Source organism: Typopeltis vanoorti, chromosome 19 (genome assembly GCF_054136105.1).
Source record: "Typopeltis vanoorti isolate ZY-2024b chromosome 19, IOZ_Tvanoo_1.0, whole genome shotgun sequence".
Taxonomy (NCBI): domain Eukaryota; kingdom Metazoa; phylum Arthropoda; class Arachnida; order Uropygi; family Thelyphonidae; genus Typopeltis; species Typopeltis vanoorti.
Genome location: NC_143567.1, coordinates 104,536,696 through 104,825,053, shown reverse-complemented (window position 1 = coordinate 104,825,053; position 288,358 = coordinate 104,536,696). Strand labels below are relative to the sequence as shown.

At 34.1% G+C, this 288,358-nt stretch overlaps 4 protein-coding genes across 8 annotated transcripts; 2 read left to right on the top strand and 2 right to left on the bottom strand.

Moving 5' to 3' along the window:
* Nucleotides 1–129,045: 129,045 nt before the first annotated feature.
* On the bottom strand, nucleotides 129,046–192,250 carry LOC150096421 (uncharacterized). 2 transcript variants are annotated; one of them, XM_090408847.1, is made up of 4 exons: nucleotides 192,132–192,250; nucleotides 170,417–170,563; nucleotides 137,191–137,330; nucleotides 129,046–133,058 (listed from the first exon to the last, which is right to left on the bottom strand). In XM_090408847.1, exon 4 carries the CDS (start codon nucleotides 132,326–132,328, stop codon nucleotides 130,784–130,786), a length of 1,545 nt encoding a protein of 514 aa, XP_090264973.1. In that variant the 5' UTR covers nucleotides 132,329–133,058; nucleotides 137,191–137,330; nucleotides 170,417–170,563; nucleotides 192,132–192,250; the 3' UTR covers nucleotides 129,046–130,783. The 2 variants fall into 2 exon arrangements, with proteins under 2 accessions (XP_090264973.1, XP_090264972.1); XM_090408846.1 differs by lacking the exon at nucleotides 192,132–192,250 and adding an exon at nucleotides 185,219–185,387.
* On the top strand, nucleotides 185,674–260,041 carry LOC150096419 (uncharacterized). Of its 4 annotated transcripts, XR_016549912.1 has the most exons (4): nucleotides 216,111–216,237; nucleotides 239,411–239,513; nucleotides 255,067–255,168; nucleotides 259,857–260,041. XR_016549912.1 is itself a non-coding variant. In XM_090408850.1 (3 exons), exon 3 carries the CDS (start codon nucleotides 255,666–255,668, stop codon nucleotides 256,857–256,859), a length of 1,194 nt encoding a protein of 397 aa, XP_090264976.1. In that variant the 5' UTR covers nucleotides 185,674–185,798; nucleotides 239,411–239,513; nucleotides 255,067–255,665; the 3' UTR covers nucleotides 256,860–259,146. The 4 variants fall into 4 exon arrangements, 3 of the variants coding, with proteins under 3 accessions (XP_090264976.1, XP_090264975.1, XP_090264974.1); XM_090408850.1 differs by lacking the exons at nucleotides 216,111–216,237; nucleotides 259,857–260,041 and adding an exon at nucleotides 185,674–185,798 and having other exon boundaries at nucleotides 255,067–259,146; XM_090408849.1 differs by lacking the exons at nucleotides 216,111–216,237; nucleotides 259,857–260,041 and adding an exon at nucleotides 215,734–215,830 and having other exon boundaries at nucleotides 255,067–259,146.
* Nucleotides 200,389–202,213, top strand: LOC150096420 (uncharacterized). Its single transcript, XM_090409392.1, has one exon. The coding sequence runs from the start codon at nucleotides 200,706–200,708 to the stop codon at nucleotides 202,017–202,019; it is 1,314 nt and encodes a 437-aa protein (XP_090265518.1). The 5' UTR covers nucleotides 200,389–200,705; the 3' UTR covers nucleotides 202,020–202,213.
* Nucleotides 260,042–265,367: 5,326 nt separating the features above from the next.
* LOC150096418 (zinc finger MYM-type protein 1-like) lies at nucleotides 265,368–266,368 on the bottom strand. Its single transcript, XM_090409059.1, has 2 exons — nucleotides 266,002–266,368; nucleotides 265,368–265,762 (listed from the first exon to the last, which is right to left on the bottom strand). Exons 1-2 carry the CDS (start codon nucleotides 266,366–266,368, stop codon nucleotides 265,368–265,370), a joined length of 762 nt encoding a protein of 253 aa, XP_090265185.1.
* Nucleotides 266,369–288,358: the final 21,990 nt, after the last annotated feature.

Below are 288,358 nucleotides of genomic sequence, written 5' to 3'. Positions count from 1 at the left end.
TGTGATATATCTATCATGGATAAGACAGAAGATACCCTGAAGAGTTCACTTCTTCACTTGGCAACAAATTTTGTGCAAATTTCCAGTCCCACACAAAACTGCCCTCCTCTGACCACACCCAGTTTTTGTTCTTTCGTATTATATAGGTACCAACTGCGATGACTTCCGGAACTACAGCTCTCATTTTCCATGGTCTCACTATTGATTACGCTCTGCTGACCAAGAACCCTGTACTATGCGAATCACAGAAATTATTCTTACTGGCATGAAGAACTTACAAATGAAAATGGCCCTCAGCCATTGAGACCATGGGCGTCCGCAAAGGGAGGAGGACGCCCTCTGCTGACCCCATCAGTTGCAATGGGATTCCCATTGCAACTGATGGGGTAATATTAAACAATCAGTTGCATATATATCAAAAGAATTTAAGAGCCCTTATTGTGCGCTACAAATAGACGAGACTGCCGATGTTACAAATGATGTGTAGTTAATATGCTACGTAAGATATGCACATGATAACAACATTAATGATGATATTGTATTTTGTAGAATTTTTTCATACCGAACAACTGAGGAAGAAAGATTTCACACTGTAATTACATAATACACAAAGGGATGCATTGGGGAAAATGTAAGGGTTTCTGTTCGGATGGAGCTCACGCCCTTACAGCCAAGCATAGTGCAGTTGTCTCTAAGGTCAAGGAAATAGCTCCGGATATGAATTGGGTACATTATTTCACACATAGGGAAGCATTACCCTCCAAAGGAATGTCACCAAAATTTAAAACTGTGTTATACAACTGTAAAACGAGTTAATTTTGTTAAGGCTTCACCGTTAAATAACAGTTATTTTCAGAATTCTATAATGAAATGGGCAGGGAATTTATACAGCTTTATTTCATTCTGAATTACGCTGGCGCTTTCCAGAGGAAAGTAATAACAAGGTTATTTCAATTAAGGCACGAGGATTTATTGTTTGTAAAGGAATGTAATTCTGATTTTGCGCCGCTCCTTGTTGACGAAGCATGGTTATCAACACTATCCTATCTTTCAGACATTTTTTCGAAATTAAATGAACGAAATCTCTCACTTATTCAACTGTTCTTCAAGCCTACGACAAAATAAAGGCATTCGAGAAAAAAACTGGTGTTATGGATTAGTTATGTGAAAGACAGAAAATTTGCACCTATTTCTAAACACTGGAATCCATTTTAGTGGAAAATTATATTTTTGTTGATTTTGAATTTTTGGAAAGGGTTTGTGAGTACTTCAACACTCTGAAACATATTTTCCAAATAACGTTCATAAGAAATTTCTGTGGGTTCGCGATCCATTTCAGGCTCGCGAACCCACAGAAATTTCTTTGAAATTTCTGTGAACCCACAGAAATTTTTTAGAGTCACGAAAACGACGTTTCGTTATCGAAAAAAGAGCAGATAATTGATCTTTCTGGTGACAGTTGGATTAAAATGCAATTTCGTGATCTTGGTTTGGCTCGATTCGCGATCTCGCCTTCAGCGAAAAGTTAATTTCCTGAATTATCTGAAGAAGCAGCATTGAAAATCGTCATGCAATTTTCTACAACCTATCTTTTTGAGAAAGGATTTTCATCGCTCCTTTAAATTTAAACAAAATGCAGAAATCTTGTTAGTGTGAGTGTCGGTCTTCGGCTGAAGTTGACCAATATTGAGCCAGATATCCTGGAAACCTGCAAGGGCCGAGAAGCTCAACCATCTTATTAAAAGTAAGTAATAACATAATTATATCATATTATTGATTGTTTAATAAAATTAAAAAATTTGTTCAATAATGATACACTTTTAATCGGTTACTTCCAATTTAATTAATTATATTTCCATATGTATTCAAAACGTGCTTTTAGATTTATTATGTTATAAATGGCACAATTTTTCCTGAGTTATATAAAAAATTATATAACTTAGTGGTCTGTAGAATTCTTTCAGGCATTTTACTGGTCCTTGGAAACCTATTTCCAAGAAATGGTTTCCAAGGACCATTAGAAAGGTTGAGAAACGCTGATATACACCATTTCTGAAACTTCATTTGAGCTATTTTAACATCATTAGCTTGAGAACTCTAAGTATCATTGCTATTTTGAAGCACATAATACCTTATCACAGACACTTAAGCAGGTGTTACTGCATTACTTAGGTAAAAAAATTATCAACACAATAATTGTAATATAATATTTATTTCTTTTTTAATTTTTTACACTAACATAAACAATATATATTGTTACATTTAATTTTACAAAATACAATAATAATGTGTTTAGTTAAACAAACATATGTTGAATATTTGTGCAAATATCAATCAACTACAAATGATGACCTGCAATTGTTGACGATCTAAAATAGTAATGATGTAAAATGTTTAGCAATGACTGTTCTTTACTCTGACTTTATTGTATCGTTACTGGTACAAAGGAAAGGAACAGTGAGGGAATTGATCAACAGTTGCAGGATTTCTAACAGTCAGAGTGTGCACAATACAGTAGATGAGAATTAGGAACTGTTAGTTAATGTAAATAAATGTTAAAAATTATTTCTTCATTTAGATTATTACGATGTACATTTTCACGCAATCTTGATTTTTGAATGGTTGCTTTAAAATAATTTATTAAGTTCTATTTTTTGAAATGGTGCTTAATTAAATACATATGATTTTAAATATAAGTGATGAGAGCAGTCATATTAGATGATATTACATGTGTTTATTATAAAGGAATCCCATTAAAATGGATTGAAAAATATTTTCAAATTTCGAAATCACAATGCATGGATCCTAAGAGATTACTTAAGTCTAAGAAAACTACGCCGAAGCTAAATTATCTTTCAAATTATTAATAGGCGTATTTTTCATATCCAGCAGAGATAATACGTTACAGTAAACGAGAAGAGCAAATTCTAGAGTTGGTATTAAAGAGTGTTTTCGTCCGTCTTAATTTCTTATCCTAAAGTTTAAAAAAAAATTTTTACTAATCATTTCATCAATATTAAAGTAACAAAAGTAAAAAAAAAACAGCAATATACATTAGAAGAATTTGTTATCAAAATGAAATTTGACAAGAAATTGCTTCTGATTAATGTGTATCATGAAATATCTTTTATGGTTGTTCTTTCCGCAGATGGTCTGCACCAGGGGTCGCAAACTGCGGCTCGCGAGGTACACGTGGCTCTGAAATAAAATTGAAAATGAAAATAAAAATATCGCTCTTACGTCTCACACGTTTGCCGAACCCCTGGTCGAGACGAAGGATTTCCTGATTAGTATAAATTCAAAAGTGATCTTCCCGATAGCTTGTAAAAGAAAATTTCTTAAGAGAGATGGTGCATTCGAACTTCTGTTTTCATTGATATGAATTCTAAAATCTCTTTTTAGATCTGAATTAAAAAATTTCTTATGTCAGACAGTATATTTGAAGGGTTACTCGTTGGTATGAATATTTAAGTGCTTTTTAAGGTGTCCTGATTGAGAAGATTTCTTTTCACAGATTGGACATACGAAGGGTTTCTCATTAGTGTGAATTCTTATGTGAATTTTAAGATTTGATGAAGAAGAAATTTTTTTTTCACAGATGAAACATTCGAAAGGTTTCTCTTTCGTGTGAATTCTTGTGTGTTTTTTAAGACTTCCTGATTGAGAAAACTTCTTATCGCAGATTGTACAATTATATGGTCTTTCATCAGAATGAATTCACAAGTGTTGGTTAAGACCTGATGCCCATTTAAATTTCTTATCGCATACTGTACACTTGAATGGTTTTTCATTAGTATGAGATCTTAGGTGACTTTTTAGATGTCCTGTTTGAGAAAATTTCTTTTCACAGATTGAACACATGAAGGGTTTCTCATTAGTGCGAATTCTTGTATAAATTTTTAGACTTCCTGAATTAGAAAATTTCTTATTACAGATAAGACATTCGAAAGGTTTCTCATTAGTGTGAGTCCTTAGGTGTGTTTTAAGATTTGATGAATAAGAAAATTTCTCATCACAGACAGTGCATTCGAAAGGTTTCTCTTTCGTGTGAATTGTTCCTTTTAACAGTTCCTGAATCAGAAAATTTCTTTTCACAGATTGAAAATTCGAAAGGTTTCTCATTAGTATGAATCCTTATGTGTTTTTTAAGACCTCCTGATTGAGTAAATTTCTTATCGCATACTATACACTCGAATGGTTTTTCATTAGTATGAATTCTTATATGTTTTTGAAGACTTCCTGAACGAGAAAATTTCTTGGCGCAGATTGTACAGTTATATGGTTTTTCATTAGTATGAATTCTCAAGTGCACCTTAAGAATTGATATCCTTTTAAATTTCTTACCGCATACTGTACACTTGAATGGTTTTTCATTAGTATGAGAAATTAGGTGACGTTTTAGATGTCCTGAAGTAGAGAATTTCTTATCACAGATAGTACATTCGAAAGGTTTCTCACTAGTGTGAATTCTTATGTGCATTTTAAGACTTCCTGAATTAGAAAATTTCTTATCACAGATAGGACATTCGAAAGGTTTCTCATTAGTGTGAGTCCTTATGTGTGTTTTAAGATTTGATGAATAAGAAAATTTCTTATCACAGATGGTACATTCGAAAGGTTTCTCATTAGTGTGAATTCTTGTGTGCAATTTAAGACTTCCTGAAAGAGAAAATTTCTTTTCGCAGATTGTACAACTATATGGTTTCTCATTAGAATGAATTGTCAAGTGTTTCTTGAGACTTGAATCGATTGAAATTTCGTACCACAGATACTGCACTCGAATGGTTTTTCATTAGTGTGAAGTCGTATGTGTTCTTTCATATTTCCTGAATGAGAAAATTTCTTATGACAGATAGGACATTCGAAAGGTTTCTCATTTGTGTGAATTCTTAGGTGACTTTTTAGATTTCCTGTGAGAAAATTTATTTTCACAGATTGGACACACGAACGGTTTCTCATTAGTGTGAATTCTTGAATGTATTTTAAGATCTCCTTTTCGCATAAATTTCTTTTCGCAAATTGTACACACGAAGGTTTCTCATTAGAGTGAATTCTTAAATGTTTTTAAGATTTCCTAAATGCAGAAATTTCATTTGACAGATGGTACAATTATGCGGTTTTTCATTAGAATGAATTCTCAAGTGTTTTTGAAGATATGATGCCCTCTTAAATTTCTTACCACAATTACTACACCCGAATGGTTTTTCATTAGTATGAATTGTCAAGTGCTCCTTAAGATGCAATGCTCTCTTAAACTTCTTATCACAGACACTACACTCGAATGGTTTTTCATCGGTATGACATCTTAAGTGTGTTGTAATCTCTCCTGATTTTGAAAATTTGTTGTGACTGGCAGTTCGCATAAAGTGGTGTTCATTAACTTCAATTCTTTTATCCATTTGTACCATTCTAAATGAGTAAATTTCTTTCATTAGTAGTAAAGAGGAAAATGTGTTTCATGATAATAAACAATTCTTTCTACACATGAACCCTTGACAGAATTCTGATTAGTAGGTATTCTTAAGAGTTGTGTTAGCTATCCAGATTAAAATGTTTTATGAGAAGTAGCCCACTCGATGGCTAATCCTGTTTATGGATTCATAAATGATCAATGAAATTTACGTATTACAAAAATTTCTTATCAATGATATATATAGAAGAAGAGAAGCCACTTATTTGATGAATTGCAAAGTGTGCTTTAAGATCTCTTTTTTGTAATAATTTCTTTCATAAGAAGAAAAATTCTCATAATATCTTTCAAAAGTTCCACGCATTCCTCATTTGTGAATACTTTGAAAATGAGTAAAGCAGTCTTCATTCAGGTTTCATTTCAAAACATTTCTCTTTAAATAGTGTATCAGTTAATTTATTATGCTGCTTCTGACTTTTCTCTTTTTTATAATTCCTCAGATCAATTGTTTGCTGCCAATTTATTTTTGAAATACTGCTAATTTCAACTCACTTCGTTACTAGAATTTCTAGAAGAAATAATGGTCGTTCGTTTTCCAGATAACCCAGACCATTACTTCCTTTAGTTCAAATAATTTTTTCTGCTCTTAAAATTTCATTTTAGATTTCTTGAATATTTTAATTAGTTTGGGAAACGTTTTCAGTACTTCATTATTCCTTTTATCATGGAGTTTGGTTCTCTGCAAAAGAAAAAAATATCATTTCATCAATGTACACGGAATTAAGAAGAAAATGTTTTTGAAACTAAAGCGAAATTATGAGAGAAATTCTGATCAAAGGCTCTGATTTTGTATATACTTAAATTCTTTTTTAAATAAATAAAGAAACTATGTTTACTACTTTTCTATTACGTTACAATATTATATTATATTATAAGTTTCGTGAAAAAACAAACAATAAAGAAAGGAATGATTATGATGTAAATGCCACCTACTGCAGATTAAACAATAGTTTTCGTAAAAAAGACTCGCTCCTTTAATACTAATGTTTCATTAATTTGCAGAAAATCTATTATAGAATAACAGATCCACTACTAACTAGTATGTACGAGCAATTGAACTGCTCTCATATGAAACAATTCAAATAATTATCGAGGAAAGGAGAAAGACCTCTCTTATATCTTTTTAAGAAATTAAGTGACATCATAACAGTAAAGTGAACCTTTTTCGACTTATTATATACTAGTTTTAATTTGAGTGATTTAGAGTATCAATGTGCATTATCATTTATTTACCTTTTACTGTAATTATAAATTGCTTCAGTTAAATGAAACTTTACCAAAGTTTTTCTTTTTTTTTTTCTTTGATGCCCAATTTACTTACCGAACTTCTTAATTTCTTAACAGCACACAGCAACATCCCAAATCCGAATCTCAAAATTAAATCATAAATTGTCCGACCATCAGTTTTTTTTTATTGGATTAGTTTCAAATCGTCTTGTTATTTAAGCCAATATTTCAATAATTAACTGATTCAGAAAATCTGCCATCCGGCACTTGTAAATAATAGAGAAGTGTTTATGAAAGATTCACATATTTTCTACAAAAATGGCAATTCACTGTACTCTAGATAGATATGTAGATAGATATATAAGTATATATAATATATATAAGTATATATAGATATATAAGATATATATGTATATAAATATATAAGTAAATGTTTTTCACCTTGGGATTATTATGCTTTAACGATATCACGAAATTCTATACTTGGTTTTTAATCCTTTTCCATAAGAAAACCAAACAATGTTTTCTATATGATCAAATTGTAATAATCTGTTTATTTATTTTATTTTTTATTTTTAGGATATATAAAATGTCCGATTGTGACGATTTCTGTTCTAGGTGTTTCTCAGACTTTCCAGCCGCCGGCCCTGGTAACTGGAGTTACTGCGGATTAGTTGAGTTTCATATCTCCTGAGGGTATTTGTTCAAATGCAGGGAATGTTTTAGTGTTGATTTTTGACATAACCATACCAAATCTTTTTATGTTATCTTTTGATGGAATGACAGCGGTTTATTTCTTTTGTCTGGATTATGTTGAGATTTGTTTTTGTAAGATTGATATAGTCTCCTTAAATCGGAAATTTAATGCAACTTCGATCTTCAATTGGAGGAATGTTGCGTTCTTCGAATTGCACTACGGAGGCGATTAATTCTGCTTATTCAGTGATTCAGCACTTCATTCAGTGATTTATTGCGCTGGTTTGGGTCTTAACTTACTTTGCTCATTTTGTTAGTTCTTTGCAGAAGCTATATAGCGCCACTGAGAAATAACATTTAAGGTTTTCGCATTCCATGTATTCTCAGATAGCAAAAAGTAATTACACGGCAAATTGCCATCGCAGCCAAGACATTGTGTGCTGTCACCATTAATAGGCAGGTTCTGATTACAGCGCTTGCATAGTACTTCTTCCATGTTGAGAGGAATATTTGTACTTAGACAGCGGTACTCGCTGTAGTATATAGTGAAAGATTCTCACCGAAAGAGCGGTAGTATAATGAAAATCAGTAGGTCATAACGGAAATAGTTTTCCCTTAATCCTTTATATGCCTGAGAGTCCCCTGTCCTAGAGGAAGGGAACGTCGGGTCGAAGGTCGGATATACGGTCGGATATACACTTCGAAGGTCTCTTAATCATTGTATGGACAATAACACAAAGGAGCTTTGCATCACAAAAATCGAAGGACATTCATAAAATCACAACTTTTTTTGCGAAATTCTAAACGATTTTATATAAAAAAATTTAACTTTGCTTACCTTAAGTTACTATCCGCAGTGAATGCTCTAATCAAAGTTACTAAAAGTGTTGATTATCCACAATATAACTGCAAATTAACAAAGAGCACAATGTTCACACATCTGTTAACAGTGGAGAGAAGCGACACCTGTGAACAAATATATATAATAATAAAAATAGTAATGGAAAAATATTAAATTAATAATAATGATAAATAAATAAATAAATAAATAAATAATAATAATAATAATAATAATAATAATAATAATAATAATAACCAAGTTATTTTATAAACTTGGTTATTTTAACTCCTAATCCCAAGTATACAAACAATTAAGTTTGCGTCTGAAACAAAGTTCAAGTCTAAAGATGATACAACACCAGGGCAACTCATTTTAAATAATAATGATACATAATAGTGATAACTTAGCAATCTAACCAAACTGCAGTTAGACCATGATATCTATGACCATATAGATGAAAAAACTTCATATTACTACACAAAGACCTGATAAATCGCTCGATATTATGTATAAACAGAATATAGTTTAACCACCCATTATCTGTAACCTATTCAGTGGCTGGATTATTTCGTAATTTTATACTCGTTCTTTATCAGTATCATTGCGTGCCCATTATGCAACCTTCGCTGCAAGATTCACCTCAGTTTGACGATAAGATTGCATTTTTTTTTATTAATATATCAAGGTTTTAAAAATGTATGATACATCAGCACTCAACTTAATAGGTCCAATGCAATTCACTGTTTGTAACATTGATACTTTATCAATTAATCGTAAACAAATCTGTGCAGAATCGGCACAATGTGTTTATTTTAAGATATTGTATATGGGAAAATAATAATGAAGTATTTATTTATTCGTATGGCATCAATAACAAAACATGCACTACAAATACACTGTCACTTTAAAAATATATAAAATTAAAAGTCATTTTAAAAACCAATAAAATTAAAAGGTTACATCTATATTGGTCAAATAGTTCATAGCTTCGGGTGTAACACTTCAAAAGTCCAATTTGTCTCCTGAATATGCTCTGAGATAACACAGAGACACAATATGGTCCATAGTTTGTCTTTGAGTTCCACAATCACAATGTGGGGATGGTCGTTTACCCATTTAAAAAGCATGTCCACACATACACCATGACGAGTTCGTATTCTATTAAGCTGAGTCCAGGATTGTTATGGGAGGTGTGAGCAAGCATCCAAACTTTCTTGTAATTTGTTGAGAGAAAATTTTGTAATCTCATCTGTTTGTCTCTCCCACTGTTCTTTCCACTTTTGCTTCAGGTCGAAGTAAGACTCTAATAGTAGTAGTTGGATTAATTGTAGTTGTGAATGTCTCGATCTCAATAATGAAGTAGAATACTATATATATGGTTGTTTATTTAAATTACTCAAAGGTGTAAAATTTGGTTGAAGACGGCGAGGCTTATGTCCTTCGGCTACAACAGTTTTCCCTTGTAAATATGGGTAAAAACTTATAAATTCATCGAAAATTATATACCAAAAGCGTGTCTATATTATACATAAAACTTGCCTACTATGTCAGATCACACTTTACGCACGCTAAACAGATGAAATGCAGAAAACAAAAACAGAAACTCATGACAAATAAGGTTCAATTGGATTTGTGGACACAATAACTAATCACAGCGTTTAATACTATTGACTCAGAACTAACCCAGCCTCGCCTACTAAGTAGTTTTAAACTACTTGTATGCAAAGTATCTGACCCGCCGCTCCATCTGCACATCTTTTCAAATGTTTCAAAGGTGTATGGACAGTATTTTGAACGTACACCCGCGCTATTAACGCAAATGTCATGTAATGTTTACGCATCGAAAAAGTGCCATTTTCACGAAGCAATAGTGTAATTGTTTATTATAATGGATGAATATTCCATATGTGCTAGACGTACAGTTTCCATCAACTCAATAGCAATGTCACCCATATTATATTCCTGGATTTATTCCCGTTAATGACCTCCCATAATCGTTTCTTGGCTTCGTGTGATTCCTGAAATAAAAAATCATGTGCACTAATGCTTCATGAAGAGGACAATTTTCGACGCTTGCACATTGCCTCGCCTTCGCGTTAATGCCTACGGTGTGCGGTCCCAAATACATTCACCTTTGATCGCTTTGAACAAAAGTATAGATGGCACACCAGGTCAAATTCTTAGCATTTAAGTGGTTTTAAACCGTCCATAAGGCAAGGCAGGGTGAGTACTGAGAAAATAGCACCTTGTGGCTGTGATTGGTTATTGTGTCTGCTACATGCATGGAGTCCAGTCTGCTTGAGCGGAGTGTTTTCCATTAATGTGTGTCGTTCGAGCTGTCTTTAATTTCACTGGTTGTTCCTAAATATAGCAGAGATGGTAAATAAACTGCTTGTATTTCTGGCGTGAGCAATATAAGATCTGCTGAGATTGGAAAGTTTTTAACAACTGTAAAGGGTCATTTTTATTTTTATTAGTCTTCCGAAAGAAAAGAAGCAGCAAAAATTTTATCTATTCCTGAATAAAATCGAATACTGTTAAGTATTATAACTGTTGAGCTACAAGAAAATTCTAGCATATCTGATATATCTGTCATTAATATGAAAGAATTGCAGCTGACAATTAAAAAAAAATCTAATGAATGTAAAATTCCCGAAAGTGTGGATAATTCCGATAATAATTAGATTTTTTTTGCAATTATTGCGTGAAATGTTTACTGAGTCTGGATAATCAATTTTTAGAAATCGGAGCGAAATATATATAAACGAAAGAAATACACATAACACGCAAAATAAAATTTACGCGATAATTTGCTGCCCAATCAAATCACATGTTTTCCTGCGACGCCTAAACGAATCACCTGATCAACATTATTATTTTTCACTCTCACTCTCTCTCTCTGTCTCTCTCTCTCTATAGTGGATGTGTATTATTGGATAGTTATTTATACTTTGCAAACACCTCGGGCCCGTCCTCCAAGATTAAATCCTGAGTGTGCTACTGGAATCACACCATTTATCTCCCCAGAAGTTGGGTATCATTTCCACTCTAGGTCATTGAGCTTGGTCTCTTCTGTTGGATAAAGAGGAACTTCATAACGAAATTCAATATCTTCATGTTACATTTGAACTTAATGGATACTCTAAGAAACTGTAGACAGATTACTCTTCAACCCTCATCCACGACAGTATGAAGATACCACTACTTGTAAGGGCAGCATTTCTTTGCCATATAACAGTTTTTTTATCTCCGAAATTGAATAAAATTCTGAAGAAATATAATACCAGGTCGTTCTTCACAAACCTACCTAAACTTCGTTTCATATTATATCGTCCTAAAACTAAATCTTAAATATCCGAGTGTCTATAAGATTCTTCGCGTTTGCGCTAAGCCATACTTCGGACAAACGGAGAAATCTATCGAGCTCCGTTTAGAGGAACATCAAAGACACATTACTTAGAACAGAACTGAAGCATGTCCAGTCATGTGTTATTTTTATCGAACACAAATGATGCATGTTTTCCACATCAGATACTTTGAGATGATACTGTTAACGTACATCAATGTTGTGACGAGTTGGGAAAAAAAAATTTAGTGTGTAAAGAGAGGTATAAATCCCGTCCATATTAATAACAACCTAACCTATAACTCCACCATTCAATATTAGCGCTCTCGGGATTAATACGCGCACGTGTGCATCATGAGACGCCTTTATTCTCTTTAGTGTTAGATAAGTTACTCTGTGTTTTAAATAAACCAATTCCTTTACATTGGTTACTGGTATTTATACGTTTATCTCACACTTGATGAAGTCTAGTTTTAGACGAAACTAGTAGTTTCGTCTAAGTAAAAAATTAAAAGTTTTTTACTTAAACCTCGGTTCTAGTTATTATATACATATATATATATATATATATATATATATGTATGTATGTTAAAGATACCAAGCAATTTTATAAGCTAGGTTTTTTAATCCTTTTTCCCAAGTAAGCAAACAGACAAGTAAGTCAAGTTTGCGGCTGCACGTGGTGCAACACTAGGCAACTCGTCATAAAGGTGGAGCAAGTTCTGATCACTTTCCTTAGAATTTTCCCCTAATGCAAAGCACATTTCCTTGCAGAAATGTATGATGCTATGCATTAAGGTAATGGTCATTACCCATAACGGTTTCGAATTTATTGAGGTCTCGTCAGTGGGAGCCAGACCTAAAAAATGCCAGGGGTGAAGTAATACAGAGCTTATAAATATTTTACCTAAACAAGTTGCCATAAGGTGCTTTGACCTCATGAGGTCAAAGGTAATGACCATTACCTTAATGCATTACATCATACATTTCCGCAGGGAAATATGCTTTGCATTAGGGGAAAATTCTAAGGAAAGTGATCAGAGCTTGCTTCACCTTTACCACGAGTTGCATAGTGTTGCACTACACGCAGCTGCAAAACTGACTTACTTGTCTGTTTGCTTACTTGGGAAAAAGGATTAAAAAACCTTCGCTTATAAAATTGCTTGGTATCTTTAACATAATACATATCCAAGGTAAAAATCTTTCTACATATATATATATATATATATATATATATATATATATATATATATATATATATGTAGAAAGATTTTTACCTTGGATGGGTGAAGTAATACAGAGCTTATAAATATTTTACCTAAACAAGTATTGCATTTCACGAAATAATTGCAAAAAAAATCTAATTATTATCGGAATTATCCACACTTTCGGGAATTTTACATTCATTAGATTTTTTTTTAATTGTCAGCTGCAATTCTTTCATATTAATGACAGATATATCAGATATGCTAGAATCTGCTAGAAAATGTAATGAATTATATATAGGGTAATCAATTCCAGTTATTTCTATTTACAATAAATGCAGTAATTTACTCTGTTTGGCGCTATTCGAGAAAATTTTTCAATTTCTTTAATGCTGCAATAATATATATATATATATATATATATATATATATATATATATATATATATATATATATAGGCTTTAGAGCTTCCCGTATCCATCCACCAACATCTCTTTGTATATTTACTAACATTCTGGCAATAAGCACTTCATTTCCTAGCCTTTTGTCTGTCATTCTATTAAGTTCTCATTCATTTTGAGAATAGCTCTGCAAATATATTCCGTAACTTTATATTTAAAAATAAAATTTTTGAAGGATCTTAATGGAGCAGAATATCTGAAATGCGATGTTATCTTATTTTAAATAATAAAAAAAGGGGAACAACAATTTAATACACACTGAAAGTTTTCATTGCATCAATTCGCTTGTTTCTGCACTTAGTAAAGTATAAATAAATTAAATAAATAATAAGCTAACTGCTTTTATTCATTATAGGGAGTACAATGAGTAAAAAGCATTAGACCAGAGACAGGTGGTCCATGACTCACTAATTTTTGGATACAACCGTCGAAGAAAGGCTTAGCAGAAGATTTTCCAGTCGGAGACTGACTTGAATTATAAGTCTATCTTCGGGAGGCCTACCACTTCCACAGGGATGCAAACACAGCCTACCACAGGGATGCAAACACCACTTCCACTTAACGTCACAGGCCTAGTGTAGTATATATGAAGGATTAAATTTCCCTTATCATTATTTGAAAGAGATTGTATTGAAATAGATTGATAGGATATTGTACTTAATTTAATGCAACATTAAAATTTTGGCATTCGCCTGTGCAATATGATGACTGTGGAGGAAGAAAAATGTAATGAATTATATATAGGGTAATCAATTCCAGTTATTTCTATTTACAATAAATGCAGTAATTTACTCTGTTTGGCGCTATTCGAGAAAATTTTTCAATTTCTTTAATGCTGCAATAAACTTTCAGTTGTTGCTGTGCATTAATCTTCATTTGGTAAATTTTTCTAGTGATATTCTATTGCAATTCGGAGTACGTTTCATGTACTCTGATGTTTTGACACAATGTACGTTAAAAAAAAAACAATTCAGTAATATGCGTGTTTTGACCCGGCTTTGAGAAAACAGGAAGTAGTGACACTTGTTTACTTTTTGTGTAAGAGCGAAAAGTTACAAAGAATAATTGGAATATTATTAAAAAGGAAGAATCTAAGGGTTAATTTCGGCGATATAAAATGACTTATGCAAAGTGGATATTAGATCCAATATTATTTCAAAGATGAATGTTTGTAGAAACTATGAAATTTTCGTAAGTTTACCTAACAGTATATGGACAAATACTGCTCGCCTCTCCTAGTTGCCGTAGCTCGTGCTACTTAAAAGACATGCACTGCATAAGCGTACATATATTCGTCTTTTATTAGTGCCTTTGTAAAGGTTTTCACTGCATGGTGTCTGAAGAGATCCTACATAATCAAAACAGCTGTTGGAGAAGTAAATCCTTTACCAAATGCACTGATAAAAGGCGAATATACGTACGCTTGGCAGGAGGCATGTATTTTCAGTAGTGCAAGTAAATGCAACTTGGGGATGCCAAAGAATATTTGAGTGTAAGCTTTCACGTTAACTTACAAAACTTTCATTCTCTCTACAAACATTCGGCTCTAAAACAATATTCGATCTAGAATCCACCTTACCTATGTAACAAAAATTGAAATAGTTCATTCGACTTCATATTTAATAAAGGAACGTAAGGAAATGAGATTTTTTGTTTGCTTTTTGTAGTCATGGATAAACATTCACCGATATAATTTTAAATGTACAGAAGTGAAAGATATAAGTGTGTAAAGAGAATCCCAATATTTTAAAATATTTTTTAAACTGATATGCCGCAATATATGAACAATTTTACTTAATTACTTGTAATCGAAGAAGTCGATAAATATGAGCCACTAATCCCGAATAATAAACAAGGCAATTGAGAGGAATCTGCTAAACATTTCAGAGGAGATTTAACTCTAGTGAATTATTCCATGATTGAGTTCACTGACTAGAAAAATAAAATAGGCACCTGGTTTCTCTCTCGTTCTCTTTTCGAACTTTCGAGTTGCTTCAGGAATTGCAGCAATGTTCTGGATGGAGAATCTCAGGTCCACGTCTGTGTCCATAAGAAGAGGCATGATTATAATGTTTTATGGTGTTTCTTTGTTAAATGGATTGTAGTCTTGTGGTATTATCACGAAGGTAGTTTAAAATATACAATGCAAAGAAAGAAAACAAAGGAAACCATATTGTGACGAAGAAAACAGATATGACGCACACCTTAGGAAGATGTAGGATCTCCGTTTTCACTGTATTGACTTTGCAAATTCTATGGGGATGCTTTCAACAAGCGTAGGAGAGCGATAAATCAGAAATTTATTCCATTCCTCATGCAGACATAAAATGAGGACTCGACTATTGCAGGGCGAAGGTTCCTTGAGCTCAAACATCGGTTCAGTTCATCCTAGAAATATTCAAATCGGCTGAGATCAGATTCTGTAAAAGCAAGCCAAGTGTGGTGAATTCATATCTACAAACCACGGAGTTTCGGCAGCAGCCTTATGACATGGTGCGTTATCTTGCTGAGAGAGATAATGGTCAGTTCCTTTGAAACGCCACAAAGTAGGAAGCATTGCTTTTTCCAAGATGTTCGGATATCCCTCAGTGTTCAATATTCGTGGTAGTACCATAATTTGAGATTCGAGGATGAACGGATCATATCATCGCACCACCACATGCAAATTTCATATTTGTGGTTACGCAGTCTATTAAGAGGCGTTCACCGGGAATCTACTATATCTACGTCCATCCCTCTGGTCGATAGAAGGTATAGCCTGATTTGTCGCTCCATAACACAGCTTTCCAAGCTTCCAGATCCAACTGTACGTGCTCTTTGCACCACTGAAGATGACGCTGAATGTTGGTTTGGGTAATGTGGGGACTGCACTTTGATGTCATATCCTGGTAATCAATGTTCTGAATCTTGCCTATGAATATTTTCCTGCAGATTCTTCTAGTCGATTCCTAGAACTCCTCATTCAAAGTGTCGCACAACAAATTCCAGATTTGACATATCATGGTTTTACGTATTATCGAGGAAGTCTGATTTCTAGAGATTTTCTGATTTTATTATAATTATTAAGAGAGACCTCCCGGGAGTCAGAAATCCAATATGGGAGGCCACACTCTACATGCACCAGCTATCATGAATGTAAAACTGTGCTATACAACACTGTAAAGCTAGTTAATTTTATTAAGGCTCGACCGTTAAATAACAGGTTATTTTCAGTACTCTACGATGAAATGGGTAATGAATACATACAACTTTTGCTTCATTCTGAAATTCGCTGGCTTTCCAGCTGCAAAGTACTAACAAGGTCATTTCAATTAAGGCATGAAGATTTATATTTGTAACAACAAAATCAACACTATCCTATCTATCAGACAATCTTTCCGAAATTAAATGAACAGTATCTCTTCCTTCAGGGAAATTCTTCAACTTTTTTTGATGCCTACGACAAAATAAAGGCATTCGAGAAAAAACTGAGCTATACAATACGATATGGTTTAGTTATGTAAAAGATAGACAATTTGCTCCTTTCCCAAAATTGGAATCCTTTGTAGTGGAAAATTATACTTTGTTGATTCTGAGTTCCTGAAAAGGGTTTGTGAGCACTTCAAAAATCTGAAACAGAATTCTGAAATATATTTTCCGAATAACGTTTATAAGAAATTTCTGTGGGTTACAATCCATTTCAGGCTTACAGTCACGAAAACGACCTTTCGTTATCAAAAAAGAACAACTGATGGAGCTTTCTTGTGACAGTGGGATTAAAATGCAATTTCGTGATCTTGATTTGGCTCGATTCTGGATTTCTCCTTCAGCGAAAAGTGAATTTCTCGAATTAGCTGAAGAAGCACTCAAAATCGTCTTGCAGTTTTCTACAACCTGTCTATGTGAGAAAGGATTTTCATCGCTGCTTCAGATTTAATCAAAATGCAGAAATCATCTTAGTGTGTGTGTGTGTGTGTGTGTGTGTGTGTGTGTGTGTGTGTGTGTGTGTGTGTGTGTGTGTGTGTGTGTGTGTGTGTGTGTGTGTGTGTGTGTGTGTGTGTGTGTGTGTGTGTGTGTGTCCATCTTCGACTGAAGTTGACTAATTTTCAGTCAGATATCCAGCAACTCTGCAAGGGACGGGCAGTAAACCATATCATTAAAAGTAAGTAGTAACATAATTATATCATATTATTGATTTGTTTAATAAAAATTAAAAATTTGTTCAATGATGATACACTTTTAATCGGTTACTTCCAATTTAATTAATTATAATCCATTTGTATTCAAAACATACGTCTAGATTTATTATGTTATATATTATGTTATAAATGGCTCAGTTTTACCCAAATGTTGGTAATCCCCAGATCGGTTTTTTGAAACAATTACATAACTTAGTGATCCGTAGAATTGCTTTAGCCATTTTACTGGTCTTTGGCTTAGAAAGGTTGAGAAACGCTGATATACACCATTTCTGCAACCTTATTTGAGCTATTTTAACATCATTAGCTTGAGAACTCCAAGTATCATTGCTATTTTGAAGCACAGGAAAAATACCTTATCACAGACACTTAAACAGATGTTACTGAATTACGAGGGGAAATATATGTGTTTATTATCAACACAATGAGTGTAATATAATATTTATTTCTTTTTTAATTTTTTACACTGAATTAAACAATATATATTTTTACATTTGATTTTACAAAATGCAATAATAATGTGTAGTCAAACACATATTTTGAAGATTGCTACAAATTTTCAATCAACTACAAGTGATGATTTGCAATTGGCGATCTAAAATAGTAATGATATAAATTGTTTAGCAATGACTGTCCCTTACTTTGACTTTTCTGTATCGTTACTGGTGCAAAGTAAAGGAACAGTGAGGGAATGGATCAAATGTTGCAGGATTTCTAATCTGTTGTATAGAGTGTGCTCAATACAACAGATTGGAATTAGGAACTCTTACTTAATATGAATAAATGTTAAAATTTATTTCTTTATTTGGATTATTTCGATGTACATTTTTACAATCTTAATTTCTTGATTGGTCTTTAAAATAATTTATTTATTAAGTTCTAATTTTTGAAAGGGTGCATAAATAAATAGACACATGATTTGAAACAGAAATGATAAGAAGAGTCATATTACATGATATTACATGTGTTTATCATAAAGGGATCCCATTTGAATGGATTGAAAATTATTTTCTTATGAATTCTAAAATCTCTTTTCAGTTTTGAATTAAAAAATTTCTTATGTCAGACAGCATATTCGAAGGGTTATTCATTGGTATGAATATTTAAGTGTTTTTGAAGGGGTCCTGATTGAGAAAATTTCTTTTCACAGATTAGCCACATGAAGGGTTTCTCATTAGTGTGAATTTTTATGTGAATTTTAAGATTTGATGAACAAGAAAATTTCTTTTCACAGATGGAGCATTCGACAAGCTTTTCATTAGTATGGATTCTTATGTGTTTTTCAAGACTTCCTGAGAGGGAAAATTTCTTTTCGCAGACGGTACAATTATATGGTCTTTCATTAGTATGAATTTTCAAGTGTTCCTTAAGAATTGATGCCCTTTTAAATTTCTTACCGCATACTGTACACTCGAATGGTTTTTCAATAGTATGAGATATTAAGTGACTTTTTAGATGTCCTGATTGAGAAAAATTCTTTTCACAGATTGAACACATGAAGGGTTTCTCATTTATGTGAATTCTTAGGTGCCTCTTAAGATTTCCTGAGTGAGAAAATTTCTTTTCACAGATTTGACACACGAAAGGTTTCTCATTAGTGTGAACTCTTGAATGTATTTTAAGAATTCCTAGGTGCAGAAATTTCATTTGACAGATTGTACAATTATGTGGTTTTTCATTAGAAGGAATTCTCAAGTGTTTTTTGAGATATTGTGCTATCTTAAATTTCTTACCGCAGATACTCCAGTCGAATGGTTTTTCATTAGTATGATACCTTAAGTGTGTTCTAATCTCTCCTGATTTTGAAAATTTTTTGTCACCGTTTGCATAAAGTGGTATTCATTAGCATCAATTCTTTTATCCATTTGATGTCTTTCTAAATGAGGAAATTTCTTTTTAGTAGTAAAGACGAAAATATGTTTCATGATATTAAAGAATTCTTTCTACAGATGACCTCTTGACAGAATTCTCATTACCGCATACTATTCTCTATTTCTTAAGTAGGTATTATTCAGAGTTGTGTTAGCTATCGAGATTAAGAATTCTTATGACAAGTAGCACACTCGATGGTTAATCTTGTTTATGAATTCAAAAATGATCAATGAAATTTAGGTATTACGAAAATTTCTTATCAGTGATATCATATAGAAGAAGCGGTGCCGCTTATTTCATGAATTATTAAGTTTTAAAAGAGGTATACCGTGAGTAGACATATCGATTCAAAATTAGTAACGGAAAACTCACGTACAAAGATTATTTAATAGTATAATTTTCCCCTGTGTGTCACAGGCATCTTCAGTACATATTAAGCTCAAATTAAACAATAACTGACAGTTCCAAAAAGCGCCACCTAAGCAGCTGGTGTAAGATAACTAAAAAGGTCAATAAATTTCCTAAATATATATATACAGGTGTATATTTAGGAAATATATATATATATATATATATATATATACAGGGTGTTCGGGATAAATTTGACATATTTATAATTAATTATATTTTTCCGTAAGTTACATGTATTAACACACACTTCTCTTCATTTAAAAGTTTGGACCCTTCTTCATTCATATACAAGATGTCAGAAAGGATGGATAGCTGGAACCCACCTGAATCATGGAAGAGAATAACTTGTATCATGATGATTCGTGCCCGCCATCAAAATAAGGATATTACGACTGCTGCCCAATGCTCCCTGAATACAGTAAAAACAATCAGGCATGAACTAGAGACTTGCAATGGTGACTACGAGGATGTAGCAAGAAGAAAGATCCCTAGCAGACGATCTGATTGCGTTCGTACAGCAGAATTCCTCGCAAATCTGCAGGAACAGGTGTTGAAGAACCCTGGCATTGGAATTCGGGCTTTGTTCGTGGAGTTGCTAACTGTAGTCAAGCCCTGGATAACAAGGGTAGCCAATGGTAGGCCGTATGTATGGCAGCAGGATTCGGCCCCTTGCCACACCTCTGGGAAAAGTCAAAAATGGTTGTCTGAAAATTTCTACGACTTCACCAGTCCAAATGTTTGGCCTCCAAACTCCCCAGACCTTAACCCCATGGATTATTTTGTATGGGGCGCAGTTGAAAAAGACACCAATCGCACTTCCAGTAATACAAAAGCCCAGTTAATGGATAAAATTAAAACAGTTTTTGCGGCCCTTCCCAGGGAGACTGTAGCATCAGCTTGTTCGAGGTTCCGAAGCAGAATTGAAGCTGTGATCGATGCTAATGGTGGTTATTTTGAGTAAATCTTGTTGATAGTATTGTAATTAACTCTGCCTGTAATGTTTTTTTGTCAATTCATTAAATTTAATAGATACAAAGAAGATTTTCTTTTTCCTTACGAAACTGTCAAATTTATCCCGAACACCCTGTATATAGGAAATATATATATATATTAAAGATACCAAGTAATTTTAAACCTGGTTTTACTCCATTTCCCAAGTAAGCAAACAGACTAAAAGTTAAGTTTGCGCCTGCAATGATGCAAGTCTAACTGATCCCACAGGTAGTGCAGGACCAGGGCAACTCGTGGCAAAGGTGGAACAAGCTCCAATCACTAATCTTAATATTTACCCTTAATGCCAAAACACATCTCCAAGAAGGGGATATATGATGTTTTGTATTAAAGGCAAGGGGCCACTACCCAGACCGGTTTCGACCTTTATTGAGGTCTCGTCAGTGGGAGCTAGGCTAGAATTAGAAATACCAAGATTTAGTAATACAGAGCTTGTAAGTATTGTAAGTATATATATATAAATATATATATATATATATATTTAGTTTTTATCATATATTATTATATATATACATATATTATTATATATATATGATTTGTAAAGTACTATCTCCCATAAAGAGGACAGACGTAAGCCGTCGGATCTGTTTAAGTTAGGAGAATGAAGCATAATTTCACATGTTTCTTTATAAAGGCGTTCCATGAGGACTTTTGTGAAGAACTCTTGTCTTTCTCCAATGAACTCTATGTCTAGTGAAGATGGCATGTTCTGCAAGTCCAGACTTTTCAGGTTTAAAGTATTCAATATAAGATTGGTGTTCTTCTAGCCGAATAAAGGCAGATCTTCCTGTTTGTCCGAAATAAGATAATCCACAAGAGCACGGAATCTGGTAGATTCCGTGGTAAATTCCTGTTGTAGTAATTCAATGCTTTCAGAAAGAGGCACATTTGTAAATAAAGAAACAACATCTAAACTGATCATGATATCAGAAATGTCCAAATGAAGATCTAAAATTTTATTTTTGAAATCGAAAGTATTTTTTATATAAGTATCAGTTCTTTTAGTTTCAGAGGAGAGTAAATTTGATAAAAATTTTGAGATTTTGTAAGTAGGGCAACCTATACAATCTACAATTCGTCTTAACGGAATGCCTGGTTTATGAACTTTCGGAAGACCATACAATCTAGGTGGACGATCGATTATATATTGTATATTGAACTTTTATCTTTTTTTTTTTTTAGGATAATATATATTAAGGATGCCAAGTAATTTTATAAACTTGGTATCCCCAAGGTAAAAAAAAAATTCACATCTTTATCTCATCCAGAGTTACTTATTCAAAGTAAAAGCACCTTGTAGCAACTTGTATAGGTAAAGTTGATAAAGCTCTGTATTACTAAAAACCTTGGTATTTCAGGGTCTAGTTACTCACTGAGGAGACCTCAAAAAAGGTTGAAACCGGTCTGGGTAGTGACCCCCCCACCCATAATGTATAACAGTACACATCTTCTAGTGAGATGTTTTATATTATGGAAAATACTAAGAATAGTGATCAGAGCTTTATTCACCTTTACAACGAGTTGCCCTGGTGTTGCACTACCTTCTAGACTTGAACTAAGTTCAGGCGCAAACTTAACTGTTTTTCTTACTTGGGAGAAGGAGTAAAAAAAAAATTTTTTTTAAAATTTATAATATTGTTTGGTATCGTTAATACACACACACACACACACACACACACACACACACACACACACACACACATATATATATATACAGGGTGTTCGGGATAAATTTGACAGTTTCGTAAGGAAAAAGAAAATCTTCTTTGTATCTATTAAATTTAATGAATTGACAAAAAAACATTACAGGCAGAGTTAATTACAATACTATCAACAAGATTTACTCAAAATAACCACCATTAGCATCGATCACAGCTTCAATTCTGCTTCGGAACCTCGAACAAGCTGATGCTACAGTCTCCCTGGGAAGGGCCGCAAAAACTGTTTTAATTTTATCCATTAACTGGGCTTTTGTATTACTGGAAGTGCGATTGGTGTCTTTTTCAACTGCGCCCCATACAAAATAATCCATGGGGTTAAGGTCTGGGGAGTTTGGAGGCCAAACATTTGGACTGGTGAAGTCGTAGAAATTTTCAGACAACCATTTTTGACTTTTCCCAGAGGTGTGGCAAGGGGCCGAATCCTGCTGCCATACATACGGCCTACCATTGGCTACCCTTGTTATCCAGGGCTTGACTACAGTTAGCAACTCCACGAACAAAGCCCGAATTCCAATGCCAGGGTTCTTCAACACCTGTTCCTGCAGATTTGCGAGGAATTCTGCTGTACGAACGCAATCAGATCGTCTGCTAGGGATCTTTCTTCTTGCTACATCCTCGTAGTCACCATTGCAAGTCTCTAGTTCATGCCTGATTGTTTTTACTGTATTCAGGGAGCATTGGGCAGCAGTCGTAATATCCTTATTTTGATGGCGGGCACGAATCATCATGATACAAGTTATTCTCTTCCATGATTCAGGTGGGTTCCAGCTATCCATCCTTTCTGACATCTTGTATATGAATGAAGAAGGGTCCAAACTTTTAAATGAAGAGAAGTGTGTGTTAATACATGTAACTTACGGAAAAATATAATTAATTATAAATATGTCAAATTTATCCCGAACACCCTGTATATATGTAATAATTTTTTTTTATAAAATTATTTGGTATCCTTAATACACACACACACACACACACACACACACACACACACACACACACACACACACACACACATATATATATATATATATATATATACATAATAATTTTTTTTAAATAAAATTTTTTGGTATCCTTAATATAAACACACGCACACACACATATATATATGTATATATATATATATGCACGGTATATTTACATATATGCATTACATGCATAACGGTTTCGTTTATATTATATGTAGTGGGTACCATAATCATTGTAGTGAATTTATCATTATGTGCACATCTTTCGAAGCCTCTGTTTGGCTTTAAGGAAGATGTTTTAGCTGTCTTTATAGAATAAAATTAAACTACAAATCGTTTTATACTAGATACATTTAGGTATATATATTTAATATTCTTGTTAATTATTGTTTTCAGGTGTACAGAGTTTTGATATATGAGCGATTAAGTTATCATAATGATTAACTCTTTCTTACTCTTCTTTCACAATGCTGGGGCAATAATTTTATTTTTTTCAATATATATACATGATTACATTAGTAGTAAGACAATAATAACAGTAATTGTATGAGTAAGTAATAATTACAGTAAGTCCCATATAGTATCCGTATATTTGTAATATTTAACCATCTTTCGAATGCGAAGTATGAGTTATGTGAAAGTGAAAAAATGTATAATTATGCTATTATTTTTTGAATGCGGGAATGTGGCTTCTCATATATTAGGATATGTTATTGCTGTGTGTTGAGTGTATGGACTATAAGACGCTCCTTATACCGATGTACATTGCTCTGTACCTACAGCTGACGGGTTGTTTTTCTATATGCGTTATTATAATTACTTGAAATGTATGTTATATGCCGAGGTCTGATTTCATATGAAATTTTCACTTTTGTTTGGTTTTGTTGTAATGAGTTTCGTTTTTTTCATTAAGTATTTCGGTGCAGCACATAACATGTCACACCATATCTCAATAAAGATTCTCCTCGTGGTATATGAATTATTTTTTTAGCATTAAAGGCAATTCGTCTTGTAAGTAATGCATTTTAAAGAGTTACTCTTTATCCACAGTTTTTGTGTAAAATTAATATATGTGTTCCATCGCATATTGTAATCTAACTGCAGCCAAAAATCTTTTAGGTTTGTAGCTTTCTTGGTTTTTGTGCAAAGACAAATTTTTTTTCTTACACATATATCAATGATATGTGTGAGCGATCTCTACCTACCTGAAGTTACCTGAATGTTATAAATTGCTCTTTATTACGATAGAATTATACAGTGATAATTGAGCCTACAATTGAGTCTTTTTGTATTGATATGAGCAGATTATCTTCTGCATATTTCTAGATGTGACTGTACAGTTGTAGGTTGGATGGATCGTTTAGAAAAATATTTAAAAGGCATAGCGATTGTAATAACGAACGGAGAATGCCACAAGTAATCTCACTACTGTTGCTGTATGCAGGAATCATTTTCGTAATGTTGGTTCTGTTTTTCAGAAAATCTTCGAACCAGTTGTGGAGTTTTTCCGCTTCGAGTTTTATTTTAAACATTTAAACAATAAAAAGTAGTTTTTATCCTGGGATGAATTTATAACATCACAAAAATCTTAGAATAATATAATGTTTCCATTATTTTTATGAAATCCGTATTGAATGATGGATATTATATCGAATTACTCTGGATATGTATTCATATTCTTTATATGATTTTCGTTTAGTGACAGTAAAGATATCGGGTCTGTAGTTGTTAATTTCGTCGGATTTTTTTTTTATTTTCTTATATATATATATATATATATATATATATAATGGAGTTATTATTGCTGTTTTTAGATCTGGTGATATTTTATATTTCTGTGATCAAATTGTAATAATATGCTCCATTTTTTTTTTTAAAAAGTTTTTTAGGATATATAAAATGTGCGGTTCTGACGATTTTTGTTGTAGGTGTTTCTCAGAACCTTTCAGCCACCGGCCCTCGTAACTGGAGATACTGCAGATCAGTTCAGTTTAATATAACGTGATGGTATTTGTTCAAATGTAGGGAATGTTTTAGTGCTTAAAGTTGATTTTTGACATCACGGTACCAAATCATTTTATATTATCTTTTGATGGCATGACAGATTCTTATTTCTTTTGTCTGGATGATGTTGATATTTGTTTTTGTAAGACTAGACACAGTCTACTTAAATTTGAGATTTAAGGCAACTTCGATCTTCAACTGGAGGAACGTTGCTTTCTTCGAAATACACTACGGAGGCGATTAAACCTGCTTATTCAGTGATTCAGTAGGCACTTCGTTCAGTGATTTATTGTGCTGGTTTGAGTCTTAATCTACGAGTACTTTGCTCGTATTGTCCGTTCTTTGCAAAAGCTATATAGCGCCACTGAGAATTAACATCTAAGGTTTTCGCATTCCATGTATTCTCAGATAGCAAAGAGTAATTAGACGGCAAATTGCCATCGCAGCCAAGATATTGCGTGCTGGCGCCATTAATAGGCAGGTTCTGATTACAGCGCTTGCATAGTACTTTCTCTCCATGTTGAGAGAAATATTTGTACTTTGACAGCAGTAGTAGCTCTAGTATTATAATGAAAGAATTCTAACAGAAAGAGCCACAGTAGAATGAAAATCAGTAAATCATAACGGAAATACTTTTCCCTTAATCCTTATATGCCTGAGAGGCCCTTGCCCTGGAGGAAGAGAACGTCGGGTCGAAGGTCCGGTATCCGGTCACTTGGAAGATCTCTTAATCATTGTATGGACAATAACACAAAGGAGCTTTGCATCACAAAAATTGAAGGACATGCATAAAATCACAAGTTTTTTTTGCTAAATTGTCGATGTTTTTTTATAAACAAAGTTGAAATTAGCTTACCTTAAGTTACTATCCGCAGTGAATACTCTAATGAAAGTTACAAAAAAGTGTTGATTATCCACAATATAACTGCAAATTAACAAGGAGCACAACGTTCTCATATCTATTCACAGTGGAGAGAAGCGACACCTGTGAACAAATATATATGATAATAAAAATAATAATGGGAAAATATTAAATTAATAGTGATGCTAAATAATAATATTAAATTAATAATGATGATAAATAATAATATTAAATTAATAATAATGATAAATAATAGTGATAACATTAGCGATGTAACGAACAGCAGTTAGACCATGATATCTATGCATATATGGATGAAAAATCTTCATATTCCTACACAAAGACCTCATCAATCGCTCGACATCATGTGTAAACAGAATTTAAAATAACCGCCCGTTATCTGTAAACTAATCATTTCTGGATTATTTCGTAATTTTATACTCGTGTTATATCAGTGTCATTGCGTGCTCGTTATGCAACCTTCCCTACAAGATTCACATCAGTTTGACCTGATTGCATTTTTTATTGCTGTATCAAGGTTTTAACAATTTACATCAGCACTCATATTAATAAGTCTAATGCAATTAACTGTTTGAAACTTTGAATACTTTACAATTAATTGTAAACAAATCTGCGCAAAATCGACACAATGTGTTTGATTTAAGATATTGTATATTGGAAAACAATAATGAAGCATTGATTTATTCGTATGACATGAATAACAAAACATCAGTACAATAAACTGTTATTTTAAAAACCAATAAAATTAAAAGGTTACATGTATATGGGTCAAGTAGTTCATAGTTTCCGGTGTAGCACATAAGAATTCCAATTTGTCGCCTGAATACGCTCTGAGATAACATTTAGTCACAATATGGTTCACAGTTTGCATTTGGGCTCCACAATCACAATGTAGGGGATGGTCGTTTACCCCTTTTAATTAGCATGTCCACACATACACCATGACCAGTTCGTATTCTATTAAGCATAGTCTAGGATTGTTGTGGGAGGTGTGAGCAAGCATCAAAACTTTCTTGTAATTTGTTGAGAGAAAATTTCGTAATATCATCTGTTCGGCTCTCCCACTGTTCTTACCACTTTTACTTCAGGTCGAAGTTAGACTCTAATAGTAGTAGTTGGATTAATTGTAGTGGTGGATGTCTGGATCTCAATAATGAAGTAGAAAGCTATATATGGTTGTTTATTTAAATTACTCAAAGGTGTAATTTGTTGGAGGACGACGAGGCTTATGTCCTTCGACTACAACACTATTTTCCATTGTAAATATGGGCAAAAAGTTATAAATTCATCGAAAATTATATACTAAAAACGTCTCTACATTATATATATACAACTTGCTTACCATGTCAGATTACACTTCACTCATGCAAAACGGATGAAATTCAGAAAACATAAACAGAAACTCATGACAAATAACACGGATCAATTGGATTTGAGGACACAATAACTAATCACAGAATTTAATACTCTTGACCCAGATCTAACCCAGCCTCGCCTACTAAGCAGTTTAAAGCTACTAGTATGCAAAGTATCTGACCTGCTGCGCCATATGCACATCTTTTCAAATGTCTCCAAGGTGTATGTTTTGAACTTACACCCGCGTTATTAACGCAAATGTCATGCAATGTTTACGAGTCGAAAAAGTGTCCTTTTCATGACGCATTAGTGTATTGTGTTTAATTTTAGATTTCACCCAAAATCTGGAAAAAATTAGAGGAATATTTAATGGGAATAAATACAAAACAATAATATCGTGACGCACACCCAGCCACACAGACATATATATATATATATGTAATAAATTTTTTAACTTCGAGACATTGTATATTAGGATAACCAAGTAATTTTATATAAACTTGGTAATTTTAACTCCTAATCCCAAGTATGCAAACAATTAAGTTTGCGCCTGAAACAAAGCTCAAGTCTAAAGATGTTTCAACACCAAGGCAGCTCATTGTAAAGGTGGCTAAAGCTCTTTCATGTGTATATATATATACATATACATATACATGAAAGAATGATCATTAACTCGGTTAATATACATATTTTTTAAAAATAATTGAATGGCTAAAACCGAGATTTAAGTAGAAAAGGTTTTAATATAAAAAACACGACAAGTTTCGGCTTGTAACAGCCTTCATCAGGTGACATTATAAAAGAAAGAAAAAAGAAGAAAAAAAACACTAAAAACTGTTCTTTCGTTTATTGTATTGTTTGGAAAGTGCGTGCTAGTAGCATCTCGTGAACGCCATACATCATTACAACTGAATGACTATCTGGGAGGTTGCAACTCAAGTTATTATTTAGATGAACAGGATTGAAGATGATTTCTCTAGATTCCAGATTTTCCTCTCTAGTTCATCATTGCAAAGGAAGATGTTAGTAGATTTTTCCTAGCAGACTTTGTGACTTTGGCTTTCATCATTAGGGTTAGCCGAGAAAAGGATATGACTTGATAATGCACTGGCTCGCTGTCTCTTGTAAGTAATGTCCCTCATGTGTTCTTCCATACGCAATTCGACAGATTTGTCTGTCTGCCCAAAATAAGGAATATCACAATCACACAATATTTTATATACACCAGGGTATTTGAGATCATGATGACAAGGTTTCGGGTGGCTTTGAATATATCCATTAGCCGAGAGAAGGATATGACTTGATAATGCACTGGCTCGCTGTCTCTTGTAAGTAATGTCCCTCATGTGTTCTTCCATACGCAATTCGACAGATTTGTCTGTCTGCCCAAAATAAGGAATATCACAATCACACAATATTTTATATACACCAGGGTATTTGAGATCATGATGACAAGGTTTTGGGTGGCTTATTAAGAAACGGATCTTTGGAAGTGGAGTGAACAAGGTTCTGATATTGTGTTTTCCTAGACTTTTTGCTAATTTATGTGAAACTCTACTTATATACGGAATGTATATATTGCCTTTGAATCTATTTGTTTCTTCTGAACGTTGTCTAGGAGGATTAAGAAGGAATCTTTCAATGATTCTCTTGGAATATATCCATTAACTTTGAAAGAAGTTTTGAGATAGTTTATTTCTGTAAGAAGTTCATTTGAGTCATCCAAAAGAGAACGGGTTCTATGTCCCAAGGTGGAAATTATTCCAAATTTAAGAGAAGTGATAGGACTGACTATTCAGATATCTGTTGGTATGTGTGGGCTTTCTTTATATCGATATTTTGTGTTTACCAGAAGAGCAGGTCAGTTTGACATCAAGAAAAGGCAAGGATTATCCATTTCAAGCTCGGCAGGAAACCTAATACTTTGATGTCGGCTATTGAGATGTTCGAGAAAAACCATAAGGGAATCATGTCCATGGCTCCAAATAATGAAGACATCGTCTACATAGCGTTTCCAAACTTTAGGTGTTAAAATAAAGGAAGAAAAATGCCTTGGTTTTAAAATCCTCTAAGTAAATATTTGCGAGTACAGGGGATAAAGGATTACCCATAGCCAGTCCATGATTTTGCTTGTATATAGTATCTTGAAATTTGAAGTAACCGGACCTGATGCAATGTGTAAGCAAGGCTAACATTTTTTTTGGATAACTTCTCCTCGAGTAATGTTAGGACTTCATCTGTTGGGACATTAGTGAACAGAGAAGTAATGTCCAAGCTAACCATGATTTCATCTTCATTAACTGTTATATCCTTGATGCATATAACAAATTCTGTAGTGTTCTTGATAAAGGATGGCGACTTGCCTGAAAAACGTTTGAGGTATTTGGCAAGATATTTTGAAAGGTTGTACGTCGGAGAATTGATGCCTTTTACAATGGGGCATAATGGGGGGGGGGGTTCTCTTTATCGATTTTAGGAACACCATATATGCGAGGAATTAACGGATGGAGAGAACGTAGAGATAAGCGAACGTTTCAGAATAATTCAGTTGTTGTGTTTAATAAGTTGTTTGTACGATTTTGAAGTTCACGAGTTCGATCTCTCTCGAGTATTGAGTAACTTTAATTATGTAATAATTCAAGCATTTATTCTATAATCTTCAGAGTTGAGGATGACTGTTGCATTGCCTTTATCCGCAGGAAGGATAATTATATCTCTGTTGTTTTTTAAAATTTTAATAGCTTTGCGTTCTGTTAAAGTAATGTTATCCGCAGGTAGTTATTATTATCAATAACGCAAAACCACTTGCAGATAACATTATTTGGCAGACAGACAAATCTGTCGAATTGCGTATGGAAGAACACATGAGGGAAAGACATTACTTACAAGAGACAGCGATCATTATCAAGTCATATCCTTTTCTCGGCTAATCCTAATGATGAAAACCACAGTCACAAAGTCTGCTGGGAAAAATCTACTAACATCTTCCTTTGCAATGATGAACTAGAGAGAAAAATCTGGAATCTAGAGAAATCATCTTCAATCCTGTTCATCTAAATAATAACTTGAGCTACAACCTCCCAGATAGTCATTCAGTTGTAATGATGTTCTGGCGTTCACGAGATGCTACTAGCACGCACTTTCCCAACAATACAACAAACGAAAGAACAGTTTGTTTTATTCCCGTTAATGACCTCCCGTAATTGTTTGACTTCGTGTAATTCCTGAAATAAAAAATCAACGATTTAATGTCAATTATGTATAGAGACTCTCTACGATGTTCATAGTTTAATTAAGCTTCAGTGTTTTAGTGTTTTTTCTTTCTTTTATAATGTCACCTGATGACGGCTGTTACAAGACGAAACTAGTCGTGTTTTTTTTTATATTAAAACATTTTTTATATTTTATATATATATGATAACCAAGGTTATCTCTTCCTTTATTTTAAAACCTAAAGTTCGGAAACGCTATGTAGATGATGTCTTCATTATTTGGAGCCATGGACATCAATCCCCTATGGTTTTCCTCGAACATCTCAATAGCCGACATCAAAGTATTAAGTTCACTGCCGAGCTTGAAATGCATAAATTCTTTGCCTTTTGTTGATGTCAAACTGACTCGCTCTTCTGGTAAACTCAAAATATCGATATATAGAAAGCCCACACATACCAACAAATATCTGCACAGTCAGTCCCATCATTTCCCTCCTCATAAGCTTGGAATAATTTCCACCTTGGGACATAGAGCCCGTTCTCTTCTGGATGACCCAAATGAACTTCTTACAGAAATAAACTATTTGAAAACTTCATCAGTGGTATACTGCGTTTAATTTTAGGAATGACACAAATCCAGAAAATAGAGCAGCCAAATAGACGTGCGGTATCCATCAACTCAATAGCAATGTCGCCGATATTATATTTCTGAATTTATTCCCGTTAATGACCTCCCGTAATTGTTTGACTTCGTGTAATTCCTGAAATAAAAAATCAAGTACACGAATGCTCCATGAAGGGAACTATTTTCGACGCTTACACATAGCCTCGTCTTCGCGTTAAATGAGGAGGAACTGGTACAATTAATAGATGACTTCGAACCAAATGGTGGGGAAAGTTCTGCCGAAGATTCTGATTGTGATGAATCCGTTAAAGAATTCAGTTTAAAGAAATTAGCAGAAGGATTATACTTGGCAAGAAAGTTTTTATTTGGATAATGATCTCTCAATGGAGCTCTCCAGAAAATTTACGAGACAATTGGATATTTGTTTCGTTCCGTATTATGAACTTAATAAAAAATTGTAGCATAGTGGTAAGCAAGGTCTTATTACTGACTTCTTGAATTGATAACTAAACCAGCCGAAGTATGCAATAAGAATGTATTTGTTTCATAGTTTGTTTTCTTAACTTACATGAATTACCTGAATGTCATTGTTTATATAATCTTAAAAAAAAGGAAGAAAAAACGATTTCGGAACCTAACCCTTCTTTTTTTTATGTGATTTGAGTCTCGCATAACGCGGCATTTTTGTGGAACCTAACATCCGCGCTATACGAGGGTTACGCGTACTTCAATTTGTATCTTACCTTCCAAGTCAGCAGACTTCATTCCTGTCCAATGTGGAAGTATTTAAACTATTTAAGAATATGCAAAAAAATTGACCTGTAATTTAAGCCGAAATTGTTCTAGTTTTTTATTTTTCATTTTTATGCAATTTACATAACTGTTTATTATTAATTTCCAAGTATATATACACATATCATTTGTAGAGAATTAGCCAAGAAATAAAATTAGACAAGATTTTAGCATGTGAAATCTTAAATATTTTTTATGTTATTTAAATATTTTAGTTATCATCCTTATGCTAAGACCAATATTGTAGATAAAAATTCCCATTACCAACAAATTTATCATTTTTGTCAACAAATTTATTTACCAAGTATTGAAACTAATTGATTTTCAGTAATAATAATAATCGTATGATGATACACGGCTGTGAGTCCCCTTTATGGGGAGGTACGGCACCATCTCATTCCCCCAAATTTTATCCGGACTCCGGAACCGGCATGGCTGACGAATCAGACCTATGGCTGGGTCAGTGTTCCTGACTGTAATCCGTGTATATTCACTGGACCGGTTTGCCTGCTTGCGGAATGAAAAACGCCAGATAAACTGGTGGGAAAAAACCCTGCTATCCACGTCCAAGACCGGCTAACTTGGCTAGGGCAAATCCTTAAGCTCCTCACGTCGTCGACCAGAATCGAACCTAGGAGATTCCTTCCCCAGGCATTTGGTTGCGAAGCCCATAGCCACTAGGCTAACCGCTCGGACTGATTTTCATTGATGTGATATTACACTGTAAATGGATCATGTAGTTTATATGTATGTTATCTGATTTTGCTGAACTTTTTTTTTCCCATTTTCATTCATATTATATTATATATATATATATATATATATATATATATATATATATATATATGGGAATAAATTTTTAACTTGGGTATATTGTATATTAGGATAACCAAGCAATTTTATATGCTTGGTTATTTTAGCACCTAATCCCAAGTATGCAAACAATTAAGTTTGCGCCTGAAACAAAGTTCAAGTCTAAAGATGGTACAACACCAGGGCAACTCATTGTAAAGGTGGGTAAAGCTTTGATCACTATTCTTAGTATTTTCCCATAATGTAAAGCACATCTCACTAGAAGATGTATACTGCAATGCATTATGGGTGGGGTCACTACCCAGACCGGTTTCAACCTTTTTTGAGGTCTCCTCAGTGAGTAGCTAGACCCTAAATACCAAGGTTTTAGTAATACAAAGCCTTATCAACTTTACCTATATAAGTTGCAACAAGGTGTATTAAGTTTTAATAAAAATCTCTGGAGGAGATATTGATGGGAATAAATTTTTAACTTGGGTATATTGTATATTAGGATAACCAAGCAATTTTATATGCTTGGTTATCCTAATCTTTAGACTTGAACTTTGTTTCAGGCGCAAACTTAATTGTTTGCATACTTGGGATTAGGTGCTAAAATAACCAAGCATATAAAATTGCTTGGTTATCCTAATATACAATATACCCAAGTTAAAAATTTATTCCCATCAATATCTCCTCCAGAGATTTTTATTAAAACTTAATACACCTTGTTGCAACTTATATAGGTAAAGTTGATAAGGCTTTGTATTACTAAAACCTTGGTATTTAGGGTCTAGCTACTCACTGAGGAGACCTCAAAAAAGGTTGAAACCGGTCTGGGTAGTGACCCCACCCATAATGCATTGCAGTATACATCTTCTAGTGAGATGTGCTTTACATTATGGGAAAATACTAAGAATAGTGATCAAAGCTTTACCCACCTTTACAATGAGTTGCCCTGGTGTTGTACCATCTTTAGACTTGAACTTTGTTTCAGGCGCAAACTTAATTGTTTGCATACTTGGGATTAGGTGCTAAAATAACCAAGCATATAAAATTGCTTGGTTATCCTAATATATATATATATATCCTAATATATATATATATATATATATATATATATATATATATATATATAATATATATATATATTATATATATTTATTATATATATATATATATATATATATATATATATATATATATATATATATATATATATATATATATATATATATATATATATATATATATATATATATATATATATATATATTATATGTATTATATTATTCATTATGTTACATTTCAATTTTTGTAGTAATGTGCATTTATTTTAGAATACTATTCAAAACATAACACTGCAAGTTTCTTAAGCATTATTACTCTACATTGTAAACTGAAGACAGTCGTTTTTGTTGTTTTCTACACTTCTTTTTATTACCATTTTTCTGAAATCTAGTCTTCTAGTTTTGTTTGTTAATCGATAATCTTTGTTAGTGCATCCTTATTTATTTACTCATTTTAAACACTGCATTTGTATACCAATTCTCTTTCCTGTTTTGGATTATTGCCTGTGGTCATAAGAGGATTATTGTCATTAGGGGAGATACTAAGGGAAAGTGATCAGAGTTTACTTCACGTTTAAAACGAGTTGCCTCATATCTGAAAATACCTCAGGCGCAAATTTCACTTATCTTGGGAAAAAGGATTAAAAACGAGTTTATAAAATTGCTTGGTATCTTTAACATAGTATATACCCAAGTTAAAAAACTTTCCACATATATATTATTATATATTATATTATATTATATATAATTGTATAATTATACTATATTATACTTATTATATTATAAGCTGTTGATTATCCTCCATGACAACTGGAAAGTGTAGTTGACAAGTTGAAAGTGTAGTTTTAAAATTTTACAAATTATTAAAAATAAATCAAGTATCAAAAATCAATGCCCGTCTGTATAAGATACAAACGGGTATGACATCCGTCGCATTAAATAAAACATTCAAGATTTCTGTTTGTGTTAATTATTTTGAGTTTTTGTCTGCAGCTTCGTGATGTGACTTTTTTTGGTTTCTTGTTTTGTTTGTGGTTGATCGCTCTCAAACTGCTATCTTAGGGTATATTCCTAAACAACTAAATGTTTTCGAGGATGCCATATGTGTAGTTTGTTCATTTGAATTTAATGGGTTTCACACTAATGTCTTTCCATATGCAAATATCTGTGGCATAAATATGCTTCGGCCGAATGGACTACGGCTTCGATGACTGTGTAATGGCTAAGTGAATATTGAATATGTTCTCCTGGCCTGTTTGCTTTTGATAGAATAAATAAATAAATATATGGGCCGCACTATGGAATCTGTGATGCTTGTAGCTTTCTAGTGAAAGCTCTAAGTGTATTCTACAAAAATTCTGACTTCTGAAGGAACTTCGACAATGGAAATAACTTCAACCCTGATACTCCATTATGAGATGAAAATGAAATTAAATGTTATATATATTAAATATTAAACATCTTTGCGATAACTTCAGCTTTCTCCTTACGATTTCTTTTAACTGCAGAGAATAGGATATGTAGTTGCATTATGTTGTTATTTTTCCTATAATAATTTACTTTCTTTATGAATTTACCTCTCTACAATGACTACAAGACTTACAAATTTTCTCTAATATCTGTATTACTTCTTACGTGTTCATTCTATAAGGAAAGCAAATTCTATATCTCTAGCCGATTCCTAATTTTACTCACGTGCTTACCCTGACTGATAAAGGTTATTCCTTGCTAAAAGAAACGAATCCTCTAATTTCTTTCTGGGGCCGTCTCCTCTTCAGATATTGACAAATTTGTTTTTTAAAGCTGCACCAGCCAATATCTTAGAATAGAGTGGACTCTTATTATTCAGGGAGACTTTTGGTGCACATAGGTGAATAAATTTAGTGCTTACTCATAAATTAAACGCTTTACTGTGGCTAAGTAAATTCTGGTTTGCAGTCGTAACCTCTATAACAACATGTTATACCTTTCTTTCAATCCCCCTCCCCGCTATGGTTCAGATTAATGAGTGTAGTTTTGATTCATATCACAGGCAAAACTCAGGTATAGAAGAAAAAACATATTTATTGGAATCTAAAGACATACACTTAGACCAATCTCACTTTAAATTAGTTCAATGACATGCTAAATCAAACTGTATCAAACTGATTAATACTCTAATGCATGAACAATAAATCCTTCTTTTAAGTTAGAGATTAAACACACATAATATACACATTATACACTTCTAATCAATATTCTACCTACTATGTTAGTCTTGCACATTAAACCAGTCACAATCATCTATAATCATTCCAGACAGTTTGTCTTATGGACATTAGCCACTGCTAAATAATCACTTAAAGTTCTTAAATACTGTCCATACTCGATTATTACACTTCAATGATCTTTCGCTTTTACTGACTGTGTAATTATGCAACAAAATCTGTACTTTACCATTTCCTGGGGCAGGATCTCCAGATCCGTCTGAACTGTCCTTTGTTTGAATTACCTCTCGATACTTCCATAAGCCTGTGTCCACGTGGTGGGTCACTATGGTCATCAGATTAAGCTATGCTCTGCACCTAGCGTTGTGCCTACGTCTATTCTTGATCTGTTTCGGGCCATCCTCGTTTCTACTGCCGGTTCATAGGATACATCGGCGATATTATTCCGTCGGAACTTTCAGCGAAGATAGCATATGCCGGCATCTCACGCTTTAGTACCGGCAGAAATTCAGGCATCGAAGGGAAAAGCGCACCCTCCGATATCGTACTGTTGCCAAGAGACACCATCAGGAACTTCCAGTTCATGGGAGAAGTTGAATTATCATCTATCAAAATAGGGGGAAAAAAGCCTTGAGAAAGGGGTGCAAACCCTTTTTATTCTCCCTTCACTCCCCCCCTTTTTTGCACCATGTTACTAGCTGCGATAGCGCCATCTTACTTTCTGCGATCTTTTATCACCCACTACTTTCTTCGTCCGTGGGGATTTCAGCACATCGCGAGGTCTCTAGCAGCGTCTTCTGGGAAACGAATGTGTTTCGCTTTCCAAGATTGCGAATGCCTCAGGCCCGTGACCTTTGGACTATTGTTTACATCTAATTTACCCATTCATTGTATACATGATGCATTCATATAATACTAATTTATACACAAAGTTCTTTACATCGTATTATAATTCTAATAAAATGAGGTAATTCTATTTCTATTTCCAGTTAGTACTTAATTTCTTCTGCTCTAGTACAAGTTTTTTCTCTCAGCTGATATTTCTCATTTGTTAAATCCTGAATGAATTGTTTCCTTTTAAAAGTTCTTCATTCAGGATATAATAGTTGTATCTCATTAAAATCTCAGTCTGAGCTAATTTCATAATTTTTGATTACATTTCTTTCTTAATTGTGGAAAGGCAGCATGCACTAGGTTTCCCATTGCTATAAACACTATGGAAACTGTGATGCTTGTAGCTATCTAGTAAAAGTTCTAAGTGCGTTCTACAAAAATTCTTTAAATTCTTTGTTTATGATGCAACTTTACACTCAATGATGAAACTGTTGATTTCAGCCATTGATTTCAAAAATGTGATAATATAAGAAATTTTAAAAGATAAAGCAGAAAGAAACACAAATAACAGTTTATGAATAATATGTTATCTATTATCTACTTTTCCGCAACATGAATAATTATTGACGTCCATACTCCTGTTTACACTATATAATTGTAGTGCTTAGCACTACACATACTGAAAACACTATGTGATTTCATGATTTCATATTCCACTAATTAATGTTTTTAAGATGCCAACATCTTAAAAACATTATTAGTGGTCTTTCTGCTTGTTCATAAATTGAGCTTCGCATACTCAATAACGAAAAAAAGATTGCCCTGACATGCAACAAATCTAAATTATGCTCTTATAAATTGAAGAACGGTTTCAATGCACAAACATTCCATAACTAGAGCAATTAAATAATGTGACAACTTCATTATGATATTAGAACTGTTTATTGACAAAGAGATTATAACATAAGTTCTTGGTTTTTGTACCCTTAAAATTAAAAATTAAAACGTTTTGACAAAGATTATTTTAACATTTATAATAATGATATAACAGTAGTGTAAGAGTATAATAATAATAATAATTTTTTTAAAAATTTTTTTATTCTCAGATAAATTACATACATTATATGAACAGACGTATGCATAACAAATACTTTCCCGTACATAAAGTTTTTTAAATAATAATAATAATAATAACAATAACTGTTTACAACGTATATTAATATAAGTATACATAATGATGATTATTACAGATATTTTCTTTGCAGTTTTACACTATATATGCAATATCAATGGATATAATCACTCTATATTGCATACTTTTGTAATATAGGGTGATTACATATGATACATTACTTCCATTTGTTTACATATGATACATACATTACATACATTTGTTTACATGTAATACATACATACATACATTACATACATTGGTTTACATGTGATACGTACATTACATGCATTTGGTTACATATGATACATCTTGGATGAGAACTGATTTCTCTGCTTTCATCCTCAAAGCTTATATGTAAGCTTATCTGAGGATGACACCAGTTGGTTATTATTTATTGTTTTTTTTTGCTGCTGTGTTGGGAAGCTACGAAATCTATGATTGGGAATTTTTTTTTGTTACAACATATATTATTATAATATTCATAATGATGATTATTACAGATACTCCTTTACAATTTTACACTCTATATATACAATATCAATGGATATAATCACTCTATATTGCATACTTTTGTTACAGTTATTACATACATTACATACATTTGATTACATATGATACATTACTTACATTTGTTTACACTTGACACTTACATTACATACATTTGTTTACCTATAATACATACATTACACACTTTGGTTACATATGATACATCTTGGATGAGAACTAATTTCTCTGCTCTCATCCTCGAAGCTTATATGTAAGCTTATCTGAGGATGACACAATAATAATAATAATGATAATAATAATAATAATAATAATAATAATAATAATAATAATAATAATAATAATAATAATAATAATAATAATAATAAAATAAATAAAAAAATAATAACACTTTTGGTAAAGCCCAAATTGCATGCTTAGTTAAAACATAAAATTATGTGCAATACCACGTAAATAATCATAAATATCGTTAGTTGGCGCAAAATTGCTAACTAGTTTTTTTATTTTCTCTGCACATACTCTATAGTGTTTCTGTCCAGCAGGAACTTCTTGGCCACTTATATATTGTTCAATGCAGAGTTCATTGAGATTTTGCTCTCTTCTTAGTGCCTCCACAAATTTCCATATAGCAGGATAACTGCCAGAAATTTGCTGTTCAAAGGCTCTATGCCATCCTTTAATGGAATTGCTTGTTTTCGGCAAACCTTGCTGAACTGCTTCACAGCAGTTCCACATATCATGAGGAAAACGTGATGGACGGCGATGATATCTAGTTGGACGCCCAATCCACGTATCTTCAAAATAATGAAGAACTGGTTGTGCTTCTATAGGAAAAATGTTATCTTCGCAAAGCTTTTCAAATACGTTCGCTATATTGCTAGTAGGAACAAACGCAACAGCAGACAATATCCTAAGACGTAAAGCAAAATCCGCATTAGTATCGTATCTTCGTTGGAGGCCACATGCTTGAATTTTGCGAAAAATGCATTGACAAAAGTGAAAAAAGCATCCACGATGTCGAGAATGTGGAAACTCTATTTTTATTGCAGAGATCATTTCAGTTTCAAAATCAGTTAGTACTGTTATCGGAGATACAGACGGTTCTAAATTCTTTATCTCTCTTAATGATTTACTGTAAGGTAAACTTCTGTTTTGTTGGGCAGCAGTGCATAAACCAAGGATATAGCATTTTTGTTTCAAAGACCATATATAGTGTAAAGTTGGCAAAAAAGGTGAGGTACAGATTTAAAGGTCCAGCATACCAGTGCTCGGATCGTGATAGAAGCTGCAGATTTCTTTCGGTGCTAAAAATAACAATACGATCGGCTGTGGGTCCAGAATCAAACAGTAAAAAATCTTCTCCTTTTGTTGTTTTCCTCAGTTGGCACAGTTACACCAAAATTCTGTTTACTTCGTGCATTTCGTATCATCCTTTTTAAAGTGTTAATTGCTGGAAGTTTCGCTACCGCAGGCTGGCTGAGTCCAACAGATGCAGTCGATATGATGTACTGTGGATTATGATATGTATTTCTTGCGCTCTCACGAATATCATTCATGAATTTGCTTACCTCAATATCTTCGGCATTACCACTATGGTTATGATCACCTGATGATTTAGTAGCAACATCATCGACAGTTATTATACGTGCGTTGAATCTTTTTCTTTGATATTGTTCACATCTCCAATACATTTTAGCTTTAACTTCTCTGTCTTTTATGTACGGTTGCCCTTCTCACTATTCATAAAGTGCAGAGGCATCTTGAAAAACAAAATTCCTACAATGCAATGATTGCAAATAAGCCTCGCTGTCAGTATTTATAAATTAGCTTCAAAGGTGGTTAACATGAAATACCGAACTATGATTGGTTATTTACGTCTCAATCGGCAATGCCATCGAAATATTAATCCAATTTCCAAAGTAAGCAAACAGACATAAAAGTCAAGTTTGCGCCTGCAAGTAGTGCAAGTCCAAGGCAACTCTTGGTAGTGCCAGTCGACGCAACTCTTGGTAAAATTGGATAAAGTTCTGATCACTTTTCTTAGTGTGTATAATACTAATATACTAATAACTAACTAATATATATATATATATATATATATATATATATATAACTAATAACTAATAAAAGCTAATATACTACTAAAGTATACTAAGAAAATTGATCAGAGCTTTATCCACCTTTACCACGAGTTGCCTCGACTGGCACTACCAAGAGTTGCCTTGTATTTGTACTACTTGCAGCCGCAAACTTGACTTTCTTGTCTGTTTGCTTACTTGGGAAACAGGATTAAAACCAAGTTAATATAAAATTACTTGGTATTTTGAATACATATATTTTTCATATATATTATATATATATATATCTTCTTTATTAGCATAAACTTTCATTTCCTGATAACATGATCAGGAAATTTAACTGTCTACCGGCAATTTATTCTTACAATTCATTTGTGAATATATATAGCCTGTGTATTTTTTAATGCCTGGAAAATAAACTTTTTATTTTCCTGGAATCATTCATTCATTATTTGGTGCCACAGGTAAACATACATGTGGAGAGCAATTAACTTTTCTTAACAATTAACTAGAATCTACACAACTCTTAGTGACTGATCTTCATGGCCGTTTCGTCGGTTTGCGCCGCCGGAGTGCAAAATTTTTGTGCCCCTTCCATTAAAAATTAAAAGATTCCGAAGTACAATAACACGTTACGAATCATTTTATTATACTGCACATTAAGAGGAAATCTCTCTCTCTCTCTCTCTGTAAAAATATAGTTTATGATCCTTTTTCATTAACGTATGAATTTTTATAGCTAATGCTGCTATTTAAAATTTATGATCAGAGATGTTGAAGCCTAGCTTAATATCATGGCTTTTAAGACGTCATTAAAAGAGTTTTTTTAAGGAGAAGGGGGGGAAAATATGCTACTGCACGTGGCGACAAAATTTCTATGGCTGGCACTGGGGCCAATCCTGGTGAATATGGTGTTTGAGGTATATATTGAAATCCCAAGTTGTATGTTGTCTGCTGAATTTCATAAGCAGGTGCATCGTCCTGCAAAAGCAACACGCCTCTGCTTAGTTTCTCGCACCGTTTTTCCTTCAGTACCTCCTTCAATTTCTTCAGAGATGCTGTAACAGTTTCACCTTTCTTGAGGTATTGGTAAGGATTACACCATCCATATCCTAAAAGACAATGGCAAGAACTTTCTCTGCTGACAGTTTGGTTGGAACCTTCTTTGGCCATGGAGAATCTTTGTGTCTCCACTCCATTGACTGTTGTTTGTTCTCTGGGTCATAGTGACCAGCCATGTTTCATCAACGGTTAGAATATGAGCTAAAAATTTCACGAGGATGAAATCCCTTTATGAAATGTTCTTTTAACATCTCAACTATATCCGCCTCAGTGGATATTATTCACTGCAACCAGTATGCCCCGCCAAAAAATCGCTTTCCGAACGAAGTAGGATAAATAGTAGTTTACCATATATAAGTGACCTGAAAGATATATACCTCTCAAAATAATCCAAAAAAAAAAAAAATTGCACACACATCTTCTCCCCCACACGCCTTATAGTTCATTTTTTGTCTTTATTAATCATGCCATACTCTTCATTCCGCCAGCTTTGGAACTCTCTGCTTGACTGTGATAATTTTCGTTTTTTATTTTCGCCAGCCATGTTCAATATAACTGACAAAATAATTCACAACTTAAATCAAATGCATATTTTATAGTTTCAAAAAAAATCAACATTTTATTATATGCCTAAATTAAATTATCTTTATAATTGCCATTTACAGTAGCAAAAACAAAACAGTGCACATACGTAACAAAATGCACTTGACGCTGCTTATTTGTGCCTACTGGCGGATGCACCGTGAGAAATGCATAATGAACGCACGTGTGATTAGAAAAGGAAAAAGTCCTTTTCAGGACAACTGATCGGCGATTACTAGCGTGAGCCAATGCAAGTAGTCCTAGCATCATTAATGATTAAATTTAGAGTATGAGCAGCACATCGCACGTAAAACGCTCGAGGATTTTTGTTCAACAGCAAATTTTGGAGCCCATATTTTTTCCCTTTCATATTTGCCCCATTTTCATACCCTTGATCTCTCATGTCTTCAAAGGGAATGTTCCATTTTTCCAGTTGTTCCATTATTGTTGCACATAAATCACGTCCGTTCGAATCTGATATATCTGCAAAACCTAAAACGTTTTCCCTGATCTTGACAATTCCATTGTCGCAGGAAACAAAGCGAATAATAATGATCATTTGTTCTGTTTTACTTGCATCAGGTGTGCAGTCTAAAATTATGGAATAATATTTAGATTTTCGAATTTATAATAAAATTGTATCCCTGATTGGGTTACTTAAAGTTTCCAATATTTCATTTTGACTGTCTTTACTCAAATAGTGTACCCTATTGTATTCGTTGTAGGGCCCTTTCAACATGATTTTCCATAACGGTATCAAACTCCGCAAACAGTTCGACTAATTTTAAAAAATTGCCGTTATTCCTTTCATATAATTTATCAGATGATCTGCGAAAAGCTAAATTTCGACTACCAAGGAATTTTATAATTTCAATCAAGCGTTCTAAAACACTGCTCCAATGTTTCTTTTCCATTTCATACACGCTTTGAGTCTGGAAATCAATAGTAGTTTTGTTTTTTTAAATTTTTATCAAGTTCCTTCCATTTAAAGAAATTTTTCATGTGAGTTAAACTAGTCTCATATCTATGTAAAGTTGTACTTACATTTCTTCAATCGTTATAACCTTCTACAAGACTCAGTAGGTGATTCAGTTGATTTAGAAGGTGCGACAAGTTTGCAACAAAAGCAAAAAACAGAATTTAAAGTTTCGGAATAAATACGCCATGTTCTTGGCACGAGCTCCCGTTTTCCATTTTTCTATTAAAATACGTGTCGCCAAATTTACGACCATATGTATCTCCGGGATATATTATATTTTACTTTTGAACAGGCCCCATTTCAATTAAAACAGCTCGTAATTTTTCATCAATATTTCCCCATTTACCTGTATCTTCTAAATTTACAGAGACTAGCAATGTGTTAGTTTCGTGGTCAACTACAACTAAATCTTGTAGTTGACTAAATCCTAACTATTTTTCACTTAAATCATGTTCAATTATCTTGTTCAATAGTTGCAATAGTACTTTAATACAAACAGGATGATGTGCACGGTTCTTCAACTCTGTTTTCTGATGTATCGAGTTGGTTACAATCTGCATCAGAATATTTTAATATTTTAACAAATTTATTAAGAGCCCCAGTTTATTTCTTAATATCTGCTTCTTTCGCAGCATGACGCTTATGATTTTGTGCACCGAATAACTTTTTTTTTTTTAATTTTTGATTCCATTTCTATTTTATACCCACAAGAAATTATTACACAACACGACACAGAGACGAAATAATAGTCGGCACTGCGCTACTGTCAGTAGCCTACTGAGATGCGTACCATATGACTGGATAACTAGCAACAAATGTTTTGTACGAAAATTTGTTTCTGCGTATAAAAACCGTTCATCGTTTCACTTTAGATAGATTGCAGTAGACACAACATTCTGCAGGCAAGCATTTAGCCTGCTCTAGCTGCAAATTGTAAACAGCCAGCTGATCAAAGAGGTGGCAATATACATTTTTTTTAAAATTTTTATTCGGTGTAACCGGCCTTATTTATTTTAATATTGATTATTCTAAGAATTTTTTGTTTTTATGATAAAAAATTTGTTTCTTAAAAATTAACTTATGAACCGCTCCCTGGCGGCGACGCCCGCATGCTCTGCATGCCCGCTTCCGTCGGCCCTGAGAATCCCCCCCACCTCGGAGCCTGTAGCGCCTCCAGCCTAGGAGAAAATAAGTACTCTCTTGCCTATCACACCCTGAATATACGCCCATGATATATACATATACGGCCAACAATGTAGTGTTATGTTGCGTTTAATATCACATTGTCAGTGTTAATAGCAGACGACGTGAAAATACACAGAACACCTTCTGTCTTGCATTTATTTTCGATTGCATTGTTGGCCGTGAGTTCACCTTGACTTAGATTATATATAAAATTTCAGAATGAATGAATTAAATTGAAATTTTGTATGACATGACAATGGTCGTTATTCTCTCTTCCTTTCGCGATTTCTGATTTGTAAGCGAGAATCCGAATCCGACCAGTCCGCAGTGCAGTGTTAATATCGATGTAATGACTGCGTCTTTTCGTGCATTACACTGGGGTGAGCCCAGGAAATGCAGACGGTCCTGAAGAAATCGTCAACGATACTTCAAAGGCGGACGCTGTCTTTTCCCGAGCGCGAGGGTAGTCTTTCAAAAGTAAAGCTTATTAAAATTTATTTACGTTCTACAATGACAGAAACTGGAATGGATGGTCTTGCCGTGATTTCAATCGAAAGTGAAATCGATCAGAAATTAGACTACACTGGCCTTATTTGTGATTTTACGAATATGAAGTTTCAAACAGTAGGTTGACATTTCAACAGTGAAAATGTAAATTAACTTTTGTTAAGACATGACGTGTTCTAAAATGTAAAAGAATTATATTTACCATAATTATTGCGATTTAGCAGTTCTTCATTCTACATGATGTGATGAGCATTATTTACATGTAAATTAATAATAAAACACCAGTTTCTTTCTTTTAACCCTTACACGTGTTTGATGAGTATACTCGTCATGTAAAAAATTAAATTACCCTTTGTGACAAAAATTAAAATTTATTAAAAATTTAAAAATATATTTCTCTTATTATTATAAAGGAATCTAATAATCGATGATGACTTGCGTTTTTTATGAAAAAAACGTTGTATGCGAAGCAAATAAAATACCATTGCACGTAATTCAAATCATTTCTTGCGAGAATTGTGCAAACGGTGCCTAATTTTCCCAGAAAATAATGAAAATTTGATGAAACCTTTTAAAAATATCGCGCAACGCACTCCTAATTTGTAGTGTTTTTTAACAAGTCGAATCCGATTGTTTATACACTATAATCGTATGTCAAATTGCTATAGTTCTTCCTATGTTCGTGGATTTTCATGTCTTTTTTTTAAATCAATATTTTTTAGGTTGATTTGATAGTATTTGTGATATTAATGAATTTTGGAGCAATAAAATTATTGATTTTTTAAATAAACTAACTTTTAATAATTGTTACTTTGTTATAACTTAAATCAAAATTTACCGGAGGTGCATTTACTCTGCGTTTGACGAGTATATTCTTCTTCGCTTGATTTTAATTACCCATGGAGATGCACATTTTCAAACCAAAATTCCGGCGTTAAAGGGTTAATTGTCTCTCACTTTCTGTAAAAAATATCGTTTATGATCATTTTCCCTTAACTTATGAATTTTCATTAGCAGATGCTAATATTTAGAATTTACGATCAGACATGTTGAAGACTAGCTTAACATCATGGCTTTTAAGATGTCATTAAAAGTTTTTTAAGGAGGAAGGGACGGTAAAATATTCCATTGCACGCGGAAACAAAATTCCTAGCTTAGTCCTGAGTGATATTTATGATACATTTAATGTTATTAAAAAAAATAATACAAATAACGGTTAACGTTTTATTCCCTTCTAAAATTTAAATTTTACTCCATATAACGGAGCAATTTAAAATATTTAAATATATTTAAATTAAAAACACTAAATAAACAATTGCTCTAATAAAAACAAATTTTTCTGGGGATGAATCACATAAAACTACTACAATTGTTTCAAATTACGTTATATCTTTAAAACTGTGATACAAACAGAAACACATGGATTCTATATCTAAAAAATTCAGATCATTGCCACTGAAAGTATCCCTTATATATAATATAAAATGGAATGTGTGTGCCATATTTACAATTAAATTCCGTGTCAAACAATTAATCAAACAACGTTATTTTTTTTTCTATTATATACACAGCATGCCCGTAATAGTGTGGAAATGTGCGCGATAAAAAATTATCAGGATACATATTAAACAGACCTGAATCATATTTAAAGACGATTTGAGAAAGAAAAAATAAAAAAAAAACACTTAAAACCTTTTATTGTCTACAATTGAATTACAATAGATACATGTACATAAGTTAATTGTTTAGAAAAATACAACATAGTTTGTACATATTTCTTCCTCGTTTTCTTTGTGCATGTTTTGTTTCTATCGCATCCAATAACACTTTAATGCTTCGCACAACATCGGGAGTACCGATGTATCACCGATGCTGAGTGAATATTTAACGTTGGGATAACATGAATGTTAGAGAATGGTTTTGTAACTTTGAAAACTGTTTCACCTTAATTTTAGAACACATTGTGGCACTAGTGCAATGAATAACTTTTAAAATGTAAAATGGATCGATATAGTTGCCTTTCCAATCAGATTACATTTTCCAGTAATATTACAAACCATATTATAGTAACACTCCCAGTTTGAAACCACGTTATGCAAGGTATTGCTGCGCTTTTCTCATGCTTATATTTTCTCTTATTCATGTATTTATTATTATTATTATTATTATTATTATTATTATTATTATTATTATTATTATTATTATTATTATTATTACCAAATGCCACACTTCCTACAACACGAACACTGCAGACAAACAAAACGAGGCGGTGGTATAATAATATTTACCAAACATAAACTAGAAGTAACACAAATAAACTATAAATTAGAATATGCAGAAAACATATGCATCGAAATTAAAAACATGAAACAAGAAAACTCCTTGATATTAAACGCAATATACAGACCACCCAACTTAAGCACCACAAAATTCCTAGAAGAACTGAACAGATGGCTTTCAGCCACGGATGTAGGCGCCTCAGAATACTTGATAATAATAGGAGACATTAATATAAACATTAGGAACATAAATAACAACACAGAACAATACCTAGACCTATTATCGGCATATAACATAACCCCATCCATACAGTTGTATACACGAGAAGAGACAGTCGGAAACACAACAACCTCATCCTGCATCGATCATATAAATATAAGGGCCCCTCCAAACAGCCACACAGCAGTCGCCATAGCATGCAAACTGGCAGACCATTATTTCACAGCATTACAGTTATACACTGAACCAGAACCCATAAAACTCACTGAGACTACAAAACAGTATTATAGCATTCTAAACGAAACAATAGTAAACGGTAAAATCAGAAAAACAGACTGGATGCAGATAGAATCTTTAGACTCTGCTGAAGCTGTATATAATAATCTTAAACTTGGATTTAACAAAATATATAACAAAGCATTAACAAAAATAAAAATACTTCCCCGAACGAAACAGAATCCATGGATAACAGACAACATATTAACAAACATACAAAGAAAAGATGCCCTATGGAAACAACTGAAGAAGTCGTCGAACAATATCGCTTTAAAAGATGAATACAAAAGAAAATGGAACTATTACAGCAACAAATTAACAACAGCTCAGAATGACATAAAGGAAACCTGGCACTTGATTAATGAAATGCTGGACAATAAACACAGAACCACTGCCTCAGAAACAATAAAACACAGCTTTGCCTGCGATCCCAAATCCCTCAAACAGTTGGCAAACAATTTTAATCAGCACTTGGTGAACTCTGTCCTCCTATACACAAGAAACAACCTTTCCTCACACAAACGAACATTCTCCACTAGTTCCACGAGCAACCCAGTCGATGTGGTTCCTCACAGTAACAAAAGAACTATCACTGGCAATTCAACAAATTAACCCTAACAAAGGACCGGGGATAGACGGAATCAGACCAAAAGACATCAAGAAACATTCAACCAACCTACTTCCAGTTATACAAAAACTGTTAAATAAAATCTTCGAAACGGGACACATACCTGAAACACTAAAGACTGCATTAATCACACACACAAACAGGGAAAAAGAAACATTATAAGTAATTACGGACCCATCTCCACGTTGTCTGCAATCAACCAAATCATCATGGAGCGCATCGTGCATCACAAACTCTCCACATATGTTGAAAAATTTAAAATCATACCCAAAACACAATATGGCTTTTAAAAAAATAAGGGAACAGCAACACCCCTGAAAGATTTCACAGATCTAATAAACGCTGCATTGGATAAAAACAGTGGTATTCATTGACCTAACAAAAGCATTTGACACACAAAACCTTGTTAACGAAACTAACGGATATCGGAATTGGAGGTCGTCTACTCCAGTGGTTTAAAGCATACATGAAAAACAGAAAGCACACCACACGCATAGGATCGGTGTACAGCAAAGAGGTACATGTAACCTGTGGTGTACCACAAGGAGCTATCCTATCTCCCATTCTATTTAATATATACACACACGACATAAGCCACCTTACCCTAAAAAGTAAAATCTTCCAGTATGCAGACGACACGTGCATAGTATCCATTCACAACAACGCAAATATCACTTACACAAATATGCAACACGACATCGATCAAATCACTAACTGGTTAACCGAAAACGGCATATATATAAACCCTGGAAAAACAAAGCTAATGATATTCAAAAACCCTCAAACCCTGCCCATAGAAACTAAATATCTCACTATCCAACATTCATCCTCCTATACACAAAGCACAGAACCTAAAATCACAACCATCACACAGGTGAAAACAACACGCTATCTCGGACTTCACTTAGATACTGATCAAAGTTGGAATAGCCATACAAACTACCTATATACCAAGCTTAGGATAATAGCAAGCAAACTATACAGATTAAAAGACATTGCCCCAACCCACATAAAAATACCAATCTATAAAGCATTATGTGAAAACATTTTAAGATATGCAATCACATTATATGCATTCTGTGCAGACTACAGCCTTAACAGCTTACAATGGTTGCAAGATGAAATGGTAAAACTGATATTCTGGGAACAACCCACACTTATTCAGGAAGCACGGACAAAACACAAAATATTTAAGGTGAAACAATTATGCCACTACACAGTCATGTTAAGGCATTACTACAGCCCAACCTATAGAGTAACCAGAACAACATATCAAATAATAACAAGACCACAGTCAACAAACTACATAACATATAAGTATAACAATCATAACAGCAAAGCCACCTGAAACTTCTACCTACCTGACATGACAAACAAACTGCTGTTCGACAACAGAAACCTAGGAACATACAAAAGGCTGAAACAGGCGCTATATAAATATTATAGTGAGAATGAAAATTAGAGCAATTCCTGTTCCCCCCCCCCACGCATGCACACACACACACACACACACACACACACACACACACACACACACACACACACACACACACACACACACACACACACACACACACACACACACACACACACACACACACACACACACACACACACACACACACACACACACACACACAAACCTGACAACCCCCCCTCCCCTCTCAAAAACCATCACAACAAGATCACAAAGAAACAAACACACCATGTCTAAATCCAACCCTATTTGCAAAAAAAAAAAAAGTGAAACTGTAATAGCAGTTCAAGTCTTCCAAGCACGTACCAACAAACAGTAAAATCAACACCTGGCTTGCAACCAGTATAGAAACATAACCATGAAACTACCATCATCTATTATCTTCCTCAGATAAGCTCTGCTAAGCTTCGAGGAAGAAAATTATTAACTTGCAAGTATCTGTTATTCACAATTGTAAAGTGTTATAAATATTATATATATATATATGATTATTACAGTATCTATGTATGCAATTTATCTGAGACATAAAAAAAAAAAATATATATATTATTATTGTTATAGGTGTCTTCATGCAGACAGCAGATTCATCGCCAGACACCCAAACTAAACAATATTCACAGAACCTTGCCTTAAAATTCACTCACTCCCAGGGCACTCATTATGGTCTTGCAAAATTGTCCCTGTTATTCACCCCTCTCCAAGCAAAAAATCTGAAACATAGTTTCCGAAAATTTTTATACTAAAAAATTTTATTTATGGTATTTTTTAGTATTTTTATTTATTTATTTCGTGACACCTTTAAGAAGTCCAATGACTCATCAAGGGAAGTCACCCTCTCTTCAAATTTCCATCACCGTCATCTACACCAACGCCATCTACTGCCCTTCACCATCACTAATATTTTTTTTTGTCTGTAGGATATTGAGGCATTAACTTGCCTAAAGATGTATTGTACATCTTATCAAATATTCTTGAAATACTAATGTTGTAACATTGTTTCTTATATTTTTTTATCATGTCTTTAAGGAGAACCAACCTCAGAAAAATATTGGAAATATATGTTAACCAACTTTAATAAAGGTATAATCAGTAGTAGTAGGGGATCACTTCTGACCAGATCAAGATCAAGATAAGATAAGGAATCGTGACGTGATTGGTTGATGTCAATGTGGGCGTGGCTTCATGGGTTTGGAATGTTAGGAATTTTGCTGTAGGCATATATGTCAATGGCTTCAGTTGTTGTGTTTTGGTTCGCGTATGGAATTATGGGTGAAGGTAGAGATAAGGATTAATGTTGTGATTGGTGGACACTTCTGACCAGATGAAGATCAAGATAAGATAAGGAATCGTGACGTAAATGTTTGTTATGAGATGTAGATAAGTGATGTCATTTGTTAGTTGTAAATAAGTGACATTATTGTTTTGAATAGGAAGGATGATTTTAGTGGTTAAGGAATCGTGTCGTGATTGGTGGACACTTTAAACAAGATCAAGATAAGATAAGGAATCGTGACGTGAATGTTTGTTGTTGTCAGATGAATATCAGTGACGTCATTGTTAGTTGTAAATAAGTGACGTTATTGTTTTGAATGGAAAGGAAGATATATTAGAGATAAGGAATCATGTCGTGATTGGTGGACATTTTAAACAAGATCAAGATCAAGATAAGATAAGGAATCGTGACGCGAATGTTTTTTGTTGTTATTGAGTTTGGAATTTCGCTGGTATTATCAGTTTTATCAATATTGTTTTTACTATCAGTATTATCAGTTCATTTTTACTTTATTCACAAAACTACAAATCCGTTATTTGGTATGTCTCTGTTTTTAATTCCCCCATTACTAGAATGTACGGGTGGTAAAGTTTTGAAATAAGTTTCGACTCGCAAGAAAAATAAAATGTTTACCTTTAAATAAATATTTATGATCACAGTAAGCAAGAAATTCATCAGCTTTTCAAAGTTTGGAAATTCATACCCATATTGTTTTCATCATTGGGTATCATTTAAATGAACAACGGGTATGACTATTAAGTTTGTTAATGTTTTTGATTTTTCTCTTCCAAAGGTGAGTATTATTTGATATATAGATGTTGATTCATTTGTTATCTGCATGCTACGATACCATTTTTATTTTCTACAATAAACTTTTTTTAAGTAATGTGATAGGCTAAAATATCAGTTGTCTCTCTGTAAATAACCAAATTCTAACAGTCGTATTGTTTGAATTTGGTACGACTGTTTTTTTCTAGTCTGGTGAAAGTATCTACAGATGTAGTAACAAATTGTCACGTTTCAGTTAATTTGTACTTTATTCACCAAACTACAACTATGTGTTGTCAAGTTTTGAAAAAAAAGAAAAAACTTTCGACTGGCAGTGATATATTTTTAAACTTTTATCGTGTACAAATATTTGACAAAAAAAGAAAAATGTACCTTCTTTTCTTTTTTAGATCAAGCTTTTTTAAGAGTTTGGTAACGTGATCAGTTAAAATATCTGCACTCTGTAAAATAACCAAATTTTTATCTTACTTTGTGTGGGGAAGGTAAAATTTGAATTTATGTTATCTGGAGAGTACAAACCTTTTTTTCTATACCAAATTTTAAGAGTTTAAGTCACGTATTTGGGTAAAATTATCTTCTTTCTCTCTGTAAAATCACCAAATTCTAACAGGTAGGATTTTCGAGTATGCAAAAGAAATGTTTACAGATAACTCAAAAAATGTCAATAGGTAGCATTAGACAAATTTCTAAATAATTAATTACAGGATTTCAGGTTTCCCATGTTCCTGGCATTAATTTCACAGTAGTGATTTTTATACAATAATTAAAGAGAATTGCATTAAGGTATAAAGTTACGGATTTAATTATCAAATTCTAAACTGAATAACTGAGTAAAAATTTCACCGTGGAAAACACAACAACAACACACATCTTTGTTCATTTAAGTTTCACAAATGCTTATTTTATTTTGCTGAAATATTACTTACAAAGAAAAAAAATCGAAACTTGTAATTACCTAAAAATATTTCACAATATTTAGTTTACGCTATTTTCCTGAAGAATGAAAATTTCAAAGACATTTGTGGTTCACTCATTATTTTACTTTACTGGACACAAACACCACAACATAACACAATACGATAGTTGCACTGGATGAACGAATTGCAGTAACTGAAAAGGCACTTGACTCGATTGTTTTTCCTTATAGTACTGTTTACCTGACCCTTTACCCTGACCGTTCCTTCCAAAATGAAACTTTCGCGCAGATGACTCACAGACATGTTTTCGCATGCTGGTGGATTGATGTGTTGATGTGCGAAAATCTCCACGAGGCTGAGCAGATATCTTCTGGAGGAGAGGGGGGGGTATTGCAGGGAAGACCTCTGTCACCGTCTTGACTACCCTTTCACTTCCACAACCTGATGCTATTTTTTTTTCCTCCAAGGTTATCGGAATTAAAAACAGAGACCATACCAAATAACGGATTTGTAGTTTTGTGAATAAAGTAAAAATGAACTGATAAGTGACAATTTGTTACTACATCTGTAGATACCTTCACCAGACTAGAAAAGCAGTCGTATCAAATTTTAACAATACGACTGTTAGAATTTGATTATTTTACAGAGACAAACAGCTGATATTTTAGCCAACCACGTTACTTAAACTCAAAAAACGTTTGTTGTAGAAAATAAAAAGGTATCGTAGCGTGCAGATAACAAGGAATCAGCATGAATGTATCAAAAAAAAAAAAAATTACAGCCATTGGAAGAGAAAAATCAATAACATTAACAAACTTTATAGCCAGAACCGTTCTTCATTTAAATGATACCAAATGATGAAAACAATATGGGTAGGAATTTCAAAACTTTGAAAAGGTGATAAATTTCTTGCTTGCTGTGATTCCAAAATATTATTTGAAGGTAAACATTTTTTTCTTTACAATTTTCTTTCTTTCTTTCTGAGCTAATATTCATTTGAAATAAGAATACATAATTATTTTTTTTGTGTTGGAAAGAATATCTAATATAATAATTGTGTTAAAATATATAAATATACCTACTGTAAAAAAAAAGAGTCGTGGTGAAAGGACAACAGTCAAAATACAAATTTAAGTAAGACCATAACATTTTTTTTTTCTCCTTGTAAAATTTAATGCCACAAACTAACCAGATTTTTGTTATTTTATTTTATTTTATTTTTTTTTTGACTCAGTGAATTAAAAGTCTTATTTGTTCATGCAAGCCCTCAAATATATCAAGAAACTGTCAACTCTTGGAAGCAAAAGAAATCGGGTATATTAAATTAATAACCAGAATTTTAGTGGAGAAGATTTCACCTGAAATGTTACAATACTGCTAGAATTTGGTTATTTTACAGAGCCATTAGATATTTAAAACCAACACATTACTACACACACACGATTTCTCACTTAGGTACAACAAATTGGCGACCGGATAAGAGAGATATCTTTAAGATAAGACTTACTGAGAAATCTACAGTGTTGGAAAATAAATTCACATTTTATTTATTCATTAATTTTGCTCGGTTATTCTGTTAGAATATGTAATTAAATTGAATTTTAAAAGTAAAATACAGAAAATAACCATTCAATTTGAAAAAAAAAAAAAAATTTAACTTGTCAGAATTCCATACCCTAACAGCACTCGGAATTCGAAACAGGAAATTATACTTAAACTAAACAAAACAGTGCATAAACTTTCCCACCAAGCTTGGGCAACAGTGGGAAATAATTAATACAGAGAACCAATCAGATACTAATCTAAATTAAGTAGTCTACGAGCTTTTCTGGTTATTTACAGAAATATCTGTCAATGCCTATGTTTTGTGTGTTTTGTGGTGTGAATATATGTTAGCCCAGTAACCTATAATGAAAAAGTGAAATGTCTTTTCAGAGTTGTGTTCTGTGGATATATGTTAATAATCAACAATTTAGAATATTCAGAATTAATTTGCTCAATTATTCTGTTAGAATATGACCTTTAAAAGTAAAATACAGAAAATAACCAATCAATTTGAAAAAAAAAAAATAATAATAATAATTTCACTTGTCAGAATTCCATACTCTAACAGCAATCAGAATTCGAAACCGGAAATAACACTTACCCTAAACAAAACGACCCACAGACTTTCCCACCAAGTTTGGGCAACAGTGGGAAAGAATTAATACAGAGAACCAATCGGATACTAAAGTAAATTAAGTAGTCCACTAGCTTTTCTGGTTATTTACAGAAATATCTTTCAACTCCTATGTTTTGTGTGTTTTGTGGTGTGAATATATGTTAACCACAGTAACCTATAATGAAAAAGTGAAATGTCTTTTCAGACTTGTGTTTGTGTTCTGTGAATATATGTTAATCTACAATTTGGAATATTCAGAAAACCTAGATGGTACCAAGATGTTCCCATTCTGGAAAGAAATGTAAGCTATTTTTTTTTTAACTTGAACATAACGATTTTATTGAACTTTAAGATCTTAATTTAGACAAATGAAAATATTCGGATGAATTATGAATAAAATATGAACTTGATTAGAATATGAATATAGAAGAAAATACAGATGAGCTATGGAAAAAAAAAGTGTGTGTGTGTTTGAGTGACACCAGTATATAATTAATTATTCAGAAAAGCTCGAAAGACTGTCGCCATCATGACTTACTCTAAGAATTCCCCCCTTTAACAGGAAAGAAATACCCCATAATGTATTTGGAAATTAGTACTACCATCTATAGAAGAAAAAAAAAAAAACAACTATGTTTGAGTGACATACTATATAATTAAATTATTCAGAAAATCTCGAAACTGTGAATTTCCAAACACATAACGTCACGATTCTTATCTCTAAATATCACCAAACACACCACGTGATGTCCCCGACAGACAAGGGCCCCAGCGAAATTCCAAACTCAATAACAACAAAAAACATTCGCGTCACGATTCCTTATCTTATCTTGATCTTGTTTAAAATGTCCACCAATCATGACACGATTCCTTATCTCTAATATATCTTCCTTTTCATTCAAAACAATAACGTCACTTATTTACAACTAACAATGACGTCACTGATATTCATCTGACAACAACAAACATTCACGTCACGATTCCTTATCTTATCTTGATCTTGTTTAAAGTGTCCACCAATCACGACACGATTCCTTAACCACTAAAATCATCCTTCCCATTTAAAACAATAACGTCACTTATTTACAACTAACAAATGACATCACTTATCTACATCTCATAACAAACATTTACGTCACGATTCCTTATCTTATCTTGATCTTCATCTGGTCAGAAGTGTCCACCAATCACAACACGAATCCTTATCTCTACCCTCACCCATAATACCATACGCGAACCAAAACACAACAACTGAAGCCAGTGACACATATGCCCACAGCGAAATTCCAAACCCATGAAACCACGCCCACATTGACGTCAACCAATCACGTCACGATTCCTTATCTTATCTTGATCTTGATCTGGTCAGAAGTGACCCCCCTGCTACTATCAGTCCTCAACTTACAGTGTATGTGATTTATGACGATCATTCCATTAACACATTAACCAAATACCACCTCACTCCTGAAAACCATGGACCAGTGTGTTACTGATTCATTCAAGGCATATTATGTAAATATTATTTAAAAAATACTTTTTCTCTAGTTATTGCTGATACTGAGAAAACCCTCAGATATTTTTGGAAAGAATATAATATCTTGCATTGTGCAATAAATGTAGGTACAGCATGGAACGAGATGTGCCAGTACCCCTATAACCGGCACTGCCAAGGATGACCATTAGTTCTCCCACCATCAGACTTGATCTAAAAAATTTCCTCTAAATAAGTCTTGTGAAAACCCTTCAGTAATTTATATCTCTCAATCATATCATCCATTTTTTTTTACTGTCAACCAGTTTCTGTTTCCCACTAATCTTCAACTTGTACTCGTAAGGTTCATTCCATACATTTGCTAACAGCTTAGACCCTCAACTCTGGATCCTCTCCACATTTTCCTCATCACCAACAAACCCAAATTGCCATGGAGATGGTAATTTCCAGAGACCCACGAAGAATGACTGCATCATGTCCAGAGTTCAATACATCACTATAGTTGCCAAGCGTTCCAAAGACGGGTGAGGAATGATCAGAAAATGTCTCCGAAAGTAAATACGTGCACAGTTTGAGAGAAGTGCGCATCCGCACTACGCAGATTCAAGCCAATATAAGGCAGATCGTCCAAGAAGAAATTTGTCTTATGGTTTTTCTAGGCATTCTCTTACCTAAGCCCTGCAATGGCGCTACCAGAGGGTGGGCCAAGGCTGGCCTCCACAAAGAAAAAGGAAAAAAAAAAAAACACGAGAAAAATTTCCAAATATCTTTTCCTAATTAAAATCCTTTTTTTTATTTATTTATGTTGTTTCGTGTCTTCTATTTCTATATACTACTTATGAATTAGCGATCATTGCAGATGCTCATTCAGTCGTATGCCATGCGTAGTTTGTATTCTCAAGTTCAAGTCAGCTACTCCCCCCCCCCCCCTCCAAGATTAAATCCTGAGTACGCTACTGAGTCCCTGTAACGAGAAGTTCGCAGTCGGAAGTTGAAAGACAAGTGTCGTGAGCTCCGAGTTGTCTACCTGGATCACCACCACGTGAGAAATGTGTCGAGTCGCCTTGGAAGGAATGAACTATACATTGCTGCTATGTTAATGATCCAATGAGGAAACGCCCAGTCGATTTCTCGAACAAGGAAGAAATTTGGCTGGAAAGACAGGATCATGTCGGTAAACAGAAAGAAAGAAAGAAAGAATGGAGACTTACGTGTGTACAAGAGTTTGATGTGAGAGACTGTCTGCTGAACAAATATTGTAAGTTGCTGAAATACTGAACAAGAGTACATGTCTATGTCTGTGAAATATTGTATGTTAAAGGTGCATTAGGCTTAACCAAGGTATTCCAAGCAATATTATGCTAGATTGCAAGTTAGAGTAGAACTAAGTTTGAAGTAGAAAGAATTGAGAGTAGCCACAATATTGTCATGACTTTGTGCTTATACTGTATCGCTCTGTAAATAATTCCTTTTGACTTAATTAAATGATTTGTAAACATCATACTGGACCGATTTCTGTCAATGCACTATCGCAAAAAAATTATTCGAACCTGCATGAGATAGAAGTTATTATGGTTTACATTTAAACCACGACTACTTTAAAATAAGAATAATATAAGCTGAGAATATAAACGATATCTGCTTTGTCTTTGGTTTAAGAGCTTATAGTCTCGCACACTCAACATAGTCTACATGGCGCAGTCGTTAAACAAATGAATTTTTGTTAGACTATAGAGCGCGAGAGAAATAGCGGCAGTTCATAGCTTTAAGCAGTCGATGATTAACAGTAGTTAAGTAAAAGAAGAGACCCCCATCTCCTTCTCTATCTCATCCACTTCAAGAAAGCTATATCGTTCACCATGTGGAGGAAAAGCAGGGTAGTGGAAGTAGAAGTATAACCAAAGGTGCAGCCTACAAGAATACTGTAAAAACTGAATACACAGTTTTTACAGGATATTGTCAAGGTCCCATAAAGAGGAATAATCACCTGATTGTCTCTGCTAATCAAAGTGTTCTTCAGTAATCAGGTAATCCGAAGAGCTCCATTAGCCAATTTCGCTATGTGATCCCTGAACTTCAACTCCATATCCACCATCACGCCCTATTTTCTGGCTTGACCCATCTCCTGGATTACAGTTCCATTAGAGTGGTATACAGCTGGCAATTTTTTCAACCGAAATGTATAACCTTAAACTTTGTGTCATTCAACGGATATCCCTTCTCCTTTGCACAGACTGCCATTTTATCAAAATTATTCCGCAAAATATTAACACCGTCTCCGGTATTGCCCTACCCAATTTGCATCATCCTAACAACTGAAAAGTTCCTCTCAGCCTTTCCAATAACATCAATTTACAAATTAAACACTAGAGGTTTAAGAACAGAGCCATATGGCATGCCACTAGTCACAGGAATTCTAATGGACTCTACTACTGAATAAACTATTCTCTGTTATCTTCCTATCAATTACCCTCTTAAACACCTCACGAACCCTATAACCTTCCCAAGGAGACGTTTGTCGATTGGAATTCCATCAAATTTTGCAAAAGCCTTTGATATCCTATCAAAGGCTTTTGCAAAATCAAGCAGCATCACTGTGAACACACATTACCTTTATTCAGCTCAGCAGTCACTTTATTATAAAATGTGAGAAATCTACTGAAGCATGATCTACCCGTCACAAGATCATGCCCTGTTCCGACTATCCATGTCTGTATTTTGGTCTTGACCAATTTCTCCATTACCTTCACGACTCCAAATATGCTGGTCGTTTTCGGTAATTTGCTACTTCAGTCTTCGAGTTTTGTTTACGAAATTAGAAGAGTTTCCCCTTTTTCTACCCCTTTGGACTAACCCAAAGTGAAGTATTTGATTAAACAATGTTATCAATATCAGCAACAATAATCTAGCTTCACGTGAAACTTTCCAGTTAAACTTCGAGTTGGTATACCATCATTAGCATAACTGTATTCACATCAAGTTTCTGTAATATGCCGTGCACCTCCATTTCATTTACCTCAATTCCACATAAGTCTAGGTATCTCTCGTTAGCTCCCTAACATCGCCATTCTATAAAATAATTCTGCCATGAACATTCTTCCTTGCAACATTCTAAAGAACTATTCGCGAATAACTTTGACCTGTACAGCAAACTTCCTTTCCTACTCCGTCCTTTACTTTTCTAACCACACTGTTTGCATTTCTAGCCTGTGCTTTGAACATCTGATGCGTCTGCTTGTACCCTTTCTCCTTGAATTCCATCCACTTTTTTTTTTCTTCATGTAATTCCAGCTTAATGATGATTTTAATGGTTTTACTCATATTTGATTTACTCTTTTCACCCTAAGTATGCAGTCTGCCATTACTCTCTCACTATGTGCTGGCACATGGTTGTATTTATTGTAGACAAATTCCCAGATGCAATTACTCTTACTATATCCAACACTCTGAAATTCCTAGAACTTTCTATTACATGCTGTTTAAGGTAATTATTCCTTTGTATCTGCATAAAATCCTTGTTTTTTTTTTCAACTTATGTTCCAAGAGTTAATTGCCCATAATTACCCACCCTCCACTCATTGAACTTATTTGCCGATTCATACTGTCCTCATAATCTTTTCCATTCACTGGTCTATTGAAGCATTCAACTGTATAATTAGTCCTGCTGCCTTCTGTCTCGCACCAAAGAGGCTCAATATGTATGTATTTTCACTGACCTGCAATTGAATTTCTATTCTCTTTGGTTACACATTCTTGACTATCATCAATTATATATATATATATATAAATGAATTTAAATGACTCTATACCGAGAAAGAAAACTTTAATGGTAAGATACGACTAGTTTCGTTGAAATTCAACTTCTTCAGGTATCACTGTATAATAAAAAATAACAGAGACATGATAAAATACATTAACAGATCTAGTATAAAACACACAAGTACATTTAAAAACAGGAATGCGTGCTTGAGTTCCAACTGAAGTTGACTACGTGCGTGAGCTGGCACCAATGCCAGCTCACGCACGTAGTCAACTAATTCGTCACATAATTACTCATATAATTCGTAGTCATATAATTCGTCTTTCAAATTCATCTTTGCATATAGATAAATTGGTTGTGCGGTCCCAATCAACTTGGTATGGCCGTTCTTCGAGGTTAGAGTTTGCGGAGAAGAGAACATGACTGGAAAGGGCGCTCGCTCGTGTTCTACTGTAGGAGATGTCACGTCTATGTTCCTCAAGACGAAGTGAAACAGATTTATCTGTCTGGCCAAAATAAGGTCGACCACAGTCGCACATAACTTTATAACACCAGGAAAATGCAGTTGATTGTGTTTTTTAGAATTATAGAATCAAAAGAAATAGTTCTGGACCCTTCACACTTGAACAACAATCTAAGCTACAATTTGCCTGATTCCCATAGCGCAGTAATCCAATACTGGCGCTCGAAAATTAGCTGTCACACACATTCAACTCATGCCAACAGTAGCACGCGGTCACCTATTCAAATATGACTGTTACTATTCTGCTTCTTTTTATTAAGCTGGAAAGTCCATGTTTTTTACCTTGTTATTTTTATAAGTCATATTTTATTTCTTAATCACCTGAAGAAGTCGCAATGCCAATGAAACTAGTCGTGATTTATTAAAGATTTTTGTTATACTTTCTCGGGTTCTAGTCAGTTAAATTTTAATTTTATAAATTAAACAAATATATAAATAAATAAATAAATAAATATATAAATAAATAAATAAATAAATATATATATATATATATATATATATATATATATATATATAATAATAATAATAATAATAATAAATATAAATATATATATATATATATAATTTTTTTTTCGAAGGAGAAATCTGAAAATTCCAAGTAATACAGTACACCTTAACTCGAGTGTCACAATGTCCACTCCATGATATATAATCCATTAATTGCAGACTGCATACCAAGTGTGACAAGAGTAAATCAAATATGAGTTAAATCCATTAATATCATCATTAAACTGGAGTTACGAAAAGAAAAAAAATGTGGATGGAATTCAAGAAGAAAGGTAACCAACAGACACATCAGAAGTTCAAAGCACAGGCTAGAAATGCAAACAGGGCGGTTAGAAAAGTAAAGGACAGAGTAGGAAAGGAAGTTAGCAGTACAAGCCAAAGATATTCGCGAACAGTTCTTTAAAATGTTGCAAAGAGGAATGTTTATGGCAGAATTATTTTATAGAATGTCGATGTTAGGGAGATAAGGAGAAATGCAAAGACTTATATGGATTTGAGGTAAATGAAATGGAGGTGCACAGCATATTACAGAAACTTGATGTGAATACTGCTGTCGATTAGATGGTATGCATATTCGAAATTTCAACTGGAAAGGTGAAACTTCGAATATGGAAAGTTTCACTTGAAGCTGGATTATTGTTGGTGATAATGATAACATTGTTTAATCAAATACTTCGCTCTCGGTTAGACCAATATTGCTACTATTTCATCAAATCGCTGTAATTTGAAGAAACACTGGGATTAAAGGATTTTGAGATATGTTCTTTATTGTGCTTGTATCAATTGGTTTAATATAATTTTTGTTATAGCTGTTTATCAGAATTTTCCACCCCCTCCCCCTCGTTTGAATTCATGAAATAGCGTTATAAAAGCTTATCATCTGAAAGTGTGTTTTGCGTCATCATAAGGTACTGAAAGCTCTTTTTCCATAAGAAAAGTTACCATTTTTCATCCCGTAAGAGAAACAAATGCCAGTGAATACATATTCCCATGAAGTGTTATACACTTGTTATAACACTGCTGCATCATTTGCAATCTTCTGAGGAAAAAAGTCTTCCCTTGTCGCACAAACCATTCCTCTGGTTCAGATGTGACTTCGTCATCTCTAGGAAATTTTGTTCCTTAAAATCTGGGAATAAGAACTAACCTTGCGAATAGGGTGGGTTATACAGACATTGAAAGCACGAGTTACATGTGTTGTCTGTTGGCTTTTATGAGCAGTATTAGCAGGTGCATTGTCTTTCAAAAGAAACATGCCTTTGCTCAGATTCCCGCGAGGTTTTTCCTTTAGTACCTCCTTCAATTCCTTCAGAGCTGTTGAATAAACCGTTGTTGACACAGTTTCACTTTTTTTTTGGGGGGGGGGATACTTGGTAAGAATTACATTACCCATGTTCTAAAAGACAAAGGAAAGAACCTTCCCATCTGATTTTTAGGTTCAGAATTTCTTTACCGTGGAGATCCTTTCTATCTCCATTCCATTGACTGTCGTTAGGGCTCTGGGTCCTGTTGATGAAGGCTGTGTTTCATCAAGTCTCAATATCAGTCAAAAAAGTTGTAGATACTTTCTTAAAATGATCCAAAATCTCTTGAGATGACAACATTCGTTCTTCCCTTTAGTCTTCATTGAAACCTTTGGGGACCCACTTCACTGAGAGCTTCTGCATATCCAGATGTTTGTGGTTAATGACCTCAACTTTCATCCTGGACATCTCCAGAGTCTTTGAATGATTTTGTTGGTATTCGTCTATCATCAAGGATCTTTCATTCGTGATATATCGATGTTTGCAGGTGTTATCTCTGTGATAGGTCTTCCTAACACAGAGGAATATTAGGTATGTTAGAAATTAAAAACGTCTTAATGCATGCTGTAATAATTGTGATGCTAACTAATTTTATAAAATACATTTTCTTGTTTGAATTAATTAAATCTCTTGGCCCTTCATTAGCCTAGAGACTGAGTAAGGAAGAGGCTTATGTTAGCAATTCTATTATGCATTGTTTACTCAAATATTTCTTGATTCATTTATCATTTTACTACAAGGAAGTCTTCAAGTTCACTCTTTCACCACAAGCTTTGTCTCGGGCTAGTTGTATATATATATATAGTTTTCTTTTTTTTTTTTTTTCATCATCATCGAATACCTAATATGTACCTTCAGAATTTCAGCGAAGACACCAACACACAACGCAGACCACACTGTTCTCTGAGACCCATAAAATGAAGTTATAAATAACTGATGACCGCTAGCATAAATCGTGCATATTCCTACCCATCCGAATGTCCCAATACTTTTTTTAAATTTGTTTTAACCAGTTCGCCTTCCGGATACACTACAGAGGTTCACTTCTCCTTTTCGCTACTCACATCACAACCTTCTGCAAGTTTCCAGTCCCACACAAAATCGCCCTCCGCGATATATATTGCTGTTATCGAGAGCTAATTATTAGCTATGCTCAGACACAAACCTTACCATTTAATTCTCTGGTATTATGCGCCCGTAAAAATATTAAACCTGTAGAACATGGAACCGTCGCTGTGAAAAGGTTTTTCCCCCTTTGAAATTATTATTTTGTATTTCTATTATATTTTTGTCCCGCGGTTAGCCTAATGGCTGTGCGCTTCGCAACCATATGCCTGGCGAAGGAATGTCGTAGGTTCGATTCCCGTCGACGACTTGAGGTGCTTAAGGATCTTCCTCAGCCATAGCTAAATTAGCCGGTCTTGAGCGTGGACAGCAGGGTATTCTCTGCTAGTTTATCTGGGGTTTTTCATCCCGCAAGCAGGCAAACCGGCCCAGTGAACATACAGGATAGAGCCACAGGACATAGAAAGGCAATGGAAACCCACCTTACTCATAGTCATTTCCCTAATACGTAGCATAGCTGCCTCTACCATCCATATGAATGAATGGAAATGATTCCATTCCATTATATTTTTATATCATCCGCGAACGCTGCTCTAAACCAATAATCGTAGCGTTTTCTCGCAGTGGTAGTGTCATAAATAAGGTTTCGGCCCATGGAATTGCTAGAACTAAATTCCCTGGAAATTTTGTAATCAATTTTGTTTCGAGTGCAGGAAAAATAACACAAGATTCGAGTGGTCTCATAAATTAAAATTTACAAATCTACTGCAGTAAATATCTGATTTATTATCATTTTTAATTTTTGTAAAATGAGAATTGTATCATATAGATTATGGACCATTTTAAAATTTTATTATGAATTGATGCAACTATTCAACGACTGCAATAAATATAAGATTGTTCCTTATTTTGAACGTATATATTTTTGTTTCCTTCATATATAATACAATAAACATGAATAACATGATTATAATCTATTGCTAGGAAATAGCCAAATAAGTCGGTCATGTAGACAGAAAGACCACCTGGTGTAGGCATTCAGTTGTGAATCATATCTCATGGCACTGATTAACTGTTAGTTTTTCAGATGATGAGACGTTTAATCTACTGCCATCTCCATTCGTTAAGAGAGCTTGAGGTGAAAACAACGAAGCGATGGTAAAACTCACCATAATTAGTCTCAGATTTAATAACAGTTGTTTCTCAATCGTTGTCAACTTCAGTACGGTAAGGGAAAAAAAGCAGCAGCATTGGTCTCAAGCCAATTGAAATATGTTGTATTCTTCTTTTATATTTTTTTGGAATGACTAGGGACTTTCTTTAAAGAGCATGATTTAAGACCAGGATTGCAAACTTTTTATTAGAGCAAGTATCATTATAAGCATCATTACAAGGAGCATAATAATATAATGCCCAATGTTAGATTTATATATGAGGAGAAATTTGAAAAGTTATAAATCAGATAATAGTTTTTATTCCAAATAGGAGTAAGTGGGGGCGTTTTATCTGATCAAACATTTGATGACTAAGAGGTTATATCTTGACTGGTAGCAAATTGGAGGCAGCTGGCCGAAGACTATGAATATTTTATTAAGTGGACTACAGTGAAAACATGGCATACATGTGCTGCCATCTCCAGGTCCTTCACCATAACACAATATGTTATTGTCTGAAGTAGTGTGGACTCAGTGATCGATTTCCTGGAGAATATACCGCTTGCCTACGCCAGAGATCGATTAACTCTCTGGAACTAGTTGAACAAAAGCTTTAAACGTTCCTCTAGTCATCGTGTGGAATTGACTTAAAAATCTTTCTTTGTAAGCAAATGTAACTTTCCATGGAGTTATGCGCGGCTGAGAAGGCTTTATAACAATGCCTGATGCTACATCATTATATAACATTAGACATTGTAACAATAATGCTAACGAATATAACGTTCTTAATGGATGAGGAGAGAACATAACATTATACAAAACTTGTGTGAAGAGATGGTGTATTGTACTGGAAAAGAAATTACATCCTTCTATATCCAATTGTAGCAAGGTATGCATGTGAATCTTCTTCATGAGAGCATGATCTGTGTGGCTACGAGAAGATAATATCAGCAGTGCTCATGGATGGAAATTTAGTTTCAAAGTGATGCATTTGAACATTTGATGTGTATAGAACATCGTGTGATTTAATTACTGGTACATGAGCAATGTGCTACAAGAAACTGCTTGCAACAAATACATCAGCTATGCTTTCAGCTTGGTGACAGGGATTGGAATGAGTGAAGTAACTGCAATTACTACTCTGTTTGAATTATCGAGATACATAAAACCAACATTCAAGGATATCAAATTCAGGCGGTCAGAAAGAGGACATGAACAATGCTTCATGGCAGAAGAAATTCTGAAATCAGAAGTTAAAAAAAAAAAGGGAAAAGATTTCATTGCAAGCAATATCAGATGCACGAAATCATCAGCCACTCCAAGGATAAATGTTATATAAGGTATGATTTGGTTAAGGTGGCCGTGGTTGATTCAGAACGTCTAAGAAAGCCTACTTTAATTTAATAGCTTGCATAGCCATTGTACTTCATAAAGTTCACCGGTGAAGGGCATTGGTTTTAAATGCACGGTCTAATTATAAGCATATTTTATAACTAGACTGGAAAATTTTTGGTGATTTGCGACAATTTGAAAAAACTCGCAGAATACCACGTAGACTGAAAATATTGCAAAAAAAAAATAAAATTTAGATATGCCACGAATCATAAAATATATGTAGATACTAGTCTGTTTTACCATTTAGTACCATAAAATATACACAAATCGATTAGAAAAATTTAAAATATATCAAAAGTAACACACCCAAACTCTTGCAGAACATATGAGTACATGATGCCATTCGCATTCAAGCGAAAAGTGAAGAAACCTAAAGTTGCAGAATTAAGTCATATCTACATAAAATTAACTGTTATTAATTAATTAGTTACATTTATTAATTAGGATATTGTATTGATAATTATTGTTTCCTAAGCATACGCAGTAACACTGTGCTAAGTGTCTGTGATAGGGACGCAATCCATTGTCTTCTTTATGAATTCCTTAATAACATTTTCTGTGTTCTAGCTTACATTATTATAAGAATACAGTGTTTAATACATATAACATAAAAAATATATGTTAATCGACTGTTTATGTTATCGATAAGGCTCCAGATCAAGAGCAAGCTATTAGTAGTTAAGTGTTTACGGAAGCAATACTTATACGCGGTTTTTCGATTCAGCGGGAGATCAGCCACCCTGACCACCGCATTGTTGAAAGGTCAACTGTATATACACATTTCCCGAATTCTCCTTTGAGCTATTTTGACACCATCAGCTTCAGAACTCTTACTGTCATTACTATTCTGAAGAACAGTGGGGATATACGTGGGGATAATTAGGAAACAATAATTATCAACACAATAATTGTAACGTAATACAGTCATACCCCGACTTACGCGGTTTCTAATATGTACGTATTCCTGTCACGCCTCACCACTAGTCGTATCTTTCCGGCGCCGGCCGCATTCGCCAGTGTCGCACATGCCGTGAACAAGCACTGACGTGTTTCGCGCGGTCTCCATTCATACACGATTTTTATAGTCTACAAGCCTTGCGATTGTTTAATATTATGTTCTTGATAAAAATTTATCACATAAAAAATAATAATAATGTCGCCCAAAAGAAGCAAGTCCGATTCTTCTACAGCTAGCAAGAAAAGAAAAACATTCAAAGCGTACTACACACGGCGTTCGTTTGCAAGTCTGAATGAAGCTATGAGGCAAAATGAGCAACTGTCTGTTAAAGAGTTTTGGAAACGGTTTAATTTTGGAAACGGTTCTCAGATATCGGAGACACCCTTCAGTAGCGAAGAGTCTCCGATATCGGAGAATCTTGGCTACTGAAGAGACCGAAACCACAGATCCAGTTTTACCAGAAAAGCACATGACAATTGCAAAATTAACAGAAGGTCTCAGCTTAATTAAGAAAGGTTTACAAATTTTGGAGGACATAGATTTAACGAGGAACGAATTGTAGCCACAAGGCAAGGAATATAAAATCACTGGTTTGCTATGAAGAAATTTTGCGTGACAAGAAAAAGACATTATGCGTCAGATGAATCTATTAGATTTTATGAAACCATCGACATCGAAATAACTTTCTTTTTTTTTTTATGTACGAAAAACTACAATTATGATTATATTTCTTAAGAAATATAGGTTTTTTTTTGTAAACCGTTGGTCCCAATTGTATGTTTGTACATATAAATTACATGCAAAATTATACCACGAGTTACGCGACCCTCGGCGTAACTTCGGGGTATCACTGTATTTATTTCTGTTTTAATTTTTTATGCTAACAGAGACCATATCATAATTTTATTTAATTGACAAAATCCAAAAATACTGTGTTTAGTCAAGCATACATATGTTGAATATTGATACAAATATCTTTCATCTACAAATTATCTGCAGTTGTTGAAGATATAAAACAGAAATCATATAATTAGCAATAACTCTTTTTTTTTTTTTTACTTCGCTGTATGGTTATTGGTGCAAAGTAAACGAACAGTGAGGGCATTTGATCAACAGTTGCAGTTTTTCTAACAGTTAGATTGTGCAGAGTACAGCAGATGAGAATTAGAAACTCTTAGTTAAATTGAAGAAAGGTAAAAACTATTTCTTTATCTGGATTCCTACCATGTATATTTTCTGGACCCTTTATTTCTTCTATGGTTGATTAAAATATTTTACTAAATACAATTTTTAGGAAGATTGCTTCACTAAAAGGAATATGATTTAACGCAGAAATGAAGAGAAGAGTCATATTATATGATATTACATATATTTATCATAAATGGGATCCCATTTGATTCATTCTTAAATGTTTTCAAAATTCCGTATTACAAAAATTTTTCCCATAACAAGGAACACAAGAATTTTCCGCAAAACAACCATATACAATTTCTAAGAGATTACGAAAGCCTAAGAAAACTTCGAGGACAGCTGGTATCCTAGAAGAATTTTTCATTAGGTGAATTCTTAAATCTGTTGTTGATCTCCCGAATTAGAAATTTTGTTATGTCAGATAGTACAGTACATTAGAATTGTTATATCTTGGTATGAATTTTTAAGTGTTTTAGATTTTCTTTTCACAGACTGGACACGCGAAGAATTCACTCATTAGTGTGAATTCTTGAATGCCTTTTGAGATATCCGAGGTCAAAATTTTCTTTTTTGACAAATTGTACAATCATATGGTCTTTCAGTAGAGTGAATTCTGAAGATTTCTTGAGATTTCATGTGATTTTAAATTTCTTTCTGCAGATAATAGGTCACTTCGAAAGGAATATCATTAGTATGAAATCTTAAGTATCTTTTAAGATATCCTGAATTGGAAAATTTCTTATAAAAGAGAATCCATTAGAAGGGTTTCTCGGTAGTGTGAATTTATTATGTGAATTTTAAGTCTGTCTGAACGAGAAAATTTCTTTTCACAGATTGTACAAGAGAATGGTTTCTCATTAGTGTGAATTCTTATATGTATTTTAAGAACTCCTGACTGAGAAAATTTTTTTTCACAGAATGGACATTGGAACGGTTTCTCATTAGTGTGAATTCTGGAATGTGTTTTGAAAGTTTGCAGGAGAGAAAATTTCTTTTGACAGATTGCGCAATTATATGGTCTTTCATTAGAATGAGTTCTCAAGTGTTTCTTGACATATGATGCTGTTTTGAATTTTTGACCGCATATACTACACTGAAATGGTTTTTCATTGCTATGAAATCTTAAGTGATTTCTTAGATTTCCAGAAGTAGAAAATTTCTTATCACAAATAGTACATTGGAAGGGTTTCTCATTAGTGTGAATTCTTAGGTGGCGTTTAAGACTTCCTGACCAAGAAAATTTCTTTTCACAGATTGGACACACGAAAGGTTTCTGATTAGTGTGAATTCTTGAATGTTGTTTAAGACTACCTGGATCAAAAAATTTCTTTCCACAGATCGCACAATTATATGGTTTTTCATTAGAATGAATTCCAAAATGTGTCTTGAGATTTGATGCTACCTTAAATTTCTTTCCACAGATCGTACAATTAAATGGTCTTTCATTAGAATGAATTCTAAAATGTACCTTGAGATTTGATGCTATCTTAAATTTCTTACCACAGATGTTACACTCGAATGGTTTTTCATTAGTGTGTGATCTTAAGTGTTTTCTGAGCTTTCTTGATTGTGAAAATTTTTTGTCACAGATGGCGTTCATAAAGTGAACGCCCATTCTCTTATCCATTTGAAGCCTTCCTGAATGAGCAAATTTCTTCTATCAGTAATACTGAAAACCTAAATGTGTTTTTTATAATATGAGACAATTCTTTCCACAGATCGACAAGTGAAGGTATTCTGATTAGTATGAATTCTTAAGTGATGTTTTATGTCTAGATTAAAATTTCTTATGAATATTACACTCGAAGGGTTCCATTGATTATGCATTCTTAAATGATCAAGAGACATTTTTGATTTGGAGAGCCACATATTTGGATGAATTCTTAAGTGTGCTCAAAGATCTGTTTTTAAAAATTTCTTTCAACAAACGATGTATTCTAATTTCTTAAAGTATTTCCCCATGTTATCAATTGTTAATAATTTGACATTCCGTGTAACAGTCTTTTATCAATTTCTTTTTAAAAGTATTTCTCTATAATTGAGTATCAGTTAATTTATTCTCTTTCTGCTGAGTGTTTTCTGTTTTATATTCACAAAATCAATTGTTTCCCGGCAAGTTCCTTTTTTAAAAAATGCAAATTTCAACTGACGTCTTTACTTGACTTACTCCGGAAATAACTGTCGATCCTTTACCAGTGCAGTTCTTTTTTTATTTGGTATAATCGCTTTTGTTTTTCAAACCTTCTTTTTTATTTCCCGAATATTCTAATTGGTTTAGAGGAAACATTCTTCATTTCAAGATTCCATTTTCGCATGGAGTGGTTCTCTACAAAAGAAAAAAAAAATACCATTTTATATTCAATGTACACAGAATAATAAGCTGAAATTGTTTGAAACAGAATTATATTTTAACAGAAGACTTGCTGTAAAGTTTTGATTTTTAATAAATTACTGTTCTTTTTTAAATAACTAAATAAGTGATGTTTGCTACTTTTCTATTATTTTTAGTTTCTTGGAAAAAAATGGAGATAACTTGAATGCCATCTACTGTAGAATAAATAATATTGTCCGAAAAAATGGTTTGCATAATTAGCAGTAAATATAGTAGACAAGAACTAGCTCAGCTACTGATAATAATGTACGTGCATTTAAACTGCTGCCATGTGATATAACTTCAATCATCTTCCGAGGAGAGGAAAAAGACCTCTTTTATCTGCTTAAAAATTTAATTAACATGACATCAGTGAATTGAACTTTTTTTTTCTTCTCAATTCTTATATATCTTTTTCTTAACTCATCAATTTAAATTTGATTGATTTCAGAGTATCAATGTACATCATCATTTACCTTACATTCGTATAGTGAAGGTATGTAAGTTCTTTTCACTTAAACTTTGATATTATCCAGTCTAGCTACTCACTGATGAGACCTCAAAAAAGATTGAAACAGGTCTGGATAGTGACCTCTCCTCATAATGTAAAGCAGTATTACATCTCCGAGGAGCTGTGTGCTTTTACATTATGAGAAAATATCAAGGATAGTGAGGGAGCTTCCTCCACCTTTATTTCGAGTTGTTTGGTGTGGTACTGCCAGGTGGTCACTTACGCTGGGAATCGCCCATAGTTCGTCGGCATGAAACTCTTAGATCGTAGTTTTCGATCTTAGAGTTTCGCATGGAGTTGCCCGTAATAATAGTAGTAATAATAATAATAATAATAATAATAATAATAATAATAATACTGCTTGTAAAATAATAAGGGATTTTTATCTCCTTAATTTTATTATTATTACTATTAATATTATTTGACACCTTCAGGGAATGCAAAGACTCAACTCATCGAGAGAGTGCATCTGCTCTACAACTCTGTCTCCACCACTCAATCCACCAATTGCAAACACACCAACGCCATCTACCGCCGACCACCACCACTATTTCCACAGACAATCACAAAGATTATGTTTTACTTTAACAATATCGCCAGAATCAATTATAGGCCTGAGACTAGTGCCTTCGTGCCATAATCCTTCGATTATGGCCCGAAGTAATATTTATTAGAACAAACTGTAAGTTATTATTATTACAGTAATAACAGTCTTATGACAGACTTATTTGCTTTATAACAATCCGCTCACAACACTTTTTAATTATAACAAGCGCCCATTTATAACGGGGGGAGAGAGGGTTTCTGATGAACATCCACAACAAAAACCACTTAATTTTATGTCTTCTTATATACAGTATACTAAAAAAAAAAAAAAAAGAAAAGAACATTATTACAATTTGATGAAACACGGGGGATTAAAAGGATTTATCACATGTTCTTTCTGATGATTATATGTTACTTTAATATCATTATTGTTCTAGGTGTTTATCAAAACATTCCAGCCTCCCCATCGTACAATGCAAGCGTCGCTCATATGACGGTTTTAGCAAAAAGCTGCTCCCGTGAAACAATCGCTGCGCTTTTCCGTGGCTGTTTATTTACAACGTTTGTTGCTCCTTACATATGTTTGTGTTTTGGTGTTTCAGTGACTGTGAATTATAAATTGTTTATACTGTACTTATAATTTTATTTTATAGTTGTTAATAATGTCATAGCCTTGATAAAATTCGAAGTATAGTTTCCACTACTTCCAGAGAAAAGTAGTCGTGTAACCTATTACATTACCTACTAAGAATAAAATGATTAAATTTGCTGCCGATGGTGTATCGCAGAGAGGCCGTAGGCTAAACTTACCTCGCACTACTGTTGTTACATTTGTTAAAAATAAAGTTAAAGTTCTTCGTCAAGTGAAAAGTGCAACACTAGTTAATACTACAGATACCGTAAACGTGATAAACTTATTGTTGAAATGGGAAAACTTTTAATGTGGTAGATTGGTGTCTAAACAGGTCGGTATTCTCCTTTAAGCCATGCGATTGAGAACAAATTTTAGCTTTCCGAAAATTATTCTAAATATTTCTTTTGCGTAACAGACGAAAATAAATGCTTTGTTTACGTCATTTATATGACGTAAACAAAGCTATTACAGCATTCTGCAAGTGATAATAAAAGGCAGTGATTCACTATACGATAAAATTCGCTTTACCGGGATGTTCTGGAACCTAACGTGTCGTACGACTAGGTATGCATGTATTATTATTATTATTATTATTATTATTATTATTATTATTATTATTATTATTATTAGACCTCCCTGGAGTCATCGACTTATATCGGGAGGCGGTCCATTCCACACAAACACCTCATCATACCGTGGTTTGAATGTATTCACTGTCTCACACCCACTATACTTTCAGGCAATACATTCCAACCACCCTCAACTTACCTGGAAAATACCCCAGTTCTTATCCATTTGCTCACGACCTTTTTATACAGCATGCAGGGATGACTTCTTGTTCTACCCTGTCTTCTCCACCCATTCTATGAAAAATCTGATACTCATTAATCCAATAATTAACCCTTAATAACTTTATAATATCTCTCGATGACGCCCGTCCCACCCTCATTCTTCTATCCACTAGACTCTACAATGGAATTACGGCGAAACCACCTTAGTCAATCGTCTCTGAATCCTTTACAACATACATATCTCAATCGTTTTGAAACAATAAGTAAGTAAGGAAATCATAGCACAACAATCCATATGCGGTCTGAATAAAGCCATATACAATAAAGTGATTACATAATATAAGAATTATTGTTAAACTGACCATAGATTTTTAATTCGTACGTATGTTCGTACAATATTGCCTGCCGGTTTCGCTAGTAACTGACTAGCTTTCTCAAGGCTTGTACAGTACAAAAAAATGCAAAAAAGGTTTAAGAATACAAAATAACGTTAGGTAGCTAAGGTAACACGTTCGCGTAACATTTCTACTCAGTATCATGAACACGCGTTACATGCAAACGCGTAATATATTCGCGTACTGTAATTCTGTTCAACTGAGGGAATTGATTAGATTTTTCCAAGTATCGTTCAGTATGGCCCCTTGATTTCTGTTTAGGTTGCTGCCTGTACATAGCACTACTGCTGCTTCTTTAAATAAACGATGTCTGTAATCTTCGTCTACGTCGGGTATAGAGCTGTGATTCCAGTCTATAGTATGGTTCAAAGTTGAAAACTGATGTGCTAACCCGGAAGTGATCATTCTGTTGTGATTAACATCGCCAACATGTTCTTTCTGTCTTATTTCCAGGCTTCTCGAAGTTTGTCCAATGTAGGAAAACCGTACGTGCATGGCATGGAATATTATACACACCTGGATATTTATAGAAGACAGAAAGAACATGTTGGCGATGTTAATCACAACAGAACGATCACCTCCGGGTTAGCACATCACTTTTCAACTTCGAACCACACTATAGACTGGAATAACAGCTCTATACCATACGTAGACGAAGATTACAGACATCGTTTATTTCAAGAAGCAGCAGTAGTGCTACGTACAGGCAGCAACCTAAACAGAAATCAAGGGACCATACTGAAAGGATACCTGGAAAAATCTAATTAATTCCCTCAGTTCAACAGAAATACAGTACGCGAATAATCATATTACGCGTTTGCATGTAACGCGTGTTCATGATACTGAGTAGAAATGTCACGCGAACGTGTTATCTTAGCTACCTAACAGGTACTAACGTTTTTTTTTTTTTTTTTGTATTCTTAAACTTTTTTTGCATTTTTTTGTACTGTGCAAGCCTTGAAAAAGCTAGTCAGTTACTAGCGAAACCGGTAGGCAGTACGAACATACGTACCAATTAAAAATCTATGGTCAGTTTAACAATAAGTCATATTTTGTAACATTTTACGACCAAAAACATGTATAATTTAAAGAAGTCATTACATCTTTACGCCTACATATCAGTGTTCTCGGCATCATTGCATAATGCGCTCTGCTATCCTCACAGTTTTAGCAAGATATCTCCCTACCATCAGTTGTGAGCTATGGAAATTTTAACAAAGGGCTCGCATCGTCGAGCAAAAAAAAAAAAAGAAAAAAGAAAAAAAAAACGCCTAACTCAGCCCTTATAATACTCATATTTCGACTTTGTACAGCTTCTGACAGATGTGATAATTCCTGTTGGATATCAATCATTAATGATAGATCTTTTAAAAATTCCAAATTGAGAAATCGGTTTAAAAAGCCCTTATATTTATCGTTCGATGCAAAATGCTTGCAAAAAGCTGGGTAATTTCTCCACAAAGCAAGAGCCGTTCGTAAACTGCAAGCTGCCCATCGTGGTCGAAACACACGGCCGATCTTTAAAATTTCGATACCAAGGTCTTTGGCAATCTTATTTAATTCTCGTTGATTTTTTGGTGATTGATGATAAAAACCATATAATTAATCCACAAATATTTCAAAATGATTTATTTCTTTAATGTTTTTTATCGAATCGTCTAATGCTAAGTGTAAACGATGAGCGCAAATGAGAAATTTTTGTAGAAGTTTGATTGCAACACCTGATTTGTTTCCTAACATTACACCAGCTCCATCAGAACAAAATGCAATGAAATGATTTTTTATATAGTTATCAGAAAATCCATATGAATTTAAAGTAGCAATTATAGTAGCATGTATACATTCCACTGTGATATTTTCTAGTTCTACAAGATTATTAAACAAGAAGAACAAGGGGCTCGCAAATTTGAGAAAAATTTAACAAAGGGCTCGCGCGAGCCCCTTATAGCTCACCACTGCCTACCATCCTATATTCTGCTATCATCCTTTATCTGTGCCTCCCAAACTTTTAACCCTTATGAGGGTGTGCTGAAAATACAATAATCATCGTGAATGAATTGAGGTAGAATCCCTAAGTTACATATTATTGTATATATTCCCCATGAAGTGTTATATACTTGTTACAACGTTGCTGCAACATCTGCATTTCTCTGAGTAAAAACGTTTTTCCCCTTGTTGCATAAACCAGTCCTCAGCTACAGATATCACTTCACCATCAGTGCTCAATTTTGTTCCTTTCAAGTGTTTTTTTAAATTTGGGAATAGGAAATAGTCAGGTGGGTCCAGGACTGGCGAATATGGTGAGTGGGGCAGATATTTAAAGCCCAAATTGAGCATTGACTGCTGGGTTTCTTGAGCAGTGTGAGCAGGTGCGTTGTTCTGCAAAAGCAACATGCTTCTGCTCAGTTTCCGGAGACGTTTTTTGTTCAGTACCTCCGTCAATTCATTCAGTGCTCCTGATTAGACTGATGCTGTAAGAGTTTCACCTTTTTCGAGGTACTTGGTATGGATTATACCATCCATATCTCAAAAGACAATGGCAATAACCTTCCCTGCTGACCTTTGGGTTCAAATTTTGGCCGTGGGGAAACCTTTGTCTCCATTCCACTGTCTATTGTATGTTCTTGGGTCAAAGTGACGAAGCCTAAACAGTCACAATACGAGTCAAAAATTTGTACCTGATTTCTGAAGATGAAGAAATATTTAATTATACTACTTTCTTGTTTTTTTTTTTTGTTTTTTATTTTGGCATGTGCCTACTTCGATATTAGGCAATGCTACTGACGCGTGTTGAGCATATTGCCCACAAGGTGCTTTTTTTGGCAGCATATATAACTACGTATACATAGAATTCAGGAGTTCTATTTCCATATGCCCTATTATAATTACCTGTAGATCACATGCTGATTTTCGATTTGAAATGGAATTGTTATTGTTGTAGTTTTTTTTTTTTTTTTTGGAAAATAGTGTCTTAGGATGACAGTGTAATGGGTAATTTTTTAAGTCAGAAGTCGATTGTTGGTTTATGATGAAATGTTTGAAAAAATGGGTAACTATTTTGGCATTCCACAGCAGTTTTTGCCATCATTTTTTCTCTGCTATGAGAAAAAATGGCTGCCGTTAAGCCAAATTTGAATAATATATCTAAATAATTTGTAGTTATGCCGATTCGGTGTTTAGGATGTTAATGTTCATCTCCTTAATAACTACAGGTGAATTAAGGTTGGTGTTTATTTTTAATAGCTAGATTTCTAGTTTAGAATTTCCATCTGATGGCTATAAATGAAGTTCAGTATTAAACGGTGTCAGTTAATGCAGTTGTCTAGCTTTAGGCAAATGTTTTCGCCTGTCTGAAATTTCATTTTCACCTAACAGGAAATGGTTATATAATGCATGCACTAATGGCACCTTTTATTTTTTCACGAAAATATTTTTTAACGATAAGTATATTAATATGTAGTATGGTAAAACCATTCTTTTGTGATGGACACTTTAGGTGATGTATCAGTTTTCTTCATGCATAGTTCTGATTTCAGCTATAACATTTGTAGTTCTTGTCTAGTTTTTCTTTCCTGGAAAGATACAGCAGATTTCTGACAGCGCTTTAAGAATATGCGATGTGACCTTTTCCTCTGCTCCATTTATGTTTCCGTAAGTGATTTCATATTTTCTTTCATTTCTTTCACAGAGTTTAGGACTTCTTGCACGCTAAGAATATTAAATTTTAAAAATTTAAGTCACTAATTGATCTTTTGTTACTTGTTTAAGCATGCTGAGGAATTCTTTTAGTTTCAGTTTCTTTTGCAGTTGATTGCCTCAGTTCTTCAAGAAGGGATCGCATTATATTTAATTCTTCAAGAGATTAAATCTATTAAATGAGGTATTTTAGATGGGTGGTTTTTATTCAGTGTATTATTGGCACTGATTTGTGTCCTAATCTGATTTGTTTGCTTTGTTCCTCCTATGCATGAGCTACACAGCACAGCACTTTTAGGGATTTCACTTTCCATGTAATCAGATACCCCGGAGCGATCAAAGTGCAAGTTGTCCTTACAGTCAAGACATTCAACGTAGTTGCCATTAATTTCTTTTGACAGGAATATTTGTACTTTGATAATGACGGTCTTGTAGTGAAAGAATTCTAACAGAATAAAACGTAATTGAACGAAAATCAGTAAGTCATACATAAATTAGTTGTCCCTTAGTCCATATATCCCTGCGAAACCTCTGCTAAGCAGGAAAGGAACAATGGGTCGAAGGTCGCGTGTGCATTTACTTCGAAGGTCTCCTCTTAAACGATGTATGCACAATAAGACAAAGGAAGTTTTCATCAGAAGGATCGAAGGACATTCATAAAATCACAAGCTTGCATTTAAATCCTCAATGTTTCTATATAAAAAAAAAAACTTGAACTAGGCATACCTTAAGTTACTATCCCAACTTAATACGATAATTCACATTTAATAAAAGTGTTGATGATTCGTAATATAACTGCAAATTAAGAAGGAGCACAAATTTCACACGTCTGTTCACAGTGGATGGAATCGACCCCTGATCGACACAGATATATGAAACAATAAAAATAGTAATGAAAAAATATTAAAATAATAATAATGAAAAATAATAAATATAATACCTAATATAAGTAAGAAAATAAATAAAAAATCACCTCTTAAACCTTGTATGGACAATAAGACAAAGGAACTTTCCATCACAAGGATCGAAGGCCATTCATAAAATCACAACTTTTCATTTAAATTCTGAATGTTTTATAATAATAATAATAATAATAATAATAATAATAATAATAATAATAAAACAATGTCGAACTTGGCTTACCTTAAGTTACTGTCCAAAGTTAATGCTGCAGTGAAATTTAACAAAGGTTTTGATCATTCACGATATACTCTAAATTATCAGAAACCACAAGATTCACAAGTCTGTTTACAGTGGAGTGAAGCGACACCTGAGAACAGACGTTTGAAATAATACTAACCATTAATAATAATATTGTTATTAAAATAAAATAATAACAAATATTAATAAGATTAATATTAATAATATTAATAAAAATGACCTTTTTTGGTTTTGTATGAGTTTGTTAAGTTGCTTAAATCGTCACAACCCCTAAAAGATTAGTTTGTATGTTGTATATATATTCCACTAACTTCAACAATCTTCAGCAAATCACATAATGCAATACTGTTCTTGTTAACTTATTTTCAAACAGTTTACTGTATCCATATTACAGTGTAACTTAATTCGTTTTCTCATAATTTTTCTAAGTGCTCTAATATATATATTGTCTTTAGTTATGACTATTGACTACGCTCTTCTAACTAAGACGCCTACACCGCGTAGGTCGCAAAAAACTTATCATCACTGGTATGAATGACGCATAAATGAAAATGGACCTCAGCCATAGTGCCCATTATTACGAAAATTAAAAAAATAATCAAATTATATTCGATTTCTAAATTCATTTCTATGCAGTGTTTTCAAAATAAAATGACGACTGTTGAATTTTTAGTGTCACATGTCACTAAAAAGATTAATAATAAAAGACTCACACATCATTAAAAAAAATCCAAGTGACTATGGATTAAAAAAGTATATACGGATACAGTATTACATTTATTAGAAATATGGCACAAAAAATTGAACTATTACAATAATAAAATAAACCGAAAAGTAAGCTCATTGGAACATAATAAATGAAATCCTTAAATAAATAACTACTGCAGCTGCAGTCATTCAGAATTTTGTCAAACATGATTTAGGCAACGAGCGAAGAAATTTAATTACACGTTCAATGCACTAATAAGAGATGAGGAGTTTTGAGGAAACTATATTGCGATCATCGACCTTGCTCAGGAACAAAACAAGACCCTTTAATTCCCCTGACACTACTGCACCCGCAAAAGTATTAAACCTGTAGTACACTGGAATTGAACTGTCGGTACGAACTAAGAATTTTTTTTTTCTGTTTTAATATATTTTTACATAATGGAAATCCTTTTCGAGAGACCAAACATGGAACTTTTTCAAGCCACCTCAGGTCTCCAAAGCGAGCTGTTGTCTCAGAGCGAGAGACATAAAATCCCAACTAAAGGCAATCTCAAACATTTTCAAGCAACGCATAGGATTTCTGTCTCTGGAACTGCTGGAATAAAATTCCCCTGAAATGTTTTAATTTTTTTGTTGTTTGCAGTTTGGGGAAAAATAACTCGAGGTTCAAGTCCTTTCATAAATTTAAACTTACATATCTCAGGCAGAAATGTCTAATTTTTATAAGTTTTATGGTTATAAAATCAGTATTGCACCATGATTACAATTTTATTAGGAATTAATGAAACTATTCAACGACTACAATAAATACAATGTTGTTCATTATTTTATACGTCTATTTATGTGTCCTTTATTAACACGCAGGAAAAAAATTTTCCTGTGTTCTGATCTAATGGGATTCTGATCGAAACGTACATAATTATAAACTTGATGAACGTAAAGAGTCACACATATAGGTAAGAGTAAAACTGCTGGAATATGATTGTGGAAGTCTGAGGTGTTTTTTTTAATACATCTGTAGCATTCTGTATTCTCCTTTACAGGTACAACCGTGGATCACAAAGGTAACGTTATCGAATGCCAAAAGGGTGTTTTTTTTTGTTGTTTTTTTGCCGAGGATATTGGACATTCCTTGTGAGATGTGGCAAAGTTTGTTGGGGTGTCTGAATCCATAATCATTAGTGTCCATTTACAGGGTCCAGCATTGTGCTGTTGAAGCAGTCGTGGTAGAAGCTCAACAACTGCTTCAACAGCACAATGCTGGACCCAGTAAACATGTTCAGTACGAACACTATGGAGAGAGCAACATGGGTTAGGCATTTTCAGTTGTGTTGCTCGGATACGTCCTAACTGTTCAGAAGAAAATTCGCCTTGCTTTGCAAAACAGCATCATCACTGGACCGTTGACCAGTGGAGACGAATAATATGATCTGACGAATACAGTTTCTACTAGTATTCCAATGATAGCTGCTCCAGAGTCATGCAGAAGGCTGGAGGAGCATTTAACCCCGAATATATCCAAAGAGCTATGCAAAAAGCAGAAGGCTATGTCATATTTTGGGATTGTATTTCAGGTGCTGGAGTAGGCCCATTCGCTGAGGTATCCAATCACATGAAATCCATGGATTAGCCGACACTTTTAAATAATGAATATTGCCATTTCTCCAGTTTTTGGAACAACGAAACATAGTGGATAATGAGTTTCAAGATGATACCTCTCATGTCCATCGAGCTACAGTTCTCCTGGATTGGTTTGCAGAATATGAGAAAGGCATTCCACATCTGAATTGGCCAGCAAATTCACCTGACCTGAATATCATTGAAAAAATCTGGGATATGTTAGAAAGGAACATAAACAAAAGACATCAATACCCAGAAAATTCGACAGAAATAAGCAGTCTGCTAAGCATGGGGAAATAGACTTGATACGCATGTGAGAATGAGTCATACTGACAGCATACCAGAAAAAAATCCAAGCTTTAATTAAAGCAGGTGGTGATATATCTCCATATTAAGGAATAAAGTTTGCATTCCATAATTAATTTTCCATGTGTTTATATAATACAATACTATTATTATATGACTACTATTCATTCATTTCGTATGGTGATTCAACGGCCATGACCCTCTTTTATGGGGAGATACGGAACCGCCTCAATCCCTCCCCCTCCTATTTTCAACCGAGCTCGGGAACGGCATAGCTGATAATTCAGACCTATGGCTGGAGGATTGTTTTAAGTATTCCTAACTGTATCCGTGTGTGTTCACGGGGAAGGTTTGCCTGCTTGAGGGATGAAAAACCCCAGATAAACTTTGGAAAAAACCCTGCTGTCACACGCCCAAGACCGGCTAACTTGGCTATGGCTGAGGAAAATCCTTAAGCTCCTCACGTCGTCGACGGGAATCGAACCTAGGACACTCCTTTCCAAGCCATATGATTCCGAAGCGCATTACCACAGGGCTAACTGCACGGACATGACTAATATGATTATAATCAAGTGCTCTGAAATATTTAATAGATATATAGCTTACACATAGTCTGTTTTCGAAATTGGGCTTGGCCCGATTTCGATTAGGATATACGGCAGTCATAAGACAAACTAGAATACCGTGTCGCTCTCATGCGCAGAAATCCTTATATTCGCCTTTTATTAGTGCTTTAATTAGGTTTCACTGGATTGGCAGCTTTTAAAATTTGAATCTAATCAGAGAAGGCAGAAACGTAAAGAGAGACAGAGCAAGAGAAAGTAAAAAAAACAAAAAACCTCTTAATCCTTCAGTATGTCAGAAAGTTAACTTCAGGCATTTTTGATTATATATTTTAATCATTTAGTAATGAAATTTATTCATGATGAATTTAACTTTCTAACATAGGATTGCGACGGTATTTGGAGGATTTTTGCCCTTTCTAGATTTCTGCTGGTGTATGTGATGAAGATATATAAACATCGAGATATAATGAACAGTAGTGAAATCTGGATAGGGAATAGCTTCCTCCAGTACATTCTCCAGCCAAAATATTAGCAGCTAATTTACAATGAATGGGAAGAAGATCATAAGATGTCCATTCGCCGAAAAACCTACGTACTCTGTAAGATTATACTAATTGCCTTTCAAATGTCAAGCCCATCAGCTTAGTTTTATTCAAACATTAGAAGAAGAAGGGACTTGTCCAGAGGTCAATCATTTAGTCAGGAAAATGTGATAGTCATCAGTTGTGAATCATTACTGATGGCACTGACTGTCAGTTTTCCAGATGATAAGACGCCGACTCCATTACTTCAGAGATTCCTGATGTAGAAACAATAGGAAATAATCTGATGGCAGACATTTATCTCTTTCTTTAAAATGTGTCGAATATGGGCTAACTTCTATACGTTGAGATAGTTTGCAGCTGAGTATAACAGGATGTGTGCTGAGGTGATAAAGGAAAGCTGTGAGTTTAGGAGCGTATCACTTGATTAACACCCTCAGGATCAGAAGCCGTTTTCGTCCAGATTAGTCAAGATTCTTCTGACATTTTGTGGTGAAAACAAACAAGATTTTTAGATAGTTGGAGGTGATTTATCTCGGTCATTTATGCAGGCATGGAAGAGAAGAATAATTCCATTGCTCTACTAGTACTACTACTAGGTGGTATTACAGTGCATTTAGCACCTGGGTCTGTCTCAGGATAGCCTTCCATTCTTCACGCTTCTGTGTCTTGCACCTCCGGTTCTTTACTCTCATTTTCTTTAAATCATCCTCCAAGCCATCAAGCTATCTGCTCCTTGGGTCGTCCACTAGATCTAGATCCACCCTTCCCAGACATGAAGATTTTTTTTGCGGCTCTGTCATCCCTCATTCGCTGTCAATGTTGTATTGTCCTCAGTCTTCTCACCTTTATTTCAGTAATAATATCCATTTCATTAAATTTCTCCATTATTTGTTTTTTTTTTCCTCACTCTCCAAAATCAATTTTCGGTAATTGGGCCAAAGATCTTTCTTAATACCTTTCATTCCTATATTCGTAATTGGTTTTGGTCCCTCTGAATCATTGTCCATGTTTCACAGACGTACAAAAGTATGGGTTTGAGTATTACTTTAATATAGCTGGATTTTACTTTTTATCGAAATCAGCTTAATTTTAATAATAGTTTTATACCATAATAAGAGAACTTATAGTATTCAACCAACTTGCTGCAGCTATTCTATAGTTAATTTCAACTGACAAATCATTACTTTCTGTTATTACTGAACCCAAATATGTGAACTGTTGTACTCGTTAAAAGGTTTCTTAATCTACAGTGAAACTTTGGTTGTGTCCAAATTTTTGTTTATTTCTGGAAACAATTAAGTATTTTGTTTTAGTTTCGTTTGTTTGTAGTCCCATTTTCTTTGCCTCCTTTCTCATTTTTCCATAACCTTCTCTGAGGCTTCTCTCAGTTCTTCCAATAGTCCACATCATATGCAAAAGCCAAACGCTATAGACTTCTATTCATAATAGTTCCACCTCTATTTACAGTATAATTACATTTCGTGTTAACCTTTCAAGGCATAGGTTGAAAAGCATTCTTGATAGTCGATCTCCCTGTCGTAATCTTTTTGTAATCCTGAACTCTGGCGTGAGTTCACATCTACCAGCCATAAATGACCAAACGGTCCATTTAGGACTATGGGAGAGAAGAAGAAGCGTTTTTCTATTATGTTTCGTACTGCAAAAATCTGGTCTATTGTTAATCTACCATTCCTAAAACTGCAGTGATATTCACTCAGCGTTTCTTCAATGAAAGGCTGCACTCTAGCTGCCAATATCCCTGCAAAATATTTTCTAAATCACTGCTGACAGCGATAGCCCTCTATAATTTTGACACAGAGACTTGTAGTTTTTTTTTATGGATAGGGAAGATAATAGCAGTATCACATTCAGTAGGCACAGATTCAGTTTCCAACATCTGTGACAAGCACTGACGGTTTTTGATTAATAGTGATTGCCCACCATATTTTAATAGTTCGACTGATATTCCGTATTCAGCAGGCGCTTTATTATTTTTCATTGTCTTTAGGGCAAAGATAATATAAATATAATACATTATAACAAATATAATAATATAAATTCCACCCCTTGGCAAATATAAGGAAAGCTGGGACAGGCGAAGCACCAGAGCCAGCTTTCCTTATATTTGCCAAGGGGTCATTAAGTTCATATTCTTCTGGAACGTTAGTTTCCAACTTTGTTTTCTCTTGATGGAGCTCTTCAAAATATTCTGCACGCCTTCTCAAAATGTCCCCCTTTCCACCAAGCAAGTTGCCCTCACGATCTCTGCAGAAGTTGTTCTGGGTTGAAACCCGTCTTTAATTCCTTTATCTTATTATATTTTTTCTTAATTTGTCCAGTATTCTTCAAACCTCAATTTCATTTAGCCTTGTATTTTCCCATTCAAGCTTCTTTTTTCTGCACAGCTTTCTAGCTTTTCTTTCCCCTCCATATTCATTCTCATTTGCTAGTTTTCCATTCAAGCATCTTCATATGAGCTGTATTCTGTCTTCAACACATTTTCTACATTCCAAATCATACCATTCATTTCGTTTATCATTATTTCTGAATCCGAGAACTTCTTCAGCCACTCAGGTAATTTTATTCTCGATTCTTTCCCATTTTTTTTAATCTATAGCCACATCATTGGCATATTCGTCCTCTTTCTCTTCATTTATTTCTTCTCTCAATCTTTCAACTTATTTTTGTCTGATTTTTCCATCTTTTAATTTTTGGACGTCATATCTTGTTCTCCTTCCTCTACCCACCTTATTAATTTTTATTCTTTATTTATATTTAATTCTTAAGCAAGTAATGATCCGTATCACAATACGCGCCTCTAAAACTTCTTACATTAACGATATCTGTCGCATGTTTTCTATCAATCATCACATGATCTAGCTGATTTTCTGCACTTTTTTATGTGAAAAACAGGTTGTACATATGATCATATTTTTGACACTTGCAAAATCAATTAATCTTATGCCATTTTCATTACATGAAATGGGCACTGGATACCCATTTTATTCGCCTTTTACTACATATATGTGCTACTTGGGACTATTCTTTTACCCCAGTCACCAGATGGGGTAAGTGCAATTGCTTAGCTTTGTCTTTAAATGTTGTTTCAATAAGGTCATCTAGATTAGACATGTGGGACGGACAGAATTGCTCTTAACTGACTTTGTATGTAACAGAAAGGTAAGATTTGTATTTGAGCAACGTAAGGTTTTTGCATGAAACTCATCTACAGTCAGACTCACATTTAATAATGGTTGTTTCGCAATGATTGTCGACTGCAGTATGCCTTGAGAAAATACTGGAGCTTTTGTTTCAATCCAATTAGAATGTGCTGTTTTCTTTCTTTTTTTTTCGAATGCCGAGGGCCCTCTCTTTAAAGGACAATGTCATATTATAGGATATGGAATTTTGAAAGGAGAGGAGATTAAATCTACTCATTCCAGTACGAATAATTTCTATAACACGATTTCAAGGAATATTCGAATCTGAGGAAGAAGAAGAGTAGATTTTATTGCTGGAGCAAGTGTTATAATATTACACTGAGCATAATAACATTATGTCCAATAGTGCCTCCGTAGCTCAGTCGGTATAGTGGAAGCCCTTTGGTCGGAAACACAGATTCGATTCCCGTCCATTACATGAGAAACCTTTATCTGGTATCTTTCCACTAAAGGTGAGTTTGCCGATCTCATACTGGAGTTTTTTTTTTTTTTTTTTTTGGCTTTCTTCTTTCACCCGGAAACTTGGGTTTGGCATCACTCAGAACTGGCAAACCGGCCCGTAAACATAGATTACAATCATAAATACTTTCCTTTAGGGAAGAGTTTCCAAAATTGTGTTCCACGGAAAGTGAATAAGTATTCCGTGATGTCAGTGACCAAGCCGTGTATTTTTAATCATGGAAATAATTTCGGGAAGGGAATACAGCTGTTTATGACCGATCATAAAAATTGCCTACATGTCGATTACAACAATGGGCAGTGTATCCTCTCTTCTCAAAACGAATGAAATAACATCAGTGTTGCAAATATTAGTGACCAATCAGCAAAGAAGTATAAAGAAAATTTTTCCACTGAAATTGAAGATCAAGGAAGTAAGTATCCGGTTTTTCAAATCTAGTAATACTGAATACTTCCTTCGCAAGTTCGTATTGTAGGGTGAAAATGTTTCTTTCGAAACCGTAGTACCATGATTATTTAAAAGTAATAAGCCTACAAATATAAATTTTAATATGAATAAGAGAGAGGGGAATTTGTTTAATTTTGGTGTTAAGAAATGTCTTATTGAAGGCGTTTGTGACGCAACACATAGTGATTCATCAAGCTCCAGCCTACAAAGCGATCTCCAGGAGGGTAAAACTACCAGCACACAGGAGAAAAAGTCTGCATTCACTCATAAGTACTTATAATAATATACATTGTTGGTGATCAGAATGGAATATGTCAATGAAAATCAGCACAAATTAATTTAATGATGTTGGCTTGAGGAAACTACAATATACCACAAGATTTGATTATTCCAATGATGATAACTGATTTAAATGTAATTTTATATTTGTTAACATGTCACACCGTATACATAAGTGTACCAATACTCTTTATGATTATGCCATAATTAATTATTAATACATTACAAAATAACCAAGGTGTTCCTTGAAAATATCAGGATTTGTGAAGTGTTCCATCAAAGGAAATATCTGGGAAACGCTGCTTTAGGGGATGCAGCACAGAAGTGAGAAACCGGCTGCATTTATTTTGTCATAAATACCTCATTAGGGGGTTCTCACCGTCTTAAGGTACGACTTTAATTATAAAATAAAATTCAGTTTATCTATGCCAGAGATCGACTAAATCGGGAAATAGTCTAAGAAAGGCTAATAAAGAATTTCTCTAGTCACTGGAATAGAAGTTAAGTCTTCTTTGGGAAGCCTAGCGATCGAGAGGCTAAAACACTACTTTCTATGCAAGACGTGAGTAGGCATTATAAAATGCCTCAGGTTATATCATTATATAAAAGTAGACAATGCTACATAGTATTAACAATAATGCCAAGGAATGCATTGTTGAGAATGGCTGAGGAAAGAACATAAAACTACAAAAGAATTTGGCATGAGGAAGGGATCTATTAAACTTGAAAGGAAATTATATTCTTCTATATACTCAAATGCAGACAAGGATCCATGCGAATCTTATTCACGAGACTATGGTTTGTGTTGCCACTAAAAGAATGTAACATCAACGGTGTACAGGTACTGTACACCGTTGTCAGTACCTGGAACGAAAATTGGTTACAAAGAGATCTAGAACATTGGATATGTGGAGTATGGCATGAGAGTTTATGGCTGGTAGATCAACAATATTCTTTAAGAACATTGCTTACAGAACTTCAGCTTTTCTTTCAGCTTGGTGACTGGAATTGGTGGAATGAGTTATTAACATAAAGTCACCAGTGGAAATGACTTTACCGTTTGGAATATTGAGTTACATAAGAACAACATTCAAGAATAACAAGTCTAAGTGGTCTGAAAGAGGAGAGACATTTTATAAAAAATGGCATAAATATAAGTTATTTGCAAATAATGAGTACATATAATCAGTGGTGTAGCCAGAGCTTTTGACTCCCCTCTCAATGCACACCAAAAATACTACAAAAAAGTCAAAACGACGCATAGGGAAATAAATGAAAACACTATGTTTATTTTTTCAGTAAAACTTTAATTTCAACATTCTAAAATGTAATTTTTCTTGCTTTTCTATTAGCAAAATCGTCGATAACATTGGCAAAGTCTATTTCATAGTAATGTAGGTAATTCTTAATCAATTTTATTTAGAAAAACTCTTCTCACAACTAGCAACACTTACAGCAATTGTGAGGAAAATTCGCAGTCGTATTACAATATTTGGAACTGAGTTCTCGAGACTGTATTTTAGAATTAACTGCAAAAGTTCAAAAAGGTTCAAAGTGCCGCCCCATCTGTCGCACTCTATATCCCTCTGCATATAATCGATGTATAATGCGGAAGGAAATCTGAAACCACAGGTTATAAAAGGGAACAAAGGTTTCGTTGTAAGCAACATCAGCCAAGAAGAAAACACATGAGTCATTCATAGGAGAGAAGGAGTTCTATGACGTATAATTTGGTTAAGATGACTGTGTTTGTTTCAGATTATCTAAGCAAGTGTACTAAGAATAAGAAAGTGAGAAATCGGACAATTTAATGGCCTGGTTACCCATTGTACTTTGTCAATCATATACGACATTTCTGAAACCACATTTGATCTATTTTGATCTGTAGAACTCTTAAGAGTGTTAATATAATTGCTAATTTGATTGAGACAGCCATACCTTATCACAGAAACTTAAACGTTTTTTGCTACGTAAGCTCAGGAAACAACAATTATCACACATAATCGTAATTTAGTTTTTCTTTCTTTTTTTTTTATTTTTTACATTAATAGAGTCAATATAATTTATTTTCAATTTAATAAACAAAATACAATAACACTGTATTTAGTCAAGCATACATTTTATAAAAATGGCATAAATATAATTTATTTGTAAATAATGATCTGTAATTGTTGACAATCTACGAATAGTAATCATCTGTAAAATTTAACAATGATTTCTAACAGTCAGAGTGAGTACAATGGAGCAAATGAGATTTTGGACCACTTATTCCAGATAAATATTGGTTAAAAAAAATTGTTTCTTTCTTTCGATTTCTACGATGAAAATTTTGATGCCATCTTGATTTCAGCTATGGTTTGCTTTAAAACAATTTATCAAAAAAAAAAATCAGCTAACGCCTTTTTATTCCCGTATATACGGGAGTAGGCGAGGCCATTTAGCCCTATCTAACTTTTGGAGACTGAGTGGGCAGTTCAATCTCCACTGGTACCCAATCAGAGACAGATGGCCCAAGGCTATCACTAATTAAGCGGTACGCAGTGAAGAGAGACGGCTCAAATGTGCCGCCATCTCGTGGTTTCTAACCCTAACACAATATATTTAATGTCTGAAATAATGTGGGTTCTACGGTCGATTTTCTTGAGTTTACAGGACGAAAAACCCGAGTTTCCGGGAGGAAAAACCTGCTTGCCCGTGCCAGAGATCGACTAACTCGGGAACCGGTCGAAAAAAGGCTTAGAAAAATTTCCTCTAGTCGCCGACTAGACTCGAAACCAAGACTTCCTTCGTGCGGCCTAGCGCGATGGTGTGCAAACGCCACATCCACTGAGCTACACAGGCTCTTTTTTTCAAAAATCAGCTAACGCCTTTTTATTCCCGTATATACGGGAGTAGGCGAAAAAAAAAAAAAAAAAAAAAAAAGGAATTTTTTGATAGCTCGCTTAATTAAAAGATATGATTTGAAAAAGAAGTGCAGTCATATATTATGATATTATATGTATTTATCGCCAAGGATATCTCATTAAATTAGATCTTGAATATTTCCTTATATATTTCCTTATATATCTTTTTTATTATTTATTAAATAATAAATAATAAACAAGATCTTAAATATTAATTTAAGTTAATACTAAAAAAACACAGATTTAGGTTAGAATGGTTTCTCGTAAGAATCGATTTTTTGGCATTTTCTTACAACAGATGATACATTTCAATGGATTTTCAGTAATGTGTGTTTTTAAGTGTCTTTTATGATCATTTGATGGTAAGATTTACTGTAGATTGTGCAGTGTTTTTTAAATATCCTGAACAAGAAAATTTCATCGTATAGATGGCACACTGCAAGTGATTTTCATTATTAGGAATTCTTAAATGTGTTTTTGATCTCCTGAATTAAAAAATTTCTTAAGTCAGATAGCACATTCTATGAGATATTTATTGGTGTGAATTCGTAAGTGTTTTTTAAGATTTCCTGCAAAAGAAAATTTCTTTTCGCAAATTGTACACATGAAGGGTTTCTCATTAGTGTGAATTCTTAAGTGCGATTTAAGATTTCCTGATATTGAAAATGTCTTTTCGCAAATTGTACACATGAAGGGTTTCTCATTCGTGTGAATTCTTAAGTGCGATTTAAGATTTACTGACTGAGAAAATTTCCTTTCAGATTGGACAATTATATGGTTTCTCATTAGAATGAATTCTCAAGTGTCTCTTGAGGTTTCCTGCCCCTTTAAATTTCTTACCGCACACACTACACTCGAATGGCTTTTCATTAGTATGAAATGATAAATGTGTTTTTACTTCTGATTGAGAAAATTTTTTATGACAGATGGTACATTCAAAGGGTTTCTCATTAGTGTGAATTCTACTGTGTAATTTAAGACAATATAACCGAGAAAATCTCTTTTCACATATTGTACAATTATATGGTTTCTTATTAGAATGAATTATCAAGTGTGCTTTAAGATTAGCCGAGTGTGAAAATTTCTTTCCACAGATTGTACACAGGAAGGGTTTCTCATTAGTGTGAGTTCCTAAGTGCGATTTAAGATTTCTTGACTGAGAAAATTTCCTTTCACAGATTGGACAAGTATATGGCTTCTCATTAGAATGAATTTTCAAGTGTCTCTTCAGGTTTCGAGCTTCTTTAAATTTCTTACCGCACACACTAGACTCGAATGGCTTTTCATTAGCATGAAATGATAAATGTGTTTTCAGATCTTCTGATTGAGAAACTTTTTTATGGCAGATCGTACATTTGAAGGGTTTCTCTTTAGTGTGAGTTCTTATGTGTAGTTTAAATCTATCTGACCGAGAAAATTCCTTTTCGCAGATTGGACACTTATATGGTTTCTTATTAGAATGAATTATCAAGTGTGCTTTAAGATTAGCAAAATGTGAAAATTTCTTTCCACAGACTGTACACAGGAAGGGTTTCTCCTTAGTGTGAATTATTAAATGCCTTTTAAGATTTCCTACTTGCACAAATTTCTTTTCACAGATTGAACAATTATATGGTTTTTCATTAGAATGAATTCTACAGTGTATCTTGAGAACTGATGCTCTTGTAAATTTCTTACTGCAGAAACTACACTCGAATGATTTTTCATTAATATGATTATTTTTGTGTACTTGAAGAGATTGTGAATGTGAAAATTTTTTGTCACAGACAGTAAACCTCAAGTGTTTGTCATTAGACTGAATTCTTGAATCCATTTAATTCAGTTTCTTTTTAGAAACATTTCTCTTTAATTAGCGTATCAGGTAATATATTTCTACTGATCTCTTTCTGCTGAGAGTTCTCTTTTTATTCCCTCAAATCAATTGTTTGCTGCCATTTTCCATTTTAGAAACTGCTAATTTCAACACCCTTCTTTTCTGGATTTCTAGAGGAAATAATATGGTCATTGATTTGTGAGAACAGTACAGTACTTACTACAGATCAAATGATTGCTTCTGCTCTTCAAACTTTACTTTGGATTTCTTGATTATTTTAAAGTAGTTTGAAGAAACTTTATCTCACTATTCCTTTTTTGCATGGAGTATGGTTCTCTACAAAAGAAATAAAAAAAGTATTTCATATTCAATGTACACACAATAAAGATTTAAAAGTGTTTGAAACTGATGAGATATTATGAAGTTGTGATCTTATGCTGTGATTTTCAATACAGTTATGTTCTTTTTTAAATAACTGAAAAATTGATGTTTATTCATTTTCTATTACGTGTGAATAAAAAGCAATTAAATGCATTTAATGTCAATGCCATATATTGCAGAATAAACAGTGTCCGTAAAAAAGGAATTATTACATTAATGCTTATCTTTTATCCTATTCCCTCAACCATATGGCTGGTGGGGGTCTATATGCTACCATACTAGCAAGATGATTATGAGCATGGTGGTTTCCCGTTGACTTCCTTGCCGTAGTATATTTTATGACTGTAGCCGTGGGTGTTCACGTGACTGGTCTGCCTGATTTGTAGGATGAAAAACCGGGAGAAAAACCTTCCACAACAGTATGAGACCAGTTAACTCACCCTTAGTCGAAAGAGATCACATAAGACCAGATACTTCCTCACGTCACTGAAGGAAACAAACCCAGGTCTTTCAGACCGAATCGCTTCATGATGGAGGTTCTATTAATGCTTATATTTAGATCATTTACAGAAAATCTGTTATAGAATAAACTGCGTAGCTGCTAACAGCCATATAGATACAGTTGAACCATGTGATACAAGTCCAATAAATTACCGAGAAGAGAAATACTTATTTTTATCTGTTTTAAAAGTAAGTGACCTGAGAACATTGAATTTAAAATTTTTTTGTCTTCTTATATGGTGTTCAGCGTTTTCTTAATTTAGCAATTCACATTTGACTGATTTCCGAGTATTGATGTGTATTATCATTTACCTTATACAGTAGTTATGGCTTGCTTTAATTAAAGGAGACTTCACCACTGTGTGTTTCGCTTTACATCATGATCTGTTTATTTGCCGAACTTGATAATTTCTTTCTTGGATGGAACAGAAGAGGATGCAATTTGTGGGATTATTTGAAAGAATTTCTATCAACACACAACAGTCATGAATCCAAATCTTCAAATGCAATCATAAATGGCCTGGCCTGTAGTATTTTTATTAATTGCACGTTGGCTTCTTATTTACACCAAGATTTCAAGAATTCACTCATTCAGAAAATATGCCCTCCACACCCACTAAATAACTGATAAGTGTTTATTAAAAATATACGTATATTGTTTCAAATAGAATTTATTACACTGTAATTGCCTAAATCGAATCTGTGTATCGATTCAGCTAATGTTTCATTATTGTTGAACCTCTCTTTTTTTTTTTCGGACAAGAACACATAGGAAAAGTCATAGAACCAGCACAGATTGTGACTCAAGGATTAGATAAACCATCATCCGAGACAAAACCCGATTCACTTTTCAAATTTTTCCTGCGTACAGTAAGCATTTCACTGATATTGCTTCAGAGTTAAAGATTTATTAACATCTAAATTTCCGCATATTATTATTGTTGTTGTTATTGCATATTAATGGATCTTCGGGACTCAACGGGAAAGAAATACAGCATACGTATTCACTTCCATACACTTGAAATCGCAATGTGTTCACTGATTACTCTAGATATCTATTCCATATATTTATCGCCATTATGCACATCATTTATAAATCACTTCTTTCACAGATCTGCAAAGATAGTTGATCTCGCTTAATAACAAAAGTTAATATAAGAGTTGTGTGATCTAGGATCTTCATAGACCCGAGTAGATGATAGTTTTATACTTGGACATTAACGCGTTTTCCACTTTCTAATAATCCTTTATTTTCTCATCGCCATGTTTGAAATCATTCCTAAAACTTCAGCTCTATATGAGTTATCATTGGCAGTCTTTATCCTAATTATTTTTCAGTAGTGTAGTCTGGCCAGAACGATAGAATACCGTACTCAGTGTAAATGTACTACTTTACACGAGGCCAAACCGAGTGGTACCTATACCATTTCGTCCATGACTATCGAGATTCTGCTGAGTTTGAGTTCATATCGGAGTCGTGTCTTATTAATTTCCAAATTTCGTATTGTTAACTAACCACGAAATAATCCCGATCAACGCTTTCCCATATCACTATTACAAAATTAAACAAGGCTGACCAAGCCCATAGTCCTATGGCACTCTATTAATTATGATAATTCTCTTATTCACAATTCACCATCTGATTTCTGTCACAATTCGCAAACGTACACTGTTATCTGTGCCATCTGCTTGTTTTCGATATCTATCAGATGCAGTTTACACAGTAGCATTCTCTTTGATTTTTTCTCCCAAATGTTGTCACATCAATCTCTTTTATTACGAGTGTTGTCACAACAGCATCCCCTTTCTTCCTATTACAGTGAGCAAAGCGAAAACACCCAGTGCTAGAGGAAGCCTCCGTGTTCAAACTCTGATCACTATAATTGTTTAACTAGTTATCTGTATCTCCTCCATTTGAGGACAGAATTGTAAAGCGGTTTCCTCAATTTAACAACCAGATAGTGCATGAACCCAAGCCAGCTGATACCATACCTGATGCTGCCTACTCTTCCATGTTCCACGGGCTCTAGGTATAGCGGTTTGCAGGGATCAATGTTCGAGGCAACATTTGGATATGAGTCTGGACACTCACTCCCTGTTTCGGACTGGGGATCACAAGCGCTTCACGCCTGCTGCATTTTCGTATTCCATAATTTTCCCATTATTTTACTCACTATCAGGACAGACAGTAAAAAAATTCTAGAGTCACTGCCCACCTCAAGACAATAACAGATAACGATACCATATTAGAATTCGAAGCAGCAAGATATTGATTTCGGAGCGGATACATTACTAAATTGGCCACCAGCTGGCGAATTATACACAGCATTGTAAACAGTCATAAAACATCAGCCGATATTCTCTCGGAAAATCCAATGGAATCCTATCGAGAGATCGCAGTGACAGGATAAGAAACTATCCAGCCACATATTTTCATTCATTCTGAACTCGGGTAATATGTAAATGATGTTTATTTCATAGTACCGTCCCTTCTGTGCAGTACGCAGAATCGGCACTTAGCCTCGTGCAGCTTTTCGTTCTAATACAATGTTTTATATTATCTCTAGAAAAATAGTTTGAGCCTTATGTATTTTTGTGACCTTTCTTCATTAGAATCGCCAACAGAAAAGTATTCAGAGGATGGCCAATGAATTTAGACCCATGATGCTTTTAGCCTACACTCCAGAATGTATCAATACTTGAGATTATTTATCAAATTACGTATGAAAATACACGTATCAAATGTGCACACATGTGTAAACATATATATATACCTTTTGCAGAGAAGTACATATATATCCATGTATTTTTACATTACATATATAAATACGTATACGTTAGCAGACACATAATCATAATATACTGATCAAAAGCTAACGTCGAACTAAATTTTTCCTGTGAATGAAAAAAATTTTCATGACTACAATCAAATGTGAGCATAAATTTATTGCTAGCATACTAATAAATTATATTCGTATAATTTATTAGGACGGTAGACAGTATCACTTTCACGCTAGTTCAAGTGTCATCTAGAATCTCATCATGCCAAAAGCTATGCACTTTGGCATGATGATATTTCGGCATATATCCAGCGGCATATTATATATCGGGGTTATACTAAAATAAACTGATGAGGCTAGGGATCTTGGCATAATCTTAGATAGGATAGGTGGATACGAAGTTCAAAGGTCACATAGAAAAAGTTGCAAATACAACTCAAAGGATAATTGCGATATTTAACACACAAAAAGTGTGTTATAAATCGCCATACGTTTTTGGCAAAAATTTACAACTTTCTTAAGGATGAAGTTAAGAAAGTAATATACATTGTTTCCAGAAAATTATTCGCAGAGACATTTTAGTACGGAAGATGTCCACTCCGAACTGCAATGCGCCTCTCACGTCGTACCATGCTTGCCACCAAGTGATTCAGTTTTTGAGGCAAACTGGACTCCTTCAGAGCAAGGATAAGGACTTCTTTTTTTTTTTTTTTCTGTAGGAGTAATTACAACACAATGCATCTACCTTTTCCGTCCTAAACGTCTTCTACGGAGTTAAGATATGTGGGTGCATGCAAGCCACTAGATTCGATTAATCCTCTGTCTCCAAAAGTATCTCAACTGCTAGTGTACGATGTGGTGGAGCACTGTCATCCATAAAATTGAATTCTTCGCCTACAGCAGCATGGAACACTCGAACATGACGTTCAAGAACTTCCTTGCAATATCGTTCACCAGCAAGGCCGGCTCTACCGACGGTGCAACCATGCATTTCCACGGGGCGACAATATTTTTTTGGAGGGGCGGCCAAAATGAAAGTGAATAAAATGAATATGTGGAATACATAATAATAATAATAATAATAATAATAATAATAATAATAATAATAATAATAATAATAATATTGTTCGCCCACCGATTAGAGATCCTGAGAAACTTCTGCGCATGTCAGAAAAAGGAGAATCCATTCCGATAATAGGGAAATCAGTCTGTATTGTGGGATGAGTTGTTTATTATTACAGGTCGGAAAAATAACTTCTCTTTTATGATTATTGTAGTTAACTATGTTGCTTATATAACAGCTGGAAAATTTTACCTACAAAGCACGTGATTTCGCCTGTTGGCAACAAATTCGTATGGCCTTCATTTCTTTCTCCCCTTCAGCATGAATCGACTATTCTTGGCTAGACGCCAAGCAGAGACCTACAAACGGTGGGCGAACTTATAATACTGCGTAAGACCGCAGTTTTTATAAAAAGTTGACTAGTGACTTATTATGTCCATGATGCTGTTTCTATTTCCGACAATCCGTTGATCAATGATACTCGCGTAATGCTCTTCGGTAATCGAAGCTATGTGAGTCATTCTTCGCTTACTCTCTTTCCCTCTCGCCTCTCCGCTATTCCTTGCATACACAACAATGGAGTCTGCAATAAAACTGCATTTAAAAGTTCATTACGCGATATTATATTTCCATCTTGTGCTTGTTAACTTATTATGAATTGAATTTAACACTGTAAGCTGGTGTTAAATTCTGAATGAGAAGAATTATAATATAATAGTATCTCATTCAGAGTTTCACATAATCTGCCATTCCCAAGTCCAATTTTGTTCATCAGAATAAATGTTAAAATATTACCTACTGTTCTGTGCCGCTATTTTGTATAATATATTGTAATATATTTGTAAAAACTTGTAGATTCTTAGTATTGTGTATGCATCCCATGTGAACTAAACAGGGGAACTTGGAACTTAATCCGATTATATGAATTGTTGCCTAAGACACTTGTACTATTCAATGAGTCATATACGAAGTAATTGAAATTTCCACTAGAGTCCTTCTCTTTGAGTAATGGCCGTCGATACTGTAATCTACAGAACGTTTCAGTTGTTTTTGAGCGTGTGTTGAGGAAAATTGATTTTGCTCAGTATTAGTGACTGTCACAGTGATGTTTTTTTTTTCAGAGTTTTATGTAAATCAGTAGTTAGTACAGTGTTTCAACCTCCATTAATTATTAAATAATACCATACTAATAATAATATTTCATTGTAGGGTTTAAAACAATTTTAATATTCAAATAGATTACAATGTCCGATAAAAGAAAAAACTATCAGGTACAGAATATCGCAAACGGAAACTGGAAAAAGAATGTGATATTCAAAAACATAGCGGGACTTTACTTAAATATCTAAAAACTGAATCAGCTGATGTAGGGCAGGAGGAAATAAGTAAATGTACCGAAACCAATGATTCTGAGCTCATGGCAAGTACTTCTAACTCGGATCCCAGTAACATAGACATTGCAAGGAATATCGAAAATGAGACTGATATGACAATTTCTGAATCTAGAGATTTAAGTGATGAACTTGATAAGTACACTGATCCAGCTAGATGGAATCCTTCTTTACGCGATGCCGAAAGAATGGAAATCGTAAAAAAGGGCCTGCCAGAGAACCCACACAGTGATTTCATTTCCCCCCGCATCTCTAATGGTACGAAATTTTCATACCAGGGAACTAAGCAATGGAGAACATATTAATCGATCATGGTTAGAGTATTTAAAAGAAAAAGATTCTGTATTTTGTTTCTGCTGTAAATTATTTTCCTGTAATATAATGTCATTCACTACTGATGGGTATAATGATTGGGGTCATTTGTATGTGTATCTTAATGAACATGAGAAATCTAAAAACCATTTGGAGTCCCATAAAAAGTGGATTGAATTATCGTCCAGGTTTAAATTAGAACAGACAATTGATTCAATGCAGCAAAAGTTATTAAATTCAGAAATTCGGCACTGGAGGAGCATAATAGAACGCCTAATTGCTGTTGTCCAGTTCTTGGGCCAATAATGCTTACCATTTCGTGGAACATCTGATAATTTATATGACCCTAACAATGGAAATTTTTTACAGCTTGTTGAACTGATTGCCAGATTTGACAGTACCATGTCTGAATATTTAATAAGAGTAGCTTGTGGTTCAGCACATTATCTTGGGGAAAATATTCAAAATGAATTGAATGCTCTCCTCTCTGGAACTATAAAAAAACAAATAATTTCTATGGTTGAGAAAGCTAAATATTACAGCACAGTTGCAGACTGTACTCCCGGTGTAAGCCACAGTGAACAATTCACATTAATTGTAAGATTTGTTAATACGGATCCAACTGATATCAACATTCATGAGCATTTTCTTGGTTTCATTCCTGTAGAAGCCACTACAGGCTTAGCATTAACCGAATGTATCGTAAGAAAATTATCAGACATGAATATTCCAATCGCAAACATGTGTGGCCAGGGTTATGACAATGGATCGAACATGAAAGGAAAGCATTCAGGAGTTCAACAAGCATTAGGGACTTGAACTCAAGAGCTTTTTATATCCCTTGCTGTTCTCATTCTCTCAACTTGGTGGTCAATGATGCCGCAATGTCATCTAGAGAAGGGATTTCGTTTTTTGAAACGGTTCAGAAATTGTATGTGATTTTCTCAGCATCAATGCTGCGTTGGGGAATCCTTAAGACACATATTACAACCCTAACGTCCAAGCCATTAAGTACAACTCGCTGGGAATCTAGAATCGACGCTATTCGTTCTTTAAGATACTATATTGAGGAGTTTTATTATGCACCGATAGAAATTGCTGATGATGAGTCAGTAGACAAAATGGCGAGACACGAAGATGAAACCCTTGCTCTAAAACTTAGAGACTTTAAATTTTTACGTTGTCTGGTTATATGGCACTATGTTTTAAATGAAATTAATGTTGCAAGTAAACTCTTGCAAAGCATAAAGATGGAATTGTCTAGCGCTGTAACAGCATTGGGTAATGTTCTCAAAAGTCTTAAGAATCTCAGAAATGATATATCATTTCAAAATTTTCTTGGCGATGCTACAACATTAGCTGAGAAATTCGAAGCTGATGCTGATTTGAAACCAACATTCGAAAGTACCAGATTGCGTCAGCAGAAAATGCAACATGATTATGAAGCAAGAGATGAACCTATTTTAGATCCTAAAACAAAATTCAAAGTTGAGTTTTTCTTCTTTATTATTGATGTTGCAACTAATTCTATTGAAGAAAGGTTCGAGCAATTGGAACATCACAGTTCACATTTTTCATTTTTATATAACATTTCTAAATTAAAATCTGAGACGACAAATGAACTCTTAGACAATTGTAAAAAACCTAGAAGCCGTTTTAACACATGAAGGAAATAGAGACATCGATGCAATTGAGCTATGTGATGAACTGAAAGTAATGTCCAAATTAATACCAGAAAATACGCCGTCAATTGAAGTTCTTCGTTTTATTGTTGAAAATAACTTTCCTTCGAATGTCGCTGTCGCCCTAAGAATATTACTGACATTGCCTGTGACGGATGCAAGTGGTGAGCGTAGTTTCTCAAAACTGAATTTTATTAAAACTTTCGCTCGACAATGGCCGAAACTAGATTGGAAGGATTTGCCATGATTTCAATTGAACATGAAATCAGTCAGAAATTAGACTATGCAGACCTAATTTCTGATTCTGCATATATGAAAGCAAGAAAAGTGTATTTTTAATCAGTAGATACTAAAAACAATATAAATTCTAATTAAAATAATGTGAAAATAGTGCTAAAACTATAACGTGTACATTCTATAGTTAAGTGCAACTCAACAGTTCACCGTTTTACAAGTGAAGATCATTCCATATATGTAAGTAACAAATTATAACTACATTTCATTTAATTGTCAATTGATGAAGTCGATGGTTTATTTTATGAATATGCAGTATTTTAATCACTTTATCAGTGAATTATTATAAATGGTACTATATTTAAAATTAATGGTCATGAAACTAATGTTGAACATAATGTTCTTCAAACCTCCAAAATTAATTTGAGGTTGGTGCTGGGGCGGCAAGTAATGGTTTGCACGGGGCTGCTAAAATTCGAGAGTCGGCCCTGTTCACCAGTCATTGTGCCTTTCCCAACACTTGTAGCACAGTACATCCATCAATTATAATGACTTGCCACACTTTCACCCCAGCACCGCCGTGTCTATTCCTTTCACGAACGGTAAACAGTATCACTTTCACGCCAGGTCAAGTGTCATCTAGGATCGGAGGAAATTGTACACCTATGCACTTTGGCGTGATAACATTTCCAGCGGCAATCGGGATTATGCAACAAGAAACTGATGAGGTTAGGGATCATGGCATAATCTTGGATAGGATAGGTGGATGGGAAGTTCAAAGTTCACATAGCAAAAGTTGCAAATCAACTCAGAGGATAACTGCGATGTTGAAGCGAAACTTGGCATGTAAGGATAAAGAAGTCATTTTGCCTCTTTATACAGGGTGGTTCAAAATTCCACATACAAACTTTGAGGGGGAGGTAGAGAACATCAAAAATGCCCATATTCAGATAGGAAAGCATGATCGGAAACGCCACCCAAAAGTGATAGGTGGCGCTGTTCGCCAGCGCTCCAGGTGAGCAATTGGAGCTTTCTCATTCAAGCTTTCGATGTCGTACGAAGAACATGCGTCGTTTTACGAAAGCTGAAATGGCAGACATGCACCAACTACTAATGAACTGTTCAGTTATGCCTAGTAGTTTTTTACACTACTTACTGCCTTTTTTTTTTTCTGTATCTTTGTATTCCTGTAAGCATCTTCCGGTGGCGTTTCCGGTCATGCTTTCCTAAGTGAGCATGGCCGATTTTGATGTTTTCTCCTCAAAGTTTGTACGTGGAATTTTGAACCACCCTGTATATTACGCATAATAATCCAGGCCGCACCTGGATTATGGTGCGCAGATTTGGTCTAGCTGGTTCCAAGGGGATAAAGAAGCTGTGGAAAGGGTGCAAAGAAGAGTCACAATGATTATAAGATTTCGATTATGAGGACAGATTGCGAATATTTGGATTACAGACTCTGGTGAACAGGAGAAAGTCGGATGATATGATAGAGGTTTACAAACATTTGAAGGGGTGTTATAGGATATCGTTTGATGACATTTTCAGTTATATTGAAGTTGGGTAGAGAACACAGGAGAATCCATGGAAATTAAGTTTGTTCGCAGTCAAGAAAGGGAAAAGAGTTAAGTTTTTCTCTCACAGAGTAGTGAGCGAAGGGTTTAGTTTGACTTTGGGGATAGTGAGTGAATCTAGTGTGAAAGAATTTAAAGGAAGGTTGGTATCCCAGAAGGCTTTCGGTTACTAATGGCCTCCCTCGATGAGTAATCCACTTACTAGAGGTTTCGGGTAATGATGATAATAATAGTAATAATAATAATATTTTTTGAGTTTAAAAGCAATAGGTATTTGTAGTTCTTGTATTGTTTTTTTCCCTTGAAAGATAGAGAAGATTCCTGTAGTATGATGTTAGATACTCGTTCAAAATATACAGGGTTTCTTTCCGGGAACAAATTATATTCCACCAGGTTCGTTTTCTTTAATTTAATTTTATTTATTTTTGCTATAATTAATTAATCTTTATTAGCCTACTCTGGCGAAAGATGAACTATGATGTGTGAAGAGCAACATTTTCTTCTGTTTGTAAGTCGTTGACTAAGTTTTCGATTTCTTCGCTGGTAACTCCTATTTTCATACACCGTTAATTTTCGTACTACAGCCCTTAAGTTCTCTGTGTATCTGGTCTACCTTAAATCTGTATAGGTTGGTTCTAAGTCAATTGCCGAGATTCTTCAACTTTTATCTTTAGTTTCGCTAGTTCGGATTTGTTCATTAATTTCTTTCTTAAGTGTGTTTAGATTTCCATAACTGATTTTATATTTTCTTTCGTTTCTTTCACCGACCTTAGCACTTCTTGTATAGTTTCTTTATTAAATTTCAAAATTCTTCGTAAGTCACTAATTGATCATTTATTTTTTATTTGTGCATGTTGAGGATTTCTTGTAATGTTTCGATTTCTTTTGTTCTTGACAGCTTGATTTCTCCAAGAAGGGATTATTATGTTTAATTCTTTATGAGATATTTCTGTTATATAATGGATTTCGGAAGAATAGCTTTCATATGGTCTCAATCTGCTTTGCTGGATGGTAGTTCTCTGCAGGGACTGTAGAGCATTTGAGATTTAACTTTTAGAGATTTCGCTAATGAATTCTCAACGTGTAAGTTGCCGTTGCAGCTAACCACACAACCGACCAAGACGTATATATACGTCCAGGTTACCATGGATGAGAATTGCATATTAAGATTGTAATACCATTGATATTACATTGAAATATATGATGGATACGAAGAACATGAGAATGGGTATTTGATCCATAACGGCCGGTAAGGTTCAAGACATTGAGCGTAGCCACCGTTAATTATTATTATTATTACAGGCTAATCCATTAAGACCCGAGACTCATCGAGGGAGGCCTTAAGCTTCATGCTGGCACTATCTAACATTTTCGCGATATATATCATACTTTGCTTTGAGCTCATTCACACTCATGATACTCTTTATTAATACAGTTTCCAAGGATGGTTTCTAGTTCTCACACCACCAGACCTCTTTTGAAAAATTTCCTCTGTATTAATCTTCTAAAACCTTTCAGTATTTTATTTCTCTCAAACATATCATTCCTTTTACGTCTCTCAACCATTTACATTAATTTACCCATTCTGGTTTGTTCCATAAATTGCCCAATTAGTACCAGTGGTACTAATGTAGGCATTTTATGGAACGTCGAGTCGACGGTCGCGTATGTGTCGTCACTTGAAAGGCCACCTCTTAAAATTGTAGAACAATAAGACAAACGAGCGTTGCGCCACCAGGATCGAAGACCATTCATCAAATCACAAGTTTTCATTTAAATTCTGAATTTTTTTTGTAAAAAAGTTGAACGTGGCATATCGTAAGTTAGTATCCGAAATTAATACTGTAATTTAATTTAACGAAAGTGTTAATTATCCACAATATAATTGCAAATTAACAAGGAGCAAAAAATTCACACTGGAATACAGGTGTCGCTTCGCTCCACTATGAAAACAGACGTGTGAATTAATAAATATTACTAATATACTCGTGTATAAATAATCTAACCAAACTGCAGTTATACACTAATATCTATGGACATATGGAAAACCTATTCATATTCCTGCTCAAAGAGCTGTCCTGAATTTTCATACTAATTATTCCATTCTAGTTTGTTACCACTGGCATTTAGGCATTTTATGCACATTCTTACACTCAAATGATTCATTGATATCTGCATATTCACTCAACAGCTTCCCTCCTAAAAGTTCTAGTTTTCCTGATTTCGTACATCCACTTTCACTTCCTTCCACAACACTTTTTCCAGACTCTGAACACCAAATTCAACCAAATCAATCCTTCCAAAAAAACAACAAACCATCCTTCTTGCATAAGTTCCTTTCACCCTTATAACTCACCCATACATCGAGAAACTCAACATTATTACTCCTGCATAATATACTCATTCGGTTATTCCCTTTTCTGGCTATCTTATATCTGTCTCTCTCTGACTCTTTTCTTTTGCTACTAATTCTTTCATATCCTCTTTTTTCCCATACTTTTCACCTTTCAAATCATTCGTTCCAGCTAAAACAATCAAATCTTTCACTTTACCCTTTGAGCTGTAAGAGCCTCTCTAACATCATTAATTTTTACACCCTAGAAGCACGATCTTGTCAATATCTCGCCAATCACGTCTGTTATGAAACATCGGCGTAGGACTCGCTCCTTGAGTTTTCGTTCTCTTTCAGTCAAGCATTCAGTTCCCCATTTCTTGCACTTCTTTCTGTTATTAGCTGACTCACGCGCCAGACATTTCTGCATTCGTTGTAGCTCCTGCTTCGTCCTGTGTATTACTCCGCGAACCAAGCTATCTCTCATTACAACTAACTGTTCATTCTCTACGTCCGTCATAGTACCACTCTCTCGATCAACACTTTCGCTCTCTCCAGCGTGTGACTTTTACCACCCGTATTTAAGCAAGTTTTTTTTTTTTTTTATCACAGCGGTTGCGTAGTCCTTCCATTTTGAAAGGAATATTTGTACTCTGGAAGTTTTAAACGACGTATTAATATAGTGAAAGAATTCTAACATAAAGAGCGGTAGTAGAATGAAAATCAGTAAGTCATACCTGAAGTAAGTTGTTGCTTAGTCCTTATATGCGTGAAAAATTTCTGCCTGGCTGGAAAGGAACGTACGACTGAAGTTCACGTACGCGATCACTTCGAAGGTCATCGCTTTAACGTTGTGGACAATGACGAAGGAGCATTGCACCAGAAGGAGATCGATAGACATTCATGAAATCACAAGTTTCCAGTTAAATTTTCGATATTTTTATAAAACATTTGAAGGTGGCTTATCGTAAGTTACTATCCGATGTGAATACTATACTCAAATTTAATAAAATTGTCGATTATCCACAATATAACTGCAAAATAACGAGCAGCACAAAATTCAAGCATCTGTTTATAGTGGAGGAAAGCGACACCTATGAACAGACATGTGAAATAATAATAATAAATATCAACAATAATAATGTCGCTCCACATCAGGTATATACAGAATTTAACTTAATCACTGATTGACTTATAATATCATATCTGTCTATAACTTAATCAGTGGCTAGCTTATTGGCATAACTGTATTATATTAAACATTTTATTACCTGAAATATTATTATATTTATAAGAATAGTTATTCTTCTAACCGTTCACTATTTTTCTATTCTGCACATGTAGACACCCATCCAGGTGTTATATATTATGTTATCTTAAATAATTCCGAAGGTGGTGTTTCAGTTAACACGGCAATCAATAAACTGGAAAGCACAATCCAAACTGGCCTTGCAACAGCCCCCACCGTTACCGCTCCAGCTCAAGCTAACCTGCTGCTAGAAGAGATTCTAAAGCTTATCTGCAAAAAAAACAGGATCAGACGTCGATACCATGCAACACTATCACCACAGGATAAACAAGAGCTAAGCAGGGCAACAAACATAGTCCGATATGCGATCAAAGACCATAAGAATCAACTACGGGAGAGGAAAGTAAGCTCCTTAAACGCTGCAGATAACTCATTATGGAAAATGACTAAAGCCCTTCGCAGCGATCACCCCAACATACAACCAATCCATGGAGAAAAAGGCATAGTCTACCGAGACGATGAAAAAGCAGACACCTTTGCAGATGCCCTGGAGCTGCAATTTCAACCAAACTACACTCATGTGGACTTGTGCTATATCGAAAAAATCTACAGGCAAGTACACTGTGCACTTCATCATCCCCCACCAACCGTGACAACACAAACTATACTATACCAAAGGAAATATACCAAATCAATAAGAACCTCGACAACAGAAAAGCACTCCCTCACAAAACGATAATGCATCTAGTGGCTATCATCAATGTGATGCTAAGACCCAACTACTTCCCCACTCGCTGGAAGCAGCCAGATATAATCCTCATCCACAAACCGGGGAAAGCACCACAATCCCCCTAGAATTACAGCCCTATCAGCCTCTTGTCAGGCCTTGGGAAAATCGCAGAAAAAGTAATACTAAAACGCCTACAAAACGAAACGGACAACCTGGACCTAATCCCAAAAGAACAATTAGGTTTTCGCACAGGAAATTGCACAACTCAACAGATCCACAGACTTATGGAATACATAACTATTGGATTCAATTGGAAACAACATACAGGTGCAATCTTCCTGGATATGGGGAAAGCCTTCGATAAAGTGTGGTACAAAGGCATCACCACAAACTAATAATTACAAACTACTCACTAAACCTCATCCAAATCATAGACTCTTACCTGAAAGACCGAAAAATTCAAGTGAAACTCCGTGTCCTCAGATCCACTACAAGAAGTATCACAGCAGGTGTTCCCACGAGGCTCCCTTCTATCACCATTACTTTTCAATATTTACATCTCAGACGTCCCAAACACTCCTTCAACCATAATGGCTTTTTATGCGGATGACATGACGATACTGGCCAGATCACCCAGGCCGCACAACGACTACAAAATGCAGCAACAAATCTTGAAAAATGGTTTCAAGAATGGAGAATAGACGTCAATGCAGACAAGAGCACAGCCATACTCTTTACAAGGAAGAAAGCAAACCACCACGGAACAGTCACAATGTTCAATACCGATATCCCATGGCAAAGAGAAGTAAAATACCGGGGCGTCAAACTAGATAACCGACTCAACTTCAACTCCCACATCTCTCATGCCTGCAACAAAGCTAACTCAGCAATAGCTCAACTCTACTCAACTCAACCGAAGAAGCAGTCAGTCCAGAAAACAAACTAAGAATATACAAAACAACCATCAGACCCACACTAACTTATGGTTCACCAGCGTGGAGCCACACCTCCACTAGCAACATCAAAAGATTACAAATAATTCAAACCAAATGCCTTCGAATGATCTTCGATGCCCCATGGTTTGTAAGGAACACTATCCTTCGCTTTTTCATCCTTCGCTATCCTTCGCTTTTTCATTGTCTTTTTCATCGTAATCTGATGACTCACTTCGTGAGTCATCAGATTACGATGAAAAAGACAGATGGAAACATAAACGCTCAAAGGCGGCCCTGATCACAGATTGAAACAATTCTACACAGCCCTAATTAGGTCGAGCCAGGTGATCAAAACTTTCTTTCATTAAATAATTAAAAAGTACCCTTTACGGGATATAAATCCAAGGGATTGATGTCCATCCAGCCATAGAAGTTAACAGTGTTTCAGTTAATATATGTGTATTTTGAAAATCATTGCACTTTTCCTGCTTAATAACGAAATCTTGTACGCTGTTCTCGTTCGTAGAGCAGTTTCAGATCATAGGTGACCTTTTGAGTAATTATATGAAAGAAAAAGATAAAATTACATAAGTCCTATTACTATGATGTAAATCATAATGATAGAACTAATGTAATTTTAATTACATAATTAAAATTATGTAATTTTAATTACAATTTAGCCATCTGTGGATGGCTAAATTCCCATCTGTGGATGTAATACTAATATTTTATGACACTAAGGGATTTTAAATTTTATTTCTTCTTTGCTGAAAAAAAAAAAAGTATACATGCATGCTCCCAAACTGAAATAAGTAATTAATTACTTCTCTTGTGAAACGTTCAAAAATAAACTGTAATCAAAAATATCATGAGTTCTTGGACTCCCTGGAGGTGTCAAATAATAATAATATCGCTAACAACCGACTGGACAGCGTACCTCTCCTAGCAGTGAGATGCGGATTCGAAACTCGCAATGGGCATGGATGTTTGTAATGTTTTTAGGTGAGAGATAAATTTCATTGTTCCGCGTTTAATGCCCTAATGCGTTCTTCAAAAGAGGCGCATTATTCAAAGCGCACTAATCGAATATAATATCCTATGGGAAAAAGAATAATTCGTTCCTCAAATTTTTTTATGACTCTTAATTTTTTATTTTATTTTATTTTATTTTTTTAAGAATTAGGGTATATCTCAAGACTTAGTTAAAGGAAAACCATGAAGCTGAAAGACAATAAAGCATATTCAAAATATAAATTTATTATTCTACTTCTTAACAAAGAATTGAGCTAACGTAGTTTGGCGGGCATTTTGTTTCTTTTTTTTTTCTTTTTTTTTTTTCATACAACTGACGATATGTCCCTATTGCTTTTTCTACTACTTCTGCAAATTTTACTGCTTATCTCTTCACCAGGGTCAGCCTCTAAGCATTGCTGCTTAAAAACTTCAATTGTACGAAAAATATTTTCAAATTGTTTCTGTAAAATCTCTTTGGGCTTGTCAGTGATTACATTTTCTTCACATTCTTCAGGATCTACCAACTGTACATCTAAATTTTGCAGGTTAGAATCACTCAATTTCTCAGAATGAGATTTAATTAACTTCGATTCATTTGAAAAGCCTCTAAAATCATTTGCACAATGTGAAAGAATGGGCTTCCAAACGGCTCGCATACTGCTAGCAGTAATTTCATTCGATTTTGCGACTATATAACCAGGCTGAGATTTCTCTGATTTCGTAAAAAGTCTTGAAAGGCATTCCCTTCCAAAAACGTCCGGTTTCACCGACATTAAATATTTGTTTACATTTGGCTTTGAAATAATGCTGGATTTAATATCCACTTGATTTACACTAATTTGCATCGCCGAAATGAAGCCTTTTGGCTCTTTATTTTAGTAAAAGAAAATACTTCTATTTATGTGCTAAAGCAATGAGAAATATACATAAACAAGAGCAGTGGCGCAATCAGGATTTAATCTTGGAGGGGGCCGAGCGCTCAGGATTTAACCTTTGGGGGGGGGGAGAGTTGAGTAGACGTTTTGCGAATACACACTACACATCGCATATGACCTATATACTGAGCATCTGCAGTGATTGCTAATTCATAAGTAGCACACAACATAAATTAAAAAAAAAAATGAATTTTAATTAGGAAAAGATTTTTGGAAATTTTTCTAGCGTTTTTTCCTTTTCTTTGTGGGGTGCCCGGGCCCCTTCCCCCCCACCTCTGGGTGCGCCACTGAACAAGAGAAATACACCTAACACGTACGTAAAATTTTACGAGATGATTTCATGCTCCATCAAAACCATATGAATTCGTGGCAGACCTAAATGAACCACGTGAGCCTCTCACTATAGTTTTTAACTGAATTACTAAATGTATATAGAGTGGTTGTTTGACCGCGCGGTTAGCCTAGTGGCTTTGCGCTTCGCAACCATATGTCTGGGGAAGGAGTGTCCCAGGTTCGATTCCCGTTGTAGACGTGAGGAATTTGAGGATCTTCCTTAGGCATAGCCAAGTTAGCCGGTCTTGGGCGCGGTCAGTAGGGTTTTTTCCGCCAGTTTATCTGGCGTTTTTCATCCCGCAAACAGGCAAACCGGCCCCATGAACATACTCCTCTACAGCCAATAAAATACCCCCCCCCCCCCCCAGCGCCAGACCAGGTGACAGGTCGGTTGGGAGTAGTACTACCAAGAAGTCACACCTAAAGTAACACGCGGACCCTGCATAGGAAGCGGGAATAACGCGTAGAAGAAGAAGATATAGAGTGGTTGTTTATTATTGGTTAGTTATTTATACTTCGCAAACAAATATCTTTCCCTCTCCTCGTAAATCTTTTTTTATTTTATTTTAATTATGTGATTATAAATTTACATATTCATGTCTAGACTTTATAGGGCACACATATCACAAATGTTAATTATTAATAATTCGTTTGCCATTAATGGAAGTACAGGTAAACCTCGTATAACGCGGATGTTACGTTCCATAGAAATGCCACGTTATATAAATCACGTTATGCGAGACTCAGATCACATAGAAAAAGTAGGGGTATGGTCCGAAATCGTTTTTTTTTTCTTTTAATTATGTAAACAACAATGACATATCCAACAAAAATATATTTTTATTTCATTCAGATAATTTATGTAAGTTAAGAAAACATATAAACTATGAAACAAATACATAGTATAAACTTATAAAAATTACAAATTGTACGGAAACTTCATTGCACATAATTCATAAATGTTTCAAGCAAAATAAAACAAAGTGCGTATTTTAATCGTCATCACTGTCTTCAAAACTAGCATTTCGTAGATGTTCTTTATTTACGAGTGGTCGGACGTCGTCATCACTTGAAATCTCTTGGACGTCTTTTGTACAATTCTCATTGGATACTTCGGCTGGTTTAGTTATTAAGAAGTCAGTAATAAGAACTTGCTCACCACTATGCTGCCATTTTATTATTATTATTTTTTTTTTTATTAAGTTCATAATATGGAGCGAAACAAATATCCAATTGTCTCGTGAATTTTTCGGAGCGTTCCATTGAGAGATCATTATCCGTAAAATATCTTAACTTTCTTGCCAAGTTCAATCCTTCTCTAATTTCTTTAAACTGAATTCTTTAACGGATTCATCACAATCAGAATCTTCGGCAGAACTTTCCCCGCAATATGTTTCGACGTCATCTATTAATTCTACTAATTCCTCCTCATTTAAATCTGTTTCCCATTAATTGATTCACTAATTTCGTTTTCAAACATATTGCAAAAGTCCTCTAAGTGGCAACTGTAAAAATAAATAATTTACATAAAAAAAATAATAAATAAAAAAAACAATTACATATTGTATGTAACGGACCAGAAAATAAAGTTGTCAGCTTGAGATTAACACACTTATAATTTTTAATGCGCTTTCCTGGCAGAAACGAAGACAATTTTCAACAATAATAATGTTACCAATTTTTTTACAATGAAAAGGAGGACGAAAAAATTTAAGAAAAAAGTACAACGTAAATAAATGAAACATTTTATTAATTTAAATAAAAATACACTAATTATGCTTACATCCCTTTTAATTATTTAATTAAACGAGTATTTTTCCATTGAATGAATATTTTTTGTCAATATATCATTTTCTAACAATATATTGGAAATTTCGGAGCAAGAAATATCCTTCATATTGAATTTTACGGTAAGTGCTGCAGCTAGAGTATCAACATCCAATCTTGATTTCTCATTTCTCCAAAAATCATTACCAATTGAAAAAACTCTTTCAACTGCTGCATATGGAATGTGTTCATTTTGAAATGGTTAAATATTTCCACCCATCTTTTATCAATTTCAACATGTTGATTTCCCCATTGTTCTAATTTATCAGAATTTAAATATACATTCAGTCTTCTAATTTCTTCAAACAGACAATTGTCATCGATTTTAATATCAGGCATTTCTTTCGATAAAATCTCAACACAATTTTCAATATCTGCCCAATTTACTTGCGATGAAGTCAAAAAACACCATTGAAAACTGTTATTTCCTGTGATATTTGTTTCAGACCATTCTTCGACATATTGGAAACATGTTTGGTAAAAATTCTGCACTTCTTTGGTAAACTTTTCCGTTATGCCCGGATTTGATTCCTCTAAGTTTGACAATTTTCTTTTTATTATTAAAGGAATAAATTTTTCTTCAAATCGTGATTTATATTGAAGGACAAAATCGTTCAAAATAAGACTAACTTCTGTAGCTGAAATATGTTCACCTTCAATCTTTTGAATCGTTTTGTGGAAAATAGATGCCTGATTATGTACAAAATACATTAATATCTCCGATAATTCATAATTGAAAAAAGATTCCAGAATTTTTGGACATTTGTCTAAACTTTAAAAATATGAACGGAGAGGCTCAAATAATTGTAAAACACGCTCTATAGCAGGTGTTAGAGCGAGCCATCTAACTTTTGAATATCCTAAAAGTTTTTTGTATTCAACATTTGCGTCTTCACAAAACTGTTTTAAAGTAGCCACACGAACAGTAAAATGACTAAAATACAAATAAATTGTCGTTATTATTATTTCTACATCAATTGGCATGGCATATGACGCTGTGTTGATTGCATTTGACAAAATATGTGCATTACAACCTATTCCTAGTATTTTCTTTTGGAGTAAATCTTGTAATTTTACATAGACATTACATGACGCGTAACAGTTCGGCGCGGCATCTCTGAATACAGAGATTAACAGATTAGTTTTAAAATATCGAAAAGGAGGACAGGTAGGAGGACACTTTTCGAGAAAGGACAGAACCTACAAAAGAAGGACTGTCCTCCCTAAAGGAGGACGATTGGTCACCTTAACAACAAACACTTTATACCAGGGGTCTTTATACCGTCGGCCCATAAAAGGTTGACCATACTTACATGGCATGTGGCCCGCATGTTGAATTATTTAAATAATACATTTTATAATTATGAATAATAAATTAAAATTAATTTTATACCTATACTTCGCGATATCGCTGGGCATCGTGGCGCGAGTCGGTCTTGTTTTCTGTATTTTAAGATTGATATAATAAAAATTGATAACTTAATTGTTTTTTTCATTTTCTCTTAATTGAACGCTTGCGATTATTAAAAATAAAAGTTGAATGTAGCCCGCGAGTATGAAAACGTTGCCGACCCCTGCTTTATACGATAAACAATTGACGTACAACATGCACGCTAAAGAGTATTTCCCCTAATATAAATTCGCTACTTATAACTACATGCGCGATACGGGCAGACGCAAATTTAAGAAAGATAAAATTTGATTTTTAAGTCGCGCGATGAAAAATATATGAAAAGATAAAGGGTTACTGCAGTTTGTAGACAATGTTATATCGAAATCGCGTTGTATAAGTTCCGCGTTACACAAGGGTTACCTGAACCATGAAGTGAACCACTGGCAGTACAATTTCACCTCAGCGAAGAGGGAGGGCTCAGCTAATAATAATAATAAAGTGGAGATCAGTGATATTGGGATTGTATTTCTAAATTGTTGATTAAAAATAAATACCAGTTGGTTGGTTAACGTGATTGGAACAAAAATACGAAATGTTTTACTGTTGCCTTTCGTCGTGCATTATATGTGTGGAAGCGGTAATAGAGAAAGTGCAGACGCATTTCAGGTAAGCAAAAAGGTCGTTTTGGAAATCTTGATTTATTTTTTTTATTTTTTTATTTTTTTGTGGCATATGAAAATGATTGCATATTTTTGATCACGGTAATCATTTATCATTTGTTTCTCTAGATGTTCTGTGAGTAGTGACGACAGAAATAAGATTCCCACGTTATCATACGTGCTTGACGATACGCAGTCAGTTGGTTTTGGAAGTTATCTCTTGTTGCTCGTGACCTATGCACGGTAATTTTTTTTTTAGGTTTCACTAATATGAATTGTTTATTACATAAAAAACCGAAGGTTGCTGTACAATGCACGACATCCAGAACCACACCAACATTGTCTGCGGCGAATAAATCTTGTCGGCCCATCGTCCCGACACCCTCATCGGCAGCAACCGTTACGTAATAGTACGAAACTTGACTTCAGGCTTTGTTGAGGTGACAGCATGTATGAGACGAGAACCAAATACGCTTCTTATTTCTACTTATGTCATGGTGGTTTAATTTTATATACATTCTTCTATGGGAATATATACTTGCAGTTCCTGTAGGAATACACGTGCGTACACTTCCTTCTTGAAATTCGCGCCATGATTCACGGAACCCTTACTCTCCTCCTTCAGGTCTACGTCACCAACAGGCCAAATAAAGGTTCTTCCGTTCCAACTGACGCAACGAGGCCGGGACTAAGGTCTTAATAGATATCCGTGTTCCAAAGCAACCCTTGAAAGGGAAATAGTCCTAATTTCGTGGTAACGCAGCTCAAAATGTACTGATGAGCCCGAAGTTTTCTTGATTTTTTTTTCATGAAAACTAAAAAGGTAAGGAATAGCATGACATAAAATTTTTAAAATTTCAAGCGTATTATACTAGAGCTTCATACATATAGCATCAACGACACATCACTATTTTTGAAAAATTATGCTACGTGCATTCACCTTTCTCATCGATCACTCTCAAAACTACACACAAAGAATTCAGTTAATACACTCACCGAATACCGATCACACCTATCAAAGAACAATATTTAATAACCAATTTGTGATATTGCTACACACAAATCTGTGGAAACAACTTTTCCACAGCTCTCCCATTTTGCCACCCAGTAGCCTTTGAATAAACAGTGATCTTAATCTACAAAAAATCGTTTTGTTGTGGAGATTAATTTGCGGCTCTTGTACAAAGATAATTTTTAGCTCTTCTATGAAATCTACAATAAAACACTTAACGGGAGCCCATGGGTCAAACGACAGTATGAAACGAGACTGAGCACTTCGAAGAGTGTATAAAATGTCCTATACTGTTAACCAATTGAAAGCCATTTGTCGGGCTGCGCAGTTTAACTACCTCCTTTTCAATTGGAAACGAAGTATTTTGTGATCCGTCGTTGGCTACAGCTAAAGCTGATGTGTTGACCATGTGATAGTGAGGTCGCACACTGATTTCTCAAATTGTTTCAACCCTTTTAATTTTGTTCCTTACAATGTTTGTAACCAGTCGTTTCTCATTCAACTTTTTCATTGGAATATCAAAACAATTCGTCACAAGAAAACTTTTACTTAAAGCGGAAAGGTAAGAAATTTTATTTTTGAGATGTTTTTTTGCTTGCTAAAGTTAAAAAAAAAATTCGCATTTAATATTTCAGTTTCTAGCAGTCCATGTGCGTCTGATATCCTGATGAATTATTTGTATGTCTATGACGACCGCCTGCACAATGCTTGTACAGTATCTATGGGCGGTTTTTGCTTCCTTTGGAATGACACAGCGCAACCAACTGGAAATTTTGGAATTTCGAGAGGAAGCAATAACCGCCACGCTTTGTCGGTTTTTTTCATGTTTTGGATGTTTTTTATATTTCTATTGGGGGTGATTTGTTCATTTCACTGGCTTTAAATGGTCAGGTAAGTTTCCGAGAACTTACTTGACTATTTTTGAACATCAATATTTTCCAAAGTCTGCGTGGAGGCTGTTGATCGCCAGCTAGCTCACGCGAGTATGCCCGTGTGGCAGGTGTCGGTGAGCAGGCTATCGTTGTGTACTCATACCCAGATGAACGTACCCTTCTCCTCCTTCCTCGAAATTATGAACGCACACGGAAGGTTAAAAGATCACTCAGAAACGTACGCCATAGTGCAGCTGATAGTTCCCAATTTTCAAGAGAATTTACCACTTACGAAATAACTGAGGCCTTAAAAGAGGTTAAAATAGGCAAAGCATCAGGCTTTGATGGTATTCATCCTGAATTCTTGGATAACACTTTCATCGCCAAGCTGAAAATTGAAATTTCGTGTGGTGGCCAATTTTTTTTTTATTTTTTTATTTAGTTAGCGACGTCCACGGGATAACGCGTGATCGGCCGTTTGGTGAGAACTCGCATCGCGCGATATCGCGTAATTGGCAATGAACGTGTTAACTGTGGAAAAAATGCTCGTCGATGGCTGCAATGATTCTTTTCTCACATTTTAAAGACAGGAAACCTTCCAACAGTCTTTAAGAGAACCAAAACAATAGCCATATTAAAACCAAACAATCCCCAATATCAAGCAGAGAACAATTGCACTCCTCAGTTGCTGTTATAAGCTCCTCGAAAAACTCTTTAACAGAACTGGGGCCAGAAATATATGAAGTTATCCCTGTTGAGCAAGCAGGCTTTAAGGCTCAACATAGCTGCATGGACCAAGTACTAAGCCATACTACCCATATCGATGCAGGCTTTCAGTGATATTTGAAAAACTTCTGTTATGTTTGTTGACCTTGCTGCCACATACGACACGGTATGGAGAGACTGGTTGCTATACAAGCTGATACAAGTTATACCATGCCAATCCATCATACGACTTACTGGTAACATGCTTTCTGAACAGATTCTTTCATGTGGTAGTACTGGGAAACAAATTGAGAAAGCTGAACAATGGGCTCCCAAAGTTATTAGGATTAGCACCAATCTTAGATCTACAGAAAACCAGGTAAAGAAAATTTACTTATGCTGATGATGTAGAATGGTTAGAAGAAAAAGTTAAGAGATGCCAAGAAGCATACCATCAAAACAACCTAAACGTCTTCCATGACACGATAAGAGAAATTACAAAGGAATTCTCAGCAAAAGCAGTAAAAATGATAAACAACAAGATGACTGAAACCGGGAATACTGAAGATATAAGAAAAATCTGGTCAAACCATTTTAAGACTATCTTGGACCAAGGAAACAAAACTATAATGCTAACAATAGAAGAAAATAATGATCACCCAAAAATTTTAAAAGAAGAAAGATACGCAATAAATCACCAGGCATTGATACTATTCCTACTGAACTGTGGTCATATGGAGACCGCACATCAATAGAATATTTAACAACACTATTCAATAAAATACTAGAAAGAGGAGAGATTCCAAATGACTGGAGAACTGGAAAGTTCTCCAGTCATTTGGAATGGGGTTCTTCTGCTATAACACTGTGATGTTCCATGTTGAGCCTGTCTACTCTGCAGCAGAATATTATTCACCAGTCAAATAATCTAAACAATCCTCATTTCAAGATAATCGACATGCATATAAATGCAGCAATGAGGAGAATAACGGGCTGTGTCAGATTCACTCCCCTCTACTGGCTTCCAACTTTGAGGAACATTGCACTACCGAACCGGCACAGACAAAATGTTCTCGTAAGAGAGTTCAAAAAAAAAAAAAAAAAACCAGCAATCCCCTGTTACCATTACATGAAGACCTCCCACATATAAGTATATAAATCACTTTATATCCCGACAGCCTCCACTAATACTGGCTGAAGAACTAGTGAAATATATCCCTCCAACAAAATCCAATAGGGATTGAGCTTCCACATCATCTGGAAAAGTTTAAATAGGATATGCTCAGGACATGGTATATGAACAGACAATTTACACAAGTGGGGAAGATCACATACACCCCAATGTGACTATGGGGCGACCATAAACCAAACCATCTGGCACATCGTGGAGGACTGTAGCATAAGAGCCTATCCCGGTGACCTGAGAGACTTTTTTGAGGTAGTTCCTTCAGCTCTTGAATGGCTAGCTGAACTAGACTTAAAATTTTAGAGATTTTTTTTTTTACCTGTTATTTGTACATATACCCTACCTGTCTAATTTTTATTGTCTGCACAAACATGTATTTATATATTTTGTTGTCATGTGACTTTTTTTTTGTATGCCATATGCTAAAGAAAACTGGATCCTCCTCCTTTCCCGTATTAGGCCTAGTGGTCTGTTATGTTCGTATTAGACATGGCCTATTACGATTTGAAACCATGACCTCTTCAAGGATGAGGAACTTAGCCCAATGCCTCCCGGTGTGTTCTATGTCTGTAGATGCATGTCTTCACTGAGCCAGTTTGCCTGTTCTGGGGGATGAAAAATCTGAGTTTTCCTGGTGGAAAAAAAATCCTACCTTCATATGAGACCGGCTAACTCACCTTCAGTTCAAAGAGTCTGAATAAAGGTTCATCACGTTTTGGATGGGAATCAAACCCACGTCTTTCTGACCAAAGTGCTTCGTCTATACCAACTGAGCTACAGTGGCGCAGATGAAAGTATATTGTTTAGTTCTTTAATTAAGAATACCAAGTATATATTCAGACACGGCAGCAGTATCCAAACAATTCATGTATATCATTTGTTATTTGCTAATAAAGAGAGATTTTATTTCATCATGATTTGATTCTGCAAATTAACATAAAGCTTTGATGAATGTAATAAATGCACAAAACTTCGAGAAAATTATGTGTAAACTTTTTGATTATCACCAGGACAAAACATATATTCAGGAATAGAAAGTTAAATCACATCAAATATTTCACTCTAATGAGAAGTCCTTCAAAGGTAACATCTGTGATAAGAAATTTTCAGCTTCAAGCACAAACAGAAAAGTCGCACTAACGAGCTTTTCAGGTGTAGTATCCCTCATAAGAAATTTTTAACATCTGATTTTTGAAAACTACATATAAAAATTATTCAAATAATGCCTTTTACATATTCTTTGTGATAACAATTTTTTTTTTCTGAATTACAAAATATTTAATCCCACTCCAGATTTCGTTTTCTGAGAAATCTTTTCGTTGTGCCATCTGTGAGAACTTGACAACATTAGGAAACTTTAAAAGACATTCCCACTAAAGAGAAACCCTTCTCACGTATATGTCACAAACATGTTTTGAGTCAGAAAACCTTAAATTGCATTTTAATTCCTACTATAGTTGAAATCCTTCACATGTAAGTTCTGTGAAAACACATTTTCATATTACAGAAACCTTAAATTTCATTTTAGAATTCATACTATATAAGAACCATTAGAATGTACCATCTGAGGAAATCTTAAAAGACACTTAAAAATTCAATTGTTCCATTGCACAATCACAACAAATGAAACTACGTATTAAAATTCATACCAAAGAATCATTTCGTGACTCTTATGCGACTTATGTCTCACTCATATCCCTCTTTCTATCCACTAATCTGCAATTGACATTTGCTTAATCAGTTTTCATACTCAATATTCTAGAAACCAGTCAATCACCTCTTTACCATTTATATTGATTTGAAGGTGCTGTGACGATGAAAAAAATTTTGTAAATCAAGAAATCTTAAAAAAGATAAAAATTGATGAAGAGAAACTAGATCACTTCATTTTTCACAATAAAATGTTCATTGAATATGCTGTTAAGAAAGTATTATCATCAGCCCTATATTGATTCAAGAGACTGGTTGCAAGTTTCACTGTGTTTACATTCACAACACTCTCAGTCACTGCATTCCAATCATCCATCATACTCAATGCATAAAACTTGTTCCTCAAACCTCTTGCTCACATTGTCCTTATGCAGTTTAAAAGGATGGCCTCGTCTTTTTTCCCATTCTGTGTAAAATCTCATTCACATTCATTTGGTAATAATCCATTAGTGACTTATGTCTCAATGATATCCCTCTTCCTATCCACTAATCTGCAATTGACATTTGCTTGATCAGTCTTCATACATTCTTGGCAAAAAAACTTTCTTATCTAATCTTTCCTCTCCCATTCTGTTCAGGTGGCCATACCACCTGAGATGATCTCTGCTAACACATTCCTGAATGCCAGCAATGTCAAGTCCTATTCTGATATCCTCATTATTGTTAAACTTGGTTTGAACACTATCTTATATACTGCTAGTTTAGTGTTTTGATTAATTTCTTTCTTATTTCACATAACTTTATTCGGTTGATTTTCTACCATACCAGCTTTCAGTAGTGCACTTGGGATTTAATCTGGGGGGGGGGGGGGCGGCAAGTTGAGTAGACAATTTGAGAATATACACTACACATCACATCACATATGACCCATGACTGAGCATCTGCAATGATCACTAATTCATAAGTAATATAGAAATAGAAGACACGACACAACATAAATTTAAAAAAAAATGAATTTTAATTAGGAAAAGATGATCGGAAAACTTTCTAGTGTTTTTTTCCCTTTTCTGTAGGGGAAGAGGCCCCCCCTCTGAGTGTGTCACTGCCAGCTTTGCTGATGCTGCTCTCTATTTTCAAATTTAATTTGCCATCTTCACTAAAAAGTGTGCCCAAATAGCTGAAATGTTTCACTTGTTCTGTAGGTTATTCGTTCAGGATGCAATTAAATTAATGTTTTCAATGTTTCTGCTGCTATTCATTGTCTTTGTGTTTCTAAAAGTGATTTTCATACCAAATTTATTACAGCAGTTATTCAGTTTCATCAGGGAATCCGGTAGACTTGTCCAGAATATATTTAGTAGTATAATATCATCTCACAAAGTAAAGAGCTGAAAGAAACATCTCCAATCTTGATATCAGGTGTGATAATGTGATCCATATAGATGATGAATAACAGTGGAGATAATGTATACCCTCATCGCCCACCTGACTCAACATCAAGCCATCTCTCTATACCTCCTTCAGTTCTAACCTGTTGATTTTCTACTCAAACGGAGATTATGTATTGCTTGATATAATGTCCCATTTACACCTTATAACTGGAGTTTTTTTGAACAGCATTCCTCTTGGCACCTTGTCATATGCCTTTTCCAGATCTACAAAACTTAAATACAAATCCTTGCTATGTTCCCATGATTTCTCGACTATTTGCCTTAAAGTAAATCTTAACCTACAACCTCTCTTTGGCCTGAACTCAGCTTGTTCTTCTCTAAGCTTCTCCTCCACAATGTTTCTTAGTCATTTTTCAAAAATACTTGCATAAATCTTCCAGGAACATTCAGTAGAGAAATTCCTCTGTAATTCTCACATTCGGCTTTATTCCATATATATATATATATATTTTTTTTTTTTAATAGATTTAATGACTTAAAAACCGAGATTACTTATAAAGATTTAATAAGAATAATACAACTAGTTTCGGCTTATAATAGCCTTCTTCAGGTATTCTTAAAGGAAGAGAATAGTAATAAACATTGGAGTATCTAAAAACTGGAAAATACAGGTAAAAAATCGCCACATATAATTAATACATAAAAAACGTATTTTTTCAAGTTGTTCTAACAGGCGTTCCATTGTTTATTGCAAGTACGCATGCAGACTCACGTGAACACGCCAATACTGAATAACTGCAGCATGACTATTTGGGATGTTATAACTCAAATTGTTGTTTAAGTGGACAGGATTCAAAAGGATTTCCCTTGATTCTATAATTTTTCTCTCAAACTCATCATCACAGCGAAAAATATTTTCTGATCTATCCCAGCAAACGGAGTGGCTTTGTTGATCATTAGTAGGATTATTTGAAAACAGAACATGACCGGATAACGCAGTTGCATGAGACCTTTTGTAAGAGATGTCTCTATTATGCTCTTCTATACGTTGCTCAACAGATTTGTTAGTTTGTCCAAAATAAGGGATATTGCAATCGCACCATAATTTATATACACCTGGATATTTTAGGTTGTGATTAGGAGGCTTTGGATGGCTGATTAGAGAACGGATTTTAGGAAGTGTGGTGAAGAACGTCTTGATGTTATATTTTTTAAGGACTTTTGCTAATGTATGGGATGGAGATGCTGCCTTTAAAATTAATAGTTTCTGTGGTGCACTGTCTAGGAGGATCCAGAAGAAATTTCTTAATCGTTTTTTCAGAGTAACCATTTTGTTTAAAGATGAGAGAGTTGATTTATTTCTTTTTGTAGTTCATCTTGTTCATTCAAGAGAGAGCGTGCTCTGTGTCCTAAGGTAGATATAGTTCCAAGTTTTTGTGGTGGAAAATGATGAGAAAGATTATGCAGATATCTATTGGTATGAGTAGGTTTTCTGTATATAGAGATTTTTAATCTTTCAGAGCAATGTGTAAGCATAACATCCAGGAAAGGCAAGGAGTTATTATTTTCTAGATCAGCAGTAAATTTTATATTAGGATGTTGAATGTTAAGATGATTAAGAAAATCTATGAGAGATGTGTGCCCGTGATTCCAAACAATGAAAATATCAAACACATATTTTCCAAACTTTCGGTTTAAATGAGAAGGAAGATATGGCTTTCGTTTCAAAATCTTCAAGGAAGATGTTAGCTAGAACTGGGGACAAAGGATTGCCCATTGCCAGGCCTTGTTTTTGTTGGTAAATGGAGTCCTGATATTTGAAATAACCAGAATGAATGCAATGTTTTAATAAAGAAAACATTTTTTTGGATAATTTGTCCTTTAGTAATGTAAGTACCTCGTCTGTAGGAACGTTAGTAAACAAAGATATGTCAAAACTTGTTAGAATGTCATTTTCATCGATGGGAATATCTTTAATATGAGAAACAAAATCTGTGGTGTTTTTGATGAAAGGTGAAGATTTATTGGAGAAACACCTGAGGTACTTTGCTAGATATTTTGAAAGTTTATATGTAGGTGAATCAATTTCTTCCACAATTGGGAGAAGAGGGATGTTTTCTTTATGTATCTTGGGAACTCCATAGATGCGTGGGATAAGAGGATGTAGAGAGCGCAAAGAGAGGCGAACATTATGAGGAAGTTCACTCGCAGTCTTTAACAAGTTGTTTGTACGGTTTTGTAATTCTCTTGTAGGATCTTCCTGAAGAATTGAATATGTCGAACTATTTCCAAGTAATTGAAGCATTTTTTGTGGTAATCATCGGAGTTGATGATGACCGTGGAATTGCCTTTATCCGCAGGTAAAATAATAATTTTACTGTTCTGTTTTAGATTTTTTTGGGCTTGTCTTTCAGCCAGAGAAATATTATCTGTTGCAGGTTTAGCATTATTGATAATGAAAATCGATCCAATACGAAGAAGTTTCGCCAAATGATTAGGAATGAGTGAACTTGCCTTTTCTATTTTTGTAAGGAGAGAGTCTTTAGGGATAAATTTTGGTGAGGGAATAAAATTGAGACCATTGCTAAGAATATCCGTTTCCGCATCCGTTAAAATATGATTTGTTCACTACAACTTTTTCAGGATTAATACGGGCTTCACTATGACTAGATATGTTTTGTATCCTTTGTAGATTATTAAATTTCCGGATAAGAGTATACTTATTGTTTTGTATTCGAGTGGCTTGTGCTTCACTGTTAATGATAAAATCATGTAAGTTATCATTATCCATCATTTCTTCAAGTTTTTGAGCTAAAGATCTTTTAATGGTGAATAAAAAAGCTAAACAACGTTTTGTGTCTGAAATTCTTGCGCTGAGGAGATCCATCTTAGCTTTACGATAAATTCTTTTAGCGCGTTCCGTTGTTATTTTTTCATGAAAAGAGATGAATTTAGGAAAAACTGAATGGAACTTGCAACGTTTGAGAAATACTAACCTGTTTATTTTCAGGCGTATTTTCTTCAATGTTTTTTTAAAATTCCTTTTTATGTTAATTAGAGATGCCTCGTCATTTAGGCTATAGATGTGATTATATGCTTCAACTCGGTTGTTGTGATACATTTTTATAAATAGATTTAATGACTTAAAAACCAAGATTACTTATAAAGATTTAAAAAGAATAATACAACTAGTTTCGGCTTATAATAGCCTTCATCAGGTATTTCTTAAAGGAAGAGAATAGTAATAAACATTGGAGTATCTAAAAACTGGAAAATACAGGTAAAAAATCGCCATACATAATTGATACATTAAAAACGTTGTATTTTTTCAAGTTGTTCTACTAACAGGCGTGCCATTGTTTATTGCAAGTATGCGTGCAGACGCAAGTGAACGCCAATATTGAATAACTGCAGCATGGCTATCTGGGATGTTATAACTCAAATTGTTGTTTAAGTGGGCAGGATTCAGAAGGATTTCCCTTGATTCTATAATTTTTCTCTCAAATTCATCATCACAGCGAAAAATATTTTCTGATCTATCCCAGCAAACGGAGTGGCTTTGTTGATCATCATTAGGATTATTTGAAAAAAGAACATGACTGGAACACACACATACACACACACACACACACATATATATATATATATATATATATATATATATATATATATATATATATATATATATATATATATATGTGCATGCATGCGCTGGTGCGTGTTTGTATTGATGCAGTACTATATTCTGTAATCTACTTGTGGAAAAAAAATAAAAATTAAATAAAATTTCATTGTTGTAATTATTTGTCTCCAAGCTTTGCCCCGCCCACTCCAGACAGGTCCTTGTTTTTGTTTCTTTTTTTATTTTCCAGGTCTGCAATCTCCCATACGTTACTATACCTACACGATATCAACAAGTTCGAGAGATTGGGAGAAATGGTTGATATTGCTTTTGAAAAAAAAAAAAAAAAAAAAAAAAAAAATATATATATATATATATATATACACCTTAAATATTTCGAAAGTTAAATATTAATTTAACTTTCTCGTACAAGTAACTTGTGAAGTTACCCACACGCTTTGTCTAGTGCTTGTTGTATGTAAAGTTGTAACTTAATTCACCTCATCACACGTCCCTTTGACAAGCATATATATATATATATATATATATATGGATTTTTCTTCCTGTAAATTTAAGAAAAACGACCGTAGAACCCACATTACTTCAGACACTAACATATCCTGCTGTAGTTAGGTACCAAGAAATAGCAGCACTTGTTTGCATATCTCTTCATCGGTGGCAGCTTCTAACCAGAGATGGTAATAGGTCTGTTATCTCTGAATGGCTACTAGTGGTGACTGAACTGCCCACTCAGTCTCCAAAAGCTAGATAGCTTTAAAAGTCCTCTCCTACTCCCTATAACGAAATAAGTCTCAGTCAACTCGTAGTAAAGGTTGCATAAGCTCTGATCACTTCCCTATGCGTCTGGCTCCCACGACCTCAATAAAGGTCAAAAATGGTCTGGGTAGTGACCATTCCCATAATACATAGCATTATACATGTCTGCAAGTAGATGTGCTTTGTATTATGGGATACTGAGGCAAGTGATCAGAGCTTATGCCACCTTTACCACGAGTTGCCTCAGACCTGAAATTACTTCAAGGGCAAACTTATATCTAAAATATAATATAATATTAAATATAATATGAGTTCATTAATTTTTCCTATGTATGGAGACTTTTGGGCTATACACTGTATATAATACATTTACAAGCTTGGAAATCTTATAATATTTCAAAGAGATCATCTGGATCAGGGATTCTCAACCTGGTTGTGGTGTTGCAAGCTCATTTGAGATTGGGAAGAAAGTGGCAGGCACCAGTATTTTTTTCTATGAAAATATATGCTTGCTTTACATATCAAATGATGACAATTAACAAATTAACTATGAAAGTAGGACAAATAATGTAACATTTATCATAAAACTATACATTAAACCATCACACAATAAGCAAAAACATTTATCTTAATTCTGGATAAAACAATAGTTTTCTTCCCAGTCGTTGATTTTATAGGTTCGTTGTTTTTCATTTGGATTACTCATTTTGGGTCAAAAAATGTCCCAAAAATGTCAGTAAAATTGTAAATTATATTCGTGCAAGTGGGCTTAATCATCATCAATTTAGTAACTTTCTAGAAGATATAGAAAGTGAATATAGCAATCTACCTTATACTACCAGGACTGAGGTAGCAAATTATAGACCAATCAATATATCGGGTGTAGTGGTTAAAGTTCTGGAGAAATTGATAAAAATTAGAATTCAAGACTGGGCGAACAGCAATATGATACTTTATAAGGGGCAACATGGTTTTGTGAAGGATAGATCTTGCCTTGGCAATTTGCTCACTTTCTATAATGAAGTAACAATGGAGTTGAATAAAGGAAATCCTTTTTAAGTGATCTTCTTGGACTTTGCAAAGGCATTTGACAAGATTCCACATGGAACTCTGTTGCATAAATTGGAGCAAATGAGTATGTATCCGAGACCAGTGATTTGGATTAGAGGGTGGCTAATGGATAGATATCAAAGAGAGGTTTATGGTGGAGCAAAGTCCAGTAGAAGGCAGGTGACTAGTGGTGTGCCTCAGGGTTCAGTCCTCTGTAATTTAATTTGTACATCAATGATATTGGGAATTGTTCGAACGGAGATATCCATTTGTTTGCTGATGATGCAATCTGGGAAGAGCGATAGTTAATTCAGATGATTTGAATATCTTATTGGATGACTTATAGGCTGGTGGTTTGGGCTAAACTAAATGGCTGCCAGTTAAATGTGGGTCAAGTGTAAGGTGATGCACCTCGGAAGGATGAGATCACATGCTGTTTACTATATTGATAGAACTGAACACGAGGTTGATGAGGTTATGGACTTGAGGTATTGTGGACAAAGAACTTAAGTTTCTAGGGCATATTGCAAAGGTTGCAAAACTTCACATCAGATTACATGGTTATTGAGGACCATGCTGACAAGCAGGTATAAGGAAGTGATTGTCCCACTTCACAAAGCATTAATAAGACCTCATTTGGACTATTGTGCACAGATCTGTCACCTGGATTTCTTGGTGATGCGGAAATGGTGGAGAGGATTCAGAGGCGGGTTACGAAAATTGTTGCAGGCCTGTGGGATATCTCCCACGAGGAGAAATTGAAGGTTCGTGGGCTTCAAAAACTAGTTGATAGACGTATGAGAGGAGATATGATAGAGGCATATAAATTATTAAATTAAAAAGGTTTTATAGGATTGATACTGATAACCTTTTTAAGACCAGTGAAGGAAGGGAGAGAACGAGGGGTCATCCCTGGAGATTGTGTAAGAGTGTGGTTAACAAAGGTGTTAGGACTAGATTTTTTGCTTGGAGGGTTGTAAATGAGTGGAATGCATTGCCAGAGATGGTTGTGAACGCTTCATCAGTGAATGAGTTTAAGGGGAAGTATGACAGGTATTGTGTGAATAACGGTTATTATGTCAATGTTGGGTCTCTGCAATGAGTCTTTTGACTCCATGGAGGCACTTTACATAATAATAATATACAGAAATTAAATGGCTTTCCACTCAAAGTTTTAAAGCGATTCTTCGAAATGCTGGACGAAATTACCATTTTTTTTAGAATCGAAAATTGACTAATGTGAAATATTAAAAAATGGTCAATGGATAAAGAACTTGGCTTTTTCAGCTGACATTACAAGTCACCTTAGTCAACTTAATCTTAAGCTACAATGCAAACATCAAGTAGTTACCATGTTATTTGAAAATTTCCAAACAGAAATTATTACTTTGGCAAAAACAAATTGAAAAAGAAATTTTATCCCATTTTGAATGTTTCACCTGTTTACTTCTCTATCGATTGATGTTGAAACTGTTGATGACAATTTACAGTTGAAATTAATCGAAATTCAGTGCGATTCCGTACTGAAACAGAAATATATGGATGTTGGAATTCCAAAGTTCTATAATTGTTTATCAGCTGATCGATATCCCCAATGTCTCATGTGCAATTAAGGCGTATTTTATGTATGTTCGGAAGCACATATTTATGCGAACAACTATTTTCAATAAATCTGCGGAAAGATCAAGATTAACAGATCAGCATGTACAAGAAATATTGAAAATGACTACAGCTCAAGAAATTCAACCAATTTTTGAAGATTTCGTTATTGAAAAACGTCAAGTTTCTCCAAAAACATGTATAATTTTATTTAAATATGTAACTTTATATTTGATATGTATTTTTGTAACATGGTTGTATTTTGTACTTATATACTCTAATGGTAATATTAAAAAATCTGTTTCTTCTTTATTTCGAGATTTTTTTTCTGTTACGGCCAGCGGCTTGATGTTTATTTCTTAATTTGGCCTGTGGAGGTAAACGAGTTTGACATGCCTGCTTTATGCTGATGTTAATATTGTTCATTTTAATTATCAAATTTGTATATCATTCGATAACATGTTGGAATGATGATGAAATTATTTTATAAGATTAATTCTTATGAATTTTATAGTTTTCATGTGCAAATATGAAGTTATTTATACACTGGTGGCTCAAAGCTAAGGACGATCTACATTTTTATCTCTATATAAAAACATTTTCATCCCTGCCTTATGTGAAGATAAGTTTATTGCCAGCAACGTAATAAATTATATCGCACAAAAATTTGTTATAAATTTCGTACAAATTGAACTGTATATTGAATTTTTAATGGATAGAAGATTAAAGATACTCAATCGAGTAGGAGAATTTAAATAATACGATTAAAGGGAGTATTTGAATCTGGAGACCAAAAAGAGTCGTGTTTATTGTGATTACAAGTGTTATAATTGACATAATTAAACTGCGGATAATAATATTACAAAGCCCAATGTCAGATCATTATATAAGATGAACAAGTATAAATAAAAAGAAATAAATCAGCTAATGGCTTTTATTCCATTATAGGAAAAGTCGATTCCGGCTTGGCGTGATTTAGTTTTTGGAGACGGAGTAAAGTTTAATCTTACCTCGTAGCCAATCAGCGATAGCTGGCCAAAGACCATCACTGAATTTAAGCGGCAACCAGTGAAGAGTTTGCAAACAAGTGGTGCCATATCGTGATACTTCGGCCTAAAACAATATGTTACTCTCTGAAATAGTGTGGGTTCTAAAGTTGATTTTATTAGTTCTTCGGGAGAAAATTCTGCCTGCCCATAGATCGACTAACTCAGGAATTAGTGGAAGGCTTAAAAAACTTCTTCTGTTGAGTGACTGGAATTAACTTAAGACTTTTACAGCAGGCTTGCGCAATCGATACGAACGTTACTTTCCACTGAGCTACGCTGGCGATTAGGTATTATAAAAATGTCGAATGTTATCCATTATATAAAAGTAGACATCGTAACAACATTGGATTAGGAGACAATTGGCGCCAAGGAATACATCGCTGGGGAGTGAATGCTACATTATAAATAAAGCTTGTGTGAGGACATCGTGTATATATTAGTATTACGTAAGTGTAGACATGGTAACCGTCTTAATCATCTTCAAGAGACTATGGTCTGTGTTGCTATGAGGGGTAACATCAGCAGTGTATCTGAGGAGACTTGTTTTTAAAGGGATCTAGAAAACTTTGGCTTTGTTGAGTACTTCTTGTGATTTTATGACTGCTAGATGACAATATCCTTCAAGGTATTGCTTACAGCAAATACTTCTCCTTTTCTTCCAGATTGGCGACATTGAATGTAATAAGATACGAATATTAATTCACCAATGGAAACGAGTTCAGAGATTGGATTATTGATTTACATAAACCACTACAAGGATAAACAAATCAAAGAGATCAGAAAGACAACGAGAAAGAGGGTGCAACAAAATCTGAAACCAGAGGTAAAAAAAGTGAAGAGAGCTAAAATTGCAAGCATTATCAGACTACAATAAACACTTGTGTCACTCATAGGATAGGAGTTATATATAAAGAATAAATTGGTTAAGGTGGCTGTGCTTGTTTGAGAATATCTAAGCAAGTCTACAAATGCGAAAAGTGGGAAATCTGACAAATTAACAGCTTGGTTAACTTTTGTACTTTTTACATCATATATACTAATCCTTAAACCTAATTTGAGCTATTTTGACATAATTAGCTTCAGAACTCTTAAACGTGGCATTCATCATTTCCATTTTCAAGGAAAGTGTTTCATACTTTACCACTGAGACCTTAAATAGTTTATGTATGCTTTAACAACAATAACAAAAACAACAATAATTCACAACAGAACACTCATGTTTTATTTCTTTTTAGCAGTATATTTTTTTTTACATTTAAATAAAAATGATTCAATAATGTTTGACTAAACACAGTCAAGCACACATATTTTTAAAATCGGTACACAGATATCGATTATGTACAAATGATCAGCTGCAATTTTCGACGATCTATAAATACTAATCATGTACAATATTTAGTAATGACTGTTCTTTACTGTAACGCAATCGATGTAAAGTAAACATAGATAGATAGAGATTATTTGGCCAAGATTTGCAGTATTTCTAAGAGTTAGAGTGTTCACTGTACAACGGAGCAAGATTAGGACCTCTTAGTCCATGAGAATAAAGATTAAAATAATTTCTTTATTTGAATTAAAACATTTTCACGCCATTTTAATTTTTCTGCTATTCATCCTTTAAAATAATTTATTAAATGCGATTTCTTGAAAGGTTGCTTAACTAAAAGATATATGATTTGAGACAGATGCGAAGGGAAGAGTCACATTATTTGAAAGCTTATGTATTTATCATGAATTCATCTCATGAAATTAGAGTGTAAAATATTTTCGAAATTCCATATTGCAAAATATCCCGTTACAAGAGATACATCAGTTTTTCGTATTATCGCAATTCATGACGTGTAAAAGATTAGGTAAGCGTAAGAAAAGATCGTCGAAACTGAAATTTTTTTTTCATGTTATTAACCATCTTCTTCATCATATCCACAAGGGATGGTAAAAATAAGAATAAATGAGAACGGCAAATCGCAGAGCGTGTATTAAGAGAATGTGTTAGTTGTTTATATTTTCTTATCCCAAATTAAAAACAAATCTTTGGATTACCTAGAATTAAATAATTTTGAAGTTAAACTAAAAAATCAGAGATGTATATTAGAACAGTTTCTCATCACAATGATTTGCTTGGTGTTTTCTTAGTTGATACATTTCAAGAGTTTTTCATTAATGTGTGTTCGTGTCTTTTATGATCTTTTCATTGTAAAAAGTTCTTTGCACAAATGCGTTGAATTGTTTCCTATTATTACGAATTCTAAAGTGCTCTTTTAAATATTCTTTAAAAGAAAGTTTCTTACGACAGATTGTACTTCGAAGTTTTTTCATTAGTTTGAATTATTAAATCTGTTTTAATAAATAAATCTCCTGAATTAAAATTTTCTTTTGTCAAATAGTAAATTCAAATGGTTACTCATTGGTATTTATGCATAAGTGTCTTCTAAGCTGATCTGAGTGTGAAATTTTCGTTTTACAGATTGTACAATTATATGGTTTCTCATTAGTGTGATTTCCTATGTGCCTTTTAATACTGTATGACTGAGAAAATTTCTTCTCACAAATTGGACACTCAAAGGTTTTCTCATCACTGTGAATTCTTATGTGATTTTTAAGATTTTCTAATATAGCAAATTTCTTTTCGCAGATTGAAGACTCGAAGGGTTTCTCATTAGTGTGAATTCTTAAGTGCCTTTTAAGATTGTAAGAAAGAAAATTTATTTTCACAGATTGGACACATGAAGGGTTTCTCATTACTGTGAATTCTTATGTGCTTTTTAAGGGTGAATTCTTATGTGATTGTTAAGATTTTCTAATCTAGCAAATTTCTTTTCGCAAATTGAACACTCGAAGGGTTTCTCATTATTGTGAATTCTTAAGTGCCTTTTAAGATTGTAAGAAAGAGAAAATTTATTTTCACAGATTGGACACATGAAGGGTTTCTCATTACTGTGAATTCTTATGTGCTTTTTAAGGGGTGAATTCTTATGTGATTGTTAAGATTTTCTAATCTAGCAAATTTCTTTTCGCAAATTGAACACTCAAAGGGTTTCTCATTATTGTGAATGCTCAAGTGCGTCTTGAGTGTTGATGTACTTTTAAATTTCTTAGAGCAGACAGTACACTCAAATGGTCTTTCGTTAGTATGACTTCTGATGTGTAATTTAAGAGAATTTGAATAAGAAAATTTTTGGTCACAAATGGGGCACATGTAGGGTTTTTCATTAGTATGCAATCTTAAGTGTGTTTTCAGATTTCCTGAAGTAGAAAATTTTTTATCACAGATAGTACATTCAAAAGGTTTCTCATTAGTGTGAATTCTTAAATGTAGTTTAAGGTAATTTGATTGAAAAAATTTCTTTTCGCAGATTGCACAATTATATGGTTTCTCATTAGTGTGAATTCTTATGTGCCTTTTAATTCTGTATGACTGAGAAAATTTCTTCCCACAAATTGGACACTCAAAGGTTTTCTCATCACTGTGAATTCTTATGTGATTTTTAAGATTTTCTAATATAGCAAATTTCTTTTCGCAAATTGAAGACTCGAATGGTTTCTCATTATTGTGATTTCTTAAATGTCTTTTAAGCTGATCTGATTGTGAAAATTTCCTTTTACAGATTGTACAATTATATGGTTTCTCATTAGTGTGAATTCTTAAGTGCCTTTTAAGATTGTAAGAGAGAGAAAATTTCTTATCACAGATTGGACACACGAAGGGTTTTTCATTACTGTGAATTCTTAAGTGTGGTTTAAGTTGAGATGGGTGAGTAAATTTCTTTTGACAGATTAAACAATAATATGGTCTTTCATTAGAATGAATTCTCAAGTGAATCTTGAGTGTTGATGTACTTTTAAATTTCTTACAGCAGACAGTACACTCAAATGGTCTTTCGTTAGTGTGACTTCTGATGTGTAATTTAAGAGAATTTGGATATGAAAATTTTCGGCCACAAAGAGGGCATATGTAGGGTTTTTCATTAGTATGCAATCTTAAGTGTGTTTTCAGATATCCTGAACAAGATAATTTTTTATGACAGATAGTACATTCGACAGATTTCTTATCGTGAATTCTTAAGTGTGATGTTAGACTTCCTGAACTAGAAACTTTTTTATGACAGATAGAACATTCGAAAGGTTTCTCATTAGTGTGAATTCTTAAGTGTGTTTTTAGATTTCCTGAATAAGAAAATTTCTTACCACAGATAGTACATTCGAAAGGTTTCTCATTAGTGTGAATTCTTGTGTGAATTTTAAGATTTCCTAACCGAGAAAATTTCTTTTGACAGAATGTACAATTATATTCCTTTTCATTAGAATGAATTCTCAAGTGCACCTTAAGATATGATGCCTTCTTAAATGTTTTCCCGCACATACTACACTCGAATGATTTTTCATTAGTATGAAATCTCATGTGTGTTTTGAATTCCCCCGATTGTGAAAATTTTTTGTCACAGACGGTGCACATAAAGTGCTCTTCCTTAGCTTGAATTCTTGTATTCATTTGAAGCCTTTCTGAGTGAGAAAAGTACTTCTCTCAGTAGTGATGAAAACTTAAATGTGTTTTCTGATATCAAACAATCTGTTTCTCAGATAGACCATGGAAAAAATTCTGATTAGTATCAATTCTTAAGGGTTGTTTTTGATATCCAGATTAAAATTTGTTATAAGTATTACACTCGAAGGGATTCTACTGATTATGAATTCATAAATGATCCATGAAACATTTTGATTATGAAAATTTCTTATCATCAGTATCACATAGAAGAAAGGCCACTTATTTGAATGATTTGTTAATTGTGTTTTGAAGATCTGCTGGCTAAAATTTCTTTCAACTAAAGAATTCTGTTAATTTCTCATACAAGTTCAGCACATTCAACGTTTCTTAATATTTCGAAAATCCATCAAGTATTCTTCATTCAGTTTCTTTTTAAAAACACTCATCTTTCATTAGAGTATGGTAATTTATTATCTTCCTTCTGGGTTTTCTCTTTTTTAATCCCTCAAATCAATGTTCACTGCCCGTATTCTTTGGAAAAACCGCTAATTTCTACTTGTTTCTTTACAGGATTTTTTAGAGGAAATAATGCTCGCTGATTTCACAGTACAGCACTTCCTTTAGTTCAAATAATTGCTTCCGCTAGTTAAGGCTGAATTTAGATTTCCTGAATATTTTTTATTAGTTTTCGGAAAATATTCTTTATTTCAGCATTCCGTTTTCATTCAGTATGGATCTGTACAAAAGGGAAAAAAAAAGCATTTCATATTCAATATGCACACAATAGAAATGGAAAGCACTGTATTTGTAAAGAGAAATTATGAGAGAAATTGTTTTCTAATGCTCTGATTTTGAATACATTTATATTCTGTTTTATGTAATGAAGTAATATTCACTACTTTTCTGCAATATTTGTAGTATTAGTTTCGTGGGGGTAAAGAACGAACAAACAAACAAAACAACCAAAAAAAAAAAAAAAATGGTATCCGTAAGAAAAAAGGTTTCGTAAATCTACAACAGAATAAATAGCTCACATACTGACAGACATGTATGCGCATTTGAATTATTGCCATTAACTCCAATAAACTACTGAGGAGATAAGTAAGACCTCTCTTTCATCTATTTAAAAAATGTGACACGAAAACAGTGCATTAAAACCTTTTATTTTATTCTTCTTACCTAGTTTCAGCGTTTTCTTAACTTAGCAATTTAAATATGACTGGTTTAAGAGTATTAATGTGTATTATAATCTACCTTATTCAGTAGTTATGGCTTACCTTAACTACAGTAAATGGGACTTTCCCACTGTATGTTTCGTTATTTTTTTCATGACCTCGTTACTTACCGAAATTCTTTATTTCTTCTTGGATAAAGCAGAAGATTATGTACTTTGTGGGTTTCTTTGTAAGATTTTCTAACAGCACAAGACAACGGCCCAACTCCAAATCTTCAAATGAAATCATAAATGACCTGGCCAGCAGTCTTGTACATAAATTACAAGTCGACTTATTATTTACACCAAGATTTCAAAAATTAACAATTCATAAAATGTGACATCCAACACGCTGTTAATAACAGAAAAGTGTTTATAAAAGATTCAAGTATTTTAGACCAAACAGCAATTCATTAAATTGAAATTGCATAAATCGCATCTGTGTATGCAGTCAGCTACCATTTCATTATTGTTACATTTTTTTTCCTTTCTTTTTAAGACAGTAACACCCATGAAATGTCATAAAGCCACGGCACTAAAGGTAAATTGATCAGAGAAGACAGCTTACAGGAAAACATTCCTTGGCATTCGCGCGTTGCCTTATTATTAGGCTGATCATACCTACCGTTTTCGTATTTCCCAGCTGTCCAGTCGTTTTCATAAAAATGTAAATTTTGTACCATTTTTAATAAAAACAATACTTTAGTATTGGTCAATCATAAATTATTATTCGTAACCTATAATCGTATATCAATATCAGGGATACCAGGAATTTGCATAACCATGGAGTCGCATTGTTCGATACTAAATATCGATATCTGCAGTGATTTATCTAGGGGGGAAAAAAATGCATGTTGGCAAAACTTGCGCATCTCGAACGCGCCGTCTGTTTTGCTGTAGCTTTAGTTTTTTGTTTTGCTTCTATGCTAACCGGTGGCTTTGTTATACAATGCCAGTTGTTTAAATTTCATATTTTTAAAAGCTTTAAGATGCAATGTCAAAGAGGCGAAAATGCAGTTTTAATCATGATCTCCAGAAAGAATTCAAATTTATTAAAATGGACAAGCTGTGTGATGGAACAAAAGTGGTATGCTAACATTGTAATGTTGGCATACCACAATTTTTTTGTTTGTCATGGAGGCAGAAGCGACATCAACCAACATCTATGCATTCAGAAACATAAGAATGCTGAAAAGACCAGTTAAAAACATCAGCTCGTTTATGGTGAGACGTGATGGTGAAAGTGATAAAATTACAGCAAGTGAAGGCTTGTCGACATTGATGAATAAAATTTATGAACGAAAATTTTCTTCAGCACGTACCAAATCAGAAGCAATAGTTACAAACGTTTTATCACCATATATATTGAGCAAAGTAATAGAAGATTTGAATAAAACAAAAAGGCTTACAGTCAGTTTAGATGCATCAAACAAAAAAAGACAGCAAACTTTTTCCAATCGTTGAGCGGCACTTTTTTGCCAAAAAGTATAATTTGTTCTGTGATTGTATTATTAAAATTGTCTCATAATTGCTTCTTTCTTAAATCCTGTTTGGCAAAGTTCTGGATAACAGTCGCTGAGGCACGGAAGGTCGTATTTTATTTAGTGATTCGTTTATTGTTGTCCATTTTTCTTTAATTTTACAGGTGTAATAATGTTATTTAATTCAGCGTATTTTGTAATAATGTTATTTAATTCAGCATGGTGTTGAACTAAGGTCGGCTACTGAGAAACTGGCACAAGACATGGACATACAGTTCCAGGCGAGTGATGGGTGGCTTTGGCGCTTTCGTAAACACCATAGCATCACGAACAGGCAAACATGTGGTGAAGCAATGAGCGCCGATATGGAACAAGTTGAGCCCTCCAGAAAATACACCAGTGAAGTCATCGAATATGAGGGTCTTATTCTGTCTAAAGTTTACAATGCAGATGAGACCGGCCTGTTCTATCGTGGTGTTCCCGAAAATACCCTCGTGAACAAACATGATAGCACACCTGGCCGCAAATTAAACAAGGAGCTCATTTCAGCCCTAATTTGTGCTAATTCCGATGGTAGTCGGAGGAGCAGGAAAGCCTCGTGCTTTGAAGAATATTATGAACCAGTTGCCTGTCATCTATTCCAGCTCAAGGAATGCCTGGTTTACAAGTGACTTTTTTTCCCGATTGGTTTTTCAATCACTTAATACCTGAAGTACAAAACTACCAAAAAGAGGTCCTGAAAATCTCTCCTGAAGATGTAAAAGCTTCTTAATGATGCATTAATGCATCCTAATGCTGAGAAGTTAGTTAGTAGGGATGGAAGAATAAAATATATCTTCCTTCCTCCAAACACCACTTCTATAATTCAGCCTATAGACTAGGGAGTCATTGTTGCCTGCAAGAGGTTGTATAAGAAGTTTCTTGAAGAGGTTATGGTTGTCTTCTTGGAGAACGAAAATGATCCCACATTAGATACAAGAGGAGCCAAGACATTTCAAAATTTGCACCCATACAACATCAAGTCCGCCATCTTTAATCTTGATGCCGCTGTGAAGGAGATAAAGAATATAACATTGGATGGCTGGACCAAGCTACTGAACGGGAGTGAACCAGAATACAATTTCAGACTCTTTGAAACCTTTGATCCATGAAAGTTTGATGCAAGCTGGGGATAATGTCAGTGAGAATGACATTGAACAATGGCTAAACATCGACGAGGATGACCCAGGCTACCAAATTCTCAGCCAGGAAGAGATTGCTGAAAATGTTCTACGGGACGATCAGGAGGATGACAACCAGGAAGAAGAAGCGGTTCCAGCTGGTCCAAAACTATCGGTGGTTAGAGAACACATGGCATGTCTCGTTCATAGGCGTGTCTTCAGATCCAGAGGTGATTGCTTTTTATTTTCCGCAATTTCGATCGTTAATTATTAAGAAACAGTATAAAAATAGGGAGCAACTGAAACTTGCTCCTTTTGTCACGCCCAGTCCTCAGTAAAATGGTATTTACATAAAAATGTGATTATTAAAATATAGTAATACCACTGAAAGCGATTTATTTTCCTATAGAATATAGGAAAATAAATCGCAAAAATTCCTAAAATTTGCCACTTAACGTACTTTCGATTTTACGGACAACCCCGAGCCCCCAATAGTCTGTTAAATCGAGAGTTTACTGTATTAAAATTTAAAACTTTAAGTCACTAATTGATCTTTTATTTCTTCTTTATGCATGTTGAAGATATCTTTTAATGTTTCAATTTCTTTTGCTGTTGACTGCCTGAGTTCTCCAAGAAGGGATCGCATTATTCAGGAAATGAAATCTGTTAAATCAGGTATTTTGGATGGGTCGCTTTTATTCAGTGATTTGCTGGCAACAGTTTGGGTCTCTGCTTTGTTAGTTTTGTTCGTTCTCTGCACGAGCTACAAACCCACTGACTCTTCACTTCGAGGGATTTCGCTTTCCATGTATACTCAGATAACCCGGAGCGATCAAAGTGGAAGTTGTCCTTACAGTCAACACACTGAAAGTAGTAGTTGCCGTTAATAGGCAGGTTCTTATCACAGCTAAGTACTTCCTCCATTTTGACAGGAATATTTGTTCTTTGATACTGACAGTTTTAAATTGAAAGAATTCTAAAAAAATGAATCGTATGAAATCCAGTAAGTCATACCTGAAATTAATCCTTATTTCCCTGAGAAGCCGGAAGGAACGACGAGTCGAAGGTCACGTATGCGTTCACTACGAAGGTCACCTCAAAATATCAAGGAGCACAAAATTCACAGGTCTGTTTACAGTAGAGTGAAGCGACACCTGTCATCAGACGTGTGAAATATTAACAAATATTAATAATACTATTAAGATGATAATAATAATTTTATTTTATGAAAAGTTTATTATCTTTCAAAGAAATTAGATGACTATAGTGTACATTTGTTACGTGTTATTAGAATTATTATAATTTTGAAAATATATTATAATTAACGTTAAAATTAATAGTAATCATAACAAGAACAATTTATGCGTTTTACATTACAACAGTTATATAGTTATTTCTGCATTTTACAATTTACATTTATATTTCAATTTATAGTTTATTTTAATTCAAAAGTAACATTTACAACTTCTCTTGAACTTATTAGCAACAGGGAATGTTGAATGCGTTCATTTCACTTTTTCACAATACATTTCTTAACATCGGTAATAATCTTTCATACTAAGGTTGTTGTTTTTTTTAATACCAATATTCTTATTGATCTTCGAGAATAGATATAGATACATTTCTTTTATTGCGATATTGTGTCTGTTGTTATGATACGTGTTGTAGAAAGAATTCTTTATTATTATTATTATACAAACACCTCCTGCAGTCAAGACTCATTGAGAGATGCAATAGTAAGATCCATTCTACCAGATATAATATTCATCATCTGATTTTCTCTTTCAGTCGTTTCCGACCATAGGTGATTTTGTAGGCTTTTCCCACAAAGTATTCCTTAGTGAGATTTTTTTTACAGGGTAGTTCAGCAATGCCTTCCGCAATCCCCCCCCCTCCCCAATTTTATCCGGGCTCAGGAGCGACACGTGTCTGTGACGTATTCATGACTGTAATCTACGTCGGTTACAGTCATGACGTTTTCATGACTGTAACCGACATGTGTCTGTGATGTATTCATGACTGTAATCTATGTGTGCTCATGGTTTGCCTGTTCTGAAGGCGAAAAACCCAAGTTTCCGGGTGAAAAACCTTCTACACCGTATGAGACAGGCTAACTCACCTTTAGTCGAAAGATACCAGATAAAAGTTCGTCACACCACTGACAGTAATCGAACCCAGGTCCTTCCGACAATAGGGCTTTGTCTATACTGACTGAGCTACGAAGGCTCTTCATAAACATAGTGCTCCTGCTCATTATTAAATTTCTCACCTTTAGTCGAAAGAGACCAGATAAAGGTTCGTCACACCACTGACAGCAATCGAAACCAGGTCCGTCGACCAAAGGGCTTTGTCTATACTGACTGATCTACGAAGGCTCTTCATAAACATAGTGCTCCTGCTCATTAAATTTCTGGATATGGCCAAATTAATTAATCTTTCTAATTCTAATAATACATTAATATTTCTTTCTTCATGAGAGCTTTCATTTCCAATTTTTTTTTATAAATTTTTTTTCCAATTTTTGCATAGGAAAATTTTTCAAGGATTAATTCCAGTTTTTCGTAGAATTCATCTTTATTGACTCTTCTGCAGTTTCTTTAGGTGCGTGTGGTCAATAAAGGTTATCTTGAACCATTTTGGTTTACTCTAAGCTTGCTTATTCTTTCATTAGAGGCTTCAAGTTTGATCACAGATGGCCACACTTTTCTCCTAGGTGATGACCCCTTTTCCAAATTCACGTGTATCAGAGTTGTTTCCACCATAAAGTAGCAAAAGGTTATCTTTCTTCAAATTTCCTTCTCCTGTCCATCGTGGCTCTTGTGTTACTATTACATCTATTTAATTTATGTATGATTTCTTGAAAGGCTCCAACTCTGTACAAGCTTGTGACATTCCATGAACCTATTCGAAAATCATTATTCCAAGAAAACTGGGTCGATATTCCGTTCAGTGAAGATTGCTTGGTATATGCTTGGTGACTAGTTGATTTTTTACGAGATGGAGCTGTCGGTCCCATGCTCATTCCCCAAGCTGACTCTCTTCCTCTGATCCCTCACCTGTGACATGTCCATGTTGGCAGGGCTTGCTGGTAGCAACGCTACCACTCGTATACCTCACAAGATCATTGGAATGAGTAAGTCCCTCCACCTTGTCGTCGAGAGGGGGTGGGGACTTACTGATCATAAATTGGTTCAATGTTTGCGAACTCACCATCAGTGGCGTAGCTAGGGGGGTGCTGAGGATGCGGTCCGCCCCAGGCGGCACTTTTTTGGCGGTTTTCACGTGAGACACAATTTATTTTTCGACGATTCTTTTATGTTAACTTAGTAATTTTTATTACTTAATTAATAATTAGTTTTTAACAACTATACTTACAACTAAAATAAATATAATATAAATATAAGAAAACTATTACATTTCCCTGTCATACTATAATTCAAATTCTTAAAAATAAAACAATGAAATGCATGGCACGGCGATTGAGAACTATTCAGGACGAGTTTATAGAAATTTTGGGAGAAAAAATAAAGAAGCAAACTTATCGAGCAAGTAAAAGCAAAGTACTTTTCTATGATATTCAACAGCACCCCTGATATTTTTCATAAGGATCAAACGAGCCAAGTTTTACGCTATGTTATGATCGATGGCAATAAAATGAAGGTTGTGGATTTTTTTTTTAATTTTTTATTTCATTGAAACAAAAGGGAAAACCGCCGAGAATATTTCAACTATGATTTTGCAAAAATTAGAAAACGATGAAATCGATATTCAGAATTATAGAGGACAAGCATATGATGCTGCTGCTGTGGCTGGTGAACATACTGGCGTTCAGAGATACATCAAAGAAATTAATGGAAAAGCGGAAATTGTCGCATGTACAAATCACTCGCTGAATTTGGTGGTGTACATGCAGCTTCTGTTGCTGTAAATTCTGTTTCCTTTTTTTGGAAATGTGGAACGTTTGTTCACGTTCCCCCCCCCCCCCTCTTCAACCCATCGCTTGGATATTCTGACTTCAGTCATTGGTCAAAGTGTCAAGCATGTAGTAGAAACTCGGTGGAGTGCACGGGGAGATGCTGCGAGTGTTGTAAAAAAAAATTACTGTACTCGAAAATATTATGTGCTGTAGAATATTTAATTGGTGAAGAAGAAAATAAAGTTACCAGATCAGGTGAGATGCCAGCTTGCTGCGTTACAATCGTTTTCTTTCGTGCTTGGCCTGTGGGCAAGGCTCGCTTAACACGGTAAGCAGACGATGCGTCGCCTTCTTTAAAGGGCGCTGAAGTGAGTAGGCAAAATAAAATAAAAACAAATTTCAATATTAGCGTTTATTCAATGTGGATGTACACTAAATATAGTGTAATAAAAACACTGCGACTTTTAATATTTAGCAAAACTGCACGTTGGTTTTCGTTTTATGAGTATAGAGCTAGTACCAGCTCTATACTACACATACGGGAACCGGCGGCTCCGGAACCGCTCTTGACTGAACAAAGTGCAACTCTTTTATATTGAATTAAAAGATACAACAACTAAATATTGTTTTTTGATACAGCCTATTCGTGGCGCTAGATACTATGCATGTGACGTGTGTTACGCATGCCTAAGGTAACTAGCGTCACGGCGAAATTTTGAACTAATTGATCAGCTGTCCTGTCAAACACCACGGTTTTTAGATACATTCCGATTTTAACTGTCAAAATAAATATTCTGTTAGTTAACTTATTTATTGTGCTAATAAACTAGTGTTTAATTTAGTTTCAGGTAATGTTCTTCACAAATTAATTTTTATTATGTTATTATGTGGAATTTGTGTTTTTACTTGCCGGTAAATTTGTGATAATAACCCTTGTAATATGTGTTCAAGAAAAAGAAAAATATCGAAGAAAACAGAGGATTCAATAAAATGATAGAGATATTTTGAAAATTGGGTAGAGAAATTTGCATTTATAGAAGTAAATGGAAATCCGCAATGTTTAATTTGCCATCTACGACTTCAAAATAAGAAATCAAGTAATGTCGAACGACATTTTCGAGGAAAATATTTAGACTTCAGTAAAAAATATCCTGAGGGTGATAATAGAAAAAAGCTATTGAAGAATTACAAAAGAAAACATTGCTTCAGCAAAGAAATTTCCCAACTTAGACGAAATCTTCGTGGAATACTACTAAAGCAAGTTTTTTGTTATCCCTTGAAATAGCAAAAGCGGGTAAACTTTTTACCGATGGTGAATTTCTAAAAAAATGCATGTTTAATGTCTCTGAAATTCTATTTAAGGATATGAAAAATAAGGACAAGATATGTCAAAAAATTAAAGATTTAACTCTTTCGGCTAAAACTGTCAAGGAATGGATTGTAACAAATTCTGCAGAAGTTTCAAATATGCAAATTATGGATATTAATTCTGCCGATTTTATATATATTGCGGTTGATGAATCAAATGATATTTCCGCTATGGCATAATACTGCGCGATGGCTAAATATATCATATCTTCCAATATTCGAGAAGAACTTCTTGATCTGCTAACACGTAAAGGACACACTACAGGTCAAGATATTTCAGAAAACCATCTAAAAGTTTACAGAATAAAAATATAAATATTAATAATATAGTATGCATTGCGACCGATGGCGCGCCTTCTATGATTGCGAAAAATAAGGGGTTGTTAAATTATTCTCCACTCATATTCCACATGGAGTTATTCATTTCATTGAATCAAGAAGCTTTAGTTGTAAATTCTTTGGGATTATTACCACAACTAAAAAAAAGTATTATCTTTATCAACATAAAGAATTGGTGAGATTTACATCTGTACGGTGGTTATCAAGAGCATTAAAATGTTTTTTTTTTCTTTATTTTTTTCAGTGCTTAAAAGAAGTAACAGTTTTCTTAACCACTAAAAATTATAACTTAAATGATGTGGAACTTCTCAGTAATCCCGAATGGATACAAAATTTTTGTTTTTTATTGACAGAATATTTTAATAAGCTAAATTTGAAGTTGCAAGGGAAGGGAAACACAGCCTTACAATTACTAGAGATAATCGTTACCTTTGAACAAAAAACTAAGCGTGCTTTCGAAGTGTTACTAAAGAAAATTTATATATTTTGAAAATCTAAAAAATTATAGATTGAATTTAAATCAAGAAAAAGTTGATTGTAAAATATTCGCTGAAATGATTACTGTAATTTTAGATTCATTTACAAGCAGATTTCAAGATTTTAAAAAACATTAGGAGATGATGAAATTTATATTACATCCGTTAAATTGCAATTTAAAATTAATAGATATTGAAGCGTTTCCCGGAATGTCAATTGCAGAACTACAAATGGAGCTTCTGGAAATTCAGAATAAATGCATCTGGGTACAAAAATTTCAGGAAATGGTAGCACAAATTGAAGAAAATTGGGAAACTATGGAAGAAACACCACAGAAAATTATATTTGAATGTTAGAATTATTTCTCGACTAATTATTCAAATTCCAGATTACTTGCTTTTGGGGTTTTGACTCTTCTCGGTTCAACGTACAATTGCGAACAATTTTTTCTGTTCAATGAATTACATTAAAAATAAGTATAGGAACAAATTGACTGATGAAAGTTTGATAGCCTAATTACTATTAAAGTGCACGACATACAATCCAGATTTAAGTAAATCGGCTGAGAAGATGCAAAATCAGAAGTCTGATTAGTGAATTTTACAATTAAACAATCAAATATCTATTTAAATACATAATATTGTATTTTGTTTGGACTAATTCTTTTTGCAATACAAATTCCGACTTTTTTTTTGCAATATTATACTTACTTAAACATATTTTGCGATTAAAAACTTAATCAAACTTAATATTGTTTTATTTATTGACATATAAAAAATTTATATGCAAACATAAAAGTGGTATTTGATATCCGAAGTACTGAATTAAAAACAAATTTACCTAACTTTGAATTAACTGCAACTTTGAGTAACCAGGAAAAATCGAATTAAAGTTGCGGCTCCCAAAATTTTGTTTCAATTAATTTTTTTTTTTTTTTTTTTTTTTGGTGGAATGGAATGGAATGGCTCTTTGGTTCAAAAAGGTTCCTGACCCCTGAGCTGGCAGAACTACCTCGCCCCGGGAGAACGCTTGGGACGCCGTGTTACTGAGGGTCCTTAAGCTATTGATTATTATTATTATTTTTTTTTTTTTTTTTACATGCAAAGCATTCGCATTCGCCAGTTTGAATGCGAGCTCGCTTGTGTAACCGGCGCTTAATCTCTGTTACAAAGTGGTATTTGGTTATTATTTGTTAATTATCGAATTGATTGCTGAGCACATAGCGAATGTGCAGTTAAATCACACTGAGGTAGTAGAATCAAAATTTAAACTAAGGCTTTAGAAATAAAAATAAATAAAATAAAAATTTGCGTTTTTTTTATAATAAAAGATATAATGAAATATCTTTTATCTTTTATTGACATTTATTGTTTATCTTACCAAATTTTTTGTTCAATAGATTTTATTTGAGAATAAATTTGGGCATAATGGAGACGGAAAAAAAATTATCCGGATCTGCAAATAAGAAAAGAAAAGCGGCAAAAGAACTTGAAAAAGAGAAACTGAGAGTTTTCAGCTAACTAAATTTCTCAAAACGTCCGAAGATAACAAACAAGATGAAAATGAAGCGAAGCAACATTCCATAAATTCTGGGAACTTTCTACGCGGCTATCAAATACGACTTCCGATTTTGATTTATTAGAACTATCAACATCAGCCATATGCAACACTATAAATCTCTAAACTAGTTTTAATTCAAGTGATCCGGCAACTTGGCCAGCAATTATTAATGATAATATTCGAAAATTTCTCAAAAAACAAGGACCGAAACAAACAAAATAATTTTTATCCAAGTGATGATTGTTGTCGAAGTTTTAGCAATGTTTATTATATCAGTAAAGTAGCAAACAATGAAATTTTGCCGAGAAATTTTGCTCATATATTCCATTTCCGTAAACTGCGTTTATTGTTTTTGTTGCAAAATATTTTTAAATGAAAGAAACCAGAAATTAACTACCGATGGTTATTCTAATTGACAAAATTTATCGAAAACTCTTACTACTCATGAAGGAAGTGCGTCACATTTAAGATATTTCATAAAGTGGATGGAACTTAAAAAAACAATTAAAAGATCATAACACAATAGACTAACTTGAATAAGCATATGAAGTTGAGAAACTACATTGCGTGCTGTTCTTGATAGAATAGTCGTGATAATAAAATATCTTGAAGGGCAGTGTTTAGCTTTTCGTGGCACATCGGATATTATTTATGAGAAAGACAACGGCAGTTTTTTAAAATTAGTAGAATTATTTTCAAAATTCGATATTGTTACTGCAAATCATTTGGCCAAAATCCAGAACCGAAAAAAAAAAAAAAAATCGCTCATTATTTAAGTAAAAATATTCAAAATGAATTAATATCTTTAATTTCAAATGAAATTGTTCAGTCCATTGTTCAGATAATGACTATTGCCAAATATTTTTCTATAATACTAGACTACACTCCCGACAAAAGTCATGCTGAATAAATGACTGTTATTGCCAGGTTTGTCCATAAAGATAAAAGAAATTTAATTATTGTGGAAGAACATTTTTTTGGGATTGCTAGAAGATTTTGATTCAACAGTAAAGGGCTTAACCACGTCCCTCTTAGATAAATTAAAAGATTTAAATTTAGATATATTAAAAATTTGTGGGGACAAGGATACGATAACGGAGCGAATATGCGAGGAAAACACAGCGGCCTTTAGAGACATATATCGAATATTAATCCTCGAGCCCTTGTTCCGAGCGCAGCCCACATATTAAATTTGGTGATTGGTCGTTGATGCTGCTGAAGTTAATAATAAACAGCGAGTTTTTTTTTAGCACTATACAAGAAATTTATAATTTCTTTACTGCTTCGACTAAACGATGGAATGTACTGAAAAAGTACACCAAAACTGCACTTGAAACTTTATCTGATACTATTGTAGATGGAAAGCGAGGATTGACGCTCTTCGTTCGCTTAGTTATAATATTGGAGAAGTTTTAGATTCTTTTGTGGAAATTTATGATAATATTCAAATTGACAATAATACATAATATGAAGCAAAGACATTAGCTTTGGAAATTAAAGATTATGGATTTTTATGTTCACTTATAATCCGGTATGAAATTTTGTGCAGCATCAATCATAGTGAGTAAAATGCTTCAGAATCCAAACACAAATTTAAGTGAATCTATAAACGCGTTAAGTAATGTAATCGACTTTACTAAAGAACTTAGATCGGATAAAAATTTTATTGTTATACTCGAATCCGCAAGAGTTAGCTTTAGAAATCTCCCCTGAGTTCAAAAGCAGTATATTACGCAGACGTAAGAAAATATTCTGCTATGAATGTTCGGACGAAGCGCGAGTTGATCCGCAATCTAACTTTAAAGTTACATTTTTTCTTCAAATGGTAGACACTATTACTAATTCTTTGGCTGAAAGGTTTGATCTCTTGACAAGTCACTAACAAATTTCAGTTTTTATCTATTTTCAAAGAAAAAAATTTCTAATATGGATGAGGACACTTCAAGAAAACAGTGATGATTTACAAGTTGCGCTACTGATGGTGAAGAAAAGGATATAGTGACAGTTTAGATTTACTGAAAATATTGCAACATATATACACAAATGACTTAGAAAGCGTCTTTATTAATTTGACTATTTCTCTTCGAATATTTTTGACAGTTTCAGCAGCAAGCGGCGAACGATCATTTTCAAGACAAAAATTAATTAAAACATATCTAACATCTAATATTTCACAAGAAAGGATGGTTGGACTGTCAATGATCGCAATAGAAGGAGATATTTGCGAAAAATTAGAAACAAGGGAAATTTTGGATAAATTTGTTTCCATAAAATCAAGAAAAGTAAACTTTTAAATCTTTTAATTTTTCATACATTTCTTTTTCCATTAAAAATTAAACGATTCTTGTCATTGTGCATCCCTAATTATAACAGCTCAACGCCATTATTCGGCAACTTATGTATCTGTAATTCTAGTCTATGTGCATTTTTTGTATGTTTTACGATTTTTGATGTATTGTTAAATAAATAATCGATTCTATAATGCCAACAGATTCTTCTTCGCAATGAAATTATTTAATGGTAGTATTAAATTTACTGTCTTTCATTCTTCAAATCAGTGCAATAGAACAAAAGATTTATCTTTTTTCATATACTGTAGATATTATTGCAGAATTCTCAAATGCTTGTTTTGAAAAAATCGTTATGTTAAAGATTTGTATTTTTTAAAAGTCACATCTATTAAAATAAATATAAGCTTTTGTTTTCTTTCCTTGGAAAATACCATTATATGGCGCGTCATGCTTCAGTTTTAGAAACGAGTGTTTCTACTTTTATGAAAAGTAGAAACACTCGTTTCTACGTGATAATTCAGCAGAAACTTATTCGTCTTCTTGAAATTGCAATGGATGATTTTAATTTACTTTTTTGTATGATGCATATATTCCTTAATCTCCATAGATATGGAGAAAATATATGAAAGATAATTTATTTAAATTAAGGGGATATTAAATCCCACACTATTTCAAAGCCGAATAAGAAACTCAAAGATAGAAATCTATCTAAGATTTCTAGTATAAAAAAATATTCTGCAAAGTCTGATTCAATATGTATGCTAATTTCCAATTACACCCTCTCCTTTCTCTCTCTCGCTCCTTTCCTGAAACTGAATTATAAATAACTACTCTAATTTTCTATTGAAAGTTTTCACAGTATCTATTATTTCATTTTACCGTAATATGTAAGCCAATAATATTATTGTATTCGCAGAATTCCAGACTATTCTTTGCAATCTACAATCATTTGTAGATTGCAAGAATTTCTGAAACTTAGACTAATGTGTGTTGACATTAGTCTAAGTTTCAGAAATTCTTTGCTATATTTGCACCATATAAAAATGATTCACATGTATGCAATAAAAAAGAAATTCAGTACTCTCGGTTTTTTTTTTCTTAAAAAATTCCAAATTTCACTGCGGCTGGAAATAACTTTTGTCTTAGAAATACTAGATAATCTTCTCAGCTGGAGGTAAAGGCTAAAAGCTTAGATTGCCCTCAATGCTACTGAGAAAGAAAGACCACTTCATCAGAAGTCACACTAAAAGGCCTCAAGCAGTAGTGCATAATACATCACCAATGTCTTGTTTTGATTTCAAATATATCCTAAATAGAAATATCGAGATTTCTTTTACAGTCTGATATAATATGTATGTCAAAATCATTTTTAATTTATAATAATCAGTTTCACTTTTATCATCGAGAACTTATAAATTATTTGATTTAGTTATTTAAGAAAGAAAGAAATATTTGAATTAAGAAAAATATAGGTGCATAAGCGTTCAGTTCAGTTTTTTTTTTGGGGGGGGGGGACTCATCTATTCATCCTGCCGATGTTTAAAATAATTTATTTTCAAAACCATTCATAAGACAATTGTTACAAACGTAAATCACTTGGGAAGCATATTCATACATTTTAAAATTGTAGTAAAAGTGTCACTACTTCAAAAATTGCCACCTATCTAAACTAGTGGAAATGTCTTTTTTTTTAATATGCGGTGATTTCTTCTTTTTACTAAAAGAAAATGCCAGATAATGATGATAATAAGAAAATGCGTAGTATTTTCTTTTTCATTGAGTGGAGATTTGAGAATGAGGTGTTATAATGTACTTTCTTTGTGTGATTTTTGAAAAGAAAGTGCACGTGATTATTTTCTGCCTATTTTTGTCAACTGAACACTGGAAATAACGAGAATGACTAATTATAGCGGATTTGTAACGTTTATGACTTCTTGACTTGAAAAGTGAACCTGTGTCACTTGGAATATCCTCCATTAGGAAATTCCAAGTCAACATTTTGGTTGTTTCCAAGATATATATACACTTACAGATTTAGATAGACCACTGCTTGGGAACAACTTTCTGCTTTTATGAACAAGATATGTTAAATTGGATTACATTCCTACTTGAAAGCTAATTTTAAAATATCGCAAAATTATATTCATTAGTATTTCAAATGAACTCGCAGTTGAAAAACGAAACAAATTATTATTATTATTATAGTGCTCACTTCAATAATAATAATGTTTCTTTACTGTTGTAAAATGACCTTTAGTGGATGGAAGCAACAGAAAAAATATATAGGAGGAATTTATCTGAGACATGTCCTATACGGAATTCATTAAAATTTTATGATTGTTTTGAAGTATTTTACCTCCCCCCCCGCTTATAGCAACTGAAAAGTATGTTCATCTAATTTCGTATTTCATACTTTCATAGCACATCTCACATCTGATATGATTAAAGATTTTCCTATTAATTATCTATAAAGCAAAGTCGTCGCGTTCTTCATGCAATGTGTGTAAGTATTCTACGAAATTTGATTTTGCACAAAATAAAAATAACATAATCTGGAACGCCGGCAGCCCGTTTTTTTTTTTTTTTTTTAAATATTTCAAATAATTATCTCGAATTAAGTTCTTCCAGAACAAATAAAATGCATTGTCGACTAAGAGATTAGACAAAATTAGCAACAAAAAAAAAATAAATAAAAATAAAAAAATAAATAAAAAAATAAATAATAATCATATTGAATTCTCCAAGGTAATGCACAATATGAAGAAAGCATGTAAGTTGCTCACAAGGAACTGCGTTTCTTGTAAGCAACTCAGATCTAGGAATGATCGTCAGATAATCTGGTTAAGGTTTCTCTTCAGCGTGAAGGATTATCACACCTTCTAATAGACATGAAGGCCAATTTGCTCTTCTTATCCATGTTCTTTCAATAGATAGCAAGCATCTTATCTTTCAATAGATAGCAAGCATCAAACATCCAGTTGGGATGTTAATATATGTATTTTCAAAGTATACATTACATAAAAATATGTGTTTTGATATTTTGACTACATTTAAAAAAAAAAAAAAAGTAAGGCGCACTCAACTGAAAATTGCATCAGGACTCCAGAACCCCTAGAGCCGGCACTAACAATACATTTCATTTGTTCTCAAAGAAGTAATTCAAGATAATTATTTGAAAAAATGTTTGAAAAAAAAAAGCGGGCTGCGACTTTCCGGAGTTTGCTCTTTTTATTTTTGTTTAAAAACACATTTCATAGAATACTTCACAAATTCCCTGAAGGACGCACTTTGATGAGTCTGCTTTATAGATAATAATAAGAAAATCTTTAATCATATCAAATGTGAAGTGTGCATACTGTGAAATGTATGAAATACGAAATTAGAAGAAAGTAAATATTTATAATTCGGTTACTATGAGCGGTCGTAGCAGCAGGAGGAGGGGGATTAGGTAGAATACTTCAAAAGAAACATAAAATTTTAATCAATTCCATAATAGCACATGTCTCAGATATTTATAATTCGGTTACTATGAGCGGTCGTAGCAGCAGGAGGAGGGGGATTAGGTAGAATACTTCAAAAGAAACATAAAATTTTAATCAATTCCATAATAGCACATGTCTCAGATAATTTCATCATATATATATATATACAGGGTGTTCGGGATAAATTTGACATATTTATAATTAATTATATTTTTCCGTAAGTTACATGTATTAACACACACTTCTCTTCATTTAAAAGTTTGGACCCTTCTTCATTCATATACAAGATGTCAGAAAGGATGGATAGCTGGAACCCACCTGAATCATGGAAGAGAATAACTTGTATCATGATGATTCGTGCCCGCCATCAAAATAAGGATATTACGACTGCTGCCCAATGCTCCCTGAATACAGTAAAAACAATCAGGCATGAACTAGAGACTTGCAATAGTGACTACGAGGATGTAGCAAGAAGAAAGATCCCTAGCAGACGATCTGATTGCGTTCGTACAGCAGAATTCCTCGCAAATCTGCAAGAACAGGTGTTGAAGAACCCTGGCATTGGAATTCGGGCTTTGTTCGTGGAGTTGCTAACTGTAGTCAAGCCCTGGATAACAAGGGTAGCCAATGGTAGGCCGTATGTATGGCAGCAGGATTCGGCCCCTTGCCACACCTCTGGGAAAAGTCAAAAATGGTTGTCTGAGAATTTCTACGACTTCACCAGTCCAAATGTTTGGCCTCCAAACTCCCCAGACCTTAACCCCATGGATTATTTTGTATGGGGCGCAGTTGAAAAAGACACCAATCGCACTTCCAGTAATACAAAAGCCCAGTTAATGGATAAAATTAAAACAGTTTTTGCGGCCCTTCCCAGGGAGACTATAGCATCAGCTTGTTCGAGGTTCCGAAGCAGAATTGAAGCTGTGATCGATGCTAATGGTGGTTATTTTGAGTAAATCTTGTTGATAGTATTGTAATTAACTCTGCCTGTAATGTTTTTTTGTCAATTCATTAAATTTAATAGATACAAAGAAGATTTTCTTTTTCCTTACGAAACTGTCAAATTTATCCCGAACACCCTGTGTATATATATATATATATATATATGATATATAACAAAATAACATAGACACACACACACATCTACATATATAAATATAAGTGTGTGTTGATTCCACCCACGAAACGTTATTTTACAACGGTAAAGAAACGCCATTATTATTATTATTGAAATGAGAACTCTACAAATAACAATAATAATCTGTTTCGTGTTTCAACTACGAGTTCATTTCAGATACTAAATGTTATTTTTATTATTATTATTACTACGAGACACCTCCAGAGAGTCCAGACTCATTTAGGGAGAATACCTACTCTACAGCTGTCTCCGCCACTCGATCCACCAACAACTAACCGCAACTACACCAACACCACTAATATTTCCACAGATAATCACAAACAGCCATGCCCACGACGAGATTCGAACCAGCAGCCTTCTGGCAGGATAGCGAATGTAATACACAAATATAATTTTGCGATATTTTAAATTTAGCCTTGAAAGAATGTAATGTAACTTAACATATCCTGTTCATAAAAGCATATATATATATGTTACGGTTAAAGTGATAAATCCGGTAATTATAATTACCGGATATTATTAATAAACCCGGTTATTATTAATAATAACCGGATTTATCACTTTAACCGTAACATATACACCATGTCCTCACACAGGCTTTATTTATAATGTAACATTCGCTCCCCAGCGATGTATTCCTTGACGGTAATTGTCTCCTAATGCAATGTTTTCACGATGTCTACTTTTATATAATGGTATAACATTAGGCATTTTTATAATATCTAATCGTCAGCATAGCTCAGAGGAAAGTATCGTTCGTATCGAGTAATGCCTTGAACTTAAGCCTTTCTACAGCGCAAGCCTGCTGTAGAAAGGCTTAAGTTCAATTCCAGTCACTCAATAGAGGAAGTTTTTTAAGCCTTCCACTAATTCCTGAGTTAGTCGATCTATGGGCAGGCTGAATTTTCTCCCGAATAATTAATAAAATCAACTTTAGAATCGACTTTTTCTATAATGGAATTAAAAGCCATTAGCTGATTTCTTTCTTTTTATTTATACTTGTTCCTCTTATACAATGATCTGATATTGGGTTTTGTAATGTTATTATCCGCAGTTTAATTATGTCAATTATAACTTGTTCTCACAATAAACACGACTCTTTTTGGTCTCCAGATTAAAATACTCCCTTTAATCGTATTATTTAAATTCTCCATACTCGATTGCGTATCTTTAATCTTCTATCCATTAAAAATTCAATATGCAGTTCAATTTGTACGAAATTTATAACAAATTTTTGTGCGATATAATTCATTACGATGCTGGCAATAAACTTATCTTCACATATGGCAGTGATGGAAATGTTTTCATATAGAGGTAAAAATGTAGATCGTCCTTAGCTTTGGGCCGCCAGTGTATAAATAACTTCATATTTGCACATGAAAACTATAAAATTCATAAGCATTAATCTTATAAAATAATTTCATCATCATTCCAAAATGTTATCGAATGATATACAAATTTGAAAATTAAAATGAACAATATTAACATCAGCATAAAGCAGGCATGTCAAACTCATTTACCTCCAAGGGTCAAATTAAGAAATAAACATCAAGCCGCAGGCCGCAACAAGAAAAGAAATCTCGAAATAAAGAGGAAACAGATTTTTTAATATTACCATTACAGTATATAAATAAAAAATACAACCATGTTACAAAAATACATATCAAATATAAAGTTACATATTTAAATAAAATTATACATATGATTTTCTTGAAGAAACTTGAAGTTTTTCATTAACGAAATCTTCAAAATTTGGTTGAATTTCTTGAGCTGTAATCATTTTCAATATTTCTTGTACATGCTGATCTGTTAATCTTGATCTTTCCGCAGATTTATTGAAAACGGTTGTTCGCATAATTATGTGCTACCGAACATGGATAAAATACGCCTAATTGCACATGACACATTGGGGATATCCATCAGCTGATAAACAATTATAGAACTTTGGAATTCCAACATCCATATATTTCTGTTTCAGTACGGAATCGCACTGAATTTCGATTAATTCTACTTTAAATTGTCATCAACATTTTCAACATCAATCGATAGAGGAGAAATAAATAGGTAAAACTTTCAAAATGGGATAAAATTTCTTTTTGAATTTGTTTTTGCAAAAGTAATAATTTCTGTTTGGAAATTATAATTTCTGTCTGTCAAATAAAATGGTAACTACTTGATGTTTGCATTGTAGCTTAAGATTAAGTTGACTTGTAATGTCAGCTGAAAAAGCCAGGTCCTTTATCCATTGATCATTTTTTAATATTTCACATTCGTCAATTTTCCATTCTAAAAAGAAAAATGGTAATTTCGTCCAGCATTTCGAAGAATGGCTTTAAAACTTTGAGTGGAAAGCCATTTAATTTCTGTATATTATTATTATGTAAGGTGACTCCATGGAGTCAACAGACTCTTCGCGGGAGACCCAACATTGACATAACCATTATTCACACAATCATCCTTCCGAGGTGCATCACCTTACACTTGGGCACATTAAACTGGCAGCCATTTAGTTTAGCCCAAACCACCAGCCTATTTAAGTCATCCTGTAAGATATTCATATCATCTGAATAAACTATCGCTCTTCCCAGTTTGCATCATCAGCAAACAAGTGGATATCTACTTACAAACTATTCCCAATATCATTGATGTACAAATTAAATAACAGAGGACTGAGCCCTGAGGCACACCACTGGTCAACTGCCTTCTACTGGACTCTGCTCCACCATAAACCACTCCTTGATATCTATCGATTAGCCACCCTCTAATTCAAATCACTGGTCTCGGATCCAGACTCATTTGCTCCAATTTATGCAACAGAGTTGCATGTGGAATCTTGTCAAATGCCTTTGCAAAGTCCAAGAAGATCACTGAAAAAGGATTTCCTTTATCCAACTCCATTGTTACTTCATTATAGAAGGTGAGCGAATTGCCAAGGCAAGATCTATCCTTCACAAAACCATGTTGCCCCTTATAAAGTATCATATTGCTGTTCGCCCAGTCGTGAATTCTAATTTTTATCAATTTCTCCAGAACTTTAACCACTACACCCGATATATTGATTGGTCTATAATTTGCTACCTCAGTCCTGGTAGTATAAGGTAGATTGCTATATTCACTTTCTATATCTTCTAGAAAGTTACTAAATTGATCATGATTAAGCCCACTTGCACGAATATAATTTACAATTTTACTGACATTTTTGGGACATTTTTTGACCCAAAATGAGTAATCCAAATGAAAAACAACGAACCTATAAAATCAACGACTGGGAAGAAAACTATTGTTTTATCCAGAATTAAGATAAATGTTTTTGCTTATTGTGTGATGGTTTAATGTATAGTTTTATGATAAATGTTACATTATTTGTCCTACTTTCATAGTTAATTTGTTAATTGTCATCATTTGATATGAAAAGCAAGCATATATTTTCATAGAAAAAAATGCTGTTCCTGCCACACCACAACCAGGTTGAGAATCCCTGATCCAGATGATCTCTTTGAAATATTATAAGATTTCCAAGTTTGTAAATGTATTATATACAGTGTATTGCCCAAAAGTCACCATACATAGGAAAAATTAATGAACTCATATTATATTTAATATTATATATATATATATATATATATATATATATGTATGTTTGCCCTTGAAGTAATTTCAGGTCTGAGGCAACTCATAGTAAAGGTGGCATAAGCTCTGATCACTTGCCTCAGTATTCCATAATACAAAGCACATCTACTTGCGGACATGTATAATGCTATGTATTATGGGAAGGGTCACTACCCAGACCATTTTTGACCTTTACTGAGGTCGTGGGAGCCAGACGCATAGGCAAGTGATCAGAGCTTATGCCACCTTTACTACGAGTTGACTCAGACTTGAAATTACTTCAGGTGCAAATTTTATATCCAAGTTTATATCTCTTGTTATCTTTAACTTATAGTAGAACCAAGATAAAACCTAAATACTTTCGGTAAAATACTTTCTACATTTATATCTCCTCCAGAGATTTTTATTTAATAAGGTTAAAACACATTATGGTAGCTTGTTCTGGTAAAATACTTATAAGCGCTGTATTACTAAAATCTTGGTATTTCTAGGCCTGGCTCCCACTGATGAGACCTCAATAAAGGTCGGAACCGGTCTGGGTAGTGGCCCCTTGCCTTTAATACAAAGCATCATACATCTCCTTCACGAAATGTGCTTTGCATTAAGGGTAAATATTGAGATCAGTGATCAGAGCTTATTCTACTTTTACCATGAGTTGCCTTGGCCTTGCACTATGTGTAGGGTCATCTAGACTTGCAACACTTGCAGACGCAAACTTGACTTGTTTGTGTGTTTGCTTACTTGGGAAATGGAGTAAAACCAGGTTTGAAATAGCTTGGGATTTTTAAAATTTATTATACCCAAGGTAAAATACTTTCTACATATATACATATATATATCCACACACACAAACAAGGCTTCCTTATGCAGAGGTGCACGAGGCTCAATCTGGGGCCCCAAAAATTAGCCAATTTAAGGCCCCAGGGCTGTAGAGTATTTTAGTGTCTTGGGAGAAGTGTAAGTATGCCCTATAATAACAATAATAAGTGAAAATTTTATTCCTTTATAGGGAGTAGGAGAGGACGTTTAACGTTATCTAGCTTTTAGAGACTGAATGGGCAGTTCAGTCACCACTAATAGCCAATCAGAGATAGCAGACCTATTACCATCTCTAGTTAGAAGCTGCCACCGATGAAGAGATGTGCAAACAAGTGCTGCCATTTCTTGGTACCTAACTACAGCAGGATATGTTAGTGTCTGAAGTAATGTGGGTTCTACGGTCGTTTTTCTTGAATTTACAGGACGAAAAATCCATATATATATATATGCTTGGCAAAGGGACGTGTGATGAGGTGAAGCAAGTTACTTTACATACAATTAGCACTAGACAAAGCGTGTGGGGAACTTCACAAGTTACTTGTACGAGAAAGTTAAATTAATATTTAACTTTCGAAATATTTGATATATATATATATATATATATATATATATATATATATATATATTTTTTTTTTTTTTTTTTTTTTTTTTTTTTTTTCAAAAGCAATGTCAACCATTTCTCCCAATCTCTCGAACTTGTTGATATCGTGTAGGTATAGTAATGTATGCGAGATTGCAGACCTGGAGAATAAAAAAAAGAAACAAAGACAAGGACCTGTCAGCATGGGGCGCCTGCAAAAAATTTTCGATGGAGTGGGGGGAAAGCTTGGAGACAAATAGTTACATCAATAAAATTTTATTTAATTTTTATTTTTTTCCACAAGTAGATTACAGAATATAGTATTGCATCAATACAAACACATATATATATATATAGATAATAATTTCAATAATCACGTATCGTATAAGAATTGAATTACTCATCTATTGCTTGCAAAGCCTATTGATGACATTTTCAATAAATTTCTTCTATACCGCTTTCTCTTCTAGTTTTTTCCTGTACACACTAATCAAACATAAACCTGATAAGCAAGTTTCTGGGATAGTGGACCTTAACCATGTTTTCATATGTCTCAAGATGCTGAAACTTCTTTCAATGGTATATGTCCTATCTCCCTTCTATTAATTCGGCAATAGTTATTGCCGAATTAATAGGAAATAGGAAATTGCCGAAGTAGTCGCAATGTTCCAAATCTTCTGGTAAAATTTGGGGAATATTTGTCGAAGGAAAAATGCACAAATAAATCCAATAGATTTATTTGCATTTTACATACCCAGTTCTTGCTTGTATTTCTAAATATTGTAAATTGTATTCTTTCGCTAAATCTTTTGACGTCGTTTTGGAACTTTATTTTGTTTATTTTTAGAATATCCATTTCGTTATCTGAGAAAAACCTTGATTTTAAGGATGAAATTAAAGAATTCAGTATATGATAAATATTGATTGCCGATAGTAGTCTTCAGGTGTGATTCTAGGATAATTGCACCTATATTTCTGTATGGCACATCGTCTAGGTATTTCTATTTTTATTGTTAATTTTACAGCCATATCTAGTGAAAGGTTATAAATCTTATATTTTTCCCTATGAAATGCAAATATTTTAAGTAAGTCCCAATATGTTGGTGAGCGGCTAGTAAATCTACATTATGGCTTGTAATGTTCAGGTTATTGGATCGAGAATAGCAGAATATCTTGATATTATATTTAAACAAATAGTAAATATTGAAGTACTACATGATGTTACTAAGCGATGCACTTCTTGATGTGTTCATCCTATCCATTTCATAGACATTTCCTATAATTTATTGAAAATGAGTTGAAAATTCTTTGAAAAACCCGATATACTTTGATATTTCGAAGTCCATCTAGTTTCTGAAAGTAAAGTAACTGTTGGCACGATGGCTCTTCGTTTTGGATTCACTAAAAAACATTTAATATAGATTTCATAATTCCTATTGCCTGTCGAACTTCTGGCACAATGTTTAAGACATTCACAGCTGTTTATTCTGTGAGAAGCACAATGTACGTAAGTGGCTTTTGGATATATATTTTTTTTTTATCTGGGCATGAACACCAGCTTCCTTTCCAGTCATACATGCACCCATCTTATCCTTGTCCAATTAATTTGTTCATGTCCAAACCATATTCAGTACATTTATTTAAAAAAAAAGCAGAACTAATACTTGTCGCATCCAAACTATAGTTTTGTAAATCCTTAAAATTCTTCCCTTATATTTTTATTTTAGTCAACAAACTTAATGCCAAGCAAAAGCTGCTCTATTCCAACAATATATGCGGTTTCGTTAGCTATATATACTATATAGTATGTTCAATGGGCGTCTACAGATGCCGCTCGGTGATGTTCCACACCAGGCCTCGCCATATAGTCCTGTTGTTTGCTTTTCTGGCAGCCTCAACTCTCTTAAGATCAGTCATTCCACAGACGCCATCCATTCATCTCGTTGATAGTCTACCCCTGCCTCTTTTTCCAAGAACTTTACCTTCTATTACTGTTCTGAGAAGTCCTCCTTCCAATGTGTCGAAAATATTTTAACTTTCTTCTGTCAATATCCTGAAGGAGCCTTAAAGTTCTACTGATCTTTTCTAACACCCATTCATTTGTACGCCTTTCAGTATATATCCTCAACAGCCTTCTGTAACACCACATCTCAAAAGGAGATATCCATTTCTTATCTGACATCTTTAGGTTCAAAGTCTCGCATCCATAAGTCGCTGTTGGAAAAACTGCATCTAAAATCCTCAACTTTGTTCCCATGGAGATATATCCATCCTTCCAGATTTTAGACAGGTCTCTGACTGTTGTTTTAGCCATTCCTAACCTTTTTCTGACATCTCCTGAACAGCAATTTTTCACATATTTAATAATAAATCCCAGGTACTCAAACTTGCTGACTTCCTCAATCCTTTCTCCATTAAGGTACACTTGTTTCTCGAGAGCTTCTCTGTTTGTTTTTCCTTTGAGAACCATAATCTGTCTTGCTGGAATTGAGTTGAAGTCCTCTGTTATTACTGATCTTGATAACTTTGTAAAGAATTAGTCCTAGTTCTTCCATGTCATTACAAAGGAGCACTGTATCATCAGCATACCTCAGATTACTGATCAATCTATCTCCTATCCTAATTCCTGTCTTGAGCTTATCCAATGCTTCATGCATGGTGTCCTCTGCATATATACTAAACAAGCGAGGGGAGAAAGTAAACATCCTTGTCTAACTCCTTTTCCAACTTGAAGCCAGTCAGTCAATCCAACACCTGCTATTATTGTGGCTTCTTGCTCCTTATACAAGTTGGCTATCAACTTGATAGTATGTTGAGGAAAACCCATTCTTTTCATTACTTCTCACAGTTTCACATGCTCAACACTGTCAAAAGCTTTAGAGTAGTCAAAAAACACATTAGCAGAGGGAGTCTGAATTCTTTATATTTTTCTATGATCTGTCTAAGGCAGTGGTCGCCAAAGTTATTTGCCCGTCGACCCCTTCAAGAGTTTCTTGACTTTTTATCGACCCCCTATATTTTACTATTACGTAATTATAATAGGACAAGCAAAAAAAGACATTTTTGTGAGTTTTTAGATTGTTTATTTTATAGTTACAGGGTTTACTGAATGTATAATATAGTATATATTATTATATTACTATCACTGGTATTACTAGTCATATTAATAAACTACTGGTATTAATATCACTACCAGCGCTGCACAACTGTTCAACATAGAGAAGTTTAGTTCGTGAATGAATAATGATGAAATTATAATATGTATGTTGATGAATTTTAGAACATTAACGCTCACTTGTATGTCGATGCGCAAAAATGAGACTGGGATCGAATACTTGTATCAGTAAATAAGAACCACGCACGTGTTGCAATCTCGCTCCCACTGCACCGGCCGGCCGAAACCACCAACATCCGTTTATTGGTAAATACGTCATTTTGACCTACTTGATTGGCATCAGTATCTATTTTCATTACCTTACTCCATCTTACAGGTCCTATTCATGGACCTGTAAGATGGAGATACTGATCCCACGATTCACTCTTAATTGCGTTGTCATTACCTCCATGTCTTTTGTCATGGATGTAATCCAAGTTAACCGAATTAAATATTATCCATACAATGATGTCTCATATTTTTCTGTCGACCCCTGAGCCCAAATCGACCCCTTTGGCGACTACTGGTCTATGGCAAAGCATCTGATTTTTGATGCACCTACCTTTCCTAAAACCTGCTTGTTCCTCGGGCATCTCTGCCTCAACTTTGGCCTCAATCCTATTTAGCATGATCTTTAATAAAATTTTGCTTGCATAAGATATCAAACTAATAGTTCTATAATTCTTGCATGCCTTCATATCACCTTTCTTATGTAGTGGTATGAAAACTGATTTCTTCCATTCTCTAGGCCACGATCCTGTCTCCCATATCCTTGTAATCAATCTATGAAACACTCTTAACCCTCCATCCCCTGTGGCCTTAACTCTGCTGGGATTTCGTCTGCACCTGGGGCTTATTGCTGTTAAGCTGCTTAACTGCTCTTTCAACTTCATGACTAAGTGGAGGAGGTTCCAAATCAAAATTTTCTTGGTGGGAGGACTCCACATTTTCTTTATCCACTCTGCTGTACAGTTCTTCACAGTACTCTTTCCATCTGTTTTTGATTTCCAACTCTTCTGTTAGTAATGATCCATTCCTGTCTTTGATGACATTCAATTTAGGCTTAAGCTTGTGCTTTAAGTCACAAACTAAATAAAACATCCTTTTATAATTATGCCTTCTCATCTGGAACTCTATCTCTTCACATTTATTAGTATAGATAGAAGACTCCCGCTTCGATTCGAAATTGAAATAAATCATGTAAATTTCCAGAATCACTATTTTCTCCCTTCCGTAACGGCAAATCATGTGTGGTACAAAATACAATGGCTGATGAAATAGAACCTAAGTCAATTCCATTGGACTGTATAGTATTTTGTACTGATTTATCAATTTCACAAATTAAATCTTTTCTGGATGTTTGTGGATTGTTATAAAATTCTGCGCATCAATAGTAGCTTCTTTGTGCCATTGAGATGATATGTTATTTCTGGTGGCTTAGATAAAATGTTTATATTTTATAAATGGTTTTTATAAATGCGCCTTGACACCCCCAATTTACTTTTGGTACAAACAAAACGCATCTTATTTCTTTTGAATAATACAACCGTGCTGAGTATTCCTCTAACCAAGCAAATCTAAGTTGTCTATTTCCAGATTATTTTTTGAAATCATATTTCTTGTTGGGAACATAAGTATTAAAAAGAATTTCAAATTTTAAAGTTGGTGTTATAGCATAAACTCCAACGTAAGAACCAATAGCATATTCTAACAAATTATTTGATGAAATTGACTCGATGTACCAGAAATCGGATCAAGTTGTGTATCTGAAGGCATACATTTTTCCTGTTCAATTTCTATTTTACGTCTCTTTGCATTTTTTTTTTCTAGGGAAGAAAAATAATTTCTTATATCCATTCTGAAAGAAGAGGAACACGAATAAAAAAATATCTTTTTAGAATAAAACTATAAATATATTACTTTCATTTTACATCGATTTTGGAGAAATGAAAAAGTATGCGGAATTAATAGTTATTAGCACAATTTCATATATAAAAAAAAATTGACCCGCATATTTTATTAAAAATCAACTAATTAATTTATCCCAAAATAAATTTTTTCAGTTTAAAAGGAAAAAATTCATAAAACCAAGAAATAAAATAATATTAAATTAAATGCAATACATACTTTTAAAAAGGTATATAATATTAAATTACACACCTTTTTAAAATGTATTTTTCTTTTTAAATTTGTTTCACTATAAATTTGCAATTCACACTTGACTCAGTGACTCACTAGACACAGAGGAAACCGAACTGGTCGCTGTTTTTTTTTTTAAATAAAAAAAAAACGTGAAGCAAAAACAAGAACATGTTTTTGTTTTTGCATGTTTTTGTCAAGAACAAGAACATGCTGCAATAGATGAAACAAGTGTTCTATGGTTACCTACTCGAAGGCTGAAACCAGCCAACCCGTAATAAAATTTAAAGAATGAAAAAGTGTCCCATGGTCGAGATATAAGGTTACATATCTCAAATACTTTTACGATTACATTTTGTGGCATTTTTTACTTGATCACAGGGAGGCAAGTGCCCCATTTTTTCCCTGCTGTGGATGCCCATGGATGTAATACTATTTTATGACAGTAAGAAATTTTAAATTTTATATTCTTCTTAACTGAAAAAAAAAAAAACTTCTGAAGTGAAATGCGTAATTAACTATCTTGTGAACGGTTCAAAAATAAACTAGAATCAAAAATATCATATCGCTAACAACTGACTGAATAGCGTACCTCTTCAAGCAATGAGCTGGGGATTCGAAACTCTCAATAGGCATGGATGTTTGTAATTGTTTATAGATGAGAGATGAATTTCGTCATTTGATGTGAAACCAAAGAACTGCTTATTTGAAGGCCTGAAGGGGCTTGGTCTCTCAAGCTGGATTTCCTGTCCAGGTAAAAATGAATAAAAGTTTAATCTTGGAGGGGGGGTAGAGATGAGTTGAGTAGACGATTTGAGAATAGATACTACGCATTGTACTACCTATGACCGAACTTCTGTTGTGATTGCCCAGCTCTGGCAAATGAAGTAGCGCTCGGGCTGCCTGTGATTCCCGAGAGCTATAGGGTATTCCCACCTTATGTGACCGCTAATTCATAAGTAGTATAAAAATAGAAGATACAACACAACATAAATAAAAAATAATTAATCAGGAAAAGATTTTTGGAAATTTTTCTAGTTTTTTCTTTTTTTTTGGGGGGGGGGGGGGGAGTAGGCCCCCTAGGGGTGCCACTGGTTCAGCTAAAGGTGATTCATTACATTAAAAAGGTACAAAGAAACAGTGTCAGATAATTTATAAGTTTTCAATAATAAGAAAAGTAATTTTATAATTTGGTGAGGCTTGGAATAACTAAGCGGAATTAATTTACAAAATTACTGCATTAACCTATAGAGGAAATATCATCATTTTTGTTTAGAGTTATTCAAAAGAATGGAACTTGAAATATTTGACTTAAACTAGTTATTTATTGCAGCTCTTTAATGACTTCTGAGAATTGTATCATCTTAAAGATCACAATCGTGATGAATAATCTCAAGTCTCCCAAATTTGGGGCAGTTTCATGCACCCAAATTTGTTGAGGTTAGGAACGTTTTTTTAGAGCTGCTGAAGATTCTTTGAATAGTCTTTCGTATTTAAACTTGCTGCGATGGATTATTTTTGTCTTCTTCCAACGAATTTTATGGTGGGTATCTAAGGCATGGTCTGCCAGTCCAGAGCGGCTGTACTGGTGAAACCGGATGTAGTCTTGGTGTTCTGAAATCCTGATATTTGTTGCTCTGCCTGTTTGGCCAAAGTAGGACAATTTGCAGCTGCAAGGGACCTGGTATACACCAGGTAGGTCTAGGGGAAGTGGTTGGTCTTTGGTAGAGCGGATAAGGGATGCCAACTTTTTATATGGTCTGTAACAGGAAGTAAGGTCATATTTTTTGAGGATATTAGTTATTTTTTCAGAGGTGCCCTGGACATAGGGGATAGTGATAGACTTGGTGTAGTCTTTATTGTGGAGGGGGGGATGGGGGGTTGTGGTTTATAGGTTTTAGTATTTTTTGGATTTTTTTGGGGTTGTAGCCATTGGCTAAGAAAGTGTTGAGGATGTGGTTTAGTTCCATAGTCAGGGCCTTGTCATCTGAGCAGATTAATTTTGCCCTGTTATATAGTGTTTTTATCACCCCATATTGTTGTGAGGGGGGGGGGGATTGCTGGTGAATGTATCTGCCAGTGTGGGTGGGTTTTCTGTAAACAGAGAAAACCAAAGATCCATCAAGCTGGCGGGTGATTAAAGTGTCTAGGAAGGGGAGGGTGTTGTTTTCCTCTTTTTCTAAGGTGAACTGGACTCTGGGATGTTGGTTGTTTAAGTGTGTTAGGAAGGAGTGGAGTGTATCTGAGCCATGTGGCCAAACAGCAAACACATCATCCACATAACGAAGCCAAATAGTGGGTTTTTGTGGGGCGGAGTTTAAGGCTTTCTCTTCAAATGTCTCCATAAAGAAATTGTCCAAGGGTGGGGAAAGTGGTGAACCCATGGCTGTCCCCTCTATCTGTTTGTAGAACTTTCCTTGCCAAACGAAATAGCCTGAGTTCATTGTGAACTGAAATAGGGCTGAGATATCGGGAGGAAACTTGGCTTGGATGAGCTCAAAGGTTTCTTTGAGTGGGACATTAGTGAATAGGGAGGAGACGTCAAAACTGACCATTATGTCAGTGTGTTGGAGTGTGAGGTTTTCTATACTGACTTTAAAGTGGGCTGAGTTTTTTATGTGTGATGGTGTGTTGCCAGTGTAGTGTGTGAGTGTTTTGGCTAAATGTTTGGCTAATTTATGTGGGGGAATCAATGCCATCCACTATGGGACGTAATGGCACATTTTGTTTATGTATTTTTGGGAGTCCATATAATCGGGGGGGTCTAGAGTTATAAGGTTTAAGTTTGTTGGTGACTTCCACAGGCCAAGAAGTGACTTTCTTAAGGAGTCTGTGGATAGTTCTAATCTGAGAGTTGGTCGGATTATATTCAATGGGGAGGTAAGTAGTACGGTCTCGTATTAAAGAATTTAGCTTACCTTTGTAGTCTTTTTGGTTAAGTACCACAGTGGCGCTTCCCTTATCAGCTTTGGTGATTACTATTTTTTTGTTGTTTTTTAATTCTTGTAGGGCTGTATATTCGTTTTTGGATAAGTTGGATTTTGGAGGTTTGGCTTTAGTGAGAACACCGACTACATCCAGTCTCACGTTGTTGGCGATGTGGTTAGGCAGGTTGCGAATTCCACGCTCTATCTGGATTATGATTTCTTCAGCAGGTATCCTTTTAGGAGCTAGGGCGAAATTGTGACAACGTGAAAGTGCGGTGAGTGCTTCAGGCTTTAAAACTGCCGACGAGAGGTTGACTACTGTGTTAAGTGGTGGCTGGTTCCTAACCTCAACAAATTTGGGTGCATGAAACTGCCCCAAATTTGGGAGACTTTCATTTTGAGAACTTCAGCCCAACTGCCAAGACTACCAAATTAGCCCGCAAGAGGGCACCATTAGGACTTTAGGAACAAAATTAGTTCTTATTTTCTTCCTCATTTGCTTTGTTAGTTCCTTAGTGCACATACCATATCTTTATGTTCCCGAAGATGGCAATGTGACATTGCCGAAATATAGAAGTGATTCATTAAAGTTATCTTTAATTTATTTACTTTATATGCGTTGTCAATTCCGTAAATTAATTACCAGTTATTTATCGTTCGTGCAAAATGCTTGTATAAAGCTGGGTAATTTCTCTACACAGCAAGAGCCATTCGTAAACGGCAAGTTGCCCATCGTGGTCCAAACACACGCCGATCTTTAAAATTTTGATACCAAGGTCTTTGGCAATCTCATTTAATTCTCGTTGATTTTTTGGCGATTGATGATAAAAAGCATATAATTTATCCATAAATATTTCAAAATGATTAAAGACATAAATGTTTGTTATCAAATCGTCTAATGCAAATTGTAAACGATGAGTTATGCGATGCCAAATCACAATGTTGGGGAATTTTTGTAGAAGCTTCATTGCAATACCTGATTTGTTTCCTAACATTACACTAGCTCAATCAGAACAAAATGCAATGAGATGATTTTTTAAATAGTTATTGGAAAATCCATATGAATTTAAAGTAGCAATTATAGTAGTGTGTATACATCCTGTGGTGGTATTTTCTAGTTCTATAAGATCTACAAAATCATACATGGTTCAGTGAGCGCAACTTGTATGTAAATAACTAAATCACTTATTTTGATAATGTTGTCGAATCGTCTGCTATTATAGAAATTTTGCAATTTTTTTTCTATTATATTTCTAATTTTATTTGTTTAGAAATATATGTTCAACTATTCTCATTCCTGAGAATCTAGAAGGCAATGATAATTCTAGATCAAGCTAATTTGTAGCTTGATTAAATCTGGTAAATCAGACATTGGTCGGTTTCTCTTCACCAAACTATAAAACGGAATTAAAAATTTTTAAAGTTATCAAAATTTCTTTTGATAACTTCAAAATTGCATTTGTCAATTACATTTGGTAATATAGATTTGCTTCATTCTTCATTTATTTTTATGATTTTATTATGAGCAATTATGTTTGGATAACTTTTTACGCAAAGATGCAGTTCTTGAGTCTGTAGTATTTCCATTCGGTTCTATTTTCATTTCTATCCATTCCTTTGATAGGTGACAACTTTTTTTTTCCTTCAACACCTAAGTTTTTATATTGTGAGCAAACACGACATCCTAATTTACCATTGTTAACTTCTAACCACTTATACTGCATTTTGAAATATGATGCTTGTTTCTCATTCCAGCAATCAGATAAATGATTTTCTTTTTACTCCTCCCACTTGTTGCATATTCATCGAATCAATGTGCATATTATTTTCAACTGGTAGAATCAGCAGAATCACTTTTCATTATTTCTCCTTTCCCCAAAAAATTTAATAAATTTGACTGTCTTTTCATGATTCATTGGTCAAAATACTTTTACAATTATAAAAATAAAATTTGCTGAATATACAGTTTTTAAATTTTAAACACAACAATTGTTATACATCAGTGTACTTACGAACACAGAACTAATGCATAGTTTAACAACCCGTCGATGACAGTTTTACGAACATTTGATGGGCTACTGGTTTTACCATATGATTGGCTACCAGAAGGGTAAAGATAGAACATGCACATATTTTATTTTCAAACTTGGCACATTCGTTATTGAGGAGTTGAAACAAGAATTCCAAATAATCGATACGAGCGTTTCTCAACCTTTATAAGCCCAAGGAACAGTAAAATGCCTAAAACAATACTAAGGACCACTAAGTTACAGAGGCATCGTTGGGGGGGGGGTCAGCCCTAGGAGGCACTTTTTTGAAGTTTAAGAAATCTTGCCATACTGTCTATAAAACACCAAGTGAGTGATGAAATAGACTTCGACAATGTCATTGACGATTTTGCAAACAGAAAAGCAAGAAAATTAACATTTTAGAATGTTGGAATTTTAAAGTTTTACTTGAAAAATAAAACAGTGTTTTTATTTTATTTCCTTATATGTCGTTTTGACTTTTTGTAATTTTTTTAATAACATATGTAGGAATTACCAACATTTCAGAAAAACTGTGCCATTTATAACATAATAAATCTAAAAGCATGTTTTGAATATATATATGGAAACATAATTAAACTGGAAGTAAATGATTAAAAGTGTATCATCATTGAACAATGTTTTAATTTTTATTAAAAAAAATAAATAATATGATATAATTATGCTTTTTACTTACTACAGTTCATAACACAAAACACATTGAGGTTTCTGTTCACTTTCATCTTCTCCACTAAGTAAACCTAATTCCAAATATGAACTGTTACATTTCCTACTGTATTTTTTCTTGGAACTGCTTGTTTCTTCTACTTTAATAGTATCAGATTTACTGGCTGTTACAACAGGTGTATCACAATTAGGGTTGCCATCACCTGTTTCATTGCCCCTTCTTTTCAAAGTCCTAGTTCTAAGCCACTTTTCCATTATTAAAAAAACGTTTTCAAAAAATAAATAAATACTGGGATTAACTCATGACACACTTTCTTTTCCATTATTAAAAAAACGTTTTCAAAAAATAAATAAATACTGGGATTAACTCATGACACACTTTCTCCAAGTATCACTTAGCACTTCTGAAGATATACTGAGCCCTGGTTGAAGGAAGGAACCTTCAATAATAAAAATCAATACACAATAAGCAATTGGTTGAAATGTGGATAATACATGTTCACTTCAAATCTGACAAAACAAGCAAGAGGAGGAAGCAATAAAAGTATATTGTTGTTCACTTCACCCCCTCTTTTATTATTCGTCATTCTTCTGCTACAAATTTAGCTGCAGAATGACGAATAATAAAAGAGGGGTGAAGTGAACAACAATATAGTTTTACTGCTTCTGCCTGTGACACTGTTTGTTGGTTTTTTTTTTTAAGTCTCCATTTTATTTCAATAATTTTTACTTATTCAATTTTAATTTTTTTTGTTTAGATAATTAAAAATATATATAATTTTAATTAATTTAAGTCTGTTTGCAGACCACAAGTTGAGAAACACTGATCTATACACTGCCGAATAGACTAATTTTTGTTAGGTTAACATATGAGTTTGCCGCTAAATATATTAAAAAAAAAAGTAAACTAGAACAAGGAGGCTCACAGATTTGAAAAATATTTACCAAAGGGCTCGTGCAAGCAGCCTATAGCTCACCTCTGCATACATCTAGGTTTTAAAAGAGTATTTTTTCCATATTATACAGAGATAATGGATTTTTCATTACTTTTTCTGTTTGTTAAGGTAACTAAAACTTTTGAACACTAAACATTTTGAACATTTCCTGTAACAGAGAATATGCTGAGAAGAGGCTCACAACATTGAATTCTGATGTATTTATTTTCGGAATTTGCATCCGTATAGTACAGTACTTTTTAATAACAAGCAGTATATTCAACAAATATACTGCTGTTGTGAATCTGCAACCTTTTGGTTCTGTCAACTGCTGGATGAAATTCTCCCCCATGGTTTTGCAGACCACTCAGTTTACTGCCTCTCCCATCAATCACACTCCTGCAACTTGTTCCACTTCATCCCTCCATCTTCTTCTCCTTCTTGCTCAATCCATTGGTCTCAACTCTGTTTTACTAGTCCATCTTCAGTCACTGCATCTGGCAATATGGCCAGCCCATCTCCACTTAGCCTGTTTAATGTATTTTATAATATCTGTGACACCTGTTTGAGATCTTATCCATGTATTTGTGTTCCTATCTCTTAATGTTTCTAAGCCTGCCTCCCACTGATAAGACCTCAATAAAGGTCGAAACCGGTCTGGGTAGTGGCCCCTTGCCTTTAATGCATAGCATCATACATCTCCTCAAGGAGATGGGCTTTGCATTAAGGGTAAATATTAAGAATAGTGATCAGATCTTATTCCACCTTTACCAGGAGTTGCACTACTTTGCGGTTCACCTAGACTTGCAATACGTGCAGGCGTAAACTTGGCTTATTTGTCTGTTTGCTTACTTGGGAAATTGAGTAAAGCCAGGTTTAAAGTAGCTTGGCATCTTTAACATATATTATACCCAAGGTAAAAAACTTTCTACTATACTTCTCTCCATTCAATGTTGTGCTGTTCTCAGCTTTTCTTTGTTTCAGGCTTCTGTTAAAGTCCATGTTTCTCCTCCATGTGTCAGGACTGGAAGTATGTACTGGTCGAAAGTTTTCCTTTTTAGACCCATAGGGATGTCACTTCTGAATATATCTCTCATTTTCCCATAAGCCATCCATCCAAGGTGAATTCTTTGTTCAATCTCTTTTCTTTGACAGTCCTCCAAAGATATCAGCTGGCTCAAATATATATATGAGGTAACTTCCAAATTTCAACCTTGACAGTTCTTTGGTTTATGTATTTATTCACACTCCACTCATTATTTTTGTTTTTTTCTCTATTTATTTTTAATCCAATTACTCTGGAAGCTTATTTAGCTGATTTAGCCTTTCTTCCATATTTTCAAGATTATATGCAACTAGGAAATCATCATCTGCAAATTTCAGATGATGCAGCCTTTCTCCATTTGTTTATTACTTATGAAATAAGTAATAAACAAATGGAGAAAATTAACTGTTTCATAAAATTATTATGAAACAGTTAATTCCTTTAGATTGTGTTTCCCAATCAAGGCTTCTGAAGACTTCCTCTAATGCAGCTGTAAATAATTTGGGAGTATGGGAGATAAATAACACAATCTAAAGGAATTAACTGTTCATATGGTTTCCTGACTGAGAAACATGTTTCTCACAACACATTCCAAGGGTTTCTCATCTGTATGAATTCCAAAATGTCGTTTAAAGTGTCCTGATTGAGATAATTTTTCCTCACAGATAGTACACTGGAATGGCTTCTCTTTAGTGCGAGTTCTCAAATGCAGTTTAAGGATTTGTGATGTTGAAAACTTCTTACCACATATGGTACTCTCTAAGGGTTTTTGTTCAGTGTGAATTCTTAAGTATTTTTTAAGGGTTCCTGAATAATGAAACTTTTTGTCACAGATGGCACACTCAAATGGTTTCTCTTTTGTACGAGTTCTGAAGTGCTCTTTAAGATGTTCTGATTCAGAAACTTTTCTCTCATAGATGGTTCACTGATATGGTTTCACGTCAGTATGACTTCTAAAGTGTCTTTTAAGGTTTCTGATGTAAAAAATTTCTTACAACAGAATTGCAAATGAATGGTTTCTGTTTGCTATGATTTCTGAAGTGTTCTTCAAGCTACCCTGACAAAGAACATTTTTTGTCACAAATGATACATGCAAATGTCTTCTCATTAGTGTGAATTCTAAAGTGTCTTTTAAGGTTTGCTAATGTTGAAAATTTCTTCTCACAAATTTCTCAAGTGAATGAATTTTTAAGTCCGATTTCAGATTTTGTAATTGAGAAGTTTTTTCACAATATGTAAATGGTATCATTAGAATGAATTTTTAGATAAATTTTATCAAAATCTGATCTTAAAAAATTTGTGTTGATACTACTACAACTGAATGTTTCTTTGTGACTTTGATGACTGCTTGAATCCGAAAATTTTGCATCACGGATGTTCTCTTGAAGGGCTTCTTATTAGAGTGAAATCTTTGTTGTGAATGAAGCAATTTTTCTTGACTATATTTTGCCCTTGATGGTTTTCAATCCTTAGAAATTCTGAAAAAAAAAAAAAAAAAATTCAAGAAAGTTCGTGTATCAAATGTTTCTCAGTGTAATAAAAAAAGTAAATCTGATTTTTTTTTTTTTTTTTTCAATTCGCCGTAATTTCTTTTTAAGGGAAGTGCTCATCTCTCTGTCTTGTGAATGGCATTTTAACATTCTTGAAACCCTTCAAAAGAATTTTCTGATATATTCCTTTTTAAGCACTGATTTATATGAAACTCCTTTATTAGTGTTCACGAGTAAATAAATATTTAAGCACTTACTTCTTAAGAAAACTGTTCCTTTAGCTGAAACCATTGCTTCCAGTTCCCGAAATATAATTTTGAATTCTTCAGTATGTTATTTCAATAGTTTTCAATGAATTATGTTTCTTCAATTTCAATAACTTCTTTTGCAATGAAGATGGTGATCTAGAAATACACATAAAATGAAAACTTATGAGTACTGTACTTTATGATTTGATTCTATCCAGTGAATATAAACTATATAAATGTCTCATTAATACTGAATTTATATATATATAGCGTTTGCATAACAACATGCTTCTAATAGGTGCTATATATTCTTTTTAAAATAATTCTAAACAAGATGCACTCACTGTTCTGTTAATAATTTATTTTTGTGGTATTATGTCAAGCTACGCTTTGCTATGGGAACAAATTGCCGCCACGCGCGTTCTCCTAGCTTACGAAAACAAAAATATTGAAGATTCCAACACGTTAAATCACAAGCTTTGGTCGATTTCATATGACGTCGCATGCACTGCGGCAGATAAAGAATTCGAGAAGTTAAAAAAGAACTCTACCTCCGAACAAAACTTCCAACGAACACTGTAGTCAACCTTTCTTCAGTTACTTTGAAGCCTGTAGCACTCATCGCTCTTCCACATCGCCACAACTTCGGCATTGCTCCCAGAAAAATATCGGCCTAGGATATAATGACCCAGATTGAATGCGGGATCTGCCAACTTCCAAACCACATCGCCAACAATATTAGACTGGATGTAGCTTGTGTTCTCACCAAAAATCAACATTTCTATAATAGTGAATATAAAGCTCTGCAGGAAATGAAAAAAACAAAGAAATAGCAATCACCAAAGTAGATAAGAGAAACGCCACTGTAGTACTCAGCCAAACGGACTACACAGGTAAGCTTAATGCTCTATTATTAGATCAGGCTAGTTTCCTCCCTATTGAATACAATCCCACCAACACACAAATTAGAAAGCTCTATAGGCTCCTTAAGGTCACTTCTTGGCCTGTAGAAGTTACTAACAAATTAAAACCGTTTAACTCTATGCCCCACAGCCACCGTATATGTGGACTCCCAAAAATATATAAAGAAAATGGGCCATTACGTCCCATAGTGGATAGCATTGATTCCCCCACATACAAATTAGCTAAACATTTGGCTAAAGTGCTCGCACACTATACTGGCAACACCATCACACATAAAAAACTCAGCCCACTTAAAAGCCAGCATAGAAAACCTTACACTCCAACATACTGACATAATGGTCAGTTTTGACATGTTCTCCTTATTCACAAATGTCATACTCAAGGAAACCTTAGAGCTAATCCAAGCTAAATTTCCTCCCAATATCTCAGCCCTATTTCAGTTCACAATGAACTCAGGCTATTTCGTTTGGCAGGGAAAATTCTACAAACAAATAGAAGGAACAGCCATGGCTTCACCACTCTCCACACCCTTGGCCAGCTTCTTTATGGAGACTTTTGAAGAGAAAGCCTTACACTCTGCCCCACAAAAACCAGTCATATGGCTTTGCTACATTGATGATGATGATGTGTTCGCTATTTGGCCACATGGCTCTAATACACTCCTCTCCTTCTTAACACAGTTAAACAACCAATACTCCAGAATCAAGTTCACCCTGGAAAAAAAAGGAAAACAACAGCCATCCTTTCCTAGACACATTAGTCACCTGCCAGCCTGATGGAACCTTGTTTTTCTCTGTTTACAAAAAACCCACCCATACAGGCAGATACATTCACCAACAATCCCCCCCCCCCTCACAACAATATGGAGTTATTAAGACACTATACAACAGGGCTAAACTAATCTGTTCAAATGACAAAGCCCTAACCACTGAACTAAATCACATCCTCAACACTTTCTCAGCCAATGGCTACCCCCCCCCAAAAAAATATTGAAACCAGTAACCCCCCCCCCCCTCACAACAAGAATATCAACCACTTCCACTAGACCTACCTTAAAGTAGGTCGCTTGCAGCTGCAAGCTGTCCTATTTTGGCCAAACAGGCAGGACAGCGAATATCAGAATTTCAGAACACAAGGACTAAAACATCCGTTTTCACCAGTATCCACTCTGGTCTTGCAAACCATGCTCTGGATACACACCACAGAACACGGTGAAAGAAAATCACAATAATACACCATAGCAAGTTCAAATTCATAAGACTTTTCAATGGAATCAGCCTCATCCCTAAGAAACGTGTTAAACCTCAACAAGTTTGGTTGCATGAGACTGCCCCAAATTTGGGAGATGTACATCAGGAGACCTTCAGCCCAAAGGCCAAGAATACCTACGTAACTAACCTGCTAGGGAGCACCATTAGGACTTTTACGAGAAACAATAGCTTCCTCGCTTCGTCCTCATTTACTGTATGTAGTGTGCCTGCGTGCACGTGTCTTTATTTTAAGTTCCTTTGAAGATGGCAACGTGATGTTGCCGAAATATTGGAAATATATATTAAAGTTTAATTTAATTTATATTCTAGTGTACGTTGTGAATTCCTTAAATTAATTTATATTATATCAATTTATCTATTAGAGCACTGGAATGGGGTAATTTGAAAAAGAAATGAAAACATAGAAAACTGTTTTCTTTGCTCCCATTGCTTATCCAGCATATGTCAGGTATTTTTGTCCTGCAAAACACACCATCTAGTTAGAAGAACATACTAAGAGACAACACAGGCTACATATCTTTTGTGCATAATACCAGTGAACATGCAAGTACAATTTGATAGTCCTCTTACAGGAAATAATATATGTGGACTTTTCGGTAGTGTTCATGACCATTTAGTGAAAAGGAATATTCTTTATTTATTGAACTGTGAAGGTCAAGGAGTGCAACTAAAAGGATGTTCTGCAAGATAGAAAAACCACAAGAATTTTCTCAATTTGGGAAAATTGCCTTTGGAAATACTGCATGCTTTCTGCAATAATTAACTCCCAGTAGGATACTTCACTTGATAACTTGTGGAATTTTTGGAACAATGTTGAAACAAAAGTGAACCATATGATCCAAAAATAATTTTGCATGGAAATCTTTAGTGTTTTCGATGCTTACCACTAGGATTATTTTGCTTTGAAAACTCATTCAAAATAGCTCTTATAACAACATTGATTTCAATAGACTTCATTCCAGTGACAGCACTTTATTGCAGGAAGTGGATGAGATTTGAGATGAGAGTGATGGTTGACAGCAGACCAAAGTTCAAGTGTTGCAAAGAATGCACTTTGCAATGCTGCTATGATACGAAATACTCTTATGTGTAGGGATAAGGAGGTGGTTGTGCCACTGCATAAAGCACTGGTCAGACCACATTTTGATAACTGTACTCAGATTTAGTCACCTGGCTTTGAATGCAATGTTCAAACATTATAGATGGCCCAGAAAAAAAGTGACTAAGACAATATCAGGACTCTGGAATGCTAGCTATGCAGAGAGAGAAAGAGAGGTTGAAGAAAAGTGGAATGCAGAGTTTGGTGGGTAAGAGAGAGAGAGAGAGAGCAGGAGAAGCGATTTAAGTTACTGAGGTGATTTTATCTTAATAATCCAGAGGGATTATATAAAGAGTAGAAGATGAGGGGAAGAGAACAACTAGAGGCCATCCCTGGAAGTTGTGTCAGACTGTGTTGAAGAGGGGTGTCAGAAGCAGATATTTTACATGGAGAACTCTCAGTGAATGGAATGCATTATCAGAGTATGTTGTTAATGCAAGAAGTGTCAAGGATTTCAAGATTCAGTATGATAGATTTGTTGTCAGTTGAATGTAGAAAATACAATGCATCAGATATTATAAAAAATAAAACAAATGTATATAAATTAAATATCTTTGTGTGTGAATTTCATACAAGCTTTGTGAATGTCAGTTCAGTTTTTCCTAAGTAAGGCTGAAGTCTGATATACAAATTCTAGGCATTGTGTGATATATGAAATGAATGATATTTTCAGGAACACAACATTTCCTGATTATAATGATGTCTACAGAAAGTGAGAAACCGAAGTAAAATTTAACGTATAGTAAGCCTGCAAAGTACTGTATTGTGCATACTATCTTACAGAGAGCCAGGCTAACAAATTCACACAATATACAATTGCACAATGTTTTCAAGACATTGAGTGTGGAATATCATCAACCTGTGAGTGCTTTCTGAACTCACGAGTTTAATTTATCATTCTCCCACCATTACACAGTACTGCACATATGCATTCATCCAGTTGCATATTTTATTTAATTTGGAAAATAAGAACAAAGCAGAAATTTTTACAATTCTTATAATGGAAACATTGGATCTAATAAGTGTGAATAGAACATAAGCTAAAATATACATATAATCGACTATTATGTGAAAAATTAATGTTTTGCATCTATAAAAGGTATAACTGTTTGGATAAAACTAATGCATGGAGGAAGAAATTAAATCAAGTAAACTAAATGTGCTAACAGATGTTGAAAACATTTTGGAACAGTTATTTCAGAACTAGTGTTTCATTTCATTCCACTACCCCCAACTATTATTTCCCCCACTGCCAAACTCTAATCTTTCCCTTTCTGTTGTCTTTGTAACACCTAAGGATATAAAACTTTAGGCTGGGTTTCAATTCACATCACTTAAGTCGGCAGTATTTATCAGAAATCAAATTAAAAAAAAAAAAAAGAAGAAGAAAAACTAAGTTCCAGACCACAGCAATGAAATCTCACTGAGAACATGCCATGATATTCAGCTATTATTATTATGGGCAACTCCAAGGAGTCGACAGACTCATCGAGGGAGGCCCTACCATCATGACAAGAACAACTATTCGACATTCGCACAGTATCTATCATATCTTGCCTTAAACTCATTCACAGTCATGGCAGTCACAACAAACTATGGCAGCTTATTCCATTCATTCACCACTCTCCAAGTAAAAAACCTAGCTCTAACACCCTTGCTAACCACACTCTTGCCTAGCTTCCATGTATGGCCCCTAGTCCTCCCACCGCCAGTCCTATTCTCAAAAATATCTTCTGAATTAATCTTATAGAAACCCTTCAATAATTTGAATGTCTCAATCATATCACCCCTTTTTCTGCCTATCAACCAATTTCTGCAACCCACAAATCTTCAACCTGTTCTCATAAGGTTTATTCCATAGAGCTGCTGTCATCTTGGTCACTTGTCGCTATGTACACAGACATCACTCATCTGGGTTCTATTTTTATTTTTTCACTCTCAAAATACTCATCTAATGTTATTTTTATTATGCGACACCTCCAGGGAGTCCAAAGACTGATCAAAGGAAGGCACCTACTCTGCAACTCCGTCTCCACCACTGCATCACCAACTACAACAAACCGCATCTACCATCATCATCTACACCAATGTCATTTACTGCCGACTAGTATCACCACCACTAGTATTTTTCACAGACAATCACAAACATCCATGCCCACAATGGGATTCAAACCCACAGCCTTTTGGCTGGAGAGAAATTTACCACTCAGCCAACCAGTCCGGCTACATTAAAAAGAAAAGTCAACAATAATGTCTGTATCATGGCCAACAGCAGCAGGTATAAAGTATTTTTCCTAATTTGAAAACTCTCTGTATTTATTCAAAATTAAGTGGATATTGAATCCAGCATTATTTCTTAGCTGAATAAGAAACTCTAAGATAGGAAATCTAAGAGTTTCGTGCCGAATATAGAAACTATACAAAGGTTTCGGCGAGTCCAAGCATAAGCCAACACCTGGTAATACACGCTGGGGCAACTCGTAGTAAAGGTGGATTAAGCTCCAATCACTGTCGTCAGTATTTTCATATAATGTAAAATACATCTCCTAGGAGATGTATGCTGTTATACATTATGGGAGGAGGTCACTACACAGACTGGTTTCGATCTTTATTGAGGTCTCATCAGCATGTAGGTAGATCAGACATAAATACCAAGGTTGCAGTGATATGCAGTTTATTTCCTTACTATGGCACGAAACTCTTAGATTTCCTATCTTACACTTTCTTATTCGGCTAAGAAATAATGTTGGATTCAATATCCACTTAATTTTGAATAACTTTAGATCGCCAAAGTGAAGCCTGTTGACTCTTTATCTCAGTAAATTATTGGTGCACCTCTTGGCAACTCGTATAGTAAGGAAATAACCTCCATATCACTGCAACCTTGGTATTTACATCTGGTCTACCTACTCGCTGATGAGAGGTTAGTACCTTGATGTATGAGAGGCTCTGCTTAGGGTAGGCTTTTGCCTGTCTCTGAGTGGGGTCACCACTGAGATTATGGCTCAGTCTGGTGGAGGCAACGCTGAGAAGTTCTTCTTGGTAAACGGGTGAGCCTATCACTGAGTGGAACAATGCTAAGTTGGATGATCCTTCGGTCACTTGTAGGGAGTGGTCTAGGGGATCGCCTAATTTTTAGAGAGGTCTTGACTTAAATACACCTCAATAAAGATCGAAACCAGTCTGGGTAGTGACCTCCTCCCATAATGTATAACAGCATACATCTCCTAGGAGATGTGTTTTACATTATGGGAAAATACTAAGGACAGTAATCAGAGCTTAATCCACCATTACTACGAGTTCCCCCAGCATGTACTACCAGGTGATGGCTTATGCTTGGACTTGCCGAAACTTTTGTATAGTTTCTATATTTGGCACAAAACTCTTAGATTTCCTATCTTAGAGTTACTTATTCAGCTAAGAAATAATGTTGGATTCAATATCCACTGAATTTTAAATAACTTTTGCATCACCAAAGTGAAGTCTGTTGACTCTTTATCTCAGTTAATTTCTGCATTTTATTTTATTTATATTTTGTCTGGTAAATAATACCGTTTTATTCTTAGAATTAATATTTTGAATCACTTAATTGAATTATGTACACTGCTTGGAAAGAAGTTATTGCTCACCCCCATTTTGCCATATAACAAGTGGCAAGTTTGTAGCTGGTATAAGACTGCATATGTAAACATTGCAAACATGGTTAATAAACAAATAAAAACAAAAACATTATATTAAATATCATTATCAGTGATAATAAATTATTAATACCAGTACCATTACTAATATAGTATGTACATCTATCCAAATAATGTAAGCTGTACTACAGTGTATGTCTTTACTAATGTGTTAATTTCATATAGGTAATTACATTACATCCTTTTTCAAACATTAAAAAATATATATACAGTGGTATCTCGCTAATCCAAACCCTCCCATAATCCATTTGAAAGAAAAAAAAAAGTTTTATTTATTACGTATTATTTTGTGTACTATTGTTTTTATTTAATAATTATTATTTTAACTATTATTATAACAGTATTTTTTTCATACTGTCCATTGTACAGTTATAGTGTAAGGATATTTTGATTCATTGTGTGTTCACGTTTGCTTTTTTATACTGTACACAAATAGATATTAACGAATGGATTACAGGTAATACCGAAAGTGAATTTGAAATCAAATCAGATGCTGAAATTATAAATATGATGCTACAGAATGAATTAGAAGACTATGATGACGACAAAGAACTCGAAGAAAAAAAAAGCAAAACATGAAGAGGCAGCTGGGGTTTAATATGTGTATAGAATGAGCTAAGCAGAATGATATGCCATTCCACAAAATTTTATTGCTAATCTAATTCAGCTCCGAGAAGAAGCATTTGAAAAAAGTTTAGCTTCCAAGAAGCAAAAGAAAATCAGTGACTTTTTTTTTACAAAGAAATAAAAAAACTTCTTTTTTATGTTGTGTATAAGAAAGTGATTTTTTAAGCAAATTAAGTTACGTACTGAACTATACAATTTTTTTAAATCAGAATCCTTAACAATACAGGTACATACAAACTAATCTTTTTACTAAAATAAACTTGTGTACTGTATTACACTACAATAGCTTTTTTCTATCAGTTACTTCATTCATTTACAATTAAATTGATGTTCCATTAGAATCTGATTATTTTTGTATTAAATAGTAGTTATTGTTGTCTCTTGTGGGGAAATTCGCTAATCCGAAAGAGCACGGTTTTTATTAGTTTGGATTAGTGAGATACCACTGTATTTTAATACAAATAAATATTAACTGTATAATTTCTAAATTATCAATGCAAATATTACTGCACATCATAATATGCTGTCTTGTTACTTATGTTAATATTTTACTGCACATTTCTTAATGTGCATTTGTAATTGTATTTTTATACTATTTAATTTATTTTATAGTTGAAAGAGTGTCTCAGAGTAAGTTTGAAAACGATAATGTTTTCAAAAATTTGGAGAAAAGAGCAAAGGTAATAATAATAGTAAATACCTGCTAGTTTTCTGCTCAGGATATAGACTAGTTATTACTAACACCATATTCCAAAATAAAAACATGTACAAATTCAGATGGAGAGAAGAATCGAGGAATAAAAATATTCTCACTGACTATGTTATTGTTGACAATGGTGATATGAAGTGATCACTATCTAATATGGAGCAGGATAAAATTGAACTTCCTGTTGAAAAGAAGAATGTGTAAGAATGTTTTGAAATAAATCAAAGTTGAACAACTATCAGATGTGAACTATAAATGCAAACACATAATTGAAGAAAAACTAAAAAAGTTTGAAAACAAGAATCAAACCTTGGAGATTCAGTAATGAACCTTAAAGAAAACATCGATTGTTTCAGCCAGAGGCATGTGGTGAGGTAACCTGCAAGAACAGAATATCGGTACACCATGGTTAACTCAGAAAGTTAAAGAGGCAGCCAAGGAAGAGAAGTAAGCATATAGAAAGTTCCTGGAAAATAAGTCAGCTTGTGCTCTTAGGGAGTACAGAGAAAAATGTAAGAACGAAACGCATTGTGTAAAATTAGATAAACGAAAGTCATGGGAAGACTTTGGTAAGAAGATAAAAAATAAATATCAGGAAGGTGGTAAAATATTCTGGGGGCTATTGAAAAAGATCAAAAATGGAGGAGAGTACTGTAAAAGGAATTAGAGATGACAGGAGATATGAAAACTGAGGATAAAGATATTCTTGATGTATGCATTAATACTTGGAAAGAGTGCTAAATGAAATGAGCAGTGATAGTGTGGTAGTAGAACATGCTCAACTGGGATGCCATCTAGAATATATATTGAAGGAGAAAAATATACTTGAAGAATATACTTCAAGAATATACTTGAAGGAGAAAAAGCTATCACAATCCTGATATGTGTAGCAGCTGAAGTATATATTAGACCAGAAACGCTAAAATATGGATGTATAAAAGTTTTACAGTAGCTATACTGCATAATTCAGAAGTCCTGGTAAGAGGGTCGAATTACAGATAATGGGAGAAGAACACTGATACTACCATCTATCTATATATAAAGGGAATAAAGCCGAATGTGAGAATTACAGAGTAATTTCTCTACTGAATGTTCCTGGAAGATTTATGGAAGCATTTTTGAAAAATGACTAAGAAACATTGTGGAGGAGAAGCTTAGAGAAGAACAAGCTGAGTTCAGGCCAAACAGAGGTTGTCAGGTTAAGATTTACTTTAAGACAAATAGTAGACAAATCATAGAAACATAGCAAGGATTTGTATTTAAGTTTTGTAGATCTGGAAAAGGCATATGACAAGGTGCCAAGACGAATGCTGTTCAAAAAACTCCAGTTATAAGGTGTAAATGGGACATTATATCAAGCAATACATAATCTCCGTTTGAGTAGAAAATAAACAGGTTAGAACTGAAGGAGGTATAGAGAGATGGCTTGATGTTGAGTCAGGTGGGCGATAAGGGTATACATTATCTCCACTGTTATTCATCATCTATATGGATCACATTATCACACCTGATATCAAGATTGGAGATGTTTCTTTCAGCTCTTTACTTTGTGAGATGATATTATACTACTAAATATATTCTGGACAAGTCTACAGGATACCCTGATGAAACTGAATAACTGCTGTAATAAATTTGGTATGAAAAATCAGAAACACAAAGACGATGAAAATAGGCAGAAACATTGAAAACATTAATTTAATTGCATCCTGAATGAATAACCTACAGAACAAGTGAAACATTTCAGCTATTTAGGCACACTTTTTAGTGAAGATGGCAAATTAAATTTGAAAATAGACAGCACAGCAGCATCAGGAAAGCTGGCAGTGGCACACCCAGAGGAGGGGGGAGCAAGGGGCCCTGGTCCCCCCAAAGAAAAGGAAAAAAACACTAGAAAGTTTTCCAATAATCTTTCCTAATTAAAATTCATTTTTTTACAAATTTATGTTGTTTCGTGTCTTCTATTTCTATACTACTTATGAATTAGTGATCATTGCAGATGCTCAGTCATGGGTGATATATGTGATGTGATGTGTGTATTCTCAAACTGTCTACTCAACTTCACCCCCCCCCCCCCACGATTAATTAGAATAAGACTTGACATTGCTGGCATTCAGGGATGTGTTAGCAGAGATCATCTCAGGTGGTATGGCCACCTGAACAGAATGGGAAAGGAAAGATTAGATAAGAAAGTTGTTTTGCCAAAATACTGAAAATGGTAAAGAGGCGATTGACTAGTTTCTAGAATGTTGAGTATGAAGACTGATCAAGGAAATGTCAATTGCTGATTAGTGGATAGGAAGAAGGATATGATTGAGACATAAGTCACTAATGGATTATTACCAAATTAATGTGGATGAAATTTTACACAGAATGGGAAAAAAGACGAGGCCATCCTTTTAAACTGCATAAGGACAATGTGAGCAAGAGGTTTGAGGAACAAGTTTTATGCATTGAGTATGATGGATGATTGGAATGCAGTGACTGAGAGTGTTGTGAATGTAAACTCAGTGAAACCTGCAACCATCTTCTTGAATCAATATATGGCTGATGATAATACTTTCTTAACAGCATATTCAATGAACATTTTATTGTGAAAAATGAAGTGATCTAGTTTCTCTTCATCAAGTTTTATCTTTTTTAAGATTTCTTGATTTACAAAATTTTTTTCATCGTCACAGCACCTTCAAATCATTATAAATGGTAAAGAGGTGATTGACTGGTTTCTAGAATGTTAAGTATGAAAACTGATCAAGGAAATGTTAATTGCAGATTAGTGGGTAGAAAGAGGGATATGATTGAGATATGTCATAAGAGTCACTAAATGATTCTTTGGTATGAATTTTAATATGTAGTTTCATTTGTTGTGATTGTGCAATGGCACAATTGAATTTTTCTCCACTGTGAATTTTTAAGTGTCTTTTAAGATTTCCTTAGATAGTACATTCTAATGGTTCTTCTATAGTATGAATTCTAAAATGAAATTTAAGGTTTCTGTAATATGAAAATGTCTTTTCACAGAACTTACATATGAAGGATTCCGACTATAGTAGGAATTAAAATGCAATTTAAGGTCTTCTGACTCAAAACATGTTTGTGACATATGGTATGTGAGAAGGGTTTCTCTTTAGTGTGAATGTCTTTTAAAGTTTCCTGATGTTGACAAGCTCTCACAGATGGCACAACAAAAAGATTTCTCAGAAAACAAAATCTGGAGTGGCATTTAATATTTTGTAATTCAGAAAAAAAAAAAAAAAAATTCTTATCACAAAGAATATGTAAAAGGCATTATTTGAATAATTTTTATATGTAGTTTTCAAAAATCAGATGTTAAAAATTTCTTATGAGGGATACTACACCTGAAGAGGTGGTTAATGTGACTTTTCTGTTTGTGCTTGAAGCTGAAAATTTCTCATCACAGATGCTACCTTTGAAGGACTTCTCATTAGAGTGAAATATTTGATGTGATTTAACTTTCTATTCCTGAATATATGTTTTGTTCTGGTGATAATCAAAAAGTTTACACATATAAATTTTCTCAGAGTTTTGTGCATTTATTACATTCATCAAAGCTTTATGTTAATTGGCAGAATCAAATCATGATGAAATAAAGAAAATCTCTCTTTATTAGCAAATAACAAATGATATACATGAATTGTTTGGATACTGCTGCCGTGTCTGAATATATACTTGGTATTCTTAATTAAATAACTAAACAATATACATTCATCTGCACAACTGTGGCTCAGTTGGTATAGACGAAGCCCTTTGATCAGAAAGACATGGGTTTGATTCCCATCCAAAACGTGAGGATCCTTTTTCAAGCCTCTTTCAACTGAAGGTGAGTTAGCCGGTCTCATACGGAGGTAGGATTTCTTTTCACCAGGAAAACTCAGGTTTTTCATCCCCCCCCAGAACAGGCAAACTGGCTCAGTGAAGACATGCATCTACAGACATAGGACACACCGGGAGGCATTGGGCTAACCACCTTATCCTTGAAGAGGTCATGGTTTCAAATCGTAATAGGCCATGTCTAATATGAATATAAGAGGCCACTAGGCCTAATACAGGAAAGGAAGAGGATCTATTTTTATTTAGCATATGGCATAAAAAAAAGTCACATGACAACAAAATATATAAATACATGTTTGTGCACACAATAAAAATGAGACAGGTAGTGTATATATACAAATAGCAGGTAAAAAAAAAATATCACTAAAATTTTAAGTCTAGTTCAGCTAACCATTCAAGAGCTGAAGGAACTGCCTCAAAAAAAGTCTCTCAGGTCACCAGGATAGGCTCTTATGCTACAATCCTCCACGATGTGCCAGATGGTTTGGTTTATGGCCCCATAGTCACATTGGGGTGTAGGTGATCTTCCCCACTTGTGTAAGCTGTCTGTGCAGATACGATGTCCTGAGCATATCCTATTTAAACTTTTCCATAGATGACGTGGAAGCTCAATCCCTTTGGGATTTTGTTGGGAAAGATATATAGTAACAGGGGATTGCTATTTATTTTTTTTGAACTCTCTTACGAGAACATCTTGTCTGTGTAGGTTCGGTAGTGCAATGTTGCTCAAAGATGGAAGCCAGTAGAGGGGAGTGGATCTGACACAACCTGTTTTTGTCCTCATTGCTGCATTTATTTGCATGTCGATTATCTTGAAATGAGGATTGTTTAGCCATATTGGTGAACAATATTCTGCTGCAGAATAGACAGGCCCAACATGGAGCATCACAGTGTCATAGTAGAAGAACCCCATTCCAAATGACTAGAGAACTTTCCAGTTCTCCAATCTCTCCTGTTTCTAGTATTTTATTGAATAGGGTTGTTAAATATTCTATTGATGTGTTGTTTCCATATGACCACAGTTCAGTAGCAACAGTATCAATGCCTGGTGATTTATTGCGTATCTTTCTTGTTTTAAAATTTTTGGTTGGTCGTTATTTTCTTCTATTGTTAGCATTATAGTTTTGTTTCCTTGGTGAAAGATAGTCTTAAAATGGTTTACCAGATTTTTCTTATATCTTCAATAGTCCCGGTTTCAGTCATCTTGTTGTTTATCATTGTTACTGCTTTTGCTGAGAATTCCTTTGTAATTTCTCTTATCGTGTCATGGAAGACGTTTAGGTTGTTTTGATGGTATGCTTCTTGGCATCTCTTAGCTTTTTCTTCTAACCATTCTACATCATCAGCATAAGTAAATTTTCTTTACCTGGTTTTCTGTAGATCTAAGATTGGTGCTAATACTAATAACTGTGGGAGCCCATTGTTCAGCTTTCTCAGTTTGCTCATTTTGTTTCCCAGTACCACATGAAAGAACCTGTCAGAAAACATGTTACCAATAAGTCGTATAATGGATTGGCATGGTATAACTTGTATCAGCTTGTATAGCAATCAGTCTTTCCATACCGTGTCCTATGTGGCAGCAAGGTCAACAAACACAACAGAAGTTTTCAAAAATCACTGTAAGCCTGCCTCGATATGGGTAGTATGCCTTAGTACTTGGTCCATGCAGCTATGTTGAGCCCTAAAGCCTGCTTGCTCAACTGGGATAACTTCATATATTTCTGGCCCCAATTCTGTTAAAGAGTTTTTCGAGGAGCTTATAACAGCAACTGAGGAGTGCAACTGAGCGATTGCTCTCTACTTGATCTTGAGGATTGTTGGGTTTTAATATGGCTATTGTTTTGGTTTTCTTAAAAACTGTTGGAAGGTTTCCTGTCTTTAAAATGTGAGAAAAGAATCTTGTTAGCCATTGACTAACATTTTTTCCACAGTTAACCAAGAATTCTGGATGAATACCATCAAAGCCTGATGCTTTGATTATTTTAACCTCTTTTTAGGCCTGTTATTTCGTCTGTGGTAAATTCACTTGAAAATTGGGAACTATCAGCTGCACTTGGGCGTACGTTTCTGATCTTTTAACCTTCCGTGTGCGTTCATGATTTCGAGGAAGGAGGAGAAGGATACGTTCATCTTAGTATGACTACAGAATGATAGCCTGCTCACCGACACCCGCCACACGGGCATACTCACGTGAGCTAGCTGGCGATCAACAAGCCGCCACGCAGACTTTGGAAAATATTGATGTTCAAAAATAGTCAAGTAAGTTCTCGAAAACTTACCTGACCATTTAAAGCCAGTGAAATGAACAAATCACCAACCCAATACAAACGGAAAAAACATCCAAAACATGTAAAAAACCGACAAAGCGTGGCGGTTACTGCTTCCTCTCGAAATTCCAAAATTTCCAGTTGGTTGCGCTGTGTCATTCCAAAGGTAAGGGATTGTGTCATGCAATTTTGTAATTTTCCAAAGGAAGCAAAAACCGCCCATAGATATTGTGCAGGCTGTGGTCATAGATATACCAATAGTTCATCAGGATATCCGACGCACGTGAACTGCTAGAGGCTTAAATATTAAATGCGAATTTTTTTTTTAACTTTCGCGAGCAAAAAACATCTCAAAAATAAAATTTCTTACCTATCTGCTTTAAGTAAAAGTTTTCTTGTGACGAATTGTTTTGATATTCCAATGATGAAGTTGAATGACAAACGACTGCTTACAAGCACATTGTAAGGAACAAAATCAAAAGTTTTGAAACAATTTGAGAAATCAGTGTGCGACATCACTATCACATGGACAACGCATTGGCTTTATTAACTGCAGCTAACGACTGATCACAAAATACTTCGTTTCCAATTGAAAAGGAGGTAGTTAAACTGCGCATGCCCGACAAATGGTTTTCAATTGGTTAACAGTATGGGACACTTTATACAATTTTCGAAGGGCTCAGTCTCGTATCACATTGTCGTTTGACCCATGGGTTCGCGTTAAGTGTTTGTTGTAGATTTCATGGAAGAGCTAAAAATTATCTTTGCACAAGAGCCGAAAAATAATCTCTTCAACAAAACGATTTTTTGTAGATTACGATCACTGTTTATTCAAAGGCTACTGGGTGGCAAAATGAAAGAGCTGTGGAAAAGTTGTTTCCACAGATTTGTGTGTAATATCACAAATTTGCTATTAAATATTGTTCTTTGATAGATGTGATCGGTATTCGGTGAGTGTATTAATTGAATTCTTTGTGTGTAGTTTTGAGAGTGATCGATGCGAAAGGTGAATGCATGTAGCATCATTTTTCAAAAATAGTGATGTGTCGTGGTTGCTATATGTATGAAGCTCTAGTATAATACGCTTGTAATTTTGAAATTTTCATGTCATGCTATTCCTTACCTTTTTTAGTTTTCATAAAAAAAAAATCAAGAAAACTTCGGGCTCATCAGTACATTTTGAGCTGCGTTACCACGAAATTAGGGCTATTTCCCTTTCAACTGTTGCTTTGGAACACGGACGTCTATTAAGACCGTAGTCCAGGTCTCGTTGCGTCAGTTGGAACGGAGGAACCTTTATTTGGCGTGTTGGTGACGTAGACCTGAAGGAGGAGAGTAAGAGTTCCGTGAATCATGGCGCGAATTTCAAGAAGGAAGTGTACGCACGTGTATTCCTACAGGAATTGTAAGTATATATTCCCATAGAAGAATGTATATAAAATTAAACCACCATGACATAAGTAGAAATAAGAAGCGTATTTGGTTCTCGTCTCATACATGCTGTCACCTCAACAAAGCCTGAAATCAAGTTTCGTACTGTTACGTAACGGTCGCTGCCGATGAGGGTGTCGGGACGATGGGCCGACAAGATTTATTCGCCGCAGACAATGTTGGTGTGGTTCTGGATGTCGTGCATTGTACAGCAACCGTCGGTTTTTATATAATAAACAATTCATATCAGTCAAACCTCAAAAAAAAAATTACCGTGCATAGGTCACGAGCAACAACAGATAACTTCCAAAAGCAACTGACTGCGTATCGTCAAGCACGTATGATAACGTGGGAATCTTATTTCTGTCGTCACTACTCACAGAACATCTAGAGAAACAAATGATAAATGATTGCCGTGATCAAAAATGTGCATTCATTTTCATATGCCATAAAAAAATCAAGATTTCCAAAACGTTTCCTTTGCTTACCTGAAGTGCGTCTGCACTTTCTCTATTACCGCTTTCACACATATAGTGCACGACGGAAGGCAACAGTAGAACATTTCGTGTTTTTGTCCAATCACGTTAACCAACCAACTGGTATTTATTTTTAATCAACAATTTAGAAATACAATCCCAATATCACTGATCTCCGCTTTATTATTATTATTAGCTGAGCCCTCCCTCTTCGCTGAGGTGAAATTGTACTGCCAGTTGTTCACTTCAGCGTTCAGGAAACCCTTGTATAACGCGGTACTTATACAACGCGGTTTCGATATAACATTGTCTACAAAATATAAAAAATTCAGACTCCCTCTGGTAATGTGTTTCTTAGACTACTCTAAAGCTTTTGACTGTGTTGAGCATGTGAAACTGTGGGAAGTAATGAAAAGAATGGGTTTTCCTCAACACACTATCAGGTTGATAGACAACTTGTATAAGGAGCAAGAAGCCACAGTAAGAACAGGTGTTGGATTGACTGATTGGCTTCAAGTTGGAAAAGGAGTTAGACAAGGATGTTTACTTTCTCCTCACTTGTTTAGTATATATGCAGAGAACATCATGCGGGAAGCATTGGATGAGCTCAGCACAGGAATTAGGATAGGAGGTAGATTGATCAGTAATCTGAGGCACGCTGATGATACAGTACTCCTTTGTAATGACATGGAAGAACTAGGACTAATTCTTGGCAAAGTTAACAAGATCAGTAATAACAGAGGACTTCAACTCAATTCTAGCAAGACAAAGATTCTCTTGTCTTGCTAGAATTGTGTTGAATTGAGTTGAGAAGCTCTTGAGAAACGTGTATCTTAATGGAGAAAGAATTGAGGAAGTCAGCAAGTTTGAGTACCTGGGATCCATTATTAATGTGAAGAATTGCTGTTCAGAAGATGTCAGAAAAAGGTTAGGAATGGGTAAAACAAAGTCAAAGACCTGTCTAAAATCTGGAAGGATGGATCTATCTACATGGGAACAAAGTTGAGGATTTTAGATGCAGTTGTTTTTCCAACAGCGACTTATGAATGCGAGACTTGGAACCTAAAGAAGTCAGATAAGAAACGGATATCTGCTTTTGAGATGTCGTGTTACAGAAGGCTGTTGAGGATATCATATACTGAAAGGCGTAAAAATGAATGGGTATTAGAAAAGATTAGTAGAACTTTAATGCTCCTTAAGGATATTGACAGAAGAAAGTTAAATATTTTGGACACATAGAAAGGATGGAAGGAGGACTTCTCAGAACACTAATAGAAGGTACAGTTCCTGAGAAAAGAGGGAGGAGTAGACCATCAATGAGATGGATGGATGGCGTGTGTGGAGTGACTGATCTTCAGAGAGTTGAGGCTGCCACAAAAGCAAACAACAGAACTACATAGCGAGGCCTGGTGTGGAACATCACCGAGCATCGGAGTGACCATACGGCATCTGTAGATGCCCAGTGAACATAGAGAGAGAGAGAGAAACTGCAGTAACCCTTTATCTTGTCATATATTTTTCATCGCGCTTCTTAAAAATCAAATTTTATCTTTCTTAAATTTGCGTCTGCCCGTATCGCGCATGTAGTTATAAGTAGCGAATTTATATTAGGGGAAATACCCTTCAGCATGCATGTTACGTCAATTGTTTATCTTTAAAAGCAGGGGGCGGCAACGTTTTCATACTCGCGGGCCACATTCGACTTTTATTTTTAATAATCGGGCCGCAAGCGTTTAATTAAGAGAAAATAGTGAGTGAAAAAAATACTTAACTTATCAATCTTAAAAAACACAGAAAAGAAGACTGACTCGCGACAAGTTGTCCAGCGATATCACTAAGTATAGGTATAAAATTAATTTTAATTTATTATTCATAATTATAAAAGGTATTATTTAAATAATTCAACATACGGGCCGCATGCCATGTAAGTATGGTCAACCTTTTATGGGCCGCCGGTATAAATACCCCAGGTATAAAGTGTTTATTGTTGAAAATTGTCTTCTTTTCTGCCAGGAAAGCGCATTAAAAATTATAATTGTGTTAATCTCAAGCTGAGAACTTTATTTTCTGGTGAGTTACATACAATATGTAAGTTTTATTTATTTATTATTTTTTTTTATGTAAAATATTTATTTTTACAGTAATGGCCACTTAGAGGACTTTAGCGATATGGTTGAAAACGAAATTAGTGAATTAATTAATGGGAGACAGATTTAAATGAGAAGGAACTGGTACAATTAATAGATGACGTCGAAACATGTGGCGGGGAAAGTTCTGCCGAAGATTCTGATTGTGATGAATCCGTTAAAGAATTCAGCTTAAAGAAATTAGTAGAAGGATTGAACTTGGCAAGAAAGTTAAGATATTTTACGGATAATGATCTCTCAATGCAGCGCTCCGAAAAATTCACGAGACAATTGGATATTTGTTTCGATCCATATTATGAACTTAATAAAAAAAAAAAAAAATGGCAGCATAGTGGTAAGCAAGGTCTTATTACTGACTTCTTGATAACTAAACCAGCCAAAGTATCCAATGAGAATTCTACAAAAGACGTCCAAGAGATTTCAAGTGATGACGACGACAGGCCACTCGTAAATAAAGAAAATCTACGAAATGCTAGTTTTGAAGACAGTGATGACGATTATAATATGCACTTTGTTTTATTTTGCCTGAAACATTTATGCATTATGTGCAATTTGTAATTTTTATAAGTTTATACTATGTATTTGTTTCATAGTTTATGTTTTCTTAACTTACATAAATTATCTGATTGAAATAAAAATATATTTTTGTTGGATATGTCATTGTTGTTTACATAATTAAAAGAAGAAAAAAAAACGATTTCGGAACATAACCCTACTTTTTCTATATGATCTGAGTGTCGCATAAACGATTTATATAACGCGGCATTTCTATGGAACCTAACATCCGCGTTATACGAGGTTTACCTGTACTTCCATTAATGGCAAACGAATTATTAATAATTAACATTTGTGATATGTGTGCCCTATAAGTTGATGGGTAGAGCAACTCATGGGGGCACACATATCAGAGGGAACGATATTTGTTTGCAAAGTATAAATAACTAACCAATAATAAACAATCACTCTATATACATTTAGTAATTCGGTTAAAAACTATAGAGAGAGGCTCACGTGGTTCATTTAGGCGTGGCAAGAATGCATATGGTTTTGATGGAGCATGAAATCATCGCGTAAAATTTCACGTACATGTTAGGTGTATGTTTCTTCTTTATGTATATTTCTCATCGTTTTAGCATGTAAATAAATGTATTTTCTTTTACTAAAATAAAGAGCCAAAAGGCTTCATTTCGGCGATGCAAATTAGTGTAAATCAAGTAGATATTAAATCCGGCATTATTTCAAATCCAAATGTAAACAAATATTTAATGTCGATGAAGCCGGCCTTTTTTGGAAGCGAATGCCTTCCAAGACTTTTCACCAAATCAGAGAAATCTCAGCCTGGTTATAAAGTCGCAAAATCGAATAAAATTACTGCTAGCAATATGCGAGCAGTTTTGGAAGCACATTCTTTCAATTGTGCAAATGATTTTAGAGGCTTTTCAAACGAATCTAAGTTAATTAAATCTCATTCTGTGAAATTGAGTGATTCTGACCTGTAAAATTTAGATGTACAGCGGGAAGATCCTGAAGAATATGAAGAAAATTTAATCACTAACAAGCCCAAAGAGATTTTACAGAAACAATTTGAAAATATTTTTCGTACAATCGAAGTTTTTAAGCAGCAATACTTAGAGGCTGACCCTGGTGAAGAGAGAAGTAGTAGAAAAGGCAATAGGGCCATACCGTCAGTTATATGAAAAAAAGAAACAGAATGCCCGCCAAACTACGTTAGCTCAATTCTTTGTTAAGAAGCAGAATAATAAATTTATATTCTGAATATGCCTTATTGTCTTTCAGCTTCATAGTTTTCCTTTAACTAGGTCTTGAGATATACCCTAATTCTTTTATAAAAAAAAATCAAATAAAATAAAAAATTAAGAGTCAAAAAAAGAAATTTGAGGAACGAATTATACTTTTTCCCATAGGTTATTATATTCGATTAGTGCGTTTTGAATAATGCGCTGTTTTAAAGAACGCGTTAGGCACATTAATCACGGAACAATGAAATTCATCTCTCACCTAAGAACATTACAAACATCCATGCGCATTGCGAGTTTCGAATCCGCATCTTACTGCTAGGAGAGGTACGCTATCCAGTCGGTTGTTAGCGATATGATATTTTTAATTGCAGTTTATTTTTGAACGTTTCACAAGAGAGATAATTAATTACTTATTTCATTTTGGGTGCATTTATGTATACTTTTTTTTTTTCAGTAAAGAAGAAATATATAATTTAAAATTGCTTAGTGTCATAAAATATTAGTATTACATCCACAGATGGCAATTTAGCTTGTGCTGATTTACACATAATGATAGGACTAATGTAATTTTATTATCTTTTTCTATCATATAATTACTCAAAAAGTGCACCTATGTTCTGAAAAACTACTTTATGAACGAGAACAGCGTACAAGATTTCTTTACTAAGCAGGAAAAGTGCAATGATTTTCAAAATACACGTGTTCAATAACTGAAACACTTCTCCTTCTGAATTAGTTAAGATGACATAGTAATAACACCTGGATGGGTGTCTACATGTGCAGAACAGAAAAATAGTGAACGGTTAGAAGAATAGCTATTATTCTAATATAATATAATAATATTTAAGGTAATAAAATGTTTAATATAATACAATTATGACAATAAGCTAGCCACTGATTAGGTTACAGACATATATGATTTTGTAAGTAAATCAGTGATTACGTTGATTTCTGTTTATACGTGATGTCGAGCGACCGACATTATTATTGTTGATATTTATTATTATTATTTGACATATTTGTTCATAGGTGTCGCTTCCCTCCATTGCTAACAGACGCGTGAATTTTGTGCTCCTCGTTATTTTGCAGTTATATTGTGGATAATCGACAATTTTATTAAATTTGAATATAGTATTCACATCGGGTAGTAACTTAAGATAAGCCACGTTCAACTGTTTTATAAAAATACCGAAAATTTAACTGGAAACTTGTGATTTCATGAATGTCTATCGATCCTTCTGGTGCAATGCTCCTTCGTCATTGTCCACAAGGTTTAAGCGATGACCTTCGAAGTGATCGCGTACGTGATCTGATCTTCAGTCCTACGTTCCTTTCCCTCCAGGCAGAAACCTTTCACGCATATAAGGACTAAGCAACAACTAACTTCAGGTATGACACACTGATTTTCATTCTACTAGGCTCTTTATGTTAGAATTCTTTCACTATATTACTACTTCGTTTAAACTTACCAGAGTACAAATATTCCTTTCAAAATGGAAGAAGGAGTACGCAACCGCTGTGATAAAAACCTGCCTAAATACGGGTGGTTAAAAGTCACACGATGGGGATAGCGAAAGTGTTGATCGAGAGAATAGTACTATGACTGATGTAAAGAATGAACAGTTGGTTGTAATGAGAGATAGCTTGGTTCGCGGAGTAATACACAGGACGGAGCAGAGAACGAAAAATCAAGAAGCGAGTCTTCTACGGCGATTTTTCATAACAGACGTGATTGGCAAGAGATTGACAAGATCGTGCTTCCATGGTGTAAAAATTAATGGTGTTAGTGAGGCTCTTACAGCTCAAAGGGTAAAGTGAAAGATTTGATCGTTTTAGCTGGAACGAATGATTTGAAAGGTCAAAAGTATGGGAAAAAAGAGGATATGAAAGAATTACTGGAAGTAGCAAAAGAAAAGAGTCAGAGAGAGAGAGATAAGATAGCAAGAAAAGGGAATATCTAAATGAGTAGATTATGCAGGAGTAATAATGTTGAGTTTGTCGATGTGTGAGTGAGTTTTACGGGCGAAAGGAACTTATACAAGAAGGATTTTTTGCATATGAATGGATTTGGTGTTCAGAGTCTGGAAAAAGTGTTGTTGAATGAAGTGAAAGTGGATGTGCCAAATCAGGAAAACTAGAACTTTTAGGAGGTAAGCTGTTGAATGAATATGCAGATATCAATTAGGCATTTGAGTGTAAGAATGTGCATAAAAATGCCTAAGTACCAGTGATAACAAACCAGAATGGAATAATTAGTATAAAAATTCAGGACAGCTCTTTGCACAGGAATATAAATAGGTTTTCCATATGTCCATAGATATTAGTGTATAACTGCAGTTTGGTTAGATCATTTATATACGAATATATTAATCTCGATATTATTTTCATATTATTATTAATAATATTTATTATTTCACGCGTCTGTTTATTTACAGGTGTCGCTTCTCTCTACTATGAATTGAAGTGTGAATTTTTTGCTCCTTGTTAATTTGCAATTATATTGTGCATAATGAACACTTTCGTTAAATTAAATTATAGTATTAATTTCGGATACTAACTTAAGATAAGCTGCGTTCAACTTTTTTTACAAAAAAAGCAGAATTTAAATGAAAACTTCTGATTTTATGAACGTTCTTCGATCCTTGTGGTGCAACGCTCGTTTGTCTTATTCTATAATTTTAAGACGTGGCCTTTCAAGTGACGACACATACGTGACCGTCGACTCGACGTTCCATAAAATGCCTAAATTAGTACCACTGGTACTAATTGGGCAATTTATGGAACAAACCAGAATGGGAAAATTAATGTAAATGGTTGAGAGACGTAAAAGGAATGATATGTTTGAGAGAAATAAAATACTAAAAGGTTTTAGAAGATTAATACAGAGGGAATTTTTCAAAAGAGGTCTGGTGGTGTGAGAACTAGGAACCATCCTTGGTAACTATTAATCAACGGTGTCAGGGAGTCATGAGTGTCAATGAGCTCAAAGCAAAGTATGATATATACCGCGAAAATGTTAGATAGTGCCAGCATGAAGCTCAAGGCCTCCCTCGATGAGTCTCTGGTCTTAAGGGAATTAGCCTGTAATAATAATAATAATAATTAATGGTGGCTACGCTCAATGTCTTAAACTTTACCGGCCATTATGGATAAATACGCATCCTCATGTTCTTCGTATCCATCATATAGTTCAATGTAATATCAATGATATTACAATTTTAATATGCACTTCTCATCCATGGTAACCTGGACGTATATATACGTCTTGGCTGGCTGTGTGGTAAGCTGCAACGGCAACTTACACGTTGAGAATTCATTAGCGAAATCTCTAAAAGTTAAATCTCAAAGGCTCTGTATCCCCCTGCAGAGAACGAACATCCAGCAAAGCAGATTGAGACCAAATGAAAGCTATTCTTCCGAAATCCTTTATATAACAGAAATATCTCATAAGGAATTAAACATAATAATCCCTTCTTCGAGAAATCAAGCTGTCAAGAACAAAAGAAATCGAAACATTACAAGAAATCCTCAACATGCACAAACAAGAAATAAATGATCAATTAGTGACTTACGAAGAATTTTGAAATTTAATAAAGAAACTATACAAGAAGTCCTAAGGTCGGTGAAAGAAATGAAAGAAAATATAAAATCAGTTATGGAAATATAAACACACTGAAGAAAGAACTTAATGAACTAAGTTCCGAACTAGCGAAACTAAAGATAAAAGTTGAAGAATCTCGGCAATTGACTTAGAACAAACCTATACAGATTTAATGTAGACCAGACACACAGAGAACTTTAAGAGCTGTTGTAATACGAATATTAACGGTGTATGAAAATAGGAGTTATCAGCAAAGAAATCGAAAACTTAGTCAACGGTTTACAAACAGAAGAAAACATCGCCCTTCACACATCATAGTTCATCTTTCGTCACAGTAGACTAAATAAAAATTAATTAATTATAGCAAAAAAATAAAATAAAATAAAATAAAACAAGACGAACCTGGTGGAATATAATTTGTTCCCGGAAAGAAATCCCTGTATATTTTGAACGAGTATCTAGCATCATACTACAGGATTCTTCTCTATCTTTCGAGGAAAAAAAAAAACAATACAGGAGCTACAAATACCTATTGCTCTAAAACTCAAAAAGTATTATTATTACTATCATTAACTGAAACCTCCAGTAAGTGAATTACTCATCGAGGGAGGCCATACTTCACCGAAAGCCTTCTGGGATGCCAACCTTCCTTTAAATTCTTTTACACTAGATTCACTCACTATCCCCAAAGTCAAACTAAACCCTTCACTCACCACTCTGTGGGAGAAAAACTTAACTCTTTCCCCTTTCTTGCCTGCGAACAAACTTAATTTCCATGGATTCTTCCGTGTTATCTACCCAACTTCAATATAACTAAAAATTTCATTAAACGATATCCAGTAACACCCATTCAAATGTTTGTAAACCTCTATCATATCATCCCACTTTCTCCTGTTCACCAGAGTCTGTAATCCAAATATTCGCAATCTGTCCTCATAATGTAAATCTTATAATCCAGATATATCATTGTGACTCTTCTTTGCACCCTTTCCACGGCTTCTTTATCCCCTTGGAACCCTGGAAACCAAATCTGCGCACAATACTTCATCATATTACCCTGTATATTACGCACAATAATCCAGGTGGGGCCTAGATTATTTTACGTAATATATTGGATCGTTCAAAATTCCACGTACAAACTTTTTAACATCAAAATCAACCATGTTCACATAGGAAAGCATGACCGGAAATGCCACCGGAAGGTACTAACAAAGACAAAAAGATACAGAAAAAAAAAAAAAAAAAAAACAAGGCAGTAAGTAGTGTAAAAAAACTACTAGGCATAATTGAACAGTTCAACAGTAGTTTGTGCATGTGTGCCATTTCAGGGTTCGTAAAATGACGCATGTTCTTCGTACGACGTCGAAAGTTTGAATGAAGAAGCTTCAATTGTTCACCTAGAGCGTTGGCGAACAGCGCTACCTATCACTTTCGGGTGGCATTTCCGGTCATGCTTTCCTATGTGAATATGGGTGTTTTTGAGGCAGTTATCCTCTGAGTTGATTTGCAACTTTTGCTATGTGAGCTTTGAACTTCCCATCCACCTATCCTATCCAAGATTATACCAAGACCCCTAACCTCATCAGTTTCTTGTAGCATAATCCCGATTGACGCTGGAAATATTATCACGCCAAAGTGCATAGGTGTACAATTTCCTCCGATTCTAGATGACACTTGCACTTACCGTTCGTGAAAGGAATAAATACGGCGGTGCTGGGGTCAAAGTGTGGGAAGCCGTTATAATTGATGGACGCACAGAGCTACAAGTGTTGGAAAAGGCACAATAACTGGTAAACGATATTGCAAGGAAGTTCTTGAACGTTATGTTCGATTGTTCCGTGCTGCTGTAGCCGAAGAATTCAATTTTATGGATGACAGTGCTCCACCACATCGTACACTAGCAGTTGAGATACTTTTGGAGACAGATGATATTAATCGAATTTAGTGGCCTGCATGCACCCACATATTTTAACTCCGTAGAAGACATTTAGGACGGAAAAGATAGATGCATTGTGTTGTACTTGGTGCCAAGCATGGTACGACGTGAGAGGCGCATCGCAGTTCGGACATCTTTTATCGTAGAGACATACTAAAATGTCTCTACGAATAATTTTCTGGAAACAGTGTATATTAATTCCTTAACTTCATCCTTAGGAAAGTTGTAAATTTTTGCCAAAAACATATGACGATTTATAACGATTTATAAATATCGCAGTTATCCTTTGAGTTGTATTTGCAACTTTTGCTACGTGACCTTTGAACTTCCTATCCACCTATCCTATCCAAGATTATACCAAGATCCCTAGCCTCATCAGTTTCTTTTAGTAGAACCCATATAATATAATATGCCGCTGGAAATATTATCTCGCCAAAGTGCATAGCGTTATAATTTCCACCGATTCTAGATGGCACTTGACCGGCGTGAAAGTGGTACTCTCTACCGTCCTAATCAATTATACGAATATAATTGATTAGTATGCTAGCAATAAATTTATGCTCACATTTGGCTGTAGTCATGAAAATTTTTTTCATACACAGAGAAAATTTAGTTCGACGTTAGCTTTTGATCATCAGTATACTATGATTATGTCTGCTAATGTATACGTATATATGTGTAATGTAAATATACATGGATATATATGTACTTCTATGCAAATATATATATGTGTGTGTGTGTGTGTTTACATACATGTGCACACACACACATACACACACACACACACACACACATTGTAACAGTCATAATATTGTGAAGGTATATACGATAAACCTGCTCTTTTAATTATTCTATAGCTCACATAGGTAATGAACGTGCCATCGCATGCCCTAGCCAAATTAGAAAATTAAATAATCTGAAGTATTGATACATTCTGGAATGCAGGCTAAAGGCATATACATGGGTCTAAATTCATTGGCCATCCTCTGAATCCTTGTTCTGTTGGCGATTCTAATGAAGAAAGGTCACAAAAACAATAGGCGCAAAATATTTTTCTAGAGAGAATATAAAACATTGTCTTAGAACGAAAATGCTGCACGAGGCTAAGTGCCAATTCTGCGTACTACACAGAAGGGAAAGTACTATGGAAATGAACATCGTTTACATATTACCCGGAGTTCAGAATGAATGAAAATATGTGACTGGATAGTTTCTTATCCTGCCCTTCGGAATGGTACAGGTGTGCCTGGTCACTGCGATCTCTCGATAGGGTTCCACTGGATTTTCCAAGAGAATATCAGCCGATATTTTATGACCATTTACAATACTGCGTATAATTCGCCAGCTGGGGGGCCAATTTGGTAATGTACCCGCTCCGAAATCAATATCTTGCGGCTTCGAATTCTGGTATGGTATCGTTGTCTGTTATTGTCTTGAGGTGGGCAGTGACTCTAGAATTTTTTTACTGTCTATCCTGATAGTGAGTAAAATAATGGGAAAATTATGGAATACGAAAATGCAGCAGGCGTGAAGCACTTGTGGTCCTTAGTCCGAAACAGGGAGTGAGCGTCCAGACTCATATCCAAATATTGCCTCGAACATTGATCCCTGCAAACCGCTATACCTAGAGCCCGTGGAACATGGAAGAGGAGGCAGCATCAGGTATGGTGTCAGCTTGTTTGGGCCCATGCAATTTCTGGTGGTCAAATTGAGGAAACCGATTTACATTTCTATCCTCAAATGGAGGAGATGGATAAGTAGCTAAATAATTATAGTGATCAGAGTGTGAACACGGAGACTTCCTCTAGCACTGGGTGTTTTCGTTTTGCTCATTGTAATAGGAAGAAACGGGATTGCTGTTGTGACAACACTCGTAAAGAAAGAGATTGATGTGACAACATTTGAGAGAAACAATCAAAGAGAATGCTACTGTGTAAACTGCATCTGATAGATATCGAAAACAAGCTGATGGCACAGATAACAGTGTACGTTTGTGACAGAAATCAGATGGTGAATTGCGGTTCTCCGAGAATAAGAGAATTATCGTAATTAATGGATTGCCATAGGATTATAGGCTTGGTCAGCCTTGTTTAATTTTGTGATAGTGATATGGCAAAGTGTTGATTGGGATTATTTTGTGGTTAGTTAACAATGCGATATTTGGAAATTAATAAGACACGATTCCGATATGGACTCAATTTCAGCAAAATCTCGATGGTCATTGACGAAATGATAAAGGTACCTCGGTTTGGCCACATGTAAAGTGGTACATTGACCAGACTTCACTACTGAAAATTAATTAGAATAAAGACTTCCAATGATAACCAATATAGAGCTGAAGTTTTAGGAATGATTTCAAGCATGACAATGAGAAAATAAAGGATTATTAGAAAGTGGAAAACGCGTTAATGTGCAAGTATAAAACTGTCATCTACTAGGGTCTATGAAGATCCTAGAAGATCACACAACTCTTATATTAACTTTTGTTATCAAGTGAGATCAACTATCTTTGCAGATGTGTGAAAGAAGAGATTTAGAAATGGTGATGTCCAATGGGTGATGAACATAGAATAGATATCTAGAGTAATCATTGAACAGATTGAAGATTTCAAATGTATGGAAGTGAATAAGTATGCTGTATTTCTTTCCCGTTGAGTCCTGAAGATGCATTAATATGAAATAACAACAATAATAATAATATATAGAAAGTTAATAAATCTTTAACTCTGAAGCGAGATCAGTGAAATGCTTACTGTACGCTGGAAAAATTTGAAAAGTGAATCGGGTTTTGTCTCGGTTTTGAGCGGATGATAGTTTATCTAATCCTTGAGTCACAATCTGTGCTAGCTTTATGACTTTTCATGTGTTGTTGTCCGAAAAAAAATGAGAGAGTCAACAATAATGAAACATTAGCTTAATCGATACACAGATTCGATTTAGGCAATTGCAGTGTAATGAATTGCTATTTGACACAAAATACGTGAATTTTTAATAAACACTTATCAGCTATTCAGTGGGTGTGGAGGGCATATTTTCTGAATTAGTTAATTCTTGAAATCTTGGTGTAAATAAGAAGCCAACGTGCAATTAATAAAAAGACTACAGGCCACGCCAATTATGATTGCATTTGAAGATTTGGACTCGACAGGCTGTTGTGTGCCGATAGAAATTCTTTCAAATAAACCTGCAAACTGCATCATCTTCTGCTCCATCCAAGACGAAATTATCAACTTCGGCAAATAAACAGATCATGAAGAAAAGCGAAACATGCAGTGGTGAAGTCTCCTTTAATTAAAGCAAGCCATAACTACTGTATAAGGTAAATGATAATACACATCGATATCCGGAAATCACTCAAATGTCAATTACTAAATTAAGAAAACGTTGAACACCATATAAGAAGACAAAAAAATTGTAAACTCAATGTTCTCATGTCAGTTACTTTTAAAACAGATAAAAATAATGATTTCTCTTCTCGGTAGTTTATTGGATTTGATACAGTTGAACCGTTAACATGGTTCAACTGTATCTATATGGCAGTTAGCAGCTACACATTTTATTCTGTAACAGATTTCCTGCAAATGATGCAAATATAAACATTAATAGAGCCTCCGTAGCGCAGTGAGTATAGCGAAGCCCTTCGGTCTAAAAGACCAGGGTTCGATTCCCGTCAGTGACGTGAGGAACCTTTATCTGGTCTCTTTCGACTAAAGGTGAGTTAATCGGTCTCATACGGCTGTGGAGGGTTTTTCCTCCCGCTTTTTCATCCCACAAATAAGGCAGCCCGGTCCCGTGAATACCCACGGCTATAGTCATTAAATATACTACGGCAAGGAAGGCAACGGGAAACCACCTTGCTCATAATCATATCGCTAGTATGGTACTCCCACCAAAGGTATTTCCCGGGGGTATAGGATAGAGGATAAGCATTAATGTAACAATTTTTTTACGGACTGTTTATTCTGCAATATATGGCATTGACATTAAATGCATTTCATTGCTTTTTATTCACACGTAATAGAAAAGTAATAAATATCAATTTTTCAGCTATTTAAAAAAGAATATAACTGTATTCAAAATCACAGCATAAGACCACAACTTCATAATATCTCATCAGTTTCAAACACTTTCAAGTCTTTATTGTGTGTACATTGAATATGAAATACTTTTTTATTTCTTTTGTAGAGAACCATACTCCATGCAAAAAAAGGAATACTGAGATAAAGTTTCTTCAAACTACTTTAAAATAATCAAGAAATCCAAAGTAAGGTTTGAAGAGCAGAAGCAATCATTTGATCTGTAGTAAGTACTGTTCTTACAAATCAACGACCATTATTTCCTCTAGAAATCCAGAAAAGAAGGGTGTTGAAATTAGCAGTTTGTAAAAAGGAAAATGGCAGCAAACAATTGATTTGAGGGAGTAAAAAGAGAACACTCAGCAGGAAGAGAATATATTACCTGATACGCGAATTAAAGAGAAATGTTTTTAAAAAGAAACTGAATTAAATGGATTCAAGAATTCAGTCTAATGACAAACACTTGATGTTGGCTTTCTGTGACAAAAAAGTTTCCCATTCACAATCTCTTAAAGTACACAAAAGCAATCATACTAATGAAAAATCATTCGAGTGTAGTTTCTGCAGTAAGAAATTTACAAGAGCATCAGTTCTCAAGATACACTGTAGAATTCATTCTAATGAAAAACCATATAATTGTACAATCTGTGAAAAGAAATTTGTGCAAGTAGGAAATCTTAAAAGGCATTTAATAGTTCATACTAAGGAGAAACCCTTCCTGTGTACAGTCTGTGGAAAGAAATTTTCACATTTTGCTAATCTTAAAGCACATTTGATAATTCATTCTAATAAGAAACCATATAAGTGTCCAATCTGTGAAAAGGAATTTTCTCGGTCAGATAGAGTTAAACTACACATAAAAACTCACACTAAAGAGAAACCCTTCAAATGTACGATCTGCCATAAAAAATTTTCTCAATCAGAAGATCTGAAAACACATTTATCATTTCATGCTAATGAAAAGCCATTCGAGTGTAGTGTGTGCGGTAAAAATTTTAAAGAAGCTCGAAACCTGAAGAGACACTTGAAAATTCATTCTAATGAGAAGCCATATACTTGTCCAATCTGTGAAAGGAAATTTTCTCAGTCAGGAAATCTTAAAGCGCACTTAGGAACTCACACTAATGAGAAACCCTTCATGTGTACAATCTGTGGAAAGAAATTTTCACACTCGGCTAATCTTAAAGCACACTTGATAATTCATTCTAATATGAAACCATATAATTGTACAATATGTGAAAAGAGATTTTCTCGGTTATATTGTCTTAAATTACACAGTAGAATTCACACTAATGAGAAACCCTTTGAATGTACCATCTGTCATAAAAAATTTTCTCAATCAGAAGATGTAAAAACACATTTATCATTTCATACTAATGAAAAGCCATTCGAGTGTAGTGTGTGCGGTAAGAAATTTAAAGGGGCAGGAAACCTCAAGAGACACTTGAGAATTCATTCTAATGAGAAACCATATAATTGTCCAATCTGTGAAAGGAAATTTTCTGAGTCAGGAAATCTTAAATCGCACTTAAGAATTCACACGAATGAGAAACCCTTCATGTGTACAATTTGCGAAAAGAAATTTTCGATATCAGGAAATCTTAAATCGCACTTAAGAATTCACACTAATGAGAAACCCTTCATGTGTACAGTCTGCGAAAAGAAATTTTCTTTTGCAGGAAATCTTAAAAAACACTTACGAATTCACACCAATAAATATCTCATAGAAGAATGTGCTATCTGACTTAAGAAATTTTTTAATTCAGGAGATCAAAAACACATTTAAGAATTCCTAATAATGAAAATTAATTGCAGTGTGTAATCTATACGATGAAATTTCCTTGTTCAGGATATTTAAAAAAAACACTGTACAATCTACGGTAAATCTTCTTACCATCAAATGATCATAAAAGACACTTAAGAACACACATTAATGAAAATCCCTCGAAATGTATCATCTGTTATAAGAAAATGCCAAAATATAGAATAAAGTAAATCTTTTTTTTTTTTTTTTTAATATTAACTTAAGTTAATATTTAAGATCTTGTTTATTATTTATTATTTAATATTTAAGAAAATATTCAAGATCTAATTTAATGAGATACCCTTGGCGATAAATACATATAATATCATATAATATGACTGCACTTCTTTTTCAATAATATATCTTTTAATTAAGCGACCCATCAAAAAATTCCATTTAATAAATTGTTTTAAAGCAAACCATAGCTGAAATCAAAATGGCATCAAAATTTTCATCGTAGGAATTTTTAACCAATATTTATCTGGAATAAGTCGTCCAAAATCTCATTTGCTCCATTGTACTCACTCTGACTGTTAGAAATCATTGTTAAATTTTACAGATGATTACTAGTTGTAGATTGTCAACTATTACAGATCATTATTTGCAAATAAATTATATTTATGCCATTTTTATAAAATGTGTGCTTGACTAAATACAGTGTTATTGTATTTTGTTAATTAAATTGAAAATATATTATATTGACTCTATTAATGTAAACAATTTAAAAAAAAAAGAAATAAAAACTACATTACGATTATGTGTGATAATTGTTGTTTCCTGAGCACGTAGTAACAAAATTTTAAGCTTCTGTGATAAGGTATGGCACTGTCTCATTCAAATTAGCAATTATATTAACACTCTTAAGAGTTCTTCAGATAGTGATGTCAAAATAGATCAAATGGGGTTTTAGAAATGTCGTGTATGATTGACAAAGTACAATGGCTAACCAGGCCATTAAATTGTCAGATTTCCCACTTTCTTATTTTTAGTAATTAATCTGAAACAACCACAGTCATCTTAACCAAATTATACGTCATAGAACTCCTTCTCTCATATGAATGACTCATGTGCTTTCTTCTTGGCTGATGTTGCTTGCAACGAAATCTTTGTTCCCTTTTATAACCTGTGGTTTCAGATTTCCTTCCGCCATTATACATCGATTATATGCAGAGGCATAATAGAGTGGGGCAGAAGGAGCGGTCCGCCCCGGGAGGCACTTTGAACCTTTTTGAACTTTTGCACTTAATTCTAAAATACAGTCTCGAGAATTCCGTTCCAAATATTGTAATACTGTTGCGAATTTTCCTCACAATTGGTGTAAGTGTTGCTAGTTGTGATTTTTCTAAATAAAATTGATTAAAAATTACCTGCATTACTATGAAATAGACTTGGCCAATGATCGACGATTTTGCAAATAGAAAAGAAAGAAAAATAACATTTTAGAATGTTGAAATTAAAGTTTTACTGCAAAAATAAACATAGTGTTTTAATTTATTTCTCTATACGTTGTTTTGACTTTTTGTAGTATTTCGGTGTACATTGAGAGGGGCGTCAGAAGCTCTGATTATATGTACTCATTATTTGTGATACATCACTGATTATATGTACTCATTATTTGCAAATAACTTATATTTATGCCATTTTATAAAATGTCTCTCCTCTTTCAGACCACTTAGACTTGTTATTCTTGAATTTTGTTCTTATGTAACTCAATATTCCAAACGGTAAAGTCATTTCCACTGATGACTTTATGTTAATAACTCATTCCACCAATTCCAGTCACCAAGCTGAAAGAAAAGCTGAAGTTCTGTAAGCAATGTTCTTGAAGAATATTGTTGATCTACCAGCCATAAACTCTCATGCCATACTCCACATATCCAATGTTCTAGATCTCTTTGTAACCAATTTTCGTTCCAGGTACTGACAACGGTGTACAGTATCTGTACACCGTTGATGTTACATTCTTTTAGTGGCAACACAAACCATGGTCTTGTGAATAAGATTCACATGCATCCTTGTCCGCATTTGAGTATATAGAAGAATTTAATTTCCTTTCAAGTTTAATAGATCCTTTCTTCATGCCATCTTCTTTTGTAGCTTTATGTTCTTTCCTCAGCCATTCTCAACAATGCATTCCTTGGCTTTATTGTTAATGCCATGTAGCATTGTCTACTTTTATATAACGATATAACCTGAGGCGTTTTATAATGCCTACTCACAGCTTGCATAGAAAGTAGTGTTTTTGCCTCTCGATCGCTGGGCTGCTCAAAGAAGACTTAATTTCTATTCCAGTGACTAGAGAAATTCGTTATTAGCCTTTCTTAGACTATGTCCCGATTTAGTCGATCTCTGGCATGGATAAACTGAGTTTTTTTTAATAATTCCTACTGTTATATGATGATGATGATGTAGCATTAGACATTCCTTCTTCCCGTCTCATCCGTACCTTAAGACGGGGAGAGCCCCCCTCCTAATGAGGTATTTATGACAAAATAAATGCAGCCGGTTTCTCACTCCTGTGCTGCATCCCCTAAATCAGCGTTTCCCATATTTTTCCTATGATGGAACACTTCACAAATCCTGAAATTTTCAAGGAACACCTTGGTTATTTTGTAATGTGTTAAGAATTAATTATGGCATAATCATAAAGCGTATTAAGTACACTTATGTATAAGGTGTGACATGTTGAACAAATATAAAATTACATTTAAATCAGTTATCAATCACTGGACTAATGAAATATTGTAGTATATTGTAGTTTCCTCAAGCCAACATCATTAAATTAATTTGTGCTGATTTTCATTGACATATCCCATTCTGATCACCAAAAATGTATATTATTATAAGTACTTACGAGTGAATGCAGACTTTTTCTCCTGTGTGCTGATAGTTTTCCCCTCCTGGAGATCGCTTTGTAGGCTGGAGGTTGATGAATCACTATCTGTTGCGTCACAAACGCCTTCAATAAGAGATTTCTTAACACCAAAGTTACACAAAGTCCCTTGTCTCTTATTCATAGTAAAATTTAAATCTGTAGGCTTTTTACTTTTATAAAATCACGGTACTACGGTTTGGAAAGAAGCATTTTCACCCAACAATAGGAACTTGTCGAGAAAGTATTCACTATTACTAGATTTGAGAACCGGATACATACTACCTTGATCGTCAATTTCAGTGGAAAATTTTTCTTTATACTTCCTTGCTGATTGGTCACTGACATTTGCAACATTGATGTTATTTCGTTCAGTTTTGAGAAGAGAGGATACACCGCTCATTGTTGTAATCGGCTTGTCGGCAATTTTTATGATCGGTCATAAACAGGAGTATTTTCTTCCCCAAATTACTTCCATGTTTAAAAATACACGGCTTGGTCACTGACATCACATAATACTTATTCACGTTCTGTGGAACACAATTTTGGAAACTCTTCCCTAAAGGAAAGTATTTATGATTGTAATCTATGTTTACGGGCCGGTTTGCCAGTTATGAGTGACGCCAAACCCAAGCTTCCGGGTGAAAGAAGAAAGCCAAAAAAAAAAAAAAACTATACTCCTGTATGAGATCGGCAAACTCACCTTTAGTGGAAAGATACCAGATAAAGGTTTCTCGTGTAATGGACGGGAATTGAATCTGTGTTTCCGACCAAAAGGCTTCCAGTATACCGACTGAGCTCCGGAGGCTCTATTGGACATAATGTTATTATGCTCAGTGTAATATTATAACACTTGCTCTAGCAATAAACACTACTCTTTTTCTTCTCCAGATCCGAATCTTCCTTGAAATCGTGTTATAGAAATTATTCGTACTCGAATGAGTAGATTTAATCTCCTCTCCTTTCAAAATTCTGTACCCTATAATATGACATTGTCCTTTAAAGAGAGGGCCCTCGGCATTCAAAAAAAAAAAGAAAGAAAACAGCACATTCCAATTGGATTGAAACAAAAGCTTCAGGATTTTCTCAAGGCATTGATTATAATTGCGAAACAACCATCATTAAATGTGAGTCTCACTGTAGATGAGTTTCATGCAAAAATCTCACGTTGCTTAAATACAAATCTTGCCTTTCTGTTACATACCAAGTCAGTTAAGAGCAATTTCTGTCGTCCCACATGTCTAATCTAGATGACCTTATTGAAACAACATTTAAAGACAAAACTAAGCAATTGCACTTACCCCGTCTGGTGACTGGGGTAAAAGAATAGTCCCAAGTAGCCCATATATGTCGTAAAAGGCGACTAAAATGGGTATATCCAGTGCCCATTTCATGTTATGAAAATGGCATAAGATTAATTGATTTTGCAAGAAATCTTACAATCCCTGAAAATAAAACCAATTAATTACTACATAAGACAGTATAAACAAAAATGGCTAGAACATTTAAATAGAATGGACAACAGCAGACTACCAAAAATATTATACAGATACAAAATAAGTGGAAAAAGAAGAATCGGAAGACCAAGAAAGAGATGGCATGAAACCGGAACAGGCCACTTGGCCTAAATTCCATGTTAGCAAGAAGAAGCAAGTGTCAAAAATATGATCATATGTACAACCTGTTTTTCACATAAAAAAGCAGAAAATCAGCTAGATCGTGTGATGATTGATAGAAAACATGCGACAGATATCGTTAATGTAAGACGTTTTAGAGGAGCGTATTGTGATACGGATCATTACTTGCTTAAGAATTAAATATAAACAAAGAATAAAAATGGGTAGTGGAAGGAGAACAAGATATGACGTCCAAAAAATAAAAGATGAAAAAATCAGACAGAAATATGTTGAAAGATTGAGGGAAGAAATAAATGAAGAGAAAGAGGACGAATATGCCAATAATGTGACTATAGATTAAAAAAAAAAAAAAATGGGAAAGAATCAAGAATAAAATTACCTAAGTGGCTGAAGAAGTTTTAGGATTCAGAAATAATGATAAACGAAATGAATGGTATGATTTGGAATGTAGAAAATGTGTCGAAGACAGAATACAGCTCATCTAGAGATGATTGATACTCTAGCACAGTGGTTCTCAATCTGGGTGCCACAAGGGTGCCGCGAAATTTTGAATCGTTTATTTGAAAAAAGCAAAATATTCAATTGCCACAAATAACTAAATCAAAAACAAAAAAATTATATATTTTGATTTTAATGGATGAAGCGTATATAAAAATTATAATTTTTTGTATCACTCTTATATTATATCCTGGGATTTCATTAGATCACCGCGCGTAGTAACTAGATATGTGACGACACATAAATACTGGAGAATGAACTAATGAATGGTTAGTTGTCCTGCTGTCTGTTTTAGTATTTCTCTGTTCAGTGTGACAAGTATTATACATGATCATTTCCCCTAAACAAAAATCATGAGTCTTTTGTCATTGGTGAGAATAAACGAAGTACGATATTAAAGTCGTTAAATTCAGTGAGTAGAAGTTTTTCTTATTGTTATATATTACAACTATAACGAGAGACATGGCAAACAAATGTTTTTCTTTTTTCCATCCGGAAAAAAAATTGTTTACTTGAAATAAATTTTAAAATAAAATATTGAAGTTACATATGCCCTTCAAAATCATGAATAATTTTTTCCTTAAAAAAAGAAGTGACGATCAAGAAATGTCTACTTGTAGCGAAGCTAAAGAACCAATTCGCACTAATAAATTATCAAAAACTGATACTTGCATTAATGAAGATTTGACTATTTTTAACGTTCAGCAACAAAAAAGCACTAACGAAACAACAGAAACAGAAAGAATAAGTTCATGTAAAAAGGGAACAATGAAAAAGAATGTAAAAACTCGTTTATATCAAGAGAGCTATCTAAAAATGGGGTTTACGTGGTGTGGTAATAAATTAATTCCCAGACCTAAGTGTATTTTGTGTGGTTTGGTTCTATCAAATGAGGCTATGGTTCCTAGCAAATTATTGCGACATTTCTCCACAAAACATGACAACTTGTCGAATAAAAATCCTGAATATTTCAAAGAGTTAATAAGATTACAAGTAAAACAAAGTAAAAATTTTGTAAGAAAGTGTACAATTTCCGACCGAGTTCAAGAAGCGAGTTATTTAGTCGCTGAAATAATTGCGAAGGAAATGAAGCCTCATACTATCGGCGAAACCTTGATTCGTCCGGCCTGTTCAGCAATTGTGAGAACAATGTTTGGTACTGAGGCAGAAGAAGAAATAAAGAAGATTCCATTATCAAATGATACTATGAGTAGACATATTAATGATCTGTCAGTCGATATTGAAAAGTCAGTTATAACCAGAATAATCGAATCAAAATTTTTCAGTTTGCAGTTAGATGAGTCAACTGATATCGGTGGTAAAGCACACTTACTTGTTTTTACTCGATTCATTGAAGATAAAATTATCGAAGAATTTCTGTGCTGCAAGGAATTCGAAGAAACTACTACGGGAAAAGATGTTTTTGATATAATGAACACATATTTTAATACAAATGGTCTATCTTGGAAAACTTGTGTGGGTATATGTACAGATGGTGCACCTTCTATGGTTGGAATTACAAAAAGGTTTGTTTCCTTTACTAGAAAAGAAAATGAGAACATTATAACGACTCATTGCTTCATTCATCGTGAATCATTGGTGGCAAAGACAATAGGCTTGAAATTAAAAAGTGTATTAGAAGAAATCATTCAGATGGTTAATTATATCAAGGCCAGACCATTAAAATCAAGAATATTTGCAGGACTATGTGAAGAGATTCAATCTCATTACAAGAATCTTCTTCATACCGAAGTAAGATGGCTTTCAAAAAGTCACGTATTGGATCGTTTTTTTTTTTTTGAACTTAAAGAAGAAATATTAATGTTTTTTCCAAAATGAAGACAAACCAGAATTCTATAAATTATTACAAGATGATTTTTGTGTTCCAAACTAGCCTATTTAACAGACATATTCGATCATCTGAACAAGCTGAACTCCAACATGCAAGGAAGAAATGAGAATATTTTTGACATCTACAGATAAAATTAAATTTTTTAAAGATAAAATAAAAATGTAGAAGATAAAATTAAGCACCAACAATGTAGAAATGTTCCTTAAAGTTGCCTCCAGAAAATGTAAGAACACTGATCTGCAAAAGCTTATTTACAGTCGTTTAACATCGTTAGAAGAAAAAATTGACCATTATTTTCAGACATTTCAGTCAATTTATACAATTGGATTCGAAAGTCTTATAGAAGCTGAAGAATTAATTGATATAAGTAACGATCGTACGTTGAGATTAAAGCATTCAGAAATGTGTCTGAATTCATTTTGGATAACAACTATGAAGGAGTACCCCAATATAGGATTCAAAGCACTTAACATCTTATTGCAATTTTCTACATCTTATATGTGTGAACTGGGTTTTTCTGCATTCGTAAATATTAAAACAAAGAAGCGAGAAAGACTAAAGGCCCTTGAAAATGAGATGAGAATGTCTTTCAAAAACATGCCTAATATCAAAGAAATATGCAAACAACACCAGGCACATATTTGACATTAAGTTCATATTTTATTATCTGAACCTTTATAATAGCTTTTGTTTTGTATGTTTTTGGGTTGTTTGAAAATAAACCAATTTAGTTTAAATAAAATCTGTTTTCTTTTAAACACGCTTTCCTTCATATCTTTAGTATCTGTAATATCAATTTATTTATGGGTTATACTGTATATGCGAGTCTTTCTTTAACAATTAATCGGCACTTTACTCTCTATAAAAAGCAAATAATACTAGGGGTGCCGTGAAATTTATTTATTGATTTTAGTGTGCCGCCAGACAAAAACGTTTGAGAACCACTGACCTAGCAAATGAGAATGAATATAGAGGGGGGGGGGGGCTAGAAAGCTGTGCAGAAAAAAAGAAGCTTGAATGGGAAAATACAAGACTAAATGAAATTGAGATTTGAAGAATACTGGACAAATGAAGAAAAAATATAATAAGATAAAGGAATTAAAGGCGGGTTTCAACCCAGAACAACCTCTGCAGAGACCGTGAGGGCAACTTGCCTGGTGGAAAGGGGTACATTTTGAGAGGGCGTGCAGAATATTTTGAAGAACTCCTTCAAGACAAAACAAAGTTGGAAACTAACGTTCCAGAAGAAGATGAACTTAATGAACCCTTGGCAAATATAAGGAAAGCTGAGACCCCTTGGCAAATATAAGGAAAGCTGAGACAGGCGAAGCCCCAGAATTACACGAGGTGGAATTAGCCTTAAAGACAAAGAAAAATAATAAAGCGCTTGATGAATACGGAATATCAATCGAACTATTAAAATATGGTGGGCAATCACTATTAATCAAAAACCATCAGTGCTTGTCAGAGATATTGGAAGCTGAATCTGTGCTGCCTACAGAATGTGATACTGCTATTATCTTCCCTATCCATAAAAAAATTACAAGTCTCTGTGTCAAAATTATAGAGGGCTATCACTGTCAGTAGTGATTTACAAAATATTTTGCAGGGATATTGGCAGCTAGATTGCAGCCTTTCATTGAAGAAACGCTGAGTCAATATCACTGCAGTTTTAGGTATGGTAGATCAACAATAGACAAGATTTTTGCAGTACGAAACATAATGGAGAAATGCTTCTTCTTCTTTTTCTCTCCCATAGTCCTAAATGAACCGTTTGGTCATTCATGGCTGGTAGATGTGAACTCACACCAGAGTTCAGGATTACCAAACGATTACGACAGGGAGATCAACTATCACGAATGCTTTTCAACCTATGCCTTGAAAGGTTAACACGAAATGTAATTATACTGTAAATAGAGGTAGAACTATTATGAATAGAAGTCTATAGCTTTTGGCTTTTGCATATGATGTGGACTGTATTGGAAGAACTGAGAGAAGCCTCAGAGAGGGTTATGGACAAATGAGGAAGGAGGCAAAGAAAACTGGACTACAAAAACAAACGAAACTAAAACAAAATACTTAATTGTTGCAAGAAATAAACAAAAATTTGGAAACAACCAAAGTTTCACTGTAGATTAATAAACTTTTTAACGAGTACAACAGTTCACATATTTGGGTTCAGTAATAACAGATAGTAATGATTTGTCAGTTGAAATTAACTATAGAATAGCTGCAGCAAGTTGGTTGAATACTATAAGTTCTCTTATTATGGTATTCAACCATTATTAAAATTAAGATGATTTCGATAAAAAGTAAAATCCAGCTATATTAAAGTAATCCTCAAACCCATACTTTTGTACGGGCTGTGAAACATGGACAATGATTCAGAGGGATCAAAACCAATTACAAATATAGGAATGAAAGGTATTAAGAAAGATCTTTGGCCCAATTACCGAAAATGGATTTTGGAGAGTGAGAAACAACAAAGAAATAATGGAGAAATTTAATGAAATGGATATTATTACTGAAATAAAGGTGAGAAGACTCAGGTGAATAGAACATTTACAGCGAATGAGGGATGACAGAGCCGTAAAAAAAGTCTTCATGTCTGGGCAGGGTTGATCTAGACCTAGTGGACGACCTAAAAGGAGATAACTTGATGATGTGGAGGATGAATTAAAGAAAATGAGAGTAAAGAACTGGAGGTGCAAGACACAGAATCGTGAAGAATGGAAGGCTATCCTGAGACAGACCCAGGTGCTTAATGCACTGTAATACCACCTAGTAGTAGTACTAGTAGAGCAATGGAATTATTCTTCTCTTCCATGCCTGCATAAATGCCCGAGATAAATCACCTCCAACTATTTAGAAATCTTCTTTGTTTCCACCACAAAATGTCAGAAGAATCTTGACTAATCTGGACGAAAACGGCTTCTGATCCTGATGGTGTTAATCAAGTGATACGCCCCTAAACTCTGGATTGACCTCTGGACAAGTTCCTTCGCCTTCTAATGCTTGAAGAAAAATAAGCTGTTGGGCTTGACATTTGAAAGGCAATTAGTATAATCTGACAGAGTAGGTAGGTTTTTCGGCGAATGGACATCTTATGAATTATTTGCCATTCATTGTAAATTAGCTGCTAATATTTTGGCTGGAGAATGTACTAGAATTCCCTGTCCAGATTTCTCTACTGCTACAGGTGTTCATTATGTGTCGATGTAAATATATATATCTTCATCACATACACCAGCAGAAATCTAAAAAGGGCAAAAAATCCTCCAAATACCGTCGCAGTCCTATGTTAGAAAGTTAAATTCATCATGAATAAATTTCATTACTAAATGATTAAAATATATAATCAAAAATGCCTGAAGTTAACTTTCTGACATACTGAAGGATTAAGAGGGTTTTTTTTTTTTTTAACTTTCTCTTGCTCTGTCTCCCTTTACGTTTCTGCCTTCTGTGATTAGATTCAAATTTTAAAAGCTGCCAATCCAGTCAAACCTAATTAAAGCACTAATAAAAGGCGAATTTAAGGATTTCTGCGCATGAGATCGACTAAGTGTAAGCGATATATCTATTAAGTATTTCATAGCACTTGATTATAATCATATTAGTCATGTCCGTGGGGTTAGCCTTGTGGCTATGCGCTTCGCAACCATATGCTTGGGAAGGTGTGTCCTAGGTTCGATTCCCGTCGACGACGTGAGGAGCTTAAGGATTTTCCTCAGCCATAGCCAAGTTAGCCGGTCTTGGGCGTGTGACAGCAGGATTTTTTCCAAAGTTTATCTGGGGTTTTTCATCCCTCAAGCAGGCAAACCTGCCCCGTGAACACACACGGATATAGTTAGGAATACTTAAGACAATCCTCCAGCCATAGGTCTGAATTGTCAGCTATGCCGTTCCTGAGCTTGGTTGAAAATAGGGGGGCGGTTGAGGTGGTTCCATATCTCCCCATAAAAGGGGGTCATGGCCGTTGAATCACCATACGAAATGAATTAATAGTAGTCATATAATAATAGTATTGTATTATATAAACACGTTGAGAATTAATTATGGAATGCAAACTTGATTCCTTAATATGGAGATATATCACCACCTGCTTTAATTAAAGCTTGGATATTTTTCTGGTATGCTGTCAATATGACTCATTCTCACATGCATATCAAGTCAATTTCCCCATGCTTAACAGACTGCTTATTTCTGTCGAATTTTCTGGGTATTGATGTCTTTTGTTTATGTTCTTTTCTAACATGTCCCAGATTTTTTCAATGATATTCAGGTCAGGTGAATTTGCTGGCCAATTCAGATATGGAATGCCTTTCTCATATTCTGCAAACCAATCCAGGAGAACTGTAGCTCGATGGACATGAGAGGTATCATCTTGAAACTCATTATCCACTATGTTTCGTTGTTCCAAAAACTGGAGAAATGGCAATACTTCATTATTTAAAAGTGTCAGGTAATCCATGGATTTCATGTGATTAGATATCTCAGCGAATGGGCCTACTCCAGCACCTGAAATACAATCCCAAAACATGACATTGCCTCCTGCTTTTTGCATAGCTCTTTGGATATATTCGGGGTTAAATGCTCCTGCAGCCTTCTGCATGACCCTGGAGCAGCTATCATTAGAATACTAGCAGAAACTGGATTCGTCAGACGATATTATTCGTCTCCACTAGTCAACGGTCCAGTGACGATGCTGTTTTGCAAAGCAAGGCGAATTTTCTTCTGAACAGTTAGGACGTATCCGGGCAACATGACTGAAAATGCCTAACCCATGTTGTTCTCTCCATAGTGTTCGTACTGAAACAGGTGTACTGGGTCCAGCATTGTGCTGTTGAAGCAGTTGTTGAGCTTCTACCGTGGATGCTCCACATATGATGATGGCTTCAATACTTCTTCCACTGTAAATGGACAATAATGATTATGGATTCAGACACCCCAACAAACTTTGCCACATCTCACAAGGAATGTCCATGTCCTCGGAAAAAAAAAAAAAAAAAAACCTTTTGGTATCGATAACGTCACCTTTGCGATCCACGGCTGTACCTGTAAAGGAGAATACAGAATGATACAAATGTATTAAACACACACCTCAGACTTCCACAATCATGTTCCAGCAATTTTACTCTTACCTATATGTGTGACTCTTTACGTTCATCAAGTTTATAATTATGTACGTTTCGATCAGAATCCCATTAGATCAGAACACAGGAAATTTTTTCCTGTGTGTTTATAAAGGACACATAAATAGACGTTTAAAATAATTAACAACATTATATTTATTGTAGTCGTTGAATAGTTTCATTAATTCCTAATAAAATTTTAATCATTGTGCAATACTGATTTTAGATATGTAAATTTGCCTGAGATATGTAAATTTAAATTTATGAAAGGACTTATTTTTCCCCAAACTCCAAACAAACAAAAAAAAAAAAATTAAAACATTTCAAGGGAATTTCATTCCAGCAGTTCCTGAGACAGAAATCCTATACATTACCCACTCGCTATACTTTTTTTTTTTTTTTTTCTTGGAGAGTAGTTTGCTTATCCACCTTTCACCCACGAGGCTGTGGTATGAATCATCCCGCGTTGCTTGAAAATGTTTGAGATTGTCTTTAGTTGGAATTTTATGTCTCTCGCTCTGAGACAACAGCTCGTTTATTGAAGACCTCAGGTGGCTTGAAAAAGTTCCATGTTTGGTCTCTAGAAAAGGATTTCCATTACGTAAAAATATATTAAAACAGAAAAAAAAAATCTTAGTTCGTACCGACAGTTTAATTCCAGTGTACTACAGGTTTAATACTTTTGCGGGTGCATAGCCTAAGGGAATTAAAGGGTCTTGTGTTGTCCCTGAGCAAGGTCGATGATCGCAATATAGTTTCCCCAAAACTCCTAATCTCTTATTAGTGCATTGAACGTGTAATTAAATTTCTTCGCTCGTTGCCTAAATCATGTTTGACAAAATTCTGAATGACTGCAGCCGCAATGGCTCTTTATTTAAGGATTTCCTTTATTATGTTCCAATGAGCTTACTTTTCGATTTATTTTATTATTGTAATAGTTCAATTTTTGTGCCATATTTCTGATAAATGCAATACTGTATCCGTATATACTTTTTTAATCTATGGTCACTTGGATTTTTTTTTAATAGATGCTCGAGATTTTTACTATTAATCTTTTTAGTGACACGTGACACTAAAAATTCAACAGTCGTCATTTTATTTTAAAAACACTGCATAGAAATGAATTTAGAAATCGAATATAATTTGATTTTTTGTTTTTTAATTTTCGTAAGTAATAGGCACTGTGGCTGAGGTCCATTTTCATTTATCCGTCATTCATACCTGTGATGATAATTTTTTGCCACTCACTCGGTGTAGGCGTCTTAGTTAGAAAAACGTAGTCAATAGTCATAGCTAAAGACAATATATTAGAGCACTTAGAACAATAATGAGAAAACGAATTAAGTTAAACTGTAATATGTATACAGTAAACTGTTTGACAATAAGTTAACAAGAACAATATGCATTATGAGATTTGCTGAGGATTGCTGAAGTTAGTGGAATATATATACAACATACAAACTGATCCTTTAAGGGTTATGACGATTTAAGCAACTTAACAAACTCATACAAAACCAAAAAAGGCCATTTTATTAATATTATTAATATTAATCTTATTAATATTTGTTATTATTTTATTTTAATAACAATATTATTATTAATGGTTAGTATTATTTCAAACGTCTGTTCTCAGGTGTCGCTTCACTCCACTGTAAACAGACTTGTGAATCTTGTGGTTTTTGATAATTTAGAGTATATCGTGAATGATCAAGACTTTTGTTAAATTTCACTGCAGCATTAACTTTGGACAGTAACTTAAGGTAAACCAAGTTTAACATTTTATTATTATTATTATTATTATTATAAAACATTCAGAATTTAAATGAAAAGTTGTGATTTTATGAATGGCCTTCGATTCTTGTGATGGAAAGTTCCTTTGTCTTATTGTCCATACAAGGTTTAAGAGGTGATTTTTTATTTATTTTCTTATTTATATTAGGTATTTTATTTGTTATTTATCATTATTATTATTTTAACATGATTATTATTTTAATAGTTTTTCATTACTGTTTTTATTGTTTCATATATCTGTTCACAGGTGTCGATTCCATCCACTGTGAACAGACGTGTGAAATTTGTGCTCCTTGTTAATTTGCAGTTATATTACGAATCATCAACACTTTTATTAAATGTGAATTATCGTATTTAGTTGGGATAGTAACTTAAGGTAAGCCTAGTTCAGCTATTTTATTTTTATTTTTTTAATAAAAACATTGAGGATTTAAATGCAAACTTGTGATTTTATGAATATCCTTCGATCCTTGTGATGGAAACTTCCTTTGTCTTATTGTGCATACAACGTTTAAGAGGTGACCTTCGAAATGAACGCATACGCGACCTCCGATCCATTGTTCCTTTTCTGCTTGGCAGAAGTTTCGCAGGGATATGTGGACTAAGGACAACTAATTTATGTATGACTTACTGATTTTAGTTCAATTACGTTTTATTCTGTTAAAATTCTTTCACTACAAGGCCGTCATAATCAAAGTACAAATATTCCTGCCAAAAGGAAGGAAGTACTTATAGAGCCGCTGTGATAAGAACCGACCGATTAATGGCAACTACGTTCAATGTCTTGACTGTAAGGACAACTTGCACTTTGATCGCTCCGGGGTATCTGAGAATACATGGAAAGTGAAGTCTTAGTGGTGCTGTATAGCTAATTTGCTTTAGATTTGTGTCCTAATCTAAAACAAATCAGATTAGGACACAAATCAGTGCCAATAATACACTGAATAAAAACCACCCATCCAAAATACCTCATTTAATAGATTTAATCTCCTGAAGAATTAAATATAATGCGATCCCTTCTTGGAGAACTGAGGCAATCAACTGCAAAAGAAATTGAAACACCAAAAGAATTCCTCAGCATGCTTAACAAGTAACAAAAGATCAATTAGTGACTTAAATTTTTAAAATTTAATATTGTTAGCATGCAAGAAGTCCTAAACTCTGTGAAAGAAATGAAAGAAAATATGAAATCACTTACGGAAACACAAATGGAGCAGAGGAAAAGGTCACACCGCATATTCTTAAGGCGCTGTCAGAAATCTGCTGTATCTTTCTAGGAAAGAAAACTAAACAAGAACTACAAATGTTATAGCTGAAATCAGAACTATGCACGAAGAAAACTGATACATCACCTAAAGTGTCCATCACAAAAGAATAGTTTTACCATACTACATATTAATATACTTATCGTTAAAAAATATTGGCGATTATTTCAGACATAACTCAGTGAACATAGACAAAAATATATACATATATAAATGGGCACTATAATATTAACAGAAACTCCGCTAGCAGACGAGAACCTTCCACCGTACAACATAAACAGCTTTCCAATGATCAGTTATTTTCGTGAAAAAATCAAAGGTGCTATTAGTGCATGCATTATATAACTATTCACTGTTAGGTAAAAATGAAATTTCATACAGCGAAAACATTTCCCTAAAGCTAGAGAACTGCATTAACTGACACCGTTTAATACTGAACTTCATTTATAGCCATCAGATGGAAATTCTAAACGGTTCTAAACTAGAAATCTAGCTATTAAAAATAAACAACAATCTTAATTCACCTATAGTTATTAAGGAGATGAACATTAACGTCCTAAACACCGAATCAGCATAACAAAAAATTATTTAGATATGTTATACAAATTTGGCTTAACGGCAGCCATTTTTTCTCATAGCAGAGAGAAAATGATAAACGAAAACAGCATAGTCCTGTGTAGACCATATTAAAGTTCATATCAGAGAAAACAATTTTATCCACAACTAAAGCAAAACTAGCAGACCATGGAAAAAGCAAAACCATACATCAAACCAAAACCAGAGCAGAAGGAGGGTTGGTGGTGGAATAATGATGTACAAGTGGCAGTGACAGCTAAGAGGAAGGCAAAGCAGAAGTGAGATGAGTCAAGAGTGGAAGAGGACAGTGAGGTGTACAAAGAGAGAAAGCAAGAAGCCAAGAGAGTTGTGGCACAGGCGAAGGCCATGGCATATCAAGATTTGTGTGATCAATTAGAAACAAAGGAAGGACAGAGAAAAATTTACCAACTAGGGAAATGTAGAAATAAAGCAGCTAAGGACATCTTACATGTGAGGCAGATCAAAGATGCTGAAGGAAGAGTATTATGGAGGGATGTGGACATAAGAAACAGATGGAAAATATACTTTGAGGGACTTTTGAATGAGGAAAATGCAAGGACTCACAGAGGAGATGGGCAGCCTTCTGAGGGGATGGTGCAGAACATCAGTAGAATGGAAGTGACGGAGGCCATGAAGAGGATGAGGAATGGAAAAGTGGTGAGCCCCGACAGAATTCCAGTGGAGACATGGAAGGCACTGGAGGAAGAGGGCATTGACCTGCTGTGGGACCTGTTCATGAAAGTTTGCCAACAGGAAAATATACCTGAGGAATGGAGGGAGAGTACTCTTGTTCCCATATACAAGGGTAAAGGGGATGCACAAGACTGTAAAAATTACAGAGGAATAAAGTTGATGTCCCACACAATGAAGATCCTAGAAAAGGTTCTTGATGGTAGATTGAGGGAGGAGGTGGAAATTGCAAAGGAACAATTTGGCTTCATGCCTGGTAGATCAACAACAGATACTATCTTTGGGTTACGACAGATGATGGAAAAATATCGAGAGAAACAAAGGGAGCTACATCTGGTATTTATTGATCTGGAGAAAGCATACGATAGAGTGCCAAGGCAAGAAGTCTGGAGATGTCTGAGGGAGAAGAAGGTGCCAGAGAAATATGTCAGGTTGGTGCGGGAAATGTACAGAAATGTGAAGACAAGTGTTCGGACCTGTTTGGGACAGACAGAAAGTTTTCAAGTAACAGTTGGCTTGCATCAAGGGTCAGCATTAAGTCCGTTTCTGTTTAATATTGTGATGGAGGTGGTAACAGAGGAGGTGAGAGAAGATGCACCTTGGACAATGTTGTATGCAGATGACATCTTGCTGTGTGTAGATTCAAGAGAAGAAGCGGAAACTAAACTGGAAAGATGGAGAAAAGTACTGGAAGAGAGAGGTATGAGACTGAGCAGAAGTAAGACAGAGTATATGTGTTGCGCAGTGGGCGGTGGCCAGGAGACAGATCTGGAGCTGGAAGGAAATGTCATCAGGAAGGTGAGAGACTTTAGATACTTAGGTTCAACAGTGGAAGAAGATGGAGGAGCTGAGAAGGAAGTGGGATGCAGGATACAAGCAGGTTGGAGGAACTGGAGGGAGATGGCTGGAGTGTTATGCGATAAGAGGGTGCCGATCAATCTGAAAGGCAAAATTTATAGGACAGTAGTGAGGTATGACATATGCTATAGAAACTGTGGCCATGAGGAAAAATAACATTAGCAGGATGGAAGTAGCAGAGATGAGAATGCTTAGGTGGATGTGCGGTGTGACCAGAAAGGATCATCTGAGAAATGACTATGTCAGGTGAACAGTGAAAGTTACGAACTTAGGAGCGAAAATACAGGAGGCAAGGTTGAGATGGTTTGGTCATGTGATGAGGAGGGAGGACGAATATGTGGGAAGAAGGGTCATGCAGATGGATGTGCAAGGAAGGCGGAAGCGTGGGCGGCCAAAGAAGAGATGGAGGGAGCTGGTAGAAGAGGACTTGAAGATGAAGAACTTGGATGTGGTAACAACCCAAGACAGGAAGGTGTGGAGGAGACTCATAACAAACAGTGACCCCACTTAAGTGGGAGAAGCTGTAGAAGAAGAAGAATACATCAATACACATTCCAGTTCTGGAGAAAAAAACTCCAATTCTTTACTCAGATCAAACCACTTTAAAAAAGTAATAGATAATAACATTGTTGATGAGTAATTAGGAGAACCCCATGGCAACCTATAATTCAATCCGGTTATCCGGAACATTTGCAGACACTTTCTTCATATCGCCATGTCTAGTGTATACAAGAAACTGCCAAAGGGAAAATAAAAACATTATGACACCAGATGAAATGTAACGAGTGATTAAAATGCGAATATAGAGAATACAGAAGCAAAACTGCAATGAGAAATACGCTGAATTAAATATTAAATGTCATTTATTACACCAATAAAATAAAATTAAATTAAAGGTGCATGGACAAAAATAAACGAAGCACTCATTAAAATACTGTCCCCCTTGCCTCAACGACTGTTATCCAGGACTTTGCCAAAGAGTGTATCAAGCAATCAGCGGACAAATTTAAGTCCAACTATATCCAATCTTAGAAAAACAAACACCAACACAATCCAGACAAAAGAAATAAGACTAAATAAGAAATAAATAAAAATCCCTGAAATTAACAATTACAAACCTATATCCTCACTGTGAGTAATAGAAAACATCATGGAAAGAATAGTGGTTGAAAAAATATCAGCATATCTAGAAAATTTTGAAATAATACCCAACATTCAATACGGATTTCGTGAAAATAAAGGAACCAGTATCTTTTTGATATAATAAACTCATCCCTGGACAAAAAATCCACTTCGTATTTGCACTTTCTCTTGACTTCTCTAAAGCTTTTAACATAATATAACAGACAATTATTTTTTTAAAAAATCTCAAGCGGTAGACATAAGCGGAAACCACCACAACTGGATTAAAGATTTTTTTGAAAAAACTGAACTAACATTAAAAAAATAAATCATCTGCAGTAAGAGAACTGAGATTAATTGTGGCATTCCAAATGGGGCAATCCTATTGTCATGCTTTTTCAATATTTTTGTAAACGACTAATGCAATCTACAGCTACACCGTGAAATCTACCAGTATGCAGAAGACACTCTTCATATCAATACAAAACGACCCATCAATGATATTACAGATTAACAAACCGACTTCAGTATAATCATTGACAGGCTCATGCGCAATATCTTGTAATAAATAACAACAAATCTGAACTCATAATATTTAGAGATCTCGAATGCATACAGATCTCTGTCATAAATCAATGAAATGTCGTACTTCGCATCGCGCAAAGAAAACAAAAACCTGTCATTGCCCTTCAACCCAGGAAGTTAAAAACTCCAAATACTTCGGCCTGCAGTTAGACTACAATTTGCGATGGAACACGCATATTAATTATATAAAATAAATTTAAAAAAATGCGGATATTACTCATTGAATTGCACTTCTTACAAGACATATTACCTTCTAATACGAAGAAAATCATGTAGAAATCCTAGGTGAGTCTATACTGAGATATGCAATATCTTGCTATTGTTCTGCATCTCAATACTTAAGGGGTAAAAAAAAAAAAAAAAAAAAAAAAAAAAAAAAAAAAAAAGGAAAACTACTAATGTCGTCACAAAACAGACTGATGGCAACAACTGCTCTGGAATGTCAAAATAGTTAACCGCTTTTTCAAACATTTCATCATAAACCAACAATCGACTTCTGACTTAAAAAAGTACACATTACACTGTCATCCTAAGACAATATTTTCCAAAAAAAAAAAAAAAAAAAAACAATAACAATTCCATTTCAAATCGAAATTCAGCATATGACCTACAGGTAATTATAATAGGGCATATGGAAAGAGAACTCCTGAATTCTATGTACGCACCTATATATGCTGCCAAAAAAAAAGCGCCTTGTGGGCAATATGCTCAACACGCGTCAATAGCATTGCCTAATATCGAAGTAGCCAAATTCCAAAATAAAAAAAAAAAAGAAAGTAGTATAATTAAATATTTCTTCATCTTGAGAAATCAGGTACAAATTTTTGACTCCTATTGTGACTGTTTAGGCTTCGTCACTTTGATCCAAGAACATACAATAGACAGTGGAATAGAGACAAAGGTTCCCCACCGCCAAAAATGTTTTGAACCCAAAAGTCAGCAGGGAAGGTTATTGCCATTGTCTTTTGAGATATGGATGGTATAATCCATACCAAGTACCTCGAAAAAGGTGAAACTCTTACAGCATCAGTCTAATCAGGAGCACTGAATGAATTGACGGACGTACTGAACAAAAAACGTCTCCGGAAACTAAGCAGAAGCATGTTGCTTTTGCAGAATGACGCAACTGCTCACACTGCTCAAGAAACCCAGCAGTCGATGCTCAGTTTGGGCTTTAAATGTCTGCTCCACCCACCATATTCGCCAGACTGGCTCATCTGACTATTTCCTATTCCCAAATTTAAAAAAACATTTGAAAGGAACAAAAATTAGCACTGATGATGAAGTGATATCTGCAGCTGAGGACTGGTTTATGCAACAAGGGGAAAAACGTTTTTACTCAGAGGAATGCAAATGTTGCAGCTACCTTGTAACAAGTGTATAACACTTCATGGGGAATATGTACAATAATATGTAACTTAGGGATTCTACCTCAATCCATTCACGGTGATTATTGATTTTCAGCACACCCTCATAAGGTTTAAAAGTTTGGTAGGCACATATAAAGGATGATAGCAGAATATAGGATGGTAGGGAGATATCTTGCTAAAACTGTGAGGATAGCAGAGCGCATTATGTCAGTGATGCCGAGAACACTGATATATAGGCATAAAGATGTAATGACTTCATTTTATAAGGCTTTATTCAGACTGCGTATGGATTGTTGTGCTAAGATTTCCTTTCTTATTGTTTCAAAACGATGAACATCTGTTGTAAAGGATTCAGAGACGATTGACTAAGGCGGTTTCGCTGGAATTCCATTGTAGAGTCTAGTGGATAGAAGGATGAGGGTGGGAGGGGCGTCATCGAGGGATATTATAAAGTTATTAAGGGGTAATTATTGGATTAATGAGTATCAGATTTTTCATAGAATGGGTGGAGAAGACAGGGTAGAACAAGAAGTCATCCCCGCACGTTGTATAAAAAGGTCGTGAGCAAATGGGTAAGAACTGGGGGTTTTTCGTGGTAAGTTGAGGGTGGTTGGAATGCATTGCCTGAAAATATAGTGGGTGTGAGACAGTGAATACATTCAAGCCACGGTATGATGAGGTGTGTGTGTAATGGACGGCCTCCCGATAAAAGTCGATGACTCCAGGGAGGTCTAAAAATAATAATAAAACATGCATATCTAGTCGTAGGACACGTTAGGTTCCAGACCATCCCCGTAAAGCGAATTTTGTCGTATAGTGAATCACTGCCTTTTCTTATCACTTGCAGGATGCTGTAATGGCTACATAACGTTTCAACTAGTCATATATGTGCGTAAAATACGTAAACAAAGCATTTGTTTTCGTCAGTTACGCAAAAGAAATATTTAGGATAATTTCCGGAAAGCTAAAATTTGTTCTGAATCGCATGGCTTAAAGGAGCATACCGACCTGTTTAGACACCAATCTACCACATTAAAAGTTTTCCCATTTCAACAATAAGTTTATCACGTTTACGGATATCAGTAGTATTAACTAGTGTTGCACTTTTCACTTGACGAAGAACTTTAACTTTATTTTTAACAAATGTATCAACAGTAGTGCGAGATAAGTTTAGCCTACGGCCTCTCTGCGATACACCATCGGCAGCAAATTTAATCATTTTATTCTTATTACGCTACTTCTTTTCTCTGGAAGTAATGGCAACTATACTTGGAATTTTATCAAGCTATGACATTATTAACAACTATAAAATAATATAATAAGTACAGTATAAACAATTTATAATTCACAGTCACTGGAACACCAAAACACAAAGATATGTAAGGAGCAACGAACGTTGTAAATAAACAGCCACGAAAAAGCGCAGCGATTGTTTTATGGGAGCAGCTTTTTGCTAAAACCGCCATATGAGCGACGCTTGCATTGTACGATTGGGAAGCTGGAATGTTTTGATAAACACCTAGAATAATAATGTTATTAAAGTAACATATAATCACCAGAAAGAACATGTGATAAATCCTTTTAATCCCCCGTGTTTCATCAAATTGTAATAATATATTTTTTTTTTTTTTATGATTAAGAAGATATAAAATTAAGTGGTTTTTGTTCTGGATATTCATCAGAACTCCCCCCCCCCCGTTATAAATGGGCTTGTTATAATTAAAAAGTGTTGTGTAAGCGGATTGTTATAAAGCAAATAAGTCTGTCATAAGACTGTTATTACTGTAATAATAATAACTTACAGTTTGTTCTGATAAATATTACTTCGGGCCATAATCGAAGGATTATGGCCCGAAGGCACTATCTCAGGCCTATAATTGATTCTGGCGTTATTGTTAAAATAAAACATAATCATTAAAGCTTTTTGGTTACATCAGTTTAAAACAAAAATGAAAATAATAAATAAAAAGTAGTAAATAACATTTTCGGCATAATGTCTTTCTCACAAGCAAATAAAATAAGTTAGCTATTAGAAGATTCTCAAAGCGAGGAGAAATATTTATCAGAACAAACTGTAAACAAAAACGGTAGTTTGACATGCTGTATTTAGTGTGCTTCTAATGGAAAGACGTTTTCCTGATCTTTATATAACTTTCAATCAAAAGGAAAATTCTAATTCCCCTCCCATTAGAAAAAAAAAATTTCAATATAAAAAAATATATATATATTTTTGTACTTTTTCAGAAAAAAAAATAAAAAGTGCTTTTTAAAATTTTAAAGGCAATGCAGTTCATTTTCTGGCTATTAAACTATTTGTTTGTGTAGTATGCATATGATAGTGCCCACTTTGCTAGGTTCTTTGCTAATATATATATATATATATATATTAGCAAAAAAAAAAAATATATATATATATATATATATATATATATATGACAGAATGATCATTGACTTGGTTAACATACATAGTTTTATGAAGAATTAAATGACTAGAACCGAGATTTAAGTAAAAAGGTTTTAATATAAACACACTATTAGTTTCGGCCTGTAACAGCCTTCTTCAGGTGACATTATAAAAGAAAAAACACTAAACATTGAGGGTTAAAACACTATGAACAACACAGACAGTCTTTATACATAATTAGCATGAAAACGTTGTAGTTGTATTTGAAGCTGTTCTTTCGTTTATTGCATTGTTGGGTGAGTGCGTGTTTGCTGCATCACGTGAACGCCAGTACATGATTACAGCTGAACGACTATCTGGGAGGTTGTAGCTTAAGTTGTTATTTAGATGAACAGGATTGAAGATGATTCCTCTAGATTCCACAATTTTTCTCTCTATTTCGTCACTGCAACGGAAGATGTTAGTAGATTTTTCCCAGCAGACTTTGTGACTTTGGTTATCATCATTAGGATTAGCCGAGAAAGGATATGACTTGATAATGCACTCGCTCGCTGTCTCTTGTAAGTAATGTCTCTCATGTGTTCTTCCATACGCATTTCGACAGATTTGTCTGTCTGCCCGAAATAAGGAATATCGCAGTCACATAATATTTTATATACACCAGGGTATTTGAGTTGATGATGACAAGGTTTTGGGTGGCTAATTAAGGAACAGATCTTTGGAAGTGGAATAAACAAGGTTCTGATATTGTATTTTCTTAGAACTTTTGCTAATTTGTGCGAAACAGTGGTTTCGTTCTGCAGCGATTCAGAATCGGTTTTTTGTAAAAAACAGCGAAATAAGCATCCGCTTACCCGAATCGCATCCTTACTTTAAAGTTTTCTTCTTCTGCCTTTCTTTCATGGTTGAATTTGGGAAACAATTAACCCCCACCTCCCATTCTCTTCAACCATTAATAATACACAGCACAGCCGACACTATGGGAGGAGTCCAGAGGTGCGATCAGTCGCTATCAGTTTACTCTGTAATGAGGAAACAGCGTAAAAAATATTACTAAAAAAAATTGTTTGGAGATATTTTGGTTTTTATTATTTGGATGGGTTCCTCTTGTACAAGAAAAGATATGTCTGCTATGGCATGTAGATATCATAATAGAAATCGTCAAAGCATTGCTACAAGTTTATGATCCTTCTTCAGCAAGCAGGATAACTGACATTCCATCTAGACTTCTGTAGTTGAATGATGCTTACTCTATTTCTCGAAACTTTACGAACCACACACACACACACACGCACGCACGCACGCACGCACGCACACACACACACACACACACACACACACACACACACACACACACACACACACACACACACACACACACACACACACACACACACACAAAATGAAAATAAATAAATAAACACTGCACGCAAATATCATGTCTTCTTAAAAAATCAGATAGGGGACAATTTTTCGGCCTGGTTGGCCGAGCGGTTAGCGTATCCGCTCTCCAGACAAAAGATTGCTCGTTTAAATCCCGGCGTAGGCATGAATGTTTGTGATTATCTGTGGAAATAGTAGTTGTGGTGGCGGAACGGTAGATGGAGTTGGTGTAGTTGCGGTTAGTTGTAATTGGTGGATTTGAGTGTTGTGGAGACAGATAGTTTTAGAGTAGATTCTTTCCCTGGATGAGTTTTGGACTCCCTGGAGGTGTCACGTAATAATAGTAATAAAAGAGCAGGGCAAATTGCCGAAAGATAGACTAGTGATCCACCTAATTGCACAGGATCAAGAATTTTTAGATAGCTGTAGAAAAATCACACTAGTGTAAGAGTGTGTTCCGTGCCCTTTTTTTTTTTTTTTTGCCGGCATGGTTGGCCGAGTGGGTAGCGTATCCGCTCTCCAGCCAAAGGACTGCGGGTTCGAATTCCGCTGTGGGCACGGATGTTTGTGATTGTCTGTGGAAATAGTAGTGGTGGGGGGGGGGGGGCAGGCGGTGGATGGCGTTGGTGTATTTGCAGTTGGAGGATTCAGTGGTGGAGACAGAGTTGTAGAGCAGATGCACTCTCTCGATGAGTCTTTGGACTCCCTGAAGGTGTCAAATAATAATAATAATAATAATAATAAATAAATAAACACTGCACAGAGATATAATGTCTGTTTTAAAAATAAATAAAAAATCAGATGTGAGATAATTTGCCGGCGTGGTTGGCCGAGCGGTTAGCATATCTGCTCTCCAGCCAAAAGGCAGCGGGTTCGAATCCCATGGGCATAAATGTTTGTGATTATGAAAACACTAGTGGTCAGTAGATGGCCTTGGTGTAGATGGTGAGGTTCGCTGCAGTTGGTGAATCTAACTAATGGCACATAATGTAAAAGTGCTTTGTGCATCCATCCTTGTTTTAGGCCAATCCATACTGTTCAAGATATATAAATTTTGAACAGTATGAAAACAAAAATATTCCCTCCCTTTGTTATCAAGACAGTCCTTTGCTGGATTACAAGTATTGATTGAGGGACGGCAGAGTGTAATGATTACAAATACAGAGTGTAATGATTCCAGCTTCTCTTGAAGAGGAATTTGTTTAAGTTGTGTTTATAACACAGAATAATATATAGTTCCTTTCGTAGTCGTTTATGGTATATTTTTTAGGGAATAAAATAAAAATAGGGAGGGTCCTCAGGACACATGAGACAATTGCAAACGCTTTTCTATTTTTCTATATTCACAACCACAAAAGTTTGAAAATCTATAACACGTTAATGCTATATGTAATTAACATCAGATATAAGAATAAACGTGTTTTTTTCAAGCCTTTAATAAACTGGGTAATGATGGCCATGTACTATGCTACTTATAGAACAATTCATTTACCCACTAAAAATATTCATAAGCATTCGTGCCAGTATTGAAGATTCTAATCAGCAGCCATTTGATAAAAAAATAAAATAAAAAAAGCAGCAAACCTCTCCAGTTAGTTACCCAAGCTTAGCTCTCTCAATCAGTAACATGAGTGAGTAGACTAAGGCCGTGATTGTTTTGATTGGAATTACCGTTTGGCAGAAACAATTATGAGGCAAGTATGAGCTCGAACACACACAGTGTATGTTTTTTTTTTCCAGTGCTTTATCTGTTTGCTGAAAAACCGGACTTCGTGGTAGGGAAAAACCATTATCTTCGTATTAGACTATCTAACTTATTTTAAGCTGAAACGTCCTCATGAAGGTTCTCATAGTACTACATAAGTTTTAAAGACAGGTTTACCAAGAAAAAAAACTGTTGCACTCTCCTCACGCGTCTGTTGTAGAGGCCTATAATTTGGACCATGTATCTCTTATTTGGGATGTTCGCGGGAAAATTTTTGTTTTCATGGAAAAGAAACCTAATTTCTGATAAGGAATGAAACTGCGATAATTTTTCTATTGTTTCTGAAATCTGATGGCCACAGTTCTTAATAAAGTAAAGTTTTCTGAATGAGCTATGAAATCCTCAGTTTTCCATAACTATTGAATGCAAAGGTATCACTTGGAATAGTTTCCACTGTTTGTCCAAGAACAATCAGGCTTCAAATTTTACATTACTTCAAAGGATAAACGATGGCTATTTTAAGAATATAGAACATAGAAAATAGTATTATTATTGTTGTTAGTAGTAATAGTAACATTTTACTAAATGTGGGATGAAGGGACTTTTTAAATACGTATCCATTTATATTAGAAAACTTATTGTTTTATCATAATGTAAAGTGTATTCTGTTATAAGAGTATAGTGATAATAACAATAGTTGCATAACAATAATATAATATTCTACTATTCACATTCCCTCAAGAAGAACGAATAAAATAAGACTAACTATTACGGTTGTTATCAAATTTTTATTTCTAATGAGAAAGAAAGAAAAAGTTATTATTAAAACATGCAATTTTCCGAATACCTTCAGAGTAAACGTCATCAGAATATGTTCATGTTATCTCATAATATTCAAATTCTGTTTTCCATGAAATATAAATTTTTATCAATCGGGAAAAGATGCTACAATTAAAAAGTGAATTATTTCACCCAAAGATAAAAAAATAAATAATAAAATAAAATATATAAATAATAAGGTGAACATTTTCCCCTTGCCAACATACAGCTTTGATATGGGTTCCAAATTTGATACCTTAACAATATTTCAAACAATTCTCAATAGTAGGTTAAATCATTCTTTGAGATGTTTTAGTTATTAATTTTTGAACATCCTGTGTACCACAATCCCGCTTAATGCAACTGTTTATGAAATTTGCCTATTATAAAATTGTTTCTAGTAAATAAGAATAGTGTTTGCCAAAAGTGAAATTTTGTCTATTAAATTTTCATAGCAGTTTGTGCCACAGATTAGAAATTTTCAAAGTAGCACTAATAATATTTTTTTATTACAAAGCAACAAAGTTCGCAATTAAATTTCCGTTACAATAAAGTTCTACAGATTTACCAGTAATATTGACTTATTTATTTTTCTCGTGTGGGAGAAAAATCCTAAAATACCAGTCTGATATGATTATAAGAGTGATTTCGTTGTACTACAAGAAAAAAAAAAAAACAGATAACAACAGAAGAAAAATATGTAGTATTTTCTTTTTCATTGGGTAAATTGACATTGTTCTTTCTCTTTGTTTTGAAAAGATAGAAAATGGTAACAAAATAATCATTTGCACTTTCTTTTCAAAACACAAAGAAAGAACAATATAAATTGGCCCAATGAATAAGAAAATACTACCTCTTTTGATTAAGTTATTATCTGTTTTTTTCTTGTAGTACAAAGAAGAAATAACTGCTCATAACATGGGAGAATACATAAATTATTCTGTTATAACTGACAGAGAAATCATGCCAGAAAAAAATATTTATGTAAGAGTTCTAACATCAGCAGATATGACCGACATTTTCTTCTAGTTTAGATACGTGGCGTTGTTGAAGTAACTAAACATTCGCTACTATTTTACACTAAAATTCTCCAAAGAATTATGTTGGTAAGTTGATTTGCGAACGATTTTTAAAATTAGTCCTCTGAAATATCTACAGATTGCATCAGTGGCGTAGCTACGGGAGGGAGATCCGCCCTGGGGCGGCAATTTTTTTTATCTTACCCTAAGTCGTTTTGACTTTTTTGTAGCATTTTTGTTGTGTATTGAGAGTGGCAGCAAATTCACTAGATTGAATAGGTCTATCACCCTCCCCATAAAATATAAATTATTATGTAACACATGCGTCTTTTCTTTTAAATAATTCGAATCCTTTTTTTTAAATATAATTGTATCAAATAATTCTTAATTTTTCGATAAAAAAGTGAATCTGATCATTATAACTTAAGAAATTATTAGGAGTGAGTGTTAGGATGTCTGCTACTCAACAATTCAAAACACAAAGCACGAAAACTCGCGAATTCCCAGAGGGGAATGACATCACCGATGTACTTAACATCGGTGATGTCAAGCAGAAAGGACAAAGTACTTCAGTCAACTTCCATGGATTAAGAATTCCATGTATCTACACGCAGTAAACGAAGAAGAGGTAAAGAGTGTAGTAATCGGATTAAAAAATGGGAAGTGACAATATAAATGTCAAAAAACCAAACATTATCATGAAATACAAATTACAGTTCTTTACAAATATCATTAATAAATCCTTTGAACACGGTAAATTTATAGAGCACATAAAGACTGCTTCAGTTGTACCGCTATTTAAAGGAGGTAACAGAAATGAAATCGAAAATTACAGACCGATATCTATACTATCTACAGTCTCAAAGGTTATTGAAATTCTAATAAAAAAACACTTAAAAGCTATCTAAATACAATATGCTTTTACGCAGCTAATCAATATGGGTTTAGATCTAGAAAAACACCGGAAAAGCGCTATTGGAGTTTCATAAAACGGTCTGTAGTGGAATAAATAAAGGAATCATACAGCAGCCGTTTTTTCTTGATATATCTAAGGCATTCGACTGTATCCATCATGACCTATTGCTACTGAAAATGTCCAAATACGGCGCCAGAGGAATTACTAATGATTGGTTCAGATCCTGTCTGAATAATAGAAAACAATTACCAGCTACGGCACATTCAATAGCGCAACAAATATAATAAAATACGGAGTCCCGCAAGGGTCTACTAGGACCCATCCTATTTTTAATATATATTAATGATTTATGTAAATACAAACTTTTTGGCAAAATTATATCCTTCGTCGACGACACGACAATAATATACACCGAAACAACCCTTGAAGATCAAAAAATCGGATTAATAGTGATATGTTAAAACTAAATAAATGGTTTAGCAATAACGGACTTAACACTACCGATAAAACGAGATATATGTACTTCACGTTAACAGAAAAACTAGATCACGATATAACCATAAAATGGCAGGAAGAAAATTATGACATCCTAAATTGTAACTATAGCTTAATCAAAAAAATCAAAATCAGCCAAATATTTTGGCCTTCATATCGATAGCAATATAAAGTGGATCTCCCACACCACTTTCTTAACAAATAAGTTTAAGTTTATAATTAATAGAATATATTATGTTAAAAAATTTGTAAATGCAGCATTCTTAAGATGCTTATACTGTTCCTGAGTAAACTCCTCACTGCAATATGCCATCACCTGTTGGGGTGGAGATAATACAACACTCTTTGCTATGAATTACAGCCATAATCACTACTAATTTCGCACATTCAACCAACGACCTGTTTTTCATAATATTCTACAAGCATGATATTCTCCCACTACAGAAACTATATCTCTATGGTATACGTAAAAAGGAACGCTGAAAGTTTCTTGGTATATAATGTAGACTATGCTTCGGCCGGAACAGTACCAGAAGTAGTTTGGGTACTTCTGGTAGTACCCAAAGCAAACAAAGAAATTTTTCATAAATCCTTCGAATACCTAGCGACAAGCAGCTACAATAAGCTCCCAAATGAAATCAAATCTATAACCTCAGCTTATGCATTCAGTAAAACATTGAGAGACAACCTCATGGGACTAAACAATGTTGACAATTACTTTAAACGTATAGTATAAGAGATCATTATAACTCACATACCATATCCAATTAAGCTACCAGTATACTAACTAGTTCACACTTAGGAGACTAATATATTAACATGTACATCAAATCAAATCGTGTAAGGTGAGCCCTCATAGACAGGAGCACGCCAAAGGTATTTGCCACACGGGTACAAACATTTATCGGCCGCCCCTAATACTGCATTGTATAATCCAAATTAGATATTAGCTACATAAAATGCCGCCCTATCAGTGTTGGGGCCCGGGTGCGGTGTACCCCTTACACCCTCGCGTTGGCGCGGCCCTGCTCATAGATACGGTCACTGGACTCGCAGTGACTGTTTCGAACTGAATTAATTCTCTAATAACCAGTATGGCTACGGCCTTTGGTTACACCTAAATACACAAACTAACTTACTTTATTACTAAAACCAGTAACTCATTATAAACTACGAAAACTATCCGAAATGTATTTTACTCTATTTCTATATATAAGGAAACATTTATTAACTGTAACAAAATAAATAGCCAAAAATAAGTGTAATTACCAACAGAAAATAATAATAATACTTGAATTGTATTGTATAACATTGTAGATTGAATTGCAAAACTTGAATTTTGTTGTACAATATTGTACATTAAATTACAAAAATACTTGAAACAAGGCTTTCTTGATGTATTCTAAACTACAACGTGAGGCATTTAATGTGACCTCAGGGAAAGTGTTCTCTCTCTCTCTTTCTTTCTCAATACAAGTAAGAGTATCTTAAGCCTTTAGCTAATCCTCCAGCAGCATTTGAAGTAGCAATATTTAGAATTTTTTAAGAAAAAAAACAAAAATAACACTAGTGAACTTTCTTTTGTGTGGTATTCATATAAACTGTTTTACATGGCGAAAATGTAGCATTTTCTTTCTAAAACTTACAATAATTTGAGAAGACTGCTGATTTTACATTGCAAAAAAAAAAAAAAAAACTACAGAAGTGGAAGCTTTGATGGTACAGCAATATTATTGCCTTATTTCTTTTGTCAAATAATTTTATACGCACGGGTAAAAAGTAAAAGATTTTGAATACTGTCTGTGAAAGCTTTCAAAACAGTAGAAATTTAGAGTACTTGTGAAATTGAGTTCCAGGAGACAAGAAGGGGGTGGGAATAGAAAATCTGCAAAATGAGGATTAACTTTGAATCATTCTGTATAAGATATCCTCCATATTACATTTTCAACATGCCTACCGTGGTTACGCACTGGATATTATATTAACGGCATTTTACAAAAAAATAAATAAATAAAATGTTGCAATTTTAAGCAGAAACGAAGAAGAAGAGTCCCTGCTAAAATATCATTGGATATAAATTTTTGATACTAAATAAGTATCAAAAATTTATATCCAATAAAAATCAAAAGACTCACAACTGAAACCGAGTAATGTAGTTAACATAATTAGTTGTTCATAAAAAAAAAATAATAATTTATTGTAGGAATAAATTAGGTACACTATCCTAACAATGTATTTCAAATAACGATATCGGAAATGTACTCATTCTTATATACTTCACTAAGTGCCCAGACAAATGAACAATGTAATGCAAACTATCAATGTCAAAAAAAGTCGCCATTTTTTATGACTTGGAATAAGGATTATGTCACAATTGAGATATTCTGAGTCCCCTCTCAAATATTATTTTTAAAATAACGCTATAGAATATATTAGCAGAGATATTCTCAGGCGGAATGTTACTTAGAATCAGAATATCAAAAGAAAGGCTTTAAAAAAAATATTGCTAGGATGTTAGAAAACAGACCCACCAGAGATGCAGGTGGGTGGATACTGGAAGCCCTAATGCCTTTGATCTCTTAGATCAACGATTTTCAACCGTTGTGACGCGAAAGTTCGCAGGTGTGTTGCAAGGTTTTGACATAAAGGAATAAAATTTGATGTAAAAAAACTACTTTTTGCATATGAGTCTATGAGGAGTTTATTGCAAAGTCAATTGCATCGAACTGAATTGTTAAGGGTGAATAAAATTTCGGATTTTATTGGTATAATATATATTTGATATCTGTTTTTACAGATATGCATCACTGTATGTATCTACGGGTTCCTGCAGTTGTGCGACAATTATAGTATACCCGACGAATAGAATTTTGGTAATTAGTTTTAGCGTGCCGTCAGATTAAAAAAAAAAAAAAAAAGGGTTAGGTCAGTTTTGATGTTGTATTTTGGTTGTAACATTGTGTACTCTATGTACCTATCCAAGATACTCTTACTCTTTTAAAAAACAAGTTTTCCAAAAAAGATCTTCGCATTAGTATCTCACTGTTTCAACACGGGCTATTTTAAATTTGAAAGCATGATTTATAACCAAATGCCGGATTAGCCATGGGTAGCCTGTTATCTCCGGTGCTTGCGAACATCTTTCTTCAAGATTTCGATGAAAAGGCTATTTCTTCTGCTTCGTTGAAACCAAAAGTATGGCTACGATATGTAGGTTATGCTTTCCTGATCTGGGAACATGACAGAGATAACCTTCAAATATTTCTTCGTAACCTAAATGCCGTACATCCTAATATCAGATTTACCTCAGAGTTAGAAGTGTACAGTTCCCTTTCTTTTTTAGATATTAAAATAACCAGGACATCTGAAGACATTGAATTCGCCATCTTTAGGAAACCAACGCATAACGACAGGTATCTGTATGCGGACTCTCACCACTATCCACCACATAAATTTGGGATCATCTCTACTCTTGCTCATCGGGCCAGATCCTTGTTATTAGATGAACCAAAGCTTAAAAATGACTAAAACACCTTCAAACAAAATGGATACTCTGAGGAAAGTATAAACAGACTTCTTTTTCACCGTTACCATCAATCACCAAATGAGGATATGTCTAATTTCAAAGCCTGCATCTCCTTACCTTATATTAGTTCTCTGTCCTCAAAACTGGGCAAAAATCTTAAAGAAATACAACATCAAGCCATTTTAACAACTTTACCCAAACCCCAGTCAATTTTAAGCCGTCGGAAAGAACAACATCACAGTCTTCAGTTTCCTTGTGTCTACAGAACTGTTTCTGATTGCGATAAACCGTATTATGGTCAGACTGAAAAAATCATTCTTTCTGCGCTTAGAGGAAAACACCAGCGAGATATATCTTACAACAGAATTCGGGCTGGTGCCCTGTCCAGCCATGTATTGTTTTCTGCAAACACCAATGATGAAGGTCTCCAGCAGCAAATGCACTAAGATTTAACAACCAACTTTCTCATATGTTATGACGAACTAGAGAAACGAATTCTGGAATCGAAAGAAATAGATCTTGACACCTCCCACATGAATATCAACATACAGTTTGCCAGACTCTCACAGTTCCACCATTCAATATTGGCACATACGCGATTTCACACGTACGCAAGCGAGTGACGCTTCAACTAGAACTTAGTCTCCGATTTAAAGTCTATTTACAATTAATTGTCATGTTTCGTTATATTAGAAATGCAGTGCTTTTATGGTCTTTCTGCTTTTATATATTTTTATGCTGTTACACCTGACGAAGTCAGATTTCCGACGAAACTAGTCGTGAGATCTATTAAAGTTTTGTTTTTAACACCATCAGTGTTCATATATATATATATATATATATATATATATATATATATATATATATATATATATATATATATATATATATATATATATATATATATATATATATATATATATATATATATATATATTTATTTATTTTTTATTTTTTTATTTTCTGTCTATGATAAAATATGTATATATCATGGGCATATATTCAGGGACTGTTAGGCAAGTGTGTATGTATAATTTTTCCTAGGATGTGGGACCCCAAGCTTACACGGCTCTGGGCACTTCCTCTTTCTTTGCGCCGCTTGTATTGGGCCTAATTTTTGATAATCTATTCATATATCCATATATCATTCTATAACTGCACTTTGGTTAGATCATCTATTATTATTATTATAATTATTATTATAATAATAATAATAATTATTATTATTATTATTATTATTATTATTATTATTATTATTATTATTATTATTATTATTATGCTTAGAAAAATTCATAGGGCAAAATGACGCTACTACTTCCAAATATTCACGGAATATAACGACAACATGATGCAACTATGGGCTACACTCAATGAATTAGGAACTCGAAAAAAGAAAACTTCAGCACAAGATTTTATTGCAAAAAGTTTTGGTCAAGACAAATCAATAGGAACTAGCAGACCCATTCAATTATGCGTTCACAAACAATATCACACAACTCAAAAAAGACAGTCTACCAACAATCAACAAAAATTTACCGACACAAAGTCAACAATAAACTCGTAACAAAACAGGACCTGAAAGAAGCACTCATACAACTAAAACCAAAGGCCATTCCAGGAATAGACAAAATATGATTCAAACACCTTAGAACACACTTTGAACAAATAAATCCAATACTTTTGAGACTCGTGAACATACTATTCGACACTGGCATTATTCCACAACAATTAAAACTGCAATAATTACGCCAATTTAAAAAAAAAAAATTGAAAGTAACGATACTCAGAAGTACAGACCAATAGATACCCTACTGTTCATTTCAAAAATTCTAGATAAAATAACACACACCACAGAACTATCTACAGAAGCACAACATCATCTCACAAAACAATACGGCTTTCAGAAAACAAAAAGCACCATCACATTATTAGAAGACATCGCCGACGCAATAAACAAAGCTCTCGACAAAAAACAAGTACTCCGTCCTTATACTGCTTGACATTAACCAAAATAAATACTTAAACATAACCTACTACTCACCAAACTATGCTGAGTAGGTATAAGAGGAACACTGCATACATGATTCAGGAACTATCTCTCAAACAGAACAAAAGTAACAAAAATAGGTACATGTCACAGCTGGGATATATATAAAAAAAAAAACAAGGTGTCCCTCAAGGCGCCATATTATTACCCACACTATTAACTTATGCATCAACGATGTTCATAACCTGGCCATAAAAAGTCAAATATTTCAGTACGTAGATGACACCACAATACTAGCAATCCACATAGACATCAACACGGCTCTCTCCAAAGCACAAGACCTAAATGAAATCACAACATACTTCTACCAAAATGCAATTGTAATCAACGGCACCAAAATCGAGATGTTGATAATACACAACCCAAGAATCATGCGCCCCGAACCACTGTCATAGACTGTCACACATACCGCTGCATTAACAACAACAACAACAAAAAAAAAAACCCTGCCAATGTCCCGAAATCAAACCTGTATCACGTGCAAAATACCTTAATCTCTACATAGATTGCCAACTTAAATGGACAAAACATATAGAATACGTACATAGCAAATTCCGGATCATTGCAGCAAAACTCTTCCAAGTAAAAGACAAAAGACATTATTCCATCTAACATAAAAAAAAAAAAAACCTCCTACATCACGGTGTCTGCGAATCCTTAGACAGATACTATGACAGTCTATGAAAACACACCAAACAGCCACCTAACAAAATTAGAAATATTACGTAGGAAGATTGTGTCAACAGTGATTTGGACACGTTATTACACAAAAACCAATATCCGACCAACACATGGCGATACACCGAATCCTGAGCATTAAAAATCTGTAAACACTACATAACATTAATAGGGAATTACTTCAACCTCACCTATCGAAACAACAGAGACACATATCGTATAATACGACCTACAACAACAACTCTCTACATCCCTATACCCTTCAACAACTCATACGTTGTTGAAAGGTATAGGGATCACATCAGGTGCCCATGCTACTCAACAACCTACCAAGGAATTTGAAACACGCAGAAAACTGAAGAATATTAAAACACGAACTCTGGAAAATATACCAACAAAGTTAATATACCATTAACCTTATATATACATCACAAATCACCAGCAACCAATGCATACATCCCATCTATAAACAGTAACAACAACATAAATAGTGAAGTTTAATCGCACTCCCTTCATAAACGCTAACCGAAGCTTCGAAGTAGGTGGGATTAATCCACCTCATTCATCTTCACTTAATCCTTATAATCAAAGACTGCAGATTGTGTAACAAAACAGTCAGTAAGGTGTATAACAATAATGAAGATACTGATAACATTATTCAGATATGCTCTGCAAAGCTTCGAGGAAGAAGCCACCCTAAGAAACAAGAAAATATTATAATCTATTTAATAAAAAATGAATCATTGTAAGTTATGTTGAATTTTTTCTTGACAATTATTCATAAGACTATTACACCTTTTTTATATAATCTTTGTCAAGTAGCTTTATTTTATTCTCCTACATGTTTCGCCAATTTTTCTTTTGGCATCCTCAGGGAATACAAACTGAAGGTTACAGACTAGGTTATAACTGATGGTTCTAATTCATACAAAAATTGGTATTGTGCGTCACAATGTGCATGTCTCGTTAACGTGATTTATTCGTTATGGCTCATGACGTAATTGTTATGAAAGTTCATTTCTTTGATGTTTAATGATCTGATAAAAGTTTTCCAAATTTCTGGTAAAATTAGACCTTGATTCTTGTTTAGGTTTTCAGTTTTACGGGCGACTGTAGCTGCTTCTTTAAAGGTTCTTGAATGGTAGTTATCTTCTATGTATGGCATAAGGCTCTTAGCCCACTAAATGTGATGGTTAGTAGAGGCAAAGTGGCATGAAAGGCCTGAAATGTCTTGTCTGTTATTTCTGACATATCCTATGTGTTCTTTCTTTCTCGTTTCAAAGCTTCTAGAGGTCGGACCTACGTAACTAATACCACATGAGCAAGGTATGTTATATACTCCAGAGTACTTGTAGAATGGGTGAGGATCTTTCGGTGATCTTAAAAATTTCCGAATAGTGTTAATTGGTTTGAATGCCACTCTGATCTTATGTGGTTTTAAAAGGTTAGCTAATTTTTTGGAAAGGTTGCTGACAAAAGGAATCGTAATTGTACTGATGTATTGGTTACCCAAAAAGACTCTATAACAAGATTCTCTTTACTGATATACCACATCGACAAGGTGATGACGTCCAATACATCAGTACAATTACGATTCCTTTTGTCAACAACCTTTCCAAAAAATTAGCTAACCTTTTAAATTTATGTATTGTATGTAATATTTGTATTACATACAATACATACTGTAATTGTATGTGTATTATATAAACTGAATGCATATTTATATAATTTATTTGACAGATAATAAAGTATGATTCGACATTGATAAAAAAAAATGTTAATCAATCCTATTTACTTATTTTTCACATATCTGTTCACAGATGTCGTATCGCTGCACTGTGTACAGACGTGTGAATTTTGTGCTCCTTGTTAATTTGCAGTTATATTGTGGGTAATCAACACTTTTCTTAAATGTGATTAAACTTAGTATTAAGTTCGGATAGTAAATTAAGGTCAGCGAAGTTCAGCTTTTTTAAAAAAATACCGTGAATTTAACTGAAAATTTGTGGTTTTATGAATGTCCATCAATTATTGTGATGTATACCTCCTTTGTCGTATTGTCCATAACAGGTGACCTTCGAAGTGATCGAATACGCGACCTTCAACACGACGTTCTTTTCCTCCAGGCTAGAGGCTTGTCATGCATGTAAGGAATAAGAGCAGCTAACTTCAGGTATGACTTATTGATTTTCATTCTACTTTGGCTCTTTCTTTTAGAATTCTTTCAATATAATAATATTACAGCGACTAGCACTGTCAAAATATAAATATTCATATCAAAATGAAAGAAGTATATGCAGGCACAGTAATAAGAAACTACCCATTAATGGCGACAACGCACAGTCTTGGCTGTAATGGCAAATTGAACTATGATTGCTCCTTGCAATCTGAGATAAGGTGTAAAGAGAAAACCTTAAAAGTTAATTCTCAGTAGCGCTGTGTCACTTCTGCAAAGAACGAACAAAGCGAGCAATGCAGATTAAGTGAGAAACCTGTGCAATAAATCATGAACAAAGTTCTGAATAAACTGGATTAAGTGCCTTCATAACGCAACGGGAAGAACGTCATGTTTCTTCAATTAAAGATCGAAGGGAGACATCGTGTCGCCTTTCGATTGGAAGAGACTTACGTTCGATTCTTTTTGTGACGGAGGAATCTTAATATATATGTTTTTTTTTTTTTTTTTTTTCAATTGAAGGTAAGTTAGTCCATTTCATGCGAACGATGGCAGGTTTTTTCTTAGGGAAACTCTTGTTTTTCATTCTGCTTAAAGACAAATAAGCCTTCATAACACACGCAATTTACACATAGCTGCTAGTAGTGGGAGCGGTGACCAGATTATGGCGTTCGTGTAATTGAAGTATTAAATGGTGGACATGGAGAGTTGTATACGTTCCCACCCTCGTGAATGTTGGGACTCCGTGGAGTTGCCACGAAATAATAATAATAATAAATAGAAACTATCCTTCAGAAGCACCTGATATAACAGAAATGTCTCCTGTAGATTCTCGTAAGATGCCTTCTCGGAGAACTCAGACAATGAACAGAAAACAAATCATAACGCTAAAAATAATCCTCAGCATGCACACACGACATAAATGTTGAATTAATCACTTTTCAAAATTTAATAATGAAAGCGTTCAAGAATTCCTAAGCTATATTAAAGGATTTAAAGAAAATGTAAAATCACTTAGAAATACAAAGCAGAAGAAAAGATCTCCCAGAACATTTGATAGTCTTCTCTCTCTCCGCAACAGGCTAAAAAAATAAAAATAAAAAAATAATAATTATAATTAACTTTAATTAATAATTAAAATTATAAATAATTTCTGGAAACAATGTCATATATACAATGGGCGCTAGATGGCGATGGTGTAGTTGATGATGGTAGTTGCGGCTCATTGTAGTTGGTGGATTGAGTGATGGAAACAATTCTGGAGTAAGTGCCCTTGCTCGATTAGTAATTGGACTGCCTGGAAGTGTTACGTAATAATAATAAGAATAATAATTATTTTTTTATTAAAATCATGATACATTTTTAAATTACATGTGATACATAGATGGATTACATAATGTGATTGCATATTTACAACACATATTATATGTTTACGATAGGTTTAATACTTTTTTCTTTCTGTAATGTATTAATAATACTTACTGTAGTAGGTAATTATTGTTTCTGTAGTTGAATAATATTACTTTTTTTTTACATAATTTATTCATTTAACAATGAGTTATATATATTTACAATTTTGATTTTATTATATTTAAGCGTTGCAACTACAGCACTTAGATGTGATATATGGATATTTTCCCCTTTTTTTGTGTGTTGATTTTGGTTGAGATCTAATTTCTCAGTTTTCATTCTTGAAGGCTTATTTGTTAGCTTACCTTAGGATGACACCGGTTAGTTATTATTTATTGGTTTCTTTGCCGTGTTGGGAAGTAGGCAGATGTTTGATAGGTTAGTCACAGGTTGAGAAATTCTCACACACACACACACATGCACACACGCACGCACGCACGCACAAATACTCATTTGAGTATGTATTTCTGACTGTCCTGTAGTTGGCATCGAAATAATGTTTCAGCAAAGCTGCATCGAGACATAATTGTTTTGCTGTCAGTATTTTGTGTTCTGCTCTCGGGAGGACTCTGTAACGCCTAGAGAGTGCATCCCCTGGGTGGCAGATAGGGGAGCACACCATGTGTGTGTGCGCATGTGTGTATATATATATATATATGGTGGGGTGGTCCGAATATACTGAATAAGGACTCGTGGACCAACAGGGCCATAAGGGGCAATCATCTTATTTGTAAGGGAAGTGGCACTCCCATGGACCTCTAGCTGGATCTATCCTCTTCTTCTACTCTGAGGAAGATCGACTTACCTTAATCTTTACTATAAGGCCTTATCAGCCAACTCTTCTTATTTTATGACCCTTATTAGAATACTCGAGGGCCATGGGGTCTTTTCATTTCTGGCCTTACAACTATGCCCTCTCAATAAACCTTACTATAATTCTTCTATAATCTACTCTTTCCCCCTTCAATATACCCTATTCCTCCTATGGGTTTAAATTTGGAAGAAGGCTAGTTCAGAAGCCTTAAGGTAGCAGCCTTACCACTGAACTATTCCATCGCCAGGCCAGTCCCCTGACATGGAGAACATAATTCTACTTGTAAGCTAACAGAAAAAGATAATCGGACTGAATCTATGGAAAACGACCCTGGAATGGAAAAGGTAAAACAAAAATGGAAACGACAAAATATAATACACTTAGCAAACTGGAATGTAAGAGGAATAGCATATAAAAAAATAGAATTAGACCAGTTATTAAATGAAAGAAACTTTAAAATAGCAGTAATCACTGAAACAAAAAAGAAAGAAATTAAAAGGAACTATGAGAACCATTTTAATGTGATATACAGTTGAGTTGACAGAGACCAAAGAGCACAAGCAGGAGTCATGATTTGGATTCATAACTCCCTTTCAAAACAGTTAAAACATTATAAATTATGGAATTAAAGAATAATAGAAGCTAGAATAAAAATAGATAGAGGCTATTTAACAATAATTGGTTTATATGCCCCAGAAGAAGGAAGAGAACAGGATAATATTGATTTTTATAATCAGCTACAAAACATATATAATAAAATAAATAAAAATTATTATCTTTTTCTGTCAGCTTACTAGTAGAATTATGCTCTCCATGTCAGGGGACTAGCCTGACGATGGAATAGTTCAGTGGTAGGGCTGCTACTTTAAGGCTTCTGAACTAGCCTTCTTCCGAATATAAACCCATAGGAGGAATAGGGTATATTAAAGGGGAAAAGAGTAGATTATAGAAGAATTACAGTAAGGTTTATAGAGAGGGCATAGTTGTAAGGTCAGAAATGAAAAGACCCCATGGCCCTCGAGTACTCTAATAGCATAGGGGTCATAAAATAAGAAGAATTGACTAATAAGGCCTTATAGGAAAGATTAAAGTAAGTGGATCTTCCTCAAAGTAGTAGAAGGAGAGGAGATAGATCCAGCTAGGGGTCCATGGGAGTGCTGCTTCCCTTACAATCAAGATGATTGCCCCTTATGGCCCTGTTGTTCCACGAGTCCTTATTCAGTATATTCGGATCATCTCATCATATATACACACGCACGCGTGCACACACACACATGGTAGGCTCCCCTATCTGCCACACAGGAGACACGTTCTCTAGGGGTTACAGGGTCTCCCGAGAGTTTCATTGTATCATCCCCGAGAGGGATGATACAATGAAAGAAATAATCAAAAAGAAAAAAGAAGTCTATCACAAATGGTTAAGCAGTAAAAGATTAGAAGATGAAATAGGATATAAAAGAATAAGAGCCATAGCTAAAAGAGAAGTCAGAAAGAGACATAGAGAATCATGGAAGAAGTTTGGATGAAGTAACAAATTGATTGATTTGTAGTTTATAATAACCTAAAAATAATGAATTCCTTCTATAAACATAAAGATATACTATTAATATAATTACGGCTATTATAGCCTGTTTTTGTTTAGGAGTGTCGCTTATTTTAATACATTGGCTAACATTACTCAAAAAAGGGGTGTATATATATATATATATTTTTTTTTTAGGGCATTATGGGTGAGTATAGAAGGCAATATGGCATAATAAAAGAGGTGGAAAAAATTTTGTACATACCTTGTTTTTGGTTCTATGATGCCTTCCAATTCCAAGATCTTGCTGAAGGTTGTTTATAAACTGGGGGAAGAGAGAGGGAGGGAAAAAAAACATGGGGTTGCGTTTTGACGCGGGAAATAAGATTGGAAACCCGGGTTACTATTAATAATATATATATAAATATATATATATATATTATTTTGTTTAGGGCCGCATTTTTTGTGGGGGAGGGGGGAACGAAGGGGAAGAATATCCTTATGTGGAAACTGGTACAGGGGTTAACGGGGTGTGGACCGTTTCACCTCTTTTATTCTGCCATATTGCCTTCTATACTCACTCATAATGCCCTAAAAAAAAAAAAAATATATATATATATATATATATATATACCCCTTTTTTGAGTAATGTTAGCCAATGTATTAAAATAAGGGACACTCCTAAACAAAAACAGGCTATAATAGCCATAATTATATTAATAGTGTTTAAGAGTAGTAACATGGGAATTTTCCCAGAAACTATACTTAATAAAGATATACATAAATATACTTGGGCAGCAAGAGGATGGAAATCAATATTAGTTTATTTTATATTAAATGAAAAGACATCAAAATTTTCACTAGATGTTAGAGTTCACAGAGGATATGAAATAAGCAGTGATCACTTCCTTGTTAAAATAAAATTAAGATTGACACCTAAATGACTACAAGTAACAAGAGCAGAAAGAAAATTTGAAATATTTGTTTATAAAACTAGACTATTGAATGACACAAATATACAATGACTATATGAACAAAGAATTAACCAATATCTAGACAAAATAAAACAAAATGAAGAAATAGAAATAGAATGGCTTAATATAAAAACGATACTAAATGCAGCAGCAAATGAAAGCTTAGGAAAGACCAAAATTCAATAAAAGGAAAAAATTGACGATCTGGGATGATACAATCAAAGAAATAATCAAAAAGAAAAAAGAAGTCTATCACAAGATGAAATAGAATATAAAAGAATAAGAGCCATAGCTAAAAGAGAAGTCAGAAAAAGACAGAGAATCATGGAAGAAGTTTGTTTCTAATTTAGAACATGATTTATATAAAATAAGACCCAATGTATATAAGATTTTGAAACACTTCATGCAGATACCAAAGAAAACATAAAAATAAACACCGAATTGAAATTAGAAGAATTTCTAAATTACTACATAGAATTGTGGACAGACAAATGTTTTAAAAAAGACTACTGGCAAACAATTAACGAAAATGAAAAGGAAATAATTAAAGAAGAATTAGAAATCAGCCTGAAAGGAACAAGAAACGGAAAATCACCTGGAGAAGATAAGTTGGGTTTAGAACTATATAAATACGGAGGAACAAGATTCAAAGAAAGACTCTTATTATTTTTAAATAAAATTTATTCAACTGGTATCCCCCCCACAATAGAATGGAAAAAAGCAATTGTGATTCCTATCTGTCATCTCTGTTACCTTTTACCAGGCTAAAAGGTAATAGAGATGACCCTAAAAACTTTAGCGGTATCAGTATACTAAATTCCTGTTACAAACTATATAGCAGAATCTTAAATAGCAAACTAATGAAATATTCCGAAAACTTTATTTTAGAAGTACAGAATGGATTTAGAAAAGGACGATCATATAGACCCGGCCTTTTGCCTAAAATTAATAATAGAGAAAAGAAGAGAATACAATTTAGAAACACATATTACATTTACTGACTTTGAAAAAGCATTTGAAAAAGCATTTGACAAAGTTAAAAGAAACATGTTATTTAACATATTAAAAGAAAAAGAAATACCAAATAATATCCTAAAAGCTATCACAAGTATATATGAAAATAATCAAATACAGATAAGATTAAATCACGAGCTATCATATAGAAGAGAGATAAACCGAGGGGTCCGACAGGGATGTCCCCTCTCAGCAACTCTTTTTAATATTTCCTTAAACGAAATAATAATAAAATGGAATAAAATTTACATCAAGGAATTAAACTTTCTCCTAAAGTGAACTTAAACACTCTCCTTTTTGACGACGACCAAATAATAATTACAAATTCTGAAGATGACTTGCAGAAAGCTGTTTTAGATCTAAATGAGGTAGCCAAAGATTATGGTATGATAATATAAATAGAAGAATAAAAACTATGGGTTTTAAAGGACAAGATCCAGCAAGAACTAGAATAGTAATAGATAACAAGATCTTAGAACAGGTGAATTCATTTAACTACCTAGGATTTATGATCACATATGAAAATGAAAAGATATAAACGTAAAAATTGCAAAATATTTAAAAATAACAGGTGTAATTAACTCTATATTTAAACCAAACCTAGTTCAAAAACAAACCAGGCTAAAAGTATACAATACATTAGCCCTACCAGTCTTAATGTATGGAAGTGAAATTTGGACAATAAAACAAAAAGACAAACGAAGATTAATAACAGCTGAAATGAAGTTTATGAGAAAAACTGCAAAGTATACCATATTTAGTCACAAAAGAAATTATGAAAGAATTAAACCAAGAACCAGGAATAGAAAATATTAAAAAATATAAACATAAATGGATGGAACACGTTGAAAGAATGAAAACAGAAAGATTTCCAAAACAAGCCTTAAAGTACAAGCCATTAGGAAAAAGAAAACCAGGACGTCCTCTTAAAAGATTCAACCATGACTTCTGAGCCCGGAACAGGCCATGCTAGGCCTAAATCCTTGATACGCATGATGATGATGATGATGATTTTGTGTTCTGACATTGCAATGTATGTAAAGTCGATGTTGTCTCTTTGTTATCGAAATATCAATTTTATCATTTTGAACAATAACGCCTTTAACTATTTAGTTTATATGGTACACAGAAAGCATACGTTGTTATAGCGTATCTTAGTATATTTTGGCATAGTGCTTTGTATATTAGTGATTTTGGCGTGTGGGAACAATGTCTTTTAACCTATAGAGTTTGCCAGTTATTGTTCGGAGTTTGCTATGTAGATGGTTTATGTGGCTATTCCAGTTCATATTTGCATCGAAGTAATTTCAAAGGTATCGTATTGTTTCAACCTAGATGATTGTAGTAGTTTTAATGTTCTGTGTGCTTTTTATGTTGAATGGTTATAAATTTGTTATCAACTGGTTGTGTCAGTGGATTTCTAAATATCATTAATTTTGTCTTATCCGAGTTTAGACGTATTGAGTTTAGGAGACAGTCTATGATCAGATTTATGTTATGTTGCGTATTTGTTTGGGCTATGCTTTCATAATTATCAATGGATAGTATAGTTGTATTGTCTGCATATTGGAAGATCTTACCTTTGAGGGATAGCTGATTAATATGGTGTATATAAATGTTGAATAGAGTTGGAGAGAGTACAGCTCCCTCTGGTATTCCACAGGTTACTGATAGCTCTATACTTCGGTTTGAGGCGAGACATAAGATATGCTTTCTGTTTTGAAGGTAGTTTGTAAACACCTGTGCAGAGGCCCATCTATTCCAACATGTCTCAGCTTTTCTAATAAGGTTTGATGTGTGAGTGTGTCAAATGCTTTAGTAAAATCGATAAAGACTACCATGGCAATTTTGTTTTTGTCTAAGGCGGTATTAATTACGTCCGAAAAGTCTTCCAAGATAGAGATGTTGTTCCCTTATTTTTCTGAAAACCGTATTGTGTTTTGGGGATAACATGAAAGTTCTCTGTATATGCTGTGTGTTTAGTACGATCCATTCCTCAATTTGATTGATGATTGGTAGTATTGGTATGGTTCTGTAATTGCTGATTAAATTTCTTTTCCATTTTTATATGGGTGTGAATATGGCAGTTTTTAACAGACTTGGTATCTGATCTGTTTTAAATATTGTATTTATTAATTTTGTAGGATAGGGCCTAAGCTACTTGCGTGTTGCGTGATATCCTTAGCTCTTATACCAGCTATTCCTGAGCCTTCGTTTGGTTTCATTTAAGTAACTGGACTCATTTGATCTATTATTACAGAGAGAAAAATTTGCTTCTTTTATGGTCGGGAATCATGATGTCTATTCTGACTGTGGAAAGTGGAGGATCGCGTTTTGTGATTGGGCGAATATTTCTGTGCAGTTCTTGGATGAAGTCTGCAAACAGGGCCGTCTCCAGATTAGATCGCACCGTGAAGCAAACAATTAAATATCACCCTGATGGATTATAAGACAAAAATATAAGAAAATCTCCAATTTCTATGTTGTTTTTATTACAAGAAAAACATTAATGCAAAACGATTGCATAATAATATTAATTAAATGTTTGCTCTACGGAACATCGCACAATAAAACTGTTTATGAGCTCCTCTAGATTTAAATTATAAGTTGTATCCGCCTCTATTGATATAGCTGCTAGACCAACCAATCTTTCTTGGGTCATTGCTCTTCGCAAATAATTTTTAAACAGTTTAAGCTTGGAAAAACTTCTTTCCGCATTTTTGCTACGCTAACTGGAATTGTTAGTATAGCGACGGCGACTACCGCAATATGGCTGAATGAGCGCCCTTATTAAGCTGCGCCGTGAGGCAGGCTGCCTCTATGTTACACCCTTTCGATGGTACTGTCTGCAAAGTATTGGTTAAAGTCATTTGTTAGTTGTTGGATAGATTTTGCGCCTTTCATTAAGCTGTGTTTTAGGTTCCAGAGGCTGTGGTATTAGGAACACAACCTAGCATCTCGTTGATCAGATGCCAGGATTGTTTCATGTTGTTTCGTGCAGAGGTTAATTTGTCTCTGTAATAGTTTCTTTTTACATTCTAATTTGCGTTGTGAGCGATTTCTTTTTATCTTATATTCGGTTTTTAAAGCTGCGTTATTTGGATATCGTTTTAATTGTTGCATAGAGGAATTATTTCCAATAATAATAATTATTAATTTTTGATCTCTCAAATATTTACGTATATACAATGATCATCTTGAGTAACATTCAGTATATTATTTTACAAGGTACAAGGTATTTCACTAAGTGTTACATATAATGAGATTTCAAGAATAGTGACGATAACATAGTTTTTTGTTATTTTTTAAAATAACAATCACAGTAATGATTTACAATTATATAGTTCAGAGTTACACAACTTATATAATATTACATGTTGTAGTTTACTATTTTTTTCTTCAAAGATTCAGAAGGTGTGATTATACAACAGTATTTTACACATGCAATTAAAAAATTATATTTCCTAATTATCACAAACATACAATGTAAACTCATTATTTACATACTTTTTTAATAATAACAATAATTTATTACATTATTTTTTAATGTTGCATACTAATATTATATTAATGATATTATCACATAATAATCAGTATCTTCTTTATTGTTATATATTTTACTGACTGTTTTGTTACATAATTTGCATTCTTTGGTTATAAGGATTACGTACAGATGAGTGAGGCGAGTTAATCCCACCTATGTGTTTCAAATTTCTTGGTGGGTTGTTGAGTTGCGTGGGTATCTGATGTGATCTGATCTCACAAAAGAACCGTATGAGTTGCTGAAGGGTTTAGGGATGTAGAGAGTTATTGTAGATCGTGTTATACGATACATATCTCTGTTGTTTCGATAGGTGATGTTGAAGTAATTCCTTATTAATGTTATGTAGTGTTTCAGGTTTTTAATGCTCGGGATTCTGTGGGTGTGTCGCCATGTGCTAGTTGGATATTGGTTGTTGCGTGTAAGGTGTCCAAATCACTGTTGACACGATTTTCCTGTGTAATGTTTCTAATTTTGTTAGGTGGCTGTTTGATGTATTTGCATAGACATGACTTTCCGTATCTGAGTAGGGATTCGCAGATACCGTCATATAGGAGTTTTTTTTTTAATGTTGGGTGGATCAATGTCTTTAACTTGGAAGAGTTTTGCTGCGATGATCTGGAGTTTGGTGTGTAGGTATTCTATATGTTTTGTACATTTAAGGTGGGAATCTATATAGAGACCGAGGTATTTTGCGTGTGTTACAGATTTGATTTCGGAACATTGGCAGGTATTTTTGTTGTTAATGCAACGGTATGTGTGACAATGGATCGATAGTGATGCGGGGCGTATGATTCTTGGGTTATGTATTATCAACATCTGTGTTTTGGTGCCGTTGATTAGAGTTGCGTTTTGATGGAACTATGTTGTGATTTCGTTTTGGTCTAGTTGTGCTTTGTAGAGAGCTGTGTTAATGTCTGTGTGGATTGCTAGTAGTGCAGTGTCATCTGCTTATTGAAATATTTGACTTCTTATGGATATGTTATGAACATCGTTAATGTATATGTTGAATAGAGTGGGTGATAGTATGGCACCTTGAGGTACACCGTGTACAATAATAATAATAATAATAATAATAATAATAATAATAATAATAATAATAATAATAAATGATATTATTAATAATATAATAATATCGATTATCTAACACCATAAGACAAAAACCTTTTGTAACTTTCCAGGAAAGAAAAACAAATACAAGAACTACAAATACCTATGGCTCAAATACACAAAAATATACTTGAACAAAACTGTTACATCACGAAAAGTGGCTGTCACTAACGAAATTAATGTGGGAAAATTGCAAAATATTCCTTGTTTGTCAATACGAAAATTTTTCAAACCTCTCATTGATGGACGAAAATAATCATATCAAAGAAACTCCAGTAAACCATATTGTATTTGATGTGTTTGATGATAGGGAAAGGAAATTCATGTGTTCAAATGGATACACAGTGTTACATATTTATACTCGTACGTACCTTTAAAAATATTCGCAGCTATTTCAGGTATATCTCAGTGAACACATAGGTTCACTGAGATATGCCTCCACTATACAACATAGTGGAAGCATTTTCTTTTTTTAATTTTTTGAAAAAAAGAAAATGCTGTGAGATAAATATTTGCATTAAACAAAAAATACACAATTCTTCAGCAAAAATGACATTTCAGACAGTCGAAAACATTTGTTTAAAGCTAGAGAATTCTATCAGGGTACGCAGTAGTTTTACATATTACTAATAAAAATAATCTACATGGATAACATTATGGCGGAAAGTGGTATTAAACCTGATATCAAAATTGCAGATGTTAATAACAGCTCTTTGCTTTATGCGGATGATGTTATATTTCTAAATAAATCCACTACAAGTCTGCAAGATTCCCTGACTAAATTGAATAACTGTTACAATATATATGGTATGCAGGTCAGCAATAACAAGACAAAGACAGTGAAAATAGGCAGAATCATTCAAAATGTCAACTGCATTGTGAATGGAGAACCTATAGAACAAGTAAAATATTTCTGTTACTTAGGCACGATTTTTAGTGAAGATGGTAAATTAAATATAGAAATAGACAACAGAATCAACAAAGCTGGTATGGTAGGAAGTCAACTGAATATATTCAAATGGAATAAGAGAGAAATTAGACGGAACACTAAATTAGTTGTATACAAGGTGTTCAAACCAGTTGTAACTTATGGATCTGAGAGCTGGGTCAGAAGTATAATACTTGCCCAAAGACTAGAGACTGCAGATATTAGTCGTGAGAAAGATTAGGGTCATGAACAGATTGTATCAATGGCAATATATTAAAAATGAGGATATTAGGAAAACTTTACATTGTCAGCATCCAGGAATGCGTTATCAGAGCTAATCTAAGGTGGTATGGTCATTTAAACAGAATGGGCAAGGAAAGATTACGAAAACAGGTTTTCTCTGCCAGGTTGACAGGAACTCAACGAGTAACAGTCTGATTTGGAGGAATATTGTAGATAGAAAGTTAGTACTGATGAAAATTTTTCATGTAGTAGCAGCATATCCTGTACACCCCTTGAGAGTAGATGGCAGGAATTTGATGATGATGATGAATTTAATTTTGGGTCAACATCAATTATTTCTTCTCATACTAGAGAGAATATGATAAATGAAAACTGCAGAATTGTGTATAGACCGCATTAGAGAAAACAGACTTTTATCTTCAACTAATAACTTAAAAATAGCCGACCACCACTTTGCATCATTACACATTCCTGTTGTGGAGAAACAAATTCCAACTCTTTACTGTGATCAAAGCACGTTAGAAAAGTAATATATGATAATATTGTCGATGAAGAAATTACGAAAATCCCATGGCGACCTGAAATGCATTTCGATAGAATTATCTCTTTCTTCAATTCGATGCGTCGTATGTACAAGAAAGATACCAAACAAATAAAAAGTAGCTAATGTATTTCTGCTTATTTTTGAAACAACAGAGATTCATCTCTGCTGTTTCTAAATGACTATTTATCACTTAAAATATATCCAGAAATAATTTATGGCATCAGCTAAAAAGAAAAACTATTTATGGCAATCTCATACATTAAATGAAGGAAAAATGAAAGGAACATGGACAAAAATAAAAGAATCACTCGATAAAAATATCACCTTTACCTGCCTCCAAGCATTTTGTCCAGAAGTCTGCCAAAAAATGTAAGAACTAACGGACAAATTTAATAATATATAAAAGGAACAAATTACAAATTTAAGGCTACTATATCCAGTCTTAGAAAAACAAACACTAACACGATCCAGACACAAAAAAAATAACTTTTGGTTTCCCTAAATAACACAAAAATATTTCGATATGGTTATCAATAAAATCAACTTCAAAACGATTCCTGAATTTGATCAAATATTATCAAGAGGGGCGGGGTCTGAAAAATTCTGAATAACACCTACAACGAAAATTGTTCCTGAAAAATAATACTTCTATAAGAATAAGAACAAATTATTACAATTTGATGAAACATGGGGGTTGAAGTGTTTGAAAATATGTTCTTCGTTGTGGTTACATGAGTTGCTTTCTTATACTTTTTGTTCTAGGTATTTATCAGAACTATTCAGCCTCTTCTCGTAGCCTCAAATGTTAAACATAATTTCTCAGAAATGTAAAACACCACCAGATGTAAAGACTGCACTATATAAATAAAACGAAATTCCGATGAAATTAGCAATTACAAGCTTATATCCTCGATGTCTGTATTAGAAAAGATCATTGAAAGAATAATAAATAAAAGAATTCACATATCTAGAGAAATCCCAAATAATATCAAACACACAATACTGATTTCGTAAATGAACGAATTAGTATCTTATTGAAAATCTTTGTGCTATTATAAACTCATCCCTGAACAAAATCCTACTTCCTATTGGCACTTGCCTTTGACTTCTCTAAAGCTTTTGAGACAATTTAACACAAAATCCCATTTTCAGAAACTGAAGCAGTTGACTTAAGACGAAAACTCCACAACTGGATCGAGTACTTTTCGAAAAACGGAACCAACATTACAAAAATTATTCCTAATTGCAGCATCAGAAGTGAAATAATTTCTTGCATTCTGCATGGGGCAATCTTATAGCCATGAGTTCCATCATTTTTGTAAACGATCTATGGAACCTATAGTTACAGTCACATCTACCAGTTTGCAGATGACACACTACTCATATCCAGTGGCGCATCCAGAGTAAGGGGCCCTGGCCCCTCAGAAGAAAAAGAAAAAAAAAACACTAGAAAATTATCCTAAAGTATTTTCCTAATTGAAATTCATTTTTTAATGTATGTTGTGTCGTGTCTTCTAGTTCTATAATACTGATGAATTAGCGATTATTGCAGATGCTCACTCATGGGGCGTATGCGATGCTTGGTGTGTATTCTCAAATCGTCTAAACAACTGGGGCCCCCTTCAAGATTAAATCTTGAGTGCGCTACTGCTCATATAGAAAGACCCATGAATAGGCTGAAAATATTTACAAATATATTGAATATTATCACTGATTAGCTCATGAGCAATTGTATATTAATAAATAGGAACAAATTGCAACTCATTATATTTAGAAATCCTCAGATGGGCGCAGATCTCTCACCCATCTGAGGTGAGAGATCTGTACCCATCAATTATTGAAATGTGATACTTCCCATCTCCGAAAGAAAAAAAAAAAATCTGTAATTTCTGAACAACCCAGGAAATCAAAATCCTCAAATAGTTAGGCTTACGCTTTGATCACAATGGCCGATGGAACACATATATTAATTATTTACACAAAAAATAGTCAGTGGAAAGAAGTAAACAGACCCCATAGTGTGAGGAACTAACAGCAATGGCATCTACCTTTTATACAGGTCGGACCTTCTTTCGCTGCGGAGAAAACAGAATTTCTACGTGGCATACTTTCCACATGCGTCATCGTCTGAGATCGTTGAAGATCCTACAAGTTGGGACAAACCTTATGTGAAGGTTTGTGTTTTAGTGGGATCAACAGGATTTGCAAGTGTGTAGAAATGAGATAGAATCGAGATATTCTATAATATGCGATGAATCTATAGAAAACGTGACTAGAGAAAGCACTGAGAACATGAAAGAACTTGAGTGTACAGAAGAGAATAATTAAAATAAGTATGATATATATCATAAGGTGGAGTTCTTTTACATTGAGTCCAGAAAGTTCATCAATATGCAATAATAATGATCATAATAAATGAATGAGAGAGTGAGAGTCTTAGTGAACTCAGGAATAATTCGAACAGAGGGACATATTTTGTCACCAGAGCAGGTTCTAGATTACCTAATGTTTGAGTTACACTCTGTTCATGGTACTGTGGTTTTATGACGTTTATTAGGTATTCTTGCCCTAAAAAGACGAGATATTCAACATTAGCTGAATCGATACAAAACTATATACAGAGTAATGAATTGGTATTTGAACCAAAATACACATGAATTTTAAACTCTTCTCGGTTATTACTAAAGCGACCTAATAAGTAAATAAATAATAAGTCTAATTGTAGTTAATGACAAGACTACTGACCAGACAATTCATGATTGTCTGGCCAGTAGTCGTGGAAATTCGAAGAGATAAACGCACAAACTGCATCATCTGCTTCATCCAATAAGAAATTAACAACTTCGAAAAGTAAATAGGTCATGGGAAAAAATACAGTGGCGAAATCCAATTTAATTAAAGTACTCTATAACTACTTTCCATAACTAAGAAAAATGATGATGCACATTGATATTCTGAAATCAATCAAATTTAAATTGATAAGTTAAGAAAAAACTATATAAGAATTGAAAAAAAAAAAAAGGTTAAATTCACTGCTGTCATGTCACTTAAAATTTTAAGCAGATAAGAAGTCTTTCTTTTCTCCTTGGAAGATTATTGTGAAGTTATATCACATGACAGCATTTCAAATGTATGTACATGATTATTAGTAGATGATTATCAGTAGATTTACTGCAAATTATGCAAACTACATTTTTCGGATAATATTATTTATTCTGCAATAGTTGGCATTCAATTTATCTTCATTCTATTGCTTTTTTCCAAAAAAATTAATAATAAGTAATAGTAAAGTAGTAAACATCACTTATTTAGTCATTTAATAAAGAATAGTAATTTATTAAAAATCAAAACATTACAGCACATCGTCTGTCAAAATATAATTCTGTTTCAAATACTTTAAACTCTTTATTTTGTGTATTGAATATAAAATGGTATTTTTTTCTTTTGTAGAGAAACACACTCCATGCTGAAATGAAGAATGTTTGAAGAACAAAAGTGATTATACTAAATAAAAAAAGCTGTACTGATAAAGGATCGACAATCCTTTCCTGAGTAAGTCAAGAAAAGACGTCAGTTGAAATTAGCATTTTCAGAAAGGAAATTGCTCGGAAATAATTGATTTTGGGAATATAAAGCAGAAAACACTCAGCAGAAAGAGAATAAATTAACTAATACTCTAATTGTAGAAAAATGATTTTAAAAAGAAATTCATAAAAGACTACTACATGCAGTGTCAAATTATTAACTATTCATAATTGTTTAAGAAATTAGAATGCATCGTTTGTTGAAAGAAATTTTTATAAACAGAAGATCTTTGAGCACACTTAAGAATTCAATCAAATGGCTCTCCAAATCAAAATGTTTCTTAATCATTTAAGAATGCATAATCTGGAGAAACCCTTCAAGTGTACTACTTATAAGAAATTTTAATCTAGAAATGTAAAACAACACTTAAGGATTCATACTAATCAGAATTCCTTCGATGGTCGATCTGTGGAAAGCTTGTTTCATATTATAAAACACATTAAAATTTCCAATACTTCTGATAGATGAAATTTCCTCATTCAGGAAGGCTTAAAATGAATAAGAGAATTCAAGCTACCGACAATCAATTTATGTGCACTACCTGTGGCAAAATTTTTTCACAGTTAGGAAAGCTTAGAAAACACTTAGGATCTCACTCTAATGAAAAACCATTCGAGTGTAGTATCTGTGGTAAGAAATTAAAGACAGCATCAAATCTCAAAATACATTTGAGAATTCATTCTAATGAAAGACCATATAATTGCACAATCTGTCAAAAGAATTTTTCTCTCCTGGAAAGTCTTAAAACACATTCCAGAATTCACACTAATGAGAAACCCTTCCAATGCCCAATCTGTGAAAAGAAATTTTCTCAATCAGCACATCTTAAATTACACATCAGAATTCATACTAATGAGAAACCATTCACTTGTGCAATCTGTGAAAAGAAATTTTCTTGCTCAGGAAGTCTTAAAAAACACTTAAGGATTCACACTAATGAGAAACCCTACCAATGTATTATCTGTGAAAAGAAATTTTCTTTCTCAGGCAGTTTTAAAAGGCACATGGGGATTCACACTAATGAGATACGCTTCCAATGTATTATCTGTCAAAAGAAATATTCTGATTCAGGAACTCTAAAAATTCACTTAAGTTCTCATAGCAATGAAAGACCATTCGAGTGTAGTATATGCGGTAAGAAATTTAAAAGTGCATCTGTTCTCAAGGTTCACTCCAGAAGTCATTCTAATGAGAAACCATATATTTGTACAATCTGTCAAAAACATTTTTCTCATTCAGGCAGTCTTAAAATGCACGTAAGAATTCACACTAATGAGAAACCATTCACTTGTACAATCTGCGAAAAGAAATTTTCTTCCTCACACAGTCTTAAAAGGCACATAAGGATTCACACTAATGAGAAACCCTTTCAATGTATTTTCTGTGAAAAGAAATTTTCTACCTCCGAAAGTCTTAAAAGGCACATAAGGATTCACACTAATGAGAAACCGTTCCAATGTATTATCTGTGAAAAGAAATTTTATACCTCAGGAAGTCTTAAAAGGCACATAGGGATTCACACTAATGAGAAACCCTTGCAATGTATTATCTGTGATAAGAAATATTCTTATTCAGGAAGCCTAAAAAATCACTTAAATTCTCATAGCAATGAAAGGTCATTCGAGTCAACTCAAGGTACACTCCAGAATTCATTCTAGTGAGAAAACATATATTTGTACAGTCTCTCAAAAACATTTTTCTCATTCAAGCAGTCCTAAAATGCACATAAGAATTCACAATAATGAGAAACCCTTCGTGTGGTGGATACTGTGAAAAGAAATTTTCTTGCTCACATAGTCTTAAAAGTCACATAACTCACACCAACGAGAAACCTTTTGAATTTACTATGTGTAATAAGAAATTTTGTAATTCAGGATATCTAAAAATACACTTGTCTTCATTCCAATAAAAATCTATTGGAGTATCTGAGTTAAGAAATTTAAAATCGCATCATACTTCAAGCAAGGTTTAAGGATTCTTTCTAATGACAAGAAATTTTCTCGGTCAAATACTTTTAAAATTCACTTAAGAATTCACACTAGTGAGAAACCTTTCCAATGCACTATCTGTGATAAGAAATTTTCTCAGTCAGGATATCTAAATACACACTTAAAATTTCATAGCAATGAAAAACCAATCGAGTGTAGTATATGCGGAAAGAAATTTAAATTCTTATTACATCTCAAGGAACTCTTGAGAATTCATTGTAATGAAGAACCATATGATTGTATAATCTGTAAGAAAAATTTTTCTCATTCGTATGGTTTTCAAAGACACTTAAGAATTCACACTAATGAGAAACCATTTTGTGTATATTCTGCGAAATTAAATTTTCTCGTTCAGACATATTTAAAATGCACAAATAATTCAACCGAGAAACCCTTCTAATGCACTCTCTTTGATAAGAAATTTTCTAATTCATGATATCTTAAAGACACTTAAGATTTCATACTAATGATATACAATTCGACAGAGGCATAGCTAATGAGGGACAGAGGGGTCAATCCGCCCAGGGCGACACTTTGAACTTTATGAACTTTTGCAGTTAATTCTAAAATTCAGTCTCGAGAACTCATTTCCAAAGATTGTAATACTACTGCGAACTTTCCTCGCAATTGCTTTAAGTGTTGCTACTTGTGAGAGGAGTTTTTCTAAATAAATTTCATTAAGAATTACCTACATTATTATGAAATAGACCCCGCCAATATCATCGACAATTTTGTTAACAGAAAAGCAAGAAAAATAACATTTTAGGAATGTTGAAATGAAAGTTTTACTTCAAAAGTAAACATAGTGTTTTAATTTATTTCCCTATACGTCCATTTTGACTTTTTGTAGTAATTTCGGTGTGTATTGATAGGAGTGGGAAACTCAGGACCCCCCCCCCCCCGGGTGGCAAAGGCTCTGGCTACACTAGCGCAATTCGAGCTATCTGCAGGAAGAAATTTAATATCACCTTAGATCTCAAGAAAACTTCAGAATTCATGCTAATGAAAAACCATATGATTGTACAATGAGTCAAAAAGAAATTTGTTACCCCGGAAATCTTAAAAGGCATTCAAGAATTCACACTAATGAGTGAATTCTTCATGTATCCAGTCTGTGAAAAGAAATTTTCACGATGAACACTCCTAATACACATTACATAATTTCTAATTCGGGAGATCAAAAATAGATTTAAGAATTCATCTAATGAAAATATGTTCGAGGGTACCAGCTGGCAAATTTTTTTTAAGAAATAATTTGAAACATAATTTTAGCTTCGGCGAAATTTATTTAGGCTTTCGTAATCTCTTCGGAATTATATATGGTTATTATGCGGAAAATTCTTATGTGTTCCTTGTTATGGAAAAAATTTTTGTAATATGAAAATTTGAAAATATTTAAGAATCAATCAAATGGGATCCCATTTACGATAAATACATTTAATATCATATAATATGACTCTTCTCTTCATTTCTGTTTAAAACCATATATCTTTTAGTTAAGCAATCTTTCTAAAAATTGTATTAGAATTTCTAAGAATTGCATTTAGTAAAATATTTTAAAGCAACCATAGAAGAAATAAAGTGTCCAGAAAATCAATATTGTAGGAATGCAGATAAATAAATAATTTTTGCCTTTCTTCACCTTAACTAAGAGTTTCTATTTCTCATCTGCTGTACTCTGCACATTCTGACTTTTAGAAATCCTGCAACTGTTGATCAAATGCCCTCACTGTTCGTTTACTTTGCACCAATAACCATACAGCGAAGTTAGAGAAAAGAAGGGTTATTGCTATGTATTACATATTTACTATTTTAGATCTTCAACAATTGCAGATCATTTGTAGATGAATGTTATTTGTACCAATATTCAAAATGTGTGCTTGACTAAACACAATATTTTTGTATTTTGTCAATTAAATAAAAATATTATATTTTCTCTGTTAGCATAAAAAATTAAAACAGGAATAAATATTACGTTACAATTATTGTGTTGATAATTATTTTTTCCTAAGTATACGCAGTTACACTGTTCAAAATGTAACTGCGTATACCCCACTGTTCTTCAATATAGTAATGATAATAAGAGTTCTGAAGCTGATGATGTCAAAATAGCTCAAAGAAGAATTTGGAAAATGTGTATATACAGCATGACGGGCCCCTAGGCTAGAGCCCTGCCAGTCCCGCCATTGTTGGGTCGACCAGCTAAGTGAGACTAACAAATGACAAAAAGAAACTAAAATATGAATGAATATGTGCCGAGAGGGACTACTAGCTTTTACAATCGCGTTTCCAACCCATTATCCATCTTTTTAGACTTATGGTTACTCTTCTGAACTTCCCATTCGAAAGGATTTACTTTACTTTTCGTTCACCCATCTCGCTTTCTATGCACGCCTTCGTTTCAATGCGGACTTTACCGACGCACTACCCTACAGGTGCCTACGTTGCGTATGCTACGGATGCTGAGAGAATTTTATTTTATTCATAAAAGAGAAAGCTTTATTTGATAGTTTAGTTGGCTAAGTTGATCTCAAGAAACTGATAATTTTCTACAGAAGAATTTATTATTTGATTAAAATTTTGCTACTTAATAAGTAAAGGAAAAAATAAAGCTTTTTTAGTTATCATTTTTTGTATGAAACAAACTTAATTATTATTCCTTTTCAGATCATACAAATTTGAGATATTAAAAGCATTTAAATAAATTGCTCTCAAGTAAGCAAAGACGTTCTAGTTAAAATAAATAAAATCCCGATGTCTGATTCAAAGTACAAACAGAGCTCAGAAGAGGAAACTTAAATCCGAGAGAGAGAGAATCGGAAGCATCGCGAGGTCGTCAATTCATAACCCAGATTTTTAAAATCTGAAAACGAAAAGGACATAATTATCAGTACTGATCATGAAGGTGGTGATAATGTTTGTGACATTGAAATCCAAACAGAATATCAGTGTCAAATCGAAACTCATAAGGCAGTCGAAAGTCAAGCGACTGTTACATGTGAACTCTCGCAATGGAAGAAAAGGCCTCAAGTGAAAAACCTGTGGAAGGAGTGACTATGGAAGAATGTGATACAGTTGGTGTTTCAGTTCCAGGCCCTGTTGAAAAGTCTGATATAAAATGTGATGACCCTAGTACTTGATCCAGAATAATCTCAAAACAACATGTGGCAACAGATAGTACTCGCTAAGAGAGTTAATTTTACTGACATTAATAAATTTAGTTTAATCCTTTATCCAAGTGTAAGAAAACAAAGTTTGCACCTGGAAATATCTTCAGGCAACTCCAAGCAAATGTGGACCAAGCTTTCATTACGCCTTGTCTCAGCATCTCCCATAATGCAAATCACATCTCCTTGCAGACATGTATACTGCTATGCATTAAGGGAAGGGCCATTACCCAGACTGTTTTCAACCTTTATTGAGGTGTATTTAAGTAAAGACCGCTCTAAAAATTAGACGATCCCGAAACATCGCCCAACTCAGCATTGTTCCACTCAGTGACAGGCTCACCCCATCACCAAGAAAAACTCAGCATTGGCTCTACCCACCACCAGACAGAGCCATAATCTTAGCAGTGGCTCTACTCAGAGACAGGCAAAAACCTACCTCAAGCAGAGGTCATATTCACCTATAGGAGTTGCCAACAGGTGTACCACCTTATTATTGAATTACTCTGGATTTACTGATATTATTGATAACTTTGCCTTGACATAAGCTAGAAAATATACTTTGAAGTAATTTTGAATATTATTATTGGTTTGTATTATGTATCTTAGTTGTTTTTTAAATAAATATTAGTTTTGTGTTATCATTTAAACTTATTGATCCTAAACCCTGTAGACTGTATAGCAATGCGGTGTTGTCCTTAACCTGAGTGACATGTACGGGGCCCGCCAAAAAATCCTGGCCTGAGGACCCTTGATCCGAAGCCTTATCGATAACATAAACAGTCGATTAACATATATTATATGTATTAAACACTGTATTCTTATAATAATGTGAGCTAGAACAAAGAAAATGTTATTAAGAAAATCATAACGAAGACAATGGTTGCGTCCCTATTACAGACACTTAGCACAGTGTTACTGCTATGCTTTGGAAACAATAATTATCAACACAATATACTAATTAATTAAATCTAAATAATTAATAGCAGTTAATTTTATGTACATACGACTTAATTTTCCAACTTTAGGTTTCTTTGCTTTTCACTTGACTGCGAATGGAGTCATATACTAGTATGTTCTGCAATAGTTTGTGTGTGTTAGTTTTGATAAATTTAAAATTTTTCTAATCGATTTGTGTATATTTTATGGTACTAAATGATAAAACAGACTAGTATCTACATACGTTTTATGAAGTCATGACAAAGCTAAGTTTTTATTATTTTTGCGATATTTTCAGGCTACGCCGTATTCTGCGAGTTTTTTCAAATTGTCGCAAATCACCAAAAAATTTCCTAGTGTAGTTATAAAAAATGCTTATAATTAGACCGCGCATTTAAGATCCATGTTGTTCACGGATGAACTTTATAAAGTACATTGGCTATGCAAGCTCTTAAATTAAAGTAGGCTTTCTTAGACATTCTGAATCAACCACGGCCACCTTATACAACACATCATGGGAGTGGCTCATGATTTCGTGCATCTGATATTGCTTGCAATGAAATCTTTTCCCTATTTTTTTTAACCTCTGGTTTCAGGATTTCTTGTGCCATGAAGCATTGTTCATATCCTCTTTCTGACCTGCTGGATTTGTTATCCTTGAATGTTGGTTTTATGTATCTCAATAATCCAAGCAGTGAAGTAATTGCAATTACTTCACTCATTCCAATCCCTGTCACCAAGCTAACAGAAAAGCTGATGTATTTGTTGTTAGCAGTTTCTTGTAGCACATTGCTCATGCACCAGTAATATAATCACATGATGTTCTATACACACCAAATGTTCTGCATCACTTTATAACCAAATCTCCATCCTTGTACACTGCTGATATTATCTTCTTGTAGCCACACAGATCTTGTTCTCATGAAGAAGATTGACATGCATACCTTGCTACAATTGGATATAGAAGTGTTTAATTTCTTTTCCAGTACAATACGCCATCTCTTTACACGAGTTTCGTATAATGTTATGTGTTTTCCTCATCCATTAAAAACGATATATTCGTTAGCATTATTGTTGCAATGTCTATTGTTATATAATGATAGCCCATCAGACATTTTTATAAAGCCTTCTCAGCCAGCATAGCTCCTTGGAAAGTAACGTTTGCATACAAAGAAAGATTATGTCAATTCCTCATGCTTACTAGAGGAACTTTTATAAGCTTTTCTTTGACTAGTTACAGGTTAGGTGATCTCTGGTATGGGCAAACGGAATTTTCTGAAGGAAACCTAGGAAATCGATCTTAGAATTCACACTATTTCAGACAATAACATAATCTGTTATGGTGAAGGACCTAGAGTTGGTAGCACGTTTATGCCATGTCTTCTCTGGAGTTCACTTAATAAATTAGTCCTACTCTTGGCCAGCTATCTTCGATTTCGTACCAGTGAATAAAATGATCACATGAAACGCTCTTAAGTTATTCCTATAATGGAATAAAACCTGTTATATGATTTTATAACTTTTTCAAATTCCTCCTCATATATAAATCTGACAATGGGCATTATATTATTATACTCCTTGTAATGATGTTTATAATAATACTTGCTCTAACGATAAACACTTTGGTTTTCCTGGACTTAAATCATGCTCTTTAAAGAAAGTCCCTAGTCATTCCAAAAAATATTAAAGAAAACAACATATACCGGTTGGCTTGAAACAAATGATTCAGTTTTTTCCCATACCGTACTGCAGTCGACAACCATTGCGAAACAACTGTTACTAAATCTGAGTCTAATTATGACGAGTTTTACCATCACCTCACTGTTTTCACTTCAGGCTCTCTATAGGAATGGAGATGGCAGTGGATCAACGTCTGATCATCTGGAAAACTGACAGTTAACCATTGTCACGAGTAACGATTTGCAACTGAAGACCCACACTAGGTCTTCTTGTCTACATGATCGACCTATTTGGTTATTTCCTAGCAACAGAATATAATCATATTATTCATGGCATGATAGTATTGTATTATATATGAAGAGAACATAAATAGACGTTTAAATTCTATATTTTAAACGTCTTATATTTAAATATAAGGAACTCGTTGAATAGTTGCATTAATTAATAATAAAATTTTAATCCTGGTTCATAATCTATATGCTACAATAGTTATTTTACAAAAATCAAAAATGTTAATAAATCAAATATTTACTGCAATAGATTTGCACATTTTAATTTATGAGACGACACGAATCTCGTGTTGTTCTTTCTGTTCTCGAAACAAAAATGATTACAAAATTACCAGGGAAAATCGTTCTAGCAATTCCATGTGCCGAAACCCTGTTTATCACACAACCACTGTGAGACGCTTCCAACCAACGCTTCGATTATTGGATGCCTAACCTGGTTTTAAAAAAGTTCCATGTTCGGTGTATAGAACAGCGTTCGCATATGATACAAAAATATAATAAAAATACAATAATAATAATAATTAAAAAAAAAAAAAACCTTAGTCCCTAGCGACAATTGCACTGTTTTACAGGTATAATACATTTCTGGGTGAATAATCCCAGATAATTACAGGGTCAGTTTTATGTCTGAGCAGGGCTAATAATTAGCTCTCGATGACAGCAATATACACTGCGGAGGCTCATTTTGTGTGGGGCTGGATATTTGCAGAAGGCTGTGCTGTGCTGTGAGTTGCCAAGAGGAGAAGTGAATCTCCAGAGCCGGCTCTAGAATTTTTGTCACCCCGTACAATCCATTACTTGCCGCCCCAGCACCAACCTCAAATTAACTTTTGGAATTTTGAAAACCATGATGTTCAACATTAGCTTCATGACCATTAATTTTAAATATAGTACCATTAATAATAATGCACTGAAAAAGTGATTAAAATACTGCATATTCATAAAATAAATCATCGACTTCATCAATTGACAATTAAATGAAATGCAGTATTAATTTATTACTTACATATATGGAATGATCTTCACTTGTACAATGGTGAACTGTTGAGCTACACTTAACTATAGAATGTACACGTTATAGTTTTAGCACTATTTTCACATTATTTTAATTAGAATTTTTATTTTAGTATCCACTGATTAAAAATACATTTTTCTTGCTTTCATATTTGCAAAATCACAAATTAGGTCTGCATAGTCTAATTTCTGACCGATTTCATGTTCAATTGAAATCATGACAAGTCCTTCCAATCTAGTTTCGGCCATTGTTGAGCGTAAGTAAGTTTTAATAAGATTCAGTTTTGAGAAACTACGCTCACCACTTGCAACCGTCACAGGCAATGTCAGTAATATTCTTAGAGTGACAGTGACATTCGGAGCAAAGTTATTTTCAACAATAAAACGAAAAACTTCAATTGGCGGCGTATTTTCTGGTACTAATTTGGACACTACTTTCAGTTCATCACATAGCTGAATTGCATCGATGTCTCTATTTTCTTCATGTGTTAAAACGGCTTCTAGGTTTTTACAATTGTCTAAGAGCTCATTTGTCGTCTCAGATTTTAATTTAGAGATGTTATATAAAAATGAAAAATGTGAACTGTGATGTTCCAATTGCTCGAACCTTTCTTCAATAGAATTAGTTGCAACATCAATAATAAAAAAGAAAAACTCAACTTTGAATTTTGTTTCGGGATCTAAAATAGGTTCATCTCTTGCTTTATAATCATGCTGCTTTATCTGCTGACGCAATCTGATACTTTCGAGTATTGGTTTCAAATCAGCATCAGCTTTGACTTCCTCAGCTAATGTAGCATCGACAAGAAAAATTTGAAATGATTTGTAATTTCTGAGATTCTTAAGACTTTTGAGAAGATTACCCAATGCTGTTATGGCACTAGACAATTCCATCTTTATGCTTTGCAACAGTTTACTTGCAACATTAATTTCATTTAAAACATAGTGCCATATAACCAGACAACATAAAAATTTAAACTTTCTAAGTTTTAGAGCAAGGGTTTCAGCTTCGTATGTCGCTATTTTGTCTACTGACTCATCATCAGCAATTTCTATCAGTGCACAATAAAACTCCTCAATATGGTATCTTAAAGGACGAATAGCGTCGATTCTAGAAAAATTTCCCAGCGAGTTGTATTTAATGGCGTGAGCGTTAGGGTTTTAATATGTGTCTTAAGGATTCCCCAACGCAGCATTGATGCTGAGAAAAACACATACAATTTCTGAACCGTTTCAAAAAATGAAATCCCTTCTCTAGATGACATTGCGGCATCGTCGACCACCAAGATGAGAGAATGAGAACAGCAAGGGATATAAAAAGCTCTTGGGTTCAAGTCCCTAATGCGTTGTTGAACTCCTGAATGCTTTCCTTTCATGTTCGATGCATTGTCATAACCCTGGCCACGCATGTTTGCGATTGGAATATTCATGTCTGATAATTTTCTTACGATACATTCGGTTAACGCTGAGCCTGTAGTGGCTTCTACAGGAATGAAAACAAGAAAATGTTCATGAATGTTGATATCAGTTGGATCCGTATTAACAAATCTTACAATTAATGTGAATTGTTCAATGTGGATTACATCAGGAGTACGGTCTGCAACTATGCTGTAATATTTAGCTTTCTCAACCATCGCAATTATTTGTTTTTTTTTATGGTTCCAGAGAGGAGAGCAATCAATTCATTTTGAATATTTTTCCCAAGATAATGTTGGGCCAAACCGCTAGCTACTCTCATTAAATGTTCAGACACAGCACTGTCAAATCTGGAAATCAGTTCAACAAGCTGTAAAAAATTTCCATTTTTATGGTCATTTAAATTATCAGATGTTCCACGAAATGGTAAGCATTGTTGACCCAAGAACTGGACAACAGCAATTAGGCGTTCTATTATGCTCCTCCTGTGCTGAATTTCTGAATTTAATAACTTTTGCTGCATTGAATCAATTGTCTGTTCTAATTTAAACCTGGACGATAATTCAATCCACTTTTTATGGGACTCCAAATGGTTTTTGGATTTCTCCTGTTCATTAAGATACACATACAAATGACCCCAATCATTATACCCATTAGTAGTAGTGAATGACATTATATTACAGGAAAACAAATTACAGCAGAAACAAAATACAGAATCTTTTTCTTTTGAATACACTAACCATGATCGATTAAAATGTTCTCCATTGCTTAGTTCCCTGGTGTAAAAATTGAATGAAAATTTCCTACCATTAGAGCTGCTCGGAAAAATAAAATCACTGTTTCTCTGGCGGGCCATTTTTTACAATTTCCAGTCTTTCGGCTTAAAGAAAGATTCCATCTAGTTGGATCAGTGTACCTATCAAGTTCACCACTTAAATCTCTAGATTCGGAAATTGTCATATCAGTCTCATTTTCGAGATTCCTTGCAATGTCTATGTTACTGGGATCCGAGTTAGAAGTACCTGCCATGAGCTCAGAATCATTGCTTTCGGTACATTGACTTATTACCTCCTACCCTACATCAGCTGATTCAGTTTTTAGATATTTAAGTAAAGTCCCGCTATGTTTTTGAATATCACGTTCTTTTTCTAGTTTCCGTTTGCGATATTCCGCACCTGATAGTTTTTTTCTTTTATCGGACATTGTAATCTATTTGAATATTAAAATTGTTTTAAACCCTACAATAAAATATTATTATTAGTATGGTATTATTTAGTAATTAATGGAGATTGAAACACTGTACTAACTAGTAATTTACATAAAAATCAAAAAAATCTTATCACTGTAACAGTCACTAACATTGAGCAAAATCAACTTTCCTTAATACACGCTCAAAAACAAGTGAAACGTTCTGGAGATTACAGTATCGACGGCCGTTACTCTAAGACAGTGGTTCTCAAACTTTTTGAAGTCGAGGCGCATTTAAAATCCTACAAATAATTGTAGGAGCACTATGTACAAATTTCTGAGAAATATGTTATAATAATTAAGTCAAATATTACAGAAAAAAAATAATGCGATAAAAAAAATTAAAATGAAATATACATTAAATTTATTCATTCTTGTGTTTATGAAAAACATGAGCCTGATGTGTCCTAGTGATTGCTTCAATGTTTGGGCATATATTTGAAAGGCAAACTCTCATTTCCTCGTCAATACATTGAAGAGTTCCTCACTTTTTACATTTAACTGTGGTGAGAGTAGAAAATACTAATTCACATAAATATGATGTTGAAAATTGTAGTAAAATGTTTAAAGCTTTTTTAGATATTGACACACATTCTTCTTGTATAGAAATCCAAAAGGCTTCAAGAGACAATTCCTTATGTTTAATCATCAATCCACGATCAGTGGATATAGCTGCCAGTTCTTCTTCTGTTAATGTTAAACCAAAATCACTTGAAGTTTCCATAAATGGGTTTCTAATCCAATCGTATTGTTCAGTGTTAAGTGATAGAAAATAAGAACTCAATTTTTCTTCTAAACTTGTTAAATGTTCAGCTATTATTGGAAGCGTTTCTTTTATGCAAGTGTTACTTACCAATGGAAATATTTCCAAATTACCTTCAACAGCTTTTCTTTTCCAAATCTGTAGTTTTCTCTGAAACGCTTTCATTTTGTCAGCGGATGTGAGAATATTTTCTTCTTTCCCTTGCATGCTAGTATTCAAAATATTGAGCTGCTGAAATATATCGGCCAAATACTGTAATCTGGCAGTCCGAAATTCGCACCGAAGGAGATTACAAAAATGTAATTGTTTCATCTCTTCATAAAACGCAAGAAGTTCTTGTCGTAGCTCGTGTACACGGGTAAGTACTTACCCCCCTTGATAGCCACCTCACCTCAGTGTGTAAAAGCAGCCGTCTGTGTTGTGAATCCATATCGATACAAAGCTTTTCGAATAAACGCGATTTGACAGGTCTTGTTTTAATAAAGTTTACCATCTGAACAACTTGATCTAAAACTTCTCTTAATTTTTATCCCAATGTTTTTGCCATCAAGGCCTCCCTATGAAGAAAGTAGTGAGTTACTATAACATTCTCATTTTGTTTTTTTACAAAAGATGTAAGGCCCTTAACACAGCCTACCACGAAAGGGGCTCCATCTGTACAAATGCCTACACACGACTTCCATGTTAACTGCCATTTATCAAGATAGCTATTCAAAATGTTAAAAACGTGCTCACCTTTTGTAGACACACTTAATTCTTTGCAAAAAAGAAACTTATTTACTATTTGATCTTCATTAATAAAACAGACGAATGCTAAGAGTTGCGCCTTGTTGGTAATGTCTATTGACTCATCAACTTGCAATGCAAAATTTGAATACTGAAGTTTATTACTGCATACATTTTTCTTGATATCAGAAGACATTTCTATAATACGCCTCTGAACTGTATCGTTGGACAGAGGAATCTTGCTTATTTTCATTGCTGCTTCATTTCTTAGCATTGTCATGACCATTTTTTTGCATGCAGGCAAAATAAGTGACTCACCTAAAGTATGATCTTTCATATTTTTTGCTATCAGTTCTGAGACTTGATAAGAAGCGATTTGAGCTTTATCAGAAACAGTCATTATACTTTTAAAAGAATTTGGCGCTTTTGTTTGCTGTTCAGACAATCTCTTGAAAAAACTTACACATTTATCTTGTAAATTAGAGTGTATAGTTTTAGAATGTTTACTCAATTTACTAGGAAGCAATGATTCATTTGCCATTTTACATCCACATACTAAACATAGCGGCAAAGGATGATCTTCACTTCCGGTCCAAGTGAAACCAAAGCTTAAATAACTTTCATTATATTTGCGAGTAGGTCGCGATTTTGCTTTCTTACTTGCACTCAACTTTTGCTCACTTCCAGAATCTGATTCTTCAATATCACGCTTCTTTTTGAGAAATCTATCCATTTTATTTGGGTGTATTTATCTGAAAATAAGTAATATGCACATAAAATCCACTTCCAACACTTTTATAATAAGTAATATACACAACAAGAATAAACCATATTCTTGTTCTCTTTGCAAGAAAAACCGCTGTTAATTAACATAATAATGATGTGTTGACAAAGAGAGCGGTATATCCATAATGAAAAGGTATAATAGAGTAACTATATTTATTTTTATATCTGGACACATATTTCTCTGGAATACCCCTTTGAGAACCACTGCTCTAAGAGAAGGACTCTAGTGAAAATTTCAGTCACTTCGTATATGACTCGTTTTCTAGTACACGTGTCTTGCCTTAGGCAGTAATTCACATAATCGGATGATTGAGTTCCAAGTTCCCGTGTTTAGTTCACAATGTATGCATACCCAATACTAAGAATTAGCATGATTAATACAACTAACAACTACAGCTTTTACAAATATATTACCACATATTATACAAAAATAGTGGCACACAACAGTAGGTAATATTTTAACATTTATTCTGATGAACAAAATTGGCCTTGGGAATGGCAGATTATGTTAAACTCTGAATGAGATACTATTATATTATAATTCTTCTCATTCAGAATTTAACACCAGCTAACAGTGAGAAATTCAATTCATAGTAAGTTAACAAGCACAAGATGGAAATATAATATCGCGTAATGAACTTTTAAATGCAGTTTTATTGCAGACTCCATTGTTGTGTATGCAAGGAATAGCGGAGAGGCGAGAGGGAAAGAGAGTAAGCGAAGAATGACTCACATAGCTTCGATTACCAAAGAGCATTATGCGAGTATCATTGGTCGACGGATTGTCGGAAATAGAAACAGCATCATGGCCATAATAAGTCACTAGTCAACTTATTATATCATAAAAACTGCCATCTTACGCAATATTATTATTATTATTATTATTATTATTATTTTTTTTTTTTTTTATTATTTATTCCACATCTTCATTTTATTCACTTTCATTTTCGCCATCCCCCCAAAAAATTACCGCCCCGTGCAAATGCACGCGTTGCACCGCCGGTAGAGCTAGCCCTGTGAATCTCTGCAGTATATCCGGAAGGCGAACTGGTTAAAACAAACAAAAAAAAAGTATTTGCGAAATTCGAGTTGGTAGGAATATGTACGATTTGTGTTAGCAGTCATCAGTCATTTCTTATTTCATTTTATTTGTATCAGAGATCAGATCAGTGTGGTCTCTGTTGTGTGCTTTGGTGTGTGCGCTGATATTCTGAAGGTACGTATTAGGTATTTGATGATGATGAAAAAAGAAATTATTTATTTATTTATTTATGTATATTAAAAAAAAAATTAATGACCGGAACCCAAGTTTAAATTAAAAAAACTTTGATTACATTATTAGTTTCGTCTAAACTTAGACTTCATCAGGTGTGAGATAAACATATAAATACCCGTAACCAATCTAAAGGAATCGGTTTTTTAAAACACAGACTAACGTATCTAACTATGAAAACAATAAAGGCTAGACTTGAAATAGAACAATGAACTCTGACTGTATCATTATGCACATGCATGCGTATAAGGTCTCGAGAGCGCCAATATTGAATGGTAGAGCTGTGGGAGTCTGGCAGGCTGTAGCTTAGATTGTTATTAATATGGAAGGGATTTATAGCTATCTCATTAGACTCTAAAATTCTTCTCTCTAATTCGTCATGCCATAGGTGTATATTGACAGTTTCATGCCAGAGTATCTGATGTGGCAAACCTTCATCATTTCAGTTGAAAATAGCACAATATGATTTGACAAAGCACTGGCTCGAGTTCTGTTGTACAGTTGGTAATTCTCTTTGGAGTTCTTCTAACCGTAGTTCGATAGATTTCTCCGTTTGTCCAAACTATGGCTTACTGCAGTCGCAAGGAATCTTATAAACACCAGATATTAAAGATTATTGTGTTTAGATTTAGGACGACTTAAGATGGAACGAAATTTAGGTAGGGTGTAAAGAACGTCTTGATATTATATTTCTTTAAAATTTTAGCCAATTTTGGAGATGAAGAACTAATATCGCAAGGAAATGCTGTCCTTAGAAGTAATGGTGTCTTCATATCCTGGTTGTGGGTTGAACAGTAATCTGTCTAGAGTTTTCTTAGAGTATCCATTAGGAACTTCATTACATTATGAAGTTCCTCTTTGTCCAACAGAACCAACCGTGCTTAGTGACCTAGAGTGGAGATGATACCCAACTTCTATGGAGGAAAATGGTGTGAGTTAGCATGAAAGTACCTATCCGTATGTGTCGGTTTTCTGAAAATAGAAAATTTGATATGTCCAGCCGTCCGGGTTTCTTTGATATCTAAAAATGCGATAGAGCCATCAACTTCCAATTCAGATGTGAACTTAATATTCTGGTATATATCATTCAAATGTTCTTTAAAGAGTTTGAGGCTATCTAGATCATGTTCTTCCCAGAAAGAAAAACATCATCGTTGTAGCGAAGCCATATCTTTGGTTTTAGGGGAGAAGATGAAATTGCTTTTTTCTTCAAAATTATCTAGATCATCTGTACCCATCCGGTGGTATGCATATCCCCGGGTGTACATGCTGGCCGTTCAGGGGTGCACGAAAAATAATCAGTAATGGCAGAAAAACAAGTAAAGGAAACAAAATGCAAAACTTTAGTTATGGAACAATAAATATTAAATTTAAATCATCACTAATGGAGAACTTCAAAACTAGCTCATATCAGCGAATGCTCATAGATGAGGGCGTGGCTATGAACCCCTCCCCCAAACCGGTCTTCTACCAATCATCACGCATAATTCATGCGTCACTTTTGTCACCCATCCTCCTTTTCAGATCAATCATGTGTTACTAAGAAATGGTCTTTGCGATAACGAATCTTCCTCTGACTTCCATTTGCGACGTTTCTAGGACTTTTCCAAAAATATAAATCCATCCGTAGCCAGACTGTTTGATCAGTTCAGTTATTGACTGAGTATAAGTAAATGCGTTGTCTTTACTTGTGATTCTTTTCAAGTAATTTTTTATTTAATGTTTAACGTAGTTTCGGTTATTATTGTCAGTGATTTTTAAGTATGTCAGTTATGGATCAGTGATTGAAAACAGGAACGGTTAAAATACCAAAACTTGATGTGGATTATAATCGTTGCCAAGTACTTCTCAACACGTGTTCACAGCTACGAGTACACCCACACCGGGAGATTATAAAAAAGTCGCGTACCCAGATACTACACAGAAGGAAAGGAAATACTGTGAAGAGTATTAAATATGGGTTTTCATTTGTAGGGGATGGTGACGGTCCTAACCCTTTTTGTGTTGTGTGTAGGGAAGTATTATCCAACGGTTGCATGAAACCCTCCCTATTCATGCTACATTTAGAAACTAAACATTCTATGAATAAAAACAACAAAATACATTATTTTCAACGCTTAGAAAAGCGTTCAAATGCAACTTAATACTTGACGTCAGGAAAGAAAGACAACGAGAATGCATTTGAGACTTCCTACCGTATTGCTTATCGCATAGATAAATGTGGTAAAAACCACACCGTAGCTGAAGATTTTATTTTTCCTTGTATTAAGAAGTCGTTTTTTGTAAGTTTGGGGAAGAACATGTCCGCAAAATCGATACTATATCTTTTTCAAACAATATTGAAAAATTCAGGATATGTTTGACGATGTTGAAGCAGTAGTAGATAGAATTAAAACAAATAAATTCTTTTCCATCCAGGTCGACGAAATTGTAGATGTTGCTGATTTATCTATTTTGCTCGTCATTGCGAGGTACTTGACAGAAAATGAAATTGAGGAAAACCTGCTGCTTTGTTACCTATTGACAGAGCGTACCACATGCGAAGATATTTTTAATGTGGTCCATGGTCATTTCTTTGAAAAGGACATTAGTTGGTTGAATTGTTGTAGTATATGCGCTGGCGGAGCCAAGTCTATGTCAGGTTGTATTATAGGCCTGCGCGACCGAGTTAAAGAAGTAGCTTCCCCATGTACCATGTAGTCATTGCTGCATTCATAGACAAACTCTTGCATCCAAGTGAAGTGAAAGACGTTCTTGATGAGGCTGTAAAAGTTGTAAATTACATTAAGTCACAACCACGAAACTCCAGATTATTTAAAGCACTGTGTGAAGAAATGAACAGCCATCGCAACATATTACTTTTGCATACTGAGGTATGGTGGCTATCACGTGGTAAAGTAATTACACGGCTCTTTGAACTTAGACATGAAGTCCAGGTTTGTTTGTTTTTTAAGAAAAAAAAAACCTGGACCCGTTTATGTCTTGCTCCAAGGTTTCATGATAGTGATTGGCTTCAAATTCTTGCATATTTAGCAGATATTTTTCGGAAATCAACAAACTCAACTTGGCTTTCAAAACAGCTCAATCACTATATTCAAAGTAGCCGACAAAATTGAGTCAATGATTAAAAAACTGAACTTTTGGAAAGCGTGTATTGAAAGAGTTCAGCCTGAGGTGTTTTCGAAACTCTGTACAACTTCTTATCTGAGAATGACTTGCACCTATCGGAAAACGTGAAAGAGAATATTACAAGTCACTTGGAAGGTCTGAAAGTGTCCTTTTATGAGTACTTCCCTCAACATGGAAAAGAAAACAATTGGATTGCAGAGCCATTCGATGAAGAATTCTTCAAAGAAGCTAAACTATCAATCAATGAAAAAAGAGCAGTTAATCGAACTTTCAACCGATTCTTCTTTAAATTCTGATTTTAAAAGAAAGCATCTTATTATCTTGTGGATAGATGTCAGTGAGGAATACGAGCAGCTCAGTGAGAAGGCATTCGAATACCTCTTGCCATTTACTAGTACTGAACTAGTGGAGAGAGAGCTTCTTACACCTTCATAAAAAAATAAGTACCGCAAAAGCAATTATTAATGCAAGTCCGGATTTAAGACTGTATCTTGCATCTTTTGAGCCTGATTTCAAGAAACTAAGTGCAAGATGCAGTCTTAAATCTTAAAACTAGCCTATTGAAACATTGTTGGTGAGATTGTTGAGCTTGCCAACAATGTTTCAATCGGATAGCGATCTGTATACCAATTATTACAGACTTTTCAGATAACGCAAATAAATATTATTAATAAGAAGAAATCAAGAGTTTGTTAAATACTTGATTATTATTATCAATATTTAACATGAAGCTATACTTATTTCTGTGTTACAAATATTGTAAAATTAAATCTGTGGTTTCTAATTTTAGTGTAATAATTTTCCTTTCCCCACTCATTACCTTATTTCCACTATTTTACATTAAGTTAGGCACTGAATGAAAGTGTGAGTATTTAAAAACAGCTATTTTAAAAATAAGCGGTTCAATTTTTAGAAATGGGTTTAAAAGGGGTACACAAGTGGAAACAGGTTGGGAGCTAAAGCACACCTTCAGATGAAAAGCTATCATAATTATAAAGTTTATATTCTTTGTGAAACCGATGATGGCATGAGACTGGAACAGACCACTTAGCCTAAATTCCATGTTAGGAAGAAGAAGAAGAAGAGAAGATATTCTTCGTGAATATAAACGAGGGGTGGGGTGGGGGGGAGCTAGAAAGTTTTGATAAACATCCAGAACAAAAATTATATTAAGCCAGTTGATATAAGCACAATGAAGAGCATATCTTAAAATCCTTTAATCCCCATGTTCATCAAATTACAGCGATTTGATGAAAATATCAGCAATATATATATATATATATATTTGTTAGGGTGCAAGTAACAAGACGCTAAGTTTGGGGGAGGGTGGGGAATACCCGTGACTCCCGGCTTTGGGAATTTTTTTCTGTTGGGTTTTGATGTACACTTAAACCAACGTTGAACATTGTGAGCAATTAATCTAATTATGAGTTAAGTGAAAACTCGTGCAATTTCACATAACACGTTTTTTTTTTTTTTTTTTTTTTTTTTTGTCGAAAGCACTGATGAAGAAGCGTTACAGAAGATACGTCTACATAATCGATTTGTTTTTAGGCAGATAACCATAATTGACAAGTTTGTTAATTGTCAGCTGTACAATTAATTTTGTGAGCCCGTTCTATCAATTGGCTCATATGCCTGAAATTCTGCGTATGGTTTTCAGAGAAAATTACACGTGACTCCCGGCCGGCTTCATCTCCCTGCCCTGGAAGAAGCTTAGTACTGATTACTACGTTAATGGGAGAGGTTGATTTTTCTTATTTACGTCAGTCGCTACTAAGTGCGTACATTTCTCCACGTTTTCATTGATTTTACGTACCCATAAGCATAACGGGAGATTTAGAAATGATGAGAACACGATTTAACGACCAAGTTAATATGTTGAGATCGAAAAAAAAAAAAAAAAAAAAATAAGGAAAAATAATCAGTTATTCACAAGAGAAGAGTATTATTCGTTTTTAGCGAAAGTTAAAAAGAACGAAGAGAATGTTTCAGGGAAAACACCTGAAGATTTTCAACGGTTATCAAGATATGATATTGTAAAAATTGGAAATGTTGAAAAACTCGTCGTACCTGTTAAAAATGAAAGAGACCTGATTATGTATTACACTTTCTTGGAGGAAAATTTTCAGTTAATTCATGACACACATGAATTAAATCAGGGGACGAAACAGAATGATGAAAGTGATTAATGAGAAGTATAAGAACATCACAGTTGAAATTGTTATGATATATTTGAATCTTTGTGAACCCTGCCAAAAGAAATTGAGCATTCCAAAAAAAAAAAAAAAAGAGGGCTCGTTGTTAAACCAATTAAAAGCAGCGAATTTAATTCTAGATATCAGATTGATTTAATTAATATGCAGTCACAAGCTGATGGCGATTATAAATTATAATGGTTTATCAAGACCATCTTACGAAATTTATTCAAATTAGAGCTTTCAAAACAAAACGAGATGAAGAAGTTGCATATCATCTATTGGATGTATTCACAATATTTAGAGTCCCGTGCATCTTGCAAAGTGACAATGGCCGGGATTCGCGAATAAAATTATTGAAGAAGTCTGTGAAATGAGCTTAAGATTGTTCATGGAAAACCTCGGCAAAGTTAATCACAAGGCTCGGTTGAAAGAGAAAACCAAGACATTGAAAAAAATGTTATCCACATGACTTGAAACAAATAAAACAACAAATTGGTCGGAAGGGATAAAATTTATTCAATTTATGTAAAACAGAGCACATCACTCTGGAATGGATCGCAGTCCCTATGAAACTATGTTTGGCTGTGAAGCTAAGGTAGGTTTGAAAACATACCAGTCGATACATTGTCAGAAATCATGAGTGAAGAAGATCTTGAGATAATATTAAAAGATCAAACTAATAAGGATGTTGAATATCAGAAGATAATCTCAGAGAGGGAAAGCGGTATTAGGACAGAGAACGGTGACAATATGGAAGTGGAAATAGGTTCATAACTAATTCCAATTGCAGTCTCAAACCGAATAAAAGCTGAAGTGTTGTAAGCAATGTCTCTTCAAGCATTTCGTTGATCTACCAGCCGTAAAATCGCATTCCACTCCAGTGGTGGCTCTTGGCTTCAGATCGTGGGGGTGCCGCAACTTTCGAAATATACATACACACACTGTAAGTACAGTATATACGTGTTTGGATAAAATATCAAAATTATAGTAAAAATTAAAAAAAAAAAAATTAAACATGAAAAAATATTGTTTATTGTCGATAAAATTATACAGTTTAGTATAATTCAAAATTACTTAAAAATAAAATCCATTATCATAACCCTTCTAAAATAAAAACTATAACAAATGTTATGTCTTTAATTGTAATGTCCAAATATTTAAAGAGACGGAGTAAGCAGGTATATATACCACGAACACTCTACTACTGGCACAAACTGCATATAAACAACAGTGGAACTGCGCGACGGACAGTGCCGCATTGCGCCAATAGTTCACAACTCACTATGACTTGCATATGCTTAATATTATTTAATAATATGTTTTCTATTATTTTTTATACAAAATAAGATAAAGATAATTGTATAGGATTGTTGATGGTAAAATTAAATATAACAAGCAAATATAAATTAATTAAAAATATATCTATATCTATATATATATAGAAAAATTGAGGGTGTTGCAGTTTCGCAGTGCCTATGCACGATTCGCCCCTGTGCCAATCTGTACATACCCAGTATTATAGATTTCTTTGTAATCAATTTCCCTTCCAGGTATATATACTGTTGATGTTACATTCTTTTAGTAGCAACACAAACAATCGTTTAAAAGATTCAGTGCATACCTTCTCTTCACTTCGATATAGAAGAATATAGTTTCCTTTCAAGTATAATAGATCCCTTCCTCATGCTAGCTTCATTTGTTGTGTTAATGTTCTTTCCTTAGCCATTCTCAACGATCCATTTCTTGATATTATTTACATAATGCCATTTTACGGCAGTGTCTACTTTTATATAATGATATAACTTTAAGCATTTTTATGATACCTACTCACAGCTTGCATAGAAAGTAATGTTTGCCTCTAAAGCGAGAGGCTGCCCAAAGAAAGACAACTTCTATTACAGTACTGATTACGCAAATGCTTTATAGTCCTTTCTTAGAGTAGGTCCTGAGTGAGTCGGTGTTTGACATGGGCAAACAGAATTTTCACACAGAAATCCAAGAAAACTGACCTTAGACACACAGTTTCAACCAATAGCATATTGTATTATGGTGAAGGTCCGCGAAATGGCAGCACATCTTTCTTCACTGGTTGCCGTTTAAAAAGTTATTCATAGTCTCGGGCCAACTATCTCGGATTGGTTACTGGTGGAGATTGAATTTCCCCTCAGTCTCAAAGAATTACATCACGTAAAATTGCATCGATTACTGCTACAGTGGAATGAAAACCATTAGCTGATTGATTATTATTATTTTTTAAGAAATCATACTAATATAATGATGTAACAGTGAGCCGTCCTTCACTTCTCATCCGTCCCTTAGTACAGGGAGACTCCTCTAATGAGGGTTTATGACGAATTAATGCAGTCATGTTCTCGGTCCTCTGCTGCATCTCCTTAGGAGGGTCAAACTGAATTGGATTGCGAGCCATTTACCATAGAAGTGTATTTCATTTTGGCCACAAAAAAAAAAAAAAAGGATATAGATATCTCTTAAATACTTAAATGAAAAATCCAGTTAAATTAATCTTTAAGTAAACGAACAGATTAGCGTCTTGATAGGGTATCTTGATTGACAAACCTACAAATACATTCGTGATAATAGGGTTTCAAGATTAATGACTGCAAACACATCATGGATACAAAAATATATGAAATTAAATAGTATTTGCATTCTTTTTTTTTTTTTTTAAAAAAAAAAGAGCATGTGATCTATTTAGATATTGACTTGAACCAACGATACCCTTTTTCTGAATGACTATATATGTATATTATAGTGATACTGGGAAACAAACAATTATAATTTTTGGGTTCAATTTTACTTTTTTAATTTGTTTTTACTTTAAATTTTTTAATTTCAAATCTCTTTGTTTAGAACCCTTGAATTGGCCATATATTTTCGGAATTTGCAGCTAGAGCCTCACATGCCTGTGAACAAGTGTAGCCCTGACTCCCGCCAGTTCTAGAAATTGGTGTAAAAATCATGTCGAACACTATCAAAAGATTTCCTCAAATCTATTGCGACAACCGCTAAGGTGTAATTAATTTTTTATTTTGGAAAGTTGCATTACGTCTCGCTGCAGAAAGAGTAAGAAAGTCATTTCTGCATCGGGAAAGCCGTAAGTCTGCGTTCTAGCAATTACACGAGGTATAGAGATTTCTTCAGCCCGTTATTTATGATCTGTGTTAATAACTTCTACTCAAAGTTAGTTAGCCAGAATAGGCACCAATTTTGTATAATCCTCAGATCTGTTTTTTTTTTTTTTTTTGTATAAATACGGTGTAACTTCTACAGAAATTCTTGCATTTGCTGTTGTTAAATTGACATTCCATTTGTTAGCTCACATAGCCACTTTATTCGCGTGAAGCATAAATTCATTTGAATACAGCTAAATATCAGTTTGCAGACCATTCGCAACATTATTAATAAACAAATTATATAGCAGTGGTCCTAGAACAGAGGTCTGTGGAATTCCTCTGATAACACTCCTTCTGAGAGATATAGGCACCACTATACACCACTGTTTGATATCGATTAAAAAGCCAGTTTGGCATCCAATCAACCAACTGATTTTCCAATACAGGTTGCCATAACTTATGCAGCAGTTATGTGGTAGCCTTCAAATGCCTTCGTAAAATCGAGAGGTATCACTATACATGCATCTTCCCTATCCAGAACTGTAGTAACCTTATTATAATATGTAAGTAAATTTGTAAACAAGACTTTCATTTAATAAACCCGTGTTGAACTCTATACAGAATCCTTTCCTTTCCCACAAATTTTGTATTCTATTCCTAACGAATGTCTCCAAGACCTTAACAACCACTCCAGAAATGCAAACTGGTCTGTAATTTCAAACTTCTGTTTTGTTTCAGCCATTACTGAAAGAACAATCTCGCCCTCTTTCCAATCATTAGGGATTGTTGAGGACAGGAGAATCTCAATAGACAACCAAGTGGATGGAAGTATCAGTTCATAAGCGCATTCTTTCATAACATGTGGTGAAATTCCCTTCAGTTCAATAGTCTTATTCACATCAACCTGACTTAAATAATAATAGACTTCTATCTCATTCACCCTCAAGGAACTAGGTTGAAGTATAAATTCCACAACTTTCTGCTCTCTTAGAACAGCATCATTATCAGCATGAAAAACTTCAGGGAAATTATCATGGAGAATTATCCAAAATCATTCTTTCTCTAGCTAGCTGCATAACAGAAAATCTCCCAGGGATTTTTTATTAGCACGTTCCACTAGTCTGCTCTCATAATCTAATTTCACTTTTGTTGTTGTACTTTTCGCTCTTCTTGCCTGGACGTCATAGATTTCATGTTAAAGGATTAACACATATTTTTATTCTTTTTGATTTAGGCACACAGTTTGTTATTGCCATCATCAAATACTTCTTAAATATGATCCGCGACATATTAATCTCTTTTCGAAATAGAACTAGTTCAAGCTGTTTTTGAGTTTCCAAAATCTCCTGCTCTTTAGTTCCACATGTATCTTTTTACTCTGGATGCTGTTGATTGCTTTCAGAGCTCCCAAGACAGAGGAGTATCTGATTACTGTCAACAGCAGATGGCTACGTTGATATGTTGTTGACAATTACATTATCCGATGTTATTACTAAATCCAGTACATATTTCCCACGAGTTCCTTCCATCACCAATTGCATGTGACGGTGATCCCTTGAGAACTCAACAAATTCTCTTTCCTTTACTTTCTATGATAAGCCATTTCTTCTTTCCGATTTATATTTCAAAAATTGAAATCCCCATTATTATATCTTTTTTCATTAGCTAAACTAATTAGTACACACATTTCTTTCTCACTTCGTTCATTATTCCCAGGTCTGTAACACACCTCAACTAAATACCTTTCCCTAGTAACAATTATTCCACACCAGACACTTTCAAAATTACTCTTATTTTTTCTCCTAATTCCACCAACCTAATGGAGAGAACGCATTTGCTACCTTCAGTAATACACCCCCCCCCCTCTTCTCTGTTAGAATGCTTCTTATTGCCTCCTTTGATAGACTTGATTCCAGGAGGTTTGGGTATAATAAAACAAAATAATAATACTCTTTCGGGGGACCCTGTAACCCCTAGAGTGCGCGACCCCTAGGTGGTTGATAGGGGAGCCAACCATGTATACATGTGTGTGTGTGTGTGTGTGTGTGTGTGTGTGTGTGTGTGTGTGTGTGTGTGTGTGTGTGTGGTGGAGTGGTCAAAATATGCTGAATAAGGACTCGGAGACCAACAGGGACATAAGTGCAATCTTGATTGAAAGGGAATTGAATGGTCCCCTAGTCGGATCTATCATTTTCTTCTTCTACTTTGAGGTTGAGGAAGATCCACTCACTTTAATCTTTCGTATAAAGCCTTATCAGTCAGCTCTTCTTATTTTACGACCCTTATGCTTTAGAGTACTCGAGGGCCATGGGGTCTTTCCATTTTTGGCCTTATAATTATGTCCCCTCTATAAACCTATACTATAATTCTACTCAATTCTACAATAATCTACTATTTTCCCTTCACTATACCCTATTCCTCCTATGGGTTTAAATTTGGAACAAGGCTAGTTCAGAAGACTTAAGATAGCAGCTCTACCCTGAACTATTCCACCGTCACGCTAGTCACTTGATGTGGAGAACATAATTCTACTTTATTGTAATGAATCTATGGAAAACGACCCTGGAATGGAAATCGTGAAACGAAAATGGAAACGACAAAATATAAACATATAGCAAACTGAAATTATTATTATTAATATTATTATTATTATTATTATTACGAGCAACTCCAAGGAGTCCTTAGGTTATCGAGGGAGGCGCTAAACAACTACTCAACATCCACACACAGTATCTATCATACTTTGCCTTGAACTCGTTCACAGTCATGGCATCCACAACAGTTTCTGGCAACTTATTCCGTAAAAAACCTAGTTCCAACACACTTGCTAACCACACTCTTCCCCAGTTTCTATGGATGGCCCCTAGTCCTCCCACCACCAGTCCTGTTCTGAAAAATATCCTCTGAATTAATCTTATAGAAACCTTCAGCAATTGGAATGTCTCAATCGTGTCACCAGTTTTCTGCCTATCAGCCATTTTCTGCAGCCCACACATCTTCAATCTGTTCTCATAATGTTCATTCCATAGTCCTGCTATTACCTTGGTCACTCGTCTCTGAATCCACTCCGCCTCCTCCTCATTAAGATGAAACCCTGGCGCCTATCTGGGCACAGTAGTCAAGATGGGTCTTATCAAAGCTCGATACAGAGGAATGATAACTTGCTTGTCTCTGCTCGTCAAAGTATTTTTCAACAACCAAGTGAGTTGATGAAATGATTTAGCCACTTTTGCAATGTGCTCCCTAAACTTCAACACCCTATCCACCAACACTCCCATATCCCTGGCCTCGTCAATTTCCTGGAATGTAAGAGGAACAGCATATAAAGAAATAGAATTCGACGAAATATTAAATGAAAGAAATTTTAAAATAGCAATAATCACTGAAACAAAAAAGAAATTAAAATGAACCATGAGAACCGAAAATTATAATGTGATCAATGGATTTGACAGAGTCCAAAGAGCACAAGCAGGAGTTATGATTTGAATTAATAATTCAAAACATAACTTCAAAACAGTTAAAGCATTATAAGTTATGGAATGAAAGAATAACTGAAGGTAGAATAAAAATGGACAGAGATTAGTTAACAATAATTGGTTTATATGTCCCAGAAGAAGGAAGAGAACAGGTTAATATTGAATTTTATAATCAGCTACAAAATATATGCAATAAAATAAATAAAAATGATTATGCAATTTTAGTAGGAGACTTAAATGCAAGAATTTGAAACACGAAAATTAATAATAATATAGGAATATATGGGGAACATACTCTAAACAGGAGTATGTTTATCTAAATGGTAAAAAATTGATGACCTTGTAGTATATAATAACCTAAAAATAATGAATTCTTTCTATAAACATAAAGACATACATAAATATACTTGGGAAGCAAGAGGATGGAAATCAATATTAGATTATTTCATATTATTAAATGAGAAGACAACAAAGTTTTCGTTAGATGTTAGAGTTCTCAGAGGATACGACATAAGCACTGACCACTTCATCGTTAAAACAAAATTAAAATTACCACCTAAATGGTTACAAGTAACAAAAACAGACAGAAATTTTAAAACATTTGTTTATAAAACTAGACTATTAAATGACACGAATATACAATGGCTATAAGAACAAAGAATTAACCAATATGTAGATAAAACAAAACAAAATGAAGAAATAGAAATCGAACGGCTTGATATAAAAACGATACTAAATGCAGCAGCAAATGAAAGCTTAGGAATGACCAAAAAATTCAATAAATGGAAAAATAAATGGAAAAACTGAAGATATGGGATAATACAAACAAAGAAATAATAAAAATTAAAAAAAAAAGCCTATCATAAATCGTTAAGCAATAAAAGATTAGAAAATAAAGTAGAATATAAAAGAATAAGAGTCATAGCTAAAAGAGAAGTCAGAAAAAGACAGAGAACCATGGAACAAATTTGTTTCTAATTTAGAACATGATTTATATAAAATAACACCCAATGATTACATGATTTTGAAACACTTAAATGCAGACACTGAAGAAAACATAATATTAAACACCGAATCGAAATTAGAAGAATTTCTAAATTTTTACAAAGTTGTGGACAGATAAATATTTTAAAAAAGACAACTGGTAAACATTTGATGAAAATGAAAAGGAAATAGTTAAGAATTAGAAATCAGCCTGAAAGAAACAAGAAACGGAAAATCACATGGATAAGATAAGCTAGGTTCAGAACTATAAAAATAAATATGAAGGAAAAAGATTCAAAGAAAGACTCCTATTAGTTTTAAATAAAATCTATTCGACTGATAACCCCTCAATCGAATGGAAAAAAGCAATTGTGATTCCTATCTTTAAAAAAGATAGCAGAGATGACCCTAAAAGCTATAAAGGTATAAGTATACTAAAGTCCTGTTACAAAAAATATAGAAGAATTTTAAATAGCAAACTAATGAAATATTCTGAAACTTTATTTTAGAAGTACAGAATGGATTTAGAAAAGGATCATCATGTATAGACCCAGCCTTTTGCCTAAAATTAATAATAGAGAAAAGCAGAGAATACAATTTAGAAACACATATTGCATTTATTGACTTTGAAAAAGCATTTGACAAAGTTTAAAGAAGCATTTTATTTAGCATATTAAAAGAAAAACAAATACCAAATAATATCCTAAAGCTAGCATAAGTATATATGAAAATAATCAAATACAAATAAGATTAATTAATTCTTATTGATAATAAAATGTAAAAAATATTTCCATCAAGGTATTCAACTTTCTCCTACTGGTAACTTAAACACTCTTCTTTTTGCTGACGACCAAATAATAATTACAAATTCCGAAGATCACTTATAGAAAGCTATTTAAAATCTAAATGAGATAGCCAAAGATTATGGTTTGATAATATCAACAGAAAAATCAAAAACTATGGCCTTTAAAGGAAACGATCCACTAAGAACTAAAATAGTAATAGATAACAAGATGTTAGACAGATGAATTAATTTAATTACCTAGGATGCATGATCTCATATGAAAATAAAAAAGATATAAAGCTAAAAGATGCAAAATATTTAAAAATAACAGGTGTAATTAACCCTATATTTAAACCAAACCTAGTTCAAAAACAAACCAGACTAAAAATATACCACACATTAGCCCTACCAGTCTTATTGTATAGAAGTGAAATCTTGACAATTAAAAAAAAAAGGCAAACAAAGATTAATAACAGCAGAAATGAAGTTTATGAGAAAAACTGGAAAGTATACTCCATTTGATCACAAAAGAAATGAAGAAATTATGAATGATTTAAAACCAAGAATCAGTAATCCAAAAAAAATTAAAAAAATATAAACATAAAAATGATGATGATGATGATTATGTTGCTAAGGAATTACTTTAACAGCAGCTGTCGTAATAACAGAGTCACATATCGCGTAATACGACTCATAGCAGCTCTTTACACCCATAGACTCATGCACAACTTATGCTGCATGGAATTCATATCTCAAACCCACACTACTCAACAACCTATTACAAAATTTATAACACATGCACTATTATAGAACTTTAAAACAAGAACTATGGAAGCTGTATCAACAGATTTAATATAGATTTAACACCTACATACACTTCACAAATCACCAGCATCCACAGCCTACATTCCATCAATAAAAAGTTGAAAACAACATAAACATTGTATGCTAATTCCCCTCTCTTCATAAAACCTATATTAACTAAGACTAATCTGAGCTTGGAAAAAGTTGAGATTAGCCTACCTCAATCATCTAATCCTCATAACCCCATTCTCATAATTGTTATTAATATTTCTATTATTCACTTAGCACTGAACACTGAACTATTCGGACAGACTGCAAATGTGTTAATCATATAACTGTAAATAGCTCGAGTGATAATAATATTCTCACTTTGAAATGTATACTTAAAAAAACAAATGAATAACATTCAGAATTGTGCGCGTTATTCCTGTAGAGACAAAATATGTAACAATAACAATTTAGTTGTATAGAAAACAAACACTGTATGCAAAAAATGTATTAATAATAACTGCATGTTAATTTTAGTTATTGTATTAAAAACAGAGAACTTACAATGAAAACTTTGCATCATTGAGTTAAAAATGTGTACCTACTCTCGAAGATCAATTCAGAGTATTATTGTTATTGTTATTAAAATATTGTTATTACTGACGAGAAACTCCCAACACTAATCTACATATCTGAACAATGGACTGCGTACTTTAAAATATTTTTTACCGAGCAAGAAAAGCAAAAACAGAGAAAAACTACAAGTTCCTGTGGACTAAAGATTCGCATATATTTATGAGACAATGAAAACACCCCTGTTTATATAATTGCGAGAGAATCCGACCTACACAGCCTACCAATATAAAACATCAACGCTCCACATCCTTTAGCATAGGATTTACAATAACCTTAAAACCTCTATCATTGAGATCTCAAAATTAGGGGAACATATCCAGTCAGAAAATATAAACTTCAAGGTCTTTGACTCTCTGAAGAAATGGATAGACAACACTTCCACCAATACCAACTTCACTATCATACACACAAACATAAGAAGTGTAAAGAAACACTGGCTTACATTATCAACGCTGCTCCACTACACCTTGATGAACACAGATGAACTAATACTGACCGAAGTTTCCATAAACGACTCAGAAACTTATGCATACAAGATAAATAATTACCAAACCTACAACTTATGCAGACCAAACAAAAAAGGAGATGGCATCGTCGCATTTATCAAAGAAAAATTCTTATTCAAAAAAACGCATTAATAATAACTGCATGATAATGTAAGCGAAAAACAAAATCGTTTCGAACATGCCGAAACACTAATTTTGGAAATCGCAAATAACATCAAATACACAATAAACATAATATACAGACCTTCAAATAATAGTCCACTCAGCTTTCTGTATGAATGAGAATCATAGCTAAGCAGCACTGAACCAGTACAACACATTGACTCATCCTAATACAAGACATTAACATAAATACTCTTGATACGCTTCTACAACCACTAACACATACCTTGATATACTAAGTCAGTACAACATAAATCCTACCATAAACTCCCGAAGAAGAGAAGAAATACTCAACAATTCACTAACATATCCATCCATTGTCCATATCGCCATAAGGAGTCTCCCATCAATACATATACCTCATCAGTAATTAATACCAAAATCGCCGATCACTATTTTGTCTCAGCTTCGTGTCACTATGCCACTTCCTCTTCCTCCTCACAACACCGCAAAACTCTACAAAACTCCACCGTATTAAACAGCATTGTCGACAACCTAAAAAAAAAAACAGCCTGGAATTGCCTACTCAAAATAAATGGCCCTGTCACTCTAAAACGAGAACTTCCAATTAATGTTCACAGAAACATACAAAAAAGCAACAATGCGCGTACACAAACACGATGAGAGATACAGACATTAACACATGGATAAATGACGATCCTAAACAGTATTACTGTAAAAGAAAATCTATGGAAAAAACTAAAAAAGTCACCCAATTTCACTCATTTACAAACATAGAAACAACAAGAAATCAACTAACAACAAAAAATTCGTGGGAAAAAAAAAACAAAAAAAAAACACTGCTACTTCCACAAATTTACGGAATATTTAATGAAGCAAACATTACGGAATATGAAGCAAACATGGACTTTACGAATTACTAACTCGAAAAAACAAAACTTTAGCACAAGGTTTTATTGCAAAAAGCTTCGGTCAGGATATAAATCAAAAGGAACTTGCAGACTCATTCAATCCATAACACACAACTCAAAAAAGATAATCTCCGACGATCAAAAAAAAAAAAAAAACCAACACAAAGTCAACAACAAACTATATATTTTCCACCTGCAACAAAACAGGAACTGAAGGAAGCACTCTTACAGCTAAAAACAAAGACCACTCCAGTAATGGACAAATTAAGACTCATAGAACATTTAACACACTTTGAACTAATAAATTCAGTACACTTTTGAGACTTGTGAACATAATATTCGACACGCATTATCCCACAATAACTAAAAACTACGATAATTACGCCTATTTACAAACATGGTAAAAGAGATAATACACAGAACTAAAGACTAATAGCTAACCTCATTTCAAAAATTTTAGAAAAAATAACGCAAACCAGACTACAGAACTATCTAGATTAGTACCATATTAACTCACAAAACCAACCTGGTTTTCAAAAAAAAGAACCATCACTTTATTAGAAGACATCGCCGACGCCAAAACCAAGTCCTCGACGAAAACAAGAACGCGGTCCTTATACTGATTGACTTAACCAGAGCTTTTGACACACTTAAACATAGCGTACTACTGACCAAATTTTATATAATGATAGGAATAAGAAGAACACTGCATACCTGGTTCAGGAACTTCTCAAACAGAACACAAGTAACACAAAATAGGCACATGTTACAGCCAGGGTGTACAAGCAAAACACAGTGTTCCACAAGGCGTCATGTTATCACCTACTCATATTCAACATATACATTAACGATGTTTATAACCTGGCCACACGAAGTGAAATATTTCAGTACGCAGATGACACCGCTTTACTTGCAGTCCTCACAGATATTGGCACGGTTTTCGCCAAAGCTCAACATGAACTAAATGAAATCACAATATACTTCTAACAACAAGCAATTGTAATGAATGGCGCCTAAACACAGATGTTAATAATACACAACCCCGAGAATCATGAGCCCCGTACCACTATCATACACTGTCATAGACACCGCTGGATTAACAACAAAATACCCGCCAATGTCCCGAAATCAAATCTGTAACACATGCAAAATACCTTGGCTTTTACATAGACTGCCACCTGAAATGGACAA

Excerpts from the sequence above, each read along its gene's own strand:
- LOC150096418 (XM_090409059.1), bottom strand. The coding sequence starts at position 266,368 with ATGTCATTCACTACTACTAATGGGTATAATGATTGGGGTCATTTGTAT. Across the intron at positions 265,763-266,001 it reads TTTAATGAGAGTAGCTAGCG|AAGCCACTACAGGCTCAGCG; the intron begins GTTTGGCCCAAC and ends TCATTCCTGTAG.
- LOC150096419 (XM_090408850.1), top strand. The coding sequence starts at position 255,666 with ATGAAATTTCCTCATTCAGGAAGGCTTAAAATGAATAAGAGAATTCAA.
- LOC150096420 (XM_090409392.1), top strand. The coding sequence starts at position 200,706 with ATGGATTCAAGAATTCAGTCTAATGACAAACACTTGATGTTGGCTTTC.
- LOC150096421 (XM_090408847.1), bottom strand. The coding sequence starts at position 132,328 with ATGAATACAAGAATTCAAGCTAAGGAAGAGCACTTTATGTGCACCGTC.